Source organism: Danio rerio, chromosome 6, assembly GCF_049306965.1.
Source record: "Danio rerio strain Tuebingen ecotype United States chromosome 6, GRCz12tu, whole genome shotgun sequence".
NCBI classification, from domain to species: domain Eukaryota; kingdom Metazoa; phylum Chordata; class Actinopteri; order Cypriniformes; family Danionidae; genus Danio; species Danio rerio.
In genome coordinates this window covers 50,635,453-50,900,000 of record NC_133181.1, presented here as the reverse complement: position 1 = coordinate 50,900,000, position 264,548 = coordinate 50,635,453, and the positions used below count along the sequence as shown (strand labels likewise).

The following is a 264,548-nucleotide window of genomic DNA, read 5'->3' as shown; positions in this document are numbered from 1 at the left end:
GATGACCTCGATCTCCGTCACGTTGAAGAATGAAGGACTGTTGGCTTCTCGCTCATCTTTCCCCATCACTCCATGAAACACCACTGGAAATCCCTGATCAAGAAAAGCACTTGATCCCTTCATTGCACAACATTTGCAGCTTTCTGTTATCATCGTTTTTAATATTAATATTATTATACTACATTATAGAGCTGGGCGATATGGCAAAATGCAATCTCGATAATTATTGTCCATATTTACCGATAACGATATATATTTCCATAGAAGTTGTTAATGCTTCCAGATTTAAAAGAGTACCCCAATAATGACTGAAGCTACAAAAATTAGAGGCTCGTTAAATGGCATAACATATTTTAGTCTGATCAATTTTCAGTGGCCGAAATTCGGTACATCTCTAACATCAATACACTGTTAAGATTCCTATTGTTGCACATTTCTGCTGTGTGATTGGCTCTTAGATCAATAGAGTAAAAAAGTCCAGAGCTTATCGTTATCGGCATAAATTTTATCACGATTCGATATAACATCATTTATCGGACCGGCCACACTACATAATATAAAGTCGACATGAAATAGAAGTTGAAGAAAAGGACTTGATTTTGTCTGTTGGGTACAGATTGAATTGTTGGATCTTTGTGGTTTGCTATTGGTGGATCTCATTTGAGTGACAGGTGGTCCCGTCCCCAGCTAGTGAATACTGGTGAAGAGATATTGTTGGAGGGAGTGAACGTAATTTTGAGGTTGCATCGATTGTTTATAGTAAATGCTGCAACATTTCAACAAACATTCCTCTTGGTACAGTATGCACCAGACACTTTTTTATGAACACTCAATATTTCTGGAAATCAGTGTGACATTCTGATTGCACTTCATGCATCTGTAGGAGACACACTCTTCCTCTCCAAATTCACCAGACACCTTTCTAAAAACACTCCACGTTTCTGAAACAACACTGTGCAATTCTGAGTGTGCCTCACACAGGTGAGTGGGCTTGACAAGCCACCTGTAGGAGACAAACTCTTCCTCTTCAAATGCACCTGACACTTTACTGAAAACACTCCACATTTCTGGAAATTATTTTGATATTCGGAGTGTGCCTCACACAGCTGAGTGGGTTTGACAAACCACCAGTAGGAGACATACTCTTCCACTCAAATGCACCAAATACTTTTTTAAAACACTCCATGATTCTGGAAAAACATTGTGCAATTCTGAGTGTGCTTCATGCAGGTGAGTGGACTTGACAAACCACCTGTAGGAGACTCTCCTCTGTGTGTGCATGTGTACACGTGTGTATATAAACAAACTTAGACGTGTCATGGCGTCTATATATTACTGCAGTCTGGAGATTTTAAATGTTTCTTTTATTCTCGTTTGCAAGATGCTTTGGAAAAAAAGTGTCTGCTAAATGAATAAATGTATGTAGAAAAAAATAAGAACTACAAATTATATTGGAACCAATGCTGTAATGCCATTGAATGATTAGATATTTGCATTAAAGAGACAGTTCACTTAAAAATTTTTATTGTCTTAAATAAAATACACATTTTATTGTCAAATTTTCTTACCCAAGTGGTTCCAAATGTATTCTAGTATATGTCGTCTGTTGAATACAGATTATATTTTAAAGAATGTTCAAAACTGTTGACTCCCACAGACTTTTTTTTCATACTATGGATTTTAATGGTAACCAGCTTTCAACATTTTTCAAATTATCTTCTTTTGGGATCAAGAGACAAAAAAAACGACTGTAAAAAATGTTTGGAAACACTTGAGGTTGAGTTATTGAGTAATTTTTGAGTGAACTATCCCTTCAACAATTGTAACGATCTATTAAACACATACACTTTTTTTATTTAAAACTGGGCTGGACAATTTTCATAAAAGATCTTTAGTACAGCGGTCTGGTACCTTTCTAGGGAGATGCTCCCACTGGCAGAAGGCCTCTCGCTCCATCTGGTTGGCGAACACCTGTAGCTCGTTCTCATAGAAGAGCTCATTGGGTATCTTGAGGATGGCAGGATGAGATCTACAATAGAGCAAAGACAACACTATAATAAATGTCCTATCATCACTTCCGACATATAAAAATAACGGTAGAGGAAATCAAATCAGTACCTGTAGTTTCGCAGAAGTTTGGTGACGAAGCGGCTGTCGTATTTTGAATTATCATCCTGGCTCTTCTGATAGAGAGCGTTGCGTTTCATCAGCCTCTCCAGAAGGGACTGACCTGTTTCACATCAGAAGATATGAAAATATCTGTTAGGAATGAACTAGAGCCGTGGGGAAATTAGATTTTTAAAACGCATCGGTATTCTCTCTTGAATCGATTCTGACCTTAGTTTTTAACAGCAGATGGCGCTGTACACTTTACAAACAGCCATACTCTGCTTGCATCCAACTCCTTACTAATACCACCAATAGTCTAAAGTTATCATTAATAAAGTTAGGGAAGGTCTAGGTAAATTACAAGAGTGTTCATTGTGAGCTGTGTTTATAATAATCTTGTGACCTAAAAGTCAACTTGCATGACTCAGTAGAATTCACAAGCACTCTTCTTTATGTAGGGTTCACAATTTGGACTAGAGTGCCATTTGCTGTTAAAAAAACTAGCTAAGAGCACTATCTGCTGTTTATAACCAACTAAGAGCATCATCTGCTGTCAAAAACTGGTCTAGAGTGCCATCTGCTGTTAAAAACTAGCCTAAAACACCATCTGCGGTCAAAAACTAGCCTAGAGTCTAGTGTTAAAAACTAACCTAACGCGACATTCATTCATTTTCTTTTCGGCTTAGTCCCTTTATTAATCAGGGGTTCACCACAGCGGAATGAACTGCCAACTTATCCTGCACGTATTTTACGGAGCAGATGCCCTTCCAGCCACAACCCACAATTGGGAAACACTCATACACTCTCATTCACACACATACACTACAGACAATTTAGTCTACCAAATTCACCTGAACCGCATGTCTTTGGACTTTTGGGGGAAATCGGAACACCCGGAGGAAACACGACACAACATCTAAAAACTAGCCTAGAGCGCCAGCTGCTGTTAAAAAATAGTCTAGAGTGCCATCTGCTATTAAAAACTAGCCTAGAGTACCATCTGCCATTAAACACTAGCCTAGAACACTATCTGCTGTTAAAAACTAGCCTAGAGCACCATCTGCTGTTAAAAAATAGTCTAGAGTGCCATCTGTTATTAAAAACTAGCCTAGAGCACCATCTGCTGTTAAAAATAGTCTAGAGTGCCATCTGCTATAAAAAACTAGCCTAGAGCACCATCTGCCATTAAACACTAGCCTAGAACACTATCTGCTGTTAAAAACTAGCCTAGAGCACCATCTGCTGTTAAAAAATAGTCTAGAGTGCCATCTGCTGTTAAAAACTAGCATAGAGCGCCATCTGCTGTTAAAAATAGTCTAGAGTGCCATCTGCTATAAAAAACTAGCCTAGAGCACCATCTGCCATTAAACACTAGCCTAGAACACTATCTGCTGTTAAAAACTAGCCTAGAGCACCATCTGCTGTTAAAAAATAGTCTAGAGTGCCATCTGCTGTTAAAAACTAGCATAGAGCGCCATCTGCTGTTAAAAAATAGTCTAGAGCGCCATCTGCTGTTAAAAACTAGCCTAGAGTACCATCTGCTGTTAAAAATAGTCTAGAGTGCCATCTGCTATAAAAAACTAGCCTAGAGCACCATCTGCCATTAAACACTAGCCTAGAACACTATCTGCTGTTAAAAACTAGCATAGAGCGCCATCTGCTGTTAAAAAATAGTCTAGAGCGCCATCTGCTATTAAAAACTAGCCTAGAGCGCCATCTGCTATAAAAAACTAGCCTAGAGCGCCATCTGCTGTTAAATACTAGCCCAGAATGCCATCTGCTGTTAAAAAAGAAAGAAGTGTGCACTCTGCTGTTAAAAACTAGTCTAGAACGTCATCTGCTGTTAAAACTAGCCAAGAGCGCCATCTGATGTTAAGCACTAACCTACAGCTGTTAAACATTAGCCTAGAACACCATCTGCTGTAAAACTAGCTAAAAGTGCCATCTGCTGTTAAAAACAAGCCTAGAGCGCCATCTACAGGTCAAAACTAGCCTAGAGCGCCATCTTCTGTTAAAAGCTAGCCTAGCCACCATCTGCTCTTAAAAACTAGCCTAGAACACCATCTGCTGTTAAAAACTAGCCTAGAGTCTGGTGTTCAAAACTAACCTAACACAACATCTGCTGTTAAACACTAGTCTAGAGTGCCATCTCCATTTAAAAACTAGCCTAGAGCGCTATCTGCAGCTAAAAACTAGCCTAGAGCTCCATCTGCTGTTAAAAATTAGCCTAGCTTACCATCTGATGTTATAAATGAAGTAGTGTGCCATCTGCTGTTAAATACTGGCCAAGAGCGCCATCTGGTGTTAAACACTAACCTACAGCTGTTAGACATAGAACACCATCTGCTGTAAAACTAGCTTAAAGAGCCATCTGCTGTTAAAAACCAGCCTAACCCACCATCTGCTCTTAAAAACTAGCCTAACGCGCCATGCGCTCTTTAAAAAACTAGATAAACTAGCCAATAGCGCCATCTGGTGTTTAACACTAAGTTACAGCTGTTAAACATTAGCCTAGAACACCATCTGCTGTAAAACTAGCTTAAAAACTAGCCTTGTGCGCCATCTGCTGTTAAAAACTAACAAATCTGCTGTTAAAAACTAGCCAAGCGCGCAATCTGCTGTTAAAAACAAACCTACTGAGCTACAGTATCTGATGTTAAAAACTAATGTAGAACACCACCTGATGTTAAACACTAAGCTCAGATTAGATTTAAAATAGAACAATGTTGGTAATTTTCCCAAAAAAAAAGATTATTCAAAGCCGTTCTCAACAGCGTAGACAGGATCTGTGTGTTTGCTAACATTGTTAACAGTTGCTAACATTTGATTAGACTTCACTGTGAAGCTGTAGTGTTCTGTAAAGCCCTATATTAACAAAGGTGACTTGATTTATTTTGACTTTAAGAAACTTCATTCATTAATTCGACAATTCATTTTCCTTCGACTTAGTCCCTTATTTATCAGGGGTCGCCACAGCAGAATGATCCGCCAACTATTCTGGCATACGTTTCATGCAGCGGATGCCCTTTCCAGCCGCCACCCAGTACTGGGAATAAGAAGAAACTAATCAACAAAAATATTAGTATAAGCCATAAAAACATCTTTAAATACCCAGTCCATGTAGCTGTGCCAGTGGGGATCTTAGAACGGGGCCCAACTGCTGTGGGTCTCCAGCCAAAACCAGCTGGCCCTTCAGAGGATCCAGCAAACCTTGGGCACAGAGCAATGCAGAAATAAACAATCTGTTCAAATTATTCCCATCATCTTCTCCCAAGCGTTCCTTATTTACCCGCAATCCCAATGATACACTCGGGCTCAACGGCTTGTCCGGCTTCATCTATGAAAATGTGTGTGAAGTGACCCATCGCAACACCCCCTGACACCAGCCTGAGGAGCAAACAAATAGATGTTTATTTCTAGACAGCAGGGCAGAACATCCTAGATAGCACAGAGCCATTTTTAACAGGAATATTACTGTACATAGATGTTTTATTAGAGTTACCTTCCAGCAGTGACCAGGGTAACCACAATGATGCTGTAGCCTATCAGAGTTTCTTTAGATGGGAGCAGGAAGCTGTCCTGAGCCTCATTCCAGTTACTATGTTTCTGTGAGGGAAAGATATTTGGGAATACATCATGTATTTAGCAATTGTGGATATAAATATCTCTGTTATATTGAAAGGCTGACAGTGTTGGAAGAAACCAACATTGCAAATACTTGAATAACTCTATTTGGAAAGAATTCATTATTTAAGAAAGATTGAAGTTGGATTTTGTGATGGAGTGCATCTGTAGAAAATATAATAAACACATTATATTACATGAATAAATACAATAAAACAAATATACAAACTAAAGCCCGCATGAACTGGAAGCTGCTGGGACTTTTATTATTTAGCAATGTTGACGTACTTCCAATTGAAACAGAATGTTGAGTAGGGGGCAGAGATTACTTTTTACGCATCATTTCCTTGTGGCAAACTCATAGTAAGAGGGGCATGGCTAAGAATATTTTGACTAAATCATCAAGCTGACGTCAACAAAGAAGGGCCGCTGTGCCAAATACTTCCATCTGTTCCATATCTGTTTAAAAAAAAAAAAAAAAAAACTAAGAAAATGGCAGTTTTTCATTTTCTCAAAAAAAAAAAAAAAAAACAATAACAAAAAAAAAAGGTTTTGGCTTGATTTTTTTTAAACTCTCCACACATTAAGGGTTTATTTTGCAGAGTCCCACTCAGCGGTCATGCATCCTTATTTTAATTTAGGACAATGAGCATTTAGACATTATAAGCAAAAAGCTGTGCTTTTATTTTGAATGGTGACACCCACAGACATCGTCACTAAATATAGAGCAGAAGGTAGGACCTTCTCATACATAGCAGTTGCCTTATGCATTAAAAGCTTTACATTATAGAGAGAAATAACAGATAAACTACTGCAGTTTGGTCAATTTTCCTCACTGTTAAACAGCTCTAGTTATTATTTCAGCATGCTTTCACTTTCGTATTAGACATGAAATGCACAATTACCAGTAGGAATGACATCTTGCCCTACTCATCACTCTCTCTTCATATGGCCGTGTATATGGCTATTACATATCCATTATACACTGTGATATAGCCGGGCTCAGATCGTATAGCTTTCTCACTACAGTCGATCAACTCCAGAGTTCGTTTCAATCGAGCCGAGACCACCTCATTCAGCCGATTTCAGAGCAATTGCTGGATTCACATCTGACAAACAAACTGCGCTAACTGGGGAAACGCGCCATGTTCCGAAACAAAAGTCTAGGAGTGAAAGCACCCTTTAACTCATTTGGAGCGTTTACACAGTAACAGGCCTTGCAAAAACATGCAAATTATACACTTTCACTCTTTTACAGTTTAACTTTGCCATTAATCCACAAATTCCACAAATCATATACATTTTAAACTATAATCCCTGGTTAGCTATGATCCCAACTTGATATCACACATCCTGCAATATGACTATTGTGGATGTGCATATCTCAATGTCAATGTTGAAATGGTACAACTGAAAGCAAATAACAATTTCTCCATTAGTAATTTATTAAAGTGCACATGAAATCAAACCAATAATATTGCTTTAGTTAGCTCACATTGCTAGTTTTGTGGCAAACAATTCATCTGTGCATGTCGTTAAGAAAAAAAACTTAATTGTTTGCCCTTCTAATCTAAAATTGAAATCTAAAAATGCACTTCCTGATTATTTTTTACAGATAAATTGTCAGTTCACGTATACATTTTTAGTTATTGTACATTTATAGTCCTTTCACTTTTGACAACAAACAGAAATGGTGAGGAGGAGGTGTCTGTTAGGTTGTAATAAGGCTCTTGAAACCCTTTTCTGGATCATTCTTACTGAAATGCCTACTTTACTACATCCAATCAGCTTGCAGCAGAAAAAACAAGCCACGCCCACTCATTTAATATTCTGTTTCTCTAGAAACTATGTCACAAAAAGGAAAAAAATGGTCGCAGCTTCCGGTTCATGCTGACTTTAATGCTGAAGTATATAAAATCAAGTCCATTGCAATATTGGATACAGTATTTTACCCAGAGCAGAAAGGTATGTATGTATTACCAGCAGTTTCTGTGGTACAGTGCGTGGGTCTCTACTGGGGGCACAGAGGCGGTAGATACGATGGGCGTCCACGTGTCCTAATAACCTCTCACACAGCAGGTCACAGGCACTGTTTGAGGGAGCACAGGCCAGGATGTGGCTCTGGGCCTTCGATTTATCGACCTGACATACACAAAAGTCATAACATGGCAGTTTAAGACTGCAATAAAACAGTGCTCTTGAATCCATATACCTGCTTTATGGCTTCCACCACTGTGACAGTTTTGCCAGTGCCAGGAGGTCCAAAGATCAGGTAAGGTGCTGGTCTGGATGAGCCCGACAGGATGTGCTGCACTGCCGCCTTCTGCTCAGGGTTGTTCTCTAAATCTTTGTTGAACATGCTATTGAACATAATTGAACATAAAGTATGTTTTTTTTGCTATTGAACATAAAGTATGTTTTTGATAATAATAACCAAATTTGAGTCAAAAATACATTATTTTTCATCATTTACATAAAATATGTATCGTCAAAGACGGCAAAATACAAAAGACCGATGTTAACCATTGGTTTGGCCTACCGTCCAAACTGAAAGCAAGGGGGAATGATGGGAAACTGCCTTTGAGAGAGATCGTCATTTGGAATTTAATGTATACCATTTTGTTCCTTTGTTTAATTGAGGAGCTGCAAAAAAGCCAACTAAAATTAAATATTTCATAAAAATCAGACTTTTAAAATGTGAATGCTGTCACTAGACAGATAGAGGACAATGCACAAGACATCGGTGTGCAAATCAAGGTAAAGGCAGGAGCAGCTCGATTAGTGTATTGAGTTCCATTGTGTTATAAATGGGATTGTTTATGTTTTTACCATTATAAATTGATTAAAATTTGTTAACATTATACTGCATCATCATTTAATATGTTTTGAAGCAACTTTTTCGAGTTATTTTTAATTATAAGCAAACAAATGAGCAAATTGAATGTAATACGGTTTAGTCAATTTAACTTCGGCACACAGCCCTCAATTGAGTTTGTTTTTTGGCTCTTTATAGGAAAAGTTTGGGCACTCCTGTTATAGAGGATTCTCCGGGAGAGGGGCTCAGACCAGATGTGAGTTTCTGCAGATTTTGTGTGATTTAAACGTTTAGAAATGAAACCAAGGTGACAGTTGTTGCTTAATTTTATTGCCGTTTACTAATTTAAAATTTAATCATAGGCTTGGCAAGCAGTTTTGGAGAAATTTGTCTCCCGATTCAAACAGAATGTCCGAGCATACTGCCTGAGAGGCGTTTCTAAGGTCTTACTCACGCTATGCTATCTGAACTGTGCTTAGGTCCGTTTCCCGGATCTCTGAATTGGGCTCAGGCATGGTTCACTTGGCCGGCCCTGGCCCTGGCCCAGTTGGAAGAGGTATGCCAGAGTGTGGTTCACTTGGGCTTTGGCGCGGTACGCTTGTGTGTGAGTGCAAAATGCGCCTGAGCCCGAAACTGAAAGCGAGACGTCACTTTTAAGGGACTGTTTCCTGTGGATTAATTCATCATTCTTACTGCTCAATGAACACAAACTGTCATAGTTTATTAAAGACGCAAACCCCTCACTGCACGACAGCTGCCCACCTCCAGCAAACCTCCTAATTCCTGCAGCACAAGGACTTTATGATTGTTTATGAGAGTCAAAAGTGGCTGATCTATTCGGCGAAATATTTGACTGTGATTCATCGCATATCAAACGACTTAAACGATACAACTAAAGAAATCACTGTGCTGAGGAAAAGCGCTTACTTTTTAAAACGTCCATTTCCCATGAACATTTAAGCGCTGTTGAGCGTGTTCTTAAACAGTGCTGATTTGCCATTATGTTCACATGCTCAACAGAAACGACAGTGATTGGCCGTGAAGGTCACCAGTTCACCAAACTCACCACTGTTTACAGAGTGTGACTATAGATATAGGGTGCTTTCACACCTGCCTAGTTTAGTTCGATTGAATCGCACCAAAGTTCGTTTCCCCTTTTGGTACGGTTCGTTTGGGCAGGTAAGAATGCAGCAATCGTACTCGAGTGCGCACAAAAAGCGGACCAAATAAGCGTACCGAGACCTGCTTGAAGAGGTGGTCTCGGTACGCTTTCAAACGAACCCTGGAGCTGTTCGTTTGTGGTGAGAATATGATCCGTACTAAAACAGGTCCAACCGCAAAAAGTACTGCGCGTTTTGGACTAATTCAGCTGCCGTAGGCCGATGCGCTGTGCATTATGGGATATGGAGGAAAAATATTTGTTGACAGCGCTTTACCACCAGAGAGAGAGAGAGAGGGGTGATGGATCGTTGGTAATATTTCTGCAAGATGACCATGTCGCAGTTTAGCTAAATTAATTCAAGGCTCCTCCTGAAGTGACGAGTGATGCATTAAACAATGCTTTCCAGTATACATTTTCGTAATGTATAGTTTGTCTAAAGCAGGGATACAATCAGCCAGCGCAGTCGTCCCTCCAGAGTAAAAGGTTTTGTTAACCTGCAGGAGTTCACTGGCATTTTCCCGCACGTGAATTCTGACCAATTAATAAGCAGTTTAGGAAATATGTTTAACAACATCTGGCCAATGAGAGATGTGGATTTTGTCAGATGACTGCATTTTGGTTCGTTTCAACTTGTTCGGACCAAAACCAGCAGTGTGGTGTGAAAACGACCCAAAGACGGCAGAAGATTCAACAATGTACCATTTATTACCTTTGGTCCGGACCAAATGAAGCAAACTACAGATGTGAAAGCACCCATAGAGACACTGAAGTGTTTTAAAGCCACGAAGATCAGCTGGTCTGAGTTCGGTGAACTCACCGTAAACAGCGGTGAGTTTGGTGAACTGATGACCTTCACGGCCAATCACAGTCATTTCTGTTGAGCATGTGAACACAATGGCAAAACAGCGCTGTTTAAGAACAGGCTCAACAGCGGTTAAATGTTCATGGGAAATGGACGTTTTTAAAAGTTCAGTATCGACTGGTATCGAATTCCAGTATTGTGACAACACTGATCTACAGTGACTACAGTGAACAAATTGGAGGCAATGTTTACATCACCACAGATTAAGCTCAAGTTACAGCATCTTTGTCTTCCTGCTTCTTGACATCATCAAGAAGAAATTCCTAAAACATGTGCGGACATATCGTAGCTGCCCATAAACGTGTGTGTGTGTGTGTGTGTGTGCAGACCTGAGGTGTGGTAGTTCAGAGTGTCCAGTGTCTTTATCTGAGGGGAACAGCACATTTCCCAGTGCGTGCTGGACAGCGAGTTCCACCGCTCTGTGCTGAAGCCTCAACGGAAAGCGATTGATATTGAACTCCACATCAAACTTCATGTTGTTTACAAACTTCTGGAGAAGCCTTCAAGTGCAGAAACAAAAAAATGATCCTCTTATTACAGCTCAGAGAGGATTTGTGTAAAACAAGGGTTCTTTACATGTTACTTACTTTTTATTATTTTGTAATTGTAAATGTAGCAATGCAGTAGTTCACCCAAACATTCTAATGTACTCACCGTAAAGTTTCTTTATTTCTGGTGAACACAAAATTTGTAGAAAATCGAAAACCTGTAACCATTGACTTCCATAGTAGGAATAACAAATACTCTGAAAGTCAATGGTAACCGGCTTCCATGTTTCTTTAAAATATCTTCTTTTGTGTTTAAAAGGTCATAAAACCCTAAAACACAAATTCTGAGATGTTGACAGATCTACATGTGTGACATGTTCCTAGGACACATATATTTCTATATATATAACATATAATTTTACACTCTGGGTGCTCCGGTCTCCCCCACAGTGCAAAGACATGCGCTATAAGTGAATTGAATGGACTAAATTGGCCATAGTGTTGGACTGTGTGTAAATGTGAGAGTGTATGGGTGTTTCCTAGTGCTGGGTTGCAGCTGAAACGGCTTCCACTGCATAAACATGCTGGAATAGTTGGTGGTTCGTTCTGCTGTGGTGACCCCTGATAAATAAGGGACTTAGCTGAAGAAAAATGACTGAACAAACATATATTTTTACATTTATATTCTACATATATTTCACTATCTAGTCAAAAATGTGTTATGCTTGCGTTGTTTAGAGCAAAAACATTCCTCTGGTTAAAAAATAAATAAATAAATTCATGAATTAAAGCAAAGTCATGGCCATTAGGTAAACGCACAATTTCTGAGTGAGATTCTGAGTGTATGGCTGTCAATACACAGTGACACCATGGGATTTTCAGCGTTTCTGTGTATTCGTTCATGAGAAAGAGCTAGTTTGATCCAATCGCCACACACTATTATGAATGAAATGTAACTTCCTTATTATGCATGTGAAAGTGTTGTCTTTCGTCTTGTGAGTAGCTAACATCTTAAGGGCGTCGCACACCGGATGCGCTGCTCTGTGCTGCGACACGGCGAGCATATGACAGGTGGAAGTATCGCACACAAGAAGCACACATTCGCATGCTATTTAAAATGAAACCATTCAGATGGCGCTCTGTGGCGCGGCAGAAATATGAACAGTGTCTTGAGTCGTAGCTGGGCGCCGCAGACAACTGCCAACTTGCGTCGCTAGTGTGTGTATTCTGATACAAATCTATGTTTAGAATTATAAAATGCATGGCGCTGCGTGTATCCGGTGTGTGACCCTCTTTACAGTTTTATTGTTTTGAGACAAGGGTTGTCAGTGCTCCATTTGCTCCAAGTGTGCTGACATAAAATAAATAAATAAATAAATAAATAAATAAATAAATAAATAAATAAGAGATTTCCCCTATTTTTCTTTGACGCAAACAGATTGCACTTGGAAGGAAACTCAAAGGTTTAAGACCAGAAAAAGGTGACTAAATGACAGAATTTTCAATTTTGAGTGAACTAACCCTTTAACAGTGTGTAATATTGCATGTTTCTTACTTTCTAGAGAAGCCAAGTATAACTTTGTCAAGTTCTACACGATGGACATAGCCTTCATAGACAGTGATGGGCTGGTTCCTGTCATCAGACAGACAAACGTTCAGTTTATCTCCTCGTAGTACGGAGGGTCTGTTCTCTGCCACCCCTGGTACCTGAGTTTAAGACAAAGATGGAGGTAAAGTTTTTTTTTTTTTAAAGAATCACTCCTGAATTGTGACTCACATCTTGATATCAAGAGTTGGGTGTAATAGTAAGCTAGTTACTGTAATTCAATTTTTTTCTGCTAAAAAAAAGTAAAGTATGAGAGATTACTTTTAATTTTTAGGCAATTTAATAAGTTACTTATATTGTATTTGCCTTAAATACTGTAAATAAACAGTAAATACATATAAAAGAGTAAATGCATAACTTTTTTTATAAATAAATCGAGGGAAGCAGAGTAACTCTACATTTTATTATACAAATATATTTTGCAGTATGACTAAAAGCTTAAGAAACAATGGATAGAAAATTATTTCATGAAAATAAGTTACACAATGAGTGTTGTTGTGTGTGTATACAATTATGCATGCTTAAAAAACAATGAAATAAGAAATGTCAATATGTAAAATCTATGAAATATGATGTCATTAATTTATCATTTTAAGTATTACAAAATGAAAATGACCTGCTCTGAGTTCAATTCTATGCATTTAGAAATATCTATTGTCAGATGTAAATATATTTAAGAAGTATTGAGTCATGAAATATGGTTTTATACATAACGGTTTTCCATTATTATTTTGTACATTTAAAACCAACAGATTATACTATTTATTTCACACCATGGACTTACTTTTCAAGTATCTGCTTAATAAAAAAATTTAATAATTTTCTAAAAATCATGAAATTTCGTTAAGTTACAAAATAATTAAATATAAATACATGCTGAATTAAGTAATTGGTAATGAATTTCTTTTTTGAAGTAATTCACAGTAAAATCTGGCCTAAAGAAGAACAAAACTAATGTTATATTCTTATTGTCACTCACTTTGAGAATGAGCAGCTTTTTGTTTGTTTTGTCGAGGGTCATGGTCTTGCCATACAGGTCGTATTTCTTGATGTCCACCTCCATCTGAATCTCTTCCAGGTGTAGGAGGAGGTGAAAGCGCTCAGAGTAGTTCTTCATGCAGAGCTGAGTGTCCAGCAGTCGCCTGAGAGCAAACACATGTCACTGACTAATGCACACTGACTGAGAGAGAAACTATCATCAAACAGCAGAACATTTTCAACACCGCTTCTTCAATCTGAATGATTTCATGCTTGCCTCACTCTGGGAAGATGCTGTTTTAGTGAGGCTGGCAGGTGTTCAGAGTCCTCCAGCTTGTATTTGGCCAACTCCTTAAGGTAGGCGGGGTACCTATATTGATTCATTTTCATCATATTCTTCAGATCATGTGTGATGGAGCTATAAACATATAATGGGGAGAGGAGAGGTTAAACAATACTTAAAAAAAACTTACTGATATAAATAGATATCTATCCATTCTGGATGGACGGATGGATGGAACTATGTGACAGATGGACTTACAGATGGAACAATGAGCTAGACAGACAGACAGACAAACAGATAGAATGACAGATAAATAGACAGATAGACATAGACAAATAGATAGATAGACAGAAAGACAGACAATACGGATGGATGGATGGATGGATGGATGGATGGATGGATGGACGGATGGATGGACGGATGGGTGGACGGATGGGTGGACTGGGTGGACGGACGGACGGACGGACAGACAGACAGACAGATAGATAGACAGACAAACAGACAATATGGATGGATGGATGGCTGTACAGATGGATGGATGGATGATAGATAGATAGATAGATAGATAGATAGATAGATAGATAGATAGATAGATAGATAGATAGATAGATAGATAGATAGATAGATAGATAGATAGATAGATAGATAGATAGATAGATAGATAGATAGATAGATAGATAGATAGATAGATGGATAGATAGATGGATGGATGGATGGATGGATTATACGGATGGATGGATGGATGGATGGATGGATAAAACAATAGACAGACAGATAGATAGATAGACAGACAGACAGACAGACAGACAGACAGAGATAGATTATACGGATGGATGGATGGATTATACGGATGGATGGATGGATGGATGGATGGATGGATGGATGGATAAAACAATAGACAGACAGACAGACAGACAGACAGACAGACAGACAGACAGACAGACAGACAGACAGACAGACAGACAGACAGACAGACAGACAGACAGACAGACAGACAGACAGACAGACAGACAGACAGACAGACAGACAGACAGACAGACAGATAGATAGATAGATAGATAGATAGATAGATAGATAGATAGATAGATAGATAGATAGATAGATAGATAGATAGATAGATAGATAGATAGATAGATAGATAGATAGATAGATAGATAATACGGATGGATGGATGGATGGATGGATGGATGGATGGATGGATGGATGGATGGATGGATGGATGGATGGATGGATGGATGGAACAACAGACAGACAGACAGACAGATAATACTGATGGATGGATGGATGGATGGATGGATGGATGGATGGATAAAACAATAGACAGACAGACAGACAGACAGACAGACAGATAGATAGATAGATAGATAGATAGATAGATAGATAGATAGATAGATAGATAGATAGATAGATAGGTAGATAGGTAGATAGGTAGATAGGTAGATAAATAGATAGATAGATAGATAGATAGATAGATAGATAGATAGATAGATAGATAGATAGATAGATAGATAGATAGATAGATAGATAGATAGATAGATAGATAGATAGATAGATAGATAGATAGATAGATAGATAGATAGATAGATAGATAGATAGATAGATAGATAGATAGATAGATAGATAGATAGATAGATAGATGGACGGACGGACGGACAGACAGAAAAACATACAGAAGGATAGACAATCAAGCAGACAGATAATAGATATACAGATAAACAGACAGATCTAACCTCTCAGGCGGTACCCCTTCCTCCACCACCTTGCTCTTTGGACGGAGTCGCCTGTTCTGTTTAGGGTTATATGGGCTCTCCGGACCCAGCGTTTCAGCTAGTCCCGTCCGAACCACCGCCTCCAGTTCCCGCACTATGCAGAAAGGCTTAGCAGTACCCGGAGGATCTACTTCTGGACAAAACTCGAAATACATGGTGGCTGGAAAGTGTCCGGGATGGTTGACGTTGTAATGCACTTCAACATCATAATCCTCACCTAGCAGGAAAACATTTGCCGTATTTATTTGATCACCTCAAGTCAAAATTATTCGCCCTCCTGTGAATTTGTTTTTTGAATATTTCCCAAATGATGTTTAACAGAGCAAGGAATTTTTCACTGTATTTCCTATAATATTTTTTCTCCTGGAGAAAGTCTTATTTGTTTTATTTTGGCTAGAGTAAAAGCAGTTTAACTTTTTTCTTTTAAACCATTTTAAGGAATAGTAAAGCAATAGTTTTTTTAATTGTTTACAGAACAACCCATCGTTATAAGATGACTTGCCTAATTACCCTAACTTGCCTAATTTTTTTTATTACTTTATTTTTATTGAAAACCTTTTAAAACTTTACAACAGAACATTTGACATTAGATTAGACAAGTTTACAGTATTGCACATGAAATAATAAACAAACACAAAAAATAAAAGACACAACATTGGGGGGTTCACATTGTTCCATTGTTCGCATTCAACGGTTGTTAACATTGCAGTAATCAATCTTTTTCTTCCAATGTTTAAGAAATATGTGCATTTTATGTCTCAAAATAAATGTCAATTTTTGCATATCGCTCATTTCCTTTACAATGTCTATCCAATCACAAACAGAGGGGGTGTCATGCTTACACCAGTTTCTGTTAATACTCTTCTTGCTAGCCACACTTAATATATTTACAAGGTAAACATCCTCCTTCACAACCACCTCTTCATAGTTTCCAAGATAATTTGTATTAAAGTCTTTGGTAACACTTTATTTTGATGGTCCATTTGAGTATTAGTAGACTGTCTGCTTAATATCTGTTGATACTGCTCCTATAACAGACATTTAACTTTGCAAGTACATGTCAACTTACACAAGCCCCAACCCTAATTCAACCTAACAGTCTACTTATAATCTAATGAAAATTTCTTAAATTCAACAAACGGACGGATGGGATGGAAGTGTGACCAAGTCTTTCGATACATGGTATCCTAAGATCTTTTCCATTTCAGATTAAACCTCATTCCAGAAAGGTACTATGTTTGCACAAGTCCAGAAAATATGGAGATGTTCTGCATCAACCTCCCCACATATCCTCCAGCATGTTTGAGCTGTGGACAATTGTTTGCTTTTAATTTTGGGAGTAATGAAAAAAACATACTAGATTTTTCCCAGCAAATTCTTTTCACCTCCACGAACAGATAATTGCATATTGTATATCACAGGCAGAAAGACATTTTTCATTTGGAATTTCATCCTCTAATTCTCTTTCCCATTTCTGCCTAATGCAGTTTGTGGAAACTTTTCCATTCTCCCTAAAGGCTTGGTAGAATGAAGAAAATATTTTACATTTATTTTTGCAAAATAATCTACAATTAGTTTTATTAATTCATTCAAGTCAGTTGGCATTTCTGTGTGGAGTTTGCATGTTCTTCCCATGTTGGCGTGGGTTTCCTCTGGGTGCTTCGGTTTCCCCCTACAAGTCCATAGACATGCAGTATACTGTAGGTAACCTGGTTAAGCTAAAATTTGTCTGTATTGTATGTGTGTGAATGAGAGTGTATGGTTGTTTCCCAGTGATGGGTTGCAGCTGGAAGGGCACCCGCTGCTTAAAACATATGCTGGATAAGTTGGCGGTTCATTCCGCTGTGGTGACCCAGATTAATAAAAGGACTAAGCCGAAAAGAAAATAAATGAATGAGTAATTCATTCAAATCTGAAATGTCCTTTGTTTTATATTCCCCTTCAAAGTAATCTCGTATTTGCAGGTAGAGGTAAAAGTCTTAATTGGCCAAATTATTATCAAATTTTAATTTTTTAAAATAAATTTTATTTATTGTATTTATTTATCATTTATTTATGGCCACATCAGCAACGTATGGCTATTTCGTGGCAAAATGGATATACATAAAATATTATATAATAAAAACAAAATTGTTTTACAATAAAAAATTGCTTAGAAAAATATATAAAATATAAATAGATAAAATCCACACAAAAAAAATATTCAAAGTTAAATATGATTTCAGTTAATTTTTTGATAAATAATTTAAAATTCTTCTGGTGGTAACTTTTTAAAAATTTCCATCAAAGTACTCTAAAAATAAATTTGCCTTAAGCCACAAATGTATAACTTGTCTAATTACCTTAGTTAAGCCTTTAAATGTCACTTTATGCTGAATACTAGCATCCTAAAAATAGTTATTATCAGTTATTAAAAATGAGTTATTAAAACTACTATGTTTACAAATATGTTGAAAAAGTCTTCACTCCGTGAAACAGTTGGGGAAAAATTGCACAGGGAGGCTAATAATTCTGACTTCAACTGTACATACATTTTGAGTTGTTTATCCATGTATTTATCTATTATCTATCTCACAGTCTCAAAGTGTTTCTCACCTGGACACAGCAGAAGAGGGGAAACACGGTTAACTCTTCTCTTATCAACAAGAGTGAAGCAGCGCATCTTGTGCAGAGCGGTGTAGTATGTGAAGTAGATGCAGCCCTCGCTTTGGTTTACAATGTGAAACTTCACAACGAACAGCTTCCCAAGCTCCTCGATGGTAAATGAAACATTTCCTTTGGTGGCCTTTGGGTCAGATGATATTTCAATACCTCCTTTGTCTTTGATTAGTTCAGCTCTGAAACAAACAGATTAAAGGGGATCACTTTTACATTATTAAAGAGATAGTTCACACCAAAAATGGTTATTTACTCATTTTACTTTTTGAAAGATTATGAGTTTCTTTTTTCCGATTAATGCAAAAGGAGATATTTTGAAGAATGTTAAAAAATGGTAAACATTGACATATTATTGGTTTTTCCTACTATAAAAGTCAATGTTTAGGTTTTTTTTAATCAAAATATCTTCTTTTGTGTTCAACAGAAAAAACTAAAAAGTTTTGTACCACTTGAGGGTGAGTAAATAGTGAGCACATTTTAATTTTTAGGTCAACTATAGGCATAGGTTGACAACCGCTTTCAAGATATACCGTGGTTTGAAAAAGTCAAGGTTTTAAACCGCCAAAACTTTCTAAAATACCATTCCTAAGGTAACGTGTAATATTTTTAATTTACTTTTCTTTTCTTTTTTAGGACAACAGTATCTTAGGCAGAAAAAAATATCAAAAGATGCTGTTTTAAATTGTAAAGAAACCTGTTTTTGAAACAAATGAATACAGCATAAGTCAATGATTCATTTTAATTATTTAGCCTGGCAGGTTTACTGCTCCAAAATAAAATATATTGTTTTCAAAGGGGAAAAAGTTTTTTTTTTTTAACCAAATAAAAAAAAAAAACATTTTAGAGCAGTGAGCACAATACCATGAAACTGTGATATTATTATCCAAGGTTTTCATATCGTCAGAATCTTATACCAGCCCATAGTCAACCATCTATATTACTTTTTAATGATTGCATTAAATAATTAAATGTGATTTCTGTGCTTCGCATCTCTAATGATCACCGTTTCGATCTGAGTTTGTTGAGGATTTCTGTAGCAAGCTTCTTCTTTGGGGTCAGGATAGGTTTAAAGGTTGGACGAGGTGAAGAAGAGGATGCTGGGTCAGAATCTGGGGCTGATGGGCTGGTGTTCTGCTGTACGAAGGACTTCCACTGATCGCAGTAGTACACACGCATCTGTCAGAAAAGCAGAATAATGATGAAAAGATAACTAAGGAACAAGTTAAAATGGCTTGATGAATCGATTAATGAGTTTTACACTGGCAGATCTCAAAGTTTAGTTACACAAATGCACCAAATACCCAAACTAGGTCATTTAAGCGTGTTTTACCTCACCTTTGGTTTCCACTGAAAAAAAATCTTGCCGTGTGATGATCTGGCTTTCTTGAAACATGATAAGGCACGGATCACTTTAGCAAATGAGGGTTCTTCACTTCCATCCCTAAAAACAACCACAATGTCAGTTCAATGTAGAATGCGATGCGCTGAGACAGCACGCTAGTTTCGTAAATAAACAAACAAATACACATTCAAACCATATTATGCTTTATTATGAACATTGTTCAAGTACAACGACAGAGTGGAGCAAAACTTAAGATGAATGAATCATGAGGCAGACATTGAACCGAACCGATGACTCTGAGTCACTGTTGCAAACCTTTTAAACTCCAGGTTGTAAATATCCCGAAGCTCGTTTCTGTCAGTTTTCGAGATCCTCTGCCCCAGAAACTGAAGGAAATCAAGTCCAACTTCGTATGATGATCTGACAGTAGACATGATTGTGCTGTCGTTAATGAAGTCGGTGTTTTGGTGATGTTTTCTGGTCTAGGCTATTCCGGAATCGAAACTAGCGGTGACCAAAGCAAGGGAGCGTCAACAAATGACTGCACTATTTATAATACGAAAGAGCCCTGAAATGTATTTAGCATTTAAGTGCATCACTTGAATATTTGGCGCCGTATAACCTAATAAATAACTTAAACATCTAAAATGAGTAAATTTTTTTGTGTAAGTTTAATGTTTTTCTTTCAAAATTTGTGTAAATGAACATTCATAATGTGACAGGCTTTATTGATACTCCCTAAGATTGTTGTGTTACATAATATCCATAAAGGAGAGGGACTTTTCATTGATATGATGGGGTTTTAAATTCAAAGTTTAATGAAAATTGGTCGATATTGATTTTAGAAAATATGTGTCTTCACTTTTGTCATTGCAGTAGTTATTACTGCATATCACATGTCCAAATATGTCTTGATATACTTTTATTGAGCAGAGCAATGTGAAAATGTTGACATTAAATATTAAAAAGTTGAAGCAGTGTAATATGTACAATGACGTGCAAAATAAACATTTTACCACAACATTTAGATACTTATAAAAATTGACTTATTTTTAAAATAGGTTGCATTTGAAGCAACAATTATTTACATATATAATGCAATTTTAAAAGTGATTACACAGCACAATAGTTTACAATATAAAATAAAGCACGCCAATAATAAAAGTACGTGTTATATATGCTTGTATATTCCTACAAATTATTATTTGTCTTCAAACTAATAACTTGAAAAACATTAATAGCAACTTTTCTGATCAAAGAAATAAGAGAATAGATACAAGTCTGCTAAATTATAACACATTGTATATAATTTCCATTCAAGCTGCGTGACACAAAGTCCAGGAAGCAATCTTCTAGAACCAAACTTAACGTAAAGATGTAATTTTGTGCTCTTTTGTCAGGTTTATGATTGTTTTCCCGTGATGCAGTTTGACAGGGCAGGTCCAGTTGAGCCAAGATGGCGGACTTTGAGGAACAGCTTTCCGACGATGAGAAGGTATGAGATTATCAATTGAGGCTTCCTGATAAACCTTCTCTTGTCTGATACTCCCGTATGCACAACTTTCACATGTCATAAACATGTCATGTATGCCGTTACGTATAATGAACGTTTTAAAGTCCACAAAATCCGCGATGAACAGCGCGCTAGGGAAGCTAGCAAGCTAACTGAAACTCGATCTAATCGATGATCGCACTCTCAGAGACGCCAGTGACTGAGATTAGCGATTGATATGATTACTATTTAAGTATTGAACGTAGAAATTGTGTCTAATTAAATAAACAAACAGTTTTACATTCACTATTAGAAGTGTTTAAGAGTTTAAAGACTGTTAGTTGAGGCTCGGAGCGGTGTGCCATCTAAATAAGGAAAACGGCACTTCATCATAATTTATCATTTATCGTCATATGTTAAATATAATAACGTACGTAACGTTATTTATGATTTTGCACTTTTAAATCTCAGTCAAACAACTTCTTCAGGTGTACAAATAGTGTGTAATATAAGTGCAATCTAAAAACTTATTTTAATTATCGTTAGGATTCCTCTTGTTGTAATAGATGGGGCTGTAATCCCGTATAAAACGTTTTATTTCATTTGTCGTTTATGTAATGAGATGAAGAGGAAGTGCTCTTGCTCAGAAACAGGGGCGCAACCTCAGCTCTGGTCTTGTTTGTATTCTCAGCTGAGTGTCGGTGACCCAGCCCTCTTCTGCATGCTCTTACATGCGTGCGGCTGTTCCAGGGTCCCTCCGCGCTCCCGCTACTGCCAAGCTGACGCGCGGCTCCGGCTGTTTCAGAGAGCGGACGCGCCCCTCCGCCTCTGCAAAGTCGAAACAGTCGTGTTGAGGCCAGTTGAAGGAGGGAAGAAGCATTTCAGAAATGCTTAGATGTGGAAAGATTCTTGCAGCTGCAAACTGCTCAACGCTGGGTAGCGTAGATGTGGAATTTAGATCATACTGATTTGCTGTTTAGCTTGACAGTGAGCAAAGAAGATTGCATAACTTGTTCTGGGCTCCAGGGCACGGATTTTCTCATGAAAAATAATTATAATAATAATTAAAGAGTCATTTTGAGAAAAAAATGTAACTGGGCCATATGACAAAATAAAAACTCGTATCAGGATATAAGTAATCTCATCATGTCCTGATAATGATTTAGCACCTTTTCTGTCAATTCAATTAATTATTAGTTTAAATATTCCACACAAAAATAACTATTTGTTTTATTTATATAAATAAAAATATATTTGTTTTATATATAAATAAATACTTTCATATATATATATATATATATATATATATTTTTTTTTTTTTTTTTTTTTTATAAAGTACTTTGAAAGTATTTACTGAACAATCTGCTGGTTCATACACTCTGAAAAATTCTGGGTTTCACCAGGCTAATCTCACAAGTAACCATAACTATTTTACATTTTGTCAGTTTAGTGGCTAATTCAGTTGAATTAAAGTTCAGTCATACAAAAATGTATGATTTTAAAAAGGGGGTGAGGTCACAAAACCCACTCCTAAACCCAACGATATTGGGGTATGAGCAAATTGTTCTAAATTGTACTAATAAGATTTGGACGAATTCATACGAATTGTCTACTAAATCAAAATGTTACGAATTGAGATAATGCTGGGTTCCACATAATCGATTTGTGTTGGGACAACATGAAGGAATTAAGTTAACATATTCATTTTTTATATTATTTCCAAATTTAGGTGGATGGAACATAAAACAATTCATTTGTCTCCTCAAAAAACATGAGAGTTGTGTTGTTTCAGCTTACTTTATATAAATACAAAATAAATACATTTGAACAAACAGCAAGCATAATTTATTTGAGTATATGTGTTTTTTTTTCTCACTTTGTTTTGAAATTCTGGGCAAATGTTAGATTAAGAAAGTAGAAATACAAATTTAAAATAAAAAGGTTAATTAAATATATAGTACATTTTAAAGACGAATGAAAACAGGCCCAATATAAATGAGTTAAAAATGGTAAACAATGTAATTACAAGCATACAACTTTCTCTTCTTGCTGTTATTTTGGTTTCTGCCTTCATTGTAATCATCCAAATGATGAAAAAGTATTACTGTAAACAGTGTAATTTGTGACTCCACAAAAAAAATGTTAAAGGATAATATTAAACAATATACTTTTTTAATTTTGTCATTATGATACAGTTGAAGTCAGAATTATTAGCCCCCTGTTTATTTTAATAGTTTTAATAACTCATTTCTAATAACTGATTTCTTTTATCTTTGCCATGATGACAGTACATGATATTTTACTAGATATTTTTATGTAGCTTAAAATGATATTTAAAGGCTTAGCTAGGTTAATTAGGTTAACTAGGCAGGTTAGAGTAATTAGGCAAGTTATTGTATAATGATGGTTTGTTCTGTAGGCTATTAAATATGGAAATATATAGCTTAAAGGAGCTAATCATTTTTACCCTAAAATGGTTTTAAAAAATTTAAAAAGCTTCTTTTATTCTACCCGAATTAAAACAAATAAGACTTTATCCATAAGAAAAAACAATATAGGAAATACTGTGAACATTGCCTTGCTCTGTTAAACATTATTTGACAGAAGAAAAAAAAAACGTGGGGGGGTTGGGGGGCTGTCTATATCGTCATCATATTCCACAACCCTAACTCTTAAGAAGTTCTCCTAACTTTTAAGAAGTTGACTGGGAATTAAACAGTTTCACTTTGCCTACTATAATGTGAAAATTGAGCCTCTTCCTTCTTCCCACTAGATATTTGAACAAGTCTGAGAGTCTGTTTATTAATGAGTGATTTGTAGATTTTCATGATTGACAAGCTGTCAGGTTATGAGGAATCTGAAGCTGAATGTTGTTATTAATGAACTGAATTCACCTCGGTTCATATCAGCATTCAAGTTAAAAGGAAATCAAGAACTGCACATTCTTCTAGTCGGGGAACAGGAAATATGAACGTCAGATCAACTTTGTTTTAGAAATGCTATCATGCAAGCAAATATTTCAAGGTTCAGTGAACTTTTTTTGTTACCATATAACTTTTTATTGTAGTTTTGTAGTTTTGTTTTTTGGACGACTGTAGATTAATAGAATGTTTAAATCAACAGCATCTATTTGAAATCTTAAGGCCCTGATAAAATATATTTTATTTTTATTTTCCTTAATTTTTCTGTATTTCATCATAAAGGTTCAACTAATAAGCATTAATTAAAAAGCATGTCCATTTAATTAAAATTATGACAATCAATTGACCTGCAAATTGAATAGTTTAATGATTATTAAATGATACTATTTATTAGGGCTGCACGATATTGGAAAAATCTAACATTGCAATATTTTTTATTCTGCGATTAAATATTCCCATATTAATACAATTTAACTAGATGTGCTGATTTAAAATTATTTAAAAAATGATCATATTAGATTGATTGGGATGATTCTGTAGGTGCATATGCATACAATATAAGAACCAAGCTAGTACAAGCATAGATGAATTCAATAAAAGAAAAAAGATACCAATTAAATAGTGTTTGAATGTTTTCGGAGGAATCTAACAGTAATCAGGTATACAGTAATTGAATAATCAAATGTAAAACAATACTGCATAGTCTTCGTTTTATAAACAATTCAATTTGGTACAATTTCTTAGGCTTGAATGCTTTTAAACCCCTCACACAGTCACAGCCTCAAAACACTTTTATTATATTTTATGTTTTATCATATTATATAATTCTAATCCAAACTCAATATTGTGAATGATCACATTACAATGTCATTGCTGAAACGATGTAATGTGCAGCCTTACTTTTTATGCAACTCTAAACAATACAATTTTTGTAAACTGGTAGGTAATAAGATTTTTTTTTTCATAAATTTCATTTTTAGAAGAAAATTAATTCAGAAAGTCATGATTCACACTCATTGAATAACTGCTTTGTATTGTTTTTATTTTACATTCTTCAGGTGACACAAAACACAAACGTTTTGGCACAATGCTTTCCTCAGTGTGTGACACAATCGTCTCACTCCACCCTTTTGTCCCACAGTCAATCACTTTATGTTATTAGTTAGACGTCCACTCGATAATTAAAAACAATTTCATTTTCATTTCAATATACCATAATTATCCACAAGAAATATTTACCTTCACCTGCGAAAACATTATTTCATTGGAAAATATCATATTAATTATCATCATTCACTTATTCATGTCTGAGACAAAGAAAAGTTAAAAGTATTATATTATTAAAATATTAATATTATTATTAAATATAATAAAAAAATATTATTTGTAAAGATGTTTATTAATTTCACAAGTGCTGTAATAAGCTATTGTACAATAATATATTTCTGTAGTAACATTTTTCCTGAAATTAAATTAAATTCTTTAGGTTGAGATTTAATATTGACAAATTTTATTTTTTACAATCTGTATTTTGCAATGCTGTCTGAATCATGATGCCATAAAATAATTAATTGCAATTTTATAAATATGTTTACTTATATTTATTCATTTAGTCAATTCAAATAATTATATTTATTATCATTTATATAATCTTATTTGCGTCTTGACAGGAGTTAGTTTTAGCCTGAATGCTCTACAGGTGGGATTCACTGCTTGTGTTAGTCATATCTGATTGGTCTGTCAGGTTTCCACACTGGAAATGGGTGCTGGAAAAGCTCCAGAACAGGAGTCAATCATGGACCCGTAGCTAGACTTGTCTCTAGCCCATAATGCTTACATGTGCTCTGCTAAGAAAAGCCTCAATCCTGCGGCCTTGTAAGGAGTGACCTGTGGCAGGGCTCAGTGTCATTTCAGGCACCATTTGACTTGTTTCCAAAGGAAGTGCAAAGATACCAGTTTCATTGCTGATAAATGTTGTTTGTGTTTCCTGTGGCATCTGGGGTGTATTACAGAGAGCAAGATTAAAGGGATTGTTCACACAAAAATGAGAATTCTGTCATTTATTCACCCTTTACTTGTGCCAAACCTGTTTTTTCTGTTTAGTACAAAAAAAGATATTTTGAGGAATCCTGTAACCAATAATTTCCTTAGTAGGGAAAACTAATAGTTTGAAAGTCAGTGGTTACAAGTTTGCAATATATTTCAGTGTATCTTTTTTTTCCAAACTGATTGAGAGCAGGTGTAGGTTAAGTAAAGGAGGACAGAATTTAAATTTTTGGGTTAGATATCCATTTAACTTACATCTGCTAAAATCAAAAGTACATTCAGCTAACCCCACTTTAACTGTAAACACAAAAGACATTTGCAACAGAACAGCAAAACCATGAGTCCCCATGCCACACCTTTTTTTTCTTATTCTGTTTAAGAGCCAGTTACTTCAAGGCTTGCTACTCCAAATGCGTAAACAAATGGTCAGAATTTATTTGAAGATTACTAAAACCTTTTTCCACTGGATTAACTTGCATGAAGTAATTGTTTACCTAAGATATAGCAATGTGTGCTTGCAAAATAAACATTTAAAATTTTATTTTTACAGACTTTGAAGCATATTGACCCCTGTTGATATATTTATATTAAACATTTAATATATGTATTATGAGCTAGAATTATAATGTTTGTATGATGCAAATTATAATTATTAAATTGATAATTAATTGATTATCCTGAAGCATTTTTAGAATTAAGTAATGTAAGTTTTAGGGATGCAACGGTTCTCGGAAAAAAACTGTATCGTTCCGTTGTCCTCCCACGTTCGGTGCGTCTGCAGTTCAGAATATGCATTATTAATATTTGTTTGTTTATAAAACCAACTTCAACAAAGCAGTTCCACCCTTTTACACGTCTGATTACCTTTCACACTCATTGCACGTGCGTCAGTGGTCACTAACAGCCAGATCGAGGTCTGTGTCCAGACTCAGAAGCGTCTCATATGGACACGGACATACAGCAGGTCTGTTACTTCAGTCCCACTTCTTCTGGATGTTCTTCCGCACCCGATCGCTCTCGCTATTCATTCTGTTTACCCACTGTCTGCCAAACAGTGTTGCCAACTATTTTCAATGAAAAGGTGCTAAGCTTTGACCGAAATGTCGCTAGATTGTCATATGGCATTTACATATTACTGACGTCATCACGTTTCAATCATTTCTGTTTGTTTAACAGCCTATGGTTAATAAAGGGGTATTTGAATACAGTAAATCAATACAGATGTGCAATGAATTAGCAGTAATCTCTCTGACGTAATGAACTCAGACAAGTTCCTAAACTGTTCCTAAAATATCTGATTGTGAACAAGAAAATAATAATCCGTCAAATTAAATAGTTAAAAATAAAGGAGAAGCAGATTGGTTTGACTGTACAGTGGAAATAACTCGCACTCCTGATGCTAAATCATTTGCTATCAGTACTCAGAGAAGTGATCTCTCAGGCTGCGGGTGGGAGAGACTGCTGTATGAGGACTGGGCCGCCTGTGAGGAGCCGACAGCATCACCCGCAGATCGTTGAGATAAGAGTAGGGACGATACAGTATGGACACATAAGAGTCTAGAAAAATCTCCAGTAACACACAAAGTTGCTAGATTTGTTGCTAATCGCTTTTTTGAAAATTTGTCGCTAAGGGCGTCTAAAAAGTCGCTAAGTTGGCAACACTGCTGCCAAGAATAGTTTTCTTCCCGACTGACTGTTCCAGCTGAGTTAAGAGAGAAGAGCCGCACACCCTCTCTTTGCTGAAGTTTCGTTAACTACGATGGTGCTAATAAGTGAAACGGAGCTCTCTGGAATCATAATAAAATCATAAAGAAATCATAAATCGTTGTTGCTTTGGTAAAGCAAGCATAGTGTAAACAGAAGTAATCAAAACTTTAAAAGTTTTGCTTAATTATTAAGATGTGTTGACATCATTATTATCTGCATAATTGGTTGAGACTGTTGAGTCGAGATGTAAAATAGAAAAGGGGGGAATTTAAGCTTTTTCTCTTATTTTCCTCAAGCATTTTATTTGAACATACAATTTTCAAAATGCCCTACTATTGTTAAATTAATGCGAGAACATGCAAATCTACAGACGTGTGTGAAGCTGTTGCATTGTCAGGTGTTTGTTACTCAATAAATATCTTTATTTTTCGTTGAATTGTTCAGTAGGCATTTTTTTTCTAAGCATAGTACAAACCGTACCGAAACCGTGACCCTAAAACCAAGATACATAACGAACCGTGAGTAGATTGAACTATTGCACCCCTAGTAAGTATATATTAGGTAAAATATATTTTTATAGTAAAATTACATAATTTGTCAGTGCTGATGGCGTAGTTGCATTTGCAAATAGCGAAATAGTGCTGCAGGTGTCCTGAGTTCGAGTCCCATCTCACTGACCTTTTCCGATCCCGTCCTCTCTCTTTTTCTCTCCTATTTTCTGTCGTAATACTCTCCTGTCAAAATAAAGGTAAAAATGACCCAAAATAAATTGAACTAAAAATCATACATTTTTATTGAAAGCATATATTTACAAAATAGCAGATCCGCCCTGCGAGACAAAAATAAGTCATGAAAAAATAACAGTACAAATAAACATTATTTTATAATAGTGTTTTGTTGAGAACTTACAAAATGTATCAAGAAATAATGTGAGAAATACACACACACACACACACACACACACACACACACACACACATATATATATATATATATATATATATATATATATATATTTTTTTTTTTTTTTTATACAACAGTTCTGTCTGGTTCTTATATCTGATTGTTGATAGCCGTGATATATTTAAGTAATATCAGCACCCGTACAGACTCTTTACCCTTTGTGTTTTACTCCGCCCACATACAGCCAGCAAAAAGCAGTTACTACAGATCTAAAGTTTTAAAGATGCTTGCTCAGCTGTTTAACTGTCAGCTTATGATTTGAATCCAACGCGGAAGAAAGTAGTTCCTCATACAAAAGGTTTTTTGAGACTTTCCTTGTTTTATATTGTTTCTATATACAAAATTATGCCGTCAAAATGTTGTATAAACACGCAGTATCACACGAGTAGCAGTGTTATATGGCTGTATATCGGCACTAGTGGGAGCACTAAGGCACTCGGTCTGCGGCCTCGTGCCAACGCACGCCTCCCACCACCAGTGCCGATATACAGCCATATCGCACTGCTACTCGTGTGATATTGCATTTATACAACATTACTTATTATTATTATTATATATATAAGCTCAGAAGTGAACCAACCCTGAAATGTTTTCTTATGATCAGAGCATTGAGGTTATCTTCATACATATCCTTAAACTTATCTGGATATATGACATAACCTGTTTTCTGGAATACCCCCCTGGTAACACTGGCATTAGGCTAAAAGTTAACAACACAGTTCTTGAAAATGGCAGTTTTTCTTGGTTATTTATAAAATGTTAAATATTTTCTGCAAGTGTAAGCTTTAAATAAGCACAAAAGGACATGTTGTTTATGAATTTTAAAAGGTTTTTGTTTTTCCACAGGTCCGCATTGCTGCAAATTTTGTCATTCATGCGCCCCCTGGAGAGTTTAATGAAGTCTTCAATGGTATGTTGGTAATACGTTAAAGCACATCATAATTATTATTACAATCTTGTCCTGTTTTTTGCTATTTTCATTCTAAGTCCATATTCAAACAAAAAAGTGTGCCGTGGTTTTCTCTAATGTCAACGTGATAGAAAATATAGTACTTTTATACAACATTTAAACATGCATCTTGGTATACATTCTTACATTTTTACATTCTTTTTCACCAATGAAGCTGGTTCCTAGCAAAGCTGAGCAGATAAGTTTCAGAGCGAAAATGCATTTTTTATTTCTAAATAAGGATGTTTTTGAACGAATTGTTAAAAAAAAAGATTAGTTGAATTACATATGAAGATGTACTTGTCATCACCTATTGGTATTTTTAGTGCTGTATATTTATTTCGCACAAAATACCAACACAAATTACAGAAAGAAAGAAAGTACCAAAAATGGTAAAAATATGTTTTTAAAAGAAGGCAGCAGCTATATTTATTTAATGAAAAATACAGTAAAAATATTTTAAAAATTTATTTTTTAACTTAATTATTCTAGCTGATTTTACACTATAAAAATGCTGGCTTCCACACAATTCTTTAATGTCCCAACACAAATCAATTACGCTAACTTAATTAAGCTAACAATTTTTACAAATATAAGTGGATTGACCATAAAACAATTAAGTTTTCAGGGAAAAAAAACGTATTATATTTGTTGATTCTGCTCATTTTAAATAAGTAGTTTAAACAGGTTTTGTTAAGTGCACCTATGTAGGCATAAGACCATAACCGTTTTCTAGGTATACCGCGATTTGGAAAAGTTAAGGTTTTAATACCGCCAAAATCTTCGGTAATACCGTCCCTACACATACATACATAACAACACTTACACATACATAACAATCAACATCGCACGGCATATTTACCATTAAAATAAATAAAATTGATTAAAATTGTTACAACTGCAACAAAGAGCAAGGAGCAGTACAAAAGACCCACATCAAAGGAAAAACAAAACATTATAACAATGAATATTTTGAAAATGAAGTACAGAGAGCTTCAGTTATTTTACTTTGATTTCTGAAGTATTTGAAGTTTTGAGCCACTTTCTCTACCTCAGAAAGAAAACACATAAAAGAAGGTCTGCACTTTTTCCACTTACAACAATGAATATGATATTTACCCATTATTAAAATAAAAGTCACAACATCAGAGAAAGAAAAATGTAAATCACCTTTGTAAAATAAACTAATGATCTACTAGAACAATAGGGGGGACTGAAATCATCTTTAATGAAAGCCAAGTATGGATGTCAAACCAGAATTTAAAAGTAAATTCACAAGAAAAAAATAAGTGATCGAGTGTTTCTGGAAAATTTGAGCAGAAGCTACACTTGTCAACATCAAAGTTAAATCTTTTTTTAATAAATTCTTTCACAGGATATATACTAAATAAAAGTCTTTAATGAGTTTCCTTAACCTTAGGTGCTACAGGATATTTAAGATAAAAGGTAAAACCTCTGTCTTCTACTAAGGCAGGGGTGTCCAAACTTTTTGGGCCGAGGGCCCAAACAAACATCTTCTAAGTTTCAAAAAAGAGGCTGAGGTCTTCGAAGTTGTCAAGTTGAAGCAGTTTATTGTTACAGCAGAGTTGGTCGATCGATCTCTCTCCTACAAATGTTCAAAAACCCACAGTTTATATACAGGTTTTTCCCATAGTCATCATGAAACAGTGGTGTAGCATGAGCATCACGTTATTTCCAGGCTCCAATAGGATTCTAGCCTTTATATTGATGGCTGTATGTTTTTCAGTTTTTGCATATCTTAAAGGTCATATTTCAACACTTTTTAAATGATTCTCCCTATGCATGCTATTGCAGTGTAGGTTGAGCAAAGTTGTTTTTAAGTTGTTTTTGTCATGGTCAATACATCAATACGTGTTGCATATGCAGTTAAACACTGCTGATTGCCATTGTGTTCAGTCATTTCTTTTGAACATGTCAACACAGTGGGCAACAATAGAAATGAAAGTTTTAAAAATTTCAGTACCAGTTTGGTACTGAACTCGATACTAATGACAATTACAATAATACTTCAGTATTATTATAATACAGTATTATATTAAAACCTGACATTTTTTTCTTGCAGGATTATTTGCTAAAAACTGAATAGAACAGTGTAAATTTGACAAATCTTTTCTAACAAAATTAAAAATGTCATAATTTTGATAAGTTTAATGCTTCATTATGAATAAATAGTATTTATTTATTGTTTTTTTTTAAAGTTTAATATCAATAGGTTATGTTAGGAGGAATTACATTATAAAGACTGTGCTTAAGCCACTCTGTCTTGCATCATAATGTTCACATGACATCACATGATGCTTTTTGTTTGGTTTCAGATGTGCGGCTACTGCTCAATAATGACAATCTGCTCAGGGAAGGGGCGGCTCAGTGAGTAATCTGTATTTACTGCACTGTATGATTGTGTTATTTTACAGTCCTCCTCATGTCCTTCATAAGTCTGTTTCCTGCCACACAAAGGAAGTCTTGATTCAGAGGCCACGAGCATTCATGCAGCCACTTTTCAGTCTTTGTTTCTTTTCAGATCTGTGGAGAAGTCATATATTTAGCTCTGTGGCTTTATCAAAAGTAGTCTGAATCATTAATCAGAGATCAACCAATAATATTCATTATCAATATGGTACTAAAAAAATTTCTGTTTGCGACAGTGCCTTTGCCCAGTATAACATGGATCAGTTCACACCTGCTAAACTTGATGGAAGTGAAGATCAGGTGAGTAATCTTTTATATATATATATATATATATATATATATATATATATATATATATATATATATATATATATATATATTCACTTTTTATGTTACAGCCTTATTCCAAAATGGATTAAATTAATTTATTTCCTTAAAATTCTACACCCAATACCTCATAATGACGATGTGAAATAAGACATTTTTAAATTGTTGCATATTTATAAAAAAAAAAAACTGAAAAAATTACATGTATATCAGTATTCACAGCCTTTGCTCAATATTGCTCTTTGTTGTTACACCTTTGGCAGAAAATACAGCCTCAAGTCTTTTTGAATATGATGCCGCAAGCTTGGCACACCTGTCTTTGGGAATCTTGGCCCATTTTCCTTTGCAGTACCTCTCAAGCTCTATGAGGTTGGATGGGAAGCGAAGTTGTGCAGCCATTTTCAGATCTCTCCAAAGATGTTCAATAGGATTTAGGTCTGGGCTCTGGCTGGGCCACTCAAGGACATGCATAGAGTTGTTGTGAAGCCACTTCATTGATATTTTGGCGGTGTGCTTTGGGTCATTGTCTTGCTGGAAGATGAATTGTCGCCCCAGTCTGAGGTCAAGAGCACTCTGAAGAAGGTTTTCATTCAGGAAGTCTCTGTAGTGCTGCGTTCATATTTCCCTCTATCCTGGCTAGTCTTCCAGTTTCTGCTGCTAAAAAACATCCCCACAGCATGATGCCGCCACCACCATGCTTCACTGTAGGGATGGTGTTTGCCTGGTGATAAGCAGTGTCTGGTTTTCTCCAAATGTAACGCCTGGCGTTCACTCTAAAGAGTTCAATTTTGAGTCTCATCAGACCACAGAATTTTGTTTGAGAGTCCTTCAGATGCTATTTGGCAAATTTCAGGCAGGGAGTGGCTTCTGTTTGGCCACTCTACCATACAGACCTGATTGGTGGATTGCTGCACAGATGGTTATCCTTCTGTAAGGTTCTCCTCTCTCCACAGAAGAATGCTGGAGCTTAGACAGAGTGACCATCGGTTTTTGATCACCTCTCTGACTAAGGCGCTTCTCCCCCGATCCCTCAGCTTAGATGGCCGGCCAGCTCTAGCTGTAGTCCTGGTGGTTCCAAACATCTTCCACTTTACGGCTGATGGAGGCCACTGTGCTCATTGGAACTTTCAGAGAAGCAGAAGTTTTTCTGTAACCTTCCTCAGCCTTGTGCCTTAAGACAATCTTGTCTCAGAGGTCTACAGACAATTATTTTGTCTTCATGCTTGGTTTGTGCTTTGACATACACGGTGAACCTTGGGACCTTATATAGACAGGTGTATGCCTTTTCAAATCATGTCCAGTCAACTGAGTTTACCACAGGTGTACTCCAATTAAGCTGCTGAAACATCCCAAGAATGATCTGTGGAAACAGAATGTACCTGAGCTCAATTTAGAGCTTCACGGCAAAGGCTGTGAATACTGATGTACATGTGATTTTACATGTTTTTTATTTTTAATAAATTTGCAACAATTTCAAAAACTATTTTTTCACATTGTCATTATGGGGTATTGTGTTTAGAATCTTGAGAAAGTAAATAAATTTAATTCATTATGTATGTATGTACGTATGTATGTATGTATACATTTTTATTTGATGCTCTTAGCTCTACCACAGTGAGAATGGTTGAGATCACGATAGAACAAAACACTATTGGCTGTTTTTATTTGTTTAAAGGGGACCCTTTAATTATGTTTCGTTAAGATTACGTGAAACATCAAATAAAAAAGCTTACTTCAAAGCACTTCACGAGACATTTAAAACTGAAACTGAATATTGAGTAGGGGGCGGGGCTGTATTTTTGTGCGTCATTTTTTCATAGCAACGGTAAGAGGTGCGTAGTTTACAATCTTCACCTCCAGCAATGTTAAAGCTTTAAATTGTTGGAACTACCATATTTTTTCCATAACATATTGAAGAACAAAATAGTAGTTAATAGTAATATTGTTTACATCATGTTTATAATAAACATATAAAAACAATTTGCAAATAAAAAAAGCCATCAGCCTTTCATTTTTTGTGACCCCTGGGGTGATTACGCTATATTAAAGAAACAGCAATAGCATGAGATGCAGCATATGGGTTTTATGGCATCAGGTTAAACTTTCTGACACCTTTACGCCACTCATGTACATTAAAAATAAATACAGACCTGTACATGCCTGTACAACTGAACATGGAGGATGGTCTCCGTGTGACGTTATCCAAAATTAAACGATGAAAAGATCTGCGGCTTGTGGTATAAGTGCGCCTTTGTGTGCGAGGTTTATATATTTATAACCACCTCAGAGAATATTGGGGGCCGCCAGTCATTGGCATTGTTATTTTGGGGGTCGTGGGCTGAAAAGTTTGGGAACCCCTGTATTAAACAACACTTGGCTCTCTATTGAATCGCAGGTTTTGATCACAGAGCATGGAGATCTTGGCCACGGCCGATTCTTTGACCCTCGTAAGAAACAGTCGTTCAAGTTCGACCACCTGAGGAAAGAGGCGAGTGAAGCTCAGTCGTATGAGGGCGAGGCGGCGCTCAGGCCGTGGAGAGATGCTGTAGATGAGGCTCTGAGGGCGTACGTTAAAGAACATTACCCCAGCGGAGTCTGCACTGTGAGTTCAGCTCAATAAAGCTACTAAAGACGTGTCTACCAGCTTTTTTCTGACGCTTCACTGTTGTCTTTAGGTTTATGGAAAAACTATAGATGGACAGAAAACCATCATTGCCTGTATTGAGGGTCATCGATTTCAGCCTCAAAATTTCTGGTAATTTCTTTAACTTTTTGTTTTTTAATAGATTAAAATATTTTTAGTATTTTTAATAAACTTAGTGTCTATTAGTGTCATGATACTGAAGTTGGGAACCAATCGGTACTGAAATTTTAAAGTTGAGCACGTTCTGATTTGCCATTCTGTTCACATGCTCAACAGAAATGAATGTGATTGGTCGTGAAGCTCATCAGTTTACTGTTGTAACGCAGATACAGGGACACCAGAGCGGTTTAAAGCCGAGAAGATCAGGTGATTCATTAGCGGATCGCTCGTATGTCAGCTCATAGACAGACCAGATGATGATCTTCTGAAAAACGCTTCAGTGTCTCTGTATCTGTGTCTGCATTTGGTAAACAGTGTTAAACTGATGAGCTTTACTTCCAATCACAGTTATTTCTGTTGAGCATGTGAACACTGGCAAATCAGCGATGTTTAAGAACACGCTCAACATTGCCTTAATATTAACGGGAAATGGACATTTTAAAAGCATCGTGACAGCACTAATAGCTTTTACTATTTTTTTATTGTGAATTGTAGTAATTTGGTTGTGTGTTTTGTGCATTATATGTGTTTGTTGGTAGTTGGTAGTCACCTTTTGATTTGTTTTTCTTCTTAAGTTTAAAGTTGATGAAAGTTATAATACGGCCGTGGCGATTATCTATAAAGAGCCTCTATTATGGGTTTTTAAAATTGAGCTTCTATGCAGTGTATTAAGGCTCGTACACACCGGGACACTTTTAGTTTGTGTTTATCGTCAGCGTTTTTTCGAGATGTTTTTCCAGATTCAAACCAATGGATTTTTTACTGGCGTCGAGCAGAAGAGTATCCAAAATCACTCCTTAACGTTGGATGGCGATACACAACTTTAAGCTTCTGACACCCGCTTGTAACACAGAAGAAGAAAGAAAGTTGACACGCTTGTTGTTAAAGTTACTGGCGATTCAATCAAGCATGGACGGTTCAAGTAGCAGCTCTACCGATGAAGAAATGATTATTGATCACGTTCATATCGCCTCTGGGCATCTTTTTCAATGTGCGCTCGCATTGACAGTTTTGAGCTTGAGCTCCTTCAAGTGCTGTTTACTGTAACTTTAGCAGCTCCGTGCACATGAACAAAAGTGCCAATCTGATTGGTAAAGAAGGTTGTGACACGGCGCGTCAAAACAAAAAAAACGAGCATGAGGTGTTTCTTAAAAAATGACGCTTTTAAGCTTGACGTTTTGCGCGTTGTTGTGCACGATCACATTGGCACACTTTATTTAGTCACGAAGCGTTAATTGTTGACAGAAAACGCAAGCTAAAACCTTCCCCGTGTGAACAGGCCTTTACACAGCTCTAAGTGAATGAAAACATCCAGCTGAGGTTTAAATCTGATGCTGCGTTCACACCAGACGCAGAACGCGCGTCAAGCGCGAGTGATTTACATGTTAAGTCAATGCAAACGTGCGAATAGACATCCTGCAGCGCGAATGGCGCTTCGCGAATGACGCAAATTGCACGAATGGCGCGGGGCGAATTGAGCGTTTTGCGCGTTTGACGCGCTTAACGAGCTTTTCGCGTGAATCTCTCCATTTCGAAAATCTGAACTTCAGCGTACGTTTGCGCCGCGTTAACCAATCAGAAGCTTGCTCTTGTGGGGACGTGATTGTGACGTAGAACCTGTTGTCGGTGTTCCTAGGGAAATCCTCCAGCCTTCACCGACAACAGTTCATCAAACTCGGCTTGGCTCAGTCAGAAGCACTGCTGAAAGCCTCCATCATCCAGGTTAAGTTTCTGGAGGAGTTCATGAGCTCACAGAGCTGGATGCACCTCTGAAAGAATGTAGTGGACTCAGACACGACCCTAAACGTATCGACGCTGTTTTTCAGTCTTCGTAAAGCACATAAACACTGTTATTTTCTTCATAAAATCCATGTTAGCCATTACGCTATGAAGCTAGAGTCTTCGGGCAGACAGAAGCCCTGCCCATCACGGGAATCCGCGTCTGTTCTGATGTGAATTTAGCACGCGAATAAAGCGGGGTTTGACGCGCGTATGAAGCGAGTAAACTCAAATGTTCACGCGGCTATTTACGCGCGAATATCGCGATTTATCTGCGCGTTCTGCATCTGGTGTGAACACAGCATGAAAGTGCATCGGGCTTAAAACTATTTATTCTTTAATGAAATAGTTGACTAAGAGTCAAATAAATTAATCGTGTTGGGTTTGGATTTTTTGCCTGAACCCATCCACAACGACACGGTACATCACCAAATATGAAGTTCCGCTAAAACATGAACGCACCTTTCCCTTCAGACAATATCGTACACATCAGTGATTTATTATTATTTTTTATTAACTCTATTTAACTCAGCTAATAATTCATTTATTAATATTTTTTTAAATAACAACAAATATTTAATGTTGTTTCAATGTATTTGTTAATTACAATTTAATTTGTTTCTTCAGCATGCGTAAACATACAAGTACAACCACAAATGCACAATGGAGAAAAAACATTTAATAGAAGAAATAAAAAAAGAGCAGGAATGAGAAATACATACATAAATACCACACATAAATCCAATCATGTCAGGCAGAAAAGTAAAATGGAGTTTCAGAAAAGGTTATTAACATGGTTACAAAGAGGTCCCAAAGATTGCTAGACTTTCTGATGTCCGTCAAAAGTAAATTTCTCAAGAGGAAGTAATGCAGATATTGATTTGAGACATCCATATTTTAAAAGTAGGTACTCCAGAAGATGACCATAATAACAATTTGTATTTCATTGCCAGATAAAACCAAAATTAAAAACTGATGTTTCACTAACACTTTAGTTTAGGTCACAATTCATGCTATTAACTGCTGCCCTATTACCTGCCTATTATATATTTACTGTTTTAGTTTTAAAATATGATCTTATTCTGCACCCTTAATCCTACCCAATACCTAAACCCAACTTCTACCTTACTAACAATTATTGAATCGCTAATTAAAAGTTTTTAAGCTAGTAGTGCTAGTTAATGGCTTGTTAATATCGTGAATTGTGACCTAAACTAAAGTGTTACTGAGAGTTCCAAAGAGAAATAAAAAGTGAATTTGGAGAAACAATGTTGCAATGTGGTTCAAAAATGGGCAATTTTGTCATGTTGTCTATAGGAGTGAAGACTTCCATCTGTTGTTTCATTAGAATGAATGAAACTCCACTATACATTTATATTTATAAACAGATTACGTCATTTCAAAAACTGAAAGTGTTTAAACACACCAATTAAATTACCACGCAATCATAGTTATTATCAAAACCAGTAGGTGTTTTGGCTGTGAATGTTTCAGCAGATGGTCGACGAGAAGCTAACATTCTTGATTCAGATGGCAATAAAATCTAACTACAGCTAGTGTTGAAAATACCTGGCATCCCCATGAGAAACTATTAGCAACTGTGTAGGCCTTATGCATAAAACCCCCAGGATGCATTCAGGACAGCTGAGACTATCTATCTATGCCAAACTGTGGAAAGTAGTAATAATAAAAAAGGGTGTAGCTATTCTGACTGCTACTCATTAAAACGTCATAGTTGTTGTTCACTCTTTGCTTTGAATGAGGCTGTGTGACTCATTTACTGGCTTCTTTTCAAGTGTGATATATGATCCTTAGATGTGTGGAATGAGCTCTGCCTCCACCCAGATCATGACCCTACTGTATCTAGAAACTACTATGTGTTTTCTGAATGAATAACAGTTGCGCTAGACGGCAAAGGTCGCCTACACACTGTTCTGATAAACTCGTGCTCTTTCATTCACACAAAAAGCATGACGCATGGCTTAACTGCACACAAAAGAACACTAACATGTCAAATGCATATGATTTCTAGGAACCAACTATTTTTATTTATTTTTCATTATCTAGTCAGAGTTTTATCTAATTTTGATTATTTGTTGCCAATCTTTTAAATCGATATACCATATGGATTGATAATTAAACATGGATGTCATTAATAAATACTGTCATAAGTACACACTGGCCTTTTCACAAGCTGATTTTCTATCGTAACATTTGTTATGAATAAACAAAATAAACCAGATTTAACATCCATAAAACCAGGACTCGTTTGAAACCTCTGAGGCAACTTTGGTTATTCCAGCGGTTATTAAGTACGTAGTGATTTTACTGTATTTATTACAGACATGCACTGAGAGTGCTTTCACACCTGTGAATCGATTCAGTTGTTCCAAAACAGGGAGTAAACTCTCCTCACATTGGTCAGAGTGTCAGGGTTTATTTTGCTAAGTCCCGCTCAGCTGTCAGGGGAGGTGGTGGTTTGGTGGTGTTTGACAAGGTGCGCGCGACGTGTCTCAAGAGCGAGGAGAGATGCGGTGGGAAGGGGTGAGAAGGGTGCGCGATATATTTGAGGACCGGGAGGGATACGTGAGATTACCGGGAGATTATCACTCGTTTGCGGGCATCCAGGAGACTTGCGAAACTTTCCGCTCTACACTGAAAAAAGGTGTTGCATGCAGAACTGTTGCAAACAATTTATTTGTGTTGAATGTATACAAACAAATTAAGTTTAATAATGTTCAATCTAATTTGTTTGTTTAAATTCAGCCCAAATAAATTGTTTACAACTACTTAACGTAAAAAAAGAGTAAATCATCTTTATCTTTAGGAATAATCTTTAAATTATTTTTTTCAGTGTACTCATATTTCTTTCTTCATATAGTCATAAGCCTATTACATATCCATAAAACACTGTTATATAACCGCGCTCGGATCGTATCGCTTTTTCACTGTAATCGATCCGCTCCAGTGTTCGTTTCAATCGAACTGAGACCACCTCATTCAAGCGATCTCGGAGCGGTTGATTTGGCGTGGATCCTAGCGCGATTGCTGGTTTCACATATGCCAAACGAACCGCGCTAACTGGGCAAACAAGACAACAGTCTGAAACAAAAGTGTAGGTGTGAAAGCACCCTGAGTTAAAAACGTTTTCAATCTTGTAAAACATATTCTTGATGTACAGCGGATCACAGAGAGTTGGAACAGATCTCTTTGCAAATCCAGTTTTGTGGACATGTTTATACCTGTTATTACATAGACATGTTAATCAGCTCCTGTCAGTTAATTCGGTGGGCGAGGGAATCTGCACTTCTACTTCACGTTGCAGTGGGCCTCAAAATCACATGGATTTAGATACTATTTTAACATCAGGAAATTTCATGTTAATATCACTTCAATAGGACTGTGGACATAGTATGCCTACTCCAGTTCTGTTCAAACAGCTTCCAAAATTTTGCATCATAAGTGCCCTTTAAATTAGTATTTGGTGTGAACCGAGCATTAGAGCAGCTGACTGTTGTATTAGTTACCTAGTAACCAACTGTAAACAAAGCAAGCAAAATGAAGTCACATTGGTTTAATAATGTCTATGCCAGTGTTTATTTGGCAAGTAATACTTTTCTTCAGCAGTTTTTTGTCAAAACCATGCCAAAAAGTCCAAAAGTGCACGCAATAAATTTTTTTTAAAAAAAAAGGATTTTTTTAGGTGTCTTTGTTAAATCCTGAAAAAAGTGTTGGGTGAAAGATTATAAGTGTTTTTATTTCACTATATTTACTGTGATTTGTTAAATATAGTATGATTGGATAGATTACACGAGCTGGATTCACTGGTCAGATACGCTTTTATTTTTATGTCGTACTTAAATAAGTGATACAAAATGCGCATTACCACAGGGTGATGGAAACCCAGCTACATTCTCAGAATTTTGTAAATATGTATAATGTATAATAACCTGTACACATTTAAAAAAAAATGTACAGTAATAAAAACTGTTAGCTCACATGGACACACATGCACCAGTTGCTAATGTGTACATCTGAGACAGCATTAATTACATGTCGTATATTAGTCATACTTAAACATTTAAACATTTTTTTAATGACGTTAGTTCATTATTTTTTACAATCCCACTAACCTTTTATTCACAGTAAAACATATTTTCATTCGTGTAAGGAGTTTCATCTGCCCTGCAGGTGATAATGTGCTACTAAATTTGAAAAATCTTGCATTATTAAGCTTAATGATTAATTAATAAATTAAATTATCATTAATTTAAGTGACAAACATTTATAGCAATATATAGAAACTGACACCCCCAGTTATGTCAGAACGAAGCAGCAGTCTCTCCATGGGTTAGTGGCAAACCTGACGCGCATTCTCACCACTCATTGAAAATTTGCCTCTATTTGCATATTTGCATTCACTTTGTACTGTGTGTAATCTGCTTGTGCGAATACTTGAATGCGTATTTGGTGTGAACCCAGCATGGGACTGTAGTATTGGTTGCTTTGTTTACTGTTGGTTACTAGGTAAGCATAATGGAGTCACATGGGTGTAATATTGGCTATGTTTGGCATCTATGTTACCTCCTTTGAAAATGATGTGTGAAAGATTATTAGTGTTTTTATTCGACTATACTGACTGTGATTTGTTTAATTCACAGTATGATTGGATAGATTACACGAGCTGGATTCACTGGTCAGATACGCTTTTATTATTTTGCCGTACTTAAATAAGTGACACAAAATGCGCTTTAACACAGGGTGATGGAAACCCAGCTACATTCTCAGATTTTATTGTTTAATAATGTATATTAATGTATAATAACTCATGCACATTTGGAAAGAAAATGAATGTACAGTAATAAAAACTATTAGCTCACATGGACACACATGCACCAGTTGCTAATGTGTGCATCTGAGACAGCATTAATTACATGTCATATATTAGTTATCATACTTAATCATTTATTATTAGTATATTACTGCCCTATTAACCTTTTATTTAAAGTAAAAACATTTTCATTAGGGGGAGGATGCTTGTGTTATGCACATTCTGTCGTGCCAATGATAATGTGCTATGAAAGTTGACAAATCTTACACTACAGTATCAAGGTTAATGATTAATCGATTAATTGATCATTCATGGGAATTTTTAGGATCTGAAATCCTCAGTTATGTCAGAATAAAGCAGCGAGGGTGTTTTTTTTTTTAATAGAGCGACTTTAAATGTCATCAGTCTTGTTTTTCATTTCCATAAAACTATTGACTGTCAACTTCCTCCATTTCACGCAGGAATGGCCGCTGCCGATCGGAGTGGAAGTTCTCCATTTCTCAGGCCACCGCTCAGGTGGTGGGAGTGCTGAAGATCCAGGTTCATTACTATGAGGATGGAAACGTGCAGCTGGTCAGCCATAAGGATGTGCAAGACTCTCTTGTCATCTCTGTAAGTGATTTGAACTTCCAGTGCATGAGTCAGTGCAGCACAAGCAACCTGCCTGATAAAAGCTGCCGTGTGAGTGACATTTCAGGTGACTGGGTGTGGTGATGTATTGATGGAGCTAATGACGTCTCTTTGTTACATTTGGAAATGTTCTTTGTTCTCTGGACTGTGAATTGTTGTTGTGTTTGTTAGGTTAGCCTAGTTGGATCTGCTTCTGCCTGTGCAAGTCAGAATTATATTTATTAGTTAGTTGTAGGTTGTTACTGGATTTCAAACATTTGTAGGTACTAAATTTATTATTTTTAGTTTACTTAATAGTAACTTAAAAGTTTTTACTGGTTCATTCACTGTCTATTCCAGGGGTGGCCAACCCTGTTCCTGGAGAGCCACCTTCCTGCAGATTTCAGTTGCTACCCATATCAAACACACCTGCCTGTAATTATCAAGTGGTGTTCAGGGCCTAATTAATTGGTTCAGGTGTGTTTGATATGGGTAGCAACTGAAATCTGCAGGAAGGTGGCTCTCCAGGAACAGGGTTGGCCACTCCTGGTCTATTCCAACAATTTCTCATGGCAATTTGTAACTTTTTAATTTAGTGGCTAATTTGTATGAAATCGAACAATCTCATTTACAATTTACTACGATTTGCTCATCTCCCAATGATGGTTGGGTTTGGTGCCACGCTTCCTTTTAAAAACGAAAATTTTATACGAATTAGCCACTAAACTTTAGATTTTTTTTTTCTTCTGTTGAACACTTATTCTGTTGAAATACTGGTTGCTGGGACATAGGAATTTTATTTCCTACTATAAAAGTCAATAGGTGACAGGACCAACATTCTTCAAAATATCTTCTATAAAACTCAAAGGTTTAAAACCACTAAAGGGAGTGTAAATAATGAGGTCAACTTTCATTTTTTTGTTTGAATTATCCCTTCAAAGTAACCTTTTATTTGGAAGTTTGAGTTTCCTACTCATGTATAAATTCTGTTTGCTCTTATTTTTCAACAGACTGAGGTACAGACTGCCAAGGAGTTTGTCGAGATCATTAAAAACGCTGAAAATGAGTATCAGGTTTGTTTTCCTTTTGATTTCCGTAGTTTTTTTTAAAAACCTACATTACTCTCAATCAGTGTTTGGTGTTACAAAGTACCTAGTTGTAATGAAATTCCTTTTTCGCTAAAAAAAATAAAGGAATTGATTTAAATTTTTTAGGTAATTTACAGTTACTTATACTTTCCAAAAATATTGTGCATAAATTCAGCAGTACTGTATAAATCCGTTCTGAGAACCAGAATAATTGTAAATATATTAATATATTTGGCTATACAAATATATTTATAGAGTAACTCTCTTATTTTTTAAACTAAAACAGTTTAGATTGTCAAGACAATTACACGTACTTAAGAAACAATGAGATTATATATACCTCTTATTAATGAAATATGGTGTCTTTATTTCTTTGAAACATTTTGTGCTTCGATACTCGTTCAACTTTTGGCTTCATTTAAAAAAAAAAAACGTAAAAGTCCCTGTCAAATCTAAAGAATAGGGTATATGCACAGCAAGGAAATAAATGAATTTAATCCATTTTGGAATAAGGCTGTAACATAAAAAATGTGGAAAAAGTGAAGCGCTAATACTTTCCGGATGCACTGTTATTAGTAATGACTATTTTGAAGTAACGTACCCAACACTGCTCTTGATTCAGCAAGAAATAAATCATTATCCAGCATCTGATCATAAACAAAATGGTTTGCCTTCCAGACGGCCATCAGCGAGAACTACCAGACCATGTCTGATACCACCTTCAAGGCCTTACGTCGGCAGCTTCCAGTCACCCGCACCAAGATCGACTGGAACAAGATCCTTAGCTACAAGATCGGCAAAGAGATGCAGAACGCTTAGACACACGGCATGCACGGCTCCGCTCCTGCTCGCGACACAAGCAAAGAGACAAGCTGCAGAGGGCCCGTATCTAAACCTGAATCCAGGGCAGGGCCAAGGCCAGAAGGTCCTCCGGAAGTGTGCTAAAAATGTGTCTGTCCTTTTTTTTGTTTTTGTTTTGTTTGTTTTCCAGAAGCCACAGTTTGACCTCAGCTGAAGAGACTGCCTCCTTTTCTGTATCGTAGGAGGACTGCAAGCTTGTTTTAATGGGTTTAGCAAAGGTTTTTTGCTGTTGAACAAAATACCTCCCACGACACCAGTGTACAGCATCACAAATGTCCCCTTAAATCACTTGATCAGCGCTCCCCATTCTTGACGCACTGAACGTTTTATTGCACAAAGCCCATATGATCAATCGAGTCTATTTTGTTTACTTTTTTTACTTTAGCAACTTTACACTCCAAAGTTTTGCTCTTGATGTCAAGTCATACGTAAAAACGACCCATCAAGACTCTCTGACTAGTTAAAAAAAAAAAAAAAAAAAAAGACACCAGTTTTGTTCTCCAGTGTAATATTTGGTCTATTTAAGAAGCATTGCTGTAAGGTGCCATCAGTTGAATGTGCTGTCAGAGAGGGTTGTGCCAAAGTGAGCATTGTATTTGTACAGTAAGTCATTTCAGGTTGCTGTTCTGTGTGGAAACGGTCCCATCATTGTACTCTGGTGTCTAAGAATGGTATATTTATATATATACTGTATGCAGTTACACAAATATTTGTTACCCCTCACTTCAGCCTCTTACCCTAGCTTTTATTGCGAAATATTTTTTACGAAATGTAAGAACAAAAATTATCCCAGAGGAATAAATGATTTGCACCAAACCGAGTATGGATTGTCGTTGTTTTTTGTCATTACATATTGTAACACCTTTTTAATATTAGCATATTAGTCATAATATTAAATAATATGTTTCACTCAAAAGTGAAATATGTACATTTTCCCTGATGCCAATTTAATTACTGATTATTTTCATTATTAGATTATGCATTGATTCTGATATTGCTTTTTCAGATTGATAAACATTCATCATCATCATCATGATTATAGTAGATTTACTTAATATTATCCTTTTAATTTGTTCATACACGTATACTAAATAAATGCAAGCTTCCACACAATTCATTCATGTTGTCCAAGCACAAATTGATTATTCATTCATTCATTTTCTACCGCTTTTCCGGGGCTGGGTCACGAGGGCAGCAGTCTTAGGAGAGAACCCCAGACTTCCCTCTCCCCAGACACTTCCTCCAGCTCCTCTGGGGGGATCCTGAGGCATTCCCAGGCCAGCCGAGAGACATAGTCCCTCCAGCTTGTCTTGGGTCTTTCCTGAGGCCTTCTCCCGGTGGGACATGCCTGGAACACCTCCCTAGGTAGGCGTCCAGGAGGCATCCAAAAACAGATGCCAAAGCCACCTCAGCTGACTTCTCTCGATGTGGAGTTGCAGCTGCTCTACTCCGAGCTCCTCACCCTGTCGACAAGAGTACTCCCTGCCACCCTGCGAAGGAAACTCATTTTGGCCACTTGTATCCGAGATCTTGTCCTTTCGGTCATGACCCAAAGCTCACAAATCGATCAAGTTTACTAAATTGTTCTTAAAAATTTAAGTGGATTGAACATGAAACAATTAAGTTGTCCGAAAAATATTGAAAGAATTGTCATTTTAAGTGCTTTGAACATGCAGCAAAAAAATTTTATGTGTGTACTTAATATCCAGCATTTTAAAACACTCTTTTGGCAATCCAAATTATAAATAAGAAAATATTCAATTTTATCTAACTCTTTTTGAGGGGGCAATGCCCCCCTGTATTGACAGGCCTGTCTTTCTAAGACGACAAATCTGACAAGAACACCTGAGGGAAAAACCTGAGGCAAGTTTGACGCTCTAAAAGATAATATTCATCAAATGAAATGCAACCAGAGAGCAGTTTTGTGGACTCTGTCACTCTTTAGTATCCTTGTTCGCTCCAGTTATGCCAAAATGAGCCCATCTAGCAGCGTCCACTCCAGCCATAACTCACCTTATATCTGCTATCAAGCACCTAAAAATACAGCTCCTGAGATGAAGAGCATCTGACAGTCAAGACTAATGATGAAACTTCTGCTCAGACAGCTTAACTATGGTACACAGACGGTACTGCTACTTCATAGTTGCCTGAATATCATTCTGAAATCCCGCCAAGACTCTCAAAGAGCGTAAAAGAGTAATAAGAGTTGAGCATGATATGGCGTGAATACTAGTTATCTCCCATAGAAATATACATTGGATGTCGCCTACCCTAATGTTGTCTATTGGAAGGAATGCGTCAATACAGCCGCAATTTTAGTACAGGGTAGCGCTCCTTTGAAATTAACGCTCCTTTTAATTGAGCTCCATCTAGCGGTCACATGATCTAATGACTAAATATTATGACAACTTCTTCAACTTCTTTTATAAATATATATAACTTGATATTACTTTTTTTCTCACCACCACACTGGTCTTTTTCACAAGACAAAATTTTGTTGTTGGAAACTGTATTTTATATACTTAAATTTGACTTTTGCATGCTAAAAGTACTTGAGTAAGAGACATTTTACTTGATTTGGGTCATTAAAAAAACTCCCTATGATGTATGTAGCCTATACCTGCTGTAGTCAACCCTTATCCTACTGTAGGTTGCCATAAAACCAAAACAACACCCATTCTTGTCTTAGGACATTTTATTAAGCAAATTTTAAAGTAACAGTAAGTTCATGACATGTTAAATATATAGTGTAATTTGCTGGTTTTAATCATACAGAATAAAATTAAATATAGTTATAAAAAAACCATAACATAACCCTTATGTCTTAGGACATCTTTGATTAACTATTTATTATCTACACCAAATGTTGACTAATGAAGGTACATTTATAACAACCATTTATTTGTTAGACTACTGTATTGTCAAACCATGTTGCATACAAATGCGTTCAACGGACTTACATGACAGTGCATTGCTGTAAAGGACAAATAAAACACGAGACAGGTGTTTAGAAAGAGTATAGTTTATTTAGTTCGACATGCAAACAAGACAAACTTTTAGAAAACAACCCGGAAACATCATAACGCACGTGCTCGTGAATATAACCCGCGGTTGTCTTTAACTGTTGTCTTCAATAGTCCTTCTTTGCTCAACAGCTTAGCTGAAAAACAAAGCAAATCATTACAACAGTCAGACAAAGAGCAAAGAGCATAGAATCACCCAGAGGCGACACTCTACAATTTGGGAAACAATAACGCGCTTTTTGAATAAATTAAATAAAAACAAAGCAACTGCTTTCCACCGATCCATTGTCCAATGGACGGCCGATCGCTTTCACTTCAAAATGGCGGAATCCGGGGCTGTTGCTCTTGGTCATTCTAAGCTCTTTGCATAAAGTTAAATCATAACAGTTACCATGGTGTCTATTTCAAACTATAGTAAACTAAAGTTTGAAACTATAGTTTAAAATAGACGATGAGTGGGCCTCGCTACTCCCGCCCACCATAACCCTCGCAGCGAGGTCCCACTACCGGCCCCCCGTGTTTCCCTGAGGGTCCTCGGGGGTTGTTTGTTCCCTGCCTAGGGCTCAAAGGCCGCCTCGCCCCAGGGAGTGCACGAGTAGACCGGGCGCCAGGCCGTGCCAGTATTCACTGGATGTTGCTCGGCGGCACATTTCGAGCAACAAACACGTAATATTCCTTGCGATGTTACGTTTATGTACGTAAACCACAAGGAACTACAGCACAGACGGGCCCGAGTGAAGCTTCACGAAGCGGACTTCGTGAGATTGGCGTGGCTCCACTCGTACCGGCGGTATTGAACTCACCTTGGTCAAGTACAAACAGCAACACCGAGCTAACTGACAACTCTGACTGAGAGCACACGAGCTTTATAGGAATGCAGATGCAAATTTTTACAAGGCACGTCACTGCTATCTCGTTGTCATGGCGAGCGCTGAAGAGGGCTCACCTGATTGGAGCACACAGACTGGGGAATCTGCGTCACGGTGAGTTGCCGTCTGCCGTATGCAAAAATATATTAAATATATTCAATATATATATATTTTTTTTTTTTTACATTTTTGGTGCTTTGTAATATTCTGGGATGCAGTACAATATGGAGACAGATGAATATAATTGGGTATATGCCGAGCTAGTGTTGTTCCCATATACTTATAAACTTCCGGTGACCGGTTATTGTGAGTTTTTTCCATTTTATACGGTTCCTTTTACAGCATTCATGTTGTAATGTAATTAAAATACATTCAGTTAAATAAACTTTGGCATTCATTTAGTTGTTCAAGCGTAAAACGAGACAAAAGGCCTTTTACTCGCACTCGCCCGTCAGAATCGGCAGGATAGCGCAGACGCTCCATTTACTGGGGTAAAAGAAATGCTCATATTATAAAGACATGGCGGGGAAAATGTAATTTAATGCAGTGCTTCTAGTAAATCTATGACCCACTTTATATCGGATATAACTCAGCCAGTAGAGATCGCTGATTTTTAAAGAAAACAGACCTTAAAAACGTGCAGATTTTTCCTTTGGCATACAGTTCGCCGGAAGCGCTTAATTCAGGTTACTGGCTAATTAAAAGTCCTATTAGCATGCTTCAGCATAATCCCCTAAAATCCCAGAATGTCTTTCGAAAAAGAGTACGGGTTTAACCCCGGCATCCTGGCCAAATTAACCCACTGGCCTCTGTCCATCATGGCCTCCTAACCATCACCATATCATAATTGGCTTCATTTCTCTTTCTTCTCTCTCTGTGGTGTGTGTGCGGTCTGGTGGAAAATGGCTGCTGTCGCTTCATCCAGGTGGATGCTACACTGGTGGTAGATGAGGAGATTGCTACTCAATAAAGACCAAACTAGCTAAATTTAATAACAATATTTCCCCTAAATGCTAATTTCGGACTCAATATGATGAAACTCTAAACCATTTATTTTGGGAGTGTACTTACTGTAAAGTGTTTTGGGTTGACTTTTCCAATTTCATTAAAAAATTCTTATTTCCAAACTTCTGTATTTCCCCAAAAATTGTATTCTTTGGTTACTCTCTGAGTGTAGATTCTTCTCATTGTAAATTTATTATTGATTTATTGCTTTTTTAAACAAAATTTTACATCCATAAATGTACATTTTCAAAGAAACACCCTTACTTTTTTATTTTCAGAAAGGACTTTGAAATGTATGTGAACTCTTTAATAGACTCTAACAATTACACTGCATTTAAAACGCTTTCCTAGTGTAAATCATTTAAACTTGTTAAATTTGCTGGAATTCTATTTATGTAACCCTCTTTGTCTCTTTGTTCATATTATATCTTTGTAATGTACTTTCTTGCATTAAAAAAAGAAGAAGAAAAAAAGTAGATGAGAAGATTCCCCCTACGTGTAAAGCGCTTTGAGTGCCAAGAAAAGCACTATAGAAATGTAAGGAATTATTATTGTTATTATAAAGCACTGTTCGTCATGATATAGCCATTCTCATAATTCAATTGCTATGTCATATATTTTAAAATATTTAAATGTGTGTTCTGAAGGTTGGAATGACAGGGGTGTTAATAATTAATGACAGAAAGAATTTTCAGTTTGAGTGAACAATACCTTATAAAAACTGGGGGGCACAAACTCTTTCTGAGGGGGCAATGCAAGATCCAATTTTACAGTTTTAAGTGGCGTAGTGAATATTTAAGAATTCGATTTGGATTTGAGTCTAATAATGTTTTGTGATGATATTAAAACAGCAGATTATTTGTTTTTTTACAGTATGTTAGTGGATGCTTTATGGTAAGATGTTTATGACGGCTTTACCCAAAGATTTCACACCTTAGGATCTTTTAATGTGAATGACATAGAATTTCTGGGTTTGTAATGGACAGTAAGAAAGATGCCTTCTTAATCAACAACTTCCTTGGGAAATTGTACATAGCTAGCCCAAAATCTTGAAGGTGAAACCAACATTTTGGGCCTTAATAATGACATTATTTCATAGATAAAAGCCCTTGAGATAACGATCAAACAAAAAGTGAATAATCTTCTGTTTTTAATCGAAAAGTGTTATTACAGGAAAACCCCTAGCCCTTTTTATTTATTTTATTATATTTAGCTAGTTTTTATATTACTTATAATTATTTTATGTAACATATTATGTATAATTTGTTCTTTATTTGCACCTTTTTACTTTTTGTAATATCGACAATGCCAACTTGTACAATATTTTATGTTCAATAATAGCAAACTTTAAAAAATACGCAGTATATAATGCTAATGAAGCTAGCATTTAGATAGCAAATCAAAATCTCTCGTATGTAAATAAACAGTGAGCGCGTCCTCTAGTGGAGCGCGTCAGCACAGCACTCTCTCCTCCAGTATCCCACAATTCTAATGTTTACGGCTCGCAAGTGAAAGATGGCGGACAGCAGCGGCAGTAATCCCCAATCACCCGGTTTCACGGAGAAATTAAAATCGTGGCTGTGCTGGTCGTGGACGTACATCTGCGCGCTGTGGTTCGCCATGGTGTTGACGATGGTTTACGTGTTGAGGAGTCCGCTGAAGCTGCAGGAGACCGTCAACGCAGGTCTGTGTGTTTATCTGCTCCTCTCTTGATGTTTACACCTCAGCACTGCTTTTATTTCTGCTCAAGGATGCAAAAGTTCCCACATTTATTACATTAGGCTGTCGTTTTTATCGTCTGCCTGTATCGACTTTGTTTTCTGGGGAATTTAAAAGGATATTTTTTGAAGGCTGTGTTTTCAATGCAATTTCAATGAATGGTGACTGATGTCAACTGTCCAAAATGACTTAAAATAGGTGTTAACTGAAATAACATGCGTCTATACTTAGTGTTTACTCTATTGAAAGTCATAATATAGCATTGTGAGAAGGATTTAACTGATTTTAAGTCGTTACTGAGGTAGTGACTGCGATGAAATGCAGCTGTCAAAAATGCTAGTCTAGAAAATGTTTTGTTTTGGTTGTGATTAGTGACACGAAGGCATTAAATAACTAAATTCTCCATCTCAATATCTAAATTGTACCAACGTAAATTTTAATCAAAAGGACATCACAGTTTTGACAATTTATTATAAACGTTTGTTAGAGCATGGTGTGCATATAATGATTGAGGTAAAGTTGGTTTTATTTTTACACATTTGACCGCAGGTCTGTGTGTTTATCTGCTCCTCTCTTGATGTTTACACCTCAGCACTGCTTTTATTTCTGCTCAAGGATGCAAAAGTTCCCACATTTATTACATTAGGCTGTCGTTTTTATTGTCTGCCTGTATTGACTTTGTTTTCTGGGGAATTTAAAAGGATATTTTTTGAAGGCTGTGTTTTCAATGCAATTTCAATGAATGGTGACTGATGTCAACTGTCCAAAATGACTTAAAATAGGTGTTAACTGAAATAACATGCGTCTATACTTAGTGTTTACTCTATTGAAAGTCATAATATAGCACTGTGAGAAGGATTTAACTGATTTTAAGTCGTTACTGAGGTAGTGAATGCGATGAAATGCAGCTGTCAAAAACTGCTAGTCTAGAAAATGTATTGTTTTGGTTGTGATTAGTGACACAAAGGCATTAAATAACTACATTCTCATTATCTAAATTGTACCAACGTAAATTTTAATCAAAAGGACATCACAGTTTTGACAATTTATTATAAACGTTTGTTAGAGCATGGTGTGCATATAATGATTGAGGTAAAGTTGGTTTTATTTTCACACATTTGACCGCAGGTCTGTGTGTTTTTCTGCTCCTCTCTTGACGTTTACACCTCAGCACTGCTTTTATTTCTGCTCAAGGATGCAAAAGTTCCCACATATATCACATTTAGGCTGTTGTTTTTATCGTCTGCCGGTATCGACTTTGTTTTCTGGGGAATTTAATGATATTTTTTGAAGGCTGTGCTTTCAATGCAATTTCTATGAATGGTGACTGAGGTCAAGTGTCCAAAAGGACATAAAATAGGTGTTAACTGAAATAACATGCCTCTATACTAAGTGTTTACTGTATTAAAAGTCATAATATAGCATTGTGAGAAGGTTTTCACAGATATTAAGTCGTTACTGAGGTAGTGAATTTGATGAAATGCAGCTGTCAAAAACTGCTAGTCTGTAAAATGACACGAAGGCATTAAAAAACACAATTATGTATCTCAATATCTAAATTTTATCATCATAAATTTTAATCAAAATCACAGTTTTGACAATTAAATATAAAAGTTTGTTAGAGCATGGTGTGCATTTAATGAGTGAGGTAAAGTTGGTTCTATATTCACACATTTGGACATTCTCCATAATAATGAAATTTCAGAAAGGTATTCCTAATAATGATATTATATTAGCAGCCAACGACTATCAAGGTATAACATTGCTTATAGTCAATTAAATTGTGCTAAAAGTGTTTTAAAGTCCTGTTTACTTGTGATTTCAGTTATTATATTCAAATTACCATGGTAAACAATATAGGGAGCCTGTCACAATTTGTCACTGAATGAGTGTGTTCCTATAAAATCAACTTTACCTCAGTCATGTAATGTTGGAGTAAAAATATTATTTAGAAGACATAACTATAGAAAACAGATTGGGAATATTTGAGGATAGTTTGCTGTTGAAAAAGTAGTTTAAAGATAATAAAGTAAATTGTGCGATTACATTAAGTCATCCTAAAGTTAGAATGTGTTTATAAATGTATGTTCTAATATATTTCGTCCATGCTGACTTTGTATTTAAAGAAATAATAGCCTTTATATATATTTTTTTTTTCAAAAATTTTAATTGTTACTTTTAATTAAACTTTTAATTAAACTTTTTTACATTTTTTTAATTTAATAGTTTAATTTAACTTTTAATTGTAATTTTCAGTTTGAAATGTCTAGATGTTTTTATTATCTTTATTTTGAGTTATTTAGTTTAATTTCCTTTTTATAATTTAAAACAATGTCATTTACAAAAAACAAAAATACTTTTCATTTCATGGTTTTACTTTCAGTTTTAGTAGACTATAATAACCCTCATGAGCCATGTACAAAGATGGAAAAAAAATGATGTTGCTACAAAAAAACTAATTAATTAATAGTTATGACTTACACTCACCGGCCACTTTATTAGGTACACATTACTAGTACTGTGTTTGACCCTCTTTTGCCTTCAGAACTGCCTTAATCCTTTGTGGTATGGATTTAACAAGCTACTGGAAACATTCCTCAGAGATATGGTTCATATTGACATGATAGCACCAGTTGCTGCAGATTTGTCGGCTGCACATCCCTGATGCAAATCTCCTGTTCCACCACATCCCAAAGGTGCTCTATTGAGTTAAGATCTGGTGACTGTGGAGGCCATTTAAGCACAGTGAACACATTGTCATGTTCAAAAACCAGTTTGAGATGATTCGCGCTTTATAAAGTGGCGTGTTATCCTGCTGGAAGTAGCCACTAGAAGATGGGTACACTGTGGTCATAAAGGGATGGACATGGTCAGACTCAGCAACAATACTCAGGTAGGCTGTGGCGTTTACACGATGCTCAATTGGTACTGTAGCCCATCCGCCTCAAGGTTGGACATGTTGTGCGTTCAGAGATGCTCTTCTGCATACTTTGGTTGTAACGAGTGGTTACTTGAGGTGTTGCCTTTCTGTCAGCTCCAATCACTCTGTCCGTTCATTGGTGAAAATCCCAGTAGATCAGCAGTTACTCAAACCAGCTCGTCTGGCACCAACAACCATGCCAGGTTCAAAGTCACTTAAATCATCTTTCTTCTCCATTCTGATGCTCGGTTTAAAATTGTCTTTTTGTCACATGCCTAAATGAAGAGTTGCTGCCATGTGATTGGCTGATAAGAAATTTGCGTTAACAAGCAGTTGGACAGGTGTACCTAATAAAGTGGCCGGTGTGTGTATATACAGCTTTAGATTGCTTCTCTCTAAACTATTTTAGATTTTCTCTTTTTTTCAAGATCATGGAATTGCTAAATGTTAAGTCCATAGATTTTTGACTTCACAATGCTACAATAATCATATGACACCTCTGTTATTATTCATCCACAGCTTCTGTGTTTTTAAACACTCTGACACCTAAATTCTACGTTGCGCTCACTGGAACCTCCTCGCTCATCTCGGGCCTAATTTTGGTGAGTCTTTTTTGGGTTTAATGAAATGCATGTAAAATAATGACACTAAATAAACAATTGAAAACAATTGGTTAAACCATGGGAAGGAATGCTGAAATGTTTTTTAATAGAAACTATGCAGGCCAGGCTAGCAAATTGTAACAAAAATAAATTAAAAAATAATAAAAAAACAAACAAACCTGTAATAGCAGCTATAGGAACTCCAGTGCTAGTTACTATGTCTTTTTGTTGCCTTTGAAAATGCTGTGTAAACGATTATTAGTATTTTTATTGTTTTTATTTGACTAATTTGTTAAATTCACAGTATAATTAGATATATTACACGAGCTGGATTCACTGGTCAGATAGACTAGACCACAGGTGTCAAACTCAGTTCCAAAAGGGCCGCAGCTCTGCACAGTTTAGTTCCAACCCTAATTAAACACACCTGATCAAACTAATTGAGTCCTTCAGGCTTGTTTGAAACTTACAGGTAAGTGTGTTGGAGCAGGGTTGGAACTAAACTGTGCAGAGCTTCGGCCCTCCAGGAATTGAGTTTGACACCCCTGCACTAGACATTTAGCACACCAAGGACAACTGCTGGTTACAATGGGGTAATGCAAAGAAAGTATTAACTAAAACATGATAAAAAAAGATAAAAAATAGATTTTCCTCATTAACTCTCACTCAAGTGCTTTTAAACATTTAGGAATTTCTTTCTTTTGTTTAACTCAAAACAAGATATTTCGAAGAATGTTAGAAAATATTAGCCATTGACATCCATAATAGGAACAGAAAATACTATAGAAGTCAATGGCTGTTTTCTTCAACAGCCAAAACATGGCTGATAAAAAAAAGCATTTTTCTAGACAAATGTTCTATCATAAGGAATATCGTTATCGTAATACTTAACGACATTGCATATTTTTCCAGTATCGTGCAGCCCTATACGTGCAGGATAAGTAAATGATGACAGAATTTTAATTTCAGATCATTATCGTTTGATGGTGTGGACAAAGATATAGTTTTCATTATATTTATATCATTCTTGGTGTTACCAGCCTATAAATAAGCAGCTTGAGTGTCATTAGTTTAATTTCAGATCATTGAAATTAAAATTCTCTTGATGTCCTGTGCTTCAGATATTTGAGTGGTGGTACTTCAGAAAGTACGGCACGTCGTTCATCGAGCAGGTTTCGGTCAGTCACCTGCGTCCTCTGCTGGGCGGAGTGGAGAACAGCGGCTCTGCTGGACTCTTCTCATCAGTCAATGGAGATGCTGAGCCCAGGAGCAATGTAGCAGGTTTGGAAAAGTTACCACTACATGGTATCATACAAAAGAATTTGAACATCAAGCTGTTCATTTTGCTTATTTATTATTATTATTTGTTTTCCAGAATGTAAAGTGTGGAGGAATCCACTCAATTTATTTAGAGGAGCAGAGTACAGCAGGTGTGTTGTTGGACCATTTTTAAACTCTTTTAACTTAATTTTAATTAATTAAAATTAAAAAAAATTAAATTAAAATTTTAACTCTTGTTAACTTTTTATTATTTTCTTTTAAATATTTAAGAATTTGGAAAAAACAGTTTTCAGTAGTTTGTTTCTCTTAAAGCATTCAAAATGTAAAAATTCTTTACACATTTGAACAATATATTTTAAAATGTTGAATCTAATTAGCAATTTGTCAAAATGTTACCATGTTTTGATCATGATATTACTGCATATGGCTATTTTTATTAATTAAAAACTATTAAACAAAATAATCCACACCTAAAAGTGAAATTTATTTAAATAGATGAGACATTTTGTTAAACATTTCAATAAATTACATCTATAAAAATATGTAATCTTATATTTACCAGTATTAATGAAGGAAATAGGCGAGGCAGTGGCGCAGTAGGTAGTGCTGTCGCCTCACAGCAAGAAGGTTGCTGGGTCACTGGTTCAAACCTCGGCTCAGTTGGTGTTTCTGTGTGGAGTTTGCATGTTCTCCCTGCCTTCGCGTGGGTTTCCTCCGGGTGCTCCGGTTTCCCCCACAATCCAAAGACATGCGATACAGCTGAATTGGGTAGGCTAAATTGTCCATAGTGTATGAGTGTGTGAATGTGTGTGTGGATCTTTCCCAGAGATGGGTTGTGGCTGGAAGGGCATCCGCTGCGTAAAAACTTGCTGGATAAGTTGGCGGTTCATTCCGCTGTGGCGACCCAGGATTAATAAAGGGACTAAGCCGACAAGAAAATGAATGAATGAATAATGAAGGAAATGTAATTCTTTTTTTAATGATCAAAAACAATAAATGTTACTTTGAAGGCTTTAAATAAAAAGAATGTTTTTATCTGCATAAGCTTTCGGTTGCAGATTAAAAAAAGAAAAGAAAAAACATTTTAATGCACAAATGTTTATTTAGTTTGGTGTACATATTCTGTGCATTCCCAGGTCTTAAGTGACCTAGATATGGAGCATGATTTTCTTCATTATTATAAAAAAATAATTTTTAAAACAATCTGATAGGAATAGAGAATCTAAAAATATGACTACATTCTCATAATAATAATAACAATATTATTAACAGAAATAAATAATAATTATGATGATGATAATACCAGTACATAAAAATATATACAGTAAAGTTAGAATCATTAGCCCCCCTGAATTATTAGCCCCCTTTTTATTTTCCCTACAATTTCTGTTGAACGAAGAGAAGATTTTTTTCAACACATTTCTAAACATAATTTCTAAAAACCTTTATTTTATCTTTGCCATGATGACAGTAAATAATATTTTACTAGATATTTTTCAAGACACTTCTATAAAGCTTAATGACATTTAAAGGCTTAACTGGGTTAATTAGGTTAACTAGGCAGGTTAAGGTAATTAGACTAGTTATTGTATAACGATGGTATGTTCTGTAGACTATCAGAAAAAAATAGCTTAAATGGGCTAATAATTTTGACCGTAAAATGTTTTTTTATTTTTTATTTTAAAAGCTGCTTTTATTCTAGCCTAAATAAAACAAACAAGACTTTCTCCAGAAGAAAAAATATTAACAGACATACTGTGAAAATTTCTTTGCTCTGTTAAACGTTATTTGACATATATATATATAAAAAAAGTAAAAAAAAATCAAAGGGGGCTAATAATTCTGACCTTAACTGTATATATTTATATTTTTTGCAATAATTGTTTTTAGAAAGTGTCTTCAGATTTTTTTGATTATTTTATGCAGCACTTCTGTGACAAAATGTACTTTAAATTCATCATTTATGAGTTAGATGTGTTTTCTATGATGATCTTTCCTGTCCAGGTACACTTGGGTGACTGGTAAAGAGCCCCTGACTTACTATGACATGAATTTATCAGCACAAGATCATCAGACCTTCTTCTTGGGAGACACTCAGCAGCTCAGACCAGAGGACTCTGGTTAGTCTTATGCTCTTCTACTTGTAAACAAACACAGATTGACCTGAAGTGAGTCTAATGATGGTAGATGTTTCTCTTGTTTGTCCGGCAGTGATGCAGAAGGCCTGGAGGGAGAGGAACCCGCAGGCACGCATTCGAGCAGCTTATCAGGCCATTGAGCTGAACCGCGAGTGAGTGCCCTAACTTTCTTTGTGTTTCATCAGGGTTATTGAAGTTAAATAAAGGTAAAGTCTGTAAAATGTGTGCTATTAAAAATAAAAATATATCCAGCATTATATCCATGTTTTCCATATATGTATACAGTGCTTAGCATAATTGAATATACCCAATTTTAAAAATTTAATAATATTTTTATTAGTTTCTCAGTGAATATAGGCAATGTATTTTGGAGCATTTAAACTAAACAGATTTATTAAACAGATATATTTATTAAAATAATATTTTAATCACCAAACATATTTAAAAATTGAAAGATACATTTTTGCTTTTCTTGATTATTCCACTTTCTTTTAAATTTGTATTTAATATTTTTTTCTAATATATAAATTTGGGTGTGCTAGTTTTTAGACCATTATCATAAGTTATTTTGTTAGATAAGCTCCAGATTTAGCTTCAGTACTGACTAAACTAATAAACTTGCACAAATATAATGTTATATAGCTTCCTATTAAAATATAAATTAAAAAAATTGTTTTTATTTGATTTGTGAGGGGTGTACTTTTATATATTGAGCACTGTATGTAAATATGGACATTGTATATGTATATGTACACAGTTGAAGTCAGAATTATTAGCCCCCCTTTGAATTTTTTTTTCTTTTTTTAATATTTCCCAAATGATTTTTAACAGAGCAAGGAAATTTTCACGGTACGTCTGATAATTTTTCTGGAGAAAGTCTTATTTGTTTTATTTCAGCTAGAATAAAAGCGGTTTTTAATTTTTCATAAACCATTTTAAGGTCAAAACTATTAGCCCCTTTAAGCTATATATTTTTTCGATACAGAACAAACCATTGTTAACCTAATTAACCTAGTTGAGCCTTTAAATGTCACTTTAAGCTCTATAGAAGTTTCTTGAAAAATATCTAGCAAAATATTATTTACTGTCATCATGGCAAAGCTAAAATAAATCAGTTATTAGAAATAAGTTATTAAAACTATTATGTTTAGAAATGTATTAAACTCATAATTCACTCACACACACACACACACACACACACACACACACACACACACACACACACACACACACACACACACATATATATAATGGAAAACATGGATATGATGCTGGATATATTTTTTTATTTTAAATCAATTTTAAATAATTAAAAATGATTTAGTCAAAATTATTAGCCCTCCTGTGAATTTGTTTTTCAATTTTTTTTTAATAATATGCCTTTAATAATAATTATATTCCTATAATACTTTTTTTTTTTCTGGAGAGTACATATCTTTATATTAATTTGATAAGTTGTTATAAAAGAAAATACAAGTTTATATATAGACATAACAAAAAATAATAATTACACAACAATACATGCACAATGTATTTGCACCGTTTTGTGTGGGGTTTTTTTTTATTTGATTTTATCCATCAGTAATTTTATTGTATCCATCAGCAATAAATGAATATTAAGTTACAATTAGCATAAAATAATGTAATATATTTGGTTATAAAACTATTAAATTATACATTTTAATGCTAAATAATGCTAAATAGAAAAGCTTCTAATCCTAAAACTTATATTTAAAAACTTAATGGTTTCATCATTTAATAATAATGTAATTTTAATCAAATGTCAAAATTGATATTATTTTATTGCATTGCACATTATTGACTATAGCTTAAAAAATAATAACTTGATTTTTTGTGTCAGTGCAATTCTAATATGAACATAATATAAACATGTTTTCTATTTCTCCATGGCAGATGTGCTGCAGCTTATGTGCTTCTGGCTGAGGAGGAAGCCACAACCATCACAGAAGCAGAGCGACTCTTCAAACAAGCTCTCAAAAGTGGTATGAAGCGTTCGCACTATCACACATTCACACCCCGCTTACAGTAACTCACACTGTTTTTGCTGTTGCTTTTGCTGTTGCTTTTACAGCTGGCAAAGACACCAATCTTGTGGTTTACATCAAGCGCAGACTGGCCATGTGTGCTAGAAAACTGGGCCGCATCAAGGAAGCTGTAAAGATGATGAGAGATGTGAGTAAAACATATGACACAGATAACATTCAGATCTTGTGGCTGTATAAAGTGTATAATCATCATTCCAGTGCATAGTAAGTTCTTTACTGTAAACTATTTATTTTTATTTTTTGACCTAAGGGATGAGTCAGAATGATTCAGCGTCACTTTAATTTATTGCTGATATTATTGCGCTTAAAATTTTCTGTGTTCAGTTTTTTGAATAAATGTTAAGGCTCAGTACACACAGTACCATACATGTTGTTACTCCCTATTTGCAGAAAATCTTCAGGGAAGGTTACTATTTATAAATGTCATTAATAATTAAAATACATTTTTAAATCAGCTCTTTAAATAAACTTAAGTTGAAAGGGAAACTTTACATTCGAACTGTATATATATCTTATAGCTTATTTGACATTTTATTCATATATGCCTGAAAATATACACACAAATAGCATTTGACTAGAAATGTGTTTAATTTGACTTTACTTTTGCTTTATTTAGTGTTATTTTATTTTATGCCATTTAAAAATAATATTTATTTTATTTTGCCAGTTTTTTATATTATTGTACACCATTTTGCATTTGATTGCCATTATTTTTGGTTAGTTTATACGATCTTTAACTATTATCAATTTAGTTTATCATATGTTTATTTATTAATTAGAATTATTTAAATGTAAATTTTATTTATCAATGAAATCCCACCACCCCCCGCCCTCGGACCTACACTACCCAACCTCCTCCAAGCTGGGATCAAATGGACAACTGTCCAAATGGGAGTCGGTTGCTCTAACATAGAGGCTAAAGACTATGGCCTCTAGTGTCTGTCGCTAGAGCATCTTTAAAGGTCAGAGGAGTGAAGTTTACTCGCATAGCACTTCACTAGCTGGCCTACACTCACCCCCTAAACCTCACTTTCATCGCGAATGAGCCCCCATGTGTAACCCATCGGTCCTACTGCACCCAACCCAGTCTGGCGTTTCCAGCATTTCTTTGTATGAGAGTAAGTTGCTCTAACAAGGAGGCTAAACACCATTGTCTCTAGCGTCTGTCACGAGAGCACCTTTAGAGGTCAGAGAAGTTAAATTTACCGGCACAGCACTTCACTAGCTGGTTTCCGTTACTCTCACCCGCCTAAACCTCACTTCCGTTTCAGACGAGCCCCCATGTGTAACCCACCGGTCCTGCTGCACCCAACCCAGTCTGAGCTGGGATTGAACTGGCTATACTTTGTATGAAGCAGGTCGCACACCAGAAGCGCCGCTCGGCGCCGCGACACGGCGCGTACATGACAGTTTAAGGTATCACACACCAGACGCGCACATTCGAATGTTATTTAACATGAAACTAATCAGATGGCGCTCTGTGGCGCGGCTGAAAAATGAACTGCGTCCTGAGCCGTCGCCGGGCGCCGCCGACAGCCGCCGACTTGCGGCGCCGGTGTGTGTATCCTGATAGAAACCTATGTTTAGAATTCTAAAATACATGGCGCTGCGTGGCGCTGCGTGGCGCGGCGCCGAGCGGCGCTTCTGGTGTGCGACCTGCTTGAGAGTGAGTTGCTCTAACAGGGAGGCTAAAGACCATGACCTCTAGCATCTGTCATGAGAGCACCTTTAGAGGTCAGAGGACTGAAGTTTACCTGCAAAGCACTTCACTAGCTGCCCTCCGTTACACTCAGCCCCCTAAACCTCACTTCTATCCTGAACGAGCCCCCATGTCTAACCCACCGGTCCCACTGCACCCAAACCAGCAATTCTTTGTATTGAAGTCATTGCTCCAACAAGGAGGCTAAAGACCATGGCCTCTATACTCTTCGCTAGCTGGCCTCCATTACATATATAAAAGGTAAACAAAATAAAACATAATTAAAATAAAAAAATAAACATAATAAAATGAATAGCTCTTTTATTTTTAGGCCATTTTGCAGTTTACTGTACATATTTTTGGTTTATTTATTATATGCAGCTCTATATTATATTGTATTTTATCTGTTAATTTATGTTTTGCCATTTGTAATTTATTTAGTTCATTTATTTATTTCTTCAATTTAGTTTTGGCATGTTTTATATTTAGGTCATTTTTATTTAATATATTTGTTCATAATATTATTTATTATATAACATTCTGATGTGTTGAATTTCTGTTTCCTTGTACAGTTAATGAAAGAATTCCCTTTACTGGGAATGTTAAATATTCACGAAAACCTTCTAGAAGCGTTATTAGAGCTTCAGGCCTACGCTGATGTACAAGCAGTCCTTGCAAAATATGACGGTGAGCGGATTTAGCTGTCATTTTACTGTACATTTCACACAACATCAGGAAGAGCTAATACTGTGTACCTACTAAGTTCTTTTATTATCTACTCGATTTTTGTCCCCCTTTAGACATCAGCTTGCCAAAATCAGCTACTATATGCTACACATCTGCCTTACTAAAAGCCAGAGCGGTGTCAGATAAGTAAGTGTTTCACATGCGGGAAAACATGCAAGGATTTATTTTCCTCATGTTTAATATGGTAGCATGTTATGTGTTGTTTATGGATGATAGTTTCGGTATGATTTTCTTATGACAGGTTTTCACCCGAGGCAGCATCTAGACGAGGTCTCAGCACAGCAGAGATGAATGCAGTCGAGGCCATTCACAGAGCAGTGGAGTTCAACCCACACGTACCAAAGGTCTGTTACATGCTTTTATAGCACTCGCAATTTACCTCCTGCCTAACATGCCAATCGCTGGTAAATAACATTTACAAAAAAATTGCATGATCTTCTGAGTTTCGGTCCTTTCTTTATTTATCGCAAACAATGCTGGATGACACCCACAGCAACATATGCGTTAAATCATGTCTGTGGTTGTTAAAATAGGGATGCACAAGAAAAGGGCCAGAATGGTTTTGAAGAGTTGAAGTCATTGATCAAAATAGTAAAGTTTTATTAGTTTTCAGGTGGTGCCTTTCGACTATCAATTTCATCTACACAACAGTGCTTAAGCAGTTCTATTACCGTGAAAAATATTGGGGACATTTTTAAAGCTGTTTTTGAGTCGTTAAGAAGACCGTGTTTATTTGAATATTTCAATTTTATATAGCAATGTTCTATTATAATTTTATTAAAAGTGTCATTTATTTCTGTGATAGCAAAATAGAATTTTTTAAAGTATTGTTAAGGCCTGTTCACACCAAGCACAATTCGATAAAGATAAAGTTCTAAAAATCGTTCACTGTGTTAAAGAGTAGCATAGTTTACACCATAACTACAACAATAAAGATACAGAAGAACGATATCATTGTAATCACTTTCAGAGTGATTTTATTCCCAGTTGATGAACAATAAAACACTGACAGCCTGTCAGAATCCATTGAAAATCAAAGGGCTTGCAAAATTAAGGTCTGTCCACATGAACGCCGCTATTTTCAAAACCGGAATTTTTATTTTATTTTATTTATTTATTTTTTTGTTGCTGTTTGTCCACACATAAACACAGTATTATGTGACTGAAACGGCAACTTTCTGATAACTCCAACTAGGGTGAAGATTTTTCAAAACTTCGGGTACAGTGGTGGTCAACTGCAGTTTTAGCTACATGACGTGAGCGTACGTGCGGTTTTCACCTTTCTGATTGGCCAAAATGGCTGGGTTTACACTTGGGTCCGCTTGCCCACCCGGAATAGTTAAAGCCCTCCCAGAAGTGAAGATGGGGGCGTGGGAAGGGGGGTGGCATCACGTGGGCCACCTCCCCTGCCCTGCCGTGCCCTGCGGGTTCGTCCGCTACACCACCGGTTCACACCAAACGTGAAAGACATGAATGAGGCAAAATCTGCACATTCATGGCAAATGAATTGCGTATTCTGCATTGTTAAACTGTGGGACGGCAATCCGCCTCTGTACTCATGTTTGCATTGACTTGAATGCAATTTACTCTTGAAATATACCTAATTCCATCTTTGATTTGAACCAAGTATAAAAGTGTCATTATCGCCACCTGTTGGTTTGGTATGCCAATAACATGCATCACAGTGAGTTTTTGCATTTTCATGTGGACAGATTTCTTAAAAACAAAAGCGGGTAAGCAGTTTATAAACATATCTATGTACGTGTGGACATGGCTTTAAAGATACAGACAACACTGTCGAGAAGCTCACTGCTTGATATTAAGCCCTCTTTTAAAAGATTATTCAATGGCAATGACTCTCGTGGAAAGAATTGGTTAATACCATGGGAATTCATAAAAAGCACTTTCATAATGGAAGATGTGAAAGTAATGCAGGCAAATGTACAGTCACAAGCTCAATATATGTTCAGATGCGGTAGTAAAGACACCTGCTGGTTAAAGGGATTATGCCGAATTAAAAGCATAATATAAAAACAAGTACATTGTTTATCTGTGAGCACACAAATATATTGTGTGTTTTTTATATTTATCGTTATCATGCTTGGTGTGAATGAGTCTTTACTTATAATGCAATTTGTTAAAATTATGATACTTTTTCAAAATGTAGTTGATCTTTGAAATCAAAATATATGTAACAAAATAAAATAAATGTTTTTGCTGTCACTTTTGATCAGTTTAATAATACATTTTTTTTTTTTAAATATTGTTGGAGAGCTGATAGTCTAGTGATCAGTGCACGGACATGTAGCGAAACTTGCGGGTAACCCGAGTTTGAGTCACAACATGCAGACATTTACAATCCCACTCTCTTACTTTCTCTCTTTCTAACTTCACTCCCTGTCAGCTGCTGTCCTCTCATAATAAAACCAAAATGCCAAAAAAAAATAATAATCCAAATTAATAATTAATAATTTGTTAATCCAAATTTCTAACAGCAATTAATTTAAATTTCCTAATAAATGTTAAAAAAACAGATTCAAATGATCACTTGATAATTCATTTAGCAGATATTTATTTTTTATATTGCAGATATTTATTTAGTGCTCTGGTTTCACCCACAAGTCCAAAAACGTGGTACAGGTGAATGGGGTAAGGCTGAATTGTCCGTAGTGTATGTGTGTGAATGAGAGTGTATGTGTGTTTCCCAGTGATAGATTGCAGCTGGAAGGGCATCCGCTTATAAGTTGACGTTTAATTCTGCTGTGGTGACCCCGGATTAATAAAGGGAATAAGCCAAAAAGAAAATGAATGGTTGAATAAATGAAGTATCTGGGTCTGCTTTATTCTACTGTTATTCATGAGTGCAGATGTATTGTCATGACCAGGAGGTGATGCTGTTGTAGTATTTACTGTAAAGCACACTGTCATCCTCTGCACTAAAAACAAACTTTACCTTCACGTCAGAAGCTCCTTATTCACAGTTCTACCCTGAACCAGGTATCAAGTGGGCTTGTGGAGCTAAGTCTGCCAAATAAAAGAATAGCTCTTCCAAAAAAGAAACTTCTGTCATCATTTTCTCACCAACAACATCAGTTTCCTTCTTCTGCTAAACACAAAAGAAGCTATTTTAAAGATTGTTGATTGCCAAACAGAGTAGAAAAACAAGTGAAGTCAGTGCTTATCACAGAGTGTTTGCTTACCAAAATTAAGCTTAAATAGTTTTTTTCATTGCCGTCAGCAGAAGAAACTCCAAAGTACATGATAAGCAAATACTGACTTGGGTGAACTATCTCTTTAAGCCATGTTTATGTTTATGGTAAAAATTACATCACCTTTGATTTTCTTTTTGATCTTGAAAATTGTTTTGACCCACATCGTCTATGTCTTGCTTTGTACCTAGCTCTGACTCGCCCTTTTCAAAAACACTTGGTCAGACTTCAAAGAGAGCAACCTCTTCACACCCAAACACACCTTCGCAGATGAGGGGGTATTTACACATACGCGTGTTTCCAGACATGCTGCATCAGACTACAAAGTGTGCACCTGTTTGACATGTGCAGCAAATATAAACACACACTCATACACCTGGTCTTTCATATGCCAAATCTGCCCCTGCGGGAAGAAGGACACTACATGAAGAGCTAGAATGGTGTTGCGTTGAATGTCACTGTACAGTATGGCGACCACTTCTGATAGAGCCCATAATATACAGTTCAATACAAAATTATTATTATTATATATAGTTATTGTTTTTTTTATATATATCTACAAGGGCTGTTTAAGAGAAAAATATTTTTTTACAGCACAATATATTTAATAAATAATTTCATTCATTCATTCATTCATTCATTCATTCATTCATTCATTCATTCATTCATTCATGCAAACTCCACACAGACTCCAACTGACCCAGCCGAGGCTCGAACCAGCGACACTCTTGCTGTGAGGCGATTATGCTACCCACTGCGCCACCATGTTGCCCATAAATAATTTCAAATAGCTAATTTATTTTGTCTTTGTCGTGATGACACAGTACATAATATTTGACTAGTTATATAAGATACTAGCATTCAGCTTAAAAGTGCAATTTAAAGGCTTGCCTAGATTATGTCAGTGGTTAAATAGGCAAGTCATTGGAAAACTGGTCAAATATTTTTTCATTCATTCATTTTCTTTTGGCTTAGTCCCTGATTTATGAGGGGTCACCACAGTGAAATGAACCACCTAAAATAAATATTTATTCATTATTATTATTCATTATATGATGGTGCGAAATATCAGCTTGATCTCACGATCTTAGTTTTGTCAGTTTAGTGGTTGATTTGTTAGAATTCGTACAAGTTCAGTCATATGAAATTGTACAATTTTAAAAAGTAGGCATGTCACCCAACCCCACCCCTTAACCCAACTGTCATTGGGTGATGAGCAAAAATTATACTAAATTATACTAATTAGATCATGCAAATTCATACGAATTAGCCATTAAATCAAAAAGTGACAAATTGCTGTGATATAGCCTTGGAAATATAGCTGTTTCAGAAGGTAAAATTTATGATTCATTTGATTAATTAACCGGTGAATCCAATATATTTGTTGATGCCATGATACCTTTTTTTTGGTCAGAATTATTTGTTCAAAATAAAGTGCGACCAATATGCATTAACTTGATTTAGAAATGTTCTTTTACTATTACTTATGATCAATCTACCGCATCCTTCCTGAATAAAATAATTCAATTGTCAAAAAACAAACCAATCTAACATCAATACTTTTGAATAGTGCTGCTTTTCTCTATTTCAGTGGGCAACAGTGGCTGTCAAAGCGTCATTCATTCATTCATTTTCCTTTGGCTTAGTCTCTGATTTATCAGAGGTTGCCACAGCGGAATGATTTTCCATCTTATCAACGGATGCCCTTCCAGCTGCAACCCAGTACTGGGAAACACCTATACACTCTCACATGCACACTCATTCACTACAGCCAATTTAGTTCATCCAATTCACCCATAGCCCATGTATTTGGACTGTTGCGGAAACCAGAGTACCCGGAGAAAAACCCACATGAACATGGGGAGAACATGCCAACTCCACATTGTAATGCCTACTGGCTCAACCAGGACTTGAACCAGCGACCTTCTTGCTGTGAGGTGACAATGCTAACCACTAATCTACCGTGTCACCCAATCTAAACATCATTTATAAACAATAAAATCATGTATTTTTCAGGTACATGCTTTAATTGATTGGTAAATGCAATAATTTGTATCTGAAGTGACCTCAACGTTTATTGAAAAAGCCCATAAATATGCATAATACAGTGCATGATGTCATCCGTCACCTGAACCTCCTCTCCTCGTCTCAATCAAACACCCTCTTTGGTGATGTCATGGCTCTGGGTCCGGACAGTCATGTGAAAAGAGATACGGCTCAGACTGAGACAGAGGCTTATAGGAGTTCAGCAGGGGCTTAGGGGGAACCTCCACATAAAAGAGACCCATCACTGACACTTGATCCGCCATAAAAGAGCTGATCGTGTTTGTGTGCGAGCATTGCGTAGGACAGCTGCCTGTCGAATGTCAGCATGATCATAAAGCTAAATTACCCATGTCTACGACGCACGTGTTTGTGTGCATTCTGGCTTAAACACAGTGGTGATTCTTACAGATCGGTATGTTGGGGTGTTTGATTTAGGTGTTCATTTAGAAGGTGCACTTGTAGTGGGAATCAGTCGAATAGCTGTAATATACCTTAATAATCACAGCTAGGGGTATTTGGGAAGGTTATGCTGTATATAATACCATTTAATCCTCCTGGATTGCCCTCTACAACATTCACCCCAGGGTTTGAGTCGGGCACACGCACACACTATATGTGAAAGCCTGGGACACATTTCATCCCAATATCAAGGGGGAAAGCAAAATTTAGACTTTTGATTGTGTTCTTTTTAAGTGGTTGGTTTGATGTCCTTTTTTAATATCTTTGACATGATCTTTTTTCCCCTGCATATTTCCATATTATCTGTTCTATGCATTTTATATAAGGAGGGGCTCTATTTTAATGTACCTAATGTTACATTTTAACGGTTTAAATAAAATTACTATGTAGATTTATGGCTTTTAATTTCTTTTCAGTAATGAAAACAGATAACTGATGTTTACTGCACATTTGATAATGTTTTACTGTACATACATTTATAGCAATTTTAAACGTACATGCACAAAATTAAATCAATTGATCGAATTAAATAAAAAATGCACATCTATCAATCCATCCATCCATCCAACTATTAGTCTATCCATTTATCTGTTGTCAATCCATCCATCCATGTTTCATCTTTCCATTCATCCGTTCGTCCATCCATCTATACGTCTGTCTGTTCGTTCGTCCGTCTGTCCATCCATCTATTCATTCATCCATCCTTGTATCTCTTTCCATTCACCCATCCAACCATCCATTCATTCATCCATCCATCCATCCATCCCACTGTTCCATCCATCCACTCATCCCACTGTTCCATCCATCCCATTCTTCCTTCCTTCCTTCCTTCCTTCCTTCTATCCTTCTTTCTATTCATTCATCCACACATCCCACTCTTCCATCCATCCATACATCCCACTCTTCCATTTATCAATCTATCCATCCCACTCTTCCATCCATCTTTCCACCCCTCATTCCATCCTTCCTTTCTTCCATCCCTCCATCCATCCATTTATCCATCCATCCATCCATCCTACTCTTCCATGCATACCCCCTCCCATTGTTTTTCCTTCCATCCATCCACACATCCCACTCTTCCTTCCATCCATCCTTCCACCCCTCCTTCCATCTATCCACAAATCCCAATCTTCTATTCCACCATCCGTCCATCCCACTCTTCTATTTATCCCTCCATCCCACCCTTCCTTCCTTCCTTTCATCCTTCTATCCATCCATTCAACCATCCCACTGTTCCCCCATTCATCCATCCTTCCTTCCTTCCTTCCATCCAAGAACACTTCTTTTCTTACTTCCATCCTTCCTTCTTCTCTTCCTTCCATCCTTCCTTCCTTCTTTTCTTCCTTCCATCCTTCCTTCATTCCTACTTTTTCGTCCTTCCATCCTTCCTTCATTCCTTCTTTTTCGTCCTTACATCCTTCCTTTATTTCTTTCTTCCTTCCTTCTTTTCTTCCCTTCATCTTCCTTCCATCATTCCTTCATTCCTACTTTTTCGTCCTTACATCCTTCCTTTATTTCTTTCTTCCTTCCTTCTTTTCTTCCATTCATCTTCCTTCCTTTCTTCCATCTTTACTTCATTCTTTTCTTCCTTCCTTTTTTCCTTCCTTCTTTTTCTTCCTTCCCTCCTTTAGATAGGTTGGTTGATGAATGGATGGATTGCCACCATGAATATTGTTGTATTAAAGAAAAGAGGCTTTATCTGTGATAAAATGTGTGCATACATCTCTTTCATTTGAATAAGTTCTAATATATTTTTGTAGTTGTTGGTTTCACTAATGAGTGTTTTTGCTTTATGGTAATCAGAAATTAAGTTAGAGGTATTTACTCGTCCCCCAAAAATATAATTTTATATTCTTTCATGTTTAAAAATGTAGACAAATGTGGCGTATAAAAGTGTTTTTTTTCTGTCATTACAGTATTTATTAGAGATGAAGAGTCTGATTTTACCACCCGAGCATATTTTGAAGAGGGGAGACAGTGAGGCAGTGGCATATGCCTTCTTTCACCTGCAGCACTGGAAGCGGGCAGAGGGGGCGCTCAACCTGCTGCACTGCACCTGGGAGGGCAGTACGTACACAGCATAAACTTTTTACACACCATTACATTCATGCATTGCAGACAATTACCATTCTCACTTGCAAAAAAACAACAACAATTTACCGGTTACAGAATTTTTATCATGAATTTTTTATAAATTATATTTTGTTGTTAGCTGAAAATGATCTCATTCAACACATTTTGGCTCTTGTAGCTTTCCGGATTATTCCCTACCCACTGGAAAAGGGTCATCTCTTCTATCCTTACCCAGGATGCACAGAGACCGCAGACAGAGAACTTCTGCCTTGTAAGTAAACACTGTATACACAGTTTAAGTCAGAAGTATATAATAGTGTCTGGATGCAGCCTTTATAATGCAAGCTGAGATTGCATCGCTCAGAGATGCAATGTCAAACACAATGCACTCAATGGAGCTAGTGACGTCACTGTGAGGGCTAGGGTTAGGGGTGGGGTAAGCGGAGCACATTAAAAAGCATTGGATGCAGCTCAGATTGCATCTGCACCAAGTCTGCAGCCAGACCCCTCTCGAATTATTAGCCCTTCTGTGAATTTTTTTAATTCTTTTTTTCAATATTTCCCAAATAATGTTTAACAGAACAAGAAATTTTTCACAGCATGTCTGAAAATATTTTTTTCTTCTGGAGAAAGTCTTTTATATTGTTATATTTTGAATAGAATAAAAGCAGTTTTTTTTTTTAAATCCATTTTAAGGTCAAAATTATTTTCCCCTTTAAGCTATTTATTTTTGATAGTCTACAGAACAAACCATCGTTATACAATAACTTGCCTAATAACCCTAACTTGCCTAGTTAATATATACAGTTGAAGTCAAATATATCAGCACTACTGCAATTTCTTTCTTCAAATATTTCCAAAATGATGTTTAATAGAGCAAGTATTTTTTCACAGTATTTCCTATAATATTTTTTCTTCTGGAGAAAGTCTTATTTGTTTTATTTCAGCTAGAATAAAAGCAGTTTTTTATTTTTTAAACCATTTTAAGGTCAATATTTTATAGCCCCTTTAGGCATTTTTTTTAGTTGTCTACAGAACGGTTATACAATGATTTGCCTAATTACCCTAACCTCCCTAATTAACCTAGTTAAGACTTTAAATGTCACTTGCTGTATAGAAGTGTCTTGAAAAATATCTAGTATAATATTATTTACTGCCATCATGGCAAAGATAAAATAAATCTGTTAGTAGGAATGAGTTATTAAAACTATTATGTTTAGAAATGTGTTTAAAAAAAAATCGCTCTGTTATGACTTCAGTTGTACTAAAGATGCCCACAATAAATTGATTATTTGTCGATAATCCTTTAAACAAAGAAAAAAAGATAATTAAAGAAAATTACTATAATTGGAAAAACAGATCTGGGAATTTGTTTGAGATTGCGTTACATTTGGTTGCGACACATCTATTGTGGACAACATTATTAGATCTTTGAAAATTTAAAATGGATTAGCATATGATCTTAATGGTACTCAATTGGTACCTAATTGGTGATCTAGCTCATGAAAATGTAATATACACAGGGTGTCCACAGGGACTTGAAATAGTCTTAAAATGTCTTAAATTTCAAAAACTATTTTTTAGGCCTTAAAAAGTTTTAAATTCACCGAAATTTTGTCTTGTAGGTCTTCGATAATTGTAAACAGGTCTTTTCCTGTCTCCATGTAAAACTACCCAATCGGCCAACACACATCCAACCACCAACAATCCATTTCAATAGAACTTTTAACAAAACTCTATTTACCAATATGGTTTAAATATTGTCCTCTGTGTATTTATAGTGCATATATAGTCAGGAATCTGACTTGGACAGACTGTTGTGCATAGATTTAGTTTGTTAAAGTTTTTAAAGATTTTTTCAAGATAAGTTATGTGAAAAAATGTGTTAAAATATGTGGCCTTGAAATAACTGATTATAATACAATATTAAAAAAAGTCCTGTATAAGTCTGAAATGTCATTCATAAGGTCTGAAATTGGTTTTAAAAAGTCTTAAATAAGACTTTGTGAAACCTGCAGAAACCCTGATACAGTTGATTAAATTTTGTTTGTGCTACATAAAGGTGAAAAAAATGGGCGAATAGCTAAATGGCTTTAGCTTTAATCATAATCATGAGTAAACCCTGGACTTTTTTTTCATGTTCCAGTTTTTCTATAATAGGTTAAGCACATTTGGTAGAAAACATCTTGTACAGTAATAACAACTACTTGCTAACATGAACACACACATGCATCAGTTGCCAAAGTGTAAATATGAGAAAGTGCTATTGACACACCAAATTGTAAGCATAACATTTTGTTCTCTCAAGTTATCAATCGCTATTTCTTTTACAATCTCACTGGCCTTTAATTTACAAGTAAAAACTTTGTCTCTTTTTGTGGAGGATGTTTCTGTTTTGAGTATCAGTTGCATGTCTTGCATTGTAACATTGTGATTGCTGATTAATTATTTGATTAATTGATTAAGTAAATGATGATTGATTGTGAAAATTGAAAATGTGGAAATGAACATCCCCAGTATACAGTGGGGGAAATAGGTGCCGTTGACTTGAAATTTTCTCCGGATGTAGATAACAACCAAATAATTCCATATATGCAAAGAAAACAAAACTAATTAGTTTGCAAATTAAGTCGTGTGTAATAAAATAAAACGACAAAGGGGAAAAGTATTGAACACATGAAGAAAGGGAGGTGTAAAAAGGCAGTGAAAGCCCAGACAGCTGCTGAAATCTCTCAGTAGTTCCTCAGCTACTCTCTGCCCTTCATCATTGTAAATGAATATTAGCTGCTTGAGTCCAACATCTACATTATCAGGATGATATCAATAAAACAAGGGTGGACATTTCAGTAAGACAATGATCCAAAACACAGCCAATGAAAGTCTTAAATGCTTTCAGAGAAAGAAAATCAAGCTGTAGAATGGCCCAGCCAATCACCTGACTAGAATTCGACATAAAATACAAATTAAAGATCAGATTTTATAGACGAGACCCACAGAACCTGTGAAAAACTCACACCTGAGCAATGCATGTGACTTCATTCTCCATATGAGAGGCATCTTTAAGCTTCCATAATCAAAAAATCCTTTTATATAAAGTATTAAATACATTTCAGTAGTTCAGTGTTTTCTTCTTGTGTCATTACACACATCAATTTTTTCAGAATTTTTTTAGTTTGTTTTGGTATTTTTATGTTTGTATTGTTTGGGTTTTTACCACAATCTGGTTCAGCTCCATGTCAACAGCTCCTCTTAAAATATTACTCACAGGAAAAAAGCTTGACATGTTCAATACTTATTTCCCTCACTGTATATGCATTGGTATATAGAAATATGAAGTGTTAACTTAAGCATATATTGTTTAAAAAATGTACAAAATTACTTATAGACATATTTTAAGTATATAAAACTCTCTTTTATTTGTCATCCAGCATTTCACGAGGTGTCAGTCTACCCGAAGAAGGAGCTTCCATTCTTTATCCTCTTCACAGCGGGCCTGTGCTCCTTCTGTGCCATGTTGGCCATGCTCACACACCAGTTTCCAGAGCTCATGGGCGTCTTCGTCAAAGCCGTAAGTATCTGCATGCCTCACCAAACCCAAAAATCTGTTTTTTTTTTTTGTCCTCCTTAGCCCTTACTATTTACATATTTTTTGTTTAGAAGAGAAAGTACACAATTACTAAGCTTCCAAGATAAACATTTCACTGTGTTGCAAAAGAAGAATAAAGTTTCTGTAACAGCTCTCCAGACGGTACAAACCACAACCCCTTATTAGACCAATAACTGTCTGTGATGTTCTAGTAAAGGAACAAAATAAGCTGTGTTTTCCATTTTAACACCTCTGCTATCCCACATCATTATTTTGATTTATTTATAATTAGTGTAGCACTTTGATTATTGTTTGTTTTACATGTAAATTAAATGTTCCACTTAATTATGTACATAAAAGACTAAATTAATATTATTATGTTTTATGTTTTTTTCAAGTGATGTTTACCAGAGCAAGGATATTTTTCCACAGTATTTTATATAATATTTCTCTTATGGAGGAAGTCGAAGTAATTTAGTTCGACTGGAATAAACCAAAATAATTTTTTTTTAAATTAAAGGGTTGTTATTATTATTTTAACTAGCCCAATTTACCTAATTGAACTACTTATGCCTTGCGCTTTAAGCTGAATACTAGTATCCTGCAAAAAAACTAGTAATGTATTATGCCATTATGTCAAAGACAAATGAAATTAATAATTAGAAATTAGTTATTAAAACTATTACTGTTTCTCTCTCTATTAAATATTGCTTGGGAAGTATATATTGTATATTATAAATCTTTGAAAAGTAGAATATTTTGTTTATACAAAAATTGAAGCTTTGCTATATTATACAATCATTATGTATAATGTTAAATTTTTCAAAACTAATTTTAATATTGCGTAATGAAAAAGTCTTTCCAAAATTTCAAAATATTAGAAAGATAGCTGTATAAAAAGTTGAATTCAGAATTATTAGCCCCCTAATTATTAGCCTCCTTGTTTTAATTTTTCCCAATTTCTGTTTAACGAGAATATTTTTTTAACACATTTCTAAACATAATAGTTTTAATAACTCATTTTTATTAACTGATTTCTTTTATCTTTGCCATGATGACAGTACTTAATATTTTACTAGATATTTTTCAAGACACTTCTATACAACCCAGATCACTTTATTAATAAGTTATTTGAGTCATTGCAGAGATGTATGGATGCAGTCTTCCAAGCTCATAGGAGTCATACACAATATTAATTCCCTTTCCATGATAAAAACACACAAAAACGATAAATGTTTTGGTCATTTGTGGTTTAAAATGACTCCGCAATTGTGGGCAGCACGGGGGATCAGTGGTTACCACTGTCGTTTTCACAGCAAGAAGATTGCTAGTTTGAGTCCCAACTGGGCCAGTTGGCTTTTCTGTGTGGAGTATGCATATTTCCCCTTATTCGTGTGAGTCTCCTTTGGATGCTCCGATTTCCCCCACTGAAAGGGCATCCGCTGCGAAATTTAAACTCGCTGTGGTTCGTTCCGCTGTGGCGACCCCTGATAAATAAGACTAAGTTGAAGGAAAATAAATGATTTCACAAATTATAAGTGTTTTTGTGGCTCTGGGTTAATTATAATACTTATTTTTACATTGCAGATCCTGCGATGTGACTATTGCAGATGTGCACATTTCAATAACGACGCTGAAGTGATATATTATGCAGTCCTAATGTACATATTCTCAATACTCAATAACTTGCATTGAGTCAGTGAGGAAGGTAGGAGAAGAGAGAACAGACATTAAGTAGCAGAAGTGAAGACAAACAGGCTTTTAAATAGTTTGCAGAACAACCTTTAGCCTTTCCAATGGCCAGGATGAGCATTTAACTGCACTGCGTTCTTCTCTTATCACTGTTTACATTCATTCGGCTGAATTAATAGCGCATGATTGATTTCAGAACTACTTTTGAATTCTTGCTCCACACATCACGGAAGAGCCTCACCTTCGACACGCATTCAAAGTCGGTCTTTTCCATTATACTCCCTCCTTCGGCACATAAACGCTTTGTTCTTTGTCCACTACAAACATCTTGTTCTTCTAGTCCTAATTTGTAATTGCAAACAAACTCCTAAATTGCGAGGACATGCAGCCTCGTTGGTCTTTATCTTTTTATCAACCTCATTTGTCTTGATACAACATGTATTTACGTTAGCACTATCTATTTCCTAGATCTGGATTTAAAAAAGAAATGGACGATACCTCTCCAGGCTTTATCCTTCCTGGGGTTTTCCGAAGACTTCCTTTCCCAAATTCCGTCATAAACATCTGTTCATCCGTGAAATGTATCGCTTCATAAACACATTAGGGCCTTGTTTATGGTGGATTGAGCTGTGGTGCTTTTCAGTGGAATGGTTTCATTCCAGTTTTGTAGTCCTCTAGTTGGTTGCCATCCAGCGTTGTGTTTTTTTCTCCTCTTGTTTGTGTCTGTCAGGACCTCCATGCTGAATCCCAGAAGGACGAACTCTATCATACTTATGTCTCGCTCTTCAGACTCTTTAAGGGCAACTTTCTCTGAGAGCATTTGTGTAGTCTATGAATGAGCCAGACAACACACTAAACTTGTGTCCAAGCTTGCTACTTTGGACTTTGTTCGTGGTTCTTGTATATATGCACGTCAGCATCTGCTCAGATCAGCCACCCTCATACTTCAGTTTAAAGATGAAAGGCAGCACAATACAATTGAAGTCATAATTAATAATTCTCCCCAATTATTAGCCCCCCTTGTATATTTTTACCCCAAATACTGTTTAGTGGAAACAAGATTTTTTTCAACACATTTCTAAACATAATAATTTTAATAACTCATCTCTAATAACTGATTTATTTTATCTTTGTCATGATGACAGTAAATAATATTAGACTAGACACTTCTATACAGCTTAAAGTGAAAATTAAAGACTTAATTAGGTTAATAATGCAAGTTAGGGTAATTACAGTAGGTAAATCATTGTAACAGTACTTTGTTCTTTAAACAACCAAAATAAATTTTGCTTAAGGGGGCTAACAATATTAACCTTAAAATGGTTTTAAAAAAGATTAAAAACTGCTTTTATTCTAGCTAAAATAAAACAAATAAGACTTTCTCCAGAAGAAAAAAATATTATAGGAAATACTGTGAAAAATTCCTTACTCTGGTAAACATCATTTGTCAAATACTTAAAAAAGAAATTCACAGGAGGGCAAACTATTTTGAGTTCAACTGTATTATATTAATTGGCAACATGTAAGTTTAAATCTGAATTTCTAAATTTAAATCTAGAAATGTATTTATAAATCCTAAATATGACATTGAAGGCAAAATGATTAGTCCTCCTGTGAAATGTGTAAACTTTTTTCAAATATTTCCCAAGTGCTGTTTAATGGAGAGAAGATTTGGTATATTTTTCCAATAAATTTATTTTGTCTTTGCCATGATAATAGTATATAATATATTTAACTAGTTAATTTGCAAGATAATAATATTCAGTTTAAGTGCATTTTAACTAGGTTCATTAAGTTAAATAACTAAGATAGGCCAGTTTTTGGACAACAGTGTTTTGTCTTTCTCACCCCCAACACTCAAAAAAAACAAAACAAAAAAAACATAAAAATATCTAAAAAGGTTAAATATTTCATAGGAGGTATGTAAATATGTAAATATGAATAAAATGGGCCTAAAAGCCTAAAAATGTAAATGTGATTATGTAGAAATATAATTCGTGAATCTATAAATGTATATTAAGTATGAATGTATATATGTCCACTGTCAATATAGAAATACAAAAAAACAGGTACAACTCTAAATATATTAAGGCAAATGTGAGTATATCTGAATATTAAAATAGTAAATCTGAATATAAAAATGCAAATCTCAATAAATATAAAAAAATATATATATAAGTATATATATATAAGTATATTTTATAATATAAAGTATATATATATATATATATATATATATATATATATATATATATATATATATATATATATATATATATATATATATATATATATATATATATACACTGTAGGTAGAAGTCCCGGGTAAATCATATATTTTAATCTGAATATATAATTGTAAATTGTCTGTATATTCACACACATTATTCAATTTTGTATATATTACACAGTAAGTACAGTACAGAGTAAAAAAAAAAATTGTAAAATCTTGAATACATATTATTCAGGTCATTATGTAGGTTAGCATCACTACTTATAAATGTTACTCCACACAGATTCCTCTGACTGTCTCCTCTTTTTTTCCTGCAGTTCTTCAGCACCCTCTTTGCACCACTGGGCTTTTTTGCAGACAAGATGGAGAGTTTTATGCCCTCCTGCCTGTGGCATCAACTAACAAATGTCTGACCCGCACACACCCTTCACACACAGACACACACATACTTGCACTGGAAAACACTACTGTACATGTAACGTGTAAGGTGAACTGACAATAAAACTGTTTGGCTCTTTTTGTGACACTCTTTTTCATACAGTATTTATTGCAATGGTTGTGAAAGAAGTGACAGTATAGACAGGGCAGTGCTGATGCAGACACAGAGGAAGAAGAAGAGCTTTGGTTATCGTGAAGATTCAACAGAAAATCTTTTTAGAAGAGCTTGCTAAACACCGGTTCAGATCCACAACAAGAGGGTGAGTTGGTTACACTGATGATGTTTACACAGTTCTATAGTCTTCCTGGAATAGAATAAAAGCTTGATTAGATTGTAAACAAGACATTATAAAAGACTGTCAGGTATTGTGGTTATGATATGGCATGTAATGATGATGTGGTGCTGCTTTACAAATAGCTGGAGTAGCCAGCGTTGCTTTCTGGAGATGGTTGAGGAATAATAAAATCAGTGTTGGGGGTAATGCATACAAGTAACGGGAGTTATGTAATAATATTACTTTTCTAACTAACAAGTTCTTTTTAGTTTACTTAATTAGCTTTTTAAAAAGTAAATTGCTGAATTAAAATGAAAGTAGTCATGATGATAATGAATCACACAGATTATGTTCATTATTTTGATCGTAACAAAGAAAAGGAAAAGGGGATTGTCTCAATGGACAGTGATTTAATGTAAGACAAATAGTACAAAAGTAGCAAACACATCGCTTTAAAATTTTAATAATCTATATACACGGCATGTAGAGCTCTGGGGTCAGGAAGATCTCTGACAACCTTATCCGAAAATATAATTTTTTGGGTGTGTTTTTTTTAAAGGTAAATGAAGGTGTACAGTAGGTTATACAGTGTGATGTTAATTCCAAAACTCCTTTATTAAACAGAAAAAAAGAAAAAAAAAAGAGTTCTGAAAGAAATCAAGCCTCAAAAGTAACATAGCACTTTACCATAAAAGTAACGCAACTAGTTACTTTTTTGGGATTAACTTAATATTGTATTGCACTACTTTCTAAAGTAACTTTTCCCAACACTGATTCAAATATGATTGCACATATTTAAATAAGATTGGAGAGATAAGATTTTGATGACTTAAAAAATGTTTCACCAGCATTTGTTAAAAGAAAAGCATCACGTTGAAAAAAACAATGTTAACTGAAGTTATATTTTATTGAGTTATAGATTCCTATCATTCAAGAGCACTTTGATCTTCTTTTTATTGATAAGCCATAATTTATGCAGTGATGATAATGCATTTTGCATTCCAAAGCATTCACTAACATTTTCTTCCAACTGTTAAGGAATTGTTTAAAAAAGAACAGCAAAAAAAAAATTCCTATCATCAAATTTTATTTATGTTTTTAAAATTATGTTAATTATTATGATGATTATTATTATTATTATTATTATTATTTTAACTGCTGTTCGAACAGCAAACTGACATGGGTGTATACTTTTTACACACAATGTAGGCCTAACACCATTTTCCACGTCGTATCTATTTTAACGTAAACATTCAGAAATGTGGTTTAAACGGCGTACTAAGAGCCAGAGACCAGTTAAGAAAAGAAAAGAAATAAGAAAGAAAGAAAAGAACGGGCGCGGGAATTTTGAACTTGAATGGCTTCCGGTGTGTCAGTAAGTCTAGCCGCTTCAAAACATGTGCGTTTGGATTACCGTTAGCCAAAAGGTGCGTTCGACTTCATGCAGCGCTGCGCAGATCGATCGAAATCTGTCTTAAAGCGGTGCATTCTGGTTAGAAATCTTGTCCGGATTGATGCTGCGCCGACGCCACGTGACTGTCACATGTGGCATCAAAGTACCGCGACAGCGCTCCGGGATCAGACGGCAAACTCAGACCATGCAGCTTCTGAAGAGCGACTGCAGGAGCTTTGATGACGACACCGATATTACACGATTGGCCGAGTTCACCACATGACAACAAACACGTGTATTTCGGGTTTATAATTGGACAAATTCCAATTCAAAAGTTTCAAAACAAACAATTCACTTTTCACACCCTCTCTATTCTGTACACATCTTGCTTATTAAAAGACTACAAATATTTTACTGCAGTATCATCTTTTGTTAAATAATCTGGTTATAAAGGTTAGCTTGTTTGCACAGGTTTATTTTTTAACTTTTTTATACAGACTATTTACTGCATTCATCTCCATGAACGATTTAAATGATATATTTTAGTGTATATATTAGTGAATAACCTAAATAAGTCTTACAGACTTGAAATAAGAAAATCATCATCATTGATCCTGCCACCCTAAAGCTCTCTTAACAAATTAAAGTAAAGAACTATTTTATTAAAGGGTCACGAAACACCAAAACACATTTTTTGAGCTGTTGACAGTCGTATATGTGTCCCACACTGCTAAAAACACTATTAGGACACCTATATTTCACTAAAAAGTGTAAATTGGTTGTTTTTGCGTTATTTCAAGCAAATTCGTACTTCCTGTTTGAAACGAATTTTTGAAGCTGCGTCACGGTCATGACATAATAGCGTTGTATTCCAGCGTGCAGACTGGGCGTCTGTGCCAGAGTGTGTCTTATTACGTCTTACAGTGTGATGCATTAATGCATGAGTAAGGGTTGGTTCAAACCAATCAGCGCGCTCTATTGTGCAACTTCATTAATATTCATTAGTGTCACCGTCTTTACACCACAGAGACGCCACGTTGTGTTGGCAAAACAAGCGTGAAGTGTTGCTTTTACAGTTTGCTGCCATTAAGTTTCGTTTTCATTTTCTCCCTGTGAGAGCTCATCTGGATCACGTGTGGATTACAGTGTACGCGACGCTCAACAACAATAATTTACGTGTCTAAGGAGGATTATTGTTTACCTGAGAGCTGTTCTCATCTGCAAACGCTAAAATCCGGATTCCGGATGTAGTCTTCTCTTCATAAAGACGCGGCTCTAGTTGCTGGTGATTGTCCTGTCTCTACAGATTTGGTAAGTGAGTGACCAGTGCTCTTTGTATATTCAGTTTGTTCGTATCAAATAAGTTAACTATTGCATTGAGTGCAAACATGTTAGCACCGCATTTTGTGACCGGAATAACACACGCGGCTTTCGGACGCTACCTGCCGTGTGCATCTAAGTTTCCGGGAAATGCTGAGTTTTTTTTCTCTCATTCGCCGTGCGGTATCAAACATTGCATGAAAAATACACGCATAGAGCAGACCTTCGAATCAAATATCTCATTTGTCGCGAGGGGCATGAATGAATTCCCTGAATGAAAGAGCCAAACTGCAGTTAAAGTCCAACATTTAATAATTTGGCAAATAATTCGACTACAGATGTCCATGTAGGTTAAACACCATCCCTTTCTCCTGTGTATTTTGACTGAAACTCGCGCGTGCCCAAATAGACACTCCCACACCCTCCCACTTTAGTTTCTCCGACACTCCCCCCTAAACAGAGCTGGACACCCCCACTTTTCTGACTTTTTCCAAAGAAGAGGTGTGAAAACACCCTGCTGAAACGAGGGGGTTTCATGGCCCTTTAAATAATTATAAAATGGCTTTATTATTATAATATAAATATATATTTTATTTTCTATCGAGCAGTTTAAAGGCTACCTGCTCTTTCTGGGAAACTTATACATAGCTCACTTATTTTACCTTTTGTTCTTTTCAACACAATCTTTTTGGATTAAAATGCTTTTTTGAAAATTCATTCATCATCCAAAATAATGTCATTTATTAAGACCTAATCAAAACACCTTGTTTTGCTTTTTACATGGGAAATTTTTATATCTATAAATGTACATATATGTAAACCCTTTTTAAGCAGATTCAAACAAGAAGTATTAGCCTAAAGATTGATGTTTAACTCCTAGAATTTATGCTTATTGCTTTGTATTTAATAGACCTGTTCGTTTTTATGTTTATATTAACCTCTCATTTCCTCTTATTTCTCTCATGCATTTGTTATATATTTTATTCATAATTCTCTCTTATTGTTTAAAAAGGAACTACAGTTTGAAGAGCCTGTATTCTGTTTTATTTGTAAATGTTTTGTTGTTATAAATAAAAATAACAAAAGAAATATGATGACGCCATGTGATCGGTCATCATGACTGCAGCAACTTTGAGTCCCGAAGTGTCCAGCTGTCCGTCTTGACGGCTCCGTTTTCAACTCCGCCCCGCCTGCGCTCGGCTAATCTCGTTGATCACCGGCTGCAGCTGAGCTTCATGTCGAACGCACCTAATGACTCGTTTGTTTACTTTGTGCAAATGTTGCAGACTGCTATCTTATTTGGTCATATTCATAACCGCTGGTCGAAGCGCGAAAGTAAGGTGAATATAATTTATACGGTGATATTATTTTTTGCACGTTTTGATATAATTATGCTGAAACAATATACTACTTTTAATTTGGCTAAACTAAAACAATAATGGGGTATATGCCGAAGCATGCTAATAGGACTTTTAATTTGCCAGGGTTTAGCGCTTCCGGCTAATTAAATGCCAACGCAAAGTCAGGTGCGTTTAAGGTATGTTTTCTTTAAAAATCAGCGATCTCCACTGGCTGAGTGATATCCGATTTAAAGTGGGTCTCAGATTGTACAAGAAGCACTGCATTACATTACATTTCCCCCCGTCATGTCTTTATAATATGAGCATTTATTTTACCCTAGTATATCCAATGGAGCTTCTGCGTTAGCCTGCCGATTCTGACGGGCGCGTGCGAGTAAACAGCTTTTTGTCTTGCTTTACGCTTGAGCAACTAAATAAATGCTAAAGTTTATTTAACTGAATGTATTTTAATGAAATTACAACATCGATGCGGTATAAGGAACCGTATAAAGTGGAAAAAAAGTTCACAATAACAGGTCACCGGAAGTGTATCAGCATGGAAACAGCACTAGCTCGGCATATACCCTATTAAACAGATAGGTGGCTTTCATCTAATACATCAGGTGTAAATTGTATTGTTGTTTGACTTCTAACGTTACATTTCTTAGTGCCCTGATTCAGCTGTTTATTATTATTATCTGGTCTGCCGATAAAGTTATATTCAAGCGGTCACCATAGAGGAGAAGAAGCTCCTCTGATGTGTGAGGAGTATTGATGCCTGAATAACCATCTTTCCATGTTATGTGTCCCTGTGGGCTTTGTAAATATAATTTCAGATTAGACAGTTTTTCTCCTGTATATGGCTACTGTAAATAGTCAACATCACTGAGTGGTTTCAACAAACCTGTAAATAAACACACTCCTTCAGTTCCTGTACTGTCTTAGCGCTACAGCCTCTTCTGAGCTGGGACGAAGCCTTTTAACTGGGATTCATAGTTTTTGTAATTATTATCAAACTAAAATTATAATTATTAAAACAGCTATATTTTCTTACTATACCTGTAACAAACAATAAAAAAAATTAATAAAATAGAAAAATATTTTAAAATGTAAAATGGTCATCATTTTACTGTATTTTTGTTCAATATAAAATTAAAATACATTTAATATGCACTCACCAGCTACTGTCCAACTGCTTGTGTCTTTATAAAAGATGGTTGCCAAAGTTAAACACAAAATTGTTCAAAATTCTTTCCCAGGTTTCGCTGTGGTGTCTTTAAAGTGCAGCTATGCCTTTCAACATATTTGGCATGGACTTGGATGTTCACAGCTACATATGAGACGAATGCATAGCGTATGATCATCAAAGATCCCGCTGCCACCTGCTTTCTTTGGCTGTCATCCATTCAGCGGTCAGACGGGGTTGTGCAGGGTCAGAATGAAGCTCCATAAGGTACACAATGTAGAGTGGAAAAGAGCTACAAAAAAGAGGCCAGGGTAACCAGTGGAGTAAAGTAACAAATTACAAACACTCAAATTACTGTAACTGAGTAGTTTTTCTTTGGAATTGTAATTTAGTTAGTAGTTTTAGAAATGTGCACTTTCACTTTCCCTTGAGTACATTTTTAGTGCTGTATTGGTACTTTTACTCCACTACTTTGCTTCAAACTGCAGTTACTACTTTTTTTTTTTTCCCCTTGTCTATGGCGATTGGCTGAGTGGAAAGTCTTGTCATTTCTGACCAATCAATTCGCACATATAAACTAATTTGCATCATATTAAACAACCTCAAGACAATGTGTGTGTGTGTGTGTGTGTGCGTGTGTGTGTGTGTATATGTGTGTGTTTCTCAATACTGGGTTGCGGATGGAAGGGCATCCGCTGCTAAAACATGTGTTGGAATAGTTGGCGGTTCATTCCGCTGTGGCAACCTCTGAAATAATGACTAAGCCAAAGGAAAATGAATGAATGAATGATATCCCTCTGTATAAACTGTAGATTTAAAATTATAAGTGCTCCTTAAGTGGATTATTTAATGCTTAGTGCAGAAAAAAAATTGAGCTAAAAGCCTTAAAAAATATGTATTGCTACTAAAATCAACAGACACTGATAAATTGTGGAGACATAAACACTTAATGTTTTCTTTACATTAGATTGAAAACACTTTATGAAAGGCTAAAAATTCCAAGTTGAACCGGTGCTAGATTTGCCTTGCCTTAAAGAGGTTCAAATCCTGAAAGAACAGCTCAGATATTGCCTGTAAAGGATGAAGACATGTTACGCTTGATACCATCACAGGCTTGTTCACTGTGTTCTGACAGAGCCGGTGCCTACGGCTGGATTAAGTACATTTGGGGCGTCTTAACTGCTGCTCTCTGGGGGTCTGGATTTGTTCAGGTTGGCAGTTTACTGCAGGATTAAAGCACAGAGGGTAACAAAACCTAGTGACAATCAAGCAAGCAATGTTTGCAGAAAATACTGCTTTTATACAAGGCTGTGCTATATAGTAAATTTAATTAATGTCTGTTACAACATATCACACGTCTATAAATGGTGCTTACAATAAAAAATATAATGAAATTATAATAATGCGCTGCAGGATTTGCCTGTGATCATTTTGCTACAATTACAATTTTGAAATCATCGTTTCAAAGGTATGTGAGCTCACACTTCTGTTACTGACACTGAATAATCTAATGGCATCTTTACACGGCAAAAGCTGTACAGAAACCAAAAGCAGCATGCATTTTTCTTTAATGTGTGTTTAACACTGCTTTAACTTCCAGTAAAGACACGTTTCACACCTGTAATTTTTTACTGGTGTTAGGACTACAGTTCACCCAAGGCTATTAAAACCCTTCTCTGGATATGTGGTGTTAACCCATTGTTGTCTTTGTTCAGTTTGAAACGGAGTGGTGTTTTCTTGTTGCTGCTGGAGGCTTGGCAACAGACTCATGTGACGTAAGTAACGGGAAACATGCATCATGTAAACAGCATTCTTTAAAAAATACATTTAAGGTGATAAAAGATAAGTCCGAGGCCATGGTGCTCCACCGGAAAAAGGTGGTTTGCCATCTTCAGGTTGGAGATAAGTCCTCACCCCAGATAGAGGAGTTCAAGTGTCTTCGGGTTTTAGGAAAGGATGGAAGGTGAGATTGACAGGCGTATTGGTGCAGCGGCAGCAGTAATGCGGTTGATGTATCGGTCCGTTGTGGTAAAGAAGGAGCTGAGCCGAAAGGCAAAGCTCTCAATTTTCCTACTCTCACCTATGGTCATGAGCTTTGGGTCATGACCGAAAGGACAAGATCTCGGATACAAGCGGCCGAAATGAGTCTCCTTTGCAGGGTGGCATTGTGTACTCTTAAGCAGGTCGCACACCAGAAGCGCCGCTCGGTGGCGCGCCGCGCAGCGCCACGCAGCGCCATGCATTTTAGAATTCTAAACATAGGTTTCTATCAGGATACACACACCGGCGCCGCAAGTCGCCGGCTGTCGGCGGCGCCCGTCCACGGCTCAGGACGCAGTTCATTTTTCAGCCGCGCCACAGAGCGCCATCTGATTAGTTTCATGTTAAATACAGTATCATTCGAATGTGCGCGTCTGGTGTGTGATACTTTAAAATGTCATGTGCGCGCCGTGTCGCGGCGCCGAGCGGCGCTTTTGGTGTGCGACCTGCTTTATAGATAAGGTGAGGAGCTCTGATACCTGAGAGGAGCTCGGAGTAGAGCCGCTGCTCCTCCACATCGAGAGAAGTCAGCTGAGGTGGCTCGGGCCTCTCTTTCAGATGCCTCCTGAACGCCAACCTAGGGAGGTGTTCTAGGCATGTTCCACCGGATGGAGGCCTCGGGGAGCACCAAGGACACGCTGGAGGGACTATGTCTCTCGGCTGGCCTGGGAACGCCTCTGGGATCCTGAAGGAGCTAGAGAAATGTGTCTGGGGAGAGGGAAGTCTGCAGTTCTCTCCTGAGACTGCTGCTCCTGCAACCCGGCCCCGGTAAAGCGAAAGAAAATTAAATGATGTAACTGTGTAAACTGTAGTGTTCCTGAGATGGTAAGATGACATGCTTTGCTCCTGTTCACATTTGTTTGTACTTTTGTCCGGTGCATGGTGGTTATTAATATTGTCAGCTCACAACAAGAAGTTCACTGGTTTGAGTCCCGGCTGGACCAGGAGGTCTTACTCTCTGGAGTGTGCATGTTGGTTCCCCCACAGTCACAAAAATTGTGTTGTTGCAGGTAGGGGAATCTGCAGCATAAAACATATGCCAGTGTAATTGGTGGTTCATTCCGCTGTGTCAACCTCTGGTAAATCAAGAACTAGAAGGAAATGGAGTAAGTAAATGTATTGTCTTTGTTTTTTGTCTGTGTAACTCATGAGGCGTAAATCCGACATGGCAAAATATTTTATAACTGGCAAGATGCGCAATGCCTTGTAAAAAGGTTACCTGCGGTTCATCTAATCAGCCAGAGTAACACCACTAATATACAAATAAGGAGATGAACTCAGGGTTTAGAAGTGTACAGTGTGAAATGTATGTCAATAAATATCCAGGATTATTTGTTAACCCCAGACATATTATTAGGAGTGTGAAATGTGATTGCAGATAACCCAAGATTTCCATTTCTCCATGGTTTAGAATGACCCAAGGTTAACAATTTCAAGTGTGAAAAGCCTCATAGTAAACTAGTATGTGTTAATGAGTTTTAATGCACTGCTTTATTATACGTTCACAACAAGGTGTCCAGTCAGAGTGATACAATTTTGCTATTTGGTTGACAGGACAGGACATGACACGACATGACACTCTGGGCTGTTGCCCTGCAGTTGCTAAGAACTTTCTCATACATGTCTTCCCCAAACTGTCTTTAACAAATAATAAAAGCCCTCCTGTGCTCCTCCTCGGAGTGTTGCGGTGCCTCTGTTGTGCATCGCAGGTTTTGGAAGAGCTGCATTCTTGCCAGCTGACTCACAAGATAAGCGTTTTTATGTGTTAATCCCACGCCGCCGGCCTGGTAAGCTCCGTCTGACAGCAAGCGTGCTAAAGCTCCCATCTACTCATATCTGGGAGCCAAGCCACACTCGTCCCCAAAGGTCACGTATATATAACGCTTATCTCCACTATAAATCTGCCCTCAAGACCAAACACTTGCTCTGGATTTGTGGATTAAAGCCTACAGTGGGAAGTATACCACCACTCACAATAAAGCATTCCCGTACAAGCAAAGGTATTCATAAAGATGCAAATGTGTGTTTGCAGTTTCAATACCTGGTTTTTATAAAAAAGTGTGATTTGTAGGAGACTGATCGTTTTATATACACTTTATTCTGTAAAATATATCATATTTTTATACTGCTGAGCTGATGAATGCTTGATTTTGACGAATTTTGAGAGGTGTGCAAATTATTGTCAGAGAAACAGTTAGCTTTACTCGCTGGAGGAAGAATGACACTAAGGCTAAAGGATTTCTTTTAGACAGGTAATGTTATGTTTAAGACTATTTTTGTCACGCAAAGCTGATGTAGATTTTGTTGTTACGAACTAGTTATATGCACAGGAGTGTTGTTCAGTCACTAAAGTCTCCCGGTCAAAGATTGATGTGAATATTTTCAACTTTATAAGGGCCCTTGTACAGCATCGACAATGTAAAATTTTATTTAGTTTAACAATAAAACTTCAGTAAATGGCGCTATTAGGCTTAGCCTGTTTTTCTGAGGTGATGATGGTTTTATATTCACTTTGGTTCATTTTTGAACAATGACAACCTGTGACGCTCTCCCTACAGTGTATTGTTCATCATGCTACTTTGAATGTTCTGTCTGAAATTGCATGTATGGCTTGGTAATACGTGTAATTCCTGCACGTCGCCTGCCAACCACTATGAAGAGTCGCTTTAGGTCAAAGCATGTGAGAGAGTGAGACCAACAATCCTTGCAATCATAAAATATTGCACATTATGGCAAGTTTTGCTTGCTAAACAACTGAAAACGTGCTAGATATAATAGTTTTTCATTAGGAATTGTAGTATTATAAAGTACGATAAAGTTTTCTAATTGGCGAATGACATGATCTAGTGTGTTGTCTACTGTCATCTTTACGGTCCGCGTTCAGGAAGACTGTGTTTTTAGAGCTATTATGCTTACAAGGTGGTATTTTGCGGGATCACCTACTGCTCCTTTAAATTACTTTTAAAGAGTTCACACTTAGCTGATGATTGAGTATAAAGCTTGTTTGGCATGCTGTCCTGGGAGACAGCCCTGAGCTCATAAGATCCTCGAGCCCGGGGCTCCCTCGGGTTTGCAAGGTGAAGGGAAGTTTAAGCACAGGTAGATCTCGAGAACTCCCCTGCTGTAGTAGCTAATGAACAGATAGTGATTGCTCTTAAGAGATAACCACTTACTTGGAGCATGTCTATGGTGCCGATTTGAGTTAGTGAATTGACTTAAGTTGCATGTTTTTGGAAGGTGGGATGAAACCTGGGGGAAACCCACGTGAGCACAGGGAGAACATGTAAACTCTGCACAGAAATGTTGGCTGGCTTGGGAAAGACTAGAACCAGTGATGTTCTTGATTTGAGGCAACAGTAACCACTGGGCTACCGTGCCACCCATCTAGTAAAGTAGAAGGAGTAGGGGTGGCAGGGGGATTCTTCCAAACAAAGATGGCTGCTATATGGAACTTAGGGTTTTTATAGTGGCTTAGGAATTGTCGGATCAGCCGCAAGCAATCATAAGCACGTGATCCTCTTGAAATTAGTTCATAAATAAACTTCACAAAGTGAGTACGCTTAAAAGTGACTATACTTAAAAAAGTGAGTAAAACCGTTGTCATTTGAAACTGTTGTTTTAACTTTTTATAATTATGCATATAGTTCATTTTCTTAATAATTTAAAGGCAAAGGGTTTATTCACTTTTTATATTACTAAAAATATTTATAGTTAAATTTAGGGCTGTATTTAGGTACGGTAATTGAATAATAAAAGCAATTCAATAAAATCAATTATTAAAGTTACATAATGTAAAATATTCCTGAATGCGTTTCGAATCGTTATACAGTCACAGGCCTGAAAAGCACATAAATTGTAATACGAACTCAACATTGCTTATGGTGGAATATGACTACAGTGAATGATCACATTGCGATATCCATGCTAAAGCGATATACTGTACAGCCCTAGTCAAGTATACTTGACAACAGGAAGCTTTTTTCACAAAGTATTCTTTTATTATGTAAGAAAAGCATGTACTCTCTTTTTCTTGCTCTTTTTTCCCATGCAAGTGTGCACACATACAGCACAGACATACTCTGACTCACAAACACAGAAACACAAACATGTTTTAAAATTAGCTTGGGATGAGATGGCCCAATTCAATGAAAAATGCCCCAAAAATGTATTGAAATGAAAAACCTGACAAAGTCCTAAAGTGGTAACTGGGGGAAACAAATGATCAATTTTTAGAATATTAGAAAACAATGCACACCATATACCAATTATTTATTTATAATATATCCTATAATAATGTTTCGTGTAACAGAAGCAATTATCTAGTGCAGAGGTGCCCAAACTTTGCCCCGCGGGCCAAAGTTGGTCCATGGTAACCTTTAGTTTGGCCATCTGAAAAGAGAGGGAGAATGATGGGAATTGGTTGGGCCAAACACCTTTGACAGAGATCATCATTTAATGTAACCGAATGTAACCTTTAGTCTCTTTATTTAATTGGGGAGCTACCAAAAAAGTTGTTTGAATTAAATGTAAATGAATCAGACATTTAAAATGGAAATACTGTCAGTGGACAGATAGAGGACCATGCGTCAGACATCAGTGCAAGGTAAAGGCAGGAGCAACTCGACTAGTGTATTCAGCATTGAACTTTATTGTCTTATAAATGGATTTGTTTATGTTTTTACTATAATAAGTTCATTATAAAATGGTAAAAATGATAATGCATCAATAATTTATATATTTTAAAGCATCTTTTTCTAGTTATTTTTAAATATTAGCAAATAAATTAGGAAATTACCCATGGCAAATTAAATGTCATACGGTTTAGAATATTTAACTTCGACCCACAAACCTTAATCAAGTTTTTTTTTTTTTTTTTTTTTTTTTGGCTTTTATAAGAAAAGTTTGGGCACCCCTGATCAATGTTTCTATAGATAATAATATTTTGAATAATTTTCTGATTGCTATCAGGGGTGTTTTGGGTAGTTGTCAGGATTTTTCTAAACAGTTCTTAATGTATTTAGTGTCTTGCTGTGTGGTTGCTCGGGTGGTTCCAGTGAACAATACATTTAGTAGTGTTTGCCATGTAAAAATTGCAATTAAAAAGTTTTATAAGCACCATACTACTCATCTCAATATGTTTTAAAGTGTAAAGTTCAGGGTTTAAGTTTTAAACAAACTAATCATTGCATGCTTATATCACCTCATTGGATTTTTAAGCATCATTTGAACTGAAAGATGCATTTTAAAGGATCCAATTGTTCAGGTTTGTTCAACTGTCTCGCCTATAAGTATAGTTTGAAACAGCTGGTTTGTTTTCAGCGTAACAAGATCGTTATCTTGGACGACTGACTGAAAATGAATGCAGTTGTAAGGACCACACACAAATTGGACTCTGAGGACACGCGGATCATGTGACTTGATGAATATACACAAAGTCCTTTCCAAAGAACAAAACGCAGTGAATACTATTTTAGCTTTCAGCGCCTTGACTCCATCAATACGTCCTTGTACGGATTAGTGTGCTAATTAAAATGTTAGCCGATTCTGTTGAGGAACGTACATAAATTTGAGCTCCGACCGCATAGTGGTTACACGCTGCCAAGGGGGTAATTTTACAATGTTCAAAAGTAAACATACTCTGACATGTTTTCCACAAGTCTTTCTCAACACAGAAGTTTTTCTGGCAAAGGCGAGGTGTGAGGTGGAACTGTTGAACAACGGAAAACATAATCAGACGGGCTGTGGGAAATTTCTGACATTCCACTATTGGAAAAATGTATCTTTGGATGGGATGCTGAAAATGAAGCAACAATAGAGAGCTATTGGCGCCCTTCGAGACCATAGTCTTGATATAAGAATTACAGAGGCGAAAACAAATCCGGTCAAACAGCTACGAGCTGCTCTGTCTTACAACATGACACCAATTAGAATGGCTTGAGATCAGAATCACTTCTGCGTAGGGTCCAAAACTAACACTCGCTGAGTGCCAAAACATCAGTAAACAATGGCTTGGCAACGTAGCAAAGCTGGAAAAGTTAGTTTTGTTAAAGATCCGCACCAAACTACATGATTTAATTCTAATTGTGTGAATGATCATCTGAATTCTGATTATAAGTGATTATTCATTCATTTTCTTTTCGGCTTAGTCCCTTTATTAATCTGGGGTTGCCACAGTAGAATGAACCGCCAACTTATCCAGCATTTGTTTTACACAGCGGATGCCCTTCCAGCTGCAACCCATCACTGGGAAACATCCATACACTTTCATTCATACATATATACTACGGACAATTTACTTTTCCCAATTCTATACCACATGTCTTTGGACTTGTGGGGTAAACCGGAGCACCTGGAGGAAACCCACACGAACACAAGGAGAACATGCAAACTCCACACAGAAATGCCAACTGACCCAGCTGAGGCTTGAACCAGCGACCTTCTTGCTGTGAGGCGATTGTGATACCACTGTGCCACCATAAGGGAAGAAAGGTGATTTAAGTGACTTTGAACGTGGCATGGTTGGTAGTGCCAGACGGGCTGGTTTGAGTATTTCAGAAACTGCTGATGTACTGGGATTTTCACATACAACCAGAAAATGGTTCACAGAGAATGGTCCGAAAAAAGAGTAAATATCCAGTGATTGGCAGTTCTGTGGGCGCAAATGCCTTGTTGATGCTAGAGGTCAGAGACTGGTTCCAGCTGATAGAAAGGCAACAGTAACTCAAATAACCACTTGTTGCAACCGAGGTATGCAGAAGAGCATCTCTGAACACACAACACGTCAAACCTTGAGGCTGATGGGCTACAGCAGCAGACCACACCGGGTGCCTCTCCTGTTAGCTAAGAACAGGAAACTGAGGCTACAATTCACACAGAATTAGACAATAGAAGATTGGAAAAATGCTGCCTGGTCTGATGAGTCTTAATTTCTGCTGTGACATTCAGATGGTAGGGTCAGAATTTAGCGTCAACAACATGAAAGTATGGATCCATCCTGCCTTGTATCAATGGTTCAGGCTGGTGGTGGTGGTGTAATGTTGTGAGGGATTTTTTCTTGGCACACTGTGGGCCCGTTAGTACCAATTGAGCATCGTGTCAACGCCACAGTCTACCTGAGTATTGTTACTGACCATTTCCATCTCTTTATGACCACAGTGTTTTGTTGGCTACTTCCATGTGATAAAGCACGAATCATCTCAGACTGGATTCTTCACTGTACCCATATTGACTCCAAAGTCACCAGAACTCAATCCAATACAGCACCTTTGGGATGTGGTGGAACGGGAGATTCACTTTATGGATGTGCAGCCGACAAATCTGCAGCAACTGCGTGATCATGTCAATATGGACCTAAATCTCTGAGGAATATTTCCAGTATCTCGTTGAATCTATCCTACGAAGGATTAAGGTAGGTCTAAAGGCAAACGGTGGTTCAACTAGTTGTACCTAATAAAGTGGCCGGTGAGTGTATGTTGAGCGCTGTATGTATATTTATTTTTTCTCTATGTGAAGGCGAAGTGTAATTGAATGCTGTTTGTACAGCACGGCTTTCCTTTTTGGTCTCTTTTGTCGCTGCAAATTTGTACAATGACAGCATAAGCTTCCACGGCCTTTACCTGACAAAGTTTCAGGTTGCTTTAGATTAATGGTCCCACCATTTTGGACACGCATTGCTGAGCAGCTTGACAACCCGAGCGCTTCGTTCACTCATCCATCTTAACAGCAAATTTAGTAACAAGCATGCTGTCAAACCAAGGTGCTTCATTCAGAACAACAAAACGAATGGCGAAGAATGCGAGTCATGCTAACCTGACTATTTTTACTGCTCAATCTCAGTAAGCGTCTTATTTTAGCAATGATTTGACATTGAGTCTGGGTTTTACTTGAGGACATGAACAAGCAGAGTTGCCTTTTTTCATAATATTATCTCTGCATATAACACTGGATGTTTCTTGAAGAAATCTTGTTTGAGGTAACTTCTGATCAGTTGCACACAATATACTATTTAGGGTGCTTTTACACTTGGATCAATTGCCTGGACCATACCCAAGTTCAATTGCCACCTTTTCAGTTGGTTTGTGTTCACACTGTCTTTTTTCCTTCTGAACCCGGGTACGCTTGCATCATCAAGCTGTTGTTGTGCTACAGTAGGTGACAGACACGAAAGCAAAGCACCAAAACGGAAAGATGTCTGCACATCGCGGTCATTCTGCTTTTACTGAATCTTTTGGTTTTGGGCATACAGAAAGCGACTTGCGTCCATCTGCCGCAAAACTATTCTAAACGTTCAGGACATCACTGCTTTTGAAAGAGACAAGCAGACATTATCACTGTGATTGCCCTGGCTCAGTCCCGCTTGTCACTAAGGTACAGTACGTGATACACAGACACACACACATGAATGAATGTTTTAAAAAATGGTGTCGTACAGTTGGCGGTTCACTTTCGTTATTTGGTACGATTGCAGTCATACTAGAGCAGGGGTCGGCAACCCAAAATGTTGAAAGAGCCATATTGGACCAAAAAAAACAAAAACAAATATGTCTGGAGCCGCAAAAAATTAAAAGCCTTATATAAGCCTTATAATTATGGCAACACATGCTGTATGTATTTATATTAGCTATATTAGCCTACTATAAAAATGACTTCGTTGGCTACAAATACATACTGAGCCTTCATGATTAAATGTTCATTTCCCTGCAGTGCATCCTGTAGAGAATGACGCGCCACGTGACTACTCTGTTGTACGATGCCGTCTCAAGTTTAACTTAATTACAGTATATTAATGAATTATGTTTAACGTTCAAGTTTAACTTCATTACAATATTAATGAATTGTTTAATGATCAAGTTTAACTTCATTACAATGTTAATGCATTATGTTTAATTATCAAGTTTAACTTCATTACAATATTAATGAATTATGTTTAATTATCAAGTTTAACTTCATTAAAATATTAATGAATTATGTTTAATGATCAAGTTTAACTTCATTACAATATTATTGCATTATGTTTTGCTTTGATGAAATTAAAGAAATGCAATAAAGAAATCAGATTTTTTAAAATGTTTTTTTTATTTTATTTTGAGGATTCCAAAAAACAACATTAAAATTAACGTGCACAACGTGCCCCTTATCTGGGCAACAGTGCAATAAAACGCAGCCTGCCATTTCCATTTCAAGATCAGCTCGAGTCATTCCTGGGAATGTGCTCAACAAGGAAGGGTTAATCTCCAGGGGTGTGTGTCAAGGAAAGACAGTCTCGTTTTTTCCTTTCGGAACTCGCAAAATCTGCTCTCAAATGCAGTTTGCATATCAACGATCGCACCTTGTAAATAATCACCGTTGAGTGAGTGATCGGGATGGGCTTCTTTGAATTCTCTCAGGGAGGGACAATGAGAAAGCGTGCCCCGCTGTACATCTTTGGCAAAGACAGCTTGCGCTCCATGGCGCATCACACAGCCGCCGGTTTGTTTACAACAGCTACCTGCCTGGCATCCCGCCCTGCTGATAGAAACGTGTGTCGCAGGCTATGACGCAAATCTTCGTTGACAGAAATGTTGAAATTAAATATTCTACACACTTTTACAGCATTGGAAAACGTTAAGATTGTTTGTCCTCCTATAGAAACCATATTAAAACAAAAAATATATTTACCTCCCTCATCGTTTTTCATTTTCAAACATTTTTTGAAAAAGTTCCAGGGAGCCACTAGGGCAGCGCTAAAGAGCCGCATGCGGCTCTAGAGCCACGGGTTGCCGACCCCTGTACTAGAGTTTGCGTGAACCATACCCCAGACCACCCTCTTTCAGGCAGACTCGGGTACGGTTCACACATGTTCACACTAGCTAATTGTACTGTACTCTGACATCAAATGAACCCTGGTGCTGACCAAAAGTGCTAGTGAGCCCTATCCCTAGGGTGCTTTCACACTTGGTTCAATTGCCTGGACCGAACCCAAGTTCGATTTTCCCCCCCTTTCCACCCTCTCAGCTGGTTTGTATTCACACCGCCGTTTTTCGTTCTGAACCCCGGTACGCTTGCACCATCAAGCTGCTGTTTTGTGTACAGCTGTTGCTGGGTGACGGCCACAAAAGCAAATCGCCAAAATGGAGACGTCCACATATCATGGTCAGTCTGCTTTTCCTGAATCTTTTAGTTTTGTTACCGAATCAACTATACAGAGAGCCACTTGCGTCTATCTGCCTCAAAAAATATCACGCGATGTCTACAGAAGTCGTTTTAGATGGAGACAAGCAGACATTATCACTGTTTGCATGGGTTCAGTCCCTCGTGTCACCAAAGTAGGTGATATACAGACACACACACACGAATGAACGTTATGAAAACTAAAGTTTATTGTACAGTTGGCGGTTCACTTCCATTATTTTCCACAATTGCATTCATATCAGAAGTGAACCGTACCAGAGTTCGCACAAACCTTACCCCAAACCAACTTTTTAAGTTGGACTTGGGTATGTTTCACAAATTCAGGAGACACTTTCGCACTAGCTAAACGTACTTTACTCTGACGCCTAACGAACCCGGGTGCGGAGCAAAAGTGCTAGTGTGAAAGCACCCTTAGTGTCCTGTGCTCAAAATGCATCTAAAGCCATCAATGTATCTGATGGTTTGGATTCATTTTAATAAACATCATATTTCAATAGAAAATCCATTAGAGGAAATATTGAGTTCTTTGAAGACAAGTTATCTGAACATAACTCTACTAGCAAAACAAAAGTGCTCATATTAAAAGGGATATTTAAGTGCTTAATTGTTTAAAAAACATGGATAGATGAAAGATATAATTCACCGATATATTATAACAATAGGAGTTCATGATTCTTTCATGCACATTTCAAAATGATGGCCTCTGAAGTAAATGAAGGGAAACACAGTTATCACTGTTTAACAATATTTTTACTGCCCCCTCCTTAGTATCATTTTGGACCATTAAATGGAATTGTTCTTGGCGTGAAATGCGATTTATTGCTGTGTCCTTTGGTAAGCCTGAACCAACACTGTATATTATTCTTTCCCTAAAACTGCATCGGTATATTTATCAAAGCTGTCCAAAAACACAATTTGATGTTATATAGACGCACACGTGACCAGTAAAAGGTGTTTTAAGATTTGAAAACAGTGTAATAACTGTATCCTATCACAGTTTAAAACACCAGGTGATGGTCATCGTATCATTTCCATTGATGCCAAACGTCTCCAGACCGGCTCGTGTTCTCTGCGCTTGCATCATTGAAGGCGAATAAAGTTCAGGGTTCTGCAAGTTGAGATCAGAGCGTTATAGTCATCAACAACACATCTCACAATGCAGTGGCCCGCTTCAAAAACCTGAGAACAGAAAAGCATTAGTAGCTTGCTGATTGGTCACGATCGTTGCAGTCAAGTCAAATCGAGCCAGTCGGGTTTCTTGTGTAGTTTACAAGTGTGGACGTCCACCGTTTCCTCGCAGTCTCTGCACTCCACAGCGCAGCACCATTTAAACTTGCACTCGCATTTGGTCATGCGGTTTACACGGGTGGTGTCGTACCCGCGGCCGCAGCACATGATCTCACAGCCGTCCATGCCTCTGGAGGACTTGTTGCACACCCGTCCTGACGTACCCAGAGAACCTAAAATATAAACACAGGAAAAGAATTCAGCATATATGAGAGTTATTATTTGTGTTAATGGGCCATTCACATTTTCCTGAAAGAAGTTTTCTTTAAATCAGAGCCTTCTTTCTTTATGAAAATATACCATGGTAGCTGTAGTTGTTGCCTTAGGGCAACTGGACTGTTTTCAAGTATTTCACCTCAAAACCATTATAACAACTCTCTATATTTGTGACAAATGTATTATTGGACTCTTAACCCTTCATAGGACTTACATTGAAACACTTATTGGAAAAGCCTAGAATGTTACTAAGGCTGCGTCTGAAATCGCCTTACTGCTCATGTAGGTACAATACTACATTTGAATTTGAATTTACTACACCACCCTTAGAAAAGTATGTTTCATGTAGTATGAACGGAACTTGGACGTACACTACTTGACAAAAGTCTTGATCCAAGTTGTAAGAACAACAAATAATAACTTGATTACTAGTTGATCATTTAGAAAAGTGTAAGAAGGTATGTTTTTCCGATGAATCATCTGTTGAACTGCATCCCAATCATCACAAATACTGCAAAAGACCTATTGGAACCGGCATCGACCCAAGATTCTCACAGACATCTGTCAAGTTTGTTAAAGGAGAAATCGTGGTTTGTGGTTGCATTCAGTATGGGGGCGTGCGAAAGATCTGCAGAGTGGATGTCAACATCAACAGCCTGAGGTATCAAGACATTTGTGCTGCTCATTACATTACAAACCACAGGAGAGGGCAAATTCTCCAGCAGTATAGCGCTCCTTATACTTCAGCCTCCACATCAACGATCCTGAAAGCAAAGAAGCTCAAGGTGCTGCCGGATTGGCCAGCCCAGTCACCAAAAATGAACATTATTGAGCATGTCTGGGGTAAGATGAATGAGGAGGCATTGAAGATGAATACAAAGAGTCTTGATGAACTCTGGAAGTCCTGCAAGTACGCTTTCTTTGCCATCCCAGATGACTTTATTAATAAGTTATTCGAGTCATTGCAGAGATGTATGGATGCAGTCTTCCAAGCTCATGGGAGTCATACACAATGTTAATTCTTTTTCGACCGCACCGTGACTTTATATTCTATACTGTATGTTATTTCTGTTAAGTGACAAGACTTTTGTGTAAGCAGAGTCAGACCTTACTGTCCTTATTAAAACATTAAAAATCATGCCATGATCATATTTTATTTTGGTAAAATAAGCATAATCCAGAGGTCTTTGCCTTTCGTATAAGCCCCTATTGACACCAAATGATCAAATAGAAGTCACGTTATTATTTGCTGTTCCTGAAACTAAGATAGGCGACAAGACTTTTGTCAGGATGTGTACTATATCCGTAATTTGTCCTTATCATGTGAACTACCGGCATCGGTTGCGTCGCTTTACTCCCAATCATGAATTCCCTCATACAGCATCATGGTATAGAATAGCGTCCATCGGATGCACAATTCAGAATCTTGCTGGAAGTAGTAGGGCATCCGGGTTCTTCTCGCACACTGTTTTTTGAATTCTATTAATTTAGACACACTACTCGGATTGCATACTGTTTTTAGCACACTGTATAGTATTGAAGTATGCGATTACGGATGCAGCATAAGACTTCAATTTTCATGACTTACAAAAATGTATTATAATTAATGTAAATGAAATGACCATATATGGTGAAATACTTTATTGGCTCCATAGTTCAGTAAAGATCTCAGTGAACCAAACATGTAAGCTTTCCATTATACAAGTTTTTTATAGTAAAAATCCTTTCCTTTAGAATTTTTATATTAGATACACTGAGAAAAAAACGTTCATTGAATGTTCTTAAGGAAACAAACAAAAAATGCACTTTTTAATCAATTAACAAATTAATTTAGTGCAATTATGTGATGTATTAATATGTTAGGAGTTATTGCATTATTTTATTGCATTGCAGTAATTAAAGTTGTGAGTGAAATAAGCTGTCATGTAAAAAACCAAAACATTTACTACTGAAAAAATGTTTTGAGCTTGTCCACTTTCAATGTCAAAAATGCGTTTGATCGGCTTGCTTTCAGTCATACATTTGATGTAATGCAGTGATCCCAACCTCCGGGCTGTGGACCGGTACCGGTCTGTGGATCAATTGGGATCGGGCCACACGAAAAATCAATTAATTATTTCTGTTTTATTTATTGTTTGAGTCTGATCTTTTATTTTAAAAAATACTTTATTTAGAGGAAAAAAAAAAACCTTCTCTCGGTTACATCTTGATCACGCAAATCCTAAAATTTAACCCACAAGCTAACGTTAGCAAAATGAGTAAGAAACAAACACCTTTGTAAAGTTTCTTTGCGAAGGGGAAAAGGCCCAGTGAAAGAGCCACGAACTGCCATAGAATGGATCCGCAACCCATTTGTCAACAAATCAGGTGAATCAAGCATGTCTGTGCAAGAAGATCAACTCTTAGAGATCGCAAATGATAGCAGCCATTCACATATTGTGTCTTTTCCATGCACAATTGCATTATTTCCAATGGAGACATACGGCGCATATTGGGAGCGCCATCAAGCATGTCTGTGCAAGAATATCAACTGCTGGAAATCGTAAATGACGTCTGCCGTTCACATATCGCATCTTTTCTGTATCATTTCATTTCAAGGTCAATACTTTCAATGGTTCCGTGCAGTTTGGGAGCGCTTCATATTTTCATTTTGTATGGAATATTCATATTTTGTATGGAATATGCACATTTTGGTAGACTAACAATATCAGACAAAGACTGCAGTGTTTTTTTATTGTCTCCATAAATAAAACGTGTTCGCCTAGCAATCTACCCACTCACACCCTGGGCCGCGATAATATTGTCAAGCATTGACCGGTCCGCAGTGATAAAGGTTGGGGACCCCTGATGTAATGCATTTATGAGCCATGATCACTATAATACATGTTGTTAAAAAAAAGTACACCAAAACAAGAATTGCTTTGCACTTTAGCAAAGTGCATGGAATATGATCAACATTGTGGTTGTTCTCCAAATCCTTTACACTAGCTTGTTTTCTGCCACGCGAGTGCTCCCAATAAAGTGACCTACTAAGATACACTGCAAAAAATGCTTTTCTTGCTTAGATTTTTGGTCTTGTTTCTAGTCTAAATATCTAAAATTTCTTATATCAAGAAGCATTTTCTAGACAAGCAAAACATATTGTCTTGTTTTGAGAAATAAAATGCCAATATTAAGTCAGTTTTTCCTTAAAACAAGTAAAATAATCTGCCAATGGGGTAAGCAAATTAATCTTGTTTTTTCTTTTGACGTAAGAATATTTTGCTTACCCCATTGGCAGATTATTTTGCTTGTTTTAAGGAAAACCTAATTTTGCATATTATTTCTGAAAACAAGACTATATGTTTATCTTGTCTAGAAAATGCTTCTTGATTTAGGAATTTTAAGATATTTGGACTAGAAACAAGACAAAAAATCTAAGTAAGAAAAGCATTTTTTGCAGTGTATAGAGGACGATAGAATAAAATAGATGAGTCCAAAACTCCAAACATATGCCATAGTTACAAAAATGTGGAAAACAGTCAATTGTCTTGGCTGACTACTTAAGATTGGATTTCTGAAAATGCTTGACCTAAATAGTGTCTCAATGCTAATATTTTTTAAGTCTTTCTTTGGATTTATGGTTGAAAGATTAATAATTTGATGCAAAAACACCTTCTTCATTGCTTACCTGCTGATCGGTCCATTAGGCAGTAGTCCGGAGAGTTCTCAATGTACACAAGATCATTTTTGGTCGTTCTCTTGTAATCTCGATCTGCCACCATGAAGCCTGTACCATCCTGGTTCATCATGACCTCCACAGCAGCGTTGTACTTCTTTCTCAAGTAGTCCCCCGTTCGGCGGAAATCAGACATAGCCAGCCAGCATGTCCTGAGAGCACATGACCCACTGACTCCATGACACTTGCATTCAGTCTTCATAAAACGCTTTACTGCCTACAGAAAACAAAACCCAACCCATGACCTACGAAGCACTCCATAACCCAGATTAAAAGACAGACTGCTTCAGGGTCATAACCTGTTTATCTGCTGGGATTTATTTTGCAATGATAATCAATCAACATGTCTGGGCACTCACCATTCTCCCACAGCGGTTGTTGTGCAGATTCATCAGTGCTCTGGCATCCTTGACCATTCTCTCTCGGGCATCCACGAAAGCTTTGGCAAACTTGATGCCGTAGTTGATGTTGTCACTGCAGCCGCCCCAGTCAAAGTCCCCGTCTTCATCGCTCGCCCGGCCTCTCCTCTGGCTGTCGCAACTGCAGATCTTCAGTTCTCCTTGACTGCAAGCCCTGGTGATGGCATACACCACACCCGCAGAGGAAATTGCATAGACAAATGCTGCTTCACGGCTACCTAGAACAGAAAAAACATCATTAATAGCATGTTAAAATGCACAGTACAGAATTCTGTGTTTTGGTGTCAAAATGGGTCATGTTTCAGGACTAGAAATGAACCTTTCTGCTTGGTAACACTGGTGCTCCTATCTTTAAACATGTGGTGGCACCAGCCAAAAATGTAGTTGCACCCACCAAGAATTAAGTCCACTATTGTTACAAGTTTTATATTAACAGATTTATTACATTTGAAATCAACACTAATCAAAACTAACAAACAACAACAAAATCGGTATAAGCCCACCCGGCCCTGCATACACTGCTTGATGTCAATGAGATGAACTTAACGATAATAACTGTGATGTTCTCATTGGTGCTGTCTGATTTTGCAGTTGATATTAACATATACAGTGCATCCGGAAAGTATTTATAGAGCTTCACTTTTTCCACATTTTTTTATTTTACAGCCTTATTCCAAAATGGATTAAATTCATTTATTTCCTCAACATTCTACACACAATACTCCATAATGACAATGTGAATTTTTTTTTGTGGAAATTGTTGCAAACTTATTAAAAAATAAAAAACTGAAAAATCACATGTACAGAAGTATTGACAGCCTCAATACTTTGTTGATGCACCTTTGACAGCGATTACAGCCTCAAGTTTTTTTTTGAACATGATGAGCAGTGCCTGGTTTTCTCTAAATGTAACGCCTGGCATTCACTCCAAAGAGTTCAATTTGAGTCTCATCAGACCAGAGAATTTACTTTCTGAGGGTCTGAGAGTCCTTTAGATGCCTTTTGGCAAATTCCAGAAGGGGAGTGTCTTCCGTCTGGCCAACATACAGGCCTGATTGGTGGATTGCTGCACAGATGGTTATCCTTCTGTAAGATTCTCCTCTTTCAACAGAAGAACGCTGGAGCTCGGACAAAGTGACCATCAGGTTATTGACCAACTTCCTGACTAAGGGCCTTCTCCCCCAATGACTCAGCTTAGATGGCCGGCCAGCTCTAGGAAGAGTCCTAGTGGTTCCAAACATCTTCTACTTACGGCTGATGGAGGCCACTGTGCTCATTGGAACTTTCAGAGCAGCAGTTTTTCTGTAACCTTCCTCAGCCTTGTGCGTCAAGACAATCCTGTCTCAAAGGTCTAAAGACAATTCCTTTGTCTTCATGCTTGGTTTGTGCTTTGACATGCACTGTCTGGCACCTTATATAGACAGGTGGTGTATGCCTTTTTAAATCATGTCCAGTCAACTGAATTCACCACAGGTGAACTCCAATGAAGCTGCTGAAACATTTCAAGAATGATCAGTGGAAACAGAATGTAGCTGAGCTCAATTTAGAGCTTCATGACAAAGGCTGTGAATACTGATGTACATGTGATTTTTCAGCTTTTTTATTTTTAATAAATTTGCAGCAATTTAAAAAACTCTTTTTTCACATTGTCATTATGGGATATTGTGTGTAGAATTGTGAGGAAACTAATGAATTTAATTAATTTTGAAATGAGGGTGTAACATAAAAAAATGTGGAAAAAGTGAAGCGCTATTAATACTTTCCGATGCACTGTAACTTATTATTTGCATACTTCATCTTAATAGCAATAAGGGTAATGAGCTGCAATATTAGTTTATTCTTAGTAAATACAAGCCCTTTTGCAAAGGTGTACACAGTATTGAACTTTACAGATAGCTGCCACTTGCATGGCTGACAGCATCCTAGCAATTAAATGAAGAATTAAATAGAACTCACGCTTAAAATGGGTAGATTCAGTGACAAACACTGTTACCTGCAAACTCTGTCCCACAGATTTTACAGTGAATGGCTTTAGGAGTCTTATCCACTCTTTAAAAAGTGTATCACTAATTAGATTTGTAACTTTAGGTGGTTTCTAACATTATTTGTAACTTTAGGTCGTTTCTAAAACAAAATACGTCAGTGTTATTTTCATTTTCTCATCCTCAGCACTTTCCGCGGTCGTAGCTCCAAGTCAAAAGTGTTGACTGTATTATATTAACAAATCCATTCACATTCAGTTCTGGAGCAGTGCATCAATCAGAAGAGCTTGAAGGCAGGTCGGGCATTGTGGAATTAGTTTACTTTAGAAAGATGACATGACGACTGTTTTAAACTAATCCCGAGTGCTGGGTTTTCTCGTTTTTAGGTGCAAAGATGCATTCTGCGTGAATGCCTTCTAGATCTGCGCACGCGGTGAACATTTTGCAGTGAAAACCTGTCGCACGGCAACAAATTTTATGCACCTGCACAAATGCTCCCAAATATATTTTGAAGTCGCATAGATAAAATTATGGGCACATATGCGACTAAAGCCATCGCAATTTAAAATTTGAAGTCTGAAATACTTGTTTTTGATTGGTCTGTCATGACATTCCAAGGTATCTTATTCCCAGATAGCTACCGCTGAAAAACTAATAACACAGGCTCATCTGGGTATTTCAAATCAACTTGACTGTCAGTGAATACATTCACATCTATTATTAACAAACTTGTTTGTCACCCTGCTGGTTTTAAACGTTTGGTGCCGACTTGTGACTGAATAATATCAAAGTCCCTTTAAATGGTTCTCAATTTCGGTCCTCGCCCTGAAATTGAGCCCCTAATAATATGTAGGTTAGTATATGCTTCATTCAGCCATTTTGCAAATAAGCCTGTCGTGCTTTATGCTAGCTAATGAAGCATACAACAACCTGTGCATTATTTAGTCACACTATGGAGGCAAACTGTCAAAAATGAAAAGGTGACAGAAACAAAACCGGTTGAATGATATTAACCTATGTACTATTCATTCACAAGATGGTACCAAGCAGATAGAAATGAATGTGGATGCAAGTAAAAGGATGTGGACGTTTTCAGTCACAGTCAATGTGATTCAAAGTTTCCGGACAAGTCTGGGTTATTTAGCAGTTGTTATCTTAGTATAACATACCTTGTTATATCTCGAGTGACCAATCAGAAGCAAGTATTCCAGACAGCTGTTTAATAATCTGTGATAACAACTACCTGAATGTACTTATGTTTATTTTAGTGTAAACCTGGCTAAATTAATAGTTGTCAGAATGTGTTTTAGCACAAAAAAACTCCCCTTGTCGGTTGTTTAAAAATGCCACGCAAGCAGATGAGGTGTAAGGCTCTTACTATAGTGTTAAATCCACTGCGGTTTTGTTATATCAACTCTTTAACATCATTCCCAAATTTAAGCCCCTCGCCTTGTTTAAGTGCGGGAGGCAACCCCGACATTCAGCTGATTCAAGCTGACACTCCTTCACCTTTAGTTTCTTTGGTCGATTGCACACGTAGCCTCGAGGTGTGTTTTTTTGCCAAAGTAGCTCAAAATGACCCCTATTTTGCTCGTTTTCTTCCTGCAGCTCGTGCACTGAGCCAGAACAGAGGGCGATATGTCAAAAAGAGCAGCTTTGTCTGTCTGCCAGAGTCATCTGCACAAATATTTACATCTCCTATTACTGTTTATATATCAGCCTGTAGAGAGCCCCCTCCGAAACAGCCACTTGTATTTGGAGAATATCCACTCTCTGTCAGAATTTCGCCTATTCTTGGGAAGTAGAGATTCCATAGCCTATTTCCCCTCAATTTTCCCATGTGATGTGATTGTTTTATTGAGAGATTGTAAAATTTGTTCTGTTTGCATACAATGCTCTGCGGTTCCTCTATTACTGTACAGGTTAAAAAAAACTGAAGCTTCATAACACTGACTACATTTGCATGGACATAATTTCATTAATTTGATTACTAATGTCCATGTAAACGTAGTTAATATGGTGTGAGGGTTGATTGATAGCGAAGGTGATTAAATAGAAGGTTGCATAGTTTGTCTTATTACTGTATGATTTTAATAATAATGTAATACTGTAACACAAACACTAACTGCGCAACATGACGCGGCCGAACACAGTGTGGTCTCGCTCCAGCGTGCTGCAGTTCCAGCGATGGTGTCGGAACTGGTGCTGGCATTCCCGAATCCACTCTTTGGCTCCTTGTCCAATTGATTGCATGAGGTCTGGGTGTCTTTGGCAGAGTTGCCTCTGTTTGTTCACCAGTCCTGGAATGTTGTCACATATGACCCGTGCTCCTAACGCACCAATGTACCTGCAGAAACAAACAGACAATTAAGTTTTTGTAGTGTCTGAAATTGTGTTGCAGTTTTTCTGGCTAACATCTATAATAATGAAAAATTACCCTGCTTGAACATCAGAAACCAACTCCATAGATTGTGGTTTCAGTTAGCCGGCTCTTTTGGGTTATCTCTGTATGAAACCAAACTATTCCATTTCATGTTTGCAATACTTTAATACACAGTTCTCAGGAATTCTTCGTCAATCACTCTGCGGTCAAATATATTTTTTGTGTAACGACCACCAGATTGAATAATTACCTGTTTTCATAGCCAACTGATTTCCTATAGCTGTTAGTTTCAAGTCTCAGTCTGTTTCTCCTCACTTAATAAAATAACTTCAACTCAAACCAATAGTTATGCCCATTTATTTATTCATTTATTTACAATTTTTTGTGATAATGATACCCCTGTGATACTTCACTGTGTCCGAAACAAAATCGAATAATTATGATTGCGCCTCAAGGAGTCTAAAAGGAGTAGTTCACCCAAAAACTTCCAAAGCAGGGAACACTGTTTCATATGTGAGCATCAAAAACCTTTTCTAAGTATGCATTCTACATGATCACTGTGCAAATGGGCCACAGCTCAGTACTAGTCCGTGGATCAGTTGGTACCAGGCTGCACAAGAAATCAATAATTATTTCCATTTTATTTATTTGTCTGAACAATCTTTTATTTTGAAAATCTTTTATTTTGATAAATTACCATATTCTTTCGGTTACATCCTGGTCACTTTAGCGTCCAAATTTAACCCAGAAGCTAGCAAAATGAGTAAGAAAGTCTTTGGAAAGTTTCTTTGTGAAGGGGAAAAGACGCAGTGAAGAACCAACAAACTGCCAAGGAATGGATCAGCAACCCATTTGTCAACAAATGTAATGTAATGTAATGTAATTTATACAAATCAGGGGAATCCACCATGTCTGTGCAAAAAGATCAACTTTTAGAGATCGCAAATGATGGCAGCCATTCACATATTGCGTCTTTTCCACGCACAAGTGCATTATTTCCCATGGAGACATACGGCGCATATTGAGAGCGACGTGCACAAGTGCCAAAACGCACTTTGTTCTTGTTGTCAATTGTGGAAAAAAGTTGGATAAACATGTGATGATAAAGCACTGTGAGTTTAACTGCAGGCGCTGCCAGATGCACATGCATGTGAAGCGGAGACAGATATGTCTGGGAAGTCAGATTTTGATAAAACTTTCCTTCACCTGCTTTTGCGGGTGGGCCCACGCAGTATGTGCTATGCACTGGTTACTACTAACTAAATGGAGCATGAGCACTCAGTTATGGTTTGTTAAATAAGTTGCATTTAAAATGTACATTTGGAAATCGCCCAAATTTTCTCCAACCGCCTATGCCATTTTTACCTACAAAATCAAATTCAAAACCGCTTAATCTGGCAACACTGTTTAAGTTGCATGTTTATTGTGAGGCAAGTGTATATTGTGAGGAAAGTGTATATATATATATATATATATATATATATATATATATATATATATATATATATATATATATATATATATATATATATATATATATATATATATATATTCATATATATATATATATATATATATATATATATWTTTTTTTTTTTTTTTTTTTTTTTTATGCTGCTCTAAGCTAAATGGGCAACATCAGCTATAAAGTAAATTGGAACTCATGTATTTGAAACCACTTTTAACCTTTAAACTAAGAACAAAAATATTGTTTTTGAAAGTATATACATAATGAGGTCTTGTGCTGCATTCCAGATATCTCGAAATTGGGATTTCCCTACCTACATGGATATAACATCTAGAATAGCACTTTAAGTCAGACATCTGAGATTTGACATCACTTCACAGATGATGGCCAGTCCAGCTTCAGTGAACAATTAGTAGAAAGCAACTTCGTGATTAATGTAAAAATTAACATTTCAATTTTAAGCACTTTTATAGCACAAACTGTGTAGAACTCTACTAATAAATGGGTAACACTTTACAATAAGGTTCATTAGTTAATGCATTTACTAACATGAGCTAATCATGAACAACACATGTAGAGCATTTATTAATCATAATTGAACATTTACTAATGCATTAATAACATCAAAGTCCATGCTTGTTAACATTAGTTAATGCACCATGAGTTAACATGAACTAACAATGAACTACTGTATTTTCATTAACTAACGTTAACTAAAATAAACAAATACAGTAGTAAATGTATTGTTCACTGTTTGTTCATGTTAGTAAATGCAATAATTAACATTAACTAATGAACCTTATTGTAAAGTGTGACCAATAAATGCTATTTCTGAGACGATATTAGCTTTATAGTGCAATATGTTTTATACAGTTTGCTTCTTGTCAGCGGTGTTGTGCTTGTTAATGAAAAAAAGTAACCAGTTACTAGTTACTTCATTAACTCAATTACTTTATCGATTACTCACACCAAAAAGTAATGAGTTACTGTTAAAAGTAATTTTTGAGTTACTTTTTCTAAGAACATTTTTAATGCTACCATTAATGCCCTTATAACGTCACTTCAGTGCTGCATGGAGAATACACTGTTGACCAGCTTTACAGTTTTAATTAATTTGCATTCTCAGAACTAAAACACAAAACAAAGTTAAATAAAAAGTTATTTTTAAACACCAATTTATTTAAGTCAGACCTGCAGCAAAAAAAGTCATGTATATGTCATGTAAATGGTGATAAACCAGCTGAATAATATATTCAGAACCAAAAAAGCAAAAAGCAATGTTGCTTCATCATCATAAAGGTTTGCATTTAACCCTTAAACATGTTCCTTCACAGCTTGAATATGAAAATAGTGCCTATATACAACAAACACAAAACCTTTATGAAATAAACAAATGAAAGTAATCTGAATTATCATTCTGAATCCATTTGGTGAAATTCAGAACCAAAAAAAACTGTTATTATAGGCAGCCATACATTTTATGCATTTTAACAAAACAGAACAGAACAGCTGCTCAAAAATGAAATAAGCAATTTTCAAACTAACCACAAATTAAACAGGGTATATCAACAACGTATGGAAAGTAAGCTGGGTATATTCAAAGAGCAAAACAGTTGTATATCCAGGGTGTCCGCAGGGTCTTAAAAAGTATTAAAAACTGATCAATTAATTTAGAGAATTTAAGGCCCTTAAAAAAGTTTTTAAAAGTCTTAAATACTATTTTTATTACATTTTGTATTAGTGTGCTAAAGTTTGCCTGAATTGAATCACTTTATATTGGGATGCTGTGTAGTTTATGAAATCAAACAAATCCTGCTAGATTTTACATTACACTGCTTTGTTTGCTGTAGTAACCAGAGAAACACAGTTATTCCTGCTGTTATTATTCGGTATATAAATACAGTTTTAGTTTAGGATTCGTTTCTTGCAATCAGTGTTTAGTAAAAAGTTTAAAATGGCAATGTTATTGGATGAAACCTGAAGTGGTAGTCTTAAAATGTATGCAAAGAGTCTTAAAAAGGTATTAAAAGGTATTGAATTTCAATCTCTGATTCCTGTATAAATCCTGATACAGCTATAAAATTATGTTTAACAAAAAAAAAAAATTACAGCATTTTTCTGAGCAATACAACACTATACATTTTAAATAACGTGCTCTGAAATGTAACAGAAATGTGTCTGTGTCTACTAAACTAATCAATTTTGTTATACAGGTAACAAATGTGTGCTTGTTTATTTGAAACAACATAGCAGTATTTGTAATAGTAATTAATAATAATATTGTTAATATTCTCTCGATCTCGCCCACACTCAGCCTTCCTCGCATCCATACTGTCTCTTTTACACGCACACTGAGACTGTTTCCCAAAATGCATTCTTCAGTGATCTTGCATCCTAATGAAACGTCATCATCCACCAAAATTCAGTTCAAAACTCAAGACCACAAGAACGGAGGATGCGTGAAAGTTCCCGGATGTGTTCTTGATATCGAGGACACTCAGATGCAGACTTGAGCGCCGAACTCCATCTAGAATATCCAGAAGTCATTGCGACTGGAGGTGGTAAGCGCAACATTTCATACAAATTTATTATTAAAGTTCAGAGATATAACTTATTTAATTTATAATTTCTATAATTTATATAACTTATTAACCTCAGGAGTTTCCCTAAATGAGAAATAATTTTCGGATAAAAATGCGTGAAGGTCAGGAAGAACGCAGCATCTCATTTCACACAGGACGCATTCTGTGATCTCGCGGTCTCCCAAGTTTGTTCTTCCGAGGTGACCTGGCAAGAACAGTCTTTACAAGAATGCAAGTCCATTCTCTGCGTTCTTGGAATTGAGAAACAGCCTCGCTTTTGTCCAGTCTGGTGCCTCCTACATGACGCGTCTTCTTTACAGTGGTTGGTTGGCATCACCAATCCAACAATGCGTCGCTGTAGTAAAAATTAATTATTTATCAAGTAATGGATAAATGCATCATGTTGCTACAGTAACGGAGTTAATGTATTTGAGAAGTAATGCGTTACAGTATTAGTTACTGTCAAAAGTTATGCTGTTACAGTAAAGCATTACTGGTAACGTGTTATTTCCCAACACTGCTCGTCAGTGAGTGAGCTTGCCAAACCACCTGTAGAAACACTCCCCCCTGCTAACTGTATGTTCAGATCGAAAGCAGCGAGAGCGTCTAAGAAGCCGGAAGTCATTAATTTTCAATGGGAGCCGGCGGCGATAAGTATTGAGGAGCAGTGCGGCATATCTTTGCCGATGTGGGCGTTGAGGAGAGTGGAAATCAAGTCAACTTTATGGTAATGAGCTATGATGCTTTTAGGCAGCAAGCAATTAGAATGTAGAAGTCCACCGCCTGAAAAGAGTCCAGAGAACACAGTCACTGTAAACTTTGGTTCCGACCACAGTTGTTCCCAAGGGTTTGATTATTGCGGTCGCCGGATTTCCTATTATTTACAATTTTCTTACAAAAACATACATTAAAAAAAGTTACTGGCGAGTTACTGATGTGCATTAATGTTTTTTTTCTTTCTTAAAAAAAACGGGAATCTTATACGACAATACAAAACAGCCTTGCTGCTTCAGGATATTTCAGACATATGGACACATATTAGATGATTAAGTGGAGCAAAGCCACAGCACATGCAACTTATTGATCTTGCATTGTTAAATGAATTTAATAAAAAGTGTGCAAAATTTTCACGCTAGAAAGCATGATTTTTGCAGGAATGTGACTGATTTGTCAATATGCTGCTACAGCCCCTTAAAATACAACATCAAAGTAGAAATCATTGACGCTCTCACTTCTTCAGTGTGAACTCACAATAACTCTAGCTCTTAACTCTTGGAGCACTAACAGTTCCTTTATATAATTAGCGCTTCTTGTGTGAATTGCCTCTTCTTGTTGAATTGCTTTGGACAAAAATCTAAATGTAAATGTCGTCAGCTCTTTTCAAAGAACAGCTTTTGTTTTTTTAATTAAAAAAAGTTTAAAAGATATGACATTTTACTACTGAAATTCCCAGATCTGACTGTGTCTGGAACACAGCAGCATTACATACATCCCAAAATGTCTAATTAATTTCCAAGATTCTTTCTTAATTAAAGAAAAAACAGTCTATGAAACATTTAGTATTTTAGAATTTACATTTGTCTGTATGCAAAAGGTTTGCAAATTTCCTGCTGAACGTCTTGACAAATAACGGGTGCACTCTGTGTTGAAGTGCACCACACAAACACCCTCAGCGAGGTTTACGCTGTGCTCACGCAGCCTTGTCTCCTTCCCGGATCTCATTATCCAGTCAGTCGTGTCTGGGTTTGTGCGACAGCACTCTGTACAAACCTACTGAACAATTTCCACTCCTCTTATGGCTGTCTCTGTCTCTCTCTCTCACACACACACTGACATACTAGTGCAAACACACAACCCAACGAAAGACTTATTCCTCTCGCTATAGCATCCATGGGAGGGCTGGCTTTGCATGGTTGCCTTGTTGATCCTTGACACACAGAAACACAATCTCACTCTCCCTTTCGGTTCCAGAACACTTATCAGCTGCATGCGGCTGGGATTGGGAAAGGCCGCTGCACGTGAGCCAGAAAAGCGCTACGCGTGAATTGATTGCAACGATGACAACAATCCCCATAACTGTATAAATTACCGTAGGAACTGCGAGATATTTATCACCGCTGGCTCGCACGGTTTTAGGCATACCGCCATGGCTGTCTTGTGGACTCACGCCGTCGAATCCCCACTGCTTTATTGAGGGCAAAAGGGGCCATACGTATGGTTATTTCAACAGAGATGATACTAACGATAACCCTTCTTTTCCCATTCACGAAATGTGGTGTTATTGTCTTGTTTGAGAGAAACTGAGAATTGGATTTAATTGAAAGTATCAAAAATAGCGTGGGCCGAGATTACGTTGTTTACTCAGCTGTGGGGCACTAGGCAGTGCGCTGACTATGTTGATCTTGCTACCTCTGAGACGTGATGGGGAACTTGTGAATGCTGCAATTAGAGACGTTTTTGAAGGCAAAGTCTGCCATTGTGTCATCCTGTCTGCTGATATACGATGAGGAAATGGAGATGAAAAGCAATAACTTCAGAACCAAGTCACTTTGAATCTGTTTCACTCTAGCAAGTGTTTATTTGGTGTGTTAGCACACAAGTAGGTCTGTGATCCAGCCAAGACCTGTCATGAAACAGCCTGGAATGTGTTGATCAATGTCAGTTTGAGACATCAGACCCCTCTGTTTTTACTAACAACTGCTCTGAAGACTGATTTAAACGCTGTATGTGTGTCTGCCATTAGCTGGCATATAGAGAGCTAATTTGATCTCCTTTCTAATTTTATTACACTTTTCCACCAACATTGGTGTGATTATTGTACATATAGATTTTTGCTGTTTATCTGACATTTTAGTATATGCCATTTTTTAACTGTACATCATTAACATAGTTTACTTCTTTAACATATACTAAATATATTCACATAATATGTAAAAAGGACTGGGAAAAAATTAACAAAATAAATTTATATGAGAATTGACAATCAAAACATAAATAAATCAGTCAAAAAAATTATTGAAATTAAATATTACAAGATACGCTCCATTACTAGAACCAAAGAAAGCCTATTTATCCAAATGCTTATATATATATATATATATATATATATATATATATATATATATATATATATATATATATATAATAAATAAATAAATAAAATATATATATATATTGTTGAAGTCAGAATTATTAGCCTGATAATATTTTTTCTTTTGGAGAAAGTCTTATTTGTTTTATTTCGGCTAGAATAAAAGCAGTTTTAAATTTTTTAAAAGCCATTTTAAAGTCCAAATTATTAGAACCTTTAAGCTATATTTGTTTTCAATAGTCTACAAACCAAACCATCATTATCACAATAACTTGCCTAATTACCCAAACCTGCCTAGTTACCCTGATTAACCTAGTTAAGCCTTTAAATGTCACTTTAAGCTGTACAGAAGTGTCTTGAAAAATATCTATTAAAAAAAAAAAAAAAAATATATATATATATATATATATATATATATATATATATATATATATATATATATATATATATACATACATCATTTATATATATATATATATATATATATATATATATATATATATATATATATATATATATATATATATATATATATATATATATATATATATTATATATATATATTTGCCATTGTTTTATTTTTTATTTAAATATAATTTCTACATATACATATATGCTGTTGGAATTCTCTCAGAATTATTACATATATCCCATCTTATGTATTTCCTGTAATTTTTCTAGGTTTTCAAATTTGGTGAATCAAAAACACATGATAAAAATCAGATTGTATCCAATAGCAATTTACAACATATAGAGATGGAATAAATCAATTAGAAAAATAAATGCAGGCATGTTATTCTGGGAAGTGACATGCTTTTTTATCCCTGATATACAACAAATATTTATTTAATGTGATAAACCATATAAACTAAATACACAAACAAATTTCAGTAATTTTTACAGCTCAAATGTAGCTTTCACAATGAAAATTTAAACTGCACTTAATTAGCCAAATCTAGCAATTCTCTTCATAATTTGGAACAATTATTGATACGAGCAAATACATTTTTTAAAGATCAACCCGATAAAATAGCATCCCTGTTTTTAGTGTTTTATATACAGTGATGCTCAGCATATATGAGTACACCCCCCACAAATCTCTCATTAAAATGAATATTTTCTATAGGATGATTTACAATATCATATTTGTGCATATACACTAGATTAGTCAGTACTGAAGCCAAATCTGAGCTAATCTAACAAAATAATTCATGATAATGGTTCAAAAGTAGCACACCCAAATTTATGTTATAGAAAAATATTAAATACATTTTTAAAAAATTGCAAAAATCAAGAGAAACAAAAACGTATACTAAACATGTAATATCTAAATATGTTCTGTGACTAATATATATTTTTATATCTGTTATAAATAAATATATCTGGTTATTAAACCTGTTTTGTTCAAATGCCCAATATACATCACCCATATTCACTGAGAAATAAATAAAAATATAAATTTTCAAATTGGGATGTACTCAATTATGCTGATTACTGTATATAAATATTATTCTTGAAAAAGTTCAGACTTTTTCATTATGATATATATTCAGTGCGTTTATCACGGCGAATTACAGTAAACAACCCCATTTACTTACAGAAACAATTCTATTATGTTTTTAATAGCAGGCATGTTCATGTTGGATTTCCAGCAGAACTACAGACATTTATGACACTCCAAATAAACACAGAGAAACACCTACCACCAAGACGAGTCCACACTAGGAGTAAACATGAGCAGCAGTAAAATAAAGAGCAGGTAAATCCGCTGAGTGGCGCCTCTCCGTTCACGGCGTGACAGGAATCCTCCACGCGCGCGCTGTCTGTCCTTGCGCGCCGGCGACGCGCACCCAACTCCATCACACTCTGGCATATTTTAAGCGGTCAGTTTGTGATTTTTTTTAATAATCCAAAAAAAGTCACTGGATCATTGCAGTTCTTAAGATAGATACTTTATTTCTAATAAAGTAACTCTAAAAGAAAAAAAAACAAGCATCCATGTAATATTCGTTACTCTCCAATTGAAGTTTCTCATGCAACTCCCACCGCTGGAGCAAATTTAAAATGTGTGTTAAAATAGCTGTCCCGGCTCTTAATTGCGTCCGGAGCGGTCCAGTGAGTGAGGTACAGTATCTGACCAGCAGAATCAGATCTAAGGGGATATCTCTGATTGGCGGAGGTGCGTGCGCGCGCTCATTGGCTGGAGTCAGCACGATGAGACGAGATGAATGAGCGCGCGCGCCATGATGCTGTCACAGCTCCAAAACGCTGTCAGAGACGCTAGAATGAAGCACACCAGCTTTTCTGGACACCATGATGGTAATATCACGATATTATTGCAGTGTCTTGAAATAACAATAATAGAACTGAATGTATGTATTAGTGAGGTAATCATTGAGAAGTTACCGTTACCATGCGTAGGTCGTCCAGAAATTAAAATGTACTCGCCCTCAAGTGGTTGAAACCTTCATGTTTCCTTTTTCTGTTGAACATAAAATATGATGTTTTGAAATATGCTGTAAACCTAACTATTTCCCAAAGTAGGAAAAGCAAATACCCTGGAACCCAGTGGTTACAACTGTGTTCAGCAGAAAAAGGAAATCTAGTTTGTGAATTGTGATTAAATGACAGAAATGAGTTTTGGGTGAACTATACCTTTAACAAATTATTTACCAATATATTTTAAAGACAGATAGCACAAGCACTCTTTTCTAGCAAAACAAAAACACAACAAAAGAATCTATCCTTGCAACATCAGTATATAGTTTAGACTGATATGAGACCAGACATACATGCCAGACTGTCTCATGTAAGTCTATAAATAACTCAATGAATATCTTCTCAGCAAAGATAGAAGCCATTCCTCTTATATTTCTGGACGTGACATTGTCAATGTATAAAACGGTCCTAGCTTGCACATCAAGTACACACTGGTATAGATGGAGGGGAAATGCTGTAATGCAGGGTAAAAAACGAAGAGCTCCTATACATGTGAACTCAGACTCCGTCTTTTTTATTTCTGCCAAGTTCATTTAAGAAGGAAACTTAAACATTAAGAGATCCTGTAAGTTTGTGTAGCATCCGTTTGGTTCCACGACAAACAGTATGTTAGCTTAATAATCTATTTATTTCTATTTTATGATATGATATAGATTTTAAATAGAGTGCAAGATCTTTATAGTATTCATTCATTCATTTTCCTTCAGCTTAGTTCCTTTATTCATCAGGGGTCACCACAGCGGAATGAACCGCTAACTTATTCAGCATATTTACTGGGAAACATCCATACACGTTCAATTACACATACACTACGACCGATTTAGTTTATTCAATTAGTTTATTCAATTGTACCGCGTGTCTTTGGACTGTGGGGGAAACCAGAGCACTCAGAGGGAACCCACACCAACATGGGGGGAACATGCAAACTCCACACAGAAATGCCAACTGGCCCAGCCAGGACTCGAACCAGTAACCTTCTTGCTGTGAGGTGACAGTGCCAACCACTGAGCCACTGTGTCACCTACCTTATAGTATCTAATTACTAAATGAATATGTATTTGTTACATGCATCATATGGGGCAAATACCAAAAGAGGTTTTTAAGCATTAAAACGAAACAGTGTAACGTTGCTTTATTTATTTCACATTCATTAGCATTAGTTCTGTTTAATTGTATTCTTTTGTGTTATAAACAACATTATCAAACACTTTTTCCATGAAGACACTCACAGAAAAGTGAGTGAACAGTAGGTATACAGTAGGTATCATACCAATAAATGCATTTCTTGGAGTTATTCAGAACAACATTCATTCATTCATTCATTTTATTTTCGGCTTAATCCTTTTATTAATCTGGGGTTGCCACAGCGGAATGCACCGCTAGCTCATCCAGCATATGTTTTATGTAGTGGATGCCCCTCCAGCCACACCCCATCCCTGGGAAACATCCACACACACTCATTCACACTCATACACTACAAACAATTTAGCTTACCCAATTCACCTGTACCGCATGTCTTTGAACTTTAAAACCAGAGCACCCGGAGGAAACCCACGCGAACGCAGGGAGAACATGCAAACGCCACACAGAAACGCTTTGTAAGTCGCTTTGGATAAAAGCGTCTGCTAAATGACTAAATGTAAATGCCAACTAACCCAGCCGAGACTCGAACCTGCAACCTTCTTGCTGTGAAGCGACTGCAATACCTACTGCGCCACTGCATTGCCAACAATTAATTAATTATTATTTAAAGACTCAGTGGATTAGTGTTTAATTTAAGAACATTTAGTATGATTATGGTGGTTCAGTGGTTAGCGCTGTTGCGTCACAGCAAGAAAGTTGCTGGTTCGAGTCCCGGCTGGGCTAGTTGCCATTTCTGTGTGGAGTTTGCATGTTTTTCTTCCGGGTGCTCCGGTTTTTCCCTCAGTCCAAAGACATGTGCTGTAGGTGAATTGAATAAACTAAATTGGTCATAGTGTATGAGTTTGAATGAGTGTCCAAAGACATAGGTGAATTGAATGACCTAAATTAGCTGTAGTGTACGAGTGTGTGTGTTAATGTGAGAGTATATTGGCGTTTCCCAGTACTGGGTTGTGACTGGAAGGGCATCCGCTGCGTCAATTAGGAACTAAACCGAAGGAAATAGCATGATTACATATTCTTATGTGTTTTAACAAGTCGATTTAATGCCATTAAATGACTTCTATGCAAAATTACTGACGAATATTTAGGTTTACATTTATCACACAAACACTAAGCACAGCAGCATGATTAAACACACAACTTTCTTCCAAATGTGATGAGTATTGGAGCTCATGCAATGGAGACTCTCATCTGTAATAGTTTGTCGTCTCTAAACCATATAAGACAAGCGCACTTAACCCTTCGGGCCCCAGGATGTGCGCCGATAATTAGTGACGTGTGGTTTCTGTAGCGAGAGGTCAGTGCTCTCGCCTCCCCTGATTATAGCAGTGTGTGGGAGACAGATTTCAGCAGGCCAGGCATGCGTCCCTGTCGGCCTCGCAACCTCGACCTACTGTCCCAAACAGGAATGTTAATTAGCAGCATCCACCATCCCCTGACACAGAGGACATCTACAGATAAACCAGTGGAGTCAGCATATAATAGCATATAAATAGCAGCGCTGATATTTTAAGGCACATTAAACAGAAATAGTTTGCTTCTAAGATAATATACTTCATTTATGTTGTATTTACATGATGTTATTTTTAAGGCTCAAAATGATGAATCTGAATATGATATTTGCATTTGCCACCATGCCACCCTTAAAAAGTGAGTAGTCACTTTATTTTAATAAAAGTGAGTAAATCCGTTGTAACTTGGCTTGATTTAATATTTTATATTTATGCACATGACTCATTCACTCACTTTTTAAAGTAAAGTCAACTAATCACTTTAAAACCAATGGGTTTACTCACATTAAGTAAAGCTAACTAATCACTTTTTACAGTGTATATGAGGAGAAATACATTTAAATAAACAATTATTTATCTTTATACACTGTAAGACCCAGCAGTCAACTTTATCAAATGAAATTGTGTGTACTCTGTTAAAATAGTAGGGTTAAAAATACCCCAACATATAACCCAACTATAGGTTATTATAGCACCTTCTCAACTATGGGTTATTTTAACCCAGTGCATTGGTTTATATAATTTAACCCAATGTATTGGGTTAATTTGATTAAATTTATTTTTTCCATTCTGGTATTACTAATGCTACTAGTAATAGTTCTATTATTAATTTTATAATTATGCTTGTGTAAATAAATAACATACGGTTCGCAAAAATATTGAAAATGCTTCATTTCCATTACATTTTAGTTCCAGGCACTTTAACTAAAATAAATCCAAAAACACAAACAATGAAGAAACCGAACAAAGTGCAGACAGATATAAACTGAGCAAGCAGAAAATCCTGTGTTGATGGAGCAGAATATGGAGCTGTAGAGACTGTCCAGCAGCTGCAGCAGGCTTCACTCAGTGTCCACAATGTACAATACATTTTAACCACATCCAAAGACTGCTAAAAGATGTTCTTGGATGGAAAAACGGATATAAAAACCACGACACGGAGGTAATTTGTTAAAAATTAACAACAAAATTTTGTGTTGAAGCTTAAATAAACTTTATCACACAAAAACAACATTACACACGCATATTAATACAGCTGTTTTGTGTCAGTTAAATCAGTTGAAATTCAAATTTTTAACCCAACTGGTTAAGTTATTAAATAAATAACCAAATAAAGGTTAAAAATAACCCAAAAAAGCACCAAATATTTAACTCAACATGTTGAGTTATCAATAAATAACCTAATTAAGGTTAAAAAATAACCCAACAAAGCACCAAATATGTTTAAATCAACCATTGGGTTAAATAACTCTAAGTTTTTTAGAGAGTAGTTAGCTCAAAATTGACTGAAAGTTAATTCTACTGATTTTAAAACTTTTCTGACCACATTTCTAGGACTGCTCGATCTTGCAGATTCGCACTATAACATCAGAAAGGTCCGACCCTTCCTATCTGAACAACTCCTTGTTCAAACTCTTGTTCTCTCCAGACTGGACTATTGCAACTCTCTACTAGCCGGGCTTCCAGCTAACTCTATCAAACCTCTTCAGCTGCTTCAGAACGCAGCAGCACGAGTGGTCTTTAATGAACCTAAAAGAGCACATGTCACTCCGCTACTCATCCGTTTGCACTGGCTGCCAGTTGCTGCTCGCATCAAATTCAAAGCTCTGATGTTTGCTTACAAAGCGACCTCTGGCTTTGCTCCTTTTTATTTGCAGTCACTTCTGCAGATTTATGTGCCTTCCAGAAACTTGCGTTCTGTGAATGAACGTCGCCTCGTCGTTCCATCCCTAAGAGGGAAAAAATCACTTTCTCGAACTCACGCATTCAATCTGCCCAGTTGGTGGAATGAACTCCCTAACTGCATCAGAACGGCAGAGTCACTCGCTGTCTTCAAGAAATGACTAAAAACTCAACTATTTAGTCTCCACTTATCCTTCCTAATCTGCAATTCCTTCTCTGGCTCCACCGCTAACTATACTCAAAAAATAAAAAAATAAAAAAACTTACATTACTAATGCTTTGCTTCTTACACCTTACACACCTGAAACTTGCCTACAGCACTTATTCATTGTTGCTCTTATAGTTGTGTAAATTGCTTCCTTGTTCCCATTTGTAAGTCGCTTTGGATAAAAGCGTCTGCTAAATGACTAAATGTAAATATAAAAGAGTTTTGAACTCAGTGTTGAAGGTAATGAGTTAATGAAATACCTCATTACTTCAACTCAAATGGAGTAAGTTCACAGTACTCATATAGATTAGTTTTTTAATTCAAATGGTTTGTAGCAATTGGGTTTCTCAGACGGTTTGAGTTGCCTTAACTTAATGGCTTTTACAGTTCTCAGTTGGTTTGAGTTCTCTTCATTTATTGGGTGTTACTGTGCTCAAATTGCTTTGTGTAAATAGATTAACTAAAAAGTACTCATTAGGATTAGTTTTTGAACTTAAATGGTTTGTTCAGGCGGTTTCCTCAAACAGTTTGAGGTACCTTAACTTATTGGATTTTACGGTGTATATTTCTTATTACATTTCAATTATATAGTTGTTTTTTCCTCCAAGTTGTTAAATAAGCAGTATGTTTGCGCTTGATTGGAAACTGGTAAGCCCATTGTGACCAGGGGGGCAGAGTGGCACATACTTCATGCGTGTTTGCCTCTCTGTTTCCCGGGCCACACACACTCACACACATATAGTCACACATAAAGCGGGGATTTAGGATTTAGGGAGAGGCTCCTGGCTGGTTAAACTGTGATCCCCGCTCCTGTTAGTCTCACATGGATGCTTGTGATGCACACACATTTTTCACACGCTTTGTATCTGCGCTTGAGACAGCAGATGTTGGAGGATCTAAGGGTCGCTTGTCCTTCTGTTATTATAACATTAAAATGTGAATCATACAATGACTAAGGCATGTGATATTGAACTTGAAGTGAGTGTTCCATATCATGAGTTCAATATATGATGACACACAGAGAGTAATACTTTATAAACATGTTTATTATGTCATGTCGTCTCTAGTACACTTAAAATGCAGGGTTCATGTTGTCCCAACACAAAGCTCAAGTAAAAATTCAAGTGGATTGAACATAAAGTTATCCCAAAACAAATCTGAAGTATTGTCATTTTAAATAAGCAGCATTTTAAAAGTGTAACACATTTTCTAATTAGATGAGAAATTTTATTTCTTCTCTTATTTTTTTTTCCAGTAGATATATACACTCACTGGCCACTTTATTAGGTACACCTGTCCAACTGCTCATTAACACAAATTTCTAATCATCATGTAGACATGGTCAAGACGATCTGCTGCAGTTCAAACTGAGCATCAGAATGAAGAAAACAGGAGATTTAAGTGACTGAACATGGCATGGTTGTTGGTGCCAGACGGGCTGGTCTGAGTATTTCAGAAACTGCTAATCTACTGGGATTTTCACACACAACCACCTGTAGGGATTACTGAGAATGGTCTAAAAAGAGAAAATATCTGCGGCAGTTCTGTGGGCACAAATAGCTTGTTAATGTCAGAGGAGAATGGCTACGACTGAGGAATGCAGAACAGTATCTCTGAGCGCACAACACGTCAAACCCTGAGGCGGATGGGCTACAGCAGCAGAAGACCATAGCGGGTGCCACTCCTGTCAGCTAAGAACAGGAAACTGAGGCTACAATTCACACAGACTCACCAAAACTAGAAAATAGAAAATTGGGAAAACGTTGCCTGGTCTGATGAGTCTCGATTTCTGCTGCAACATTAGGACGGTAGGGTAAGAATTCGGTGTCAGCAACATGAAAGCATGGATCCATCCTGCTTTGTATTAATGGTTCAGGCTGCTGGTGGTGTAACAGTGTGGCGGATATTTTCTTGGCACGCTTTGGGCCCATTAGTACCAATTGAGCATCATGTTGTCAATACAGCCTACCTGAGTATTGCTGCTGACCATGTCCATCCCTTTATGACCACAGTGTACCCATCTCCTGATGGCTACTTTCAGCAGGATAACGCACCATGTCATGAAGTGCGAATTATCTCAGACTGGTTTCTTGAACATGATAATGAGTTCACTGTACTCAGATGGCCTCCACAGTCACCAGAGCTCAATCCAATAGAGCACCTTTGGGATGTGGTGGAACAGGAGATTGGCATCATGCCACAAAGGATTAAGGCAGTTCTGAAGGCAAAAGGGGGGGTCCAACCCGGTACTAGTAAGGTGTACCTAATAAAGTGGCCAGTGACTGTACATAGACATACAGTTAAAGGCAAAATTATTATTAGAAATTAATAGAGGTATGTATAACAAAGGATTTTTTTATTACAGAAAAACTGTTATACAGTAGTTCTTTATTATTTGAAATATATACATTTTTAACATCAGCATTACACTCCTTAAGATATTTTTGATTGGCTATAAAACAAACCACTCTTGTCCAATGACCTGGCTAAATAACCTACCTTGTTTAATTAACCTATAAGTCTTTAAGTCTTCCACTTTCTGCTGAATACTAAAGTATGTTGCAAACTAACTAGTAAAATATTATGTACTGCCATGGCAAAAGAAACTTATTGTTAGAAATGAGTTTTTAAAGCTATTATGTTTTAAAAATGTGTTATATAAGAGAAATAAAATAAAAAAGTGATTAATTAACCAATGGGTAAGACAAATGTCAGGCTTGCCATTAAAAAAAATTACTTGTATACTAAAAGCTAAACAGCATGTATTTGAAAACATATGGAGTCCTTTCATTAGTTATATCAAAGAAGTGAAATTAACAGAGAAAGAAGTTGAATAATTTTTGGTGGACAATGCAGTTCCAGTCTTATAGTTCTATATTGATACATTCTTCAATGTATATTTGCTGTACCTAGTACTCAGTATGATTATAATTGTCATGTTTGAATAGATTACCATTAACGACAAAAAGAGGAGCAGTTATACTTTTATTTTGTTTATTTTAGTTTTGTTTGTTTGTTCTTTAGTAAAAAAAAAAAAAAAATATATATATATATATATATATATATATATATATATATATATATATATATATATATGTGTGTGTACTCATATTTAATTTGTAAATGCAACAAGGATATTGTTGTAAAAATGTTTGTAAAATGTTGCATTTCAATGTGTACAAACTGAAAGTGAAAATAATTATGGAAATAAAAGTGATTAATTTTGCCTTCAACTGGATATGTAGACATGAAACAGTATACTTAATCTGAACTGCATTTATAAAAATGCTCCGGTTTCCCTGCATTTTCCTTCGGCGTAGTCCTTTAATTCATCAGGGGTTGCTAGTCTAATGAACTGCCAACTTATCCAGCATATGTTTTACAAAGCAGATGCCCTTCCAGCTGCATCCCTGTGCTGAAAAACATCCATACACACTCTTTTACACACATACACTACAACCAGTTCAGTTTATTCAATTCACCTATAGCACTTGTATTTGTCGGAGAAACCCACGCCAACACGGTGAGAACATGAAAACTCCACACAGAAATGCAAACTGACCCAGCCTGGACTGAAACCAGCGACCTTCTTGCTGTAAGGCGACAGTGCTAACCACTGAGTCACCATTTCGCTCCATATAATAGTCAGTTTTATACTAAAATAAATACACATTATTTTGAAAGCCCCCTGTCACCACTGTTCTTTGTTCTTTAGCCTTTAAATGAACACTATATATGCAATTCTATTGTTATTATTACAGGCAGACTCTAAATAACACACTCATACACAGAATTGGATTAAATCTCAAAATAACTTTATTTCTCATACTATGTTTTAAAAAAAATATAAGGGAGTATATAGTGTAGTATACTGCGCAGTAAGCTAGTATTATTTTCCAAATATAGCCGAGGATGGGTGATAGTGTATCTTGACCACCCAGTGCCTCCTGCTGGCTGGCTTTAGGCAGTACAGATACATATAAATATATAAATCTAAGATAATTTGTTTTAAGCCCATCTACAAGAGTAACAAAGAGTCTAAAAATGATAACGGTTATAAAAATATCAATCATATCAGATCACAAAAAGGATACAAAAGTACAAGATAAACATGGTAGAACATTATAAAGTGATACAAACTGCTGAGCAAAGATGGGAATAGTCAGGCTAAATATCCGTTAGCTTGAGATATAAAAAAACAATTGGAAAAAGTAAGAGACTGTTTGCACATGCTGTATGTTTAATATAGTTCAGTGTATCAACTAGATGATGGTGATGGATACAGTTTTCAGATATAAAATGATGTGCACAATTGCATTGTTTAATCATTTCTGAACATTTCTAAGGCTTCGTTCATTAATATTATACAATTCTAAACGATTTCTTTACATTTTAAATTATTTTAAAATGTAATTTGTGATTGTCGACAACAAAACCAATAGTCAAAAATACATTGTAATGGTCAAAATTATCAAATTTTCTTTTATTCCAAAAATCTACAATATTAAGTAAATATCATGTTACATGAAGATATTATGTCCTACTGTAAATATATCAAAACCCATTTTTTGATTAGTGAGTGATTTTAATTAATTTTGATTTTCTTAGTATTTAGAACCCTCAGATTCCAGATTTTTAAATAGATGTTATCTCAGCTAAATATCAACATATCATAACAATGCATCTACCCTGTAAACAATTATATGAAGCTAATATGTTAATGTCATGTTCTAACTTAATTTCACAAGTTAGTTTTAAGTCAGTTTAACATAATACTGTATAAGTTCAATGAACTGTAATTTGATTCATTTAAAAAATTTAAGACAACCAGGATTTTTTTTTACAGTGTATCACTACAGTGTATCAATGGATGGCGTAACGATAAGAAATCAATAGAGAAAATGAATACATCTCATTTTCCAAAACCTGGCACTTTTGATTGGTTTTGTGGTCCTGGGACACATTTATTACTATCATCAAAGCTGAATTTTCAGCATCATTTCTCATATATACACACACACACACACACACACACACACACACACACACACACACACACACACACACACACACACACATATATATATATATATATAGATATATATATATATATATATATATATATATACACACACACACACACACACACACACACACACACACACACACACACACACACACACACACACACACACACACAGTTGAAGTCTAAATTATTAGCCCCCCTATGATTTTTTTTTTCTTCTTTAAATATTTCCCAAATGATGTTTAACAGAGCAAGGAAATTTTCACAGTATGTCTGATAATATTTTTTATTCTGAAGAAAGTCTTTTTTTTTTCTTTTGGCCAGAATAAAAGCAGTTTCAATTTTTTTTAAAAGCATTTTAGGGACAAAATGATTAGCCCCTTTAAGCTATATTTTTTCCCAACAAACCATGATTATACAATAACTTGCCTAATAACCCTAACCTGCCTAGTTAAATTAATTAACCTAGTTAAGCCTTTAAATGTCACTTTAAGCTGTATAGAAGTGTCTTGAAAAATATCTAGTCAAATATTATGTACTGTCTTCATGGCAAAGATAAAATAAATCAGTTATTAGAAATTAATTATTAAAACTATTATGTTTAGAAATGTGTTAAAAAAATCTCTCCGCTAAACAGAAATCGGGAAAAAATTAATAAATGGGGCTAATAATTCTGACTTCAACTGTGCATGTATAAATATAAATATAATATATATATTCAGTTCAGTTTTATATATATATATATTCAGTGAAAAATAATCCCTCAGATATCATTATAATATGCCAACTAGGTGCTCAAAAGTTATTTGATTATATTATTATTTATGTTGAAAACGGGTGCGCTGCTTGGAAACTGTAACACTTTTCAGAATTATTTACTTTTAATTGAAATAGAAATCAATTTTGCAGCATTATAAAGGATTTTCTTAAAAACTAAACTTAGTGAACCCAAATGTTTTATTTGTAGTGTAAAGATGTATAAATATCTAGCAGAAAAACAATATATAAAACTATCTACAGGAGCTGGTGATTGTCAGAGATAAAATGCTGATTATTCTCATAATAATTGACTGAACACATAATGTAATTATGCATATAATCAACATGCCTTAATCGAAATATAATAAAAGTACAGAGTTACTTAAACGTATGGTTCTAAAATATTTGGTAGCATTTTAGTTTAGGTCATAATACATGCTATTAACTACTGGCTTATCACCTGCCTATTGTTAAGATATGAACTGTCATTAGCAGTTATAAAGTATGATTGTATTCTACATCCTCAATCCTACCCAAAACCCATTCCCAACTTCTACCCTACTAACTATTAATAAACAGCTAACTAGTAGTTAATTAGGATAGTAAAGTGTTACCAAATATTTGTTCAAAACCTGGAAAAGTCCCTTAAAAAATCAGCAGTGTTTGACAGGATCGAGTTGTTGATTTGCGCTTGCTAGCTGCTAGATGACAGCATCAGATCTGGTTCTTTGCTGTTCTCCGAGCTGCTGTTGCGTCCGCAACCGACAGTCATATGAGCAAAGTGAGCAGCTCGCAGGGTGGCAGGAGAAGGCGGCGTTTCGGCCAGGCCTGGTTTTTTGGGTGGGATTGGAGGCGGGATCCCTCTGTCCGCTCTGGGTATAGTCGGAGACCTGATAGTTGGAGACAACATCCCAGACTGGACCACAGCACGATAATCAGTGCCGAAAGGAGAACTGTTTGAAGATGTTGATTTGCTGGGACTTTGAGGAGTGCTAAAGCGACTGAGCATGGTGCCACGGGGGGCTTGTTTTGAAGAAATGATATCTGGTGAAGTTGGACAAGGCGAAATGTCATGTGGACAGTTTATAGTAGAAGAAACAGGGTTTGGATCTTGATCACTGGTGCCTTGAAACTTGTGACGGGCTGCATGGAAGCGCTGGTGGATGCCGGCCTGATAGGCAGCTTGTATGTCTGGGGATTGAGAGGCTTGTGAAGTGGTCCCATTGCTTAACAAACTCGGCTTCTCAGCATCTTCCACCATAGAAATGTGGTGGCCATTGACTGAATCTGTTGTCTCTTTCCCTAACGTCTCTAATTCTTCTTGTAGTGCGTTACAGCGTGCTTCCTCTTTTCGTAATCTCAGCCCGAGCTGTTCTCTTTCAGTGTCGAACTCTGCCAGCAGCTCTTCTCGTCTCGCCTCCATCTGCATAGCCCTCTTCTTTTCCTCTTCAAGCTCCGCCCTCAGAGTCTGATTGGCAGCTCGCTCGCGCTCGAGTCGCTGGCTGAGTTCGGCAGCACGCTGGGACTCCTCGTAAGCACGGGTGCCGGAGCGTTTGCACTCCCGACTCAGTGCCGTCATGAGCTGTTTTTGCTGGACTTGCTGCTCATTCAGCTGATCGTGCAGCCGCTTGTTCTCACGCTCCATTCGGGACGTCTTCGACTTTTCAAACTCTAACTAAACAAGTGTATATAAAGATAAAAAATACACAAATTAGTTGGAAATACATTGACAGATTTATACATTTACAAGAAAACAGAAACACTCAAGTCAAAAGTTTGGGGTCGGTTTATAATGATTTCGAAAAGTCTCTCTGCTCAACAAGGCTATATTTGTTAGAAAAAATGGAGTAAAAATTGTCAACTTATAGGTTGTTTTGAATCATGTGGTTGTGGTAATGCGCGAAATTCAGATGGAGGGCAGGAAGTACTAAACTGAATGGGAGTCATAGAGGAAAGTCCATATTTTTGTGATACCATATTTCAAAGGAGATATAAATAGAAAATAGCTACATATGTTGGGCATGATCCTTATATCATGAGTTTTCAACTAAACTAAACTATTTGCCTGTCATCAAGGCGGTAGATACTGTATAAGCGACAACCCTTATAAGTACTAATAATATATGTATATTTTAACAAAACAAAAACACTCGGCTAGATTAGGATTAAAGCCTGCACCCTAGCAGTAACTCAAATCAAGATGACAGTAATCCTGTGCACCTGCTGCAGGAGGCGCTCTCGCTCCTTCTCCAGAATGTAAGTGACGTCATCTCCTTCTGCTGTATCTTCAGCGTGCTTCCTCTTCTCCTCCTCCAGATCAGCGATGACCTGAAAGCACCACACAGGGGCGACAGAATGACAGAGAGATGAGCTGATGATAAACCAATCCAATCTCTTCTTAACCTGATACACACTCCGCTAAATCCAATTGAAATGAGCATTATGAGTATTGAAGACAGTGGCTTTTATACAGTGTAAACCAGGCTTCTGCTGATATCAAATGTTCTTATGATTATTCACTGAAGCTTTTATCACTATATATGGTATTAGCACAATGTTGACTAAAAAGATTACTTTAACAGGTATAATCACAATAAAGCTTAGTGTGTTGCTTTATTACATATACATGTTTCAAAGTTTAAATTTAAACTGCAAAGGGATTATAAAATAAAACAGGTCACACTACAGTATAGTCTTACTAGTCATTGGATTAAAATCAACAGAGTGAAATAGCAATATCGTAGATGTGCTAAAAAACTGAACTGAATTGGTTATTAACATTTAATAAAGCGATTACGATTTTAGATTTTAATGTGTCATCATGCATTAACTAAGAAATTAATTCAACATCATGCTTTCATCAGGTGCAAACTTTTATTATGAAGGGCCAAACTTTATTAAGTGTGGTGGGCTGAAGGTAAATAAACCTAACTATTAGATTAAAGCTCCCATGGTAGTTTCCTTATTTATTTATATAAAAAAACAATTTAATTGTATTAATAATCATATATATTGTTTTACATTTTAAAATGAACTTCTTACATTAAAAACATAAACAATCCCATTTATAACACAACAGTGTTCATAATGATTTGCTCGTCGATGATTCTTCGAGTGAAAGTATTTACATTTTTTAAAATCTTATTCATGCAAAACATTATATATCCATAATGTTATTCATGATTTATTGTTAACTTATTATCTAAAATATTTGAATGAACCTTTATTTATCGATGATGACCATGTTTATTATTTATACTAATATAATAACAATAACTATTATTATTATTTATACGATGATGACCATGTTTATTATTTATACTAATATAATAACAATAACTATTATTATTATTTATACGATGATGACCATGTTTATTATTAATACTAATATAATAACAATAACTATTATTATTATTTATACGATGATGACCATGTTTATTATTTATACTAATATAATAACAATAACTATTATTATTATTTATGCGATGATGACCATGTTTATTATTTATACTAATATAATAACAATAACTATTATTATTATTTATGCGATGATGACCATGTTTATTATTAATACTAATATAATAATAATTATTATTATTTATACAATGATGACCATGTTTATTATTTATACTAATAAAATTATTATTATTATTTATACGATGATGACCATGTTTATTACTTATACTAATATAATAATAATTATTATTATTTTTATTTATACAATGATGAACATGTTTATTATTTATAAAAATATAATAATAATTTTGCACTTGAATATGATACACTCCCCAAAAAACCATAAAGCACAGTTTCATTCATTTTTATTTTTGCTTTATATACTCATAATTTATTCAAATTTAATCGGATACATTGCATAGAAAAAAGTCTTGATCATCCCAGTTGATATCATATCACAGCAGAACAAAATATTGCAATGTCAGATTTTTCCAATATCGTGCAGCCCTAGCCTTTACGTAGATTACTTTCAATGTCGTAAGCCAGGTTAATGTATTAAGCATCAAATTCTGCAATCTGAATATATAGACCCTCTAAAAGTTTAAATGCTAAATAATTATTCACATATTTTGAAGTGTTTATGATAACAATCCATGTTTATTATCGTGATGCATTTAATCTCAGTGTAAGTGGAGTATAAACTCACCCTTCTGTGTCTGTTCTCTGCAGCCGCCAGCTGTTTCAACATCTTCTCCTGCATCCGCCTGCAGTGTCCCACCACCAGCTTCAGCACCGCTAAAGGATCTGAACGAGCCTTGGCCCCACAAACCCCATCCCGTCTCTGAGATGAACTCGCTCTGTCTTCTCTGGTCTGGCTGGAGCTCTGGAGGGTCTCGCTGTCTCTCTGCAGGGCCAGGAACGGGTCACTCAGGTTGTATTTTCCGTATCGTTCACACACGTATGAATCTTTATGCTGGGCCTATAGTGAAAGAAGAGGGGTTTATTTCATCACATTTTGGGTTTATTAGATTTCTGCGCATTAGTGTTTAAAGAAATGATGGGAAGGGGCGGCACGATGGCCTCACAGCAAGAAGGTTGCTGGATCGAGTCCTGGCTAGGCCAGTTGGCATTTCTGTGTGTGGAGTTTGCATGTTCTCCCCATGTGGTGTGGGTTTCCTTTTGTGCTTCGGTTTCCCCCACAGTCCAAAGACATGCGGTACAGGTGAATTGAATAAATTGGCCGTGATGTAGGAGTGCGTGTGTAAATGTGTATGGGTGTTTCCCAGTACTGGGTTGTGACTGGAGGGGCATCAGCTGTGTAAAACATGTGCCAGAATAGTTGGCAGTTCATTCCGCTGTGGCAACCCCTGATAAATAAGGGACTAAGTGGAAGGAAAATGAATAAAAGAGATGATGGAAAATTGAAATTTATACAATCTTTTTACATGAAATGGCTATTTGAGATTAGTTATTTTGGTATTAATGGGAACTTATGGGTTATTTTTGTTGCTTCCAATCAAAACAATAACTTCTGCTGACATAGCCTAAAACATTTAGCCAAGCTTGTTAATAGTGGGGGAAATTTATTGGCCATATGTTCCATTTTTTAGTATATATTTTGGGGTTTTTCACCTTTATTATACAGGACAGTAGAGATGAGACAGGAAAACATAAGGAGCAGAAAGAGGGGGGAAGGATCAGCAAAGGACCTCGAGCAGGGACTCGAACTCGGGTCACCGTGAGCACCTCAGTGCTATATGTCGGCACACTATATGTACATTATTTCAGTAAAACATAAAAATAAATAAATAACAGGCAGAAAAAATAGGCAAACGCATCTATTTTTACACATTTAATAATTCATTAAAATGATAAAGATGCAACAAAAACGATTATTTCATTGTAATACTGTAGTGTTTAATAATAATAATAATAATAAATAATAAAAATAACAATCATTCAAAAGTATAATGAGTTTTTATTTAAGCAGAAAGATCATAAAGAAACTTCTATTTGTATTCTAAACCCTTCATGTTTGCTGCCACCACATATATAAACATATCTCCATACAAATATGGAAAAATGTTTGCCCTTTGTTGAATTTTCAAAAGCATTTTTGTAAGCAAACCAAACCTGAGACACTGAAAACACTGCGAAAAAAAGAGATGAGAAAAAAAGTCACATGATCAAATCACACACACATACACACATTCATCATTCATTAATTTTCTTTTCAGCTTAGTCCCTTTATTAATCCGGGGTCGCCACAGCGGAATGAACCGCCAACTTATCCAGCAAGTTTTTACACAGCGGATGCCTTTCCAGCCGCAACCCATCTCTGGGAAACATTCACACACACACTCATACACTACGGACAGTTTAGCCTGTACCACAATTCACCTGTACCGCATGTCTTTGGACTGCAGAAGGAAACCGGAGCACACGGAGGAAACCCACGTGAACACAGGGAGAACATGCAAACTCCAAACAGAAACGCCAACTGAGCCGAGGCTCGAACCAGCGACCTTCTTGCTGTAAGGCGACAGCACTACCTACTGAGCCGCTGCGTTGCCATTAAACAAGAATAACCTGTAATATGTCTCGTATTCAGTATGAATACGAGACATATTACATCATTATATGTAATATGCCATATTGCATTATTAGAGCACAGCGACCCAGCGACCTTCTTGCTGTGAGGCAAACGTGCTACCCCCTGCGCCACTGCTTCGCCCCCCACACACACATATAAATATAAATTATATATTATCATTTTTTTTTTTTGTTAAGCACAAAACTATATTGCATTATATAGTACAATATATAGCACAAAACTATATTGCATTCTTTGAATAACTCACCATTCCACATTCATAAACTCACTAATACTCATTGTTATTTTCATATGGCACTTGGGGAGTGTTAATTTTAGGTCCTTGCTTTCAGGCCTTGTAAAGCAGCCTCCACTTTCCTCTTTTTCACGGACACGCTCAGTCCATAACTTACTTTCTAAACAGGAAATGAGATGATACTGAGCATATGACCATGCCAAAAGCAACATAAACCATTCTCTAAGGCTCTGTATGTATATATATATATATATATATATATATATATATATATATATATATRTGTGTGTGTGTGTGTGTGTGTGTGTGTGTGTGTGTGTGTGTGTGTGTGTGTGTGTGTTCAGATCCCAGTGTTTGTTGTTTTAAGAAGAGGTCAAGCTAGGGGTCCATACAGGGTTGAAACAATCACTTCAGTCTAGGTAGGGTCGATGCAGCGAACGGGACACCAAAAAAAGTTTCCAGAGTAATTTAATCCCTCCTGAAATGACTCTGAACTAAAAGCACTCATTTGACCCTGAAGAAAAAACACAAGAATAGAGAACGTAACTGAACTGAAAAGCTGAGCGATAGTCACTGATAGTGAGAAAAAAAAAACATATTTAACATGGGTCAAGTAGTGTTCACGATATAAGACCAACAGCAGAAAAAAGATTGTTGGCACAAAGGTTATCAAGGGTTGCCAGCTGCGGTTAGGTTGTTACTGTTAGTTACAAGATGTATAAAGGTTGTGCTGGGTGGTTACTAGAGTGTGTTTGGTGGTTGCTAGGTAGTCCTGGATAATTGCTAAAGTTGTTGTTAAGTTGTGGGGGGTTGCTATACTAAACAACAACATAACTTGTGGCTGAACTATCATAGTACGATCATGCATCGTTTGTGAAAAGAACGATGTAGTGTCGAGTGTTTCCCAAAACCCCTAGTTTCTCTGTCGCAGATCCATCATCTGAAACACGTTAGTTATAACATTAAATGCCCATAATGATGCTCTAAATGGGGTGGACTAACTACTTCTTTAGAGAAAACTCCCATAAATTATTACTTTACACGCACACGCATTTAAAAAAAATCAAATATTAGTTTTGTTAAAAACATGCATTAATTTGAAATATGTAAACGACACATATAGGACCTAAATGTGTTTCCTTAACAAATATTATTGACAATATTCCATTAAAAATCACTGAGCTAACACGTATTCTAATCTCATATATAAAAATCATATAAGTCGCTAATAGTTGTAGGCCTAATTTACAGTAGGCTATTTATTAAGAAAAAAAATCCTACTTAATAATAACAATAATAATAATTATTATTACTATGTAAGATACTGTTAATTTATTTAGTTTATTTTTTGAAAAGTCAGAAATGTTCTAACTAACAGGCCCATGTCATAAACAGTACAGATAAATTTCTTATTAAACAACCTACTATAAATTAAAACCATTATATTTATTTGTTTTCAGAAGCTTTGGAGACGTAAAATAGCCTTAATTCTGCTTTTAAATAATAGATCACCTATAGCTTTCCTCATGAGTAGGCCCACACGGAATCTGCGCACACAGAACTCCGCAGGTTTTTAGCCCATCATTGAGTCTATTTTTTTTTTTTCTTTTGTTAATTTATATTTATTCAGTGTTTAAATTAATTTCAGTAATAATATTGACTAATATGAAAATGTTCATTTGATTTATTTACAATACAGTTTGTAAAGTGATATTTTCTCTCTTTTAGTAGTTTTATTATATGAGAGACTTGCTTTGTTCACTAAATAAGTGGATCTAAATGAATTTTTATTGTAAACATTAAATACAATTAAGCTATTCTTTTTCATTTCAATATTCAGATTTTAGTTATGATACACCCAAAATAATATCCGCATAAATCCACAGATTTTCTACTAAACTTTATGGAGAAATAGCAAAAAATATTTGCAGATTCTGTCTGGCCCTAGTCATGAGCCACGGCTGTGTTAAAAATGACATGCATATTTTTCAAAGTGCACTACGAAGGGAACACAATTGTCAATATGAAGATTTGTTTAACTGAACTGTAAAAATACTTTGAAAGCACATTACATCTAAGACAGATGACTTTAATGTTTTTTTTAATCATTCCAAGTTTAAATGTTGGACTCTTCTAAAGAAATAGGGCATAGGGGAATAACTGGCAATAGAACACAGCCAGGAGCTCTGTTTCTAACTACAGCTCTAGGGTTGTAGTTGCAATGGTACAAGTTTGCGTTGCAGTCTGCGAATGTTCGTTGGGAAACGCCAAATCAACAAACTGTTTGTAATGACAGAACTTGCGACCTAAGTTGGCTAACGATGGTTTTCAGAAACACACCCCTGTTTTGAACTATTGCTAAAAAGAATCCAGGTGGTTGCTATGGTATGCCAGACTGTGCTAGGGAATTGTTTTAAAGTAATTGCTAGTTTTTGTTTTTTTTTGCAAGGGTGTGTTGAGTGGTCTCTAAGGAGTTTCAAGGTGGTTTATGGAGTGTTCGGGGTGGTAAATAAATAGGTGCTATGTATGTGTTTAATATAGTGTTATAGGTGCTAATGTGTTCTAGAAAGTTACTAAAGGTTATAGACGTAATTTTGGTTGAATTGAGGTTGTAGGCAAATGTAAAGAGAAAAAGGGAGAAATCCTCCAGCTCATTCAGGCTAGTTTGGAATGACATGGAAGTTTGGTGATCCCAGCTGAAAGCTTTAAGAGAGGGAGTTGTTGAAAAGTGACTGGGCGTCTACAGGGAATAGAGGTATGAAAATTGATGTGAGGGGGAGGGGTAAAGACACACAGATGGATATACATCTAAACACGCACTCAAGAGTCCAATGTTAACATTTTTCCACACCTGCCAATGGAGGATGAACATTTAGCAACCATAAATATTTATTACCAGCCATTAAATTGTAATTTTGCATTATTTTCTTAAGAATATTGAGTAAAGCTGCTAAGAAAACAACAACAATACTGCACTCTATATATAAACACTGTAAAAATGCTGGGTTCCACACAATCCATTTGTGTTGAGACAACATGAAGGAATTATGTTCACTCATTAGATTTGACAAATTTAAGTGGATTGAACATAAAACAATGAAGTTGTCCCAAAAAAAACAGCAAACACCATTTTTTGAGTGTGTTTTTTTGTCGAAATAAAATGGGGAAAGAGACAGAAATAGCTGGATGTTAAATTGTGCAACAAACTGCACAGAGAATGAAGGATACTGCAAGTTTTCTACAAATCTGCACATCTTGTCTACTCTTAGAGTGACGGATTCAAGTCCCAACATGCATGTCCATCTGGTAAGTGTGCGAGTATTTTTGTTTAAAAGATTTACTCAACTCAGCAATATAACCTTGTCATTTAAGGCATACTGAAAAAAAAAATCTGTTAATTAGCAGTTTCCGCATTTTGTGAATCACAAAAGCGTTTGTCATTTATTTACGGTAGTGAATTGTATTATGGGACCTGAATCTCTGCTCTGTTGACTTTTGCTGTTGAAAATTCAACTCTAGTTTAACAAAGTGACTTATATTGACATTTTAGGAGTTTTTTTTACTTTTATTTAAAGATTTACAGTGATAGAACAGTGGTATAGGTGTCTCATGTCATCATACACAAACAATATAGCCATCTATTATACAATCCATCAGCTAGTAATTAAGTAATAAACTCTTTTGTGAAAGGTCTTTCAAGATACATTCTCCAAAAACCCATAGAGCATTCCAGATATTCCAGAACTGATCATAAGTCATAAATCAGTTTTTCTATGGGTAAGAAAATGCCAATCTGATTTATTTACATATTGACAGAAGGAATATTAGGAGAGGATCACAGCAGAAGAATACGTGTTCTTGCTACATGTGTAACACAGATTCTAGTCCATGACTAAGGTTTTAAGAGTTCACACTTAGCTGATGATTAATTATCAAGCTTGTTTGGCATGCAGGGAGAGAGCCCTGAGCTCATGAGATCCTCGAGCCCGGGGCTCGCTCCCATTTGCAAGGCGAGAGGGGACTTTGAGCTCAGGTAGATCTGGAGAACTCCCCTGCTGTAGTAGCTAATGTACACATAGTGATGGCTCTTAAGACATAACTACTTACTAGGTGCAGGTCTATAGTGTCAATTTGGATTAGTCAATTAACTTAAGTTGCATGTTTTTGGACTGTGGGAGAAAACCGGGGAACCTGTGGGAAACCCAAATAAGAACGTGTAAACTTCATTTAGAAACGTAGGCTGGCTTGGTAAGGACTAGAACCAGTGACGTTCTTGCTGTGAGGCAACAGTGCTAATCACTAAGCCACCGTGCCACCAATTTAGGAAAGGAGGAGGAGTAGGGGTGGAAGGGGGGATTCTTTAAAACAAAGATGGCTGTGATATGGAGCTTATTGACCTTATTCTAAAATGCGGAAGTGCGCCTGTTTTCGCGATTGTCTTAGAACTTCCGATTCAGTCGCCTATGGGAGAAATGACAAGGAATAATAAACAGCAGAAAACGGTCAAACTACTTGCACTACAAACAAATGTTTGCATGACTATATAGACCAAGTAGAATAATAAAATAAGAAAATATCAAATTGCAACATCAAGCAGCGTAATGAGCAGTTTTTAACGACAAAAAATGAATGGAAGTGAATGAGACCGGAAGTCTCAAGCCAAAAAGATTCAAATGGCAGCGCCCGCTCGTCGGCGGAGAATAAGGTGAATAGGGTGTTTCTAGTGGCTTAGGAATCGTCTGATTGGTAAATCATGAATTGGATAATGCAAGACCAGCTGCAAGCAATCATAAGCACGTGATCCTCTTAAAATTAGTTTATAAATAAACTTCACAGAGCAGTTTTACAAATCAGAAGATAAATCACTGGAGATGGGGCAAAAGGTTTACCAATAATCTTTTGAACTAATTTGTTGATTTCTTTTCAGTATGTCTTAATCATGTCACAGTCCCAGAATACATGCATCACAGTACCAACATTGGATTTGCACCTTAAACTACATTGAGAAACATTAGGAACAATGATCATCTGGTGTTAAATAAGTTCTGTAAAAGAATTAAAATTTTTTGCTCGTGATCATTTTAGGAGTTTTAAATAATATAATGTTTAACAAATCATATCTAGATAAAAAAAGTCTGTAAAATAACAGAAAACATACTGGCAGTTTATTACAGTGTTTTCGCACTGTAATATACAACACCAACCAATACAATACATCACTTTTAACTATTTAAAATGTTAATGAAAGCCCTTTTTCAAACTTTTTAAGCTTAAAAGTTGTTGGAAGAATGATCAAGGTCCCATAATGCAATTTAAAAGCATGAATAATATCTACATCTACAAATTCAACATCTTTTAGGTCTATAAGAAACACACACTGGCCATGATGAATGTGGTGCATGAGTGTTAGTCATTACACTTTGACTCCTTGTGAACCTCTGATGCTGGAGCAGATAAGCACGTCATGCAGACGTGACACAATGAATGAGTGTTTAACACTCTCTGAAGCAGAAGGAGAGGAAAAGCTGTGTTTTTGTCTACAGCAGGGGTGGGCAACTCTAGTCCTGGAGGGCCACTGTTGTTCCACACACCTAAAAAATACAACCTGTGACTTTAGGATTGCTTGAAAATTAGAGGCAAGCATGTTAGATTATAGATGGAGGTAATGTGAAGGATAATGGCTCTCTCAGATCATGGTTGCTCACCAGGGGTTTAGAAAAAAAACCTGCTAGATGTGTAACAACAACGAGAGGAATGAATATACAGCTGAAGTCAAAACTTATTAGACCTCCCTTGATTTTTATTTTATTCTTCTTGTTTAAATATTTCCTAAATGATGTTTAACAAGGAATTTTTCACAGTATTTCCTATATAGTATTTTTTTTCTTCTGGAGAAAGTCTTATTTGTAATTGTAACCACGGGGAGTGACACCAACAACAGAAGTTTGGATCCACATGCAGGTTTATTAGAATCGTCAGACAAGCAGTGGTCAATACAGGGGCAACCAGACGTATGAGGGCAATCCAGAGTCAAAGTCAAATTAACAGCAGATGGTCAGAGGCAGGCAGCAAACAGAATTAAATAAATCAGCAAGGCAAGGATCAAAACACGGCAAAGGCAGACAAAGAAAACGCGTTGTAATGTCACTGTGACAGATAACAAGACTCAGCTCTGAGGGTTTCACAGTGAGCTGTATATATGGGTGTGTAATCAGTACATGAGCAGCATCAGCTGTGTGTATGCAATCAGTCAGGATTTGGAACCGGTTGTGTGTGTGGAGCATGACTGGTTATGTAGTCCATTTAGAAGCAGATTTGTAGTTCATGTGGATGTGAGTGTTTACCAGCGACCTCTGGTGGTTTGATCGCTGCTGAACATGACAGTAATATTTTGGCTAGAATAAAAGCGGTGTTTAATTTTTTTTAAATCATTTAAAGGGTCAAAATTATTAACCTCCTTAAGCTGTATATATATATTTTTTGAATGTCTACAGAACAAACCCTTTATACAATGACTTGCCTAATTATTACCATATTACCATTTACCATAACTTGTTTAATTAACCTAGTAAGGTCTTTAATGTCACTTTAAGCAGAATAGTAGTATCTTGAAAAAATATCTAGTAAAATATTATGTACACTCCCAGAAATAAAGGTACGCGAGCCGTCACTGGGGTCGTACCTTTACAAAAGGTACACATTTATACTTGAAGGGTCCATATTGGTACCTCAAAATTATATATTAGTACCTACAAATTTTAAGAGAAACACTTTTGTACTTCTTAGGTACTAATATGTACCCTTGAGGTATTAAAATGCACCCTTGAGGTATTAATATGGACCTTTTAAGTACATATTTGTACCTTTTGTATAGGTACCACCCCAGTGACGGCATGTGTACCTTTATTTCTAAGAGTGTACTGTCATCATGGCAAAGATAAAAGAAATAAGTTATTAGAAATGAGTTATTAAAACTATTATGTTCAATTATGGCTATTATTAATTCTTATAAACTATTATGGCTAATAATTCAGACTTCAACTTTATGAGGGTGATGCTATGTGAAATAATTTGAAATATTATAAATGAAAGCTTGAGGTTTTAAAAACATGCCCATAGCAATTTTAAAGAAGGGGGAAAACTTTTTTAAGTAATGTAATGTGTATTTATATAGCGCATTTTATTGTGTATGGCCATACACCCAAAGCCCTTTATAATCATTAGTGGGGTCTCTCCACACCACCACCAGTGTGCAGCATCCACAGGACAACGGTGCCAGTGTGCTCATCACACACCAGCTATTGAAAAAAATTGGGAGGACATGATTGTAATGGCAGATTGAGGGACTTTGGCCATGACACCAGGGTTACACCCCTTCTCTCTGCGAGAAGTGCCATGGGATTTTTAATGACCACAAAGGGTCGGGATCTCGGTTTAACGTCTCATCCGAAAGACGGCACCTACTTACAGAATGTTGACATCTTCACTTTTTACTGGAGTATTAGGACTCACACAGACCACAGGTTGAGCGCCCCCTGTTGGCCTCACTAACACCACTTCCAACAGCAACCTAGCTTTCCCATGTGGTCTCCCATCCAGGTACTGACCAGGCTCAAGGCTGATTTATACTTCTGCGTCAAACGCCGGCGTATGCTACAACGCTGAGGTATAGCTCTTCGCCAAGGCCATCGGCCTTGCTGACGTGCACCTCTCAAAAAATGTAACTACACGTCGCAACGACGTGTAGCGCAAGCTCTGTGATTGGTCGGCTTGGTAGCGCTGACTAGTCTGGGCGGGACCGAGAGCCGCGTGAATGGTGCGAGCCTGATGGAGTGATTGTTTACAAGTGTGGAGTCCAGTGAAGGAGCTCCGGATGGAAATTTTTGTTTTGTGTTTACCTCATAGTTAGAGTTGTTGCACGTCCGCCGGTTCCTGCCTCAAAATCAGCGAGCAAATAAACTCGACACAGAGGAACATTTACACCTCACTGCCAACTAGCGTTTCTGAAGTGTTAATGCAGACCAGCAGAGACAGCGCGCAGAAGTATAAATGCACAGCTACGCGCGTTGCATGCGCCGTGGGTTACGCCGGTCACTTGATGCAGAAGTATAAACCAGGCTTCAGCCCTGCTTATCTTCAGTGAGTAGTCTTGGGCTGCAGGGTAATATGGCTGTGGCAAAAGCAATTGTAATGTATTCCCTAAAGAAACTCATTGGAAATAAAAGGAAACATCCTGTAAATCATGTGGAAAAAATGAAACGGAAAATAAATCAAAGAAAGGAAAGGCGTTTCTGAAGTTGAGAAGATAAGTATCTATGAGCTGTTGCATAATGAGTGAAATCTTATTTAACCACTTTCAATTCAATTTACAAAACTTACCAGGCCAGAGAAGAAAAGCAGAATGGCTTTGAATGGCTTTGTGTTCAAACTCGTGAGTAATCCACAAACAATAACCACTCTAAAAGATGTTTTTGGCTACTTTTATGTCAAGACTTTCATACTCTAAAGAATAGGCTACTTTATTAATCAAGCTGTAATTACTTGAATGCAATGCAATGTAAGCTCCAAATAAGCAACAGCTGTATGTATTGTATGCAAAGTCTATTGTTGATCAAGTTAATGGAGGTCTACTTTTCATTCTATATTTATGATACTCTCAATTGTGTGTGTGTTTAGGCTAAAAGCTGGAGCAATTAAGCGGGCCTTGGGAAGATTAACCTCACTAATGACTTAAGATAAGTCAGACAGTCTGGTGCCTTCAAACAACTGCTATGTGTGTGTGAGTGTGTCTGTCTGATAGAGAGAGATAGCATAAAGAGTATTATTAGTGGGACCGGGGATAAAGCTAAAGCACAAATAACACAGACAAAAGTACTGTAAGATAGTGTTGTTTACCGTTACCTGGGCTTTTAAATCCACCCATGCTAGCTCCTCAAATGAAACCAAACATATGAAACTGTTTCAATGTTGATAAGAATCCTAAAAGTTTCAGCAGGAGATCTTAAAGGCATTCTTTCGGGAAGTCTATTTACTTGTTGTTAGTCATGAAATGTTTTCAAAGACTTCCAGTCAAAAGTCAGCTGCTAAAGGGCATGAATGAGTATGGAAACAATTATTTGAGCAAGAAAAAAAAAATCATTTAGTTCCCAGATGAAGCACAACAGTCAAGGAAATAATGAATAGTGTTTGTATGTGCGATTAGCATGGCTAATGAGGTTTTACAGAGATTAGAGGCTGCAGTGATGTGACTTCTGCTGTCTTTTTTTGTTGTGACCAGATGCACAAGGGAAATTTGTAATGCATTTGTGCGAGAGAGAGAGAGACAGACGCAGAAGTCATGCCTTAATGACCTCATTCAAAGCCAGCAATGAGTGACAGAGATGGTAATCCCAGCATGCCAGAACATCACCCCTAAAAACCACAGAGCGTTTTAGGAGAAAAATGAAAAATGAACTGCGCCACTGCGTTGCCATTAAACAATAAACAAGAATAACCTGTAATATGTCTCGTATTCAGTATGAAGTGACACTTTTAGGTACACTACTTGTTACTTTAATTTCCCAAACAGTAATTTTCGGGCAAAAGTATTAGTATCAAATCAGTATCTCCAATACTCGCCTTAATTTTACTTGGTATCGGATCGGATAGGAAACCAGTGGTATCTCACATCATTAGAGCGCAGTGAATGTGAGTGTAAAAAAAGTATTTGTTGGACTATCTTATTTCCTTAAATAATAAAAGAAAAACACCACGATGATGTTATAAAGACATTCAGAAAAAGGAAGAAAACAAAGTGTAAGCCAGAGGAGAGAATAATGTCAAATTTACTATCCTGTCCAATAGACGCTGTATTAGAAACACCTCGCACAAGCCGTAATTCGTTTTTTGTAATTTGAAGCAAAGATGATATAATGTATGCAGTACATATAGACATATAAATGTTCATATGTTTTTTAAAAAGTCTTAAATATCAAAAACATTTAAGGATTTAAGAAGCTGATGACTGTTAAATATGTCATAACAGGCTTGTGAAAAGGGTCCATTGTTATTATTGTAATATTTAATAATATTGTGATAATTATGATTTGGGAAATCATACCGCTCCGGATAACTCGAAACAGTGACCACTAGTCTCTCCTCCATCTTTATAAGTCCCAGTAGTCAACAGAAACCCCGCCTTTGCTTTAATTTGATTGGACAATGAAAGCTTAGAGTTGACTTTTTTTAAACTGCAGGCGCACAGAGCGCAACAGCAAAAACGTAAGGCATAGCATTTGGTGAAAACGTTTGCAAAACGCTCACGGGCGTCACGGCCAATAGTAAATCATTCAAAAAAGATGCCTCTCATCGCAAAAAGCGTTTATAGTTAAACAGGAAAAAAATATCCAACACAACAACACCAGGATGTTGAGCAACATGAATACTCTGGAGTTTGGAGTAGCAGAGCTGGTACAGATGTATCTGCACCTGTACTATCACTCGTGGGTTTCACACACCAGTTGAAAAGCACAACTGCATTGCAGCACAGCTGATGAAGTGTGTCTGTCCACGGCAAATATAAAGCAATGTGACGTGCCGCAGAAACTAAAGAAACTGTTCATCTCTCTTGTTAATTTTGAACAAATCATTAATGTGACTTTAGATTAAAGAGTCCTCTCAGGGGGTGATTCGTTCATTCGCGCTTGCGCACATTTGTGTAGTTGGAGTAGAAGATTAGTTCATTTTTCAAGTCTTCTATTGGGATTGAGTCATTTGTTTATCAGGTAAAAGACAGAAGCCAATTATATGCAGTTGGAGCCGGAAAAAGATTTGATTCGTTTATTTCTTGAGTCTTCTGTTTTGAGTTGTCTCTTTACATGCTGTCACGAGATAAACAAACAACTTCAAAACCAAAAGACTCGAATGCTGAACTAATCATGGGTCCTTTTGGCTCAGACTGTGTGCATTGGTTAAGCTTAAATGAGACTGTCAGTGTCACATGAACAAACGACTCGAATTTGAAGACCTGTCAGAAGAGGTGAGCTGACATAATCCTAGCTATAAGATCAGATAAACAATGAATGATTATTTTCTCTTTCTTATACTGTAGCATTCTAGTCATGACGTGTTTGTATTGCAATCAACATTTGGGCTACTTGTAGATGAGTTTGGAAGCAACTCGTAACATTTTATTAATATTTTGGCAAATTGAATGAAACGCATCAAAAAAAGATTTGTTCATCTCCCTGAACGAGACTCAGTTCAGAGTCAGTAAAATGATTCGAACTTCCCATTACTAGTGTTTAGCAGTGCTAAAGCAGCACAACACATTTAAAACCCTGCTTAATTCTGTGCAGTGATGTCGGAGTGTTTGAAAACAGTATATCCTCACTCAGCCTTTTCCAAATTAATTTGCCCTCAAACAGACTTAACTTAAATTGTCCTTAACTTAAAGTCACTTTATAAGTGATTCAAAATAACGCTTAAAAACAGAAACCTGCTGTTTGTTTGTGATGCTCACATCGCCTTAGTGCAATCCAAGAAGAGGAATGCAGAAGATAATATCTGTGCAGCCTTCCATAGAGCTTCACCACACACACAAAAAAACATGATCTGAGAGAACAGATGCTGAGTTTTATTACCATGCTAACATGATGACATGAAGCAGTGACACAACAATAAAGTTTAAAGCTGATACTAGGCAAAGGAAATGTTCGTAATAAAGTTTGACATGTTTGTGTAGAGAACAAACAACAGAATAAAAGAAAAAAACAAGGCTCGGTCAGAGACCCAGAGTGTTGTGTTTGTACTGACGCAGATGATATGCTTTAAAAGGGAAGTTGTCTAGCTCACTGTCTGGCTGATTCTGAGTAATAATTCATACTATAAACTACAAATAAATAGTTGTATATTTGTCAGGGTCATCAGCCATCCAGGCCTGTGCAGATTGCTAATGGACTACAAATCTGCTGGTATATGGACTACAAGTTTCAGTCATGCACCACACACACACCTGTTCCAGATTACGATTAATTACACTCACACATACCTGTGAGCTGCTCAAAGACTGATTAGATGGACTTTAAATACAGCGCACACACACACATACCTCAGTGCTGAGTCTTGTAAACGGTTTTGTGAACATTACAATGCGTTTTCTTTTTCTTGCTTTGCTGTGTTTTTGACCCTCACCTTGTTTGTTTATGTTGTCTGCTGCCAGTACTGACCTATCGCCTGAGTATTTGACTACGACTCTGGATTTGCTCTAACATCCCTAACATGTCTCTTATTTAGCGAAATGATTAGTCACTTTAATGCTGTGTTCACACTAGACGTGGCAGTTGCGGGTTAATCGAGATATTCAACCGTAAATAAACACGTGAACATTTTGAGTATACTCGCTTCATTCGCGCATCAAATTAACTTCACAACAGACACAGATTCGCATGATGAACAGGGCCTCTATCTGCCCGATGACTCTAGCTTCGTTGCTAATTGGCTAATATGGATTTTATTGAGAGAATAGCTGTGTCAATGTGCTTTATGAAGGCTGAAAAACAGCATTGATTCATTTGGAGCCGTGTTTGCGTCTACTAGATCCATTAAGAGGTGCACCAAGCTCTGTGAGTTCATAAACTCCTCAAGAAACGATACCTGGATGATGGAGGCTTTCAGCAGTGCTTCTGACTGAGCGGAGCCCAGTTTGATGAACTGTTGTCGGTGTCGGCAGGAGGATTTACCCCGGAACACCAACAACAGGCGCTAAGTCATAATTCTGCCTACACAAGAGCAAGCTAATGATTGGTTAGCACAGCGCAAATGTCCACTGAAGTTCAGATTTTCGAACTCGAGTGATTCGCGCAAAACACGCAATACTTGCGTCAATCGCGAAGAACGCTCAACTCGCGCCACTTCATTTGCGCAAGACGCATAATATGCGGCACCTCATTCACGCATAGCGCACCGCATGATGTATATTCGCGCCTTTGCATTGACTTAACATATAAATCACTCTTCCATGTCTGGTGTGAACGTAGCATAAAAGGAAATGATACATTTTTTAATCATAAACGTTTTGTCTGGCTCTGTGAGGCAACTTTTCAAAGTGCGTACAGTACAAAAGAGGTGGTCCTGAATTAAACCTTTTTTAAAGCTAACTATTCCTTTAATATGTTTTTCGTGAGATTAAAATGCTACTAAATAATTGCTACATTTTTCAATAGCAAAAATGGTGTTAAAAAGATCGTTAAATGTAGCAGAATTGATTAGGTAATTTGTTGAGGTGATCTGTCTCTCTGTGGTGCACAAACGTTTAATTCGTCCTGCTGTGTTTGGAAACTTGGTGTCCACCAGGAGTGTGGGATGAGGACCAGAAACACTGCTGGAATGTAGCAGGAGTCTCAAAGGATAAATAAATAAATAAAAATCAAACAGTAAGGAGTTTAATGAAAAAGCAAGGTAAAATGAGATCCAGCCCACTCTAATTATATCCTAATGAATGTTGTAGTGAAAACAATGCAAGATTGCGGCTTAACAGCAAATGGAAAACATTAAATCTCCAACAGAAAGGTTGATAAACAAGGATTAAATGGTGGAAGTTTTACAAAGGCTTCAGATATCTGCATTAATGTACAGCCTTTACTTGTGTTAAATAAACTGAGCCGTGCTGCAAATGAACTGTATACAGAGGTTCCTCATGGTTTAATATATTATCAGGATGTTAGCATTAATGTGCTTGCGTGCATGATTGAGCTATGAGCCAGACACGCATCTGGATTTCATTGAGTGATACAGCTATAATGTCTCTCTGGGGTATCTAGTCTGCTGTGGGAAGAGTTAAAACTGTTTGACAGACCGTCAATAGACTATTATAGAGACAAATCATTACTTTAGTACTGATAATAGTTGAGTTAAGCCTGTATAGCCAATATGAAAACCAGAGACAAACCTAATTTAAAGAATATATATTAAAAGGACAGTTTACATTAAAAAAAACTTTTGAAAACTTTTATGAGTTTCTTTAACTTTCTGTTAAGCAAAAAATAAGATATTTCGAACAGTAAGAACAAAAATACTATGGAAGTCAATGGCTGTTTTCTCCAACATTCTTTAGCAAATTTTCATTCATGCTTAACAGAAGAAAGAAACTTGATTGGAACAAGTGGGCGATGAATAATTGCTGACAAAATTTAAATTTTTAGGTGAATTATTTATTATGGTGGCTTGAGAAAGACAACATACTATTATTCTACATTAGCTTATTCCTTTTCTTCCGTCTTCTTCTTCTTAGACTATTTTAAGAACGCATCTCCTCCTAGACCATTCACACTACAACCACCAAACTTACTCCAAACTACACTGAATTGAGTTTCTTTATCTTTTCCAACTGATCCGACTTACAGTTTTCCCAAAACTGTCCCGGAAAGTCCCATTGACTTAACATTGAACCAAACTTCATGACCTCATAACTTTGCACCAGACTGTCATATAGACTTATGGTTGGGCTCATTTAACTCACACCAACCTAATCCGCTAATCGCTGATGACCTTTCAACTTACTAGCCACACCCTAGCAACCACTTACGGCACCCTAGCAACTGTCCCATAGACTTCCATTATTAAAAACTGCCATTGACTTTACCTTGGACATACTGGTAACAAACCAATCCATACTAACAACATACTGATCCATATTAGCAACATGCTAACTCATGCTAAATTCATCCTAATAACTTGCTAGTTTATACTAAAACATGCTAGCAACATGCTAATTAATACTAGAACCATGCTAATAAAATGCTAATTTATACAAGAAACATGCTAGCAACATGTTAATTCATACTATAACCATGCTAATTTATGTTAGCAACTGCCTAGCAATTACTAAGAACACCTTAGCAACTGCTTAGCAACACCTTAGGAACCCCCTAGCAACGCCTTAGCAATCGTCTAGCAACCACTCAGAACACCCTATACCTTTGCAATGACCTAGAACACCTTAGCAACCACCTAGCAATGTCTTAGCAACCACTCAGAACATCCTAGGAACCACCGAGCAACACCTTAGCAACTGCCAAGCAACATCTTAGCAACCACATAAAACACCATAGCAGCGCCTTAGCAATTTCTCAGAACATTACCTAGCAACAGCATAGGAAAACCTTAACAACTTCCTGGAAAACCCTAGGAACCACCTAGCAACGCCTTACTACCCGCCTAGGAAGAAACATGCTAATCCATTCTAGAAACATGCTTACCTATATGTAGTTATAACTGTTTTAAACTTCTTGAACTAGATCAATTATTTAAACTTTAAAGCTACTTCAAACTTTCAGACTGGCCTTTTCTCAAGACACTATAAAGTTTATCTATGAACTTTACTTTTCTAGTTTGATATAAGATAAGATATTACTTTGAACAGGATATTCATGAGTATAGAACATGATTAAATGTTTAATATGTTGACTAGTATGAGATCTAGGCCATTACTAAATGTATTCAGGACAATCTGGGCTTGTTTATGTAGTTCTTTGAGATGCTCCAGGTCTTATTCAAGTGTCTCAGTTCAGTGTGTATGATGGGAAGCATCCGAAAAATACCAAGATAAACACACCACAAGACCATAAAAGCTGCCAGTCACACAGGGAGTTGCCTCCCTAATGGTGTAAACTGCGACTGATGTTTGATGTCTTGGGTCACAGCTGCTCAGATACACATGCAGCAGCAGCACTGTAAGTAGCTGAACATCTAAACATCTTGAACGGTTAAATAAGTCCAGATGCTCCTGAATGAATTGTACATGACACAGAAAAGACACAGGAATTTCAGTGATGCTCACATTCATTTTCTCTCTGCTCGTCCGCCTACATGGAGGACTTGGACATAAAGTGCAAAAGTCTTCTCAACCACTTTTATGGTTTATTTACAGCTCTTTCTATCCAGAGTAAGAGCAGTATAATGACTGTCCCAAAATATAGCAGAACAAAATAACAATATGTGGGAATTTGGAATGACATGTGGTGACATAAATAACCACACAACCTTAACTGTTCTTTCCTTTAAAGCAGGGGTTCTTTTTCACTGCTGGGCCCACTTCTTTCTCCAATCAATTTTCATGTGAAAAGGAAAGTGTCGTAAGCCGTAAGTCAGCACCCGAGGCCATGAACCAGAACACTAGATCTAAGATGTGCCTCATCTGATTAGGTAAATAAAAGTTACAATGTGCACAGTAAGTCCTGCTTCACAATGGTTATAACGAATAATTATTAATTTCACCTTTAATGGACAGGCTAGTGCAAAATACAGACAGGAAAGTGTAGGGAGCAGAAAGAGGGGAAGGATCGGCAAAGGATCTCGAGCCAAGATTCAAACTCGCGTCACAGTTAACACCTCATTGCTATGTGTTAGCTCTAATCACTTGGCTATTGGCGCTAACTTTGACCAATAATTATGTTTATCATAATAATAAACCTGTCTGACGTCAAGCATTCAATTGGTTATGCTTTGGAATGCAAACATTTGGTAATGTTTACATTATATCATACATTGAACTGTACCAAAACCATTACCTACAACCGAGAATTGAACCTAACCTCGAACCTAACCCTGCGTAAAACATATGCTGGATAAGTTGGCGGTTCATTATGCTCTGACAACCTCAGATTAATAAAGGGACTGAGCCGAAAATAAAATAAATGAATGAATCATTTCTCAGTCACACCAAAAATGTGCTCTCTAGCTGGAAGCCATTCTCATCTTTTTTCATCAAACTCCTCACAACTGCTGTGCAGTTATAATAGTTAATAATAGTTATAATAGTTTGATTAAGGTGTTTAAATGTGTGTACTGCACTTCAATAATGCGACTAAAATATGCATACTTCACATGACTTCAATTTCTGTTTCAAGAGTTCCCACTTCGATATGCTTGGTGTTTATAGCAGGTTTGGCATGCTGTCCCGGGAGCAGAGCCGGCGCGTCCATAGAGGTGACCTAGGCGGCCGCCTAGGGCGGCAGAATAGAGAGGGCGGTGTCCCCGACTCTACCCTCACCACCTGCGCCCTAAGTTATATCCGTGACTAGGAGAGGGCGGTGTCTGCAACACTACCCTCATCACCTGCACCCTCAGTTCGCGTCTAGGGCGGCAGGATAGAGAGGGCGGCGTCCCCGACTCTACCCTCACCACCTGCGCCCTCAGTTATATCCGTGACTAGGAGAGGGCGGTGTCTGCGACACTGCCCTCATCACCTGCACCCTCAGTTCGCGTCTAGGGCGGCAGGATAGAGAGGGCGGCATCCGCGACACAACCCTCACTATCCACGCCCTCAGTTATATTCGCGACTAATAGAGAGGGCGGTGTCCGCGACACTACCTTCACCACTCGCGCCCTCAGTTATATCCGCGTCTAGTGCGATAGAATAGAGAGGCCGGCATCCGCGACACTACCCTCACCACCAGCGCCCTTAGTTATAACCGCATCTAGGGTGATAGAATAGAGAGGGCGGCGTCCGCGACAATGCCCTCACCACCAGCGCCCTTAGTCATATCTGCGTCTAGGGCGATAGAATAGAGAGGGCGGCATCCCCGACACTACCCTCACCACCCGCGCCCTCCGTTATATCTGCGTCTAAGGTGGCAGAATAGAGAGGGTTGGAATTGAGGGCGGCATGACCGTCCTTTGCCTAGAGCGGCAGTTCAGCTTGCTTCGGCCCTGCCCGGGAGAGAACCCTGAGCTCGGAAATACTTGAGCCCAAGGCTCTCGCCCAGTCAATAAGCATATAAGAGGATCCAAGATCAGGTAGGTCTCAAGAGCTCCCCCTTAGAAAAGGGAGGAATAGGAGGAGATGGGGTGGTGGGGGGATTCTTCCAAGTTAAAAGTAGTAGGGAGGAAACGATCCATTTATAGTAAGTTGGATCACTCTGATTGGATTATTACTGATTACAGATGAGAAGCCAGTCATGCTCAATCATATCACATGCTTCTCTCGAAATTAGTTTGTGGAACTTCACTTAGTTCGATTATAACTTTAGTCAGATTAACATAATCAAAAATGACTGTTTTTATGGTAGACTCTTAATTAATGTCTTAATCGTATTAAAGAGCCCATATTATGGGTTTTTGAAAATTCCCCTCCATGTAGTTTGTAACACAGCTCTAAGTGAAGTGAAGTATCCAGCTAAGGCTTAAATCTGTAAGAATACAGTGTTTAAAACGGTTGATTCATCTATAGAAGAGTCGACTCATAGTGCTTCAAACGAGTCGCCTTGATACCGATTCATTAGGTGTTTCGCCATGACGTACGAACGAAACCAAGTTATTCACGTGCACACGCAAACCCGGGAGATTTCAAACCTGAGGCCCCGCCCTCTGACGCAGAAACCCAGACACACACACACCCACAAACACACGCACACCCACAAACACACGCACACAAACATGCCGGTCGATTGAAGTCACACTGCAGATGGATATTATATTGAGTCTCTACCCAAAGATGAAACCTCAGCATTATAACCAAGCAGTTGGAAACTTCTGGAAGCTACATGCTACACAGAATACTTCATCAGCGTTTGTTAAAGGAAGGATCAGTAAAGAGTAACTGATGGACGTCAGGATGGGTTTCTTCCATTTCTCAAGTGTAAGTACGTGCGGTTAAAGTTGTTGCCTCGTTTACTCTATCTTGCAAATGTATTTAGTTGTGATTTGTTACTTGTAACCGCGTGTACTGTATCAGGTTAACTGGATATATTCTCTTATCGCGTGCAAAGTCACGTTAAAAACGCGACGTGTGCTGCTTTGTTTATGGAGCTCCGTGCTAGAGTTCTGCTCCCGCGATTTATTCGGAAATTTATTCCCGCGCCGCAGAAATCTGGCGCGGGGACAGCCGCGGGAATAAATTTCCGAATAAATCGCGGGAGCGGTCGGTAACGGGTTTAATTTGGGACGGGAGCGGGCTGTCTAGCAATATCACGGATATTGCTATGCGAATTAGAAAGAGAGAGTCTGCTTGGTGCTTGTGTGTGTGTTAGTGCGCACGCGCGCGTATGTGAGAGAGAGAGAGAGAGAGAGAGAGAGAGAGAGAGAGAGAGAGAGAGAGAGAGAGAGAGAGAGAGAGAGAGAGAGAGAGAGAGAGAGAGAGAGAGAGAGAGAGAGAGAACGAGCTTTGTGTGCTTGGTGCTGTGTGTGTGTGTTTATACAGACAGCTTGGCTGTCTGGACTGTATACTGGGTGATTTTTGGTTGTGTTCTCCTCCGCTCTAGCGGGATCGGGCGCGGCGGGCAGAAAACGGAGCGGGTTCTCAGGCTAAAACCTGGCGGGTGCGGGCGGAAGCGGGAGCGTTGTCGTCCGGAGGTGTGTGTGTGTTTTTGTGTGTGTCTCCTTCGTTCGGTTATCCGTGGCACTATCCACTCGCCATAGTGTGGCAGCTAATATCCACGCCTACACTGTCGAGCGTGTATGAACTGTGATTACTTTTTAAATTGCTGATTAGCTATTGGCCATTTCCCTCTCTGACTGAAGGCAGTCGACCAATTGCGACAGACTGTCATCGGTCCAATCAGCGCAGATTAGCTTCGCGCTAAGGAGGGGTTTGGGAACAAATGAATCACTGGACGATTCATACGGGAGTCGCTGGGATAATTAGGTAAAAATAAATGCAGATTATAAGACCATGAAAGTGTTTTTTGACCTTGCATGCATATTAAACTGTTGTTGGAGACCCTTACAACCAAGATATGACCCTATTTCATGTATAATATGGGCTCTTTAAAATCTGAGTATTGGTGTCCATGTAAATGTACCCAATGACAGAGATTTGACACAAGTGCAGGATGAGTAAACAATGGCAGAATTTTAATGTTTGGTGTGAACTGTCTCTTTAAACAACTTCTTTTGTGCTTTTTACATATTCAGTGTTGGCTTTAGTATGCAATATTGCTGTCGTGCACATCATGGTATTATAAAACGAGCATAATAGGAACCCTTTAATAACCAAAAGTAGCACAGTATGCCTATGCTACCATAGATGGCTGCTTACAAAGAAACTATAGAAACACTATTGTCAGCAGTGAAGAGACTGAACAAACCTTGAGTGCCTGTATGACAAAGTCTCTGGCCTCCAGCTCTCCTTCAAGAACACTGAAGAGCAGCAGCACATCTCTCTTACTCAGAGCCTCCACATTCAGCCTCGGCTCCTGGAAAAAAAAAAGAGAACAAATAATGCAAAGCAAATGAGTGGATGAAAGAATAAACTTCAACGCAATCAGGAAATCTAATGACCATTTTAGCAAAGGGGCGCATTAAACTGAAGCAAAGCTATTTCAGAATTTAGAATAAACTGTTTGGAAAACATGCAGTCAAAAAAATAACATCCAAGCCTGCCTTTCCTTGCCATCTGCAGACCAAATGAGTGCATGAGTGCATGAGTCTGCTGCGTTCTCAATGTGCTACAATGTGTTGCTTATTCAGTGCACAGTATAATTAAATAAACAGTGCAAACCCACAGTAAACAGATGCACTTAATCATATTTTGGTATTCACTACAAGACAAAAGTCTTGTCGCCTATCCAAGTTTTAGGAACAAGAAATAATAATGTGACTTCTAGTTGATCATTAGGTGTCAGTAGTGGCTAAGAAAGGCAAATGCCTCTAGATTACACTAATTTGACCAAAATAAAATATGATCATGCCCTGATTTTTAATTATTTCATTAGGACACTTAAGCCTGGTTTATACTTCTGCGTCAAGTGACCAGCGTAACCCACGGCGCAGGCAACGCGCGTGGCTGTGCATTTATACTTCTGCGCGCTGTCTCTGTTGGTCTGCATTAACACTTCCGAAACGCTAGTGGGCAGTGAGGTGTTAATGTTCCTCTGTGTCGAGTTTCTTCTCTGCTTTTTTGCTTTTCCTGAACACTTCCGGGATGTACAAGTGGCTCAAACTCGCTCATTTTGAGGCAGGAACCGGCGGACGTGCAACAACTTTAACTATGAGGTAAACACAAAACAAAACTTTCCATCCGGAGCCATTCGCGCGGCTCTCGGTCCCGCCCAGACTCGTCAGCGCTACCAAGCCGACCAATCACAGAGCTTACGCTACTCATCGTTGCGACGTGTAGTTACATTTTTTGAGAGGTGCACGTCAGTGACGGCGACGGCCACGGCGAAGGGCTATGCGTCAGCGCCGTAGCATACGCCCGCGTTTGACGCAGAAGTATAAATCAGCCTTTAGGTCTGACTTTGCTTAGACAAAAGTCTTTTCACTTAACAGAAATAATCTACAAGATAGAAAAAATATAGTCATGGTGCAGTGGAAACAATTAATATTCTGTATGACTCCCATAGGCTTGGAGGACTGCATCCATATATCTCTGCTATGACTCAAATAACTTCTTCGGATTTATTGCCAATGCCTCTTCCATCATACCCCAGACATGCTCAATAGTGTTCATGTCTGGTGGCTGAGCTGGCCAGTCCTGGAGTACCTTGATCTTTGCTTTCAGGAACTAGATGTGGAGGCTGAAGTATGAGAAGGAGCGCTATCCTGCTGAAGAATTTGCCCTCTCCTATGGTTTGTAATGTAATGGGCAGCACAAATGTCTTGATACCTCAGGCTGTTGATGTTGCCATCCACTCTGCAGATCTCTCACACGTCCAAACACTGAATGTAACCCCAAACCATGATTTTTTCTTCACACAACTTGACTGATTTCTATGAATCTTGGGTCATGCAGGTTCCAACAGGTCTTCTGCAGTATATATGATGATTGGGATGCAGTTCAATAGATGATACATCAGAAAAATCTACCTTCTGCCACTTTTCCAAATGATCAATTAGAAGTCATGTTATTATTTGTTGTTCTGGGATTGACGACAAGACTTTTGATTGGTATATGGTACGACAAGTGCTTCGGTATAGATGAGGCAGGCAAATGTTTTTATTACCACTGCACACACATGAAAACCAATTCCAGGAATATTTCTCACATACCCACACGAAAGTATTTTACATTTGTTAAGATGTATCTTATGTTCAGCAAACTTTTGTATTGCGTGAAATATTACACTCTAAATGATGCAGGGTCGATATAATCTTGAGTCAAATATGGAAAAAACCCAGCCTTTGGGTTAAAAGTCATTTTAACTGAATTGACAAAAATAACATTAAATTTGTCTATATTTGGGTTACAACAACCAAGCATTTTAGAGTGAAAAATGTAGAGTTTAAAAATGACTTATTATGCCCCTTTTCACAAGATGTATAATAAGTCTCTAAAGTGTGTATGTGAAGTTTCAGATAAACAAACAAATAACACAAAACTACACACTACTTTTATAGCTCTTTGAATCTGCCCTTTTTATACTTTGATCGTAAAGGCAAATTTATACTTCTGCGTCAAGTGCACACTTATAGTCTGGCACAGCCTTTGTGCAGTCGCTTATGCTGAAGCTAACACTGACGCGCACCAATTCTGATTGGGCAGAATGAAAGTGAAAGTGTGCTCACTCAATTGGCTAGTAAGTCTGTCACACACAGACGAGTCATGCATTTGCTCTGGGAAGGGAAAATTAAATAATACATATAAATTTCATATCACAGCCTCTTGCGATTAGCTAATCGCAATGTTTCAAATTGCAATTGAGATTCCTTTTCGATTAATCGCACAGCCCTAGTGTTTACCTTATGATTAAAGTTGATGCACGTCTGCCAGTTCCCGCCTCTGAATGAGTGAGTTTTAGCTAATTGCACATTTAAGGTAGCGTTTAGAAAAAACAAAACACCCACGAAGAAACTCCACACACAGGAACATAAAAGCCGACTGCTAGCTAGCACTTTCGAAGTGTTATTGCAGAGCAACACAAATAGCTCATAGAAGTATAATTGCATGACTACACACAAGGCAGGTGCCTTAAAGTACAAACCAACCTTAATTGTGCAGTTTTGGTGACTGTCGCTTAAAGTTCAAATGAGATTGTGCTCTTTTTTTTTAAAAAAAGGGCAGAGCTGCAAATGTCTTTGTGTCAGCATATTGACCTTATTCTCCGCAGACGAGCAGGCGCTGCCATTTGAATCTTTTTGGCACGAGACTTCCGGTCTCATTCACTTCCATTCATTTTTAGACATTAAAAACTGCTCGTTTCGCTGTTTGATGTTGCAAACTGATATTTCCTTGTTATATTATTCTACTTGGTCTGTATAGTCATGCAAACATTTGTTTGTAGTGCAAGTAGTTTGACCGTTTTTTGCTGTTATTATTCCTTGTCATTTCTCCCATAGGTGTATGAAATGGAAGTTCTAAGACAATTGCGAAAACAGGCGCACTTCCGCATTTTAGAATAAGGTCAATTGTGGCAGATTTAAAAACAGGACTAACCTCCTATTATAATGAGGGAGAGATCGCCACTAATGGGCGGGGCTTTTACCCTCTGGTTTCAAGTGAGAATGTAAATCAAACTGTTTCCGCAGCATTCATTTTTTGTATCATAAATTAGAAGTTGGCTATATTCACACACTGTTGACACAAAACTGTGTTTAAAAACTTTATAAAATGGTTTTAGCTTAAAAGATCCCCTTCAAAATATCACCATAGAAGATAATGACAGACAAAATGATACGTTTTCAATGCTATATTCTTTTATACATACATAGCACTAAACGGAAAGCATCAATTAAAACCCAACACATTGCTAGGTCTCTCTCTGTCTCTGACCGGTTTGTTAGCAGCCATTTATGCCTCATCAAAGGCAATTTACTTCAAGCAAGCCCTCCTGGAGCAATCAAAGGGTTAACAGGCTTGTCCAAGAACATAATGGCTATACAGTAGATCAAAGCTGCGTTCTCTGTAACTCCCATTCTCATGTTGGCTTTCTTTCTGTGCAGTTCAGAGCAAAAGAAAAAGTCATTTTTTCCATTTCATCTTTATGAGTCAAAGTCTCTGTCATACATCAAAGCTAAAGCAAACCATTTTACTATTGATAGACAGTTAGAGACTTCTTGTTGGCAGAGTGAGATTGACTGAAATTCCTCTCTCAGGACTTGCTTCCAAATACTGAGTAATGTCACAAGGACAACCCTGAAAGCATCGGATTTCAGTTTTTCTTATACTATAAATGCTTTGACCCTGCGCTGCAAGCCTCAACTGATGTAATCTTTTGAAACTGAATCTTGATTTCTTTTGCTCTGACCCCACTTGCGTCTAATAGCACTGCATGTTGTGATTTTGTGTGGTTGCTAGCCTAACTTTCCACATCATGAAATCACGGAGGAGTCACGGAGTGTTACATAATAAGCCCAGAGCCGGAAGACGTCCAGCTACTGTGCTGAAATCTGGAAGCTTGTCTTCCACGTCAGAGCGCTCATAAATCATATTACTGTACTATTGAGTGCACAAATTCAGATTCTCTCCTTCATCTTCGTTGTGTAACCTTTAGCTAGAATGTATCCTTATTAATAGTAGTCAGGTTTCTTTTGATGTATTGTGCACCAATGGGAATTGCCTGAAAAGTGGATCTGAGGCCACGAGTATGCAAGAAAGCTTTCATGGTTTGTGGTTTACCCATTCAAACGGCGCTAATTTGAAGCGTGTTGTTGCGCAAAGCCTCACTTTATAGACATGCTAATTTCACAACTTTGTTCATCTTTTATAAAATCTAAATAAAATCAGTTTAAAAGTAGTCTTTAAGATCTATAGAAGTGTAAAAATCAGAAATCAATCGGCTGTTTTTCATACTTAAAAGTTTAGATCTTTTTGGTTTGGACCAAAAATAAAAATGATACTGTACATTTATGTTGTTAGCTTAGCATTCATACTGTCATTTTTAACACTAAAACACAACAAACAATATTGTCTTTATGATGTAACTTTTGCGACAGAACTTACTGAACAACCAAAACAATGCTGTTTGTAGTGCTAGCCTTGTTTGTTGTATTTGCATACATCCATTTTCTTTTTGGCTTGGTCCCTTTATTAATCTGGGGTCACCACAGCAGAATGAACCGCCAACTTATCCAGCATACGTTTTGTGCAGCGGATGCCCTTCCAGCTGCAACCCATAATCTAAAACCTGACAGGTGGACAAATCCAAGCTTGTTTTTAATAAAACAAATATAAATATGCATATAATAAATAATACTGCTAATAATAACATTATAAAAAAGCAAATTGTCATGAATAAATTGAAAAAGCCCCCTGAGATGAAGAAGGCATGAAACTATGGTTTTTATATTTACGTAGGCTAGAAAATAATAATTTTTGTAATATTTTAACCCTTTAATTCTTTTTCATATGTAAATATATGTGTGTATTGCTTTACATCCTGTGTGTATTTAGCAGTGTTAATACAAGCGAGGCTAACCAACGCGCTCTGTGCTAGACTGTAGACCAGCTTTGATCTGGTCTATTGAACAGTCTATTATAGTTCCTTAAAACAGCAACGCACCAGGAATGCGCCTCAACACGCCCACCTTTTTTTTTAGACTAGAACGCCTACGGCCCACATATGAGCGCAACAGCATTTGCTATTTAAACAGTGTGGTGCTAAACATCAAAACGACTCTTGCGCCAAGCTGAAACTAGTAAACAACTATTGCGTCGCGCCTTGCGCTAGGTGTATGATAGGGCCCTGTGCCTCCAAAATACTGGTGGTGTCACTGTAGTCTGTAAACAGTATTATTGTCATTAATGGTTTTATCTACAATAGATAAATGTTGCATGTGAAAAAGACACTAAAATGCTCACACATTTGTGCAACAATAAACCTTTTTATTTTAATAGTCTGTAGAGCCCTTTAAGGTTGCAAAACTGTAGAATTCACGCATTTCATGGTAGCCAATTGCACGTTCTCTAACACTTCAGTTTAATCGCACATTTAAATGCATTAATTTCTGTTCCTGTTAATATGATTAATTAGTGACCGCAACAATCTCTTTAAAAGAACAAATCACAAAGTGAAATTTTGAATTGCTTTGGATTGTTGCCTGATAAGACTGAAAAAAAAAGATGAAAAACACAAAATAGCAACAGGAAACATTGAAACAATTTCTGACAACTTTATATAGCCTAATTTTGTTGGAAAAATGCTCTTTTGTAATAAATTTTATTTGGTATAATTTGTATCTTTATTTTAAAGTATTTATGTTGGTCAGCTATTTACAAAATAAACAAAAAAAAAGAAAAATGAACAAATTTTTGGTGAAGTGAGGTGCAAATAATACTTTTTGGCCTGAAGGAAATTTACTCATTTTCTTGTCGGCTTAGTCCCTTTATTAATCTGGGGTCGCCACAGCGGAATGAACCGCCAACTTATCCAGCACATGTTTTACGCAGCGAATGCCCTTCCAGCTGCAACCCATCTCTGGGGAACATTCATACACACTCATACACTATGGACAATTTAGCCTACCCAATTCACCTGTTCCACATGTCTTTGGACTGCAGGGGGAAACCCGAGCACCCGGAGAAAACCCACGCGGACGCGGGGAGAACATGCAAACTCCACACAGAAACGCCAACTGACCCAGCTGAGGCTCGAACCAGTGACCTTTTAGCTGTGACGCAACAGCACTACCTACTGCACCACTGCATCGCCCCTGAAGGAAATTAGGAATTAAATTCAAGTAGGCCTATTATAACATAAACTATAGTATCTCTGACAATTTTCTTTATAATTTGGGTTATGAATTATAGTATCGCAACACTACTTGGTATTGTGATACTACAGCTGGTATAGAATTGTAAGATTAATTAATGGTATCGCGACAACTCTACTATATAGTATGGAAGTATGCGATTTCGGACACAGCCATAGTTTTGCTTCTTGGTGGCATCTTCTGATGTCATGTCATGTTTTGGTTCATATTTAAGTCAAACCACATCATTAGAACAGTTGGTCCACTCATTTGCTGTGCAGATTCAAGCTACGGTCACACTAGAGCAGGGGTCACCAGCCTTTTTGAAACTGAGAGCTACTTCTTGGGTACCAATTATTGTGAAGGGCTACCAGTTTGATACACACTTCTTAAATAACATTTTTTCTCAATTTACTTTTAATTATATGTTGTTATTATTAATGATTAATGATATTCATCTTTGTGAAGACACTGATCATGGTAATGATTTCTCACAATAATGATTTAACAAGGTAAGAAACAGAAATATCAATATACAACACTTTATTTGTCTGAAATAGTTTTAGCTTTTTATATATATATATATATATATATATATATATATATATACCTTAATGTCATTAACAAATTTTACACCAATGCAGGTGTGATTTAAAAAGAATAGCTTCAAAAAATACTAGATTCAGGTTACTGGTATATGGTGCAATGGTGAGCTATTTTTAGAACAGGCCTGTGGGCAACTCATGTAATCCTCGTTGGCTACCTGGTGCTTGTGGGCACCATGTTGGTGACCCCTGCACTAGAGTTTGTGTGTGCGAAATTCGTCGTGCGGGGCTGGGAAAAGGGGCGGGAATAAACAAGATTATTAGGCATTAAAAAAGCGAGCGATAGCACTATATTTTAAATTTCTGTCCAGAGAGGTCATGTTTTGATCCGATGCGATTTCGCAGGTCAGAGTTCCCCAAGCTTGAACTTTGCACCGCAGCAAACAGCGAAACTCAATGCAATGACCCTGCGTTTCCGGTCTGACGTATTCGCCTGCGTATGAATGGAAGTCTATGGGCGGAAAAGCCCAGTGTGACCGCAGCTTTACACTTAATCAAGATTAAACACACTGACAGAGAAATAAAGTTAATTTTAATCAAACAAAACCACATGTGTGTGAGCTGGACTCCCCTAAAGCTTAAAAATGAAACATTCTAAGGTGATGATAAAAAAAGGTCAAAACATTGTTAGATATCTTTATAAATCTACAAAAGCCTTCTTTCATGTGCACATGAGGATTAGCCAATGGTGTTCTTCATGGTTGACTAATTTGGCATTTCCTCTTTAACGATGCCCATGCCTTTTTGAATTAAAGGGTGCTACAGCATTCAGCGTCAGCCCCAAATGCTTCTTAAATTACCCAGCATTTCTCCCCGGAGCTAGACTGAAGCATTCAGTGTTTGGGTCCAAGCTCAGCCGACATGTCAGAGGGTAATTAATTTAATCCTCAAGCTGCTCGCGAGCTACAAAAACAGATGGCCCAATGTCAACTGCCTGTTGATGTGATCAGCTGTAGAGAGTATGAAGTGTAATATTTTACGTTTTTAAGCATATACAGTGCTCAGCATAAATAAGTGCACCCCTCACAAATATATCTTTTAAATTAATATTTTTATAGGAAGCTATACAATATTATATGTGTGCATAAACATTAGATTAGCCAGTACTGAAGTCAAGTCTGGAGGCTATCTAACAAACTAACTTACGAAAGCAGTCCAAAACTAGCAAACCCAAATGTGTATGTTAGAGAAAATATTTTTAAAAAAAAGGAAAAATCAAGAGAAGCAAAAAAATTGAAAAATTCAGCTGAAATTTAGTGGGTTGTCATGTTTTTTGCAATGTTTTGCTTGAATTTAATTGTATTATCTTTCAATTTCTAAATATGTTAAGTGACTAAAATAAGATTTGAATAAATATATCTGTTTAATAAATCTGTTTTGTTTAAATGCACCAAAATGCATTGGCTATATTCACTGAGATATTGATAAAAATATTCATTTTCATATGGAGTGTACTCAATTATGCTAGGCACTGTATATGGTGTACTTCATATGGCACTGACAAATTTACTAATCGATTTATTTTATGCATGCAAATATACTGTTATATACACTACTACGACTATATTTTGTATGGCGAGTTTGTGGTGTTAAATTGTGTGTATGCAGTAGTATTAATTCATTTATGTCACAGATCCTAAATTTGTTAGATTATCTTTTAAAAGTGTACACACTTGGCAGATTTTCAAATTAATAAATAAGTAAATAATAAAACTTTAGTTTTTTTATTGCAATTTTGATTTGACACATATTTTTATTCTTATCAAATTGTTTCAAATTTGAGATTGATATCACAAAAAATATGTATATTTCAGTTCGTTAAAAAATTATTTTTAATATTCAAATAGTTTTATTTTATTAGTACATTTTTAAGATTTCTATTAAAACTATAATTTGTACTCCACTTCATACAATTATGAAATTTAAACATAATATGACACAACATCTATCCAACCTAATGCCAGCTAATATGATATATTTCTTGAATAAGTCAAAATATATTTGCTTTTAAACTTTAAAAATCTATTATCTTTGATAAAAGATATACATACTCAGAATCTAGCGTCAGTGTGCTATCTAGACTGCAGTTTTGGGCATCATATATGTTCTGGCAGCTTTTTTTTTTTAGGCTTCATCTGACTCGGGAAGAAGAGAACATATGATGCCTATAGTATAAACGATGCATGTCTGTGCTGTGGACAGTTCTTTACGTTTTGAGTCTTTAACAGTTATCCACATCAACGAAAATTGCAGCTGTTTTACGTTTTATAACCGATGTCTCGACTAAGTTTTAGGGTTTACGTTTTTCATATAACTTTACAGCTCATATAACTTAACAAACCCCGTTCATGGAGAATTTGTGTGCGTTGCATTGATTTAGACTGGTTTAAACAGTTGCTGTCAAAACTGTCGGCGATTTAAAACTACAAAAACATTAACTATTCAAACAATCTGCATCTACTCCTGTCATATTAATCTTTTCTGCTGTGTATCCCAAAGTATGAACGTTATAAAGAGCAGATTCTCACCGTTGTGGGTGCCATGCCAGGGTTGATCAGTTTCCAATATCGCTCATCGAGCAGCACCGTTGTTAAAAATCGGCTTCAGCGAAGTTCATCTGCTGTGCAGGAACGCAAACAGACACATTAAACAGCCAATAAGGTGGGAGTGTTTCAGGGGAAATTACCAATGAGAAACTAGAGCCATACTGAGGAGGCGGGACTTAAAAAGTTCAGTTTCTGTAAGATTCTTTGTGCAGCGGTGAGACTTCAGAAAACACACTTTGTTGTTATCTTGACTTAAACATGAAGAGATTATGGCGAATTTCTGAGAGTACTTGTAGTATTAAAGTATCACCAACAAAACAACCACTATAAAATTGATCGTGAATGTGAAAAAAATGCAGACGGGATGGTTTTAACTTTGATGAAATACATGTGTGCCACCTAGTGGTGTTTTATTGTAATTCTAAGATTTGGGAACTATGACGTCAATTTGTATGCAAAAACCCAGAAGCGACTTAGCATTTTAGCAGTTCCGGTTCCCTCGTCCCAAAGTCAATGTTTTTTTTTCAGTGGGATTTCAGTTAAATCGTTTAAATAAGGTGCGTGGCTAACACAAACTCAATATAATTTCACTTTTTTTTCTACGACATAAAACACACCAGTTTCACCACACTCTTGAGTTTTTAAATCGGTTACGCTTCTTTAAAAAGACGGTTGCTATCAAGTTGCTAAATGGGACTACAGGCAGTGTCGGAGACATTATACGTCATCGAGCTGAGCTGGTTTTGAGCACCAAACTGAAGATCTGTCTCATCTTTTTTGGAATTGTGAATATACCAACATTTTTTGGAAAAAATTATTAGGTATATTTAGTGGTATAATTCCTGATGTTATGTTAAAATATGAAAATGTTATTTTAGGATATAATCATCAAAATGAACATCCTGATGCTTTTTATTTATTTAATCTTATTATATTTTTGGCCAAATATTTTATACACAAGTGTAAATTTTGTAAGCATAAACCTTTCTTTCAGATTTTTCTTGAAGATCTAAATCTTTATATGTCTTTGATTTTTTTTCTGTAAAAACTGTGAATCTGTTTAAAAGATACATTTCTGTTTTGATCCCTGGCATGTAATGTAATGTAAATGTTTCAGTTTGTGAATAAAAAAATAAAATAAAAACATTTGAATTTGTGTGTTATTAAAGTATTTTCATGAATAGTATTTCATAGTTTGTAGTACTTTTCTAATTAGGAATTCATATTGTGTGTAGACAATGTCTTTACATGTAAAGGATGTCCAAACAGATTTATTGTTGATCATTTATTTTAATTAAACGATATTATGAGGATACTATTACGAGTGCAGCTTGTCTCTTTCCTGCTCCCAGTAATCCAAATAATGTAAGAAATCCATACATTAACTGTGATTTTAACGTGATCAATACATTTTTCGTCATTTTCTTTCTTCATCTGAACATCTAATCACATTTAACTCTGTCATACCTGCAGTATTTACACTCCTTAAAATGTATAGCAGATGTGACTATGGGCTGCTTATCGCTGTACTTCGTGACAAAAAAGAATAATGAATTTTGTTCTGTGTCCATGATGGAACTTGCAGGAGACCTGTCCCTCACACCTCATTTCTGTCGTCTTCGGTAATTAAATTGAAAACGATAAACCGTTATTTCAATTGTATGTTTTTTGTTTCATTGATCTGTCCTTGTAGATAGTTTATTATATTTTATGCAGATGCACTTCTCCACAGAATCATGCCAATCAGTCGAAAAGGATTCATTCTTTCAAAGTAGAGATATTCATGTCATCTGATGGAATATTTTGTGAATATTTTTTGAAGAATAAAAAATATTGCAATGTTCGATTTTTGCAATGTACTATGTAGGGCTGCACGATACTGGAAAAAACTGACATTGCAACATTTTTTTGCTACGATATATATATATATATATATATATATATATATATATATATATATATATATATATATATATATATATATATAGTATAAGTATATATTAAGTATAGTTTTAACAGATGAAATGAAAAGCTTTATTTGGAAAGAATTAATAATTTCAGGATAATTTCTGTTGACAATAGGATGATTTTTTAGTGGAGCGCACCGGGATAAAATGTCCAAATCACATGATAAATGCATTAAAGCAAAAGCTACAAATAAAAAAAATGCTTTATGGTTTTTCTTGAAGTCTAATAGTATTTGGGTAAAACAATTTGAATAATGAAATGAGAAATAAACAACATTTATTATTCATTGCATATTTATACTGTTCCTAAATACAATTGCTCTTTCTTGAAGTTAGTAAAATGTTAATTGTCTGTGCCTGAATGCTTTAAACTCATTTGAAATGGGTACACCCTCACAGCCCTTAAAACAATTGATACTTTTTTTTTTAATAACTTTCTCGTTAAACTTTGCAATAACTGCACAGGCATGGATGTTTTTAACTCCTACTCCACCATAATCCCGATGTGACATAGCAGATCCTGCGTTTTGACTATTGCGGATGTGCACATTCCGATATCGATGCTGAAACCGTGTATTGTGCAGCCCTACTACGCAGCACATTTGGATTAACTTTTTAGTATTACAACCAACAGTGGAGACATATCAAATACACACTGCTGTTTGAAATACACAGTGTTGATGACCTGTAGTGTTGGATTCACACCAAATGCCTAGCAGCATGTCACTCTCTAGTTTACTCGCTGGATCCCACATAGCAAAATTTCTCTGGCCCAGCTCTGGCCCACACAATCAGGTTTTGCTTGGCCCACATGCTGCAGTGAATTACGGTACATGACTGGACCAAATCTGGCTTCTAGACAAGGGCCAAACACAGACCATATCTGCGCCAAGTCTCAGCCAAGTTAATAACTCATAACTGGGCCTGAACTGGGCCAGTAAGGTTGGTGTGTCACGATTGCAATGAAATTGATAAACCCATGAAGCATTGCGCTTTAGGCACACTATGGGCCTTGTTTTTTCTCAGTGACCTGATTGGTAGAATTGATTTATTTAATCAAAAATTATTTTAATGTATTTTAAATGTGGGTCAAGACTGGCCAAACTCACGTGGCCCACAATCAATTTTTTAAATCTGGGCCAAATACTACGTTTTACATCTGGCCCAAATCTTGTGTGCCGCATTATAGACGGTGCCACCTCTGCCAAACCCAGGCCATGGTTGGCCCACATGCTGTATGCCAGTGCCGGATGAATGCCTGCTGTCCCAGCTTAATGCCAAATCTGGGCCAGAATTCTTTGCTACAAGGGATCTTTTTCACCTTACATGAATTTTTTTGCTCAAGTTGAAAGTCACAAGAAAGTTTACCATTTGTAACCTTGTATTTTACTGCATTATTTATACAGTACATGGTTGTAATGTTATTTTACATTAGATTTTTTTTAAAACCCTGTATCTGAATACTATTTGACTGCCCTGAAATCCATAAAACACTGTTTATCACACTTATCCGTCACTTACCTTTGCTCTTTTCTATATGCTTGTAATTTGTGTATTACAATTTACCTATAATTAACTTCCCTACAGAAATACCCCAATCAATTTAATTTTATAAATTCTTTCCAAATAGTAATTTTCAAGTTTTTTAGCAAACATGTTGCAATATTTATCGCAGAAAAACTAAATGTCAGATTTTTCCAATATCGTGCAGTTCTACTTTGCAATCAAATAGTGTGGTTATAGTGGAAGTCGATGAGACAAAAACCTAATGAAACCTAATGAAAGGCTAGTTAATTTGAACTGTACACAAGGGTTAAAGGGACAGTTTAAAATGAAAAATTTCCCCAAAATGAAAATACAGTAATCATTTATTCATCCTTTTTTTTTTCAAACTTCTTGTTAAAGTTTTATTGTTATGTTGAGCTCAAAGTAGTTCAGTTCATTTATGGTGAGCTCTGTAAGATGGCATGACGTTGATGGGTTTGTGTTTTTTTTTTTTTCTTAGCAGGTGTGTGTTTTTTAGGGTGTTGATGTCCACCATGGTTTACCCTTATCACGAGGCTCTAGAGTGGATGATGCAGGATGATATCGTGCTGACTACAACACTAAAGCAGTGACACAGTGTTTGGAGACGGAACATGCTCAACTCCTCAACACCATGCTGGACTGCAGTCAACCAGAAATCCACACTGCTGCTGGAGGACATTGAGCTGGGCCTGGGAGAAGCACAGGTAAAACAAGAGTGCAGGAGAAATCCACACTGCTGCTGGAGGACCTGGAGGACATTGAGCTGGGCCTGGGAGAAGCACAGGTGAAACAAGAGTGCAGGAGAAATCCACACTGCTGCTGGAGGACCTGAAGGACATTGAGCTAGGCCTGGGGGAAGCACAGGTGAAACATACGCGCACAGAGCTCTCACTATTATGAAATTTGGAGGATGATTAATTCAGTAAGAAATAAGCGTGATTATGCAATTTTTCATAAAATTTAGCATTGGCAATTAATTGTCTATTTTGGGGCCCATCCATAAATCCAGAATACAGTTAGGTTCATAAATATTTGAATATTAACACAATTCTAACATTTTTGGCTCTATACACCAACACATGGATTTAAATTTAAACGAACAAGATGTGCTTTAACTGCAGACTGTCAGCTTTAATAGGAGGGTATTTACATCCAAATCAGGTAAACGCAGTAGGAATTACATCAGTTTGCATATGCCTCCCACCTTTTAAGGGACCAAATGTAATTGGGCAGAATAATTATCATAAACCAAACAACTGAGCTGATGTGTTCTTCGTGGGCCGTACGTGCGCTGATTAATCTAAAAGCTGATGTGCTCTCTTGATCGGCCGGATGGCCCGGGGTGCTCTGATTGGTCAGGAGGTAGCTGTGTGCACTGTTTGGTCAAGTGCCTCACACCGTGCCCTCACAATTTCACAAAACATTCAACGCAACTTACTCATGTGTCGCAGAAATAGAAACAGTGTGTATAATTGAAATGTCACGTCATCGCGATGGTTAGCACAAAAACTACTTTTAACTCTGAAAAGACCAAGTGGTGCTCGCTGCAGAGCCATTCGAGGAGAGGTGAGCTCCAGATAGGGGGAGCCTAAGCTTGAGCTCCACCTTTTTTGCACTTCTTCTACGAGTGATGTCACTGGGGGTAGGGTAAGGGGTGGGGTTGGTGTACGCATTAAAACAGCTTACAGGAGGAGGAGCGACAGCTCATGCTCCCCCTCTCTGGAGCCCACCTCCCCCCAAATGGCTCTGCAGCGAGCACCCTCTCCAAAAGACTGCGATTGCGTGCTGCGGTGCTGTATCGTGCAAAGTTAGAACACAGTGCTAGGGTGCTCTGATCGGTCAGTTTGCCTGTGTGCTCTGACTGGTCAGTTGGACCCTGGGTCCTTTGGTTGGTCAGGTGGCCGTACGTGCGCTGAATAATCTGAAAGCTGATGTGCTCTTTATAGGCCGTATGTGCGCTAATTAATCTGAAAGCTGATGTGCTCTCATGCTCTCTTTATTGATGACAATAGTCAGGAATGTTGGACCATTATTGCCTTTGTAGCATAAGTATAGGACAGAAACTAACAAGCCAGTAATGTGTAAATTGTGGAGAGGACAAAATAAAATAAAGTCAGTATTTTTTTAGTAAGTACCTTTTTTTTATTTATTTATTTTTATTCTTTCCATAATAAAAATATAATTGTAGAGCAACCCATGTTTTGTAGTTATTAATATTTATCTTTAATAGGTAGAACTGTCCGAGATATGAACAAAAGCAAGTGATGCATCAAAGTTTGATTTTAAAAAATCTTGAATGGTTATAAAAATCTTTAAAATCATTAAAATAATTTATTAAAATAATATAAATAATTAGTTTAAAAATCTTGCACGATATTAATATGACATGACATAGTTCTGGAAACATCCTACCGCTTTGTTTATCTGTCTGACTTTACGGTGGCTTTCTATTGACTTCCCCTGTCATTTTAAAGAGGCTCGTCTGAGGTGAGCCCAGTCAGCGAAGATGCGCGATGAGGCACCCGGCAAAAGTATAAATCAGCCTTTAGATGTTTGTTTGTTTTTTTCCTGTAGTTAAATAATGCATCTAACCTGTCTTCAGTACTGTTCAATTTGAATACATTTATTTTGGCACTCATTTTGTGAATTTTTTCTTTTTTTGCGTTTTTCTCTTTGTTTTCGATAGTGTTATAGGTCCTAAAATCTTAATGGTCTTAAATTTGACATTAGGATCTTTGTTAAAAACCCTGCTTCAGAGTAGTCTTAGTTCTTTGTGGCATACATTCAACAAGGTTATAGAAATATTCCTCCGATTTTGGTCCATATTAACACGATAGCATCACACAGTTTGTCGGCTGCACATCCATGATGCGACTCTCCCGATCCACCACATCCCAAAGGTGCTCTATTGGATTGAGAACTGGTGACTTTGGAGGCCCTTTGAGTACAGTGAACTCATTGTCATGTTCAAGAACACAGTCTAAGATGATTCACGCTTTATGACAGCGCATTATCCTGCTGGATGAAGATGATGGGTACACTGGGATCATAAAGGGATGGAGATGGTCAGCAACAATACTCGGGTATGCTGTGGCGTTGACGTGATGCTCAATTGGTACTAATGGGCCCAAAATGTGCCAAGAAAATATCCTCCACATCATTACACCACCACCACCAGCCTGCACCGTTAATCCAAGGCAGGATGGATCCATGCTTTCATGTTGTTGACGCCAAATTCTGACTCTACCATCCTAATGTTGAAGTAAAAATCAAGACTCATCAGACGAGGCAATGTTTTCCCAATCTTCTATTGTCTAATTTTGGTGAGCCTGTGTGAATTGAAGCCTCAGTTTCATGTTCCTAGCTGACAGGAGTGGCGTGGACGTGGACGTGTTGTGTGTTCGGAGATGCTCTTCTACATATCTCAGTTGTAACGAGTGGTTCTTTGAGTTACTGTTGCCTTTCTATCAGTTCGAACCAGTTTGGCCATTCTCCTTTGACCTCTTGCATCAAAAAGGCATTTGTGCCTACAGAACTGCCGCTCACTGGATATTCTCTCTTTCCCGGACCACTCTCTGTAAACCCTAAAGATGGTTGTGCGTGTTTCTGAAATACTCCGAGCAGCCCGTCTGGCACCAACAACTATGCCACATTTAAAGTCACTTAAATCACCTTTCTTTCCCATTCTGATGCCATGTGATTGACTGAATAAAAATTTGCGTTAACGAGCAGTTGGGACAGGTGTACCTAATAAAATGGCCAGCAAGTGTAAATAACGTCATGCAAATTAGATATGGAATAAAGTATATGCATTAAAAGAAAATTGGAAAAATAAGAAAAGGTATGTATAAAAAACAGACAAATCCTTCATTAAAAAATGTTATATTACAAATTTCATTCATCTGATAAATACAGGCATTTCACAAAGCATTGTACTAAAAAAAAACACAATCCATCATCACAATCCTTTCTAGCAACATACAATGACAAATCCAGGCACGATTAAAACCAAACATAGCATCATTCCCAATATCCAAGACAAGTACAGTTTAATGTGCATCTCCAAATCTGAGTCACACATTCAATAAGGCGCTGTTGACAGTTTTTTTTATTATTATTTTTTTTACTGGATCCCTTTCATGTATCAGTTTGCAGGTTCAAAGTCGAATGTTTTGTTACTGTGCTTCTGTTATTCAAGTCTTCTCAATGTAAATGTGACAGTGAAATAGCACCAGTTTGTTGTGAATCAATTACAAATACTCACACACAGAAGTAAGAATAATTTACTTAAACATGTTATACTGTACAAAAAGCATCTGACATGTACAATAAGATGAAATCATACCTGAAAACGACAAATGTACATTCCCAGAGATATCTGGGCCGAAACGTGTGATCAAGTGTGGGATAAAATTAGCTGTTCGGACTGCGGTGAACATTTATATGAAGATTTCCTCTGAGCAGCGGTACTACTTGGTAAATCCTGTCAGAATTTAATGTCAAATCACTGATTAATAATGCCATCAAGTCACTATTTGTGCGGTTCTTCATAGGTAGTTGGGTCGATTTCTTTTCCAGCTGATGTCACATCAGGTCTTCTGTTTAGGAGGTGTGGATTTGGGCTTTAGCCCCAATATTTTTAAAGGTTTTTTTTGTTATTAGTTCTTAAAAAACTGTTGTAGTGCAGTTGGGAGCTGTAGTCGCGACATCAAAGGACACAAACACACACGTACTGCCTTTTCAAGGCTAGGAATCTTTCAGCATGTTTATGCGAGCGAATATCTTGAGGGCGGGTCCCAGTTTAATATTCATGGCACTCATTAGATGGTCTTCTTTCAGTAGCAGCAGCGCCTGTCCATCAATCTCCTGAGCACGAAACTCATCTGCAATCTCCTGGCAACCTAATTGTGGAGACACACAAATGAAATGACCCTTAAATATCAATTTAGCAAAAAAATTTAAATAAAATCTTACCCCCTTGGCGGTTCATTCTGCTGTGGCGACCCCCTTTTTGGTTTAATTATCTATGAATATTCATCCATTTGTTTAGTTTCCTTTGGCTTTTTTCATCAGGGGTCACCACAGCAGAATGAACCGCCAACTTATCCAGCATATGTTTTACACAGCGGATGCCCTTCCAGTTGCAACTCATTACTAGGAAACACCCATACACTCACACATACACTGGCCAATTTTGTTTATTCAATTCCCCTATAGCTCATGTCTTTGGACTGTGGGGGGGAAACTAAAGCACTCGAAGGAATCCCAGGCCAACACGGGGAGAACAAACTCCACACAGTAATGCCAACTGACCCAGCTGGGACTCGAACCAGCAACCTTCTTGCTGTGAGGTGACAGTGCTTACCACTGAGCCACCATGTTGTCCACTATTTATAATATATTTTACATTTTAATTTATTTATTGCTTATTAATTTTGTGGAAACTGTAATATATCTTGTTGTATGGTTGTGTCTTCAAAAACATTTCAAGTGTATTGCTTCATATAGGGTGCATTAGTGCATGTCCACTCTTTTAGTGCTGTCTCCCCCCCAAAACTGTACAACTTTGTCAGTGTTATAAGCCACTAAACAAACTAACTAACTACAAGGAGAATCATGATATTATATAAACTATATATAAATTGGACAAGCGGCATGGTGGCTCAGTGGTGACGCCTCAAAGCAAGAAGATTGCTGGTTCGAGTTCCAGCTGGGCCAGTTTCTGTGTGCAGTTTTGTATGTTCTCCCTGTGTTAGCGTGGGTTTCCTTCATGCGCTGGTTTCCCTCACAGTCCAAAGACATGCGCTATAGGTAAACTGGGTAAATTTTGGCTGTAGTGTATGAGTTTGTGTGTGAATGTCAGAGTGTATGGGTGGTTTCCATTATTGGATTGCAGCTGGAAGAGCATCCACTGCATAAAACATATGCCACAATAGTTGTTGGTTCATTCCACTGTGGTGACCTCTGTTAAATAAGGGTCTAAGCTGAAGGAAAGTAAATAAAAAATTGGAAAATTTGACAAATATAGAGCTTTGTGTACTTGATGGCTTGATTTGCCTTGTGTATCATTTTGAAAAAGTTAAACAAGTCCATAGAGGGAAACAATAGCTACGTCAAAATCAAAAAAGACAGAAATGTCCATGAGGATGCACAAGGGATGAGGGAAATCAACTGAATCATTTCGAAAGACACAGTTGACTTAAAGTATAAAGTTTCATTTAAAGTTGTATGTTCTATTTATAGAAACTACATTAAAAATAAATCTAAACTCTTATTTAAAATCATTAATATATTTACAAACGTATTGAGAGTGTAGGAAGACTAATGGGATTGCATCATTCACAGTTTTTTATGGAAGTTGGTGGAGCTACAGATATTTATTTTCAAGAGTTCTCACTTAGCTGATGAATAATAAAGCGTAATTGGCATACTGTCCCGGGACAGAGCCCTGAGCTCGTAATATCCTCGAGCCCAGAGCTCCCACTGGTTAGAAGGGCGAGAGGGGAGTTCAAGCTCAGGTAGGTCTCGAAGTCCCCTGCTTGTCACCGTGTGAGAAATGTAAAATAAGGTTGTCTTGGGTGAAAATTTGGTCTGGTCAATTGGCTATGGTGTATGTTTTTGCACGGTGGAAGGCAACAGTGCTAGCCACTGGGCTGCCGCGTCGCCCTATCCGAACTAGAGTCACCCTATCGGAACTATCGCATCGCCCTATCGGTGGGAAGTAGGGGAGAAAGGGGGGAAAACTTCAAGACGAAAATAACTGAAGTGAAAAGCTCTGGTTATTTATAATGCGTCCGTAATCATCCAATAGGGCAGATTACGGAGCTAAGGAGGTGCCAGCAGTGTTGATCAAAAGCACGTGATCCTCTCGCAATTAGTTCATAAATAAACTGCACTTATCCATTACTCTAATTGGTGGAATGTTCTAAACAGCATCATGGGTAATGTAGTTTTTCTGCACAAACTTAGCTTTTCATGCACTGCTTTAGGAAAGTGGGTGGAGCTACTGACATCTACTGTATTTTATTCTTTGCTTCAGTTGGTGGAATGTTCTGTACAGCATCATGGGTAATGTAGTTTTTAGCTTTTGAAATAGACTGCCTTCAAAATGTTACAAATACAACTGACAAACAACATTAGAGTGGTCTGTCTTTATCTTGGCTTCATCAGAATTTGTTAACATTAATAATAATAATCAAGCCATTTTTTATTGCCAGATGCTGATTATTACATTTTATACCCAAATAATGATAAAACCCCCTTACCTGGCAACGAGCGGATGAACTCAAACACTTCTTGCACATTCCATTTAGTGGGGTCACAGGGCAGGAAGTGCTGACTGAGGAGAGGAAGCTCTTCTGGTTCATTAGCAGCAACCACACCTTGAGAAACCACTGGCCCAGAGCTGGCAGCAGAGAGAGGGGAAGTGGCTTCCTCATAACTGGATATATCCGAACACGGACTTGACTCTCCCTGACTAGGCTGAGACTGAAGAGGTGATGATATAGATTCTCCCTGAGATTGCTGAGATACAGAAAGCCGCTGGAAAGATATAGAAAAAGACACAAAAAGAACAATAACTATGCAGTAACAAAAATAGGATGATTTGCTTTAAAGTCTGTGTGAAGCAATGTTTATTTTGCTAGCTCACATAGTTATTCTTAAAGTCCATAACTTTTTTTAATGACAAAGGTTTATTAAAAACCCCAACAAGAATACTATAAATTCAAAATAACTTAATCTACTTTGAATCAAAAAAGAAAAATAAGTAAATATGAATACTAATATTAAATAATACAGCAATAACATATTTGACTAATCTATAAACTAGATTCTCCAAAAAGTCATAGAATACTTTTCAAATAGACCAAAATATAGACCTTTTTCATGGCTGCTGCATGGAGGGCGCCATAGCGACCAGCTTCCAGTAGAATGCTAAAAACTTCTGTTTACAGCGTGTACAACTGATAATTTGCGCTCCGAAAATTAGTTTCAATGATGTTTTTAATGGATAACAGAGTGTTTTTGTGACAACACAACGAAATGTGTCTGTTAAAGCCGTTATAATCGGTCACATGTGGTTCAAGCGCGTCAGAAATACGAGAAAAATGTTCTCCTAATTCACGTGTCTGCTGTCAGAAATACAGTGTGTGTGTGCGTTCCCGGCCTGTCAGCTGTTAGCTCAGCGGCTCTTTAACACACACACACACACACACACACACACACACACACACACACACACACACACACACACACACACACACACACACATATTTGAAATAAAGAGAAAATGTTGACTTTAGCGATGACAAGGCTTCATTTAAACTGCAGAAGATGTCGTCTGACAACGAGAGGAAATGCCTCACAGCAGCTGTTTTCCATCCTATTAGATCACATTTTTTAAATGATCAGTCCAGGAGATGGTGCTGATGGACAACAGTATTAGTTCAAAGAGGATAAAAGCAGGTAAAATAGATTAAAACTATAATTTTAAAGCTGTCCAAATGTGACTGTTTACACGCATCAGCTACCGACCAGAAGTTCTTCGCATTCTCCTTGCGCATACACGCAAAGCATAATGGGTAATTTTGCATTCCAAGAAAAAGGTCTATATCAATTTTGTATTTCAAAAAATGGGTTATCTTTTCTAAGGCAAGGCAAAGATTTTTTTCAAGAACAAGCTTAAGTCAGTAATTAATCAGTGCAAGCTAATCCACTGAAAAAAAGGTTTGTTTTGGTAATCTTCAATTAAAGTCTGACCATTTACATTTGCTTCTGGGTTTGGAGTGGCGATCCTTTGTTGACATCAACTTGAGGGCTTCCATAGCAACTGAATATCAATAACCTTAACCACACTCCTCTAGTTTGCTATGAGTAGAGCCATAGAGAAAGAGTGAGATGCACAATGCAACTTTTTTTAACAGTAACATGCTGAGTTACTGGCTGTGTCTGAAATCGTCAACTACTTAGTAGGTATTGCAATTTCAATTTAAATGTACAACTTAACTGTTAAAGAAGTATGTTCTGACAGTATAATTGTGAGTAGTATGAATGGAATTCGGACGTACTACATCCGCCATTTTTGTGTCGCTTCACTCCCATTCATGAATTCTCTCGCGGGGCATCATGGGATAGCGCAGCGTGCACAGGATGTGCACATCAGAATCTCGCCTGGAAGTAGTATGCCATCCGGGTACTTCTTGCATAATGATTTTTAAAATCTGTGAATTAGGACATACTACTAGACTCGCATACTGTTTTTAGCATACCATATAGTATGGAAGTATGCAGTTTCGGACGCAGCCATTGTTGAAGATGACTGTTTTGACACTTTTGAAAGAGATAAAGTTTCTAAAAATAAGATTGTGTATGTTTTAACATTATTTAAAATTATTAAACACTTCCTGAAACTAATTTGAGTCTACATGGCAATCAAACCTTTTGGACTTGTCGCAAATCTCTCTCTCTCTATGGCTATGAGAGAACGATGCACAAAAGTAAGCCCTACTCAGTAATCCATTCTATTTCAGTATGAATTACATCAACACATTAAGATTAAAGTCTCAGCAACTTCCAGTTCATGCAGACTTTATTATATCTGGATAAAATAACTGTGGCATGCACAATTGGACCAAAGTAGCTGCTCACCTGCTTTTTGGCCTCCCTCCCTCTGGGACTATGAGACCTCCTCCTCCTCCACTGATTTATCTGATTAGTCGATTTAGTTCTGTCTGGGCGGAACAGACCAACCCGCTTCGTGCAACTTACACTGTACCTGATTAAGAGATCATACTGATTAAAACGACTGCAAAACACATCAATATACTACTGGTTTGCATTTTGATGTTAACTGAATGAGCAAATTATTAAAGCATTAGATTTAGTGTTGAATCTCCTACCTTTTAGCACAGACCATGGAACAGAAACGCTTTGAGCGTTTAAACTTGTGAGCGAAATCCACCCATCCACAGAGCTCACATGTGAGCTTGGGCTTCTCTGTCTCCTCCTCAACTCTTGTGTCTGATAGTGAAAAATTTGTAAGGATTAAGACATACAGTTGAAGTCAGAATTATTAGTCCTCCTGTTTTTTATTTATTTGCTTGTTTATTTATTTATTTAATATTTCTAAAATAATGTTTACTAAAGCAAATAATTTTTCACAGTATTTCCTATAATATTTTTCTTCTTTGTTTTATTTTGGCTAGAATAAAAGTAGTTAGAATTAGAAATAGAACATTTTAAGGTCAATATTATTGGCACCCTTAAGCAATATTTGTTTTCGATTGTCTACAGAACAAACCATCATTATATAATGACTTGCCTAATTAACCTAGTTAAGCCTTTAAATTGCACTTAAGCTGAATACTAGTATCTTAAATGTCTAGTCACAATATTATGTGCTGTCATTACTATAAAACAAATCTGTTATCTCCACTTTTAAGATTCATAAAATTTCTTATCACTTATATAATCGTAGCGCATCATTTGTTCAGGTTTCTAATCTTTAAAAACTGCGCCATGACACATAAAAAGATCATGTGTTTTGGAAAAACAAACAAGTCCTCCAGTATTTGTTGTATTTGAATGTACTCAATGAAATGTCCACCTTGTTGTCCAGCCTCCTCTGTGTCTGAGTTTGTGGCACTGAGGGAGTTGCTGCTGGCCGTTTTCTCTGGATCTGAGGGCAGCTGCGTGTCTGGTTTTTTGGGGCTTTCGGCCGCCACCGGAGGTCTTTCCACCTGACAATACAGTACACAGAAATAATGATATTAGGGTGATAATGATAACTCTCTGAGCACCTCCTGCTTGGCGATTCTCTCACTCTTCAAAAGCCATTGGTTTTATTCAATGGGGCCTTCTCTGTTATATACCCAGGTTATGGGAGGCGCTTCCACACTAGCTAGCTTAAGGAAGATGTAAAAAATCTTTTTAGGCCAGCAATTTTAGATTCTTGATCATTTTAATGGGTGATGTGGTGGCGCAGTGGGTAAAACAATCGCCTCACAGCAAGAAGGTTGTGGTTCGAGCCTCGACTGGGTCAGTTTTTGTGTGGAGCTTGCATGTTCTTCCCGTGTTCACGTAGGTTTTCTCCAGGTGCTCCGATTTCCCCCACATTCCAAAGACATGCGCTATTGGTGAATTGGGTAGGCTAAATTGGCCGTAGTGTATGTGTGTGATTGAGTGTGTATGGGTGTTTCCCAGTGATGGGTTGCATCTGGAAGGGCATCCGCTGTGTAAAACATGTGCTGGATGAGTTGGCAGTTCATTCCGCAGTGGCTATCCCTGATTAATAAAGGGACTAAGCCGAAAATGAATGAAATGAATAAATAATTCTAATGTGTTTATATATTATAATTCTTCGATGCTGAATCCTTGTATTTTATTGCATGTTTGATTTATCTGTTGTTGTAGCTCTTCTGGTTTTATATATACATAAAAAAAAACATTATAAATAAAATGTATTATTATTATTGGTTGGAATATGCAGACAATTCTCTACAATGTTTAATGTTTATATTTGAAAATCATGTTTAAAATAAAATGAATTAATAATAATAATTATTATTATTGGTAGTAGTAGTAGTCTCTTTATTATTATCATTATTATATTATCATTTTTATTACTACTAAAAAGTAACTAACTGAATAATAATAATAAACTGGAATTAGTATAGCTATTGTTGTATTAAAAATACAAATAGTAATATTAATTCACAAAACATTATTATTACGAGTAGTGGTAGTATTATTTGTGTTGTATTATTTCTACTACTATAATTATTGTACCTACTAAGAAGTAAATCACTAAATAATAATTTTATGTTGTATTAAAAAACTATAAATAGTAATACTAAACTAATCACTTTAATAACATAATAAAATAGAATTGTAAAGGATTATTATTATTATTATTATTATTATTATTATTACTACTAATAATAACTAACACCAATGTATTTAATCATATTATTATCATTAAGCTATCATTATTATAAATAATTTTTATAGCTAATTAATTGAAGACGATCATCATTTTTATTGTTATCATTATTAGGATTTGTATAACCAACTTCATTAAATAATAATACTAATAATAAATAATAAGCCGGAGCTGGAAACACTTCCCAAAAGATATCATAATTTGAACGACATCTACACTTATGTTGGTCTGTTTTTTAGTATTTCCGAGGTTTCCATAATCCTAGACCAGGCTGTATCCTGGGCAGATGCTGTGGCGGTCATGGAGGAGTAGAGAAGATGAAACTAATCCCTGTAAGACTCCAGTGACAGACAAGTCTTCGAACTGATCCCGTGGCCCAGCCTGTACACCTGCTGCTTCTCCACATTGGGTGTCCAGGGTTCTTCAGCCTCCAGCACCTAGACTGCAGCTCTGCACAGGAAGTTTGGCCAGAGGAGAAATGGTCATGCCCAACTGAGCCTGGTTTCTCTCTAAGTTTTTTTTCCTTCACTTTTGTCAATTGGTGTAGTTTGTTCCTCACCACTGTTGCCACTGACTTGCTTGGTTTGGGACTTGTGGAGTTGCGCATGGCTGGATTTGCTGTTCAGTGTAAAATAAAACCACACTGAACTGAACTAAATTGAACTTCAACTCTGAAAACTGGACTGACACAGTTTCAGTTTACTAGGTCTTCTATGTTAAGCTGCTTTAACACAATCTACATTGTAAAAGCACTATAGAAATAAACATATATTGAATTAATCTAACATATTATAATTTTAACAACAATAATAATAATACATTTGATCATCATAACTTACAGGGAATGGCTCGGCTCCCTCCTGGATAACAAAGCCCTCAATGACATGCGTCAGAACATGTGGTTTCACTATGGCTTGAGGTGGTTTGTTCTCTCCGTTTTGTGTGGTATTTCCCATCACAGCTGCCGGCGGAGGCTCACTGGAGACTGCGGAGGTCATGCTGGATGTCAGCTGTGCTCCCGTGGGCTCCCGCGCCGTTTCCACTGAGCCTGAAGGAGAAGAAACAAGAGCATCACCACCGCGACCACAACAACATCAGCAGCACAAACATCACAGAGGAAAACCTGCTGGTGCTGGAAATAAGCACGCGAAACTGTGCTTTCTTTTGGGAATCTTTTTTTAAGCACAACATTTTCCTGAAAATACTACAACCAGCCAAAAAGAAGGGATTTTTCATGGAATAACATGTACCCTATATAATCAGCCAAATTCTGTAATTCATACTGTAAAATTTTGTGAATTTGCAGCTGAAGCGGACATTTAAGGTCTTAAAATATGTAGTGGAATTTATTGTGCTGACAGAAAAAAAAGCACTATGAAAACATTCCAAAGTGTTTTTGTCTGCCTTAAGGAAAAGAGTATCTCTTAAATCATCCACTTTTTCGGTAATGTTTCGGTAGTTTGTGTAATACATGTGAATCAAGTTTATGTGTTTATTTAAATTACATCTAATTTATTTATCAAATGTATTTACGTTTTCAGTGTTCTGTGGGATAGGCTATTTAGTGTATTCAGACCTCATTAGCTATTTCGGCTTACTTTAGGTCAAACTATGCATCTAATTTGACTTTATTTTTAGGCTACTGTATATGTAGAAACTAACACAATTTAATTTATGACAATTCAGTCTTGTGGACTCTTAAGAGGGTTGCACACCAGAAGCACAGCTTGGCGATGCGCCGTGTTGCACCATGCAGCACCATGCATTTTAGAATTCTAAACATAGGTCTCTGTCTAGGGTTGGGCCGATAGACGATGCCATCGTCCATTGGCGATGGCTGACAGACACCACGATCCTCCGCCCTGCGCCTATTGCAAATCTGCTCGTGAAAAATAGACACTCAGGCCCTGTTTACACTAATAGGTCTTTAAATGGCATTTTAGAATGAAAACGATCCACATCCACTCTGGCGTTTTACCTAGCATTTGAGCAGCCCTCCTTCCACACTACTGCTGAAAACGCACATCACGTGACCACACACACACACACAGATTGTCATGCGCTCGAGACAGTGAGTCCAGGCAGTCAGCGGGTCAGTAGACTGGTTCAGTCTTTTGCTTTCACGCTTGTACTTAGAAATTTTAGCGAAAACCTCAGATCCTGTTGGCTGGTTCCTGTTGGTTGTGCATCTTTTGTACCAACCAAGTTTGTCGACGCCATTAAAACGACACCGATCACTCTGCCTATTCACGAGTCCCGCGGAAAAAGTGATTGACAGGTGGTAATTATGTGTGTAACTTATCTGTATTCATTTATGATTTGGTTATGGGTAAAACAAAGACCATGCGGGTCAGGTGGTTAAAATGGTAGGCTACAAATAATTAATTTGTTATGAATTAATTATTCAGAATTAATTCACCGCCGCCAATGACGAAGATGCCATCGTACATGGCGATATTTCATATTAGACATCGTACGATGCCAAATTGGTCGACATTGCCTTACCCTATTTCTATCAGGGTACACACACCGGTGCCGCAAGTCGGCGGCTGTCTGCGGCGCTCAGCCACGACTCAGGACACTGTTCATTTTTCTGCCACGCCACAGAGCACCATCTAAATAGTTTCATTTTAAATATCGTGCGAATGTGTGCGTCTGGTGTGTGATACTTCCAACTGTCATGTGTGCGCAGTGCTGAGTTCCGCATCCGGTCTGTGACCTGCTTTATGGTGTCTATCGGTGCTCTAAATTTGCCGGTTTCAGACTGTTGAACGACTTTTTTTCTAGCATAGATGAATTCACAATGGTAAGAACCGTTATAGGAGTGGTCACATGGATTTTTTTGATCGTAGCACGATAACCTCACAGCAAGAAGGTCCTTGGTTCGAGCCTCGGCGGGGTCAGTTGTCATTTCTGTGTGGAGTTTGCATGTTCTCCCCGTATCCGTGTGGGTTTTTTTCCCCAGGTGCTCCGCTTTCCCCCACAATTTGCACCCTGTCTTAAAAGCTGGTTTGCAGGTAATCATAGTTGATTTAAGATTCTAGAAGTGTCTAATAATAATGTTTTTTTAGCATTATTGGCTTTTTCATGTTAAACACATTATTTAATATCTTTAATGAAACACAAAATCAGAAATAAAAATTGTGTTAAAGCAATAATTATACACAAAAGCTTTGTAATGTGAAGAAAGGTTTGTTTAAATAAGGTCATGTGATTTTTACGTCAATGATCCGTGCGCGCGATTTACGCCATTTTTAATTTAACTGTTGTCAGAAGAGATCAACACGTGAGAAGATTATCAGTCAATAACGACTAAAATTTCACTCTCACACAAACCTATTAAATAACCAGAATAGGCTAAATGTTCAATTAAACATAATGTTTACTGTTTATTGTTACTAATAAGCCGTCAGAGAACATTACTTTATTTAAAAACACTTTTTCTCAAACGTCAATGAGGGTAAGTGCAAAATTCATTGTGTTTGTGTGTGAAAACTACATCTCAACGCCAACTTAAAAATACACATCTTAACACTTTCTGCGAGCAAAATAGTCCATGTAACGTTACTATTTTACAGGTTTATCGTCACTGTGTGAATAAGCCGTCAGAGAACACTCAAAAAGAAATCACTCCTGAAACGTCAATGAGGGTGAGTACATAATATCATTCTGTATGTGTGTGTGTTAACTATAACAACCCATCATCACCTACTTAAAATACACGTCTTCTGTTAAACCCTTTCTGCGAGTAAATAGCTCACGTCAGTCGCGTCGCGTTTTAAAACAGCGCGTCTCAGTACAATACAAACTACTGCCATCAAAACACACTGTAGTAGCTTACCGACAAAGCGCAATAAGAACTCATTTCCCACAGGGGCGCACTTCAGTTCCGCTTCAAAACACGGAGGAAGCCTCATAATGATCCACACGCCTGTTTCGCTGATATAAAGAGTGAATTTCCAGCGCGGGCTTTTCTACTACGCCACACATGCAGTGAGTGAGCTGCGCCTTTTCTAGTACTCCACTCCCACGCACAGGCACCGCACACACTGCCAGAAAGGCGGTTCAGTCTTTCCCTGGATGGCAGCAGAAACAGCCTCAAGTGGCAGGTCACATGACTCTCTGGTGGTTTACAGACTTTTTCAGTGTCCTTTATAATGCACGCTATATTATGCATCGTCTGAAGCAAGAATTGCAGCTTGTCTCTTGTGCAATTCCTCTGGTTGTGCTTTTGCCATTCTAGAAATGAATGTTACTGGCCCACTGTCAGTTCTGGCCATATTACTGTAACATTCTTGGGAAATGCACGCCCCCATATCTGCCTCCTTCTTTGACAAATTTGGTTCAGTGTGTGGGAGTTAGAAGCCTTTTGTTTTAATGCATGTGATTGTTTTAGTCTATTTTGACATTCAAGGCTGTAGGCTATCGAATGAATGTCATTTGTGGTAGATAATAGGTAAATGACAAAACGGAAGTGCAAGCAAATATTTTAAGCAAAACGGTTTCTTAAAAGAGGCTTTTTAGGTTGTAAATGATAAAATATACAGTTCAGAAGGTCAGCCATCATTTGTTTTACTATACCACTTTTATAATATATTGACTTTTATGTTTTTATTGCATTCATATTTTAGAACTATTATGTTTTATATTTTACTGGTTGGCGTGCCACAGTCGTTCATTATAATCTAGAGATTATAACATTTACACAGGTTGTAAATATTTTATTATCAAAAGCTATTTTTAATAATTTATCCAAATTGTTTGTTTATTTATCATTTTGTTTAATGTATGTGCACATTTAGAGGTGTACAGTGTTGGCAAAACAGTTTATCTCTCCTAATTATTACTGTAATTTGTGTGCTATTATTTATTTATTTATTGCTGGTACGCGACGTAGTGGCTCAGTAGGTAGTGCTGTCGCCTCACAGCAAGAAGGTCGCTGGGTCGCTGGTTTGAGCCTCGGCTCAGTTGGCGTTCTGTGTGAAGTTTGCATGTTCTCCCTGCGTTCGTGTTGGTTTCCTCCGCGTGTTCCGGTTGAGTAGGCTAAATTGTCCGTAGTGTATGAGTGTATGTGTGGATGTTTCCCAGAAATGGGTTGCGGCTGGAAGGGCATCCGCTGCATAAAAACATGCTGGATAAGTTGGTGGTTCATTCTGCTGTGGCGACCTGGGATTGATAAAGGGACTAAGCCGACAAGAAAATGAATGAATGAATTGCTGGTACTAGGGATGCTCCGATCAGCATTTTTTCTCTCTAATATTTTAAGCAAAAATTTCCATAAACCCGTTGAAACATCTTTGACTACAATAAACTTTTCTTCCAATGTCTTAAATAAATGTTTAATGTATATATATAATGCTGCTCAAAAAATAAAGGGAACTCTTAAACAACACGATGTAAGTGTTTCCTTTATTTATATAGCAAAAAATATTCAAAACTAACTACAGTATCTATGGATACCTGCACATCTTTATTTAATAATGTGCGTCAGAATGAAATGGTTTGGGTGCATGTACTAGGGATGCTCCAATCAGGATTTTTGGAGCCGATACTGAGTCCCGATTCCTTGTGGAAGATGGTGATCGGCCGATGCAGAGTACCGATTCTAATGCTTCAAGGTTTATATAACTTTAACATTGCATGAAGCACATTTTCCCTCTAAGTATGATTCTTAAGTGGAGTGTTCTCCTTTCCTTAATGAATAAATGAAGGATGTTGCATATAATCACGTCTCTAGTTACCATTTAGTGTGGACAGAACCAGCTTTACAGAAAATAATAGATTAAATAGATAAGAGAATTGTAAGAAAAATAACTTACAATGCAATTTGGAAACATTGCAAATGATTGAAAAATAATTCAACATGCCTCAATTAATAAAAAGTTTGGAGTGCATTTTTGATGCATAAGAATTTAAAATGCATCTTACACTTACACACTTACAATTGGTTTATGTGATCGGCCAGATAAGCAAAACTGATCAAGTCATAAAATGTGATTAATGGCTGATACCAATCTCCGGCTGATCGATGGGAGCTTCCCTATCTGGTACCTTAAGTTTTTAGCCCTGACACTCAATCAAAACAACTGACTGCCTTCATGTATGGATCATTAAACCATTGACTCAGATGATTTGTTCAAAAACAGATTCAGGAAAGAAAGTGTAAACAAAAATAAAATAACTAAAAATGATGTCTAAATTAAAATATTAAAGAGGCCATGTGAAATCTAAATGTTCTTGATGATTGTTTGCTGCACTGTTGTATAAAATAAACACTATTGTTTCTGTGATATTATTGATCTTATTTAAGGAGATAGTTCACCCAATAATTTAATTTTATCACCATTTTCTCACACAAGTAGTTTTTTTGGGGGAAAGTTGGAAAGCAGCAGTCATTAACTAATATGCAATCCTAATATGCAAGTCAATGGCTGCTGCTTTCCAACTTTCTCCAGTGTTTAGCAAAAGAAAGAAATTGGTTTTGAAGTGGATGATAAGTAAATGATGACAGACTTTTCCATTTTTTGGGTGAACTATCCATTTAAAAATGGGTCGTTACAGATATCTCACCCTTCCAAAACTAATTTTTGAGAGGTAAATATAATAGATAACAATATATATTTAAATACCTCATCTTAAAGTTTCCATTTCTCTAATGTTTTCAGCCAAAAATTCTACAAACCTGTTATAACGTCTGACTACACAAAACATTTCTTCCAATGTCTTAAATGTTAAATGTATTTATTTTACTGCTCAAAAATAGCTGAAATACTTAAAAACAGTGTAACTCCAAGCGTTTACTTAATTTTTTGAGCGGTTATATCAAAAGTATTCAAGACCAACTAACTATGGATACCTGAACATCTTTATTTAATAATGTGTGTCAGAATGAAATGGTTTAAGTACAGTTTCCTGACAAGTGATATGTGTTCATAGCCCCAGAAGGCCTCACGGCATCTCCAATAACTGCGGCGATTTGCACTACAGGTATTTTACTGCGCTTTTTGTGTAATTCTAACTGCATTTAAATAGGATTCATTATATAATCAATACTTTTAGTCTCTTTGGACGCAGGGCTGGGTGATAAAATTTGTATCAGTATTTATTGACCGAACACCATTGTCAATAACAATAAAAAAAGTTTGGCATGAAGTTTTGGTATGATGGCTATAGTTTTAATAAAATGAGGCTGCTAAGCGCGCCTTGGAAGGAATGCTAGTGAGCTTATGGTGTTTGTCATTTCCAATGGAGGGGTGCAAATTGCATGATGTCCACATGGTGTGCAAGCGGTGTGAACGTGACGCACATGCATTTTCCAGATACACTTTGTTAAAAACATTTGAACTTTTCCGAATGCCTCGAGTGCACCGTGGTGTATGCAGGTAGGCTAATCTGCTTCACACTTTGTATGGAATATACAAATTTCAGTTATAACGGCAGACTTATTTCCTCAGAAAAACACAGCGCACCCAAACACTGCAGTGCTTTTTACTTTTCTCCATAAACTTGCATTTCAGCTACAGCAATGGTTTCTCAGTTTGTCATAATCTGAGAAAACAGTTACAAGAGACGCCATAGAAAATAGTGCAGGAAATTTGCTTGTGCCTTTTACGTGTGAGTTTTGGGTTGCGTCATTGTCACTTCAGGTCAGAATAAAAACACACATTAAAATGAGTGCCGTATAGAAGCAGTGAGGAGATTGTAAATAAAAAAGGATGTAAGGATGTCGCCAGAGTGGCTTTTTGGTTTCTTTTTTTGTGCATCTCAGCCACTAGCACGCCATCTGAATGATTTTGTAGCATTGGGGTAACATAGTCATTCAACTTTACAATTTGCAATATTGCAGTATGTATTTAAATAATGACGGTTGGTTTCTTAATTAAAAGCTCAGATTTGATTATCATACTTTGTGTTGTTGACAGAGTTTGTTGTTTACTGTATCATTTTTTATTTACACCATAAGGTTTGCTTTGATTGTTCAGTATTTACACTTTACCATTGCATACACTTTGTAACATTCTATTAATCATGTTTGGGAGTCTCTTTAACACTTAAAAACTATTTGCTTTTGTAATGTTGGTAAATTTAAGTGGTTAAATTAAAAAAATCCTAATATTCCTAAACATATTTAAAAAAAATACTCAATAATTATCTATATCGAATTATATGAAACATGATAATTTTTTTTTATATCGCCCTATCTGGACATTTTTTTTGTTTTTAATAAAGTGAGTGACATACTCAACAATTACACAGTTGTAAACGATGTATGTCATCACCCCAAGTGCACAGTTAAACACTAATGTAAAACATGCAATATAAGATTAAACAACTTGAATTATTTTCATTTAAGAGTAATTGGGCACTTGCGCACAAACATTAACTTTCTCAAATAAAATCATTGTTGATGCTTGCATTGATTACATAAAATATACTTTACAAATATTGACTTTCAATGCACTGTACCTTGTGTTTGAGATGTAGCATTAACAGTGTCAGCTTTGGATTGTTCAGGTGGGTCGGTGCCTTGGGTTGTAGTAGATGGATGGATTTGTACTGGTGGGCAAATCTCTCTTAAGACCAAAGAGGTGGGCTTCTCCTTGTCATCCTGAGCAAGCCTTGAAGCCTAAATAATATAAAAGTGCTTACTTGCCTCTGAGTTGGATAGAGTAAAATGGATAGTTCACTCAAAAATGAATGAATTTATGAGTTTCTTTATTCTGTCAAAAACAAAAGAAGATATTGAGGGAAAAACTAACCCTTGACTTCCATAGTAGGAAAAACAAAAACTATGGAAGTCATTGGTTACAGGTTACAGTTTTCGTCAGAAAAACTTTGTGTTCAACATTAGAAAGAAACACATACAGGTAGTAAAGAGTGAGTAAATGATGACTTTTGGGTGAACTATCCCTTTAATGTACAATAAGGCAGTGGTGAGAGTAAGTAGCAAGTCTCTTACCTGGTTCTGTGCTGGTTGTATTTGGAGATTGATGGCTGTCAGTTGGACCGGCTGAGCTTTAGCATGGGCCAGAGCTGTGTGTGCATGGTGGCTTACGGTTGAATGGAAGATGGTGGCCTGTTGCGTTTGAGCTGATCCCTGGTTGTGAAGAGCTGGTTTGGGTAAAACTGGAATGATGCCCGTTACGGTTGAGGTCTGGGCGGAGCTTGGGATACCCAGCGAGGCTGTTTGTTGGTGGGGCTGGATTGAGGCGGTCTGTAGTAACTGAGGTTGGCTTCTGGAGGTGGGAGTGGCTTGAGGTTGAATGACAAACTGTTGAGGTTGTTGCTTAATCAGAGCCTGGGGCTGGATTTGAGCATAGGCTGGAACGAGAAATACAGACAACACTTAATAGTACATATCGCTTTGCATGACTGCACATTTAAATGACAGGAACTTCATAAACGTTGATGGGTGAATTCCTAACTTAAGCTGCACATGAAGTCATGAAAAACATCCAAAAAAATGTATGATATCAATTTGTTATACATATTTTTAAACACAGATTTGTTAAAGTGAAACAGGTGGCACGATGGCTCAGTGATTAGCAGTTTCGTCTCACAGCAAGAAAGTTGCTGGTTTGAGTCCCGGCTGGCCCAGATGGCATTTTTGTGAGAAGCAAAATTGGCCCTAGTGTGTGTGTGTGTGTGTGTGTGTGTGTGTGTGTGTGTGTGTGTGTGTGTGTGTGAATAAGTGTGAGTGTGATGCTTCAATCAATCGGCCGGAGATTGGTATCGACCGATAATCACTTTTTTTGACTCAATCGCTACTCAACAATGTGGCCAACCTCATGAACCGAACGCAAGTGTTTGGGACATGTTGGATTGTTCTTCCATCATTGCAATGTTTCCAAATAGCATTTTTAGTCCTTTTTTTTCTGTAAAGCTGCTTTTGATGGATATAATAGACGTGTTTAGGGGATTATGTGCAACATTCTTGCTTTATTCTCGTAGGCAAGGAGAGATCACTTAAGTATCATACTTGTGAAAATGTGCTTTATGAGTTATAAAGCTTAAAGCATCAGGATCTGTACTCTGTATCGGCCGATCACCATGACAAGGGATTGGTTCTCAGTATCGGCTGCAAAAATCCTAATCAGAGCATCCCGAGCTGGAATAGTTGGGGGTTCATTCTCCTGTGGCGACTCCTGATAAATAAGGGACTAAGCCACAAGTGATTGAATGAATGAATGTGTCTGTAACAGAAACTAAAAACTTATTGTATCAGATCTGCAACTTCACTTAAAAAAATTAATGTGAAAAAGTTGCATGTTTTAACCATGCTTCTCCTGCATTTACTCTATTTTGATTAATTAAAAACTAGCTGCTTCTTCTCCACGTGAACACAAGCAGAAAAAAACGGAAGCAGTAAACTGTGGCATAATAAAAGCTTTGCTGCTTTCGTTTCATGCTAGAAGTTTAAAAAAAACTATGCATGAATCACACCTAAAGAAACTATGCAAAATATATGTAAAAACAATTAAAAATCAAGCATACTTCAAAGAACACCAAAGCAACAGAAATTAATTTCGTTTCATTTGAAATAATTTTACATGCATAAATTCAGTGGTTAATGTTACAACTTCAAGCAGATGTTTTGTCATTTTTTTTAAAATCCATATTAAATTGACAAATTAACCATCCATTTTATCCATAGTGTGACAGGGTGGCGCATTGGCTTAGTGACGTTGTAGCTGTCTTTCGCTGTGGGCGCTGTGGGTGGGTATCTGTGTACAGCACGGAGAATACACCCAGCCTTTGAGCGAGCTAAGAGAGGATCTCATGAGCTCTACTGGTGCTCCTATTGGCTGCCACTCAAGAAAGTCACTCTTCATTTGCATAAAGTTGAAGGATTCTCAACTTTGTCGCATCACTCAATGCGCCACCTGGTCTCCAACGGTCGCTGTCGCTCGTATAGACAGATTGTCGGAAGTAGCTCGCTCTACGTTGAAATAAACAGTCGCTTGTCAATCGCCACTGCAAGTCACTTGTAGAGTAAATGAGGCTTAAATCATATGCTGGATAAGTTGGTGGTTCATACCACTGTGGCGCGACCCCTGATGAATAAAGGGACTAAGCTGAAGGAAAATGAATGAATGTTATCCATAACCATCCAAAGTAATCCATTTTAATTTGTCAAAATGTCTTTGTTTTTTATTGTTATCCCCACAAAAGGTTAAGCTGTTTTAATCAAATGGTAAAAATGCATCTTATTAAACATCTCTGTAAATACATAGTATTTATTAATTATGTGTGCAGTATTAATTTTAATTCTTGTTCTCTGTTTTCTCTTTAGTTGTGTTGGTTTGGTCTTGCTGCTGTCTTCAGTAATATTGTGTATAGGTTTTCCAGTACTCTGTATCTAGGACTACAGTGGAAACTGGATGAGTTTTAAAATTATGATTAAGTGTTTGACTGGAGGACTCACAGGAAAGTGTGTTAAAATGTAATGTTAACTCAGCAGGAGAACACTCATACACACAAAACCTTAAGAGCTGGGCATGGTGAGATCACAACCTCAAGTTTATGAGCGGTAAAGAATCTGAACTGAAGAACTCCAACTGTCTGGAAAGTAAGCTAGCATGTGGCTTTTATGCATATATATACAGTACGTGTGTGTGTGTGTGTTCTGTCACATGAAAAATGCACACCGGATACAAGAAGCAGACGTCAGGAACAAATACAGGCCTTCTCTTAAGACTGTTAATAGCAAACAGAAAAGGTTCAGTGTGGGAATGTTCTTCCGTCTAATGTGAATGGTGTGGGATGGTGTGTTCAGATGACTCAATCCTCTGTGCTCACATTCTCTTAGTCTTTCTTTCTCCCGGATGTTCAGAATAAGGAGTCGATGAGTTATTCCCTGTAGAGCGCAACCCTGGAAAACCCCAAAATTTCCTGTCGAACGTTCAACTACATGCAAAGCGACAACACATAAGACATTAAAAACAAGCACATGTACGGCTGAAGACACACAAGGTTGGCTTTTTATCACACGTTTGACCTAATCAGATCTCTTAAATATTTCAGATGCTTCTCGATGGCCTTAAATAAAGACCTGGCTTTCATTTTGGAAGTAATTGGTTTAACTTCATTAAAGTGAATAGCACAATACAATGTGAGAGAAGATCATATTTAGTCTCTAATAAGAAACTTAAAGTCAGTTGATGTGAATAGAAAAACATGGAAGATTTAAGACAAGACGTTTAATGTCCTGTTTACTTATCTGAAACTTTTAAAAGTCTTTTTAAATACCTGGTAGTCAGTTTTTAACCAGATTTTTACATTCATTGGCACTTGTCTTGAAGTGTGCTAAATAATATTAGACCCTGGAGCGCTTCCTCCTTTGGAAGAGATTAGTACTCTGCTTTACCTTATTAAAGTGGACCTATTATTGTGTTATTTTAAAGGTTTGCCAGAAACAAAAGGCCTACATTTTCTAATCCTGCATACTTTAGGGCAGTGTTGATGGTGTTGATTTTACCATATGTGTTCGAGCCTGACGCTGACTATGAAACATTGGAATAACTTGTTGATCAACCTCGATCACAAGCATGACTTGAGCAAGACGATTCTTAGTGGCATTTTGTTTACTTTGTTGTATGGCTGTAATTCTTCTACCCTAACAAGCTATTGTACATAACCTGATCCAATTCCAGTTGTGTCAGAAGCTAATGAGGATTGTTGAAGAAATGGCACTAAAATAAGCTAAGATATAGCCCACAAATTTTAGATAAGGCGGCAAAATGCTATTACACAATTAAAGCCAAACTTTTACAGCTGCAATTGAATAGACATGTGAAAAGAATAAAAAATATAAATTATCCACATTACATTTAGATCACTTCCACTTTTCTGAGCCATTAAAGAGCAGTCTTTCAACAAGATTTTTGCTTATTTCTCATAATAAGTTTAGTAATTGTTTGTATTAATTTTCTGACCAGATAGTGGTATAAAATTCTGACAGTATGATAATCTTAGATAAAAATATCACGGTTTCAAGGTTTGATGGTATTGTGATTACTACTCTAAAATGTATTATTTTTAAATGTCTGGGTAAAAACAGGGCTTTTGCAGGTTTCATCACGTCAAATTTAAGACTTTTTAAGACCTTTTTAAGACCATTATGAATGACATTTCAGACTTTCAGATGGCAAAACGCGTTATACGCGGCATAATTTTTAGTATTAACCAGTTGAAATTTTTTGTAACTGCCACATTAAAATTAAAATTCTGTTATTTCTTAGCCACATATTTTAAATAATGTGTCAAAACAAGCAGACTCTAGCTATATACGTATATATTTTTATTAGCACAAACTTGCTTTTAAAAAAAGACAAGTTTTAAAAGCTATAATAAAGAAAATTTTTGCACAACATAATTTTATGCTTAAAACATGGAGCTTTTTTAAACTAATGTTACTGTATGTATATAAGGAAGACAATTAAACCATATTGTTAAATATTTAATAAATGTTAATTTTGTTAAACTTTTTTTTTTTTTTTTTAGATGGATTTGTTGGTTTTACCGATTGGCCATAGCTTTACATGGAAAACTATTTAAAATTAAGACCTGTTTAAAAGTATTTAAGACCCACAACAGCATGTTTCAGTGAATTTAATGCTTTTTAAGGGCTTAAATTTGAACACAATATATTTTATTTTGAGAAACATTTATAATATTTTGGAGCAGTGAACATGTCAGGCTGGATAATGAACATGAATCACTGACTTCTGCTGTCTTCATTTGTTTCAAAAGCACAGATTTCTTTTTACAATTTAAAACGGCATCTTAGGATATCTTTTCTATCGGAGATACTGTTGTCCTAAAAAACTTTTTTAAAAAGTAAATAAAAAATCTTACACATACCTTAGAAACAGTATTGCTGAAAATTTTGGCAGTATTAAAACCTTGACTTTTTCAAACCACGGTATACTTTGAAAACGGTTATCATCCCATGTTGTATTCTGTAGAATAGTTTTATTTGATACACAAATGAGTATCAAAACTGACTCTTTAAACGAAATGTTGTTCTCATTTTGACTTGTTCTTAAAGATAAAAAAAAACAAGTGAATGAACTCTCACAATTCTTAGCATCTTATTCTCAAGAGATCGCATTTACTCACAAATACTAAGAAGGTGAATAGCAAAATCTACATTCTAGTTGCCATAATTAACATGATTTAAAATCTAATATTCAGATTTGAAGAGCATTAGGATTTTTCCTAAAAGCAAACTGCTCAACTAAGAGAAATATCCTGGATGACTTTCCTGATCTGCGAACATCATTAATGCTCAAGGGGAAAACCGTGCATCATAACACACATCACATAAGCTCTCTGGAGCACAGAGCCATGGAAACTACATCCCAACACACACATCAGGTGGTGTTTTACTGTTCATCCCCACTGAGGCTGCACTGGATCCTCTCAAACACACTTGTTTAATCAAGTCAAAGCTTGTTCAAGCTTTATTCATTCTGTTATTTGCTTGCAAAAACCTTACACCTGCAAATGATCACTTCAATTACACAATACAATGTGAAAGAAATTCATGTTTTGTCTCTAATGAGAAACTGAAAGTGGATGTAAATAGAAAAACATGGAAGATTTAGGACATGAAGTTTAATGTCCTATTTATATATTTTTAACTTTCTAAAAAATAAAAATTCTTTAAATAGCCAGTAGTTCGTTTTTAATACTATTTTTATGGTAATTGGCACTTTTTAGGGTGCTAAATAATATTAGACTCTGGAGCACTTCCTCAATTGGAAGAGATTATTACTCAGCTTAACGCCATTAAAGAGGACTTATGTTATTTTAAAGTTTTGTCTATCTTTTCAAATCCTCAGCAACTTTACTACATGATTTTGGGTATGCCTGTTACAATAAATAATATATTGACTTATCACACAACACATGAATATGACCTCAATTATTTTTGGTGATGCAATATATATCAACCATACATATAGCCACATTTTAGCTGACAGGAGCTATCAGGTGTCAATGTCAATATGGTTAAAAACACTATACTATAAATTACTATAGAAATATTTATTGTTATCAATTTGTTTAGGATATCTGTTTTTACATTCTAATTCCAATGTCTAATTATTAATTTGTTAAAAGGACTGTAATTGAAATATTCTTAAGAATAAAATGTGTTTTTTGGAAGAGTCTACTTGCGTTATAATGCTATTATAGTGTCAAAATTGTCTTAAAATTACATTGTGAGTTGAAGTTAATAGAAAAACATGAAACATTTAAGACAAGAAGTTTAATGTCCTATTACATATTGTTAACTTTTTAAAAAACTCTCTAAAATGTCTTTTAAAATTCCATTTTTATGTTATTTGGCACTTGAAGTGTGCTAAATAATATTAGACCCTAGAGCACTTCCTCTTCTGTGAAGAAATCTAAGGCCATTTTTTTTCCCAAATCTTTTTCCAAAGTATAACTAAACATGAAATAGTCCCAGCTGGCCTCAGCATGCCCAGGTACCTGTTTCTAAATGTGCCGGATAATTGCATGCCCTGTGTGAGTTGTTATGATTAGAGACCGGTGGAATGATAGATGGCATGCATGTCAGATGTTGACGGGCACTGAAAGACTCATCTGAGTAAGTGTGTGCCCTTCAAAGGCCAACTATGCATTAATGCACTCGAGCATAAACCGTGCAGAACAAATGTAGCCTTGGGTGGATTTCTCTTTTCTTTGTTGCTTAGTTTGTGACATGATGGACTGACAAGTGAAGCTCAGTCTTATTAGGGTGGTTGTATCAGAAGACATTTTAGCTGAAACGAATTGAACCTTTTAGCTTGCTTAATTTTTGGATAATTTTAGACAAAAGCTGATTGATGGCAACATTGCAACTTAAAGGCACAGCATGTTTGTTTGCCACTAGACACAACAAACAAAGGCATAGTTTGGTGATGCTGTAACTGAGTTTGGAATCATGGAAGTTGTGATCTTCATTACACCCTTCGGGATGCATGAATGAGCTGAAGTATTCAAAACTTAAAATGAGGGAAGCAGAGTAAGGCTGAAAGCAGTCAAATAGCTTTGAAGTGATTGCTAATGAGATAGCAAGCATAATACGAAAGCAGCAGAGCTTTTATTATGCCAAAGTCCACTCCTTCCAGTTCTGCTTGTGATTGTGTGGAGAACGATCCTTGTTTTCTAAAAAAACTCTAACTTGGAATTCGAAGGTGTAAGACTTCATTAATATGGCGACACTATTTGCGTCACTCGCTTAAATTGCTCATTATTTCACTGGATTTGATCATTCTTTAAAACATTTGTGAAAATTTAAGTCGATATTACAATATAGTGGTAATATCACTTTATTTTGATACACATTTTGTTGAGTTACAGTACATTGCAACTACAGGTCAACCAATTCTCATAAGCATATTGTAGACTGTATGGTTGAGTTAGGGTTAGTACATGGACATGTACTTACATGGATATGTATTTAATTGTCTTAAGGTCAGTTGAATGCCTGTTGATGAAGCAGTGTCAGCAGATATTAAGCAATCTGCTAATACTATAATGATAATTAGTTTAGATGTAGTTGCAATGTTATGTACAGTTGAAGTCAGAATTATTAGCCCCCCTGAATCATTAGTCCCCTTATTTTTTTTCCCCAATTTCTGTTTAACGGAGAGAAGAATTTTTCAACACATTTCTAAACATAATAGTTTTAATAACTCGTCTCTAATAACTGATTTATTTTATCTTTGTCATGATGACAGTAAACAATATTTGACTAGATATTTTTCAAGACACTTCTATGCAGCTTAAAGTGACATTTAAAGGCTTAATTAGGTAAAATAGGGTAACTAGACAGGTTAGGGTAATTAGGCAAGTTATTGTATAACGATGGTTTGTTCTGTAGACTATTGGAAAAATATAGCTTAAAGGGGTTAATAATTTTGACCATAAAATGGTTTATAAAAAATTATAACTGCTTTTATTCTAGCCAAAACTTTCTCTAAAAGAAGAAATATTATCAGACATACTGTGAAAATGTAATGAAATCATTTGAAAAAAAAATAATAACTCAAAGGGAGGCTAATAATTCTGACTTCAACTGCCCTTCAATAGTTAAGAAATAGTTTGTTCTGATCTGTACCTTAAATAATAATAATAATTAAAATAATAATTATTTTAAATATACATTTGACCACCCCTGTAATGGTCCATATCATTGTAAATGCATGTTTGCAACAAAAATTATTAATTCATCGGTTTGAAACCGGCAAATCTAGAGCACCAACAGACAGTGTAAGTGTTCACTAAACATGTTTCTTGTAAAATAGTCATTTGAACTGTAGGTGTCCATAAAACTAGATGCAAAGTTTGTATTTTATTATACACTTGCTTTCACATGGAAGTTAAGCGGTAAAATAAAAAAATATGTGGAGTTTTTAATGGTCATCCCCTAATATGTTTATTTAAAATCACAAATGTCATTGAGAACAACTTAATATCCGTTAAAACACTGAAAACATAATCGAAAAACTTGACCCCCCCGATTGTCAATGTATAATTCGCATCCTGCACTCTCAGAAATAAAGATATGCGAGCTGTCACTGGGGTGGTACCTTTTCAAAAGGTACACATTTGTACTTTAAGGGTCCATATTGGTACCTCAGAAGTATATATTGGTACCAAACAATTTTAAGAGGAACACTTTTGTACTTTTTAGGTTCTATTATGCACCCTTAATGTACTAATATGGATCTTTTAGGTACAAATGAGTACTTTTTAAAAAGGTACCACCTTAGTGACAGCTCACGTACCTTTATTTCTGAGAGTGTGGTTACATTGGTGCCATGACCCGGATGGGAGTGAGATGTAAGGGGATCAGTGTAATGGAGGCTAGCTCTGTTCTCTGTTCTGACTCCCCTGATCAAGAAAGGTGCTCTAGCGACAGACGCTTGTGGCCGCGGCCTATAGCCTCCTTGTTAGAGCCAACTCCTATGTAAAGATTTGCAGGTTCATGTCAGCTCAGAACAAGTGGGTGGTGTAGGTTACATACTGTACAGTCAACTGAAAGTGCAAAAGGGATAATCAAAATAAAGTGATGCCAATATAACTGATGTAGTGTTTTTGGAGATTTTACTGAAAAAAATCTTGTTACAAATAAAGAAATGATACTATTTTGCAGTTATATATTATGATCATTTGTGGCCTATTGCAGTGACATTCAGACCTTTTCAAATGTGACTTAAGTGAAATGAGCTTACCTGGTGCTATTAAGGGATGTGAAGAGGACACATTACGACTCATGTTCACTGCTTTCATCTCGGTTTGTCCCTCCTCTGCCTTCTTCACTCCATCCGAGGAAGCAGCGTTCAGGTTGTTTTTCCCGGCACCAGTGCTCTGGCTGGGTGTCTTGATAAGTGGGGTGGGCTGAATGGAGACAGGGGTCTGCTTTAGACTCAGTGCCTGGAGTCCTGTGGCCTGAGGGGTGGAAGACACCCCCTGGTGGTTGCGCAGGGCAAGGTTCTGCACCTGTAAAAGTCATAATGTGTCAATAAACCATTGAGTTTAAATATAATGAATTATCAGTTAAATAATAATTTTTATTTGAGTAAACTAGGGTCAAGTATAATTCAAATCCAACCATATGATCCTTATTCTAATGTGCTCAAATTAGAATCTTCAAAGAAAGATTGTAGTATTTTTTAAACATTAAAAATGATTGGAAATAACATATTTTCAACCCAGGCTCATTCTGATTACGCATGGTTATATACATTTTTGGAGAAAGCAAAATACATCCCAGGAGGTACGTTTTTTTTTTTGCAGTTTTTACTTTCACGAATCCGCCAGAGGCTGCTGTGTACGCTTTTTCAGATCTGCTCTTCTCACCTAAATCCACCAGAGGCCGCTGTTGACTAACTTTTACTGACTGACTGACCAACCAATCATCCCCCTACCCTTCCCCTTCCCTAAACCCAACCAAAAGTATTTTGAAAAGCGCATATTGACCCACTGACATACGTGTCGAGCTAACTGGAAAAACTGGTAACAGTGGGAAAGCCGTCCACATGCAGGTAAGCGGCCAGCTGGTAAGCGCGAAAAGAAACAGTGTCATACCGCCTCGTAGCATTCGTTTTAAAGAATAAATGTAGCCATACGTAGCTCTGACTACATAATTCGCATTCTCTAGAAACGTACAGTATTGATCATTGAGTAAATTGGACCAAAGTGGACATAATTTGTTCATTTTATGGTTAGTTTTTTTCACTGTAAACCAAAACTTACCAAATTATGGCTTCAAATCCAAATATTGAAATGAAAATGTAATGACAGTATGTGACTGCAACGTCAAGCTTATATAGGGCTACGTTTTCAGAATGAACCTATTTTGCATATTTTGGAAAACTATATTCTATTAAGAGTAATTTATGTGTTTCTTTAAAATCAGTTTTGTACACAAATTAATAGATGTTTAATAAATGCACCAGTTCCGAATTATATCTGAAATGCCCAGTAATCCTTTAGCATATTTATCAAGACATTCATAATTGAATACTTTAAGATCATTGTTTTGAGTAAAGCAAATTAATAAATGCAAATAGGACATGTTTTAGTACTTTTGGTTGTGCAAATATTATGGTAGTTTGCTTGTGTACCTGTGCAGAGGCAGACTGTGTGTTATTGGTTGTGTTAGTGTCAGACTGTAGAGCAGTTACTGTAGCAGTCGGGGCCAGGATCAGCTGAGAAGACAGAGGGACGGCTCGACCCAGACTTCTGGCTACATGCACAAGATTACTTTGCTGAGCCTGAAATAATCACACATAAGAATGCTCATTAACACAATGTCCTTAGGAATCTATAATATTCACTTACCAGCCACTTTATTAGCTTCACCTTGATAGTACTTGCTCTTGATTCTTTATGGATTTGATTTCATCAATTGTTGGAAACAGTTCGTCACCTTGGAATTATAAGGTTCTATCTGCGTTCTGAATGATTTTGAGATAATGAGCTTTAAAGTTTTTGCATTCCATAGCAAACAGTGTGTGTGTAACATTTGTTTTTTAAATAAAAAGTCTTAAAATGTGAACAACTTAAAAAAAACATCCCATAATGTAAATAATTTGTCATTTAATAAAAATATGTCAATATCTCAATTTTGACAAAAATGTCGGATAGAACCTTAGAATTCTAAGGTGACGAATTTCCAAAATGTTTATGCCACATTGACATGAGAGCATAATGTAACTGGTAAAGATTTAATACCGAGAAAAGTGCAGATCTCCATGTACATCACTATTGGATTGAGGTCTGCTGAATGTGGATGCCTTTTGAGAACAGCGAACTCATTGTCATGTTCAAGAACCCAGTTTAGGATGATTTAAGCTGTTACTTGACTGTTTACTAGTATCCTGCTGGAAGTAGCCATCGTAATATTAGTACACTGTGGTCATAAAGGGATGGATAGCAACAATACTCAGGTAGGCTGTGGAGTTTAAACAATGGCTTAAATTGTTGCTTCTGATGGGTCCAAAGTGTATAAAGAAAAACTAACCTATTTTTGCACCAGCTTGAACCTTTTAAATAAGGGCAGATGGATCTGTTTTCAGGCTAAATGTTGACCCTAGCATCCAAAAATAAAGACTAAGGGCCCTATCATACACCCGGCGCAGTGTGGCGCAAGGCGTGACGCAGTAGTCTTTTGGTAGTTTAAGCTTGGCGCAAGAGTCGTTTTGAGGCGTTGCGCTACACTGTTTAAATAGCAAATGCATTAGCGCTCATTTGTGCCCCCATAGGCGTTCTGAGGCAGACTGCTGGCGTGTTGCTATTTTAAGAAACTATAATAGATTTTTCATTAGACCAAAACTAACCTGGTCTAAACTCCGGCACAGAGTTGCGCCTCGCTTACCCACTGCTTAATACGCACAAGAGAGCAATAGGCAAATATCTTTACATATAAAAAATGTAAATATTAAGGATATATATATATATATATATATATATATATATATATATATATATATATATATAGGATATAATAAGAATAGATATAGAATATAAATATAAAGGATTAAAATATTACAAAACATATTATTTTCTAGCCTACATAAATATGAAAAATCACTGCTTTTATGTCTTCCTCATCTCAGGAGGCTTTTTAGTTCATTCACAATAATTTGCTTTTGTATAATGTTATTATTATTAGCAGTATTATTTATTATATCCATATGTATATTTGTTTTATTAAAAGCAAGCTTAGATTTGCCCACCTGTCAGGTTTTAGACCATATGGGGCACAGCATGTGTTTTAGGATATAACTCAGGTTTTTGAGCACATTTTGCTATTATTATTCATTTATTCGTTTGCTGGAAATAAGAACTGAATTTAGAAATAGTTTTGAAACGAATATTTGCGCTTAATAAACAAAATTATTTATTTATAGACTAATTGATGTCTGTGCGTAAAGGTTTCCCTATCCAAGAGTGAAAGTGAAAGTGATCCATTATCTCTCATTCTCATGCAGTAGATGCTCTGTTTAACAGCTTTCTGTTAAAAAACTGTCAACTGTTAACTGTTTGCTTGTGAAATGCTCATTTTTCCACTTAGACTTACTTTGCATCCTGTAAATAGCGAATGCGCTCTTGGTGCGACGCAGCTGGCTCTTAAAGGGAATGGGAGATGAGACTCTAATTGGTTTATTCTTAAAACACACCTATAACCCATTAAGAAAATAAACTCAACCCTTTTAGACCATGCGCCGAAGCGCAAGGCATGATTTCCCGTCCCTAAATTAGCAAAAACGCGTCCTGACACGCCCTGAAAGCATTTGCGCCCTGCGTTTTGCGCTTTGCGCATGGACCGTCAAAATAGAGCCCTAACAGACAATGCAAGCTTTCTCCAGACTTCTGTTGTTCACTTTTGGTGGTTAGGCCTATGAATGAATTGTTGGCTCAGTTTGTGCTCTACTTCTGCTGCTGTAGCTTGTCTGCTTCAAGGTTTGATGTAAGTGGTTATGCGAGTTACATTTGCATTTTGTCATTTTGAACCTGCCTGGACATTGTCATCCGACAAGTACTACAACTCACCGGACATTATTTTATAAACCCTAGAGATGTTTCTGGGTAAAAATCCCGTCTCTGAAATATTTAGACCAGTCTTTACAGTATGTATGACACGAACAAACCCGATAAATTCAATTCAATCATCTTTCCTCCCCATTTTGTTGATCAGTTTGAATTTTAGCAAATGTTTACGTTCTCAAATTCATTGAGTTGCTATCACGTGATCCACCAATTCGATATTTGCATTAACAAGCAGTTAAACAGGTGTTCCTTATAATCTGGCCGGTGAGTGTACATAAAGCAGCTCCACAAACATTAGAAACTCTTGTGTTTGTAGGTAAGCAGGTGTGCTCACCATCTGTGCCCGCAGGTACATTTGAGCTTGGCTGGCTGTCAGGGTGGAGCTCGAGGCGTTGCCAAGCAACACCGCTTGCTGGGAAATCCCAGATGGGGCGGAGTTTACACTTTGGGCACGACTGATCAGCTGAGCGGCAGCAGGAGATGTGGTTAAATTAATCTGTGGGAGTTAGAGAGCCAGACTTGTGACATGAGAAGCCTATATGTTACGTCACATGCAAAAACAGAATATTGCAACCATTACAACATAAATATATGACAATTTTAGTATAGATGCATCCAAATAAATAAGCTTACTGTCGTCTGTGATGATCCACTCTGAGTAGATGAGGTCCCATTCTGGTTTGAACTCTGTCTACCGGCTGCTAAACTAGCCTGAGTGATAGAAACATGTTAGTCACAAAGAGTAAAGTGTGTTTAGGTGCATTATGTGTATGCGTTGGTATATGTCTACGCATGGTTAAGTCACCTGCTGGACTGCTGCGAGGCTCTGAAGCTGTGCTGTGCTGAGGTGCTGCTGCTGCAGGGCTGCTGTTTGCAACATCAGATGCTGCTGTTGAGCTGCATACATCTGCTGCAGGTACTGCGCTGCGGTGCTGGGCTGCCTATTCAGAGCCTGCTGGATCACCTACCATTTAAGACAGGCAGAGAAATCAGATTAGCATTCATTAATATGCCAAGGGCTTTAAATGCAGAGCAAGAAGGTTCGATTGAGAGCATAAGGAAACTTTAAATTAAGATAAGATTCTCATATATATATATATATATATATATATATATATATATATATATATATATATATATATATATATAATAAGTTTAGATGTATATATATATATATATATATATATATGTGTGTGTGTGTGTGTGTGTGAGTGTGTGTGTGTGTGTATATATATATATATATATATATATATATATACATATATACATTTATATATATATATATATATATATATATATATATATATATATATATATATATATATATATATATATATATATATGTATGTATTAAATGTATAGTCAGATTTTTTTTTCATTCAGTATATTAAAGACCAATTTTTCATCATTATTTTGTCTACATTCATTTACACTAATTTAACAGCTGTGTTTCTCCTTATTGTGTTACGTTATCTCTCATTTTTTTAATCACACAAGGTTCAGAGAAATATCTGAGATTTTGCATTAAACATCAGGTCTGTAAGTGTAAAGTCTGTCAACTGCATTCCTGTTTGTTTAATATTCACTGAGCAGCCTTATTGGTTTGTTCCAGCATGCTCATTCTCAATACTTTGCATATGTCTCCTCCTTTTGATTAGAAAGTGAACTGCAACATGCCTAAAAAGATGCAGATTCTGTTGTTTTTCATTGCTGATTTCGCTTTCTTTGTCAGCCTTAACATTTAATATATTCAATATTGCATTATCCTAATACTAATTTAATTTGAAGCTGTTTTATTTTAACCCAAGTATTGCAAGGCATAAACCGTGGTCAATTTAGAAAACAGTAATACACTAAAATTGCATCGAAAACCTTTTAAATTTTTATGAGATTTCATTAAAAATCACAACCAAAATACATCCAATGTAAATGCTAATTGTGTACTTTGATACTTTCATAGTAATGTTATCTCATAATAATGAATAATGTGGACAACAAATGAACCTTGCTTAACATTTGTTCTGTAATACTGATCTTGAGCTAGCATCCCATAACAACATTACATTCAGAAAAGCATTCCAAGCAAAATCAAAACAAAATGCTGAAATACCTGTACAGTTATTTGAGCAGATAGTGTAGATTCTGTAAGTGCATCGTTCTCATCACTAACGGTGCTTTTCTGTCATTTTTCTCCTGACTATAATACGTTCTCCAACATCATGCATTTCCGTTTGTCTCATCCTTTATGTCCTCACTGAACTGCCCACAACTGCACAGTTGCTAGGCAACAGGCATCCTGACCCCTGGTCTAAAGTGCAGTCTGAACTGAGTTTAAACCTGTCTGATCTCTGTTATGTCTGCAGTGCATTGTCAACAGTGTGTTTATATTATGTATTTGTTATATAATGCATGTATACTGTATGTAATGTTGCAATTTATATATATATATATTTAATAATTAGAGTCTGCTTTAGAGGTTTTGAAAAGATCTTAATAATGTCTCAAACTTTAAAGCTAGATCTCAGTATAAATACTGATAATAGTTTCTTATTTTATTCTATTTTATTCTCAGATATGAGCCTCGTAATCACTAAAAAGTGCACAAGTCTGACAACAGATATACTGTATTTGCCTGTTTGATAAATGTTTATGGTATATATTATAATTATTAAATATGATTTTAAGAAGTTATTAAAGAAGTAGATTAATAAAAAAAATACAGATTATTATTTTATAATATGTATGTATGTATATTATTTATACATATTATAATACATAATTAATAATCACAACTAAGTGAATGCAGATGGTGAAACTAAAATTATTTAAATATTTTGGGTTGGTATATATTAGAATAACTATAAAATATTGTTTTAATATGGTATTAATAAAGTAGATTAATAATAATAATAATAAGTATATATATGCATATTATGTGTGCATATTATAATACATAATTAATAATCACAACTAAGTGAACGCCGATGATGAAACTAAAATTATTAAAATATTTTGGGTTGGTATATATTAGAATAACTATAAAATATTGTTTTATTATGGTATTAATAAAGTAGATTAATAATAATAATAATAAGTATATATATGCATATTATGTGTGCATATTATAATACATAATTAATAATCACAACTAAGTGAACGCCGATGGTGAAACTAAAATTATTAAAATATTTTGGGTTGGTATATATTATAATAATTATAAAATATTGTTTTATTATGGTATTAATAAAGTAGATTAATAATAATAATAAGTATGTATGCATATTATGTGTACATATTATAATACATAATTAATAATCACAACTAGTGTACACAGATGGTGAATCTAAAATTATGTAAATATTTTGGATTGTTATATTTTATAATAATTATAAGATATGGTTTTATTATGCTAATAATAAAGTAGATTAATAAAAAATACATATTATAATTATATAATAATATGTATGTATGCATATTTTATATATATATATATATATATATATATATATATATATATATATATATATATATATATATATATATATATATATATATATATATATATATATATATATATAATACTCACAACTAAGTGAAAGCCAGTAGTGTAACTGAAATAATTATAATATTTTGGATTGTAATATATTATAATAAAATATTGTTTTAATATATTATTAATAAAGTGCATTAATAAAAATGACATATTTCAATTCTATTATAATATATATATATATATATATATATATATATATATATATATATGCATATTATGTGTACATATTTTAATACATAATTAATAATCACAACTGTGAATGCCGAATGTGAAACTGAAATTATTTGAATATTTTGGATTGTTATATATTATAATAGTCATACAATATGGTTTTAATATGTTATTAATAAAGTTGATTGATAAAAAATACATGTTATAATAATATTATAATATGTCCAGTATGTATGCATATTATGTATGCAAAATCATCACAACTAAGTGAATGCCGTTGGTGAAACTGAAATTATTTGAATATTTTAAATTGTTATATATTATAATAATTATAAAATATTGTTTTAATATGTTATTAATAACATAGATTAATAATTATGGTATGTATATATGCATATTATAATACATAAATAATAATTACATCAACAGTAAAAAATGTGAATATTTTAGATAGTTATTTATTATAATTATAAAATAGGGTGTTATTATGTTATTAATAAAGTAGAATAATAAAAAGACATATTATAATATTTATATATGCATCTTCTGTATACATATTATAATACATAATTAATAATCACACCTAAGTGAATGCTGGTAGTGAAACTAAAATAATTAGAATATTTTGAATTGTTATATATTATTCAACTATTCATTCATTCATTTTCTTTTCGCCTTAGTCCCTTTATTAATCCGGGGTCGCCACAGCGGAATGAACCGCCAACTTATCTTTTATGCAGCGGATGCCCTTCCAGCTTCAACTTATCTCTGGGAAACATCCATACGCACACATTCACACTCATACACTACGGACAATTTAGCCTATATCAATTCACCTGTACCGCATGACTTTGGACTTTAGGGGAAACCGGAGCACCCGGAGGAAACCCATTCGAATGCAGGGAGAACATGCAAACTATACACAGAAATGGCAACTGTCCCAGCTGAGGCTCGAACCAGCGACCTTCTTGCTGTGAGGCGACAGCTATACCTGCTGCGCCACTGCATCACCCTGTTATATATTATAATAACTATAAAAGTATTGTTTTAATATATTATTGATAAACTTGATTAATAAAAATACATATTATAGTTTTATTATAATATGTATGTATGAATATTATGTATACATACATACGATAATACATAATAATCAAAACTAAGTGAACGCTGGTGGTTAAACTGAAATAGTTTGAATAATTTGGATTGATCAGATTGGATTTTTCTCTTTTCAGAATTATTTTTCATGCATGATAGTGCTACACACTGTACATCATGATCATTATTAATATGAACTGTAATTGTAATAATGAGGCATTTGACTTAATATTGTTGTTGTTATATTAAAGCAAACTTTTAAATATAAATGACAGATAAATAAATGATCAAAATCACACAGCTAAAATTGATCAAGGCCTAATTGCGTGCTATTTAAATTAGAAGTACGGAGACCTGTGTGATTTGTAAACCTCCACATTACACATTTTTTGTGACTATGGGTGACTATTATGACTATGCAGCTTGGGCTTCAGCTCTTAAACACACCAGCAGAGGGCAGTATAGACTTAAATTCTACTTTTTTAAAACAATTAAGCAAGAAAAAGTGATGTGTGGTGCAATGCAGTAAGTGGATTGTTAGGAGAAGGTTTGATCAGGACAATGGGGGTGGTGATGAGGGTGTACTGTACATGCACACGGACATTAGAACTGCGAATGTTATGCACTTGCAATCTCTTGAAGAAATGTGAATTGATTCATTCGTAGTGTGAGTGTGATGCGCACCTGTACGGTCTGTCGGTCAGGTATGCCGCTGTATACAGATATCTGAGGAACGGCCTGTCTCGCGCTGCTCGTGCTGCTGCTGGTGGAGCTGGCAGTGCTGGCAGTGGAGGCGCTGGTGGTGCCTGTGGAGTTTGTAGTGGATGTGCTGGTACCCGTAGTGCTGCTGGCACTGGCGGCAGGAGTGCTCTGCTCACCCTCCATTGTGCCGCCCCGATGCTTCACCTTTGAACCACGACTGCCCCGCTGCCACACTCGACGCAAACTATGAGAGAGAAACAGAAGAACAGTTTGAAAGGTACTCAAAAAATACTTAGTAATGTCTCTGTCAATGTTTTCAAACGATTATATTAGATTTTCCAAAGTCAAACAAGTGCCAATTTCACACCTGTCACATCCATAACGGAGAGCTGTCACATTCATAACTAAGCTTTTTCCTCATAACTGCAACAATGTAAAATGAAATAAAATGTTCTATAGTGAGCTAACTGTTTTTTTTTGATTATATAAATACCATAATAAGTTTGCAGATATTTAAGAAAGATTATAAGTGAACATTCTTGTTTACCTGATCTCACGAGAAAATGTAAGTATTTTACGTTTTGCCAGTTTAGTGGCTAATTCGTACGAATTTGTACGAGTTCAGTCGTACGAAATGGTACGATTTTAAAAAGGAGGCATGGCACCGAACCCCACCCCTAACTCCAACCGTCATTGGGGGATGAGCAAATCGTACTAAATTGTACGAATTAGATCGTACGAATTCATACGAATTAGCCACTAAATGAAAAAGTTACGAATTGCCGTGAGATTGTGTTGGAAAAACAATGCCAAAGTTAGAGATTCTGCTTTGAAAATGTGCATTACATACAGGAACGTCTGTCTTTGTTTTGGTCATTTAACCCGCCCGATGCCAGTTTAGGCAATTATATTTCAACACCCTGGGTTGCCTTGGTGGAAAACAGTGTATTTTAGTCATTCCATTCAATTCAATTTAATTCACCTTTATTTGTATAGCACTTTTACAATGTAGATTGTGTCAAAGCAGCTTCACATAAAAGATCATAGTAAATTGGAACAGTGTAGTTCAGTATTCAGTGTTTAAGTTCAGTTCAGCTTAGTTCAGGGTGATTTAATAATCACTACTGAGGGCCTAAACACTGAAGAGCAAATCCATCGATGATTAGCTCTACTGATCCCAAACCATGCAAGCTAGTGGCGACAGCGGAGGGGGGGAAAAAAACTTCACCAATTGGCGAAAGTAAAGTAACCATTCAGTTTCTCCGCTGGCCAAACAGTCATTCAGTCATGAAAGCTCTCAAATCATGTGTCTGTGACCGTAATGCGACCTTTGATGGACAGTAGCAGTCTCCGAAATAAGACGCAGATAGAGTCCCACATGAGGTTTTTAGCAAATAATATAAATATAATGAGTGCAAACATTTGGTAAGCATGTTATATTGCAACCTCGTGTCCCAGCAACACGCTGTGTGAGGAGATTTGCAGTAATAAGCAATTTGGCTGTTTGCACCAGACGAAACCTGATAGAAATTAAAATACAGCCATTCAGAAGCACAGAACATGTACTCACTCAGTAAATGGTAAGGTTTATAATCTAATTAATACATATTAAACCTCTTTAACATTATTAAATCACTGATCTGAGTTGGTTTAGAGTCACGGTTCTAAAGTTCAGTTTCAAATGGTTTATTTTATTTTCAAGATCTGAGGTGAACTATCTGCTGCTGCTTATAGTATATGGCAATCAATATAATGTAAAATAGCATTTAAACTCACATTGTTAGCATTCAAGACTGAATAAAGCACATGAGGTGTACCTGAGGTGATCATTGTCAGTTTTCTGTTGTTCAGCTGTGAGAAATAGAAGCTGTTTCTAATATATCAGTTCGAGGAGTTTGTTAGAACAAAAACTCCTTTTAATATGGAGAATAGTCCTTCTGTCGCGTGCCGTTACTTTTATTTAGAAGACGATTTAAATCTGTCTTAAGGCTCGATAGTCAGACTTATTTCAGCCTGCGCTTGCATTTGTTCTGATCCAGGAATGCAATACCTAGTTCAAACTCTGGGTGTCAAACTTACATACTCCTCCTTTAATTCGCAGACTTTCTACAAAGTATGTTGTATACTGTAAATTTGCAGACTTTACACATCCATAACACACGTTTAATTGCCTATTTTCAAATATAAAAAATGTTTACAGATTAATTTTTTTTTTCTAATCCTATAACTCTGTTTTGTAAAATATGAACAGATGTTATAATATAATGTTAGCATTTACCTACTCGGAATTTATGGTTTACATTTTTACCGTAAATGTCATATCCATAATGGGGCGACCCGGTGGCGCAGTGGTTAGCACTGTTACCTCACAGCAAGAAGGTCGCTGGTTCAAACCCCGGCTGGGTCAGTTGGCATTTCTGTGTGGAGTTTGCATGTTCTCCCCATTTTGTCGTGGGTTTCCTCCAGGTGCTCCGGTTTCCCTCACAGTCCAAAGACATGCAGTATAAGTGAATTGAATAAATTAAAATGGGTGTAGTGAATGTGTGTCAATGAGTGTGTATGGATGTTTCTCAGTACTGGGTTGCAGCTGGAAGGGCATCCACTGTGTAAAACAAATGCTAGATAAGTTGGCTGTGGCGATCCCTGATGAATAAAGGGACTAAGCCGAAAGAAAATGACAGTTTAGGTAAGGGTGCGGGAATACTTACTTAGACCGTGATAAACAAGTACTATTAAACAAATAATTATTTTGATAATAGACACTAATATTTTAAAAATAAGCAACTAGTAAAAAGCTAGTATTGTTACTTAAACTAAAGTGCTACTAAAAAAAATAGCTTGACCAAGTGCACATCAGGTAACCTAAAGGTGAATAAAAAATGGGCGTATAAAAAATATGATGATAATTGATATGCTGTTTTCTTATGTAGTAATGGTTTTTGAATGTAGGTTTTTTTGTATGTTTCGCAAATTGTTTTTGAATATGAGGGTAAATGTCTCCTGTATAATTGGTTATATGGGTAGAGGTGAAGGAAAGACTTGTGATTTTTATTCTTTGGGTAACTGTCAAATGTAGAAAACTTTTTATGTTAACTGTTAGAATTTTATTGTATTGATGTACACCTGATTAATGATAATAGTTGATGCACTTTATCTCTGTAGAGTGAGGTATGAAATGGGAAGATTACTTATTGTTATTGCTGTGAAGATTATAAGTTATTGTGTAATTAATGGATAATGAAATGAGAGTGACGGTCTTACTAATTGCACATTGTGATTGACTATGGGATAAAAGGGTGGAGTTAAAGAATTATGTCACACACTGAGGAAGGCTTTGTGCCAAAACGTCTGTCTGTCTATCTGTTATCACCAGTAAAATGTAAGAAAAAGTAAAAATAAAAACAGTACGAAGCAATTGAGTGTGAATCATTACCTTCTTTTGAATAAAAAATGGAAAAAATAGTAAGTGGATCCAGATGTAAATCACACACAAATTCACATCCAGGTACTCACTTGATAAGTAAAAACGTTGTTATTCTATCACTGATCTTTATATTAAAAAGAAACCAATGTGCGTCAGCAAACAGGGATTTACTTGCTATGTGAATGTCTGTATGTGGATTTTTAAAATGTATTTATTTATTTATTTATTTATTTAGTGTCTGTGTTTTTCAACTGGATCCATTTATAACTTCTTTTTCAACAATGTCTAGCTATGAAAGATGTAAATGTGATGCACTGGCAAAAACAATAATACCATAGTATTCTATAAAAACATTTTGAGGTAAACCTGATACATGACTTGTCATCATATATAATAAATGGTCTGTAAAAATGGCAGTTTTATATAGATACAAAAATTGAAAGCCCTGATAGTCATCAATGTTAAAATCACTTCATTCATATTCTGTTCTTTGCTGGAAACGACATTATAATTACATTCACATTCTTCCTGGATACTAAGTTTGAGTGTAACATTTCAGCAATCCTTTTTTTTCTGCAGTTTCTGGTTACCACTACATGAACGGCCACGGATGATAGATTAGCCACCGAGTCAGAAGAGTTGCCCATGTCAATATGTGAAACAGTATCATGTTAAAGGTTGTCAAACAATACTTGCATCAAGAGGAGTTAAGGATTTTCTGGGACTGGGTTCAATACAAGTAAAGCTTTGCCAAAATGCTGTTGGTTAGCACAGACAATCATTTCACATTTATAAAAGCTTCATTTACTGTAATGCACTTATAATGGAGGTATTTCTTCAAAACTTTCATCAGTTAAACAAAGAGAAAACTGAAGTCATTGCATTTGTGTACAGGAATGAGTTTCTCAAGGTGAATGTGTACCTTGGCTCTAAGGGTCAAGCAACAAAAAATAAGGTCAAAAATCTTGATGTGATTCTGGAGTCAGATCTTAATTTCAGTAGTCATGTCAAAGCAGTAAGTATATCAGCGTACTACCATTTCAAAAACATTGCAAGAATTAGATGCTTTGTTTCCAGTAAGGACTTTTCAGGCTTTTATCACCAGCAGAGTGGATTACTGCAATGGCCTCCTTACTGGCTTTCCCAAAAAGACAGTTACAGCTCATCCAGAACGCTGCTGCCAGGATTCTATTCAGAATCAGAAAATCAGGGCACATCACACCTGTCCTCAGGTCTTTACACTGACTCCCAGTTACATTCAGAATAAATTTTAAAGTATTATGAGTTGTAATCACTAAATGGCCTAAGACCTCAATACATTACAGATACAGTATGCTCACTGAATAAGAAACTAACAGATCACTCAGATCTTTAGGGTCAAGTAAATTAGAACACTTTGAATTACCATTGTGTATAAAATGTGCAATACAAATAAACTTGCCTTGCCGATTTCTGGAGAGGAAATAGCAATAAACTGTTTTTATTTACATTTACATTTACATTTAGTCATTTAGCAGACGCTTTTATCCAAAGCGACTTACAAATGAGGACAAGGAAGCAATTAACACAACTAAGAGCAACAATGAATAAGTGCTATAGGCAAGTTTCAGGTCTGTAAAGTCTAAGAAGGGAAGTATTAATGGTATTAGTTTTTTTTTTTTTTTTTTTTTTTTTGTGCAGTTAGTGTGATATTCAAAGACGCAACTGCAGATTAGGAAGTGAAGTGGAGACTAAATAGTTGAGTTTTTAGTCGTTTCTTGAAAGTAGTGAGTGACTCTGCTGTTCTGATGCAGTTAGGGAGTTCATTCCACCAACTGGGCAGATTGAGCGTGAGCGTTCGCGAAAGTGATTTCTTCCCTCTTTGGGATGGAACCACGAGGCGACGTTCATTCACAGAACGCAAGTTTCTGGAGGGCATATAGATCTGCAGAAGTGAGAGCAGATAAGAAGGAGCAAGGCCAGAGGTCACTTTGTAGGCAAACATAAGAGCTTTGAATTTGATGCGAGCAGCAACTGGCAGCCAGTGCAAACGGACTAGCAGCGGAGTGACATGTGCTCGTTTAGGTTCATTGAAGACAACTCGTGCTGCTGCATTCTGGAGCAGTTGAAGAGGCTTGATAGAGTTAGCTGGAAGCCCAGCTAGTAGAGAGTTGCAGTAATCCAGTTTGGAGAGAACAAGAGCTTGAACAAGGAGTTGAGCTGCATGTTCAGATAAGAAGGGTCGGATCTTTCTGATGTTATAAAGTGCGAATCTGCAAGATCGAGCAGTTCTAGAAATGTGGTCAGAGAAGTTTAGTTGGTCATCAATCGTTACTCCAAGGCTTTTCACCATTTTGGATGCAGTAATGGTTGCCCCATCCATCTGGATTGAAAAGTTATGGTGTAGAGACGAGTTGGCAGAAACTACAAGCATTTCCGTTTTTGCGAGATTCAGCTGAAGATGATGATCTTTCATCCAATGTGAAATATCCAACAGGCAGGCTGAGATACGAGCTGGAACCAAGGGATCATCAGGATGAAAAGAGAGGTAAAGCTGGGTATCATCAGCATAGCAGTGGTAGGAGAATCCATGTCTCTGGATGACTGGTCCTAGAGATGAAGTGTAGATGGAGAAGAGAAGTGGCCCCAGAACAGAGCCTTGAGGTACCCCAGTGTTTAGATGCTGTAGGTTGGACACCTCTCCCTTCCAAGACACCCTGAATGACCTGTCAGAGAGGTAAGATCTGAACCATTGTATAACAGTGCCCGCAACGCCCAGTGACTCGAGCGTAGATAGCAGGATCTGGTGGTTGACAGTGTCAAAAGCAGCTGACAAGTCCAGCAAAATGAGGACTGATGATTTAGAGTCTGCTTTAGCCATTCTGAGATCCTCCACGACCGAGAGCAGGGCAGTCTCAGTTGAGTGGCCTTTCTTAAAGCCGGATTGCTTGTTGTCCATGAGATTGTTTTGAGTAAGAAAGTCCAGAACTTGATTGAACACTACTTTCTCCAGAATCTTGGCCATGAATGGAAGCAGGGATACTGGTCTGTAGTTTTCAAGTAGCGTATGGTCCAGGTTGGGTTTCTTTAGCAGTGGGGTTACCCTAGCCTGCTTAAACGAAGTGGGGAATAAACCAGAGTCAAGAGATGTGTGGTAATTATGTGAGTCAGTGTTGGTATGACTGCAGGAGAGATGGCTTGCAAGAGATGAGAGGGAATGGGATCGAGTGAACAATACTTGCATCAAGAGGAGTTAAGGATTATCTGGACTGGATTCATTACAAGTTAAGATTTGCCAAAATGCTGTTGATTAGCACAGACAATCATTTTGCATTTATTAAAGCTTCATTTACTGTAATGCACTTATAATGGAGGTATTTCTGGTCAGGAAATAGCAATAAACTACATTTTTATATACTTTGTTACATGGTTAATATAACAAAACAACTTAATTAGCTTGTCTGTGAATCTTCACATTCAGTCTCTGTTACTTCTACATATTAATAATGGTTCATATTATTACTGTTTGTAATGTATTAATAGCAAAAAGATGCAGCCTTGGTGAGCATAACAGACTTTCAGAAACATTTTTATCCAAACATTTTTTCTCCATCATGCCATTAGTGCACTACAATAGAGATCATGGTTTTAGACTTTAACTAAATCTAGTTTTCTGCGGTAATCAGAAGCAAGGACTATTGATAGCGTGTACCTGAAACATTTTTTAACATTAGACACAACCCAGCAAACAATTTTGTGTTTAATAGATGTCTAACATCTAAACGTAGACAGTTTAAACTAATAAACCAAAACTAGACGACTCATCAAATAAAAATAAATGAATGACTACATATAAAGTCTGTCTTATCTGTCTATTTGACGACTATAGTTTTGGGCTATTCTTAGATGTCTATTAGATTTTCATTTACAGCCCAAATTTAGACTTAATTTAGCCAAGATGACTATGTTTAGATGTTTATTAGACATAGACATCTTTTAAAAACAAAAAAACTCTTGCTCCGAATTTACAGTATTTCAAGAGAGTCATATATGTGTCTCCATACTACAAACATTAAGCATGTAATCAGTGCTAATGAATGAAAAATAGGTGCTTGAGCTGGATGTTCACCCATCTAAATCTGATCACTGGAGTGGCCACAGGCACTGCTGGTAAATGACTTTTCCTCCATATTCATTCTGTCTCTGTCTTTTGGGGTTTGTTATGCAGGGATAGAAAGGGGGTAATGGGATTGAGATGGGGGACAGAAAGAGAAACAGTGTTTGGACTGAGGGGGGGTGGGGGGGTGTTAGAGGGGAAGTGTGGCATGGTTTCAATTATACTCATTTAATTACTCACACACACGTGGTTGAAAGCCACTAACCCCACACTCTTCGCCCCCTCCTCAGCTACCCCAAATCGCCCCCTCTTTACCCACAACAAACCATTATGCCTCCCCCTTTCTAGGTCTGTTATTACGCCAAGAGATGGTGTAATATCAATGAGCCCTCCCCCTAAGCCATTTCCTGCGCTCCAAAGAACTAATGGAGTTGGGCATTGTAATTAGATAATCTAAATATAAGTCCTGGGCTTCATTAATATGCATTAATAGAAGGGCCATAGGGACATCTGAGAACATGGTTACAGAATTAGAATATTATAAAAAGTTATTCAAAATCTAACAGACAAAGTTTACTTTGTGTTTACAATGGCATATGCTGTTTTTATAATTGTGCATAGTTTTAACCATTTTAATCCATGCTGTTTAAAAAAAAAATGCTTGGCAGTTTCATTTAAACAATGAGATATTTGTGTTTGGCTACAAGTGTTCTGGCTATTAACATGTAGAAACAATATGTAGTAGGTTATCTAAACATTTCGTACATTTAGAAACTTGGCATACTGGAGAGATTTTAGTAGTCACAGCATTTTCCGATGTTATCAGCTCTATTTCTTAGTACAAATCAGAACAAGCTACAATGGAAATGCATCCTTGCATGCCATACATTCATGATTAAAGCCTGCTTAGTTCTTATTTAGCACTTGATTGGGTCTGCTAATGAGAGGGAAGCTGTAATGTTGAGTCCACGTCCCGGGCCCCTCAGAGGTTTCCGCACCATCCAACCATATGCATCCAGCCAATGAGAGGCTGTCCACTTTGTACACAACTATTAAATGCCCTGTCACCTTTTAGCAGAGCTAAAAATAATCCTGCCAGCAATTTCAAAACAGAACAACAGACCCTTCTAGGATTGAGAAAAGTTAAAGGGTAGGATGGAAGGATGAGAATGGTGATGGATGACACAGAAAACAGATGTGCATCAATATGCATGAATTTCAGAGACATCCAGGTTAGCCAAGGGCCCACCTCTCAGACAAAAACCCAGTTCCTACCTTTTCTGTGGGGCAGCACGAGCTCCATTTGGACCCGTGGTGAGCCCCATGCCTCAGGACCCTAATGCTTCTTTGTCTAGTGTGCGTTCTGCACCCCAATCCTGCCAGATCACTGCTAGCATCCACCGTCCCAGTCGCCAGGCACAGACACACTCACTCTCTCTCTCTCCTGTTTCTCTCTATCTAACACGCGCATACGAGCCCCCCCCGTTTCTGTGGTTTCCTAGCGACAGCCAACTGGGGGTGTCTTTCAGAGCCCTATTGCAGAGCTATGCTCTGATTGGACAATTGGTTCTTCTCTAATGAGAATGATGGTAATGATTTTTTATCCCCCTCTATAAGCACCAGCATGCCCCCCGTTTCAGAATATTCACTGGTGATGGCTCGCACTGCCAAAACAGAGGGAAAGACCTGTCCCAAAATAATAGGCCTGGAAGGAAATGTCATATTTATAGGGATATTTAAATTTGAGTAAAATAATCTTTTTTCATTACTATTTCTGCTAATAATATTGTATGTAAGAATTGTCTTTTATTACCAGTGGGTGATGGCAATGTGTTAAAAATGTTTAATGGTTATCTACAAAAGCCTGTATGTTTATTTGAAAATCACTTGATGTTTCTTTCTTGTAAAAAATGAAATGGGTGTGATAGATATTTAGCAAAGATTTTAAGTTTCACAAATGGGGATCTATATAGTTTATAGTCTCAAATATACTGAATAAGCACCCTTACAGTGTGATACAGTATGAATCACCTCATCTGTTGGTGTGATGCTGGTGAATTATAGAGTTTGTGCAAATATATTAATAATATTGATCAGTGAGTGATTTCTAAACTGCTGTTTTACCACCGCTGTCATTTTTTCATGTGTGTGTTTATTTTGTTATGCATAAGTATATTCACATATTAAGTAAACTGTGCCGTGTTGTGTAAACAGTGGCTTAATGTTAGTGATCAAAAACAAAATCGTCACATTAAGTTTACTTATTTATTTTCCTTTGGCTTAGTCCCTTTATTTATCAGGGGTCGCCACAGGGGAATGAACTGCCAACTTATCTTGCATGTTTTACACAGAAACATCCATATACACTCATTCACATCACCACCACCAGCATGAATTGTTGATACAAGGCAGGACGGATTTATGCTTTAATGTTGTTGATGCCAAATTCTGACGCTACCATCCAAATGTTGCAGCTAAAATCAGACTCATCAGACCAGGCAACGTTTTTCCAATCTTCTGTTGTACAATTTTGGTAAGCCTTAGTGAATTTTAGCCTCAGTTTCCTGGTTTTAGCTGACAGGAGTGGTGCCTAGTGTGGTCTTTGCTGCTGTAGCCCATCTACTTCAAGGTTAGACGTGTTGTGCATTCAGAGATTCTCTTTCGCATACCTCGGTTGTAATGAGTGGTTATTTGAGTTACTGTTCCCTGCCTATCAGCTCAAACCAGTCTGGCCATTCTCCTCTGAACTCTGGCAAGGCATTTGCGCCCACAGAATTGCCGCTCACTGGATATTCTCTCTTTTTCCGACCATTCTCTGTAAACCCTATAGATAGTTGTGCAAGAAAATCCCAGTAGGTCAGCAGCTTCTGAAATACTCAGACCAGCCCATCTGAAATACCCCCAAAAATACCACATGATGGCCTCTAAATAGCCAAAATAAGCAACAACATCTCTAACCTAGAATATTTTAGATGACTTCCCTAGCATTTAGATTAGCTTCACAACCGGTAACACCACATACATCCTCACAAGTAGTTATTAAATTGTTACTATGGTATGTGTTATGAAAAACAGAAACAGTAGCCTGCCAACTCGCCTTTAGTAAGTAAGTGAGTAATGTGTATTTATATAACACATTTATCATGTATGGTCTTACACCCAAAGAGCTTCACAATCATGAGGGGGGTCTCTCCACACCACCACCAGTGTGCAGCATCCACTTGGATGATGCGACGGCGGCCACAGGACAATGGCGCTAGTGTGCTCACCACACACCAGCTATTGGTGGAGAGACAGTGATAGAGCCAATTAGGTGGATGGGGATGATTGGGAGGCCATGATGGGTAAGGGCCGATGGAGGGAATTTGGCCAGGACACACAAATAAAAAAATATAACAGAAATTGTTAGTAGTACAGTTACACAAAACTTATGCTTGATTACAAAAGTATTGTATACGTTTATGATCGAAATAATGGATTATAATTGATGTGTGCATTCATAATATAACACAATTTTATATGACATGAATTCATATGAGGCGACACGATGACTCAGTGGTTAGCACTGTCCCCTCACAGCAAAAAGGTCGCTAGTTCATGTCCCAGCTAGGTCAGTTGGCATTTCTGTGTGGAGTTTGCATGTTCTCCCTATGTTGGCGTGTCTTTCCTCCGGTTTCCTCCATTGTCCAAAGACATTTGCTATAGGTGAATTGAATAAACTAAATTGGCTTTAGTGTATGAGTGTGTATGGATGTTTCCCAGTACTGGGTTGCAGCTGGAAGTGCATCCGCTGTGTAAACATATGCTGGATAAGTTGGCGGTTCATTCCGCTGTGTCGACCCCTGATAAATAGTGGGACTAAGCCGAAAAGAAAATGAAGGAATGAATGAATGAAATTTGCCATAGTGTATGTGCATGAATGAGTGTGTATGAATGTTTCCCAGTACTGGGTTGCAGCTGGAAGTGCATCAGCTGTGTAAAACACATGCTGGATAAGTTGGCGGTTCATTCCGCTGTGGCGACCCCTGATAAATAAAGGGACTAATCCAAAAAGAAAATGAATGAATGAAATTGGCCATAGTGTATGTGTGTGAATGAGTGTGTATGGATGTTTCCCAGTACTGGGTTGCAGCTGGAAGGGCATTCGCTGTGTAAAACATATGCTGGATAAGTTGGCGGTTCAATCCACAGTGCTGACACCTGATGAATAAAGGAACTTAGCCGAAGGAAAATGAATGAATTTATACAAACACCCTGATTACAGTTAGCGCTACAATAAATATAGTTGCTGATTTGTGTTTGGAGCTTCTAACTCATTATTCTTCCATGCAAAAGAGACTTTTCTAGCAACAACCCACTGACACAGTCTAAACCGCATAGCAACATCCTAGTAGCCACTCAGAACACCCTAGCAACCACTCAGAACGCCCCAACAACCACATCGAAATGACTTGCCAACTACTTCCAACAACATCGTGGCAGGGGAGAATCAATATCACACTAAATTTCTAGATAAAGGTAATTATTTAAATTTAATGCAGCGCCAAAGACAAAGAAGAGACACCAGAAGTAGGAAACACTGCAGTTCGCGGTCTTTGTTGATTAAGCGTTGTGTGCTGATGAAGCTGCCTCTTAATAATCAGTGATTAGAGCATCGTTTAGCAAAGGGTAAATACCCCCAACTGCTGGGGCAATCACAATCAAACCGCACACTCATGAACAACACACCGCATGCTGCTCATGTGTTTTTCAGATTCAAGCTGGTGTGTGTGTGTGTGTGTGCTACAGAAAGTGGAAAGCATTTTGGTTCCAGCTTAAATCGGGGCACAACAAAAGACGATTCCGGTCGTGGTGAAGAGGCCCTCGCTAAATTGAAAATATACGTACAAGGGGGCCTTTCTGACCTTGGAGTTGGAGATAAAAAGCCCATTGTCGTGAAAAGTAAATCGAGGCACTTATTGTGTAATACCTCCAGGCTGAAATGTATTCCTTCATCTGTACTCTCTCATATAATATCATATTGATTGCACACAGGCGGGCATGAACGTCATTGATTGCCATCTTCTTATTAGCATATAGATTAGCTTCTGGTGGGGACGGGTAAATTAAGGCAGAAGAAGGAAGGGATGAGGAGGATGAAACGAGGTATAGGCAAGGTGGAAATGCTATGGCGAGAAGGAACAGACTGCACACCCTCATTTGGGAAGAATCGTTGTTTGTTTATTTGGGTCATCAAAACAATTCAAGTGTAATACAGCTTTAATTGCTTCTCTATATGTAACAATGCATCCTGTTTCATTTCATTTAGAGGAAATGTAAATAATTATCGTTCAGTTAACCTCAATTTACTGAAATTTACCATCATTAAATTTAGCGATTTACCAAAACTTTTCACATATATTAAAAACAAATATAATTTGATGATATACTTAAAGACTATATTTAATAAATAAATATATACGTATATACACTTTACAGTCTTTAATTGTTTCTCTAGAATGCATCCTGTTTCATTTAATTTAGAAGAAATATAAGTGATCATCATACATTTTACCTCAATTTACTGAATTCTACCATTTTTAAGTGTAGCAATTTACCAAAAATCTTGTCAGGTGTGTTAAGAACAAATATAATTGGATGATATGTTTAAAGACTATATTTAGTATAGTAATATATATAAAGACTATATTTAATATATATATATATATATATATATATATATATATATATATATATATATATATATATATATATATATATAAGCATACAACTTTGATTGTTTCTCTATATGTTAACATGCATCCTGTTTCATTTAATGGTCAAGTGTAGCGATTTACCAAAAATCTTCACATACATTTAAAACAAAAAAAATTTTATATGTTTAAAGACTATATTTAATAAATAAATATATATGTATATACAGTTTTAATTGTTTCTCTATATGTTACAATGCATCTTGTGTCATTTAATTAAAAATTTTTATTAAAAAAAAATAATATATATATTTTTTTCCAAAAGTCTTGTCAGGTTTATTAAGAACAAATATAATTTGATGATATATTTAAAGACTATAAATATAATATTTACGTTTATCCTTAGAATCACTAGGTTTTACCCATTTGTCCGCAATATGTTTTTAATTCAATTTAATTAAGTAAAAAAATACTTTTTCATTCAATAAATCACTTATTCCTTTATGCATTTTTAATAAATGCAGGTCAGAATAAGTTTGATCTTTTATTTCCATTATTCTGAATGACATTGAAACCTTATTTCACCATATTTTCAGATTTTATTTTTTACAAAATTTAATGTGCCTTTAATGTGTTTTCAACATGTATAAAGATGCTTTCGTAAATTTAATTTGCCACATTCAAATGGCTTGTCTAGTTATGATTTTTACCTAAATGTTTCTTCTTTCTTACAATAAGAAATATTGACAGTAGTACTTGCATTTAATGTGCTTTACATGTGTATAACATTGGTTTTGTCAGTTTATTTTGGCACATTTTAAATGGGTTATCTAGTCTTTTAGTGTTTCATTTTATCCCTTAAATGTTTCTTCTTTCCTTTCTGGCATCACTGTGCCCTTCATTCCTTCTCTCTATATATTGTTTATCATCTTCCCTCCCTTGTATCATCGTCATTTTTACATGTGTTTTATCCATTCAGGAGAGAGAATGAATGAGAGTGAATGGAGGAAAAAAGACTGGGAATAGGATGAGAGAGGAAAAGATATAGACAGGAAAATGAAGACGGACAGATGAGGCTGAAGCAGTAAACTGGGATGGGAAAGGATGGGGGTGCTGCTGTCTGGTCTGGGTCTGATCCACATTAGTTCTTCACTCATCCAGGCCGCATGAAATGAGAGGGGGGCAGGGAATGAGGCGGGGGTGAGCAGCCGGCGGGACGAGCACTGAGAGATGGAGGAATGCTGATTTCATGCTGTCTCTCACATTTAGCACATTTAATTGACCGCAGTAAAAGTCGCTGTAAACCTCAGTATGTCAGCGATAGCTAGGGTTTTCTATGTTGATAATAGCACCTGTGATTATATGACAGTGGTTGACACTTATTAGTGAGGTTCTCTTTTGCACTTTTATCCGACAAAGGTTTTTAATATCCTGCATGGTTATTCGGGGCTTCACTGACAAATGCAGACTATTAGATATGGGTTTTGGGAAAGTGTTAATATTTGTTTTGTTCTACAAATATGTGAAATAACATTTGATCCAAATTTTTTTTATAATTTTAGAGCATTTTTTTTCTCTCCAAAGAAAAAAGACATTTGGTCAAAAAATGAATGTTTTCATTTGTTGTTACTGAAAATCTGTTATTTGACCAAATATCGATTTTTTTTAAACTCTTCTAAAGTTAAAATAGTGTATTGTGTAAAAACATGAGCTCAGACATCTTAAAGCATGGCACTTTTTTGTAATTTTAAGTAAAAAAATAAATATTTTTTTGCTCAAACACAATTATAAATGGTAAATTAGGAGAAACTGAGGATTTTTTTTAAGATGACTCCTAATTTTTTATGTATGGTATAAAATAATATAGTACATATTAGGGCTGCACAATATTTCGTTGCAGAATTGATATCACAAAGTGATCCATTGCAATTGTCTCATCGCAGGATAGGCAATGTTGAGTTTGTTGTATAATTTATTATTTGCATGTGTTTTTGATGCTGAATTCAGGTATAGGAAATTGTACTGTTTGTGACTTTAACAACGATTAATATTATTTTTAGTATTCAGTGAGTGTACTTCAATACTGTTAGACTCGGAAAACAACAAAACACTTTATTTCAGCTGTATCTTTTTCTTGACTGTATTTATAAACTGTTATACATGAAAATACTCACCACATGTGCAAATACAGAAATGCACTGCAAACAACACAGACCACTTCGAAAATGTGTCTGGGAAGTTTATATATTGTTTATTAGAAATAAAGGAAATTAACTTTCACTGCAGAATCATGTCAATGTGACATCATATTGACATTATAAATTCTTTCCAGAGATATTACGTTACCTGAAATTGAATTCATTTTGCAATATATATATATAAAAAAATTTAAAACATAGAAATGCTAGATTCTTTTAATATCTTACAGCCCTAGTAAATATAGTAATATAATATAGAACATATAGTAAAATAATATAGTAAATAGCACACACACACATACACACAGAGCCTGTATAGGCTAAGCTTAATTTAATTTTAATTTATTTGTAACTTTAAGAACTGTTGCATTCTCATTAAATTGTTTTAAATTAGAATTTGTAGTTAACATTGTTAACATTCTTATTATATATATATATATATATATATATATATATATATATATATATATAGAGAGAGAGAGAGAGAGAGAGAGAGAGAGAGATTAATATTTTACAATTTTTTTATAATTCACTTACTTTAAATAAATTTAGCATTGAACAACTTCACATTTTCTTATTGCTATATTTGTTTTATTTAAATATTTAAATTATTAATTAGTTGATAAATAATTAGTTAATAAATTATTAATTAGTTAATAATTTTTTTGTTTTATTTTTTCTTGCATTTTTAACATTTTTATTTTCATTATAATTTCACATTTGAATCTCAACCCAGGTTCATTCTGAAAACGTCCTGTTATATACATTTCTGAAGAGCACAATTACGTCCCAGGAGGTACGTTTTTTGCAGTTTTTGTTTTTGCAAATCCACCAGAGGCCGCTGTGTACACTTTTTCAGATCTCAAATTACTTTCGCAAGTGGCATTTGCACCTGCTTTTCTCACGTAAATCCATCGGAAGCCGCAGTCAACTGACTGAAAGACTGACTGACCGATTGACTGGCCCACTCACTTCCCTAAACCCAACCAATTGTGTTTTAAAAAGCAATTCAGAAAAAGAAAAGCCGTCCCCTGATTTTTACCTTGTTTTCAGATTTTACCACATTCTCACACTGTTATTTAGTTGTTTATTTTATTTTTTGGCTTCTGTTTTTGTTTTACCCGTTTTCTGGAACTGTTCTTCCCCGAACTCAAACCCCATCACTGCATCTCAAGTCCGCAGAGATACTGTACATGTCGAGCTACTGGACAAACTGGTAACAGTGGGAAAGGCGTCCACATAGAGGTAAGTGGTTAGCTGGTAAGCGCGAAAAGGAACAGCATCATACTGGCCCGTAGCATTCGTTTTAAAGATGAAATCCAGGCATACGTACTTGCTACATAATTCACGATCTCCAGAAATGTATATAGGGCTACGTTTTCAGAATGAGCCTATGTTGGAATATCTAGTATTGTAAAATGTTTCTATTGAAGACCAAAAAAAGTGCCTTAATCTGTTTAAAACCTACGCCTAATCAGAATCAAGCCAATAAATAAATATAACAAACACATATGGTCCAAGTAAACTGTTCATCCTTATACTAAATACAACCCATCACACAGTCCTGTGTTTAAACTTAAACCAAACCTCATTGTGTGCCTTATGTATGTGTATACTCAAATTCAATTAAAATGCTATTTGTATGGAGTTTGTAAACAACACACATTGTTTTCCAAACCACTTTATGGAAAACCAGTATCCTAATGTTTAAAATATGCTAATATCTTTAAGCCTTATGGTTGCAATCAGCAGCTTGGTGATAATACGGTTTACATTTAGTGACAATACAATCAATCAAGCAGTTTAGATATGCAGACCTTACTATGCGGTCACAGAACGCTGGCCTGTGGGCTTTCCTTGACTAATGGCCTCGCACAACAGTGAAAAGTCTCACCGTAACCCTCTTTCACCTTCTCTCCATCTTGTTCTCTTTTCTTTCTCCTCTGAGACTCTGTTAATTGGTGTCCCATTGGTCCCCCTATTCTGTGGCAATAGAGCCTCTGTGGCCCCAGACAGACATTCCCAAGTGACTCTGTTTCTCTGAGCATCAATGCAGCGGAGATGGATTAACTCTCCCTAAGAAGGCTGTGAATATAGTACACTGATGATGACCACTAAGATGGGTTACAGAGGGGGCTCTTCATACTTATTAATGGCCAGGAGGATATGAATGTCGGTAATGAGCACCTCTGGAACCGCAAACCTCACTGTGATTGCAAAAAAAAAAAAATGATAATGATGTTGGCATTGGTTGTAAGGGGGTTCATTGATTTATGCTTTTGAATGGCTAGCATGCATTTGTTTATTTATTATCTTCTTCAATTGTGCACCTATTTTAAAAAGGATTAAATTCATAATTTTTATTACTGATTATTTTTTTCTCTGTTTAATATCATGAGATGAACGGTCCTTTTATGTTAATTCGTACATTGTACTGTGCAGAGTCAAAAAATAAGTAATATAATAATAATGACCAGCCAAATAATATTATATTATACTTTTTTTTTTTTTTTTACTGTGGACTTTTTAAATTGCAATATGGAACCTTGATTTTTTTCATTGTTGCTCTGAAAACTTGTGACTTGATGTTGGAAATATAATTTTGGGATTTAAAAATATTTTTTTTTTTGAAAATTTAAGTTCAAACATGTTATCTGGGTTTTTTATCTATAAAAATGATGCAAAATTATGGCAACGAAGGCTGTGTGATTTATCAAAAAAAGATTGCAATCCTGGTTCGACCCTAGACATGATCTTTATTCAGCTTTTCTATGATTCAGCTAATTATAATATAGTCTTCACATTGTTTATATACAGTTGAAGTGAGAATTATTAGCCTCTTTTGATTTTTTTTCCTTTTTAAATATTTCCCAAATGATGTTTAACAGAGCAAGGGCATTTTCACAGTATGTCTGATAATATTTTTTCTTCTGGAGAAAGTCTTATTTGTTTTATTTCGGCTAGAACAAAAGCAGTTTTTAATTTTTAAAAAAGCATTTTAAGTTCAACATTATTAGCCCCTTTAAGGTATATATTAATAGTCTACAGAACAAACCATTGTCATAGAATAACTTGCCTAATTACCCTAACCTGCCTAGTTAACTTAATTAACCTAGTTAAACCTCTAAATGTCACTTTAAGCTGTACAGAAGTGTCTTAAAATATCTAATCAAATATTATTTACTGTCATCATAGTGAAGATAAAATAAATCAGTTATTAGAAATGAGTTATTAAAACTATTTAGAAATAATGTTATTATTTGTTTAGAAATGTGTTGAATTTTCTCCATCAATTTCTCTATTAAACAGAAATTGGAGGAAAAAATAAACAGGGGGCTAATAATTCAGTGGGGCTGATAATTCAACAACTGTACCTTGCTCAGCAACATGGACACCTCCAAATGGTGTTAAAAGTGTCACATACTGTATTTAAAAGGTAAAATTCACCAATAAACGTAATTTCTGTCTTAATGTAAAAATGTATTCGCGGCTGCGAAATTACGCATGAGATGATGAATTGTTTAATACCTAAAGAATGTGCTCGAGCCAGCCAATAATGTCTACTTTAATAAACAGAACCTGCATAGGCTGTGAATAACAAGTCATAAAGTTGCAAACAACGTTCAGTTTGCTGCTGCAAAACACTGTGTTTTTTTCACACTTAATCTTGTTTCATTCTAAACCCTGGGTAAAAAATTTAAAAATGTATTGCTATACATTATACACTGCTTGTGATTTACCACGTTAACAATAAATCCAGGGTTTCACCTGCTGACATTTCACAGTGTACATTGTTAACCATGACTTAATGTATTTATTTGTGTGTTTGAAGTTTCAGTGTCATTATGAATGCACGTTGACAACAGCTATTAAGTTTCCACACTATAAGGTAAGAATAAACTCTTGTTAACCCCTAATACACTTTTTTTCAAAAGATATTTAAATTTTGGAATAATCTCCTCTACACTATCAAGTTTGTGTTTGAGGAATACAGTCATTTGTCGTGATGCTTCCTGATACTATTGTATATAATTCTGCATTAAAAAAAATAAATAAATAAAGTATGAAGTACTCTTATTCTAAAGTCAAGCACTTTTATTATATTTGATTAATTTAAATACTACAGTATATTACATATCTCCTATCAAACTCTTAAATTACTGTTTACAATCATCATGCTGTGACAGACTACTACATGTGAATCTGAGACATTTGATTGGCTGTTGGTTGCAAAGCATCTAGCCACAACATTCAAACACTCCATCGCTTCACACTGCACATTTGGCACTGAAATACAGCATTAACACAGCATGGCTCCCCTGCTTTGGAGCAATCCTGGCTAAAAGGCAGTGCTAACCTGCACTTGAATTTAAAGTGTGAAAATGTTACTTTACATGGGTTAAAATCAGCATTAAGGGGGGAAAATACCCTGGGTTAAGAGTGAGTGTTAATTAGCCTCTTTATTACTTGAAAAAAAAAAAAAACTGCATAACTTTTTGAGGGTCTTAAAAAGTCTAAATTGTTAAAGTTCCATTTTAGGCCTGAAAAACACTGTGTGTCTGTTGCGCTATAAATATTAAGTCATTTTAAACGCATTTATTTTTCATGTGTCCAAGTCATGCTACCTCTAATGCTGGGTTCACACCAAATGTGAATTTAAAGGAGCACTCCACTTTAAACAAATCGGCTTAACAATTTGACAATTTCTCTAGAGTTAAAAGGTTGAGTTTGACCATTTTTGAATCTCCAGGTCTGGCAGGAGCACTTTCGCGTAGCTTATTTACATTGTGTACTAAGACCAGCGGAAAATAAAAAGTTGCTATTTTCTAGGCCAATATGCCTAGGAACTATATTCTCATTTAGGCGTAATAATCAATGTATGATCAGCACAGACTCCTTTTGCTAGCAGGTAGTCAGGTTGGAAGTTAGCTAGCTAGGGGACTATTTTCAGCCATGTAATATCATACTTATAATATTCATGCGCCTTCTGCGCAAGTTAAATAGAAATCACTCAAGTGAAAAGCTTCCCAAACGTAATCTAGAGCAACATGATCCACATCATCATGTTTGATGGTGTTATGGTGTTATTTTGTTTAAGACTGATATTGGCAGCCAGAGGAGAGAACAACATCAAATTTACTGTCCTGTTCATAGACAGGGTAAGAAACACCTTGCACAAGTAGTAATTTTATTTTTTTGTAATTTATTGCAAAGATGATATAATGCAAATTAGGGATGCAGCCGATACAGAGTACTGGCATACTAAGCACCGATTCTGATGCTTCAGTCTTTATAATGCATAAAAGCACATTTTCCCTCAAAGTATGTTAATTAAATGGAGATCTTGTCTTGCCCAAGAGAATAAATTAAAAATGTTGCATGTAATTCCTTAAACACGTATCTTACAATCATTTAGTGTGGACATGCCATGGTCAGAAGCAGCTTCAATTATTAAAAGAATTCAACATGTCTCAGTGAAGTTTGGAGTGCATATTTAAAGTTAAAATGCAAAGCTATAAATCCATTCCTTCTTTACTATTGGTCATTACAATAAGTTTTATTATTAAAAATTCAAGTAAAAAAAAAAAATAATAATAATTTCCCTGATATTTCCAGCCAGGTTTTAATGAACTTGCAATATCGTTGAAAACACAGAACATTCAGTTCTGATATGTAAAAAGATTTCAGTTCTTATGTGTCCTCAGTTTGTAAACTCGTAAACAAACAATTGTGATTGGTTCATGAGATCGGCTAGATTAGCGAGTACCCATCAAGTCATGAATGTTATTATGTTAATTGATAGGAGCATTCCTAATAATCTTATAAATATGTAATAATTAGTAATGGTTCGATAGACGATGCCATTGTCCATCGCCGATGGCGGATAGACATCACAATGCTGAGCCGACATCGATCCTCCACCCCGCCCTTGTCTCAGCAGCAATCCGCTTGCAGAAAGTATACACTTAGGCCCTACGACGTACACTAATACGTCTTAGTTTTAAAATGGCATTTTACAACGAAAACTATCCTTGTCCATACTGACGTTTTACCTAGCATTTTCGGAAAAGCTCTCCTTCCACACTATAGCGCAGAAAACACACATGCCGTGACCACACACACTCAGTCATGTGCTGCAGCGTATGGTCATCTGAACTCCAGCAGTCAAAGTGCTTTGAGCACAAAACCCCAGAGAGCAGTGCACGTCACACAGTTTATCAAGGATGTACCACTGGATCACGTCTCACTTTATTTGTTAAACCTGATATTGAATTAGTCTTGTCTCTATTTAACAACACTTCTGTATTTTGAATCTATCAGGTAATGTGTCACAGCATCAGTACACTGCTTCAGTCTTTCACTTTCATGCTTGTTTTTTTTATTATAATTTTAGCGAAAACCTCTAATGCTGTTTGTTCCTGTTGGTTGTGCATCTTTTTTACCAACCAAGTTTGTTGATGCCATTATAACAACACAGATCACGGAAAAAGGAGTTGACAGTTGGTAGTTTGTGTGTAACTTATCTTTATTTATTTATGATTTTGTTATGGGCAAAACAAAGAGCATGCAGGTCAGGTAGTTGAAACAGTAGGCTACTAATAATTATTCGTTTTGAATTAAATAATTATTCATAAATAACTAATTCACAACCGCCTATGTCGACGATGCCATCGTCCATTGCGATGTTTTACATTAGACATCGTACAATGCCAAATTGGTCAACATCGCCCAACCCTAGTATAAATGTTTATGTTTTTAAAAAAATATATACATGATAAAACTTTAAAGGATTTGAGATGCTGATGACCGTTAAACATGTCATTCCTGTCTTGTAAAAAGGGTCCATACTTATTGAAATGCTCCAATTTTTTAATACATAAATGTTGTTTCTTTTGCTTCTTCAAATACATTTTTTTGCTTTATTACAACTACGAATGAGACCAACATTGTGATTCAAGTCTTTAATTTTATTCACAATGATCTTAAAAACTTCTAAATTTGATGTTTGACCTCTTGACTTTTGCATCCTGCAGAAACACAAGCCAAACATTGTAGTCTGAAACATCTCAGTGTGTGTTTAAAGTATGACATTTCTTGTCTTGAATGCCAGCATGCTAGAAAGCAGAAGTCCTCTGCGACTAGCCTGGAGAGTGTATAAATCAGCACAGGAACTCACCGCTGTAAGTAAATCAGCCTACAGAGAGCATCATGCGGACACCTGGACCTGCCAGTGATTCTTTGAGCACTTAAGTTACATTTCAGCTTCTTTAGTTAAGCTGTGAGATCGTATCTACGGGGAAAATATGGACAGAGCCAACCCACAAGTTAGCCAGGTAAACACATGGTTATGTACACACTGAGGGATCCGTATTTGACTCGGGGTTAAAACTGAGACACTCCAAGCCCTAATTCCTGCAAGTAAATCGACGTGTTAGCGTAAGCGCACACAAGCAGTCTCCCAGTGCAATTAACCTTCAGTCCCACTCACAAGAATTCTGGGTCACAGCACAAAGGAGGGAAGATGGTTTATTTAATAAAAGTGCTTTAACAGACAGCTTGAGAAAAAGATTCTGGATTAAAGTATGGGTGGATGGGCTGACAGACAGATTCCTCCACATAGACTGTATTTGCTAAGACAAGCATTGCTATTATTATTATTATTATGATTGCTTCTGCCATGGACACAATTGATACCTTGAATTATGTGTATTGTTGGAGAACGCTGTGCTATTATATTTCTAAACAATTGGAGTAATGATTTTAACCTGGCAGGCAATAAAACAATTTTTAAAAAGCACTAAGAGAGGCACTTGTAGAGACCTGAATATCATAGAAATTCCACTGAAACGCCCAATCCACTTTTAAATGAGCCTATTGTGTTCTTAATTATGGGTGGTTTAGGGAACATCTACTCAAAACAACTCAAAAAGTTTTCATTATTAAGACTGTTTACCTGAGCTGTGTGTTCCGTCATGCTTTTTTATGCTTTAGGGAAGTAATAGAGATTGTGTTTTGTATTTTAGTGACATTGGTATTACAAAAATATGTCACGTCAATTAAAATTTTGAGTTTGCTATGTTCTGTTCCTATTGATTATGTTCACACTTTTTTCTCTTTATATTTCAGAGTATTAATGGAAAGACTGTACAGTTGTGCTCTTTACTTCTGTTTTAATCTCCAAATCACTCTCTCAAATCACATCTCTTTCCAGGTGTTTCACATTTATCAGGGGTCACCACAGAGGAATGAATCGCCAACTTATCCAGCATATGTTTTACACAGCTGCAACTCAGTACTGACAAACATTCATACACTCTCATTCACACACATACACTATGGACAATTTAGCTTATTCAATTCACCTATACCACTTGTCTTTGGACTGTGGGGGAAACCGGAGCAAAACTTTCTCCCTTTTTTGCATCTAATCTGCGCAGGATGTTCACAGGGTCTTAAAAAGACTTAAAATGTCTGAAATTTCAAAACCAAAGTTTTAGGCCTTAAAAAGTCTTACATTTAGTGAAATATTGTCTTGTAAGTCTTACATTATTTTAAACAGGTATTCATTTTTCTATGACCATGTAAAGTGGATAAGGCCAGAACCCATCCAATCCCCAGCAATCCATCTCTAGAAAACTTTTAACAAAACTCTATTCATAACTCTATTTACCAGTATGCTTTAATTATCTTCTTTACAATAACATTTGTTTAAAAGTTCTCCATATATTTATTCACTTTACTCTTTGCGTACGAGCGGGCGCAGCCATTTGAACTGGCTGAGACTTCTGGTCTAATTCACTTCCATTCGTTTTTAGATGTTAAAAACAGCTCGTTGAGCTGCTTGATGTTGCAAACTGACATTTTCTTATTATATGATTTTGCTTTGTTTGTAGAGCAAGTAGTTTGACCGTCTCTTGTAGTTTATTATTTCTAGCCATTTCTCCCATAGAATCGGAAGTTCTAAAGCAATCGCAAAAACAAGCGCACTTCCGCATTGAAGGATAAGGTCAGTGGTGAGGACACTAACCTGGACAGACTGTTGTACATTAATTTATCAATTTTCCTTTGGCTTAGTACCTTATTTATCAGGGGTCACCACAGCGAATTGAACCACCAACAATTCCACTATATGGTTTGCTGAGCAGATGCCTTTCAAGCAAGCAACCCAGCACTAGGAATGTTATACATTTTTGCATATAATATTTTTTAAGCTGAACAACTAGGCTTGTTTTAACACATTATTTAAAATATGTGGCTAAGAAATAACAAATTTGGAAAACCAGACTATTAGAATAAATCCTTATTGTTTAGGTCTGAGGTATAAGTCTGAAATTTCATTCATAATGGTCTTATAAAGGTTTTTAAAATCTTAAATTTGGCTTGGTGAAACCTGCAGAAACCCTGGTTAATGTTTACCAAAACAAAACAGAAATACAGAGTATTTAACACATCTATAATATGACAGCTGAAAGACTCATTTTAGCTTTTGGAGTTTTTCATGACCTGCTGATTAGATGTTTGGGTAATTTTACACTTAAGTTCGAGGTTTGGAAAATAATGTCGCCACATTATTCTGTTTTTACGGATTATTATTACTGCTTTCCCTGAGTGAACCTTTAAATTTATTGCCAGTTGCTGACTGTTCAGCGTTTAACGGAAGTTACTGCTATAATTCACTCAAAAGATCTTGTGGTGTAGAAAACGGTCAATAAAGCCAATATAAGTCCACCTACACACACGATCATAATGATGGGAAGCTTTAAATGCTAAAGCAGCACTTTTCCTCAGAAAAGTGAATCAGATTAGTTGCTTTGAACCTAAATATAAATGCAAGTTTATAGTCTTGCTCACTGAGCATCAGATTGGGTTTTAAAACTGTCCAATCAAAGTAGGATAGGAATGCTGAGGCAAGTGAAGTCAATATCTAAGTGGGACTAAATGCTTTGCTTAGCACTATGTACTGGTTGATTTACAATGACAATAAAAGACCCGAAAACACCTAGCACAAATCATCAACACACTCAGAAACTAATTAAGGTGTCTGACTTTGTTTTTGGAGCAAGTGGGTCCTCAACCGTTCTATGAGGCAGAATTGAATTCTGCATGTTTGTGAATCTCCAAAATCAAAACATTCTGGGTTTAATGTGATGCAGACGTTTTTAGTGACAGGATCTGGTTTGGAGTGATTTGCGTCTCGTTTTAATCCAGCTGTGTTGTTATTTGGCTGAATCACCAACTTGGAAGTTCTAAAGACGAGAGCAGTTTGAGCATACACACATGCACGCAATCATCCAATTGCACTGTGGTCTAGTGCACTCATTCACATGGTATCCATTCTATATAATCTGGCCTAATGTGGGTCACACGGAATGCCAAGGGCACAATGACCCGGTCCTGACCTCACACTCTACTTAGGCCTTTCGGAAGCACATACATATTCTTGGTGTAAGGTAAAACTGACCTTTAAAGGAATGTCTTTTCTGTTTTTTCAATCTTTATCCTTTAGAATAAAATCCCTACCATCCCTCAGAATTGGGGTTTAGCAACTTAGTGATGTTTTACGCATTCAAGAATTCCCAAGCTCATCTTTTAACACTACAATAGCAGGCTTTGTGTGGCTAAACAGCAATTCTCTCCTGATAAAAGTGTATTTTGTTGGTTTTTCCAACAGCAGGCCAGTGTCCTCGCATCCACATTACCGTTCCTCGAGCTGTCAGATATATGGGCTGGCTTCTTTGAAACACGTCTGGAAGCATGCAGTAAGAAAACAAACACATTCACTCTTCCCCAATTCCTTCCTACCTTGTTTGAGAACCACAAGGAGGAAGGAATTTCACAACATGGACATTTAATAAAGCCTACCTTACGTTCTGGCTTTGCCTTGGTTTCCTAGGATTGGATTACGTCCTGCTTTCCTGCTATCCTACACCATTTCTGGGTTGTGTTTGTGCTGTAAGCTTTACCGCAGAGCTGAGAGAGAGAAAGTAGGGGGGAATCTAGGCATTAGCATTCCAAAGGTCACATGTGACACGGCCTCAGCCAATCACAAGACGTCATGCTTTAACAACCCTCCCCCTTCTTCCTAAATCCCTCCCCTGCTTCTTCTTCTGTCAGTCTACCAGCACCATGGCAACACAAAGGGCTTTAATTCTTCTCCTGGATTTCATGGCGGCTCGCTTGAAACGCATGCTGAAAAGTTTGCTGAAAAAATAAGAGTCATGAGTGAAAAGTATATCACCCGTGGCATCAGTAATAATCTTTTTGCTTACAATAGTGCTCAATAATATATGTTAGTCACATGGAAGCATATGCATTTGTCCGATATCTAATATAAAAATAAGGGTAGTGCTTGGCTTTCAGGTTTATTTTTTTCGAAGTAGTAAGAATCGATGTAAGTGTCAATGTAAATAAGGATTTAGGCATTAACAATGATTAAGCCGCATGGTAATTAGCATTAGTTTCTCAAATTAGCATTAGCCAGTGTGCTATGAACATGCATGAATAACCAATAAATGATTTGCTTAGAAAAACTATAGTGAAAAACCTATAATGCATGTTATTGGACTTGTAGGGGAAACCAGAGCACCTGGAGGAAACCCACATGAACACGGGGAGAGCATCCAAACTCCAGCATCCAGCATATGTTTTACACAGCGAAAGCCCTTCCAGCTGCAACCCATCACTGGGAAACATTCATACACACTCATTTACACACACTACGGCCAATTTAGGTTATTCAGTTATTCAGGTCCATTATTTAATGTTAGTTAATGTATTTACTAACATTACCTATAGTCTAAATAATGAATAAAAGCATTTATTAATCATAGTTCAACATCAACTAATGCATTTTTAAAAGCCAAAGTTATGCCTGGTAACATTAGTTAATGCACTGTATGTAAGCAAGAACTAACATTATTTAACTTAAATATCATTAACTAACATTAACAAAGATAAATAAAGTTAGTAATACATGTATTATTAATTGTTTATTCTTGTTAATACATTAATAATTACATTAACTAATAGGCCCACATGGAATCGGCACATCAGAATTTCGCAGATTTTTAGCCCATCATTAATTCTGTGTATTTACTTGAGTAAATGTCTGTAAATCTACATTTATTCAGTTTTTAAATTAATAACTGTAATATTGTTGACCAATATAAAAATGTTCTTCTGATTTATGTACAATGCAGTTTGTACAGTAATATTTTAGTAGATAGATTATATGAGAGTTTTGCTTTGTTTTCCAAATAAAGTAAATCTAATTGGATTTGCATTTTAAACATTAAATAAAAGTTAAAAAGATATTATTTTTTATTTAATATATTAAGGTTTTAGTTATGATACTCCCAAAATAATTCCGCATAAATTCACAGATTTTTAGCAAAACTCTATGCAGAAATAGCAAAAAACGTCCGCAGATTCCGTCTGGCCTACTAATGGCCCATTATTTAAAGTGCTACCAATATTCCAAGTTAATTGTATGTTATCAATCATTATTATTCACTATAACCTTTATCTGTTATTTAAAATATAAATGTTGTCTTTTATAGAATTTTATTGGCACAAAGGAACAAAAAGGTGCCATAATTTCATGTTTATATTAATTTTTAGACACTTTTATTTGGAATTTGAAAAATTAGACCTTTATAGAATTAAACATATTCACTCAAATCCATATCTAAAATAAACCTCTAATAATATATAACAATTATGCGCATATAATTACTTTTAATTTATTCATTCATACAAACTCAATACTGTATGATCTTACTCTGACTAACCAGTTTTCCCGACAAGCTCCATTTCAGTTCTTTTATAAATAAAAGTCAAATCGAGCATCATATGGGCCACTGGGTTCTCTCTGTGCAATGGGGTTGCAATATATGCAAATGTATTCAAATAATGGGGCATGAAGATCACAGTAAAACACAGTCCTCAGGGCCCTAGGGTTAAGCTGATTGGTTGAAAGGCTAATTCCAAGTGCGTTGATTGGTCCAGAGGGTGATTGGCCCTCGTGTCAGTGGTAATGTGTTTATTGGGGGAGGTGGAGGCCGCTGGAATAAATCTAGCATGTCCATGTGCTCGTGCATTCAAAGCTGCAATCAATTATTAACAAGAAATAGTGGAATTTCATACATTATGTAACCATATATGATTGTTTCCTCAATTTCTGCTAGTAGTAAGTTGAACATCACTAATTTGACTCTACTTTGACTTGAGCAAGGAACCAACCACGTAGCAACACCCTAGCAACCATATTAGACTGGCTTTAAAGACCATAGCAAGTTTTTTTGGAACATTTTGAACTGTAAGCTTATTATACAACTTTCATGTATGTGCATTTTTAGATTTTGGCTTTGTTTGATTTTATTAAAATGTTTTGGTTTTTTTTGTCTAATATAAAGAGAACATAATAAAATACACTTTTAAAGTGCATCTTTTGCAATTTTTTCTGTTGACTGTTTTTAAGTAATTTTTTTTTCTCCCAGAAAAAATTCTGAATTAAATGTTTTTTACAGAGGGAAATGTACTTGGGCTGCACAATAAATTGTTTTAGCATTGATATCGCAATGTCAGTATCAATATTGCAATATCAATATCGCAATGTGATCATTCACATTAGTTCAATAGCCATATCATGAGTATACGCAATGTTGAGTCTGGATTATATTTGATCATTTGCATGCGTTTTTGAGGCCTGTGACTGTGTGAGGGTTTTAAAAGCATTGGGTTTACGAAATTGTACCGATTGTAACTTTATTAACGATTAATTTTTAAAACGAATACACAGTATTATTTTACACTTTATTATTTTATTACTGTATACCTGAATACTGTTAGACTGCTTGGAAAACAATAAAACACTGTTTACTTCATTTGTATCCTTTTCTTTTTTGCGTTTATCTATGCTTGTAGATTGTTTATTACAGTTTTTGCAGATGCACTCGCATACAGAATCGTCCCAATTAATCTACAGCAAATGTATCAATTCTTTCCAAATAGCGATATTCAAGACATCTGGTGAAATTGGATTCTTATTGCAATAAATATTGCAGTGTTAGATTTTTCCAATATTGAGCAGCCCTCACATGTACATGCATCATTTTTATTTTTTGCTGTTTGCAGTATTTCCTAATTATAAAGTGATTCTTGAGTTAAATTGATTCCAAAATGTCCTGTTAAACACTTGATTGAATAGAATAGAATAGAATAGAATAGAATAGAATAGAGGAAGGTCATTGGTTCGAGCCCTGGCTGGGCATTTCTGTGTGGAGTTTGCATGTTCTCCCCGTGTTCGTGTGGGTTTCCTCTGGGCGCTCCGGTTTCCCCCGCAGTCTAAACACATGCACTATAGGTGAATTGAATAAACTAAATTGGCTGTGGTGTAAGTGTGTAAATGAGTGTGTATGGATGTTTCCCAGTACTGGGTTGCAGCTAGAAGGGTATCCGCTGTGTTAAACATATGCTGGATAAGTTGGTGGTTCGTTCCACTGTGGTGACCCCTGATGAATATAGGGACTAAGCCGAAGGAAAGTTAATGAATATATAATATAATGTAAAATATAATTTAATATGATATAATATAATTTATTATAATATAATATAAATAATGTAAAACAATTTGCAATTTGAAAAATAATTGTAATAAATCAAATGAAGAACATTGTAAAAAAGCAAATTGATTAAATTAACTAAAAAAACTGAAGATATGTGATGTTTCAGCTCATTTTAAATAAGTAGTTTAAACAAGCAGCAAAACTTATTAGTTATAAATATTAGTATTATAAGTCTAGTGATAACTACTAGATCTTTCTTCCTATTCAGTTTTGAGAAAATCGATGCAAAAAGAAATGTATTCCACTGAACATGAAACAGTGTGTGACTAATGTAAAGGGTTTGTTCTCTACATGACATCTTTTCATCTTGCCCTCAAAAGCCAATATAATGTCTCTGTACAATTCATCTCATAAACTGTATTTCCATTTCTCGCATCTCCCTATATATCTAGCATCAAATGACTGATATTCATTTATCTGTGTGCATCATAAGGATTACTCTAAATAATTAATCTACAATATGACTAATCTGGTTTGACCGGCACTTAATTATCTGTCCCCCCAACAGCTCCCCTGATACTGTGCTTCCAGACACAGTGACCCTCTGCCTTAACCTGTTTTCCAGTAAAACAGTAATTCCCATAAGCCTCACTGTGGAGAAGCGGAGGCATCCGGCGCTATATCACATTTCACCTGCGAGGTGGATTTCATAGCCGTCACCCTGTAGAGCAATGGACCTCCAAATTGACATGAGCATCATATTATGTGGGCGTGTAATAGAATATGCATAATTCATAGGCGAGAAGATGAAAAATTGATGCGGAGTCCCTCTGTGCCGCTGATGTCCTGTTGTAGAGCTGAGAAATACCTGCAATGGTTTCTCTGACGTCCCTTGAGTATTTTACGCTGGGTGATCTCGTATAATAGGCTTTTAATTCGGGACAACTCAACATGTTCATCTGTAGCCAATTTTCTAAATATATATATTTTAGCATTTAAAAATATACATGTAGGTCAGATATGTTTTCACCTCAGTTGACCTCAAATCTAAGAGAAAACCATAAATGAGATCACAGCTATTTAATGTAAGGTTTTTGAATAGTTTTACATGGAAGTAAGTGTATTTACCTGAGCTTTTCCTCATTGTTGGCTAATTTACATTTCAATAGTTTTCCTGTATGTTGAATGAGGATGGTGGAGTATTATTGTGTGGATTGATGTGATATCAAAAGTAGGTCAGACTAGAAAGGCGTCAGCAATGTTATGGCTGCCATCTAGTGGTCATAATTCGATTTACACTTTGATTCCTCAGTGATTGTCAGTGGTGGAAAGAATACTGAAAAATCATACTTGGGTAAAAGTACCATTACTTTCCCAAAAATGTAGTGCAAGTAGAGTAAAAGTATCTGTTGTAAATATTACTCAAAGCACGAGTAAAAAGTAGACCTTTCAAAAGTACCCAAGAGTATTGAGTAGTGAGTACACTGTAAAATGCTGTAGATGTGTGTAAACGTAACATTCTGTAGCGCATTTAGTTATTGCCCAGCAGGCACACAACATCATAAGACGTTAATATTAGGTTAGATTTAGGTTGTGATGTCAGATGACCAAAATTCAATGTCTAGCCACCATCTAAGGACAACGTTATTTTGATGTCCAATAACGACGTCAAATGAAGTTGATGTTTGGTTGATTTTAGGTTGTGTTAGAAAGTGACAAAAATCCAACGTCAAGCCAACATCTTAAACCAACATCAAATTGACTTCAAATACTGACACTTATTCATAATTTATTATTTTGGCAACCAAAATCCAACATCTAATAGACGTCATAGTGGTAATGTGCACACAAAGTCAAGCTGTAACATCATTAGACGTTGATATTTGGTTGATTTTAGGTTAGACGCTGAACATTGATGTCGGCCTGTCATTGGGTTCTGACGTCAACTCGATTTTCATTTCCAAACAAAATGCAACGTCCCCACGATGTTGGGGTACAACGTCAGTCTGACGTCATGTTGACGTCTTGTGCCTGCTGGATGTTTAAGGCTATTTTGGCCATCATGTCAGTAAACATCTGTCATCTTCTCCTCAGTGACATGCATCTAAACAGTCTCTGGGTCAATGTGTGTAAAGAATTTGGACATTTTGGACACTTTTAATGCTTCCAAATAGTTTACTGCAATTATAAATTGCCCATGTCTTGAGGTAGTGTGTTATGATGTGATTTACCTTCTATGTGCAATTTGATTAAGCAGGAATCACAGGTGGACACATTTTTAGTAAATTACAATTCCTGAGAAAAACTATTCGATTACAGCAATTTGCGTATTGTAAGAGTATTGTATGGTTTGTGCATGCTTTAAGTACAGTACATGTCCAGTGATGCCATCTGGGCCCGTAGCTTTCTGGATGTTCACGCGACGGAAAGATCTCCTTATGTGGAATACCTTATCTGAATTATAAATTCATTCATTTTCCTTTGGCTTAGTCCCTTTATTCGTCAAGGGTCGTCACAGTGGAATGAACCACAAACTTATCCAGCATATGTTTTACACAGCGGATGCTCTTCCAGCTGAAACCTTGTGGAAACATCCATACACAGTCATACAAACTCATACACTCCACCCTGCTAAAAAATCCAGCTTAAACCAGCCTAGGCTGGTTGGCTGGTTTTAGCTGGTTGACCAGGCTGGTTTTAGAGGGGTTTTGGCCACTTCCAGGCTGGTTTCCAGCCATTTCCAGCCTGGTCTTAGCTGGTCAGGCTGGAAAATGACCAGCTAAATCCAGCAAAATCCAGCTTGACCAGCCTGGTTTAAGCTGGACATAGCTGGTTTTGGCTGGGCTCCCAGCCTGCTAGGCTGGTCAAGCTCGTTTTAGCTGGTCATCTCCCAGCCTAACCAGCTAAGACCAGGCTGGAAATGGCTGGAAACCAGCCTGGAAGTGGCCAAAACCCCTCTAAAACCAGCCTGGTTGACCAGCTAAAACCAGCCAACCAGCCTAGGCTGGTTTAAGCTGGATTTTTCAGCAGGGCAAGTAGCATAATATAATAAGAAAATATTAAATTGCAACATCAAGCAGCGTAACGAGCAGTTGTTAACGTTAAAAAATGAATGGAAGTGAATGTGACCGGAAGTCGCGAGACAAAAAGATTCAAATGGCAGCGCCCACTCGTCAGCTGAGAATAAGGTGAATAGCACATGTCTTTGGACTGTCGGGGAAACTGGAGCACCCATGGAAACCCATGGCAACATGGGGAGAACATGCAAACTCCACACAGAAATGCCAACTGACTGACCCAAATGTATGCAAAAATCTGTATTCATATAAAACTGTATTATATTGTGAATCACTGAAAATGTCTTGCTGACAAATCAGTAAATCCCAGAAGTTTGCTTAAAGATTAAACAAATATTCTGACATTTACTTTAGAAAATATATACAAAAATAAAAGTTTATACTGAATATTTATAACATTATCATACAATTATTATTATTTGTAAATATGCATGACAAAAACTATATTTTGGTATAAAAAAATATTATGACACCAAAGTAAATGGATTCTCTATATCATAAATGTATGATAGTTTTTTTGGGTTAGAATAATAAAATTTAACACATTTTAAACATGAAACATTTTACATTTTCAAATGTAAACCCTTTTCTCTTACATATATATATATATATATATATATATATATATATATATATATATATATATATATACACACACACACACACACACACACACACACACACACACACAATATATGTGTTTACTAAATGTTGGATTTGAAGGGAAAGAACTAACTAAAACCATAGGTTTTTGTGGTTCACCTATGTTGTTAACTCTTACCATAAATTTAATCTGCAGCCAATATTTTTATACCGTTAATAATCCACTTATTGTATTAAATGCTTAAACGAAGACAATTCATTTTCCATTTTATAATACAGTGTCAATGATAAAGGAATGTACAAGACAGGTCTTTAATAGTGCCATCATTTACAGCTGATGTGTGTCCTGTAAAGCAGAACTGAAGTGTAATCTATAATTGTGTTTCATCATGGCAGGTTGTAGTGAATGGTAAGCTCCTCCTCTGCAGACTGTGATATTGTGGGCTGGCTGTGGTATCACTGTGCCCTCTAATGGCCCAGTGCGAAATACCGGACCAACAGAAGAAAGACATGAGGTTAGTGAGGACACTGCTCACAAGTGAAAAGCAGGCCTCAGGAGACCACTGCATGATGGGATTGTAGGAATCTGAAGATCTCAATATTTTGTAGGTTTCTCAGAATGAGGCTTTGTTTAAAAATGAACATATAATGGCTTCTTCCACAAGAGGGCATAAACACGTCTTTACTGTTTCTACACTGCACCAAAACTGCATTTAGTAACTGAAATCACAACATATATATACCAACATATATATATATATATACATATATATCTTTTTAAAATATTTCCCAAATGGTGTTTAACAGAGTAATGAATTGTTTACAGTATTTCCTATAATATTTTTTCTTCTGGAAAAGGTCTTGCTTGTTTTATCTCAGTTAGAATAAAAGCAGTTTTAAATTGTTTTTAAAACCATTTTAAGGTTAAAATTAATCTTTGCTCCTTATAAATATATTTTTTATTTTGATCGTCTGCAGAATAAACTATTGTTTTTAGAAATTTGTTTAGAAAAAATCTTCTTTAAGTTAGACAGAAATGGACTCTATGCGCAGCTATTGTTTTTCAGCCAATGATAAATTCTGGTGAAAGCTTAATGTGACTATTTTCAATTTCATAAGTTTCCTTTTACGGCATCGATATCGTAATGTAATTACAATACATTCAGTTAAATAGACTTAAGCATTCATTTAGTTGTTCAAGCATAAAACGAAATGAAAGACCATGTAACCGCTAGCGCTGTCAATATCAGAAGGGTAGTGCAGAAACTTCATTGAAATTACTGTGGTAAAATAAACTGTTATATTATAAAGAAATGGCAGAGAAAAAAGGGATTTAGTGCAGTGCTTCTTGTCCGGTCTGAGACCTACTTTATATTATATATCTATCAGGCAGTAAAGATCACTGATTTTTAAAGAAATCTGATCTTAAAAGTGGCAATTTTATAAGGTAAAGACAGTTCACCGAAAGCGCTGAGGCTTGCTGGCTGAAATTTAAAGTCTGTGTGCTTATACCCCATTGTGGAAAAAAAATTAACAGGGTGGCTAATAATTGAGGAGGTCTAATAATTCTAACTTTAACTGTATTTTTGTTTTGTAATTTTGCAAATACTGTATCAATGAAAAAAAATATAATATTAAATTAATTTAAAATTAATAATAAAACATAAAACAAATAAACAAAATGCTTTAAAATTGTACAGTTTTGACTACAATAACTAAGTAAAGTAGAAAATATGATTAAACCTTGTTGTCATGAAAACAGAAATATAGTGGTGGTTAGTTTGTACCATCATAGTCTGCGTTACACACACAAACACACACAAAAAAAACTACTGAATATTAGGAAAAGTATTCTGACAAAGGTGTAAATTTGAATGTAACATGTTGACCCTTGACATTTTGTCGTGGTCCATTACCATGCATCAGAAGTAAAGAAAAGCATAATACGCTAAACAAATAGACTCACAATATTATCACTTTTTAAGCTTTTTAAACTATAAAAAAACTCAAGCCAGATCTGTGCCAAGATGTCTCTGCAAACTTTAGGTTTGCTTTTCAAAATGTATTACTTATATTATTGTATATTAGCAATCATTAATACTGAATTTTTACAATAATATCAAATCAAACAAAAACAAAACATGCAATCAGCTAAACAGAATACTTTTTTTCTCATGTAATTGTTTATATCTCTTTCTTTCTAGGTTAGTTGGAGTCTTGCTTTGAAAAGTTACACTGAGCCATGAATGGAGAAATGTTTTCAGGGTCTTTTTATCTAATGTCAGCGGCTTAACCACTTCCTGCCTAACTGAAGAGTCACGTATAATATATAGTATACTAAAATTGGGCAGTTTTAGTCCCATGCAGTATTCAAGTTGTACACTTACAAATATTCTATTAGTATATACAGTAGATGTTAGTATATTTATTACATGACGTATATTTAAATATATACATTTGTTTATTTGTGAAATGTTTTGCTTTTTTATATAATTTACAAGTGCTGTTTAACAGACCAAGGACATTTTCATAGTTTTTTCCACTCTGGAAAGTCTTATTTATTTTACTGTGGGTGGAAAAAATCAGTTTTTGGGCAATTTTTGGGCAGTGTGTAGCACTGTCACCTCACAGCAAGAAGGTCGCTACTTTGAGCTTCAGCTGGGTCAGTTGGCATTTCTGTGTGGAGTTTGCATGTTTTCCCCTTGTATGCATGTGTTTCCTCAAGGTGGTCCGGTTTCCCCCACAGTCCAAAAACATATGGTATAGGTGAATTGGATAGGCTAAATTTTCCGTAGTGTATGTGGTCTGTTTAACTGTTTTTCTGACTAGTGAAGCATTCAGTTTTTCCACTTACAAAGTCTGTCATGTAAATAGCAAATGTGCTATGGCGTGAGGGAATGAGACATGAGACTTTGATTGGTTTAATGCATGTTATGCTCAAAACACACCCATGACTCATTAAGAGAATAAGCACAACCCTGTTAGACCATGTGCCGTGGCGCAAACTGTATTTTTCTATCTTTAAAATAGCAAGCGTAGATTTGGACACGCCCTTAATGCTTTTGCGCCATGCACTTTACTTTGCGCCTAGACTGTTAAAATAGAGCCCTCAAAATCCCCCCAGAGTGGATAAAAACATCCCCAACAGCACACAAGGGTTAATAAGAACACTAGTATCTTGCAAAATAGCTAGTAAAATTGTATATACTGTCATCGTAGCGAAGACTTATCTCTGTTAAACAGCACTTTAATTTTGACCTCAACTGTATTTCATCGTAAGTATAGACCATTTCAGTGTGGTCAGGTCATGTCCTGCTTGTTATCAAACAATTTCCTAACTGTAAAAAGAGGCAATTCAATCATAACTTAAAGGTGCAGTAGGTGATCTTCCACAATGCTAACAGCTTAGCATAAATCTTTGAATCACAGTCCCTCCCTTGCCGTCCAGAGCCACGCCTCCTGAAACAGGAGCACGTGCACCTTAAAGATGAAAGCAAAAGAACCCTCTCTTATGTGTTAAAAGCGACTAGTGCTTATCCGGCGGCGTGCAGGAATTACACTCATTACTAAGCTAAACTGACATGCTATTTCAGACGAATATTTAGATATTTAGAGACTAGGCTGAATAGCGCTATAGTTGTGTTATATAGTTGTGTAGTTAAAGTCTACATTATCGATGCTGTAAAAGGTCCCTTATGAAATTGAAAATAGTCTTATCAATCTTTCACTGGAAGATTTTAGTGGCTGCACAACACTTCTGTGAAGATATAACCCATTTGTAAAAACAACATCCAACGTTACATCAGCTTTGCGTGAAGCTAAAATAGTTTTAAAACAAAACATTACCTGTCTAAGAGAAATCCTTCAGCCATCATCCTTTCTCCAGCGTGCAAAGGGAGCTCCAATTTTGATTGAGGTTTTTAAAAAGTTTTGATTCAGCATGTTTTTGCCAAGAGCACGCGCGAACATACAGCACGTCTATGCACAAACAGCGGTCGGCGGAGCTGTGTACAATCGACTGCGCAGTTGTTCAAATCTGCATTTGCTGACAGACAGTTTGGTCTACTTATCAAAATGATGAGGGTGTCAGCCCGACTCTATTTAATTGGATGAACATTTTTAAATTTTATGGCTTACCGAAAATATAAAAATACATATAAATACATTTAGATCATTTACTTGAATCATAACTATGAGAATGTGAAGAGACTTTTAACCAGCACAACAACAAATGTTCCTGAAGACAATCACCTACTGCACCTTTAATGTTAAATCAGCTATCATTACATTACTTATCAATATGTGGCTCTTTTTGGATTCTCAGAAGCTATAGAAATTAAAAATGTAAAACAGGAAATACATTGGGACCATTGTTTTTGTTTACATCCCTCAAAATAGTCTCTATAGTTTTACAGTCACCTTAAAGTATGCTTCTTTTTTTGTAAGCTTATTCATGGTAGTTAGCTAGTTCCAGTCACCTAATGAGTCAAATGTAACGACTGGAATAAATACATTATCGTTAAATCATTTTTCCTTCCTATTTCCAAGGAAGTCTCTCTCAAAGGCAGCAATACTGTAGACGCCACTTTGAATTGGATTTGTCACTGAGATTGTATATTTACACAGAGATTGTCAGTATTCCTCTCTCATTGTTTCTGGTTTATTTGTCTATAGTTACGCGTCTGACTTGTGACCTTTGCAATCAGGATATTTAGTCTGACATGAGCAGGCCGTTCCTGTTCCCTCAATGGCCATGAATCTTCTTCAAAAGAGCCTGTTTGTTGCTTCGCATGACGATTTGAAAAGGCTTTTTCCTATGTGGGGATTGGAATTCACGTGGATCTTTTTGCTTTTTTCACACTATGAGATGTTTTAGGGTGAATTTACATTGTAGGGAATTGTAGACATTGCCAAAAAATGGACAATAACAAAACTAATCGCCATCCTTTTAGTTATTTTACTGAACTTGTATATGGTAACACTTTAAAATAATAGTCCTTTAGCTAATGTTAGTCAATGGTTACTAACATAAGTAAACGATTAGTAATACATTTATTACAGTTTGTATTAATGTTTGTTAATGTTGTGTAATAGGCACCTATGGTGAAAATCATCTTTGTAAGTTGTTTGGACAGAGCTGTTTGTAGGTATAGTGTGTCCACACTCATATTGGTGTCATACAAAGATGTTAGGCCTCTTTTTTTATTTCCTGATATTAAAATAGGATCCAAACCCCTCCCATTTTGAGGCCGACTGCAACATGACGTATAGGAGTGCGGTTTTCCTGCCCACTGAATTGATTGACAGGTGCGCATTAGCATGTCTTCGTAGTGACGCATATAATCATATCAACAAAACAGGACGTGTGCAAAGCAACCAGGATCAAAAGATCTGTTGAGCTTGCTGTGATCATCTATCATCATCAAATGTGATCAAGAATGAGTTTTACAAGTTTAAAACGTTTTTAAAACAGCGCATGTTTGTAACAAGGACAGTAAAATCCCTATATAAGTCATCACCACAGCGTAGTGTAAGTACAATTCTAAAAAAAGACACTTTAAACCCGGTTTCTGGACTTAAAACAGGGTTATTTTGTGCATTAACACAACGGATGTCCATACAGTAGTGGATATAAACACGTATCTTGTCACATTTGTCATGCAAAAACAGTGCAAAGCTAAATGTGTGTGTGTCTGTGTACACATGAGCAAACTTTATAATGACATCACACACGACTCAATATTGCAGAAAGGCTCAATTTAACTCCACAACAAATCTAACAAATAACCGTTGGGAAAGTTCTTACTATAGTAAGGGAGATCTGCTTCATTCTTATCTGTCACTGTGCTGTTTATCTACGTGAAGGCTACGGGTCTGACACACATGTGGGAACGGTGAGCAGAGAGAACAAGCTCATTCGCATTAAAGGCACAGGCAACAAAAAGAGCTGTAATGTCCTAACAGCTCACATTTCTCAGATTTAAAAAGGTATAATAAATAATCTGATGGGTGTTTTTGAGCTGAAACTTTTCTGGAGACACAAAAGGCTTATCTTAAATCTTGAAAAAGAGTTAAAATAGGTACCTGTTAAGTTAAATAAGGTTAGTTCATGTTAACTAACAGTGCATTAACTAATGTTAACAAACACAACTTTGGATTTTAATCCAAAGTTGATGTTAAATTATGATTAATAAATTCTTTACAAGATTATTCAAACCTAATGTCAGTTAATACTTTAACTAACCATTATTCGAGTGTTTTTTTTTTACTATAGCAAATATTTCTCAGGGTGAGCTTTTATTTGTTTATAGTGCTAATATGCCACACGGAAGGTATATTTCATTTTTTCATTTTTTTTATTTTGTGGTATTTTTTTTCATGATATATTTTTATCATAGTAAAATTCACATTTTTAAAAAATTGTTACACAAATTATTTTGGTGACATTTTGCAGTGTGTACTGTTTCATTTTAAAATCATTTTTAAAAACATGCGCCATAGGTGAACTGGGTCAGCTAAATTGTCTGTAGTGTATGTGTGTGAATGGGAGTGTATGGGTGTTACCCAGTGATGAGTTGCAGCTGGAAGGGCATCATATGCTGAATAAGTTGGCGGTATGTGTTATCCAGCATATGTTTTACACAGTGAATGCCCTTCTAGCTGCAACCCATCACTGAGAAACACCCATACATTCCCAGTTACATACACTTTTTTAACAACATATTTTTAAACAAAAATCAAACCATTTTAGCGACTTGTTTTAATATTTACTTCAGTATGTATTTAGTTAAAGGGACTAAGCCAACAAGAAAATTGATGAATAAATGAATGAATGAATGTATTTAGGTTTTTGCAAAATCATTAAAACGTTTTAACAATGTTTTTTACTTATTTGACCTGCATAATTTTTTTTCACTTGAATATATTTCAGTTTTAAAGAAAGTATATATTTCTAATCTAATAAAAAATGCCATTATATGTATTATTATAGCTATTGTAGTTATTTTAACAAAATATTGTGTTTTTTTTTTTATATGAAAAATTAATTTGGTAAAAAAATTAATTGAGTTAAATGGTGAGTTAACGCAGTACTTGGCACTTCACATTGGTGAGAAAGAGATCTTGCTGTTCCTGTGGAACCAGTCCCTCTGCACCAACGAGTTGGCACCAGTTTACTTTCTGAACAAAAATGCCAGTGTGCTACTTAACAAAGAGTGAGGAGAGTTTGGCCAAAGATGAAATCGTGTCGCTTGAACTTGCCAATAATGAGCTAGTATTAAAAAGTCTTCTGCTAATAAGTGTCAGATATCACAAGCTCTTGCTGTGTTTGACTGAATGTGCTAACTCAATTAAACTGTAAGAGATAAATACATTTATTAAACCATTCACTCTCTAAGCTTCTGGAAGCACCAATAAACACTCATTGAATGCTGTCAAAATGTTCATGGGGTTTTTGGTTTAGTCGCTTGGCCGCTGTTCTGCATGTGCGATGTGGTGGCTTGCTTTTTTTTATGTGTGTGTGTCTGTGTGATTGTAAGGGAAAGCCCGATCCTCCTCCTACTAGTGAATTTACTTGTTAGCCGGTGGTTCTACTTTTTTAGCTGCAGCAGCAGGCGGTTTTTGCCAGCACAGTCTGACAGACAATTTTACAGAAACTGCTGCACATTTCCGCTGTGGCGCTCTGGTGGTTCTTGTTTTCACTTGCGAAAGTGTAACTGTGGCCTTACATGACCTTGATGTAGATCACTGGAAGATGGTTAATGCAAACAATCTGAGCGATTAACCTAAATATCAGGAACAAATTTAACAACAACAAAAAAAGAAGAAAGAAGAAATCATTTTATTTCATTTGCATTTACAGGGTTCCCACGCTTCTTGAAAGTACTTGAATTTCAGACACATGGATTCAAGACCTGGAAAGTACTTAAAAACAAACATATGTCCTTGAAAGTGTTTGAATTAAATTTGAAATTAAATTAGTTTATGGTTTTATTTTAACAATTGTACTCAGTTGTCAAAAAACAAACAAGTGTTACATTTAAATCGTGTACAATAACACTGACAAATAATGCACAAATTGATCAAAATTTCAGGAACCATATTTATATATTACCAATATTTAATACAACAAATTTAAGATCTTTAAACATGATTTTTTTTAAATGGACAAATTTGGAAAAATGAAAAATAACTCATTATGTCTATTAAAGATTAAAGTGTAAGCGAAAAGTTAAGTACAAAGGACCTTCATGGTGCTACATATGCTGGGGTATGAATTTCAAAGGGGCTTGATTTAAAACTAATTGTGTTTTTCAAAAGTCCTTGAATCTGCTGTTTTTGAAAGCATGGGATCTCTGATTTAATTTGCATTTAATTTGATATTTTATTTAAGTTTGTTATTCTTTTTAGCTGCCTATTACATTTTAGAAAAGCTTGAAAACCAATATTCCAACATACTCAGAACTGTTTTTTTGTTGTTGTCTTTTTCATTTCTGTAAACTTTTTACTATTTTAAAATGGGTCACCAAATATCTGGACACAAATTCAAATATATAAATAACTTAGTGACAACAAAAACATATTTTAATAAGAGTAATTTTAAAAACTATTGTTGTAACTTTGTATTTTATTTACAAATTTTCATTCTCCATCTGCTATACAAATATATTTTTCTTTGAAGCTAAATTCAACTACTGTATTCTGCTCTGATAAATGCTTTCATTGTATATTTGTGTCTTTTTTTAAGCCTAAAAAACGTCAGGAAACTGCATTGGGGGAAATAAACCACACCAGAATCAACTCCATGTGTTGAATAGAAGAAATAAACCCATAAAAGTATGACATCAAGGTGAGTAAATGATGACATAATTTTCATGTCCATTTGAATATATTATTTTATGAGCTACTACCTTCAATAGACACGGACAGTTTTGTGGAAAGCTACTTTTGAAAGTAATGCATTACAATATGGAGTTAAAAAGTAACTAGTTGTGTTACTTAGTTATGCTAAGTAATATATTAGGTTACTTTTATGTTACTTATTCTTACCGGGCATGAGGCTTGACCTCTTTCAGAATTTGTTGTTAGATGCAATTAACAACACACAATATAACCTAGGCCTTGTCTTGCTTTAAAAAATGTATCAAAAATAATAATTTAGGTTATAGTCTAACAAATTCCTGACCCCAGTGCTTTACTCTGTATACAGATTAATGACAGTTTAAAGCAATGCGTTTGCTGCTTTTGTACTTCTTGTCTTAGTGAAGTACAATCCCTTTTTCCTTTTCTTTTCCTTTTATCCTTCGATTTGTTTGAAATAATGAGAAAACTCTGCGATCAGAGGCAGGAGTGGAAGTGGCCAGCAGAGCAGAGAAGAAGGAGGGGAGCGAACAACTGTTGTACCTTGGCTTACAAAATGAGACACAAACCGTGAGAAGACGCATGATTTTATAGTTTACATTGTTAAAATGCAAAGAAATAAACAGTAATTTAATGCCCTGCTTCATTTGTTATTCGTAATTTCATATACACACAACTTATGTCGTTATAAAGATAATCGTGTTCATATAAACACTACAAATGAGGACTTTTCCCCCAATCCGCAGGTCTGAATGCTGACTCAGTGCAGCAGGTCTCTTGCCCTGCCTATTTCAACCACTAACCCTGCTGATAATCTGGAGAATTTAGATGAACACAGCAGCACGGCGATGTGTCTAAATGTGTACGAAATCAAGTGACAAAAGTCCGCCATTTTCCAATTCTCGTACTGCTCTCCCGACAAAAATGCTTGCTGCACACAAACAGCTTTGCTGTATCGGCCCTGACAGGATTGCAGGGAAAAACATGCAACAAACCCAACAAACCCCGTGGATCATGGAAAGTTCGCTTGAAAAAAATAAACGCGGCCGTACGTACCTGCCAGGACGTATTCCGACGTCTCCAGAGACGTCCGCAGGACTACGTTTTCAGAATGAGCTTAGGTTGAACAAACCCCGTGGATCATGAAAACAAACACTAAAGACCATTCATGAACGGCTAAATACTGTGTGCTGTGGGTCTGTGGACGCGGTTTCACCCAGTCATCAACATAGGGTCTCACAGCTTGGCACTGGCAGGTCTGTGACTGTCTTGCCTTTGGAAAGCATGTGCAATGATGAATAATTAGCAGACTCTTCTCATAGGATAAGAAATCTCCGCTATGAATAATAATGAAAAAACAACACGTCATTACTTCACTTGCAGTTTTGTGCTATGTCACCAATTTTGATTCCTCCCCAAAAATCATTTTAAACCCGGAAGATGCAATTAGCTGACATATTAGCTTACAAAAGCTCAAAATTATCCAGTTTTCCCCCAAATTAAAGCTAACAGGTGCTAACATTGTCTTAACTGTTGCTCAACACACAAATTTGTTAAAATCACAAAAAAGTACTCAAGGGATTCTTGAACCTTTTAACAACATGTCGGAAAATGGGAAAAGTAGGGTTGCGCTGGTTTGAAAGAAGCAATATGTCGCAGTAAACACCTCTTGCTCCTTATTGCACTGGGTGTATGATGGAGCCCAAAATGTAATTTACATTTATCATGTAATGTAATGTAATTTACATTACATTTTTAAGTAACTCAAATATTATTCAACAATATTTGTATTTTTAATTTTTGTGACTTAATTTGTGAAAGTAATGAGTTACTTTACTTAGAAAAGTAATATTATTACATAACTCGCGTTTCTTGTAATGAGTTACCCCTAACACTGCAGAACTTACAGCAGACTTCACTTGCACATCTTCATTTGTTCAGAAACCAAAGCCATTTTAGTTTACAATATCAAAATGAAAAGTTTAAGAAACAATGATAGTTTATTTATATAGTACAATTAACAACCCAAGTAGACCAATGTGCTTTACAAAAACTAAAAACCACAAACAAGAGTAAGCCATAAAAAATACAAAGAATAAAAGAAAAAAAAAACTTTTACCTGTTTGAAAGCCAGTCAAATCTGAAATAAAACCCAGTTCATTTGTTAAAAGCTTTGTAAAACAGGAGAGTTTTTAACTTAGATTACTATAGAAATACAATATGTGATGCCATCATGGATCGTCACTTTTTCCATTCAGCTGATTTTGAGTGAGACCCATTAAATTTTTCCATCTCCACAAGGCAGGATCAACAGTAATAACAGCTCATAGTTTGCACTTCTGAATTCCTGTTTAAGCAAATAGATGTGAGATGGCAGAGGAGGGACGTGCCGCGCCATGCCGTCAGATGGCAAACGTACATGCGAGCAGACACGCACACATCCAGCGGCTTTGGCTAGCAGGGCGTGTATGTGTCAGCGAGAGCGTATTTACTTCCTCACTGATGTGGATTAGGTTTAGGTAGAGAAAGAAAGAGTGCTGGTGAGCATGTGACCGATTATAAAAGACAAAGAAGAGTCAGACTCAAGCAAAAGAAGAAGTGGATTTAAATGGCAAGAGCTAAAACAACCAGCAATAAAAGAAAAACAATTACATTTAGATGATTTTGAAGAAGACTTATTAGAATAAGACTGCTAACTAGTTAATAAGAACTACTGTAACTATGAACTGTGTTTTATTTTTAGTTATTGTATAATATGTTAAAATCATGAAAAGGTTTAACAAAAAGTTTTATATGTCGATATTAATTCATGTCTATTGAACTAACATGAGCGTGCATTTGATTAAACATTGATATTTACAGTTAAGGGTAAAAAATGCTATAAAAATAATTGTATTGTTAATTTTTTCTTAATTAATGCTTATTTACTTTTTTATATCATTGAATTATTGTGCATGTAATTTTATTAAAGAAAAAGTTAAGTAATCTACATTTTGATCATTATATGTCATTATTGAGCAAGGAAATTTCATTTTAAAATTCTGCTTAAAACTAATGATGATAGTTTATCATTAAATGTTTTATTTTTAGGTAATATATATTGATATTTTTGCTTGTTTCCCAGTGCTGGGTTGCAGCTGGAAGGGCATCCGCTGTGTAAAACATATGCTGGATAAGCTGGCGGTTCATTCTGCTTTGGCGACCCCTGATAAATAAAGGGACTAGGCCGAAGGAAAATGAATGACTCAAATTATCCATTAAACTAACATTTAACAACTAGCATTTTATTAATCATTGATAAGAAGGTTAATAAATGATGTAAAAATAAATGTAATGATAATTTTTAAAAGAATGTTAATTTATGCATTTATTAATGTTATTTATTTCACATGCTAGCTTATAATTAATCTGCATTTTGATCATTATATTGTCATTATTGTACATTGAAATAACATCTTTTAACTTTGGTTTAAAACTAATGATTATTATTAGATTTTTGTATTTATTTTATCATATGATAATATTTGTTAGTTGTGTGTGAAAATCCCAGTGGATCAGCAGTTTCTGAAATACTCAGACCAGCCCGTCTGGCACCAACAACCATGCCACAATCAAAGTCACTTAAATCACCTTACTTCCCCATTCTGATGCTCGGCTTAAACTGCAGCAGAACGTTTTGACCATGTCTACATCTCTAAATGCATGAGTTTCTGCCTTGTGATTGGCTGCTTAGAAATTTGTGTTAATGAGCAGTTGAACAGGTGTACCTAATAAAGTGGCTGGTGAGTGTATGAGTATATATGAAGAAAATAAAAGGGCAGTGCGGTGGTGTAGAAGTTCGCTGGTTCAAGCCCCGGCTCTGGCTGGGTCAGTTGGCATTTCTGTGTGAAGTTTGAATCTTCTCCCCGTGTTTGCATGGGTTTCCTTCGGGTGCTCCAGTATTCCTTTACAAGTCCAAAGACATGGGCTATAGCTGAATTGGGTAAGCTAAATTATCTGTAGTGTATGTGTGTGAATGAGTGTTTACGGGTGTTTCCAGTGATAGGTTGCAGTTGGAAGTGCATCCGCTATGCAAAACATATGCTGGATAAGTTGGCGGTTCATTCCGCTGTGGCGACCCCAAATTAATAAAGGGACTAAACCAAGAAAAAAAATCAATGAATAAAGAAAAAATGAAAAATCAGTGGATAACATTTGTCCAAAACAAATACATATTATTTGTGTGTGTGTGATATTTTGTATTGTAAACACACAGATCAGCCACCTAATCTATAGACTTTCTCTTATACTCTAAGTTAAAATTTGACCCAAAACATTCTTGCGCATTATTCATCAGCAGCCCGCATCTCTGCATGGTCCATCTTCTCTTTCATGCCAGCAGATTTAAGTCTGAAAGGCTGGTCTGTAGTTAGTCAGCAGGACCAGTAGGCCTGTAACAGAAGAAGAGTGATGTGATAGATGGCACACAAACGCTACACATCAGCCTCACGCGCTTGTAAATCTAAACCAGTCTCATCCTGATTGCAAACACAAACACTCACATGCATCCAAACACCAACTTTCCACAGAAGGTCTCACTGTATGACTCAAATAGTAATATATGTCTCTTCCTGTATAACAACAGACTAATCTGCAGTCATAAACCCGACCTATATTTGTCTGATTTTCAAAACATGTCACAAAAGCATTCTGTTTACTAGTGGAATGGTAATAATAATCGTAATGAAAGCTTATAAATGCTCACCATTCGTTCTGCACTTGTCCAAAGTGTCCATTTAGTGTGGATTTTACTCTGTCAAACTGTTGTGATGAAAACGTTCATCCATTAGTGAATTGGACAGGGCTTGTGAAATATGCACAAACCATATAGACTGGACGGGGAATTCAAATTCTCACTGGACTGAATGGGAATTATGGCTATTCTTTATGTTTGTTTAGTCTATGTGTGCTTTAAGAAAAACAGGTTGAACGGAGTCTCTGATGCTCGGTTGGTTTAAAAAGCTCTCTGGCTAAACTCTGACCGACAGCCTGTTTTTATATTGTGCCCAGTTGCGGGAGTGGCAGATGCGTAATTGGCCATAATGAATGCCAGAGGCGATGTGCATGACTAGCTTCAGTGGTCGCATACGATTTCTTCATTAATTTTGCTGATTCGGTTTTATTTAAGTCATTAAAGGCCAAAAAGATTATCCTCCTTTGAATAGTATATGGCACTGATCAAATGACTGGGGGCGGTAAGATATACAGTTGTAGTTAGAGTTATTAGCCCTCCTGAATTATTAGAATAACTGATTTCTTTTATCTTTGCCATCATGACAGTACATAATTTTTACTAGATACTTTTCAAGGTACTAGTATACAGCTTAAAGGGACATTTAAAGGCTTAACTAGGTTAATTAGGTTAAAGTTAAAGTAACTAGGCAAGTCATTGTATAACGTTAGTCAATAATATTGACCTTAAATTAAAAAAAAAAAAAATTAAAAACCGATTTCATTCTAGCCGAAATAAAAAAAAAAATAGAAGAAAAAAATATAATAGGAAATACTGGAAAAAAAATCCTTGCTCTGTTGAACATAATTTGGGAAATATTTTTAAAAAGGTATTAATTTGGTCTTCAACTATTTTCAAACATTTTTTTGTTTGTTTGATTTATTTTGTTATAGTTTTTTATCATTTAAAATATAATAAAAAAATAAAAAATAGTGTTTTTATTATTATTTTACAATTATTGCTCTTGTGAATTTATTAGTGCTGGGCAAAGATTAGTCACGATTAATCACATCAAAATTAAAAGTTTGTTTTAATATACGATACAGTATGTGTGTGTATTATGTAAGGTATTGTTATTATGTATATGGAATACACACATACTGAACAAAAAAATAATACAATATAGTATATTTTTGCATACTTATGTAAATTTATTTACAATTTGTTATATATACATATATTTTGGATCTATATATAAATAAACATTTTCTCAAATACATGCATGCATGTGTGTATTTATCTACACGTAATAAATATTCACACTACACACACATATATATTATGTCAAAACTAACTTTTATTTTGAATTAATTAAGATTAATCTTTGCCAGTACTGTAGAATAAAATATATATAATAAAATATATATTTTTTTAATATCAGTTGTAATTATATATATATATATATATATATATATATATATATATATATATATATATATATTTATTTATTTATATATATATATATATATATATATATATATATATATATATATATACAGCAGTATGTAGAGAGAGTGTTGAAATCAGAATTATTAGCCCCCCTGAATTATTCGCCCCCTGATTATTTTTTTCCCCAATTTCTGTTTAACGAAGAGAAAAATTTTTCAACGCATTTCTAAACATAATATTTTTAATACCTCATCTCTAACAATTGATTTATTTTATATTTGCCGTGTTGACAGTACATAACATTTTACAAGATATTTTTAAGACACTTCTATACAGCTTAAAGTGACTTTTAAAGGCTTAACTAATTAGGTTAACTAGGCAGGTTAGGGAAATTAGGCAAGTAATTGTATAACGATGGTTTGTTTTGCAGAAAATTGAAAAATATATAGCTTAAAGGGGCTAATAACATTGACCTTAAATGTTTTTTAAAAATTAAAAACTGCTTTAAGCTGAAATAAAACAAATAAGACTTTCTCGAGAAGAACAAATATTATCAGACATACTGTGAAAACTGCCTTGCTAAACATTATTTGAGAAATATTTTAAAAAGAAAAATTTTGTCTTCAACTGTATATAACATTTTCTCAAACACATGCATGCGTGTGTGTATTTATCTACACATAATAAACATTCACGCTACACACACATATATCATCTTAAAACAAACTTTTATTGGATGCGATTAATCTTTGCCAGCACTAGATTTTATAGAATAAAATGAAAAAAAGTAAAAAAAAATTAAATATCAGTTTTTAAGAATAGTAAATATATTAATAAGAATATATACATGCTTTATATTACATATTTTAGAATTGTCTTCTTACCAATCTTAACTCATTGTGTGTGTATGACCAAATATATGTTTATAATACATTTATACATATTTATTTAAATATTTAGCTTATTTTATCAGAAGTTTACATGTTTTTCGTATAAGATAAATTAGGGATTTGGAAATTTCCCCTTTTTTTGGTTCATTTGTGTGCAGCACTGTGTTTGTTGGTCTCTATATATCCTCACCTCTCTGCTTTCAGACACTATAAAAACTATTTACAACCTCATCAGCCAGCACAAATATACATCGTAAAAAAGCTACATTTCAAGATGGTGGCATCTACCTATTTAATGTCAGGTGAGATGAATCTTTTTAGTAGCTCAGCCAAGAAAAAGTTACAGCTCTCTACACACTACCCATTTTTATTGACTTATTTAACCACAAATAAATCCAGTACCACCGCGTTTTACCACGAAATCTAAAGCAATCCACAGACACTCTGATGGTGCTCCATGGAGATGAAGTTTCAATCCAGAATGAAATGAATTAAATACAGAATTAAATGTTCAAGTTGGAGCCAAGAAAAATGGCACGTTACCCAAACAAAATGGCTGTTTGTTGCAAAGAACGCCTGGGAAGATCTATTAAGGGCTGCATGTTTACAATAGTCCCCCTTCAATGCCCCTTTTAATTACTGTGAGATTAAATGCTGCCGGTAAACCCCTCTTAATCAATCAGTGTGCCCTCGGGGTCTTAAAAGATTGAAAATCATTGGATTACCAGTCTGAATAATGATCAACAATATATGGCATAATCATACTGAAGAAGCTCTTTGATGACAGACATCAGTTAACATTAGATAACTGTGTAGATAACATTAAGTTCTTAATAGACAAACACACAGGGCAGTTGATATACTGTAGTGACCCGTGATCACCTTCTGCTAGACAACCTGGACTGGCATTAACAATTCAGGCCCTGTTTGCTCCAGACGTGCATCAGCTTTTGTATTTCCTCCAAACGCTTTGTTGCTAGGCTGCTGTTTACACCAACACAAACTTAACATCCTCATTGGTCGGTTACCAAATGTCTGCTGTGACAGCTGTCAGCTGGTTATTAATATGAATTAATGAGGGTATGTTGAAATATTATTACTCGAGAGGAAGAAAAAACTTAATTTTAGTTAAAAAAATAGATTCAAAATTAAAATATTTTAAAGACCTAAAAAGACAAAATGACTAATATTTAAACAGAAACATCAAAAATAAAAGCTAATAGACATTAAAGTGCACCTATAGGACAGAACTGTGCAGGTATAGTGTGTCCACAGTCATATGGGTGATATGAAGACAGTAAGTCTATCTTTTTAAATTTTCTGATGTTAAAATAGGTAGGATTTGGATTTTGGAGTGCGGTTTTCCCGCTCCGAATTGATTGACAACTGCTTATTAACATGTCTCCGTAGTAACGCGTATAATCATATCAACAAGACAAGACAAAACAACAAATGCTTTAGTTTTTTTTGGGGGGAAAAACTTAATGTTCAACTTAACGTTTTATGTTTTATCCACTTAAATTTGTAAAACCTATTAAGTTAACTTTATTCCTTCATGTTGTCCTTACACAAATGCAATGTTTAAACCCAGTGTATTAATAGCAGTGTAAATATGAAGTATACAAATATATGTTTGTATTGTTAGATTTTTTAAAGACAAAAGTGGTAAATTATTGTAAATATTTAATTGTCCTTTAATGGTGAAATTTAACTGTTTTTGACATGAATATTTAGCCATTTTTGCTATGAATAATCATCCAGAAATAATTAACCTTTTAACCTATTGACAGTGCCACATTTTATGAATAGTTTAGAAATGTTAAAATATTTTCTAAAGTTAACACAAAGCAACCAGCCACATATTTTATCAGACATTTAGAGCAGGGATTCTCAACTGGTGGGCCGCGTCCCACTAGTGGGCCTCAGCGGTCCTGCAGGTGGGCCGTGAGAGTAAAATTAACTCACCATATCATTTTTGGATTTAATTATGATCGAAGTAATACGCTTTCTCCTGTTCTCTGGTTGATTACTTCAAACTCTGCGCAAAAATAGCCTCATGATCGCTTCTGCAACTCAGCTGGCTCAGTTGGCATTTCTGTGTGGAGTTTGTATGTTCTCCCCGTGTTCATGTGGGTTTCCTCCAGGTGCTCTGGTTTTCCCCACAGTCCAAACACATGCACTATAGGTGAATTGGGTAAGCTAAATTGGCCGTAGTGTGCGTGTGTGAATGAGAGGGTATGGATGTTTCCCAGTGATGGGTAGCAGCTGGAAGGTAATCCGCTGCATAAAACATATGCTGGATAAGTTGGCGGTTCATTCCGCTGTGGAGACCCCAGATTGAAAAAGGAACTAAGCCGAAAATGTGAAAAAACATTCTAAGCAAATCATTTATTGGTAATTCATGCATGTTCATAGCACACTGGCTAATGCTAATTTGAGAAACTAATGCTAATTACCATGCGGCTTCAACATAGTTAATGCCTAAATCCTTTTTATATTAACACTTACATCGATTCTTACTACTTAGAAAAAAATTAACCTGAAAGCCAAGCACTACCCTTATTTTTATAGTAGATATCTGACAAATGCATATGCTTATAATATTTGTTAATAAATAAAGGTTTAAATGAGCATTTCATACAAACAGTTTAGAGAAAATGACAGACAGGTGGCCCCTCAAAAATTGATCAGAGAAAGAAGTGGACCCTGCAGTGACAAAAGTTGAGAACCCCTGATTTAGAGAATAAAATCCTGGCCATTTTACACTATTTTTTCAGAAATAAATAAGTAATCTGGAACAAAATAACACCAATTAAATAAATGTGTTGTTTTAGCTAATGTATTTACTAACATGAACTACAGTACGTATAAACGATACGTGTACAGCATTTATTAATCATGGTTCAACATTTACTAATGCATTATTAAAATCCAAATACATGCTTGACCGTGAGTTAACATGAAATAAAAATGAGCAACTGTATGTTTCAATAACTAACATTTACTAACATGAACAAATACTATAATGTAACGTTTATTGTTCGTTCACATTAGTAAATGCAACTAATGCAACCTTATTATAAAGTGTTATCAATGTCTTTAAGCATATCATTTACTTGCTAATATATCTCTTTTGATGTTTTTTCTTTCAGAAATCTGATTAGTTGAACTTTCAATGACTCATTCTTCCTCAGAAGGGTTCATTGCATCCAGGTAACTTGTAATCCATATGTTTTCCGGCATTGCATTGATAAAACTGGTGAATCATGCAGCTGTGTGGTCTGAGTCCGACTGAGGTCATCCTATTACGATCAAATGTATTGAGTAAATAGGCAAGACAGTCACTCACAGTCTATACAGCTGTAAAGACACATACTGTAGACAGTCATTAAGTATTGCATCAGCCAGACATTTCCAGCTGATAGCAGGACAGAAGGTTAGTCGCTGTTAAGCCTGCGTTATCTTTCATTTCACAAAGGAAGTGGCAAGGTAGTAAAACAATCAGACCATATTTTTATATTGAAAACAAGCAATCCAGAGTCTATTTAGATTACCAGTCAACATAAAAAAATAGTGCACCTTGTTTTGAGAAGAGTTGCCAACAGTTTGAGAAGGATTTCATTAAACCAGCGAAAAGCCTTTGAAAGCGCTTTTACTGTTATGTCAGTTTTTGCACAATATTGACCTAATTAAGGGTTTGTGGGAAATCGTGCGTTTACGAAAAGAATAACTTCATATATGGACTTTTAAAGAAACAAATCCAACAAATCCTGATAACTAGCATGCAGAAATTGCTGGCCAACTTACTGGCTGTCAAAAAAAAGTTCCAGTGTTTGTTTTGGAATCAGTTTGGGATTGGTTGAGATCGGAGGCATGCTGGTGTTAGGTAACATAACAATAGATAATGGCAAAATGCCAGCAGAACCTCAAGAGTCTCATGCTAGGTTTAATAAATGGAGATAGGAATGGGCGCAATGCATTAAAGAATTCACTCAGACAGATGCACTATTATATACAACATCTGCTGGTTAAATTGTGAACATTTTGAAAAGAGTTTTATTCATGTAGCCAGTGTCCTTGCAGATTTATATTGTGATCTTTAAAACTCTGCACAATGATTCTTATTATTTAAGAATTTATCACTCATTGTTTTTTCCAGTTTGCATGTAGCTGAAAGAGGAATTTTTGTTGCACATGTAAGATGTTGTTTTTTTTCACTCATGTTTTGGTGAGAGATTTTAAGCATTGGTTAATACATATTTTGGATGTACTTTCACAGTGATTAGCATTGACATTCTTGTAGTCTTGTCGCCTATCCAAGTTTTAGGAACAGCAAATAATAATGTGACTTCTAGTAGATCATTTGGTATAAGAAGTGGTTTATTTGAAAGGCAAAGGCCTCTAGATTACGATTTTACCAAAATAAAATGTGATCATCTCTTGATTTTTATTGTTTAATTAGGACAGTAAGGTCTCACTTTGCTTAACACTTAACAGAACAGTATAAAATCAAAAGTCATGGTGCTGTGTAAAAATAATTAACATTGCGTATGACTCCATGAGCTTGGAGGACTGCATCCATACATCTCAATGTAATTTTTGCAAAATATTTGCAATGACTCAAATAACTTATTTATAAAGTCATCTGGAATGGAAAAGAAAGCGTTCTTGCAGAGTTCATCAAGATTTTTTTATCTTACCTCAGACATCCTCAATAATGTTCATGTCTGGTCACTGGGTTGACCAATCCTGGAGCGCCTTGACCTTCTTTGCTTTCAGGAACTTTGATGTGGAGGCTGAAGTATGAGAAGGAGCGCTGTCCTGCTGAAGAGTTTGCCCTCTCCTGTGGTTTGTAATGTAATGGGCAGCACAAATGTCTTGATACCTCAGGCTGTTGATATTGCCATCCACTCTGCAGATCTCTTGCACACCCCCATACTAAATGTAACCCCAAACCATGATTTTTCCTTCACCAAACTTGACTGATTTCTGTGAGAATCTTGGGTCCATGTGGGTTCTAATAGGTTTTCTAGAGTATTTGTGATGATTGGGATGCAGTTCAACAGATGATACATCTGAAAAATCCACCTTCTGCCACTTTTTCAAATTATCAACTAGAAGTCATTATTTGTTGCTCTTACATCTGGCATAGACAACAAGACCTTTGTCAAGTAATGTACTGTATATGGTCATAGTTAACATGTAGAATGAAGACTGTGTGGATTAGTTCATTAATAAAGTTGGCAATGTAAAGCTTGTACACATTTAAATAAAAGGAACAGATCAAAATTGGACACAAACAGCACTTTGTTAAAATGATACTTCTTCAAAATCCTCAACACTGATCTGATTATGTAATGTACAACTTTGCACATTTCAAGTAAATACTCCTAAATCCTCTGTGCAAGCTGTAAAAACAAGTGCAATAGGCTTAGAGGTCGAACATCGACCCTTGTGACCCGAATTGAAAATTAGCAACTTTTTGCTGACCTGGCGTACATGTAAGTAAAATCTTTATTGATGCATTTTTTTTAGATATAAATATGCATTTTATTCATCATGTGTAAAAACTTTTGGGAACACTTTAGTTTAGGTCACAATTCGTGATATTAACAAACTATTAACAAATACTACTAGATTAGTAAACTACTAATTAGCTGTTGATTAATAGTTAGAAAGGTAGAAGTTGGGTTTAGGTTTTAGGTATGCAGAATAAGATAATACTTTATAACACTAATTAACATATCGTAATAATTGGCAGGTAATAAGCCAGTAGTTTATAGCACCAATTTTGACCTACACTAAAGTATTACCACTTTTTTTGCATGATAGTAATTATTTTATAAATGTTACATATTTTCTAAAGACCAAAAAGGGAACTATGCAAAAATTGTAATTTTCCATTACTATATATGAGTAATTAACCTTATATAGTTCAACCATACAAATAAAATAAATGGCAAAATAATTAAATTAATTAATAAAAAAATGATGTCTATGGATCAACAATTTGTCAAATTTTTTTTGCAGACTACACTAGTTATAAAGCAATGTACATTCACATGAACTAAAACATTAAAATAAAATTATACACATTATATATAATAATTTAATTCCCAATAGTTGAGAGAACCTTTTAAAAACGTCATCTCAAACTTACTAGACAAATAAAATTGATGAACAGACTAACTTCAGTAATATTGTTAGTTCAAAATTTTGTTATTAATTACTCACCTTAATCTTGTTCCAATATAAATTAAGAGATCTGAAAGCTCCCTCATGTTTCTCTGGGAATATTATCGAACCACAAAAATCCTTTTGTGTGCGCATAAAGCAAAATAACGAATTTGTTCAATAGTTTCTTCTCAATGTCAGTATAGGGCGCACATTAATGTGTCGTGATTGGCTGCATCTCTGAAGTCTTACCTCGAATATGTCTGTGCTTTATTTCAAACAGATAACTTGCATATATTCTGTGGGTTTTGGGCATGGGCTGGCATAAGTTTGTGATGATATATTAACCTTAGTTAAAAAATATCACAATTTCACAGTATCGCGGTAAAGCTTCCCATTTAACACACTATCATTTATTTTGCGAAACATTTATAATATTTTAGAGCAGTAAACATGTCAGGCTAAATTATTTAAATAAATCGTTGACTACTGCTGTCTTTATTAGTTTTAAAACACTGATTTTTTTTACAACTTGAAAGGGCATCTTTGGATATCTTTCTTTTCTTTAGATATAAAGTAAGCCACTGCACTCTTTAGGTCAGGGATGTCCACACTCACTCCTGGAGGGCCGGTGTCCAGGAGAGTTTAGCTCCAACCCTAATCAAACACACCTGAACAAGCTAATCAAGCTCTTATAGGTATAATAGAAACTTCCAGGCAGGTGTGTTGAAGCAAGTTGGAGCTAAGATCAGCAGAACACCGGCCCTCCAGGTGCAACTTTGAACACCCCTGCTTCAGGTCCAGAGCCTGCTTGGATGTTAATGTGTAAGTTATTTATTTTAAGATGATTAAAGAATCAGAGACCAGTAGTTTTTGATGTGGAGGGTCATTTTCTGCTAGAGATACTGTTGCCCCAAAAACTAAATAAAATGTTAGTCAAAACACGTAAAATAAAAAAAAACTTGCATATACTGTAGAAATGGTATAACAAAATTTTAACGCTTTTAGAACATTGACTTTCTCAAACCACGGTAAACCAGTTATACACCACTGGACAGTGCTTATGAACGCTCTCTGATTAGAAGAAACTGTTGAATAAAATTTTTATTTTTGTTTTATGTGCACAGAAAAGGATTCTCGTAGCTTGATAATTTTCCTGTTGAACTAATAGAATAAAAAATATATGTTTGCCACACTTATTTAAAATGAGCTGAAAAAAAATTCTTGAGGTATTTTGTTTTGACAACTTGATTGTTTAATGTCCAATCCACATTTGTAAAAACTAATAAAATAAATTAATTTTTGTATGCTGTCCCTAGACAAATCGATTGTGTAGAACCCAGCATTTTTATTTATGGAGGATGAGAGAGCTTTTAGATTTCATCTAAAACACCTTAACTTTTATGTACTGAAGATGGACAAAGGTCTCAGGCCTTTGGAGCCACACAAGGGTGAGTAATTAAAAACGCCATGTTCTTTTTTGGGTGGGCTAACCCTTTAATTTAATTTATTTTATTAAAACTTTCCTTCAGTCATTTAGTTTCCTTCAGCTTACTCCCTTATTGATCAGCGGAATGAACCGCCAACTATTCCATTATATCTGTTACACAGCGGATGCCCTTGCAACACCCATACCATTTTGCATTCACAGACACACACTCATTCACTAGAGCCAATTTTTGTTCATCCAATTCATTAAGAGTGCATGGGGAAAACATCGTAAGGAAACCCATGCGAACATGGGGAGAACATGCAAACTCCACACAGGAACGCCAACTGACCCAGCCAGGACTCAAACCAGCAACCTTCTTTCTATGAGGTGACAGTGCTAACCACTGAGCCACCGTGCCACCCTGTTACATGCCTGGGGGTGTTGCTCTGTTGTTCCCTCCTCCCCTTTCTGTTTCTATTTGCTGTCTCCTGTACTTCTAAAATCTAGGTGTTCCGATTGGTTGGCAGAGTTCTCCCTCCCTCCCTCCTTAAACTTTCGAAACCTTTCTATTTGTATTTGACAGTGGTGTCGTGTGAAAGGGCGCTGATTTCTAAAGTCTTCATAAATGTGCTGAAGTGCATTAAACAATGCCTTGCAGTGGCCGTATTAATAATAAACCCATGAGACATGCCATGCTTTCTCCAGCTGGTTTAAATAGAGGCAGTGACTCAGCAGGGCCTAAACTGGCAGAGAGGGCATTGGGTGTTTCGGTGCTTGTCACTTCTGCAAGCAGTGTATCAGATTTCACAGCTATGAAAGCCCTGGCCTCAACTGCTCTGGTGCTAAAATGTCATAGGTAGAGTGAAGTTTGGGATACCGGGACGAACGTGCAGATGCGAGGCTAAAGCATGTGCTGGCCGGGACTCTGTCTGGATTGGCTCCCGGTGACTCAAATGACACAGAGGCATAGTGACCAGGCTGTTCATCTATCTTGTTAAAAGCAGCCAAGGGGTGTTGGCTGATTGGGCATCAGTTCGGACAGCTAAAATATATAGACAGAAGGTCAGTCTGTAGCCTTGACCTGACAAATTTTCTAGCATGATGCTGTGCTAATTCAGACATACGACCTTTTTGTTTCAGCTATGCATTGTTTTTGATCTAAATAAGGCTGCAGCTCAAATCTCTACTATTGTATATGCACATATTACTTGTATAAAGAAATGTTATACCTGAATTCTCCCTCTAATTCCTCTTTTTTAAAGAGGAGAAAAAGTGCTTAAATACTTCACTGTGAAAAATTATATAACAAAAAGTCTTGACAACAAATGCTTTTGTTATTTTGACTGAATTTAATAGGATTTGAACTAATTGTTTTTAGTTGTACAAATTTTACCGTATTCTTTTTAGTAGTCAGTTTGGCTGATTTAAGTAAAAATTCCAACAAATTTCAACTAAAATAAATAAGGCAAGAAGAATTTTGTTTAGGTGTTTGGTTAGAAGTGATTCAAAATGAGGTGAAATGTTCCCAGACTCTCTAATCTACAAATAAATCAACCTGTAAGTATTATTCTTGAAAGAACTTGTTTTTAGGGATGGGCATTGCCACTTACGGTTAGAGGTGAAGTACAAACTGATATTGGGAAAAAAGTTCTGTTAAAATATTGTTTTTTTTTATAAAGTGCAGAGAACTTTTTTAAAAGGTTTATTAAATTTGTTTTTCACGTTACACATAGCAAACAAAAAAAAAACACCCCTTTCCCAGAACACCAGACTTAGGAACAATACATAATCAAATGTCCATGCAGAAAATAAAAAATGTAAATATGACACAAGTTCCTTTTTTCTCACATTGTCATATGTTGTGCGTCCATTTCCATCACAAGAGTTACAAAAGACTGCGAGACCTTACAAAATGTTTCAACAGACCTTTTGATAGAATGCCTTATTTTCTCCAACTAAAGACGAGACATCACTTCTCTTATACAGTGACTATGTGTTGGTGGAATTGGGTCTTTCCATTAAAACAATATCAGTCTTTTAGTGCAGAGAACTTTTGATGATCATCATGTTGCTTTTGCATTATTTTGGCATTTCATAGTCACAGTATATTTACTCTTTCAAATTAAGAAAGAAAAAATGTCACAAAAAAAGATTTTAAAAAAATTCAAGTAGAGAGGGAGTTAAGAGTTCTTTCATGCATGGCTTTCTAAAAAACATGTAATTTTATCCATTTATTTACAAAACTGGTGATTTTGGGGTTTAAGAATGCACATTTTGCA

The 264,548-nt window shown here is 36.2% G+C and overlaps 6 protein-coding genes and 4 long non-coding RNA genes across 27 annotated transcripts in view; 6 read left to right on the top strand and 4 right to left on the bottom strand.

The window, feature by feature from the left end:
* Nucleotides 1-20,220, bottom strand: part of mov10a (Mov10 RNA helicase a) — a 28,191-nt gene extending 7,971 nt beyond the window's left edge. Inside the window, exons 1-17 of one of the 2 annotated variants that reach the window (XM_073954569.1) lie at nucleotides 20,012-20,220; nucleotides 19,685-19,795; nucleotides 19,358-19,530; nucleotides 18,292-18,533; nucleotides 15,658-15,913; nucleotides 13,922-14,062; nucleotides 13,646-13,808; nucleotides 12,616-12,767; nucleotides 10,902-11,072; nucleotides 7,946-8,093; nucleotides 7,714-7,875; nucleotides 5,612-5,715; nucleotides 5,399-5,496; nucleotides 5,221-5,319; nucleotides 2,119-2,230; nucleotides 1,912-2,029; nucleotides 1-93 (exon numbers count right to left, since the gene is read on the bottom strand). The exon at nucleotides 1-93 is cut by the window's left edge and continues 99 nt beyond it. In XM_073954569.1, coding sequence (XP_073810670.1) covers nucleotides 1-93; nucleotides 1,912-2,029; nucleotides 2,119-2,230; nucleotides 5,221-5,319; nucleotides 5,399-5,496; nucleotides 5,612-5,715; nucleotides 7,714-7,875; nucleotides 7,946-8,093; nucleotides 10,902-11,072; nucleotides 12,616-12,767; nucleotides 13,646-13,808; nucleotides 13,922-14,062; nucleotides 15,658-15,913; nucleotides 18,292-18,533; nucleotides 19,358-19,530; nucleotides 19,685-19,747 — 2,295 coding nt within the window. In that variant the 5' untranslated portion in view covers nucleotides 19,748-19,795; nucleotides 20,012-20,220. The remainder of the gene's footprint in view (nucleotides 94-1,911; nucleotides 2,030-2,118; nucleotides 2,231-5,220; nucleotides 5,320-5,398; nucleotides 5,497-5,611; nucleotides 5,716-7,713; nucleotides 7,876-7,945; nucleotides 8,094-10,901; nucleotides 11,073-12,615; nucleotides 12,768-13,645; nucleotides 13,809-13,921; nucleotides 14,063-15,657; nucleotides 15,914-18,291; nucleotides 18,534-19,357; nucleotides 19,531-19,684; nucleotides 19,796-20,011) is intronic. The other variant, XM_002662530.6, reaches the window with a different exon arrangement.
* Nucleotides 20,221-21,116: 896 nt separating this feature from the next.
* Nucleotides 21,117-45,322, top strand: capza1a (capping actin protein of muscle Z-line subunit alpha 1a). Of its 7 annotated transcripts, none has more exon segments than NM_212697.1 (9): nucleotides 21,117-21,191; nucleotides 29,672-29,735; nucleotides 32,111-32,162; nucleotides 32,441-32,504; nucleotides 34,927-35,133; nucleotides 35,207-35,286; nucleotides 42,406-42,556; nucleotides 43,564-43,626; nucleotides 44,320-45,322. In NM_212697.1, coding segments are annotated over 9 exon segments (861 nt in total). In that variant the 5' UTR covers nucleotides 21,117-21,152; the 3' UTR covers nucleotides 44,461-45,322.
* Nucleotides 45,323-47,517: 2,195 nt separating this feature from the next.
* On the top strand, nucleotides 47,518-78,393 carry st7l (suppression of tumorigenicity 7 like). 2 transcript variants are annotated; one of them, XM_073953025.1, is made up of 15 exons: nucleotides 47,518-48,508; nucleotides 54,558-54,640; nucleotides 55,762-55,921; nucleotides 56,016-56,070; nucleotides 57,926-58,041; nucleotides 58,133-58,211; nucleotides 59,974-60,062; nucleotides 60,152-60,252; nucleotides 62,397-62,511; nucleotides 62,625-62,697; nucleotides 62,813-62,915; nucleotides 70,202-70,352; nucleotides 70,537-70,629; nucleotides 73,787-73,926; nucleotides 78,187-78,393. In XM_073953025.1, exons 1-15 carry the CDS (start codon nucleotides 48,400-48,402, stop codon nucleotides 78,280-78,282), a joined length of 1,563 nt encoding a protein of 520 aa, XP_073809126.1. In that variant the 5' UTR covers nucleotides 47,518-48,399; the 3' UTR covers nucleotides 78,283-78,393. The 2 variants fall into 2 exon arrangements, with proteins under 2 accessions (XP_073809126.1, NP_001104626.1); NM_001111156.1 differs by lacking the exon at nucleotides 47,518-48,508 and adding an exon at nucleotides 50,910-51,083 and having other exon boundaries at nucleotides 78,187-78,386.
* Nucleotides 78,394-82,530: 4,137 nt separating this feature from the next.
* Nucleotides 82,531-131,343, top strand: LOC141386357 (uncharacterized). The gene is made up of 3 exons (XR_012408209.1): nucleotides 82,531-82,635; nucleotides 83,895-84,088; nucleotides 130,192-131,343. It is a non-coding gene; the product is annotated as an uncharacterized lncRNA (long non-coding RNA).
* Nucleotides 96,196-115,312, bottom strand: wnt2ba (wingless-type MMTV integration site family, member 2Ba). 2 transcript variants are annotated; one of them, XR_012407206.1, is made up of 5 exons: nucleotides 114,881-115,312; nucleotides 105,780-106,000; nucleotides 101,612-101,889; nucleotides 101,205-101,404; nucleotides 96,196-97,491 (listed from the first exon to the last, which is right to left on the bottom strand). XR_012407206.1 is itself a non-coding variant. In NM_182876.2 (5 exon segments), coding segments are annotated over 5 exon segments (1,164 nt in total). In that variant the 5' UTR covers nucleotides 115,051-115,224; the 3' UTR covers nucleotides 96,831-97,261.
* LOC141386354 (uncharacterized) lies at nucleotides 107,624-113,144 on the top strand. Its single transcript, XR_012408204.1, has 3 exons — nucleotides 107,624-108,803; nucleotides 109,997-110,443; nucleotides 110,787-113,144. It is a non-coding gene; the product is annotated as an uncharacterized lncRNA (long non-coding RNA).
* Nucleotides 125,801-162,139, bottom strand: cttnbp2nla (CTTNBP2 N-terminal like a). Its single transcript, XM_003198835.6, has 5 exons — nucleotides 162,049-162,139; nucleotides 152,375-152,482; nucleotides 130,169-130,441; nucleotides 128,227-128,334; nucleotides 125,801-127,681 (listed from the first exon to the last, which is right to left on the bottom strand). Exons 1-5 carry the CDS (start codon nucleotides 162,061-162,063, stop codon nucleotides 126,701-126,703), a joined length of 1,485 nt encoding a protein of 494 aa, XP_003198883.2. The 5' UTR covers nucleotides 162,064-162,139; the 3' UTR covers nucleotides 125,801-126,700.
* A 7,286-nt stretch (nucleotides 162,140-169,425) lies between these two features.
* phc2b (polyhomeotic homolog 2b (Drosophila)) lies at nucleotides 169,426-231,444 on the bottom strand. 7 transcript variants are annotated; one of them, XM_005172100.5, is made up of 15 exons: nucleotides 231,371-231,444; nucleotides 205,079-205,340; nucleotides 200,378-200,536; nucleotides 200,206-200,283; nucleotides 199,907-200,068; nucleotides 197,145-197,294; nucleotides 195,750-196,017; nucleotides 186,461-186,822; nucleotides 185,968-186,127; nucleotides 178,341-178,549; nucleotides 176,167-176,299; nucleotides 175,460-175,580; nucleotides 175,209-175,335; nucleotides 172,826-173,102; nucleotides 169,426-170,461 (listed from the first exon to the last, which is right to left on the bottom strand). In XM_005172100.5, exons 2-15 carry the CDS (start codon nucleotides 205,277-205,279, stop codon nucleotides 170,307-170,309), a joined length of 2,562 nt encoding a protein of 853 aa, XP_005172157.1. In that variant the 5' UTR covers nucleotides 205,280-205,340; nucleotides 231,371-231,444; the 3' UTR covers nucleotides 169,426-170,306. The 7 variants fall into 7 exon arrangements, with proteins under 7 accessions (XP_005172157.1, XP_073808857.1, XP_009300941.1 ...); XM_073952756.1 differs by having other exon boundaries at nucleotides 197,205-197,294; XM_009302666.4 differs by having other exon boundaries at nucleotides 231,376-231,444.
* LOC141386356 (uncharacterized) lies at nucleotides 180,729-226,084 on the top strand. Of its 3 annotated transcripts, none has more exons than XR_012408206.1 (3): nucleotides 180,729-180,961; nucleotides 181,080-181,151; nucleotides 188,156-188,767. It is a non-coding gene; the product is annotated as an uncharacterized lncRNA (long non-coding RNA). The 3 variants fall into 3 exon arrangements; XR_012408208.1 differs by lacking the exon at nucleotides 188,156-188,767 and adding an exon at nucleotides 221,683-222,724 and having other exon boundaries at nucleotides 180,734-180,961; XR_012408207.1 differs by lacking the exon at nucleotides 188,156-188,767 and adding an exon at nucleotides 224,340-226,084 and having other exon boundaries at nucleotides 180,747-180,961.
* The window catches only part of LOC141386355 (uncharacterized), a 38,285-nt gene continuing 4,916 nt past the window's right edge, over nucleotides 231,180-264,548 (top strand). Inside the window, exons 1-4 of the long non-coding RNA XR_012408205.1 lie at nucleotides 231,180-231,267; nucleotides 239,151-239,269; nucleotides 247,501-247,602; nucleotides 257,816-257,876. This is a non-coding gene — a long non-coding RNA (uncharacterized lncRNA). The remainder of the gene's footprint in view (nucleotides 231,268-239,150; nucleotides 239,270-247,500; nucleotides 247,603-257,815; nucleotides 257,877-264,548) is intronic.

Coding starts and splice junctions, on each gene's coding strand:
- st7l (NM_001111156.1), top strand. CDS start 50,915: ATGGCGGACAGCAGCGGCAGTAATCCCCAATCACCCGGTTTCACGGAG. Junction 62,512..62,624: donor AGTCCTTGCAAAATATGACG/GTGAGCGGATTT, acceptor GTCCCCCTTTAG/ACATCAGCTTGCCAAAATCA. Junction 62,698..62,812: donor GCCAGAGCGGTGTCAGATAA/GTAAGTGTTTCA, acceptor TTCTTATGACAG/GTTTTCACCCGAGGCAGCAT.
- cttnbp2nla (XM_003198835.6), bottom strand. Junction 130,442..152,374: donor TTGTCATACAGGCACTCAAG/GTTTGTTCAGTC, acceptor CTTTCACTATAG/GCCCAGCATAAAGATTCATA. Junction 128,335..130,168: donor CAGAGAACAGACACAGAAGG/GTGAGTTTATAC, acceptor TGGTGCTTTCAG/GTCATCGCTGATCTGGAGGA.
- phc2b (NM_201202.3), bottom strand. CDS start 213,941: ATGGGGCTCACCACGGGTCCAAATGGAGCTCGTGCTGCCCCACAGAAA. Junction 196,018..197,144: donor CACAGTCTGCCTCTGCACAG/GTACACAAGCAA, acceptor TGACTTTTACAG/GTGCAGAACCTTGCCCTGCG. Junction 173,103..175,208: donor GGAGGGAGGCCAAAAAGCAG/GTGAGCAGCTAC, acceptor ATATCTTTCCAG/CGGCTTTCTGTATCTCAGCA.